We start from the raw sequence: 288358 nt of genomic DNA, 5'->3' as shown, positions 1-288358 counted from the left end.
TAATATTTTTTACTCAAATATTGTCAGGAATCTCTAGTTAAAATAAGTCAAGTAGGTCCCTTAAAACCCTGTTTAATAATAATAATAATAAAAATAACATAGCATTTATGTAGCGCAGTTTAGTATTATTTCACCTTAAGAGCGCTTTACTATAACACACTTAAAAATAGTAATTTAGTATTAGTAGTCATTTTCTTAAAATTACAGTGCGCCTTACCCAACACAGATCTAATAATATAACACTGAATGTATAATTTATAAAAAGCGACGACAAAACAAAGAATATCAACAACAGTGCTCTTATAGCACAGGACAAAACAAGTACATTTAAACTAAAACATGAGGCAGTTTGTGCTCAGAAATGAGAATATTCTCAGTAGACATTTAAAAAAGGTACAATAAGGAGGCAACCTATAGAATTAATATAAATATATCATCTGTAAGTAGTCTCCCTACAGATTTATATATCTTCAGAAGGCAAAGCGGCTGTTATAATAATAATTATTAAAAAGAAGATTTTTTTTGAAAATTGTTAAATTAAATAATGATATTATTAAAAACATAATAGAAATAATAAGGACGGGTTGTTTCACAGAATTTGAAAAATTTATCAAATTCATAGCTGATTTCCAAGTTCTGTGAAAGCTCTATTGAAGTTCTGTTATTATTTAAGTTCTATGAAGCAACTGACCCATGATGATATAATAACGGAATTAAAATAGAACTTTCACAGAACTTGAAAATAAAAATTCTGTGACACCACCCGTCCTTGAAATCATTTGATTTATTTATTTTACAGATGAAGATATTAAGACCACTAACTATGGCTTCAAGGAAAGGGTATTTAATGTCAACATTTTAAAATGATTTTACAAAAACAGCAAAGTAACATGTTATGGCCGCCTCCGGGTAAATTCCTTTTATAATATTTATAGTTTGAAATATTGTGTGGGCAAGCTTACTTATGTGAGTATATTTCACTTGAAGTGAAATGACACAAAACTGCGCTTCATGAATGCTGTGTTATTATTATAATATTATATTCACCTAAATAAGAGATTTGAAACCAAAATGAAATGTAAACGTGTACTATTTTCTCATGTCATGTTGAGTGACCAGATGAGAATGGCCAGACTTACAGATTATCAACTTTCTTCAACCCTTTTATTCTATCCTCTGTTATAGAAACTATTGAAACCTAACAACAGTTTCTGTATTATAATTTAAAAGCTTGTATAAATTCTGAAAAGAATTATTATTTCCACTTTCGTATTGAATGGCAATACCTCGCACTTAGGTAGGTACATACTGATCTCTGGGTAACTGTAATTTTAAAACGTTTGTGAATCAGAATTTTATTTTCCAACATTTGTTTAGCTTTCAGGAAAATATGCAAAGTACACAATAAGCTGATATAATAATAAGGAAAATGGCTTTGTGCGGTCTCCCTCCCAGCGGCAGTTTCCCGCCCGATGGATCACTTCCGCCCCCAGTTCCCGCCGAAATGGATAGCTTCCGGCGTATTTGTCATCTCCTTCTTTCTCTCGGCATATTTAATATTCCACCAGTATTTATATTATTTTTCGTAACCATGTTGCAACATACAAGGTACCGCACTAACCGGGAACTAGAAATACCAAGGAGAGAAATACATACATATATGGATCGGTTTATTTATTGTTTTTGGTAAGTGCTTAACCACGTCGAAAATGTTCCATATTCGCTATTCAAATCTTTTCTTGAAGTGTGTACCTACAGCTTTACATGTATAACATTGCACAAGGCCAGAAGAGTAACTAAAGACTCCATCCTTTTTTTTTTGTTATTCTGCTGTCAATTTTTTTTAAAGTTTGAATCTTTCAAACCTAATTTTTCTGTTTTAATAAGAAGATGTTTCACCAACCTCCTGTTAACTTTTTCATATGATAACGTACATTAATCAATAAATAAATATATACCTACTCGAAATAGGTATAAAACTCGTCTAACTTATCCAATATAAGCCAATATTTATAAATTCTAGTACCTACCGGATTATATATATATATTTATGCATAGGTATTTATTTACGTATATAGTCCGAGTTTACAAATATAATAATAATAATATTCGGATAATTTGTATAGCGCCATTTTGAAAAATCACCCCAAAGGCGTTGTACAAACATATAATACATTTCTATAATGATCTATGTTATTACTAGCTAGAATGTACATATGTTATTATTCTAATATATTTATATTGTGTACAAGCAGATAATATACATTATATACTTACCTGATAGGTTACTAACACTGTTCATTGTTTTTTAGAGAAATTTAGATAGGGTTCGCACGCACAGGACATAATTGGACTTTACATTATTTATTTTAATAATATATTTTCTTTAAAGCGTCTTTAGGAAAGGAAAAGCAAATATATGTATGAACTCTGACTATGTATATAAATTAATACGTAAATCGTAGATAGGTAATATACGTTTTCCTATGAATAGGCTGTCAAGAGGATGGTGAAATACACCCCCCATTGTTTTTATGGTAAAAAACGATTAATATTATGAAGAAAAAAATGCGAAAACTGAAACACATTACATAACACCTAAAACATGGCAGCTTTAGAAGTTCAGTGTATTTATTTGGCTTAACTCAATTAATTTCATTATTAAAAGCACGTTACGATGAGCAAACAGAATAGCACCCTATGGTCGTCCGCGTTTATATTTTTGAAAACATATTTATGTTTTCCACGCGAATAAAAATAAACAAACGGTTGACAACACCACATAAACGGCAACGTAACTCTTTCAGCGCAGTGGACAAAGGGAATATGGCGAAATTCCCAAATCTCCCTCAACAGACATAATTTTAACTTTTTATGCAAAGAACAGTATAAAAATATGATATTTAAATTTTAATGGGAAATTCTTTTTTTTAAATCTAATTCAAATACTTCTGCCTACGTAATGTGTTTGGTCTGGAAACGAGAATATGTTAGGTTCCTACCGGGATGTTATTTATTCAGTTCCTACCTCTCTGTAAACATCACCTTACTTGAAAACTATTTGAATTATGGAACATAACAATGCAAGAAAATTGCAAGAATGAGTGTAGTTTTTAAAACAAAAGAAGGATTCGAACTATGTTAGTGATTTACACGCACTATCTTGGAAACAAATTGTTGGTGTTGCTCGTGTATAAAATCTCGTAGGGGTAGTAAAGAAGTAGGAATTTGACTATAATGAAAGTAGAGATGGTAAGCTATTGGTATTTCCGTTTTCCTCCTATACCTTTCCTTTTTTCCTACACGTTATAATACTATCACCCGATTCCAGCAAACACCATTTTCGTTTCATCTAAAGCTGTATAATTAGGATGCATTTTCGGATGTAACATACAGTATATTTTATAAGACAGATGTATGCTTTTTCCATGTAGTATTTCTGTATTTCTTCCAAGCATAATAGCGTGTTGGTGGGAATAAAAATGAATCCGCGTGGGTTAAATAATTAATGAATTGTCTAAATAACATGAAAAAAGAAATCAAATAAACCAAATACTTGTATAATTAGTAATAAATACATTTCTTCGAGAGGTAAGGTAATAAAAAGCGCAAGAGAAAAGAATAAAATGGGTAATTTTTTTTGCAGTTCAATTTTTCATGAAGAAAACGTCACTTAATACTGGGTCAAGGCCAACTAGAGTGTAGATCTGGGCGCGCGATGGGTGTTGAATTGTCACGTGATCAAGTCAGTGTCAACCAGCAACGATAGTTTTCAAATGGCGGCAACCCACGGTACAAAGATGAAATTCAAATAAACATTTATAAAATGCATTTATGCAAAATGCAAAAAAAAAAAAAAAAAAAAAAAAAAAAAAAAAAAAAAAAAAAAAAAAAAAAAAAAAAAAAAAAAAAAAAAAAAAAAAAAAAAATTTATGCAAAACAATAATTGTGAAAATAGTAGATTTATCTAAGAGAATATTGACTTAATCCTTAAGTTTTCGTATTTTTAAATGCAATTCGCCCAATTGTAGGATTTGTCATAAGCACCTTTACAATAATTAGACTTGACCCTTCAACTCAAACTTACAATAAATTCAAAATAAAACTTTTCTCATGGTTAGTTATTAATAACACTTAATATTGAGCTTTGTTTGCGCGTTGGCAATTGAGCAACCCTCGCGTGCAAGTATAAACAATGGCGAGAGAGGCGAGCTATGAGCAGCGAGCTATGAGCAGGGAGCAGTGAGCACCCACCAGCGGACAGGGGTGCAGAAGCGAACAGGGGTGGTCGGTTTGTGGAAGCGCGCGCAAACAAAGGGTTTCCCGCCACCGGAAGGAGGACACAAAGGGACCGGAAGTCAGAGGTGCTGCCACGTGCCGCCATTAGCTGCAGCCAAACAACCTACCAAACAACTGCCCTTTGCCCTCTGTACTTTGTTCAAGAGACCTTTCCCAGCCAATATCAATTGTTGACGTCATTGTTTTTACGTTTTTTTTTCGTTTCCCGTGAGGTCAGCTGACCCTCGATTCTGTAGCAAAGTGTAACCAATGAGAAAGGAGTACTTACTCATTGTTGTACAATATTTTGCAAAGCGTGTGTCAATTATAGATAATTAAAACGGCGAAGATTGGTAATGAACTAGTATGAAAAGTGTCGCCAACATCGTCTACCTAAACTGCTTCAAATTGCAATGCTCGCATGCTGTTTGGTTGTAGCTCGGTGGCATTTTGCACGTTTCCATGCCATATCTCCCTTTGTTTCCTTTATTTATAATATTATATATTTATCTTAAACAGAGTTCATTTTCCAGAAAGCATCTGGACACCCCTGCAATATGTATCAAAAAAGTTATTATTAAGATTTCAATTTAACGCCTCTTAAAATTAATCATAAATTAGAATACGCAATACTTGGACACCGACCAGTTCAGGAAATAAGCGTGTCATCAAAATCACAAAATAAACTTTACATAACATTTATTTCCGTTTGTATTTTTGCTAATCGGGTCAACTGAGGAATTTCTGTTAGCAGAATTGGAATACGTTCATTGTGAAATGCTTCACATTCACAAATAATATTATTTGGATCTGTTGTGTTTCACAAATCTGTCTGAAAAATCTGCATCAGAGAACCGAAAGAAAATTGAAAAGGAATACTTTTGGAATCTCCGCCAACTTTTATAAAGTATTTTTATATTTTCTTATGAATAAAACATTTAATATTTGATTGTGAGTTACTTTTATACAATTATTCGCACCCATTCAACTTATTCTATTAACGGGTCCATACTAGTCATCAAATTCTTTTAAAAGTTTCAATCTAAATTCTCGAAGATCTAAACCACAAATCGACGACCTAAGCTACAAACCGAAGATCTGGGCTACAAATTGAAGATCTAAGCTAAAAATAGAAGATCTAAGCTTCAAATAGAATATCCAAGCTACAAATCGAAGACCTAGGCTACAAATCAAAGATCTAAGACACAAATCAAAGATCAAAGCTACAATTCAAAGACCTAAGTCAAAAATCGAAGATCTGAGTAACAAACAGAATATCTAAGTTAGTAATCGGAGATCTAAGCTACAAATCGACGACCTAAGCTACAAACCGAAGATCTGGGCTACAAATTGAAGATCTAAGCTAAAAATAGAAGATCTAAGCTTCAAATAGAATATCCAAGCTACAAATCGAAGACCTAGGCTACAAATCAAAGATCTAAGACACAAATCAAAGATCAAAGCTACAATTTGAAGACCTAAGTCAAAAATCGAAGATCTGAGTAACAAACAGAATATCTAAGTTAGTAATCGGAGATCTAAGATACAAATCGAGGATCTAAGCTATAAATCGAATAAGTTGCCAATCGCGAAAAATCGATAATGGTGCTCTACCCTCACAGAAATTATTTACTCACCGTATTCAATAAAGGTTTTTTTAGCGTGAAAGTTGCACATGAGTCCCAAATGCTCCCAGCCGTCTGGAAGCAGTGAGACTATGTCATCACCTATTTATTGGGGTATATTGTGAGTCTGAAATCAGATAGGATGGGAAGGAGATGGGATAGAGTGAGGTGGAGCTATTCATGGATTTAGAAAGGCGATATTGAGTGTATCTTCTACTCTGGAATGTCGCAAATACACCTATTATCTATTATTTTTAATGAATTAACTGTGACGCAACAAGAAAAAATTAAGCACGCTGGGATTTGTAGTCGAAAGCCCTACCCCTCAACCACGAAGATAGTCAAATTTAGCGATTGTTGCAACAAGATGTGCCCATTTTCCGCCGTTCCTGGGTTACCTCTGTTTTGACCTACTGCAAACATTTCCGGGCTAAGCTGTATCTTAATATGATTAAGAGTACCCACCTCCATAGCGCACTATGTTCATAATAATAATTATATCTTTTATCGATAAACTCTCAACTGAACAAAAAAAAACAAATGTCAAATATTTATAAAAACTGGTCATGGTGCGTTCAATTCCTCGTCTGGCTAAGTCCTACATCATGAAACAAGCAATATTTTCCGCTTACTGTGATGGTAGTAGGAGATTTTCAAATATTTTCAGGTTATTCGACACCTGGAAATGTGTTTCTTTCTTTAAAAAAATACATATATTTATAATTACTTTATATTATCCATACGAATAAATTTTAATAATGTGTAAATGAATTCATTAGTGATGATATCATTATTTCCATTTGTTTAAAAAAAATACTAAAAGACTTATTATGTATTTATATATATTTATATTCAATAAAGAATTCAACTAAGGTATATATTATTCAGTTATCTGATTTATTCAATTATTTATTGGTCGGTGCATTTGTAGCATAATCACCGTTCAGAATCAGTATTTCCATAACTACACCCTCGCCGTTCTGCTACAATGGGAAATGACTTAAAAGGCGGAACAATGGTCACGTCATTCTATCGGGATTTGATGGTACATATTATTATCTTGTAGGCACCCTATAGCACTATGGGGGAGGAATTATTATAAGGGCCAGGCTGCACTGTCCGACCCAATTAGTTTTTTTTTTATTAACTCTCTTCATGATCTGGCTTCAAAGGCGTACTGCTAATAGGTTCATAGTAATATCTTCACCATTTTTTTTAAATTTACGATCCCCCACAGTACCAACCCGAAACACGTAAAAGCGTCGCAATATATACGATTGAATCAATTTATGCTAATTTTATGACCGTCTTATACTATTTAAAAATATGGAATCTATTTTTTTTTATTCCTGATTATTATTTATTTTTGCCAAAAAAATTTTTCGTTTATCTAACTATGACCGTCTTATACTATTTAAAAATATGGAATCTATTTTTTTTTATTCCTGATTATTATTTATTTTGGCCAAAAAATTTTTTCGTTTATCTAACTATTTTCATAATTTGAAGGTATTTAATAAATTCATATGAAAATAATTATTTTAAATAATATCTTATCTTAAAATTATTTCACTATATTTTTCACTTATCATACGATTGATTCTCTGCTTTGAGGCCATCGGGAAGGAGATTGTAAATGTTTATTCTGTATACCCTCATCGCCTGTGCTTCTTTTACCACTTTCTGTCTTTATTAGTGCACAATTTATTATGTTGTCCTGTATAGTGTTCGTGTACTTGTGAAGTTTTTTTATAAATGTTTCCTTCGTTTGTATTCGTATACGTATTAGTCCATTTTTTATTTTGTGGATTAAAAGGAATATTTTATATTCGTAAACAGGTCAATGTGTTTATTTCTTGGTATACTTTTTGCCGAAAAGCCGAAACAGCTGTCACATTAAAAACTGTAAAAATAACAGAAATACTTGCAGAACTTAATAATTATTATAACATTATTAAATTTGATTTATGTTAAATATATTTAAAAATTAAATGGAGTTCTACGAATTAAACACCAAAACAATAAATAAAAAGTGAGGATATCTGGTTGTTTAAAGTTATTTTAAACAACGACGACCTCAAGAGAGGAAATGTAGAAAGAGCTCACGTTGCGGTGAAAGACTTCTTTGGGATGAGAGTTGGAAAGGGTAATGCAATAGAAGGAGAAGACGGTAAAATACTCTTCGAAAATGACCAAATAGGAGAAAGGTGGAAAAGATATCTCGAAATGCTGCACAATGGAAAGGGAAATTGTGACAACGAAACATTGATAGAAAGAGAAAATGAAGTAGACGCAGATGATTTGGGAGATCCAATCACTAGAGAAGAGTTTGACCTCGCACTGAAAAATCTCAAAAACGGGAAAGCACCCGGAATCGATGACGTTCCGGCTGAACTAATTAAGCCAGCAGGAAAAGGAACCACAGATGCCCTGTTTAAAATGATACAAACCATGTATAAGACTAGAGAGATACCAGAGGATTTTGAGAAATGCCTAATTGTCGCATTACCAAAAAAGGTAGGCACGACGAAATGTGAACAACACAGAACTCTTAGCCTAATATCCCATGCCTCAAAAATATTGATTAATATCATTCTAAAAAGAATCGAACCAAAAGTAGAGAACATCCTTTCCGGAGACCAGTATGGCTTTAGAAGAGGTGTAGGAACCAGAGAAGCAATATTGTCGCTACGAATACTACTAGAAAAAAGAATAAAAAGAAACCAAAACACATTCATCGCATTCATAGACCTGGAGAAGGCTTTCGACAAAGTAGAATGGAAAAGATTTTTCGAGATTCTGAAGAGAATTGACATAAAATATAGAGATAGACGAATAATCCAGGCGCTATACAAGAATGAGGCCGCTATAATTAGATGTTACAATGAAACAAAAGAAGCAATTATAAGGCAAGGGGTGAGACAGGGATGCTCTCTGTCACCTGTTCTTTTTAATGCTTATATACAGAGTGCGATTGATGACTTGAGAGAAAGAATGAGTCACAGAAAAGATGTAAAGATACACGGGCAAAAGGTGGATATGATAAGGTTTGCTGACGATATTGCTTTGGTTGCTGAAAGCGAAGAAGAACTGCAAGAGGCCTTAACAACCATGCAAAGCATTCTTCAAAACAACTACAACATGAAGATAAATAAAGACAAAACAAAGCTGCTGAACAGTCTGAACAGGCCGAATGCAACATCAGATGAGAGTACAGATGGCAGGAGTCCCACTAAAGAACACCAAGGAGTTTGTCTACCTCGGGAGCAAAATAACATGGGACGGTCGGTCTAAGAGCGAGGTCGACAGCCGTATACATCAGGCTAGGCTTGCATTCAATAAAAGGTCGAAAATAATAGAATCCAATAATATAGACCTAAAACTGAGAATACTCCTCATCAAGACCTATGTATGGAGTATCTTGATGTACGGCTGCGAAACATGGTGCCTATCCGAAAGAGATAAACGGAGACTAGAGGCTTTTGAGATGTGGTCCTATAGAAGACTGTTAGGAATTTCCTGGAGAGACCATGTTACAAATGAGGAGGTTCTCCAAAGAATCGAAGGAGGAAGGCACCTGCTCAGGACCTTGTCCGAAAAGCGTGCAAGATGGATCGGCCATGTTATACGACAAGAAGGCCTCTTGCATGTCATAATAGAGGGTATGACCGAGGGGACCAACTCTAGGGGACGCCCACGCCGAGAGTACCTGGAGGACCTGCTGGTGGACGTGCGCTGCTCATCATATGCAGAAGTCAAAAGAGCCGCACAAGACAGGGAAGAATGGAAGAAAAGATTGGATAAAATTGCTGCAAACCAATCCCAGGATTGAAACCAGAGAGAGAGAAAGTTATTTAATAATTTGTTTTGAGAATTCACTACTTGGATTCCAGTACGATTCTCATAAAATTCTCCCAATTTACTAGACCTCGAGTTTAAATCAGTCCAAGTCAGTGAGGATTACAGATTCCTACATGATTCGACAGTGAAAAAAGAATGCATAAAAAGTCTAGATAAAAATACAACTTCAGCATTTATAAGTACATAGTAACATCAAACACAGTATTTAATTTCTGTCTTTTATTACTACTTCACCTTAGCATAGTAAAAGAATTTTGATGATCAGAACAAATAACAGAAATGTTATAGTTAAGTTCAGTTAAAAAACCGTACTATTAAACGGTAACCTACATGAGCCTTTGGTAATTTATCCTAAGGTAACCTACGAACTTTATCCAAAATATTAAATATCTCAGGCAAGATAATTTAAAGCAAAAGTTAGTAGGTTGAATCATTTTATTATTTCTAAAATTGAATTTTAGACTGAACCCAAAAGAGATTATACGTAATTAAGATAAAACTCAACATTTTCACAACTAGGTATTCAAGGATCACGGCGAGGGTGGTTATGTCATGACAGCTCAGAAAGTAAATTAACTCTGTGAGAAAGGAATATGAATTTAAAAAATTATTAAAAAAAAGATTAAGTAAAACGAAAAATTTATAAAACAATACATTTATAGCCATGCAGAGAGGTTGTAGATATAAATCAAATCATAATAGAGATATAAACAATAGGGACATAAACATTATTCACAAACCATCAGAGAAATATTTTATGGACCTCTTGTATTTAATAAGTTCGCAACTGAAAATATCAACCTTGGATAATACGCTATTGTAATTATTGCATAGTCTGTTCAGGCAAGAATTCTGCTTAGAGTTCGTTTTGCTTTGATCAACCCTGAAATGAAATTATGAAAATAATGATTATTTCCGTATTTTAAATTTACGTTCCTGGCTGAAAAAATGTACTGGTCGAAGGATTTGTGAATATATCGTGCTTATCTTTTAAGTTTAGAAACACAACAAAATTAAATAATTGTGAGATTCTTGTTAGAAGTATAACCCCATTAACTTCAACTTAAACTCAAACTAGATTCGTTTATAATTTACTGATTCCAGTGAAACAAATAAATTCTATTAGAAAAAATTCCACTGCATTTTGTAGTCCAATGAATTGTAAACTTTTTGTTAACATTAAAAGAAATACATAATATTACTTTTTATTTAAGTAGATACATTGCGGCCTAGCCCTAAACCAGGGGTGGTAATTGATAAAATCTGCCGCAGTTAATGTTGGGAAGTGACTTCATATTGCCGGCGCGGCGCACACCCCTAGCGATGTTCCTACGCCCGTCGTGGAATGGGGTGTCTTGATCAGCGGTCGGGTTCACGGCGATGACCCTTGCGCGAGTTACACTTGCTAATTGTGAGAAAATATGACTTTTAATAGCCATTTTACGATGACGTTTCGCACGGTTTTGTAAGTTTTGTTGTGTGGAACAAAACGCGTTGTTTAAAACTGCGTGTTTTTACAGAATATTTCTTTCGTTGGAAGCAAGCCGTAAATATATTGGTTCCATGATAACTCAACACAGTGACAATTCAACACACTTTTAAAAAGTGATATAAAGTCATTAGAAACGATGAAAAAAATATTTTCTTAATCTAACCTAACCTAACCTAACCTAACCTACTTAACCCAGTTAGAAAAGTTTTTATTTCATCACTTTCCATTACTTTATATAACTTTTTAAAGATGTGATGAATTATCATTGTTATGATTTATCCGGTCACCAATATATTATAATAATCTTTGGATGATTTGAAATTTGAAAATCACCACAAAGTACAAATATATAATAAATTTCTGCAATGATTATTTGGTTTTATCACTTTTGCTATTATATATCGATCTTCAAATCTTTTCTTTTTCTGAGATTCATATCTTTTTAACTTTGAATCTTTGATCGTTGCCATATTGTTTTTAAGCTCAGTTATTACCTACTGCTAGTAGTTTATAAATAAAATTACAGGAATACTTTTGCTTCTGACGAGTCTATTATAATTAAAGCGAAAGATAAAAAATGATTTTAAATTACATACCTCAACTACATACGGGAAAAATAATTAAGAGATATTTTTAAAAAAACTATAGAGTATCTCCCATAGTTTTATAATATGCTCCGCAAGTCTACATGTCTGTCAAATTTAACCCTTATTGTTTAGCTTACTATTATTTGAAGAGAGCGCGTGTCATGACCTAACCTTCAACAGCTCTTATTTACCCCGCAGGACCAGTGTTTACATTGTTTACCGGCAGACTGGAGACCGTGTGACATTGCGTATTATCACTTAGGGCCAAATATTAAACAAATAGCAAGATAAAATGATAATAACAACTTAAAGATAATTGTTTTTTATTGATAGACAATGTGGTTTGTGGATGGAGACAATGTGCACTGTGCAGCGTAAAATCTAATAAATTTGTGTGTTTAGCGAAGAGTGTGAATTATAAATGAGTGTGACTCTAATCTCCAAAAATCCCACAGGCCTCTTTTTTGCATTTGCATAAAATGTGATAATTAACTAATAAAATTCTGTACCTATGTTATTATTTTGTGTCAGGGTTCTATTTTTCTTTGTAATAATCGATTACAAAGAAAAATATATAAATGACAAGGTTCATCTTACCTATTATGGTTCCTGTCCATTTTTTAACATAACTCACACATGCAGGAGGATTTGAGGAAAATGATTTCTTTAGTGGTATTTGACATTTTTGGAGATGATGCGTCGAGGGTTTTTTTGTAATAATCTAATTTATATTTATTTTCTCATATGAATGCTGGATATGGGTCCTAACTGCTCGGAGCAAGTGGGACTGTGGCATCCCCAATTAGTGTATGTGGTGAGGCTGAAGGGATTGGAGAGTGGAAGGAGATGGGAACAGTAAGGATGGGAAGTACCCGACAATTCAGATCTGGTCGTTAAACACGGCTTAAACGAATTCAAGCAGCTTTTCAATTATGAATAATTATGGCCTTTCAACAGGGCGATACTGAAAGTATCTACCTCTTAATCTGATAACCGCAAGGGCGCCGTACAAATATATGTATTAAATAATTAATACTAAAACTACTGTCTTAAAACTAATGACTTCCATCTAATACTTATATCTTGTGACTTACGACCAAGGCCTATAACTACTGTCTTAATAACATAAGTAGAAACTTACACATTTATCTAAATAGAATGGGTATGTCGTGAATCGTTGTACGAAAGTTTTAGATCTGAAAACAAACATAAAATAAAATATTTTGAAACCTGAGATGTCTGAATTACAGTTTTGTCTAAATGTAAATTTAATAAATAGGCATAAAAATAAATTAATCCTAAGTTAAATATTGCAGTTCATTGACCCAAATCTATTTTCGAAGTTTATTCATCAATATGTGTGTGTTTTGCTTCAACCAAACTATTTTAAACTGCGCGAACATTCAAAGCGTATTTTTCTACTAGTTATCAATATACGAAAACCCCTTCGATAATATTCTTGAGAACTTTCGTAGATTTAAAATGCAATGACATAATGGAAGTAAAAGAAGTAAATAAATCCACACCATGACATCACCAGCAATTTAAGACTCACCAATTCTAAATACTTTTTCTGCTTTACCCGGAAAACATGAATGTGTGGGTTACTAACAAACTAATAATAGTCTCAATTTGTTAGGAGCAAAGACCTGTAGTCCGGTTGAAGTAATCCAGTTCTAAGGTACGCCGTATTTTGCTAGAAGAGTCCACCCTTAGAGCCAGTACTCCGGGAGAGATATTCTACCATAAACTGGTGAGCCACATTATAGCCTTTTTCCACCCTTTCTTATTTTATCTAAAACTCTTTGGTTTTATAGCGCAGAGCAAATGAAAATCCAGGTGTAAGGTGGATTTGATATGTTCGGCAATTTGTGGAGTTTAGAATATTATTCAAAGAATATTTGTAAGTTTTATAGAATAGTCTTCTTTAACCGACAATTATTTATTTAGAGAACTACTGAGAATGACGTACTTCGCATTCTGTCAATCCATAATCCAATATGGTATAATAGGATGGGGGGGCGCCTATAAAACTCACACACAACCTCTTTACATTGCGCAAAAACTAATAATTAAAATAATATTAAAGAAATCATTTTTATATTCATCTGAACTCATTTTAAAAGAATTTAAAGTCAGAAAATTAGATACTCTTTTCCTGTATCACGCAACCTTACAAGTTTACAAAGATGATATCCTAAACAAAACCGTACCATTCAAAAACACAGCAAATCTCAGGCAAAAATACATGTTACCAATTCCGATTTGTAAAAAAACTTTGGGTCAGCAAAACTACAAATACTTAGGAACAAATTTCTTTAATAAAATGCCAGAAAATATAAGATCACCAAATGATAGTTTCAAAGAATTCAAAACACAATTAAAAAAATATACTGAAAACCTAAACTAAATAAAAAAACTTAAATAAATAAAAGAAAAACAAAAAAAAATTTAGAAAATAAAATAAATCTAAGAAACTAAACAAATAATACCTCATCCCATACACACAAGCAATTTTGCTTATTATGGGAAAACATTAAAAAATAATAAATATTAATCATATCATAATATCTTTTATCTTATTACTAGTGAAATATATATATATATGTATATCACACATTGTAAAAATTTTTCTTGAATAAATATAATTTAAAAAACAAAAAATTTACGCTTTTCAAGTAACAAGGGATATTGCGGTGACTATGCTAGCCGAGTTCTTGCAATTAGGCACTACTGTATATAAAACTTTTTCTGTTGTTGTCTCACTCTAATACTGTATAAGTTGAAATGACAACTTTATTTACAAATTTTCCTCTACTTAAATGAGAGATTACTCTGACTAACTCTAAATATTTCATAAGAAAATTGAGAAAATGAGAAAAGCTTTTCAAAGAACCCGAAAAATCGTTTATTTTATGGTCTGTGAGTGGATTTGGTTAGTTCGGTAATTTGTCGAATTGAGTAAATTGAGCAAAGGTTTTACCGGGTGTCCAAAAATGAAGGCTGAAATTAGTTTTCTTTAGGTTATATAATTTCTGCTTGAGTTATAAATGACTAGTTTCGGATATAACAGTCATTTTTTAGGACATTATAAAAATAAAACTTTTTTTTTTCACAAAGCTTCTTTATAACCTAAAAAATTAACGTCAAGTTCATGTAAAGGCTGTTTCATATATTTTTAAAACTAAACCCGATAAAAAAGTGAATATTCGTGACAACTTATTACATGACTTCTCCAAATATTTGAGAACTTTAATTAAATGATCAATGACACATTTTCTCATTAATAAAATGTATTCAAACCACATTTAGGTACCTACTTGAAAATTCACTTTAAGCACATCATTTTATAAGAGTTCGAGTGTAAGAAAAAAGTTTTACCAACAAATAAATAGTGTAAAATTTATTTATCAAGTTTTTTTTTATTTAACGCAGAATAGAACAACAACAAAAATTTAAGTAACATATGAGTATGAATATGAATAATACTATGCAGTATGAAACATAAGCAAAAAACGGTTGATTAATCTTTAATTTGGTAACAATTGCGATTCAAAACCATGTTCAACGAAATCCCTAAGCTTCAGTATTACAAAACCCCTGCCAAGAGAGACTTTACATGGAGAATGAGAAAATCCCCTGAGCCATTGAGGGAGGAGGGTTTCTTCCATTCCAACCCCCCTTCCCTCCGAACTCTCCGCCCTCCCCCTTTCCCCCACCAATCCCTCTTTCTTCTTCCCCCACAACAATGGAAGCTCATTTCGCCCGTCCCGGGGAAATGTCTTGTAAGGACATAATAAGAATCCAAAACCTTTATTAGAGTGAATTTCTAAATCTTTTGTTTTTTATACTTGTTTTATTTTTTCATGTTAACCATCATTAGTATGAACATTGCAAAAAGTTTTTTTAAAAGGGTAACAAACTTTGGGTATTAGCGGGGCAAACGGACATACTGGTGGGTTTTGCTAAAAACAAATAGAAACCCAGTAAAATTAAATAAAAAACAATGACATCAACGAGATGTTTATTAGCCCCGTGCCTGTGGGCAAACTTATATGGGGAATTAGTAAACAATTATGAACTATGTACTTAATAACAAACAAAAAAGGTTCATGGCTGTTAATAACGCAGAACTCGTGATACCGGCCTTGCATGTAAGGCATTGAACCCAGACCTTATCAATCTTGCGTTTTCCGAAAAAGGTTGTATATTTTTTACTATTTTTTTTATTTGCAGTTTTGACTGGTTATTCTAATTTTCTGTTGTAATTTTTTTTTTCTCAATTTTAATGTTTATCTTTTCTCAAAAATGTCTTTTTTTCCAATCCCCAATAAATGTTTAATCTCCGTTTGTCTCTAAAAGAAGTATCCGTTGGACCCGTAAACAAACAATAAAACAATTTTGTTACATATGAAAATAACAGGTGTTGGCAAAGTAACGAGTCGTATGACTTAAGAACATACATTTGTAAGATATAACCTAAATTTAGCGAAATTTGTCAGATATAAAAAAATCTAGTACAAAAATATAACACTCACGTTATTCCACGTACTCATACATTTTTACACTTATTTCCAATAAAACAACGCCATTCATACAGATTTCACTATTTTGTTTGTTTTCACAGGGTGATATGTTCCATCTTCTAGTACTTACAACCAAGGGCGTAGCTATAGCATTCATATGGAGAGTTTCGATCCTAGGGGGGCCTGGAGATGGTGACTCCAAGTAAAAAGCTGTACTGTCTGTATACTTCCCAAGTCTTTTTGCCCCACAGTTACTATAGGATAATAACACAGGTTGACTCTGGCAATACTGACTGGTCAAGAGACAGTATTAATTGTAGTAGATTGGTAGTTCGACCTCTCTGACTTACCAAATGTTGTAGTAAAGACGTTCCGCAATCTTTGTATTCGGTCTATTAAATGTATAATTTTTTTTTATATCGGACTAATCATTGGAGTTACCTTATCATTCATACACTTAATATACTTAACAGTTACTACTGTGCTACAAACATAAGCTTAAATTTAAAAAAGTTTCCAAACAAGTAATAAAGGCTCCGCAGCTTTAGTGAAGAATGAAGAAGACATAAAGCCTTTCCGGTGTACGGGGAAGGATTAGCGGCCATCAGCCAACAGCCATCACCTATCCGTATGGATTTCCGGCCGGAACTGAGCTTGCGCACTGCGCAATCGCACTTCCTCTCACACTCGCACTACTGAAATGCATATTATTTTACTAATATATAGGTATTTTCTATTATGTGATACCGTACAAGAGTCGTGGTACTCAGGGGAAGAGGACCCGCCCCCTCGCCAAAATAAAAATAAAATAAATTTAGTTTTTCCAAGAAGAAGTGTAGCATCTTATATGTGCGTAATCGCAATGGTTCTTATTACAGTATTATAGGAGCACTTATGCATTATTGAAGTTATTGTGTAATATATAACCCTAAACCACTCGACTGATTGCGTCAACAGTGAATTATGTGTCCAGTGCTCGGCACTTTTAAGCATTCCTTTTGGAAATTTCTCGCCCTCATTAAAAAAATCATATCTTTGAATTTTAATATAAAGGCATAAAAACTGATTATAGTTTTTTATAGCCAATGAATTCATATATATTTTTCCGGTTATTCCATATTTTTAGAATTTAAAATAATATATTAAAAAATCATTAGCTTTATAACACGCGAATTCTGCGTATTAGTTACTTTAAAATTGCCGTACTTAACAATTATTTGGGTCAAAATTGCATACTTTCTATTTCTGTATATTGTGTATGACCTACTTGAAAATCACAAATACAAATATATATTACGTGACTTATTTTTTTATCGTAAACAGCTATTCTAAAAGATTTGTATGAAAAAATATTTTGTAGAATTTGTGTCAACTTGCGTTCGCGAACTGTCAAAATTGAATTCACTAAATTAGGTTATTAAATACTTTTACCACAAAAAACTTGTATTGTTTTAGAAACATACGTTCATTGTATACAATTTTCAGTAGGTAAAGTATCGATTATTGCTTTATTTACTTCGATAAATCGTTTTATAAAGACAACCATTTACATGGCATTTGACACTTAGATTAGATACATTTTGAATAAAAACCACTTCACATGAGTTAAAAACGCATTAGATAGTTGTGCAATTCAATTACAAATGAACTGGTGCATAAATATGTGATAAAAATTTAATAAAACAAACTTTTGCATCATTTTTACAGCCCGCGTTCGAAAAAACACTTCAGTTTGGAAAGAAATAAAAATATTTGAATTCACTTCAGGCTTTAATCGGCAGAATTTAGAAATGTATTAATAAAGGAAGAAAGCATTATATCAGCTGTCTACCAATGATAACTGTTATACGCGGGAATGTTTGGAAAAAATCAAATAAATGTTTTTCAAAAGGTAAATAAAAATGGCATATTATGACGTGCGGTCACTCAAGACGATTTGCAAAACTTGGCATAATATGCCTAAAATCACTCGAGAGGATAAGCGAAGGAGGTAAAAGGACACAAGGAGGTTGGGAAGTATTTGAATCCAGATGTATTTAACCAGAAGGCGGGTGCAGTAAAAATATGCATTCCTTTCAGCGACCGTGGCGAATCTCAAAATAAAGTAAGATTTAGACATCTTCAGCTGTTTAAATATGTGTAATTTTCAATTCACTTTCATCGTTACGTCATCAGATTTAGTCGCACAAATTCAACAGTTCTTACGATTGAGTCCTTTGGCAAGAGAATACGGTTGCACTAAAATTATCTGGTCTGTAACAAATAAATCACATAAATCGTGCACTTTGCAAGTTGTTACTAACGATTTTGTAACTTGGTGTCTGACCCAATATTACGTAAAGTGTACTTTTGCATTAGGCTCAAGGTGCATTTTTTTTCGTTAGGGTCGTGTTATTTTTTAGGGATGTTGTGTTGACAGTAATAATAATAACGGAAACTATAGAACATGTTATATCGAGATGTTCTGTATTAGCACCGTCCGAGTATACATTTAGGCACCATCAAGTTTTAAAAATAAATCACAAAAGTTTGGTAATTAAACATAACTTTATTGACTGCCGTAACCATATTATGAATACGAACGAAATTCATTTTTAAAAAACGCATTTTAAACAATATATAGTATGATAAAACTATACTAACAAACCGAACGATTAGTCGTAATAGACCCGATATAGTTTTACATGACAAAATTAAAAAAAATAACCTATATCATTGATGTTGCTATGCCAAATTCCTGTAATATTCAAAAATCTCTTAATGAAAAAATAAGAAAATACACAGATTTAGGAAACGAGATAAAAAGAATTTGGCATTCTCAGACTATAAAAATATTACCATTTGTTATTTCGGCTACTGGCAATATACCTAACTCTCTCATTAAAAATTTATTCGTATTAGATCTATCAAAAAATTTACATATAAAAATGCAAAAATCAGTCATTTTAAATACATGTAGGATTACGAAAGATTTTTTAAATATTTATGTTGAGGGATCAGTGGGATTTATAGGCCCTGTTAGGAGTTCTACCGAGCCGAACCCTCTGATATGAAAATATCTGGAGTCGGTGAATTATTTTCCCATTTGATCTCTGGTGAGTTGACGTGTTGTTGATCTTGTATTGTTTTGTATTTATTTTGCTTATATAATGCACTTGAATAATGTTGATTGACAGATGATCATTTGTGTAAAAGTGTGTGGAAGGGTTTAGTTTGGTTTTTAATCTTTGGAGAAGATTTAGCCCGGACATAAAGTCGGAAAAATTAGCATTTATATAGCGTAGTTTAGTGTCATTAGTAATTTTATGGAAATAAGAAGAGGAAGTTCAGGGAAGGAAAGGGGTTTGATGGGTGGGTCTAGGGGTCAGTGTGTCAAGAAGTTTAGAAAGCATAAATCATTCAAATGGTTAAATTCTTTCAAAAATCAACAATCATAATTTTATTTTAATATATTTTTTTAAATAACTTTTGAAACTTTATCTATATCTCTATCCATATATTGTTTTAAACAAGAAGATAATACTAATAAATCTAAACGAGACATGAAACAGAACAAGACACAGAAAAAAAAATTAATTGTCGCAACTGGGAATCGAACCCAAGATCTCGGTCTAACTGTGACAATGCCTGTAACTATTCCGACATAGTCACATGATTTTTGTCGATTTAAATAAATATTTATTATATTGTTTATGGAATATTTCTTCTCGTATTCTCTTTGCATTGTGTATAAAATGCTTTGGTACGTTGTATTTATGTTGAACGTTGGGAACAAGGGCTATTTGTGTACCACAGGAGTGGCAGGCGTAGCGGCCAAATTCTGTTGTATCAGAGATATCAGCGTGATGTAATGGCTATTTGTGTGGAAATTAAAATAGCGACGACGATTGAAATGGTTACCAAAATATTTTTTCGACTACGAACCACGCGATACTATTGCTGGTGATCGAATTTAAAGCCAGCACCTGGCGATCATCCATCGATATACCTACCTACCACCCCTACCAGGTAAATCACATGAATTATCAATATTATTTTATTTCAGTAAACATTTAATTTTAATTAGGTTGTTATTTCGATAGCTATATTATATAATCATACTACATTTAAAGACTGCCAATAATTACTAACAACTTCGTCTTTGGAAATTTATTTGGAATAACCTCTTGTTATTTCAAATTAACCTCATTAGCCTTTCTCTTCAGAATTAGTTTTTTTCTTGGATTAAGGCGATGCACTACGTAGTAATGCAAAATCATGTGTTTTTGGTTTGAAAATTTGGTCGTCTAGAAATGTTTCAGATGCTTTAAATAAATACCGCGAGTTTAATACATCTTGGCCTTTAAAATAATTGAGTATTTTTTACATTGGTTTTTTTATAAGCCAAGAAAAAAATAATTTATAAGGCCTATGAAAACTGTTTTAAAGTTCAAAATTTCCTACTTACGAACCCATTTTCGGTTATGATTTTATTGTATAATGTGGCAAATTAAGTAATTTATAAAATAATCCTTAAACATTTCAATATTTATGCCGGAACATCGACAAAATAAAATAAAAGCACTTTTTGGCCATGTTTTTTTCTTGCCTAAATCAAAACAGCTGGATGGTGTTAAGCGGGAATTTAAGCCTTATCGCCATCTACGTAAGGAGTGTTATTGATGGCGGCTCGATTCAAAATATTACAAATATTTCACGTATTTTAGTCAATTATATTTGGTATATAACATTTTAATACGAAAGAGTAGATATTCTGATTAATATTAGTGTCATTAATTTTCGATTATTTTAGCTGCTTTTCTGTTTGCAATAATGGGAGTAGTAAACACAAAACATATTTGAAACTTCGACTCATTTTCACAAGTATTTTAAATTTCTCCAACACTGGTTCCATAAAGGTTGAAGGATTATTTGGCGTTATTCTGTTAAATTAAAGCTATCATTTGAATTTCCTCGAATAATCCATTTAAACATAATACTAAAATCACAATTTTGAAGGTCTTATCCAAGTATTCCCATGATAACTAGTAATAAAAAGAAATTCGGTTAATCTGGTCGTACTATTTAGATCGAGGCCAAGGTTGGGATACTGGCTTTTACTTTTAAATCCTTTGAATAATAAAATATGTCGTAAATTGCCAAACTAGATCATGATCACGACTTGTACTGGCCAAATGCATTCCTGATTGCCAGAATAACAAAAAAAAAATACTATTTCAAGTACCGTTCGGAAAAGATATCGTAGTGGCTTCTTATTGGACTGGCTCCAATTTCAAATACCTAGGTTTTTCGTCTGGTTTTCAATTCTAGCAACACTTTTTTTATCTTCTAATACGTATCAAGTTTTACGTCATCATCACGGCATCGCATCCCTGCGTGCAATTAAGCTTCCTCAACTAAATGTTCTCCACCGGCACTCGTCCCTTTCGAAGTTCTAAGGCCTTCCCATCGTTGTCCAATCTTCTTCCAAGTACACAGAGAAAAATGAGTAATGCTGGTTTATTGAAAACCTCTTAGCAAATTATTAGTCATCCTGTTGAAAACGTACTGTAAACCGCTTCCTGAATTCGTAATAATGTCGGAACACGTGTTCATCCGCCTGCGTTGGTCTTAATAATATAACAGGACGAAATGCAAAAACTTGACGACTTTTATGAACACGTGTTCGAACATCGTGACAAAACATTGTTATTTTTACATGACTAGCCTTTGAGACCAAACCTGCAGAAACTAACGACGGTTTCATTCAACTAACGACGGTATGATACATTTTGTACAATATGTTCAAACATGATCCAGGTATTTCGCTTTCAATGACTGCTTATTTGGTTTCTTCCTACTGTGTTAAACATATCTCTCAAGATTAGTATCTTATTTTAGTTTGGAAGTTTTTTTATTTTACCATATTAATCTTGAATTTTCGGCTGGTGAGCAAATTTAAAGTATTCAATAGTCTTAATTTAGCATTATTGGATTAGTTACACCAACAATAACTAACATTGGACAGTTGAAAACCAAATTTCCTAAAAGCTTTGAACGAAAGAATCCTTCGTTAACTTCTTAACGTGACTCATAAACAGTAAACAAGGAGAGTGTCGTGGCTAATATAGTGAGATAAAAGCAAAGCTGTGGGAGAGATGTTGATGTCCAGTGTCTGGACACTCTGGACTGATGATGGCAGGCACCAGAAGTGTTAGGGCAGATCCATTATTAAACTTTATGTTTGTTTACACTAAAATACTGAAGAGTTTACGGCGTAATAGAGAAACCTCGCAGAGATACAAAAATTAAAGAGGAATATTGTATTGGATTTTTTTGTCAAGATTGTTAATTCTATAGCTGTATGTTTTGGGTGGTTTATTACGACTTATAGTTACTAGTAAATTTTTTGTTACAGTATCATTATTGTTTTTACTAGAGGTTATATCGGTTACTGTTGTTATTATCTCGTCGAAGCGTGTTGCACTATTATCACGCGAGTAGCAGTGTGCGGGGACCGGATTCGGTACTTTCTGGTCGTTCGGCGTTAGAGCTTGGAGGTCAAATTTAACTAATTGGAGGTAAAAAAATGGGCCAATTTTTTCGCTTCGTTTCTCTTTTAAATTTAAAACATCATTGGGGATAGTCTGAAATCCCGACGTATCAGTTCCAATTTCGAAAATGGCATTAAAATATAATTAACTATGTTTCAGAATAATAAGATCTAATCCTTTTTTTGTTTTAAATCCTCTAATAAAATAAGGCGTCTTACAAAAGTTACAACCATTGAGGTAAATAGATAGAGTCAGCTTTGGCGTGATGTCCGATGTGATATATATTTCGGGCATCAGTCGGTTACAAGCACTCGCCGGGCACAGGTCTCCGGCGATAACTTCAAAATACCGACATGCACGCTGAGATATTGTACAAGTTGTACTGGAAAATATAGAGAAAGCAATGGTATAACCTTTCATCGATAAGTAGGGTTTTACCATAATCAGTAGTCGTGTAAATTGATGTATTAATGTTAAAAACTCATGGAGTATTAAATCAACTTAGACTCGTTCGTTTAGTTTGTTCACGGTCGGAAGGATTCGGGCGACATCGACACCCGCCATACCCCCTTTCCTACTTCCCGCACGGGCACAATATTTCACATTGATATTGCAAGGAATGTAGACTCTATTTATATATAACTCAATGCTTACAATCTACAACTATGTACTATTGCCATAATTTCAATGTTTATACATCGCCCTTTAGCATCCTTTCCGCTTCTTTAATATATGGTTTAAATTTAACATGTTCAGTGACGCAGTTCGTCTGTTTGTTTAATTCAGAAGAATCTCCGCTTTGAAGCTTCTCATAAAGACCATTAACAATAAGAACCTTCGTAAACAATAATCTGGCAGCAAAGTGATAATTTGCTTTATCTTTATGTTGCTACAAAAGCTGCGATACGTATAGTAAACAAAGCAATCAACATTTTTGAAAACCAAAGTTTATACATCTCAGAGAAGGTACTGGAATGATTAGTGGAAAGCACCTGAAATGTAACAATATAATTTTTTCAAAGATAGTCGAAACACTAAACGATAAAAAACTATTAAAAATTAATAGAAACTCAACGAAGGAGCTATTAGGACGACGCCATCTCAGGAGACAAGTGCAGCTGTTGGAATTAGAAAGCATCAACAAGTCTAGAAAATATAAATAGGATGAAGAAACTCTTATAATGGAATAAAACAATCAGATTATACCTTGAAGACCATGTTGTGCAACCAGAAGACATCATCAAAAACTCAATTTCTATTTGGTGGACTTCAATTAAAGGATTATGATATTGTCAAATTGAAACATGGGAGGAAGGTCAACAAACTTAATAACCAGTAATTGCACATGGAACACACAACAGACGTAGAAAATTCTCAAACTTTTTCTACTAAAAAATCAATTCGTAAAATTAGCATCGGAAGACAACCTTGTTCTCAGAGAAACGGTTTAATCAATGTCTGGTTTTCAAGATTTGTTTTGAATTTTCTTGCAAAATAAAGCAATCAATTACGTAAGTTATTTACAGAAACAGTTGAGCTAGAAGTTGCTACGTCACAAAGGCTTACCTAAAAATAAATAGCACGTAGAAAGATAAGTTAACTCATGTTATTATTTTGGTAGACACACAAATTGTCTTTAATGACAGAGATTAAGTATTTATAGTCTGTTTATGAAAACATCAAATAATTTTAACATTTCGTTTATCCATACATCAGATCAGTGTTCTTCAATTGATAGTTGTCTTTTCTGCCAGATATCAAAAATTTCGACAAATTTTGGCAAATTAATTCACAATTTAGTCGCTACATTTTTCGATTAACTTTTAAAAAACATATATTGGAATTTGGATTTTGTTTTCTTGATTGAATGAATAAATGAAGGAATGAATGTAATGGAAACTTGGAAATGGAAATTAACCCACTTCCCGATATCCGACCGAGCTGAAACTCGGCAGATACACTCGTTTTCGATTGCAATGAAATCTATCAACTTTTGGTTGCACTTATGCACATACTCATATCGCTCAAATTGGATGAAATCATAAGTAATCAGCAGAGATGTGCAAAATGGGTACCCAAAACCATTTGAAATTCAAAATGGAAATGGGTCAAAGCTTTTCCATTTGAAAATGCAAAATGCAAAATACCTATTTTCAAAATGCATTGAAAATGCAAAATGGTTTCTCAGGTCAAACAATTAAAATAATTATAGAATTTTTAAACAATTTTGTAATTTAATAATGGACATCAATGTAGAGCAAACATATTACATGATGGTAAATCCAAAAACACCACGCATAAATATACCACTCTACACCACGACTACAGATTATGAAACTACAAAAATTTTACCCGGGACTAATGTTGCCAACGTAAAAACATAGAAACTGCTATCTAACATTTAATATTACAGCGTCATGTTCAGTATTTGAATCAGTATTTTTTGTAATGGTATCACTCAATTGCCAGGGCTCCTACCAGGGAGCAACTTGATAAATATAAATTATCTCTCATAGCGAGGTTGAGGACCGACTGATATTTGGGGCTTATGAAAAAAAGATGAGTGGAGATAATAGGAAGAATTTTGCAAAAAAGCATTTAAAATGGAAAATGCATTGAGAAAAGCATATAAAATGCAAAATGGTTTTTAGAAAAGCATTTAAAATGCAAACTGGAAAATACCCATTTTGCATTTTGCATTTCCATTTGAAATGGATTTATTTGAAATAAAGCACATCTCTGGTAATCAGTAATCATCTCGGTATTATCCAATCACGATTTGTCTTAAATTATAGCGCAGTTCACTAATTTTAGTCAGTCCCTGATGAGGAAGGTTCAATCCTTTGTAACCATTTTTTTCTGAGACCGCACAAGACTCCCAACTGCTCCCAACCGTCTGGAGCCTGCAAGACTATGGCTCCCCCAATTGGGGTATATTGTGAGGCTTAAGGTAGTGGGAAGGGTACGGAGATGGGGAGAGTAGGGTGGATAAGTACCTAGCTGTTCAGATCTGGTCACAAAACATAACCAAAGCCATTTAAATCAATGTTTCATTTATGAATGGTGGCACCAGGGCGGTACAGAGAATAACCACTCTCTTTTAAGTTTTAAAATACATTTTAAAATTTTATCGAAGGAAGCAAACACTTTGTGATGTGACATTATATATTAAATGAAAAAAATACACTTTGTAAAACACCACTTTTATTATGAATTAATATTAACAGCCAACCAGGTCAAAAAAAAAAATTTTACAAAAGCCGTCAGTAATAAATCAAATATAATCAACAATCAAATCAATTTAACTGTTAGTCCAATATTTAATTTATTCCGTTAACCTCTGATAAAACTGTTTCCTCCCTTCCTACCCATCCTGTAATCAGTCTACATCCTTTCTCGTTCTAGCACTAATAAGGTGTCTGCTCTTTTATTTCTATCTCTTTAACTTCGTGTCTGTTATTTTATGTCTATCTCTTTCACTCATTGTTTTATTTTCTTCTATATACATATATATGTGTCTGTATGAAAATAACTTTAGTTGATATAATAAGCCCTGACGAAGCTTGAGCTAAGCGAAACCTGGTTGGCTGTTAATATTAATTCAAAATAAAAGTGGTGTTTTACAAAGTGTATTTTTTTCACTTAATACGTTTTAAAATTTCACAGCAGTTAAGATCCATTCCATGGGGAGGAAGGTTCAATCCTCAGTACATTTATTAATAAAAATATATGTGCTGTAGTAAAAAAAAAACCTATGTTAATTATGGGATTGATTTTTAAAACTTGTTTCTGTTATTCTGTCAACTGGCTCGTGAAATAATTCTCATGTTTTCGCCGGTCTACAGGTGTAAATAATATATGTTAAAGAACGCTGCATTGAAAACAGCTGATGGCTAAGAGATTTGAAGCATAAATATATTCGTATGTAATATTAGTACAGTTGAGAAATATTTAAATGAGTGAATCACGGCGTTGAAACGAACTTATAGTTATCGATGGGCATCAGTAAAGAGGAAAATACACCTGCCGGATGTTATACTCTTTATCTGAAGAAAAAACCCTGCTTCAATTGACTTGAAGCCAAAATAAACAGTTTTCTTTTGGCTGATGTCTTATTTAAGATAAAAAAATAAACGCCAGCTAGAAGTTAATATGAAAATGAAGTATAATATTGTGTTTCTCAACAAATAGTTTAAAATTATACATAGCTTATGTTTTTATACAATCAAAATGTTAATATCACGCATGTTTTCGTTATCAGGCATACTTATAATAATAGAAACAAAGGAAGATGTGGCATTGAACCGTTCCGACTGTCGCGCCGAGATAAGTCCAAAATGCACGGACCATCAAAGCGGCGGGCCAATGAAAGTTATACTTATAGAGGCGTAGCTGTACGTATAAGGGAATTGCAGTAGTATGCGTTCATGCATATGGTTCAAGGCCCATATCCCTTCTTTCTATTGTCGATGCTTCCACTATACTTCAGATTATAGATGGTTAATTAACTAATTATTTCGGCACTTCAAATAAAAATATTTGCTGCGTTACTTAAATATGTTGACAACTTAACGCATCGATTACAAATGGGGTTTCGATTACAATGAAAATCCCGCGGTAAGTCGCAGAATCCCACAATCCCGCAAATCACGCAAATCTGCGGGACAAATTTGCGGGATTGAGGGATTGAAAAAAAATACTAAATTTAAACCGAAAACACGCTGAAACGATGCGGAGACTTCAAGAATCAATCTTTGAGGAAGATACCTTCAGATAGTACACTCCTTGATGACAATCCCATCAACTAGTATGGAAGCAGAGAGAGCTGGGCTTTTATGGACAAATGTCCGTTCACGTATTGGTGACAGGACTCTATATAATCTATGTTTTTACTATCTAATTTTTTTTTACCAAAGTCTTCCTAAAGTACTTATTCTTCTACATCACATTTTTACTGTTAAAAAACTACATTGGGTTGACATTAATTCGACTTTTTTTCTCATTTCAGCGCAGAGGTGATGCGTAAGTCTTTTTTGAGCGTCCCTACTTCTTCTGCCATTCTCCTGGCACTAATAAGAACAAACTTTGAAATTTTTTTCGCTTTTTAACAAACTTTGATTTTTTTAAATTTTTCTTCATTCTGTGCATTGTTTATTAGTCATTAAGAATGTTTAGAACACCAAGCTAGGCTTATGTCCGTGTTTTGGCGGTTATAGTAACGCGTACGTGACAAATAAAGAAACCAAAAATTTTACACAGAGACTAATATCAAATATAATTGAAAAAAATATTTATAAATAATGCCTCTTGGTAAAAATTCCGTGGGATTTGTATTTTATATCCCGCAATTTCGCGGGATTTGAAAAAGGTGCGAGATTTACAAACTGCAATTTTAAAAAGCTATTTCCATAAAATACTGCAAACAAAACGTAAGAAAAAAGAAAGAAGTGGATTTCATCCAAAACCTCTTCTTCATTCTGTTATGATTTAGATTTTGTATATTTTAGACTAAAAATCGTATAAATCAAAACCGCAATTTGCTGAAATTAATCCCTTCCTGAATTTAAAAAGATATTACAATACACGGAAACAGTAATAATTACGTAATTGTTATATATAAAGACAGATTTAATGCTACCATCGTGTGTCAACACATAAGATTAATTATTTTCTATGCCGAAATATATCTTCCGGTGCCAAAGACATTTTCATTACGCTGAAATATCTTAAAATATTTTTTTTCCATACAGGCAAATCCTTCTTGCTTATGTGGTGGTGTAATGTATTGTAGAATTAATTCGGGTTGAGATGGGACTGCGGTTGGGTGTTCCAAACTAGTTATGCGTTTGTTCGTAAGATTGTATTTGTTAAGAAATTGTGATATGTACTGTTTTCGGTCTTATTTGTCCATGGCCCGGTATATCGGTTGATTTAAAGCTTGGCTTGATTGAATGTGGAGCTTAGCGCGGCTTGGAACATAATCTGTGTATAAGTCGGAAGCCGAGATAGCAATATTATACGTATTGTCTATGATTTTATTAGGAGGAAAGTACTTGATTGTCTATGTCACGTGTGTGCACCTATGCTCCTAGGTCATCGAGACCTTTCAAAACGTCACATGTTTTAGGCGGACTAATTTATGAGTTAATATTTTGATGAAGTTCCAAAAATCAATCATCATGATCATCAGACGCGAGGATACTAATTTATTTATTATTTGTTTTGCTGTAGTCAATGCACTGATAGTGAAATTATGACAAATAAACCGCTGAAAGCTTTTTAAAAATTCCTCGTATAATATGAAATAATTCATCCTTACCAGACTATTTGTCTATTTCAGATTCAGAAACATCCCCAATTTACGTATATTTCAATGATATTGGAATACGTAATTATTTACGTAAAAATCACATTTGACGATTGTGTCTAAGGCCCCGCATGAACTATGGGCATACTACAAAAAGAGTAGTATAGAAAGACTACGGGTCCAATATAACAACGCCTTCCTCACAATGTTTTGTCTCCCCTGATACTGCAGCGCTTCCCATATGTTCACGGAGGGGCGAGTTCCCGGATATGCAGCCCTTATTAGATCCAGGGTGGCAGGAATGAGGGAAAGGATAAGAAGCTCTGGAAATATCCTCACTATGGAAGCCCGCCTCACTCCATCCTCCAGCATTGACGCACACTGGAGAAAAATATTAGCGCCTAATATAGTCACGGCTCCCTAAAGGCTTCAACTTTCTATTATTCTATTTATTTAATTCTATTTTATTTTCGATTTATTCTGTTTTTTTTTCTTTGTTTTTCTGTTCTACTTTTTTGTTTTTGATCATATATTTTTTTTATATCTCTATATGGAATGTGTGGGACTGCACTAACCTCCCCTCATAAACACGCTGAAACGATGCGGAGACTTCAAGAATCAATCTTTGAGGAAGATACCTTCAGATAGTACACTCCTTGATGACAATCCCATCAACTAGTATGGAAGCAGAGAGAGCTGGGCTTTTATGGACAAATGTCCGTTCACGTATTGGTGACAGGACTCTATATAATCTATGTTTTTACTATCTATTTTTTTTTATCAAAGTCTTCCTAAAGTACTTATTCTTCTACATTTTTATATCACATTTTTACTGTTAAAAAACTACATTAGGTTGACATTAATTCGTCTTTTTTTCTCATTTCAGCGCAGAGGTGATGCGTAAGTCTTTTTTGAGCGTCCCTACTTCTTCTGCCATTCTCCTGGCACAACAAACTTTGAAATTTTTTTCGCTTTTTAACAAACTTTGATTTTTTTAAATTTTTCTTCATTCTGTGCATTGTTTATTAGTCATTAAGGATGTTTAGAACACCAAGCTAGGCTTATGTCCGTGTTTTGGCGGTTATAGTAACGCGTACGTGACAAGTACTCTGGCGTAAGAAACCAAAAATTTTACACTGAGACTAATATCAAATATAATTGAAAAAAATATTTATAAATAATGCCTCTTGGTAAAAATTCCGTGGGATTTGTATTTTATATCCCGCAATTTCGCGGGATTTGAAAAAGGTGCGGGATTTACAAACTGCAATTTTAAAAAGCTATTTCCATAAAATAATGTAAACAAAACGTAAGAAAAAAGAAAGAAGTAAATTTCATCCAAAAGCTCTTCTTCATTCTGTTATGATTTAGAGTTTGTATATTTTAGACTAAAAATCGTATAAATCAAAACCGCAATTTGCTGAAATTAATCCCTTCCTGAATTTAAAAATATTACGTTAAGATATTACAATACACGGAAACAGTAGTAATTACGTAATTGTTATATATAAAGACAGATTTAATCCTACCATCGTGTGTCAACACATAAGATTAATTATTTTCTATGCCGAAATATATCTTCCGGTGCCAAAGACATTTTCATTACGCTGAAATATCTTAAAATATTTTTTTTCCATACAGGCAAATCCTTCTTGCTTATGTGGTGGTGTAATGTATTGTAGGATTAATTCGGGGTGAGATGGGACTGCGGTTGGGTGTTCCAAACTAGTTATGCGTTTGTTCGTAAGATTGTATTTGTTAAGAAATTGTGATATGTACTGTTTTCGGTCTTATTTGTCCATGGCCCGGTATATCGGTTGATTTAAAGCTCGGCTTGATTGAATGTGGAGCTTAGCGCGGCTTGGAACATAATCTGTGTATAAGTCGGAAGCCGAGATAGCAATATTACACTTATTGTCTATGATTTTATTAGGAGGAAAGTACTTGATTTTCTATGTCCCGTGTATGCACCTATGCTCCTAGGTCATCGAGACCTTTCAAAACGTCACATGTTTTAGGCGGACTAATTTATGAGTTAATATTTCGATTAAGTTCCAAACTTCAATCATAATGGTGCTATATGCGAGGATACTAATTTTAAATAGTATTTGTTTTGCTGTTGTCAATGCACTGATAATGAAATTATGACGAACAAACTGCTGAAAACTTTTTAAAAATTCCTCGTATAATACCTTACCAGACTATTTGTCTATTTGAGATTCAGAAACATCCCCCATCGCTCGATAAAATTATGCAATTTACGTATATTTCGATGAGATTGGAACACGTAATTATTTACGTAAACGTCACATTTGACAATTGTGTCTAAGGCCCCGTATATCAGTCAGTCCCTATCCTCGCTATGAGAGATATTTACTTCTGTCAAGATGCTCCCTGGTAAGAGCCCTGGCAAGTTATAACATTACAAAATACTGATGTACGGTGCCTAAATAGAGAACTATTCTGCGGTTTACCAAGGCTTAAGCGGCCGATTTAGCCCGCATAAATGTGGGCCAGAATTTATTGAGCGAGGATACGGACTGACTGATATAGCGGTCCATGTCATCGTTCTACCTATCCGACTTGTATACATTCGGTCGGACAAACAGTCCAATTAATAAATAATAATAATACTTGGATGACTCGTATAGCGCCGTTTTTGTGCAAAAACACCCAAAGGGCTCTATGTTATTACTTAACTATTTATGGAGAAAATATACAGCACAATACTTACCTGGTAGGTTACTTGAGATTAACACTTAATTAACATTATCTAATTGTTTATTGGCGAAATTTAGATAAAGGATTTAGGACTTAATTGAAAAATTGAATATAACTGGACTTTCTCTTAGGATTGGTATATTTAATTTAAGGGTACGACAGCTTAAAAAGGTAAATAAAGCAACAGATGTTGTATTAATTTCACCTGAATCAACAGTTTGTACTAATGATTGTTTTGTTCTTGTTACAATGCTACAAAGACACTAATTCTTTTGTTGATGATAACCTAATTAAAGTAAATATAATAACTCGCAGTTCGATGGCTACCACCAAACCTATAGTATGTTGATAAACGAGGAATGACATTCGAATTTGTAAGAAAGAGCAAATAGATTATTTTTTAAAGCTTTCATTTCAGTTCTATTAAATTTGAGGGTTAGGTATTAAGAATATTGGCGAGTTTTTTATTTTTCCACGAACATTTTTCAAGGTTTCTTTTTCGATTTTTCTAGATCTAACCTCGATTAAATGCGTTTAAAATTATTCGAGAGACTCGATAATCTCTTATTTACCTAAGTTCCGCGTGGTGTTGGGTTTTTTTCAATTTAGAACTTTTATCGGAATAATCAACATTTGTAATTTATGCAGACAAACTACAAGAAAGTTATTGTTCAATTAAAATTTTAACTACCTGTTTTCTATTTGTTTCCGTGTTTTTGGACTAAGGATCTCATCAACGAACACCTACGTTTTGTTGATTAATATTCCCACTAAAAGCTCTATCAATTTTACAGGGGATTAACTTTTTCAACTCGTTATATCTCCCCTCACGTTTCGATCTAGTTTCAACTTTTAGTTTTTGTCTTATTTATTCACAGTTACACAGTTATGTTCAAAGCTCCATGGCTGATGATGGAAATACGCCTGTTGGATTTCCAGAAAAAAAGGCGTGCATATTTCATGACGCCAGAGCACACGTTTTCAGCAAGTAGATTTTTTGATTCACAGTCAATCTTACATTACAATACACACATCATTATATACAAACGTACCTTTTTTAATTACCGATTTTATTATTGTATTTTATTTGATTTGATCTAAATTTTATTTCATATTGTCTTTTTATTGAATATAATTAAATTGTAAAATGGGGGTTCTGTATAGCACCCAGTGAGGCCCACATTATCATATATTATTTTAAAATATTTAAAGTTATTGCTTCAAATAAATAAAATAAAAACGGAAAAGAAGTGTTTTTATACACTTTGGGAGTTACAGAAAATACACTTTCAATTTGAGAGGTGGATTCATTCATTGGATAACCAACACCTCTGCCACCCTGGTCATCCTAAATAGTTTGACTTAGCAGGGGTTCCTGTGTTCACTAACTGCGTGGCGGGCCGGTCGAGAGTGTCCGGCTGAAGGAGACCTTTTGACCTCTCCAGCCGGACTCTCTCGACCTATCGCCTTGCACCGCAGTGGAAGGGATCGATTTACACGTCAGTCACTCTTGGACTCACTGACTCCCGAGATTCCTCCCCACCCCTCAAACCTTTTTCCTGCCCAGAACCTCCTTTCCTTATAAAGACCATCCACGCAGTATTCCCAAAGATGACACAGTCCCTGAAAGAGGTCATTTTTCTCGGGGTCTCCTGTATGAAATTAATGTACAGGGTTTTCCAATAAGAGGTGTTATTTTGAATAGCCCGCAATTTCGGTAGATGTTACTTTTGAAGCCGTCATTTTTTAACATTTGACAAGTGAAACTACGTTATTAATAAAAATGTAACGATACACGCTTCAACAACGCATTAAAATTATTAAAATTCACTTGAGTGAATCAAATGCAAATCATCTTGAGTGATGAGGCTCATTTCCACCTCGGTGGCTTCGTCAACAAGCAAAATTGTCGCATCTGGGGCTCGGAAAACCAAAGAGTTATTGTTGAAAAGCCTCTCTATCTTCAACGTGTGACTGTTTGGTGCAGTTTATGGTGCGGCGGAATCATTGGACCTTACTTTTTAGAAAATGAGGCTGGAGCAACAGTTAGGGTAAATGGATCGCTATCGAGAGATGATTAATGATTTTTATGGCCGGAATTGAATGGTATTAATCTGGACAACGTTTACTTTCAACAAGACGGCGCTACGTGCCATACAAGCAACGAAACCATTGATCTTTTACGATTGAATATCAAAATATCACCTCTTATTGAAAAACCCTGTATTTTTCTACGAAAAACTATTAAATAATAACACTGTTAGTTAAAAATTGTTAAAAGTATCTTTTTGATCTAAATAAAATAAATATTATACGCTCGTTTGAAAAAACTCTTGTTGAGTGAGCGTAGAGAATCCCTGCTTTAGCTCGAGCGCTTTGAATTTGGTCTGTCTGTAAATTTATATATTATGTTCCGGTTCCTGTTTGAGATTGTGTCATTGTTGGATACTATCTTTTTATCCCGTCAGAGTTCGCATGAGCGTAACGAGCTGACAAATCGGAATAATCAATATTATATACGCAAGGTTTACTCTTCACAGAACTACTAGTTTTATAAAGAACACAAAAATACATTTGTTTTCATCTGGTTGACTAGTTACACACCGCAGAATGACGCCCGATATTGCCCGTTAGCATACTTCTCTCAGATGAACCATAATATCTATATCGAGGAGTACGGTAATAATGGCAGCTTTAGCCAACATTCGAGAAGCCAAATTAGTTCGAAAATCGCGGCAGAGTGAAATGTATATTAGGGGTATGACGTCATTTATTTTTACTGAGAAAAGCTGGAAAACTGCTGTTGAGTGTTGGCAGTATGTCGGGGGCGATCTCCACAGATGAACAGACGCCCTATCAATAATAATTGTTTATCTCGCTTTTATGCTTGTCGTCATGACAATTCTCTTGTCCTACACGTGTCAATGCCGTTGAGACAATAGAGGTCTTTCAAAAGTTCCTACTTTCCAAGTTATAATTACTACTTAGTTCGTATAGACAATACAAAGGACAAAGGATTACTTGTACGTTATCATATTAATTATTACATCAACTTTATCAAATTCAATGAATAAGAAATCAACTGTACTGAATATTTTGCTTCTATAATAATTTCGTGTAGGCTGATAATAAATTTATTGAAAGCATCCGCCTAACGTTTTAATTTTTATCTACAAAGTTTTTAACAATTTTCTACCAACCTGCTTTATAGAAAGACTGCATGACAAAGGTTGCCATAAGCACACACCATACAAGATTTTGAACAAACGATTACATGCTTTTCGACTACCACACTAGACACATGTCCGTATTATGGTAATCGAGTATTATTGCATTATTTTGTATAGTAAACTATTTTGTGTTTTGGCTTTATCCTTTTTTGGTACCCTAATTTCATTGCACGTTCTTGTGTCATAAAGAAAATTATATACAACAAGGATATTCTCATATATACTCGTATCTGTCAATATCCTTGTTGGATATTATTAGACTTATCTGTGAATATCCTTGTTGTATATAATTTTCTTTGTGAAGTATTTTGGTACTAGGTTGTTTATTATTTCATGTTTAAAGATCATTTCTCTTCTTTGGAAAATTTACAACTTATTTTGTTCTCTGTCATTACATAAAAAAAGAATCGTTGAGCAGTAGTTAAACGTATGTAGAATTTTTTTATCATTCCAAAATTTTTATTTAAATTTATTATATAATAAATTTATTTCTATTCAAAAAAATAATGACTATATTAATTTTTAAGTTTAATTTATATAGATTATCTCTAAGTATTAGATTTTTAAAATTTTATAAGATAATTACATTCAAATTTTTAAATAATCTCAATAATTTTAAAAATTTATATCACAAGATCGTAGTTTGTCTGGATTTTTTGACGAATGTAAGTCTATTTTTAAGTAGCTTTAAAAACGTTTGTACTATGTATAAGATTCGAAAATGAAAATACGTTTTATCATGGTATTAGATTTATATTCTATTCACTGAAGGACGCCTTTAAAGTTATTTAATATAATAAATTGTTCGTTTGTCGTCTGTGGTTTCGGCCAAGAGCTATAGTCAACTTCCCAACTTCCCTTGCAAGCAATTGTTCAACGTTCACCAGTGAAGTAACTTATAGTAATTCTGTATTCCATAAGACGGGAGTGTTGGCTACGGGAGTTATTTCCGTCCCTCGGTTACAGGTGGAATTAAAGCAGGAATGCCGGTGACTCACTCTGGGAATTTGAATGTCAGAATTAACAACACTCGGGTGCGTTCTTGACATGTTTCTGTCACCGAAAGTTTTTATGAAAATTTGTAGTAAATGATTATTATATATGTGTAAACAATAGCTCAAGTTTGTGTACAACGTTAGGTTAATTTATTTTGTAAGTAATTTTTAAAAATACAAATGCATTGCTTGGACATTTTCTTGAAATATAAATTGTGTGTAAGCATTTTGTACTGAAATCATTTTTCATTTCTTTATTTAGAAAGAGGTTAAGTACTGTCATATAATTTCGGTGACATTCTCGCATTGTATTGTATACTGCAGTTACAAAAACAATTATTATTTCCTAGTGGAATGCAAGGGTAATTAATGCATTTCGTAAATGAGAATGTTACAAAGAGGAAGAGGAAAATAAAAATTACAATTGAAATATTTTAAGTTAAAAAAATTATATAAGAAAAATATTTTGTATAAGGTATCTACTAGAATTAGATGAAAAGTTTGAGATTATTATTTTCGTATTCCGGTCAGTGGTTGAGTGGGCATAGCGCTTGGGTCTCACCCGAGCGTCGCGTGTTCGATTCCTCGGCTGGCTAAGTCCTCCATCACAACACAAGCAACATTTTCGGCTTTCTGTGGTGGTAGTAGGAGATTTTCAAACATTGTTGGGTTATTCGTAACCTGGGAATGTTTGTCTTTCTTTTTTAAAAAAAAAAAATAAATTTTGTTTGCAACCGAAATAATTATCCCACAATTTATTTGACAAATTGATGAATATTTCAACAAATAATGCTGAATTGAGTTCTAAAGGATCGAAATTAAGACACCTTTATTATTTTATTTATCCTTGGGCAATTCGGCTTTATGGGTACACACCGTTTCGATTGAAACAAATACGTACGAACAAGCCAATATTCAAATTCCATAAATATCCTCCATCGAAAAACAAAAACACACTATCCTTTGTTAAGCAGATGTTCTTAAAATATTACATTAAAGTTTATTTATTTATAGATTTTCCTAATAGGTTTTCCTTTTCGTATTTTTTGACGAAGGGTTTCCTGAAACCAATGAAAATTGGAAAGAAGATGGCACTGTATTATAATTACGTGTTTTTTTTTAGTTTTAGCATTTCAAATGTTTTTTTTAAATTGGGAAGAAAAGTGCACCAACGTAAAAGAACACTGACGCGTTTAGTGACACTATTAACTTTCTCTTAATATCAAACAAATAGGCATTTCAAAGATATTATGAAAAATATAAATGAATGCTAAAGAGTCATGTTTCATCTCAAGCAACAGATTCTTCCCATAATACTTAAGGCTTGAAGTAGAACTATGCACCCCAACTTTCTTCTAAAGCGTGGGACAGTTAAATAACACCCATCCATCAAAAGAAAGGCGTTAATCCCACACAACTCCCGAAGAAAATTCTAAGCTTTTTACTAATACCATCAACTTAACCGCGTTCTGCGCGTCATAGGGATCGACTCCGAAATAGAATGGCCGTGAAAAGCGGAGTTATCAATATGTCTGGCTAGCGTCACGGAGCGCGCGCGCATATTATCATCAAAATGAAATAATTATAAAAGAGAATAGAATGAGCGCGAAAAGTTCCCGCGCTTTTCGGCTCCGTCGATACGGCAGCGCCCACACGGCCGCGGCGCGCCGTGCCAAGTTGGCGGGAATCCATTTAAGGACCCCGTCTCGTGTTGCCCGGACCCCGGTCGCCATTTGCAAAAGCGACGGCGTCCGAGGCGGGTCTCCGGGAAAGCGAATAGATCGATGAAACTTATTCAAACATATATTTTATCGATGGTGTGTATTTTTTAATCTGTCGATAGATTGATGATTAATAGGATATGCTTTCATTTTTCTTGTCATGTTTTCAGTTTTCTTCATTTTCCTCAGCAAGGGTTGTATTCATCGATGAATGAACTACTGAACGATGGTTGCATTAAAGCACAAATAACTGATTTATCCTTTTTACACTGTTTTTGCTCATAGATTAATAAGTCGATAACATAAAGTTCATTATTTCTTTTGGAAGGTGTAATTCACAGTGAAAATTCATTTAAAAGAGTTCACCGCGTTTTTTTTCAAACAAGTGTAAAAGGTTTTGAATAAAAAAAAGTCATATCTAAAAATATTTTACAATTTTTCCATAGATTTTCAGATCGATGATATGGGTTTTATATTTTATCGACAGATACAAAGTCTAATAATATATGTATTACATAGTTTTTCAATATATTACTAGATTTTTGTTGCATATTCTGTATTAAATATGTACAAGTTTTTAAAAGATGATATGCCACAAGGGTTTCTTCTGGCATTTCATCTTGTTTGAGTTGTTGATGAACTTGCTCAGAAGTCACTGTGGATGTTTATCGATAGTAAATTATTATAGCGAGGAATTATGCCGATGGATAGATAATATAATAATGTTCATAAACTTCATCGATAGATATAATGTAATATTGTTCATAAACTTCATCGATAGGTCCCGAAATATGTCTACAGCGCCAATCAATCATTGTATCGATAGATTTAATCTTTAAAATTTCACTGCTATTATTTCACATTGAAAACATGGTTTTCCACGAAATATTGAATGATTTCCCTATTTATATTGCATAGCGAATAAAATTGAGTTGCAAACCTTTATATTTATAGTACAGACATTTTCACTAATCATAACTTGTACGGAAAGTTTGTAAAACGGTTTTACATATACTTTTCAGTTGTTCGTAGCACCTGTACTGAAATTTTGTCCAGAATGTGAACAAGTAAAATATATTCTGTCTAGAAATAAATAAGTAAAATAAATTTCATCCAGAACGTAAACAAGTAAAATATATTTGCTGTATATTTTTTTCCACCCGTTCCGCTTTAATGAAAAATTCCTCGAGGAAATTCAACAACTGAAAAAAATACCCAATAAATTTTCATAATAAAAAAAATCAACATCAAATTTCCTGTGGAAGTCGCCTAACATCTATATTTTATTAATATTCTATATATTTTCTTTAAATATGCCATAAAAAACCACGCGTTGTTCAAAAAGATTAGTTTAATGATCATGACACCATGTATAAATATTTAACAAGTTTTAAAAAAACCAGAAAGTTTTTTGAGCTAAAGCTATAAAAGTGTCTTAGAGTTCATTGACCAGTTATGTGGAGTTTATAAATAATAAAGAACAGGAAAACTTGTATAAATATTTTCAACCTATCCCATCTAACATCCCCTCTTTTTCCCTAATTACATAGCCCCGAATTATTATTTGTATTGCCTTTTAGAAGTATACATTTGAATACATCACTATGATTGGTGTTTTCCATGCAATATCCACATAAATATCTCTTAGCAACGCATGGAAAGTACACCTCGAACAGTTGTTTTCAGTCAAACTTTAGAACTAATATAGGTATATATATTTTTTTAAGAACTCTCAGTAAATATGTACATAGTTATTTTATTGTGTTATCTAGAGAAACCATCGTCTACAATTGTACAATGCCAAGGCTTACAAATTTACCTGTACTGTTTTTATTTTTAATTCCGTGCCATAGTCTCACAAACCTGTGGAAATTTCGCACCCCCAAATGAGGAATTTTGCGAGATGGAAGGAAATTGGAGGAAAAGGAAAAGCTGAATATTCCATCGACGAGTTCTCTCACTAAACCTGTGATTTCAAAGGTTATATAACAATAGTTTTAATCGTTGTCATGCGCCCTTGTGGTGATATTTTGCAAAATTGATGCAGATGTATTCAAGCAATTGCTTAATTGTCATTTCTAACACTCCAATTTAAATTTATTTTATTTAAATTGTGTTTTTAAACATACTTATAACAAAAATTATTATGTAGTTATAACCCGTCGAAGGGTTTAAAAGAACAAGTCAAAAATCAACTTTATAAATTATAAATTATGACATCATAAAAAAATTGGTGAGAGGGAACTTCAGTAGTTGGGGATAGTTTCTGAGAAATTAGTTTAGTTAATATTTCATCGTTTGTTTCAGAGAACTTTTCTAGTTTCTTCACATCCACATTTATCTTATTTTTGGCACAGGCAGAAAATACACTTGGCGTTGGGTAACAAAGTATGCATGGCATTTTTCTATTACCAAATGACAGCGAAAGTATCACAGTAGTGACATTGACATTATTATGTATGGGTATAGGTTTTCTTGACATTATCTCACGTCTGTAAGAGTTTTATAATCAATTTCTTAATCAACAGTACAATCAACAGTGAAGTTTGATTCCGATGATTCCGAACCATTCCACGTAACTTTAACAAATCGATGATTATGTCAAAGTATTTCAATCCTTCAGACCCTCAACCCCAATTGAGTATGACATATGCCCACTGGCCTCGGGAAGTTGGGACTCTTGTATAATGCTCATTTCTTTTAAATCAGCCAAATCTGACATGTTTATATTTTATCATCAGCCAGTTACCTAATTTTTCATAAATCTGAAATATCTTTTTTTTTAATTCGAAGAAACGGAGAAAAATGAATAATGCTGATATTTTAAATCTCTTAAAATTATTGGTAATCCTGTTAAAAACGGGACTGTAAACCGCTTCCTGATAAAGTGTTATATAATATATCATGAGGAAATCGAAAAATGTTAGGATTTTTATGAGCACGTGACCGGACATCGTTGCAAACACTGGTATTATACATAAATTTTATCAGGATACAATAAAATCAATGGCCTACAATCCTGCTTTAACAGGAATACGACTAATTTTAATAGATTCTTAATAAATTAGCAATATTTTTTTTAATGAATTTTCTCAGTTAGTAGACAAAAAAATTTCACTAAGCTTAATTATTTTTTTTAAACTCTAACTTTTTTAGTTCTTCTCAATCATTAATGCTTACCACTATCGGGTCTTGGGCAACACACATACCTGATACAACAATTTCTTACAAAATTTTCAAATAGATTTGCGAATTACCTGAAATTATGAAATTATCGTTGCATTAAACATGAAATGTTCACAAATTACATAAAAATTCAAAATACATCCAAAATCAAGGAACGTTATATGGAAGTGCCGGAAAATTCATCTTATTTACATTGCTGCAAGTTACGATTGCTACGCGTCGCGTAATGTCGGGTCGGTTAAGTTAGTCGCCTGGCATCGTTGAGTTTCGCCTACAGATCATATCTGTAGAACTGTGGATCCGGTCGTCCTCGGGGACTTGTGGATATTTATGTTGTGGAATTGGAGAATCGCTGCAGATCTATATTTAGTAGAGCGGTGTACCGTGTGTCCCGCATTCGTCCGCTCCCATTGCCGCGACCATCCTTGAGAACTTCTTCGTTTTTCATAACGCGACCTTCTTCTGCGGACGCTAATGGGCCAACGGGATTTATACTGACACCTCGTGTTATAATTTATGAAACTCAATTTTCTAACAAAGTTGCGTAAAGTTAGGTAATATTTTGATGCGCCAAAAAGTTAAATTGTACTCAGTTTACTTAAATAACAATACTAGCAACCAATACAAAAAATAACGCATTGAAATAATTGCAACGATGCGTCGCGCCATTTTGAAATTTTGCGAGATATTTACTTAATATATTAGGGCATCACTGATAACATCGGACGAAATCTTGTTATTCATTTTATAATCATCATCAATAATCGTAACTGTTTCTCAAAAATTGCATTCCAAAATAACAAAATATTCATGTACTATCGGGCAACGATAAGTAGTATCGGACAGATCAGATCTACTTTTTAACACCATCATTTTCTTTGCTTCATGATAAACCAGTTAGGTACTAAGCATCAAAATAAATAGTTTTAACAAACAACCCCTTAACCCCAACGTGTTCGAATAAACTCATGCCAGAGAGAATTATGAAAATTAATATGAACAGCTGTATTTGGCAATAAAATTATGAAAATAATAATATTTGGCTAATTTATATAGCGCCGTTCTCATGAAAAATCACCTTAGCAAATATATTTATTAAATAATAAATACAGCTGGCTTACGATTAGGATTCATAAATAAGTAGTGACTTACATTTGAGACTTCTTTCTAGTGACTTGCGTCTAAGGCTCATAACTACTGACTTAAAACTAGTGACTTTATTCTAAGACTGTATCTATGTATCCAATGATTTAATAAGGCTATAACCGATATCTTTACCGTGAATTTTGAGAATATAAGATTTTAGGCTGGCATTTCAGACCCGACAATGTTTTTTTTTCATTATGTTTTTATGTTGATTTTTTTACCGTAATGGTAGCGATTTAGAAAAGTAATGTTTTTGTTTTGCTGATTGTAAGTTTCATCGAATTTCTGCCGTCATTGATTTCTTCATTTAAGGTGAGATATCAATAGCTTCTACTCGAATTAAAAATATTTTAACGCATAAAGATGTGTTCTATAATAATAATATCAGTTAAGTTCAGTCATTTGCCAGAATGTCGTAAATGAATATCAATGTTCATTCAAATTAACACTGGTAGTGACGGACATATTTTCGACTAGTATGGCGAAATTTTAAAGATTATTATCCAAGATTATTTATTTATTTCTGAATGAATATTAGTTAAAATTTCATTCGTTTATTTTACCTTACTATTTAGAAAATACCCTCTGACTTCCAATGTGAAGCCAAAACTAACGTAGAATAATTTCTACAGATAAAAATTAAATACCAAAATTTTCAAATAATTTTCTGAGGTATTATCACGCATTACATATTTATTACATGTGGAAACAATAATGCGGGTGTGAAAGGGTCAAATCAATACTAAATCTATTGCCGAATTAATCTCACGATCGTATCTCTTTAACAATAGCAACATGCATCATACAGAAATAATTGAATAATACATTCTTCTCCCACTTACAATCATTCATCACTCGATGCACGTTTGTTGATTGAACTTTTGAAATAACCGACTCTTTTATTATCTGGTACAAGTGAAACGTCGTCAAACATTCTTGATTATTGGATCACAATGTTTCTTATTATACTTTGCTAAGAATGTACGAAAACTCTTTGCACTTTCAGCAAGTGACAGTGGAATTTAGAAAAACAGTTTTTAACTTTCGCAAATCTAGTGGAACTGCATCTGGTGCAGTCACAGTTATATTTTGAACAAACTGGAAGGTAATTTAAAGGTAATGGGGTTCAAAGCCGATGTCATAGCGATGTTATTGAATAGCTGAAAATATCATTCAAAAAAGGGTTCAAAGCCGATGTCATAGCGATGTTATTGAATAGCTGAAAATATCATTGTCACTATGAAGTCATTTCTTCAATCATAAGAGAACCAGCCTTTTTATGTGAATACCGTACAAGAGTTCCAACTGCTCCAATCTGAAGCTAGTGAGAATATTGCATCCCCTATTGAGGTATTCAGTGACGCTGGAAATTAGAATTAGATGGGGAAGAGAAACGGGGGGGAATCAATCACCTGGCTATTCAAATATGGTCACCAAGCACGGCCAAAGTCATTTAAAGCAACGTGTCAATACTGAATTGAGATCATCAAGGCGATACAGATAATATCTTCCACCCTGGAACGCTCCGCAAATATTTTATATTATTTTTAATCAAGAAATAACACAAATTAATCAACTACAAAAAAATACTTGAGCCTTACCCTCGACCACGGAGCCCTAATAATAAGATGACTGACAATTACCACGACGAACTGGAGGGAAGACGTCTGATCTGTTTGTGTACGAACTAATCTTGCAATTAATTATTCATGATGAATTAAAAGCAGTTGAATTGTGGCTTGCCGTAATAATTGAACCCATAAATTAATATACATTTCTGTAAACTTAATGGTTTAAAATATTATTATGTAATGTGATTAAACGAGTCATTTAGTTAAAACTAAGGAGCTAGTTCTCTATATTGGCGAGAAATACTTCGAAATGTATATTTCGCTATTTTTTATGCCATTGCATCTAATAGTATTATAACGCTAGCGTCTGGACGATCTAGGCCCTCTGATTGGCCGAATTCGTATGTTTCGGGGAAAACCCGAATAGGGGGTCTGCAGGCAAAATTCGACCACTCTGCCCCTCTGGCGGTATAAGAACGAACCAAATGACTGGCGCGAATATTTAAATATGCAGCTAGCAATACGCATAGTTACGCAAAATTACTTGGCCATTAACAAGCGTTTAATAAGAAGATTTCTTCTGGAAGCTTATCACTTTGTGATGGCATTATTTATTTTATTAAAACATAAATAACTTTGTTTACATCAGTTAATTACATACAACCTCTACATGTTTCATGAACTAAGTTCACATTATCAGGAGTAAGTATACATTGAAGTCAAAAATTAAATATAAATTACAATTGGAAAGAAGAAGTGGTAGGAGGGGGGAATACAAATATATTTGTTTGTAATACAAATATATTTAAGAATAAATAAAAAAATTAAAAAAATAAATTAGGAATTACAATATCGTTAGACGGTAAAGACCAGTTGAGTGGGAAAATATTTAAAAAGAGGGTTTATAATTTTTTTTGCTTATTAATTATATCTGATTTTATATTGACATGTTTTCTTATTTTTAAAATTTCAAAATTATTTATTTGCTATGATTTATATCCTGTGTGAAGTATTTTAAGACCTGCGCCCTTGAAATCACCTCAGGGGCGCTATATTGTAATAATCTAATTTACAATATATACTCACCCTCTCTCTGTGAATGACCCAACATCTACTTATTAAATGTAACTGTTGTTAGTATCACTCAAACTGGGCGAAGCCCAACCAAGTGCCGCCCGCAGGGCCTAGCAGCAAAAAACCCGCTAATTTTTAACTGCTAGTTATGATTATTACTGTAACAGTGTTATTAACTACATAAATAAATTTTTAAAAATAAAATATGTTTATTTATTTTTATATGTTTGACATAAGACCGTCCTTATAATCTCCATTGTCAAAGAAAGAAGAAAAATAATCCAAAGAAAGGTGTTAACTCTTAGACCCAACATTGCAAATTTTGATTATCGGTGTCTACATAAAGGAAACCACTTTCTCAAGAAATACAAATCATTAAATTGGTGGTTTTTGTCTTGTCACCTTAATAATTTGTGACTCAATGTGTGTAAAAAAATGCTGGAAAAATCTTAAAACCATGCAAAATAGCAAATCATGCGAACTTCAGAACTTTCCACGACCAATGTTTATATCCCGTACATAATATTATTATGCCAGTATTTTCCAGCGCCCACGTCAGCTTTTCGTTTTGGTTGGATCCGAAAATACACAAAATGATACATGGAACATCAGTGACGATGACTAACTCCCTCAACCTACAATTTACACCTTATTACACAAAATACGTGACTTTGCACCAAAGTTTGTCATTTGGCTAATTTTCTTATGAACGCATTATTCAGAAATAGAACAAAAACATTTGATATTATTGTAGAAAGCAATCACTTTGTGGTTTTACATTTTAAAATGAAATAAAATACCTTTTGTTTTAAAACCACGAGTTTTTAATAATTTTTAGAACCGACTGGTTTCGCTTTACTCAAGCATCTTCAGGGTACAAATTATTACTGAAAAACATATGAATTGAATTTATATAATTTAAATAGACAATGTAATTGATTGTTGAGAGACAAAGTAAATAGAGTGTTTTTTAAGGAAGCCAATACTTTGGGGCATGTTTTTATATTATATTATATGAAAAAACACACTTAGTCTTTTAATGAATTAATAAATGACAGCCAAATCGGTTTTGCTTATCTCTGACGAAGCTTGAGAGCTAAAATAATAAAATAAAAAAGTGATATACTACTTGAAAGCTTATAGCTATTTAAATTATTGAATTTTATAGGTAAATAGGTATTCACTTTTCCTCATTAAAATGTTCAATTAAAATGTATTAAAATGTTCAATTGCTAAATTACTTTTCTTTTCTAATGGGGAATGAACGAAAAAGATATTATAATTTATTCAATACACCAAATTGTATTTTTCTATTTTGTTAAACGACGTCACGTGTTAATTTTTACTTCGCCTATAATTTTTTTCTTGGTACGCTCGATTTGAAATTTGTAAAAATGTTATTATAAAGTTTCCAACATAGCAAACAATAACATAATATTATTTGTTTACAAACTCAGAAGAATTGTAAAATAAACTGTCACGATATAAATACGCCTTGGAGTTATTTAACAAGTTCTACAAATTGATGATTGTTTCATTATTCGAGTAACATAAAGCTTGAACGCCATAATTTTAAGAATATTGAGAACAAAACCAAAGTTTTTACTTACTAAATAATGGGCACTTCTGAAAATATTGCGCACCACAAATAATCTTTTATTTATTCAATGATTACAAATTCACTGTGTGGCGTCATGTTAATTTAATAAAAATAAATAATTTTGTTAATGTCTTTTTTTAATCAAAATAATTTTCTTCGTTGGGATAAACGTTTAAATATATGTTGCACTGACGAAGAAACCGTTGCAGGTTCAAAACACGTGGATTGTTTTGATTAAATACTAGAGTATGCAGAGTGATTTATTTTCATTTAACCTATTATTTATTTTTATGATTGTTTCAAAGTAAGAAAAAATACCGGTAAATGTAGTTCAGCATCTGTCATGATTATGAATTAATCTAAGAGCCATTTAAACCTGAGATCTGCAAACCGATGATTCCGAACCATTCCAAGTAAGTTTTAACAAATCGATGATTATGTCAAAGTAAATGAAAACACTAGTCAAAATAGTGCAGTCTCACCTCATAGATTCCTCGCCGCCAAACCACCTGTCGGGGCGGCCCTCGTCACCTGGGCTGGCTGTGGCCTGGCCGCATTTAGCCTCCGCGGGGAGGGGGGCGCCTCGGCGCTCCGGGAGGGGGGATGGACGCCCAACCAAGAGCGTCGCGGCGCCTCAAGTCAGTAGCGTCAGCGGTCCAAAGCGAGCAGATCGTACCCTGCCTGCTCTTCGAACTAACTCTCGACCTTAAACATTTTCTAGTTTATTTATTTTGGTAAGCATAAACATAATATTCAAGACATATTTCCAAAAAATAATGCATCAACAGAGGCGCTTTTGCAGTTAATAATTTTGTGAAAAAGTGTTTTTTTACGTCATCGTCTTTCAAGCATTTCGAAATATTACTGTGGTATGTGATATTGTGATACTAGTGCCTTCAAATGTATGTCACGGCTCGGTTACTATATTCGATGTGCGAACAGATTGGTCCACTTACTTCCACTTCGATGACTTGTGTTTCAAAACGTCTACCATCTCCAACAGTGAATACCCAAAACAGATATTTTCCGAATACCATCTTATCTGTGAACAAGTGTTTTGAAGACGCCGTACGTCTGTGATCTGATTAAAAAAAAACAAACGTTCAATTTCATAAGACGTGAAATATTTTAACAAATTCGAACTGTTACTCTGTTTTACGCAAAAAAATGATGACGCATGCGTGAACGATATTTTTGCCATTGAAATCAAAAATAAATCGCAAATATGAAAACGATTCATCAATGTATACTTCAATAAATTTCTTACAGTCGTTGTGTTCCAATCCAATGTATATAACGGGCAAGAATATAATCAAAGTACGGAGTGAGCTAACAGGTTATCTAATCCCCCGCTCCAACAATAGCTCCACAGGTCGGGAACGGTGCAAAAACTTGCGAAAATAAACTAGTGCAAAATACCGACAGCCAAATTTAGGGTGACAATGCTTTCATGATTGGAATGGTTAAGTTTTTTTAAAAGATAATTTTCATTTCGGTAAAATGATTGAAATATTTCGCGAATTATTTTGATAGTTAATTAAATCGTTAATTTTGACACAGATATAAACTTTTTTTTGCAAATTTATTTTTTTTACTTGTTTTCCCAAATACTCGCTTTATCGGAAAATGCGGATAAAAAAATCTATAATTTTTTTTATAAATGGAACCTAATCGAATAAAAACATCATAAATACATTTAGCGCCAGTTGTTTTACAGAATTTGAACAATTCATCAAGTTAATTTTCAATTTGTATGAATGTTATATTATTAGTTAAACTCTGTGAAGCATCTGGCCTATAATGATTTAATAGCAGAACTTGAAAATTAACTTTGAAATTTGATGAATTGTTCAAATTTTGTGAAAAAACTGGCCTTTAATGTTTTGTCAAAAATATAATTTTTTGAAAATGAAAACAATTGAAGAAAAACCTTAATAACTACAAATATAGTTGCTTTTAAAATAATTGTTATTTACCAAAAAAATTTAAATTTAGAAACGCAATCGCAAATACATACTTTTTAAATTAGAATTTTCAATTTAGAACGTATCCTTTCAGAATTAAATAAAATGTTCTGAAAAACTGATTTACACGCATAGATTATCGCGAGAGGATGGTTTACATTTAACATTCCTTCCTACCCCGCAAATTTCTTTACCCTGAGAGTCTACATTTTGTAGTCTATGACACAATACAGATTAAATTTGATACTTCAGTTTGAGAGGGAGTTTTTTCTGGCTCGCAACGGGCGCTATTTCGGGAGCAAACTGTTCGCCCGGGACCCCAAAATGCGCGCGCAGTTTCTCTATGCCTCGCCCCCTAAAACTCTACACATTTCCCATTCGCTGATCGAAACCATATTTGAATTCTTTGGAGAATTTTCCTCTATATTTAAAACGGTGTTCGAAATTTGGTATAATCTAATGCGTAACGTAAACTCAACGAAATTGGGGTGGCAACAAGATGCAATATTTTCTTCAAACTCAGTAGCTACCCACTGTAATATCGAGCAAATATAATTATTTATTAAAAGACGTACTTCATTTCTATTGACGACCTCAATATATCAGCTAACGGAAAGAGAAAATACAATTTTGATTTAAATTTAGTAATGGAAAAATTATCTGAAAAAGTTGGAAAAAATTAATATAAAATTCTAATAACTGTTGTGAAAGACATTAGACTGAAAGAAAAGTAATGTAATAAAAGGAAACTTATAAAAAGAAGAAGTAAAACAGACGAAGATACCTAATTTTGTTTTAAACCTTCAGAAAACTGACCGGAAAAATCTGTATTAAAACGCATTAAATTAAACCAATAATTTAGGTGTAAATTAAAGTAAATACCGAAAATACTTGGTACATTATTCTGAAATTCAAGTATTTTCTCATTGAATAAATTTTTAACTTCGATCGTAAAAAAATCAAGAGGTTCAAAGTAATGACGTCACGTAAGAAGGAATGGAACAAAGTAGAACAAAAGATTGAGAAATCTTTTGAAATGAACACCGTTGAACTGGGTTGAGCAACTTTCAATGGGGTTAAACATTTTTTGTTGCCGCTTGCCAAATCATCATTGACACAGACCTATTTAAAAGTGACTTACATTTGCTAAGTTTAAAGTTCACGGGCGACTTAAAAGATTTCTGGAAGTTTTTGGGATGCTTATGTTTAACATTGTTTACAAAAATGGATTTTGTAGGTTATCTGAATGTCAACTAACATCATCAAATAGATGTTGAGTTTGCAAAATCATCTTTTATTTTAATCTGTTTTCTTGGAAGTATTCCTTTAATTTATTTTCTTACTGTTCATTCTGTCTTCTGAGTTTGTAATTTGTGTGTAATTCATTCACAAAAACTAAATGACCCGTTTTGGCTCGCGTTCACGTAACATGATATACTGAACGTAGAGACGTAAACGTAACGCTACAAAATAATGTGCGGGGTAGTGCAAACATGTCGTCACCGTTGATTATCGTAGGCATTTTGCCAACAAACCTGCTTCCATTTCCCAATCGTGGGCGTCTTTAATACACACTTTCCCGAAACTCCCTGGCAACGAAAATACATTTAAATTGATAGATATCGTAAATATTACAAATGTTATGCAACAGTGAAAATTTTAGCAGTTTATACTTGTTTAAATTCGAAATCAAAGTAGGTTAATAAGTAAACATTCCAAACGATAGAGAATTATTGGGTCAAAATAATACTAAACATTTGGCAAATAAAAGCAAATATTCAAAACTTGCGATCGATTTGACCTCAATCAAATTGAAATAGGAACCAAATTATTATTTTCCATGTATCAAATTGAAATTTTGTTTTTCTTTCATTCGAGATGATCAAAATTATATAGACGTTGTTTACTTCGTGAATTTAATTCCAACTTTTCTCAAAGATTTATTTTTATTTTTATCAACTTTACGAACAAATAATACCATTGGAATTCAGAATCAGGCACATTATTTAATTTAGCAGTTTTTGCTGCTTCATTATCTTACTGAATTTTCAGGGGTTTTTGATAAATTATTTATTTATTTGTATTACAATAGTAAGAAATATTAGATGGGGGTCTTCACTGAAAGCTTGTATTAAGGTCCCCATTTTATACAATTTGTATGTGAAGTTTAGGTTAGGACAGATTTATCGAAATGTTTGTATTTTTCAGATTTTTTTTGACCCCTATACTGATTTTTTGTTTTGTTCGTTTTGTTTCAGCGAACGAGCGGGTATATAACCTAGCAAAATGTTTAAAAATCACTTGGATATGATAGGCAGAAACGAGCCGGTGTCGAAGAAAGCCAAGTTCTGGCAATCTTACGTCAGGTCCCTTAAGGGTAAGTCATCTTTGTTTACTTTATAGGTTTGGGTCATAGAATAAAAAAGTGGGTGTGTCAAGCCTACGCAAGACAGAAGTGAAACTTCTAGTTTCAGCTGATGCTTGGCGTGGCGCAGTTCGCTGGTGTCTGAGAGAGAGGAAAGAAGAGAAGAGAGAGAACGTTCGTGAGCGGCTCCCCCACCTCAACAAGGTTTCACTTCAAAAATGCCACAGCCGAGAATCGAACCTCGCTTAACTGATTGAAAGCCAACCACGCTGAGCACCAACTGTAAGCAAAGCCGCATAAATTGATTATATTATGTAGGTTCTGAAAATATGAGAGCTTGTTATGTTTTATAATGTTACCTACATCACACCCAAAATATAATATATTTTTAAAAATAATGTACAATGTACAGAAATAGAATCCCACACAAGATCGCGTAGTGCGCTCTAGCGAACGGATATTTTATCAGAGGGAGATAGTTTTAATTTTTTTTTCTGTAAATTATTACATATTATCAAAATAAATAAATTAATTAAATAAATGTAATACAATTATCATAATATACGGATTAGATAATAATTTTAATCCAACACAATAACGCAAAGCGCGCTCTAGCGGAGTAATGTTTTATCACAGTGAGATAAGTGTTTTTATTATTTTGCAATATTATTTTCTTTTAAAAAATGTTCTGACCTACTAAAAAATAAGATATTGAATGAAAAAGGCGTTAAAAACAAAAAAAATAATGTGCGATGGCCGAGAATCGAACTCGGATCAACTGCTTGGAAGGCAACTATGCTGACCATTACACCACCAACGCCAGTTGTCGGGATGAGCTAAGAAGCATTTATATGTTACTTCAAAACTTTGACTAGATCAAATGAACTTTAATCGGTGGTGGGGGTACCCGCATTTTCGTTTCGGTCATGAGTCGGTTTTACTCCGGTCCTCGAAATTGCATGACGCGCGTAAAGAAGTTTCACTTCAAAAACGAACATAAGAAGTGCCTTGTGGGCATGTTTCATGACGAAATATTTGCCTAATCGAGACTTAAATTTCCAATACAAAACTGTGTTTAGGAAATTCAACTGGGATGGAGATCAACGAAGTCAGGCGAGTGTAAGTGAGACAAAACGCTGAGCTATAGGACTAAATGGAACATTTATTCGAATTTTTATGGAAGGCACTTCTAGTGTCTAGTGTTATTCTTTATTCTATGGATCGGGTGTATTTGTGCATATGTATACACTTCCGACAGTCATGTCCATGCGAAACGTCATTAAGATACAGCATTTTATCCTGCTCACGTCTACCTATTGTTTTCGAAAAATAAATCATTCGAAAAGTTTTGTAGTGTATTTTTTATTCCTACACTTTTGTTTTTCAATTTCAAAAATTTCTGCTGGAACTCCGGTGCGTTGATCAAATAAAAATAATTTTTATTAAATTAATATCAAAATACTTACTTACCAAATGTCCCAATCGTCCATTAATAGATTCAATAATTGGTATAATAAACACATTTACAGTTGATTACAAAGTAACAAACACATTCTAATCGTTTTGCATTGTGATTATAATATTCTGCTAGACTTAATAGAGGGGGTTTTGAATTGTATACGTTATAAAACCGAAGAGAGGAATAGATGAAGAAAATATTGCGACGATTTCAAAAGGCAAAAAGTTGAAAAATTAACAATTTAAATCATAGATAACGCATATATGATGTAAATAAATAAGATTCTAATTGTATTTCGAATAAATGAAATAAATCAATTGAATCAGTTCTCTACGTAAGAATTGGGTTTTGCTTGTGATTCTACCTATCTTAAGGATAATGAACTTATAATCGAAATTTTAGTCATAAATTTAAATGACCTCAGAATCTCTACAGCATCGCCAATGATAGTGAGGATCACAACAATATATATATTGTTAAAAATTATAATGTAAAAATAAAAAAAATCAAATTCTGACGGACATTGATTTACTGCAGCATACGACTCGCGACTGCGGGCTAGTCGCCAAGCAACCGCCTTGTATAGTAGTCCCAGAGAGAGGTTGTAGGTGACATTTTTCGTTTTCATACAAGACGTGAAATGAAGAGGACGATCGTCTATGACGTACATACAACCTCTCTCTGGGACTGCTTTACGCTTACTTAAACCCAACTCATGAAAAATGTCGAGTTGATTTTTCAAAATCGTCATCGAATTCTTCCTGCATAGTCTTCCACTGTACGCAATCGCAATGAAAAATGTTCCCCAGAAGGGAACTCTTGGTGTAAGGGAAAATTTACATAAAAACTAACCTAAGAGGAGTCCAGTTCTCTTCTTGCTTTACAGTTCATATATCAATGGCTTGGAGTTAAAATGTTGTACCTCCATAAATCATAATATTTAGAAAACTGAATTTAAACATTTAAAATTTTGTTATACGAAAATAAGTTTTTAGTTTCATATACTATAAATACAATAATTTGGCATGAACTTTCGTTTAGCACAAAGTAAAGCATTAATGAGATACAGTATTTACGCTCATAAAAAACATTGAATAGAGGATTTACAACATATTACGTAATTGAAGACAATATTAGCGATTCTTACGAAAATTCGTAAAAGAATAATCAGAAAAAGAGACGGCAAAATCATGTGTTTTTGGTTTGAAAATTTGGTCACCTGGAAATGTTTCAGATACTTTAATTAAATACTGCTTGTATAATACATCTTGGCCTTTAAAGTAATCCAGTATTTTTTAGATAAGTCTTTTTATAAGCCCAGAAAAAAATAATGTATCAGGCCTATGAAAACTGCTTTAAAGTTCAAAATCTCCTACTTACGAACCCATTTTTGGTTATGATTTTATTGTATAATGTGGCAAATTAAGTAATTTATAAAATGATCGAAAAAAAATTAAATATTTATGCCTGAACATCCACAAAATAAAATAAAAGGTACTTTTTGGCCATGTTTTTTTTCTTTCATAAATCAAAACAGGCGGATGGTGTTAAGCGGGAATTTAAACCTTATCGCCATCTACGTAAGGGTCGTTATTGATAGCGGCTCAATTTAAAATATTACACGACGTAGTGCATCGCCTTAAGTTTTATCTTTATGAATGTTCAGAATGCTTAATACCAAATCACTATTTTGATTAATCTTTATAACTAATTGGTGTACATTGTGACTACCAAAAAAATACTTTTATATATGTGATATGATAAATTGAAAGTTGCCTATCGTTTCGCTTGAGTAAAATACAAATAAAGAAATAAATTACTCAATAAAAAATATAAATGCAAACTACTAAAATAATTTTTTTTCAATAGAAATGTATGTACGCATAAAGGAAACAACTTTAAAAAAAATCATTATTATAGCCAAGATTATCTGTGACAGTTTCACTTGATTAACTTTTTTGCTAAAATTATTTACAAAATAAATAAAAATCAGTTTTGGGCTTGAAATCGAACGTTTCTAGACTCCGTTTGTCAAGCATTTTAATGCCTATTACTAGTACTCGTATCTATAATATAAGGTATACCAAGAATATAAACATGTTTGGCTTGTAGCTTTCTCTTAAAGCCAGGACACTCGTCTTACCGAGGCGCCAAAACCTGTTTCAAAAAAAATCTCTTTGAAATTTTCGTCTTCAATAATAAAATATTACAATTTGAGATTTTGCTCATTAAGTTATTCCAAAAATAAATATTTTAACATGTTTACGAGTATATCTTTGTGGCGGTAGGTTTAGAAGATGCATAATATCTATCTTTGGTACATTTAAGTACCTGCTTAATTATTTTTTTTTTGATATTGGAGATACAATATATTTGCTCAAATCGATATAGATATGTAAATACAACGAGGATCCAGCACTAATTGGAGATACAATATTTTAGCCTAAACTATCGTTATATATATATATATATATATATATATATATATAAATGTGTCAATACAACGAAGATCCAGTACTAATTGGAGATACAATATTTTAGCTCAAACTATCGATATAAGAATATTAATGTGTAAATACAACGAGGATCCTGTACTATTGGAGATACAATATATTAGGTCAAACTATCGATATCCATATATAAATGTGTAAATACAAGGAGGATCCAGTAGTAATAATGATGTTTTTGTTGTTCTCAGGAACCGAGGACATCCGTGCCGATGACTACGCGCGCACCCGTCGCAGCGTTCTCCCCGAGCTGACCTCGTCCTGGCCCTATACCAAGTCCATCTACGACGACCCCATCCACGCCGCGGACCGCATCACCGTGCCCGGCTACCGTTACCTGCCCATCCACAGAGAGACCTACGGCTACTCGCCCAGGCCAATATACGCGCACAACTACCCGTCTTCCCTCGACCGGTACCGACCAAGTACGTACCGCCCGACCCCGAGGTCCTGAGACCTGAGCCCAATCAAACAACCTACCCACCAACACCGCACCAAATCCTCCGGCCAACGACCGTGATGCGACCACTGAATAACAACCAGCTTAATATCGTCAATATTTTATTTTTTCACCAAACATTAGTAAAGCTCCTAACAAAACCTTTATACGCTTTCATTAACTAGGGATAGATTCACTTAGTTTCCCAAAGGTTCTAGAATACACCCTCTTTAAAAAGACTATCATTTAAGATGAGTGGCATTTTAATAGCAAGTACTTACGTTTCAGTTTTGTTAGCAAAGTAATAATAAACAATCAGTATTCCTGTAGTAGAAATAATATAGACCCTTAGACAGGGTAACGTACTGTGTGATGGTGATTAACATCTATAAATATATTTATAGACAATAGGCACACTATACAATGCACTTAATATCCAGGGGGTAACTTAACGATAACTCTTTGATTGTGGTAAAGATTGATATGTAGAAAGAAGAGTCCTCGGTGGAGTCGCATCACGGTTGTACATCGGAGAAGCTATAAGATCAGAAGGATCGTTGGAATTGAACTAACATCATCATGCATTGTATATATCTTGCATATTGATCTGCATAACTGCCAATGTGTACAGTATAACCTTCATCAAATTATCTTTAAGTCAACGTGTCTCGACGAACAAGGATATGTGGGTTTGGTACAACAGCGGCATATGCTGCATTGGACCTTTCTCAATCTGTGCATCATCTTGTTCTTGCCAAGTATCCTTCCTTCTAAATATCTTCGACCATCAATAACTGTGGGATAACACCCCGTTACGAGGTTGACAATGTCTGATGGAAATATTTGCAATGTTTCAGCGTAGTAACAACCTTTCGATCGGGAGCCGCAACTACGGGGTAACCTAATCCAGGATCACCGCAGGATTTACAGATTATCTAAGTTGCCGTTTAACATTCTCCACAAAAAGACATGGCACAAGTTTTGGGGACCGTGATTTTCTTTGCTATTCCGTGTGATTGTTAAGTTATTATAGACATCGTTGCTTTTCTGGGTCATTCCTTGGTCACCACAGATCAACCTTACACACAATGGGAACTTTATAACACTAAACGTGGGCTAAGAGATGATGAACTAGATTCTCGAGGGAATTGCATATTTTGTGCATTGTATAGAGTACTTATTATGTTAATCGACACAATTGCACTGTCGCTACAACCGTTTGTAAATAATATTTTTATTGTATCGGTGTTAACGGAGTTAATGTATAAATAAGAAAATTGTCATTATGATATGAAACTTTTTTGGTAAATAAATGCATTGGGACATGAATGAGAATCGAACATCAGTCCCTGCCAAAGGCTCGAAGTTTGTCCGCGCGGCCTCCGCTTACCTATCCGCTAACTCTTATGATCTGACATCTGCATAACGTTTAGTCTGACCCGCATCTCTCTATCAGGTGTGCTATGTGCTCCTTCAAGCGTTTGTCAGGGAATGATTCTTGTCTTTGATGATTGTCCTAACCACTCCCATAGAGCTTGCCTCCTCCCGAACCATCTCACCATCATCACCCATCTTTCACAAGTACTACGCCATGCCCATATTACTCACTTATCCACAAATAATCTCTCTAAAACGGTCAAGTTTTGAGATGTGAAAGCAACTCTGTTTAAAAGCAATGTAGGGGGCACTTTGCCGAAGACCATGGAAGATTGAGGTAAGAATGCAGGTTAATTCTTCAAGTAACCGCTTATTGTCCTGTCTCTGCTTTACTAACCCAGCGCATGATGATCAGAGCACTCCCGCCCTGTGCCCTGTGTCGGTGACACGCACCTTCACACGGCAACCATTACGTCACCACTCTCAATACACTCTTCACTATATCACTCCGACGATCACGAATTTAAGTCACGGGGAAAAGAACAAATCTACGAGATACGAAACATGTGTGTTCACAAGATTTACAAACCCCGTTTGCTGTGAAGATTCCGTTTAACAAAATCAAATATCATCTTAATCAGAATGGTTCATTATAATCATAATATTGTTGTGTCATACTTTCTGGTCGATTATCTGTTGTCAAATTTACTGCACCACCGTGTGAATATATAAAAATATTTTATTACGATTTATGTCGCATGCTTAGAGCAAAACTAAGGTTCACTATTTTTGATCTAGAGACAGAAAATTTCGAGTAGAAAATAAGACTATAATAAGAGTTTTTTGTTAGTAATACAAATATAGCATGACTATTTTTATGGGAGAATGCAATAGTTTATAAATTTTTTGAACCCTTTTGCAAACAGAGAATCTATAAAATGCAAGAGGTTATTGAAAGTTTTATCGAAAATCTTCAAAACCATTAAAACGAAATGGATTATGTTTTTTTTAACCCATAATTTTGCCTAATTAAATGATATTATTTAATAGATATGATACAGTAAGGTTTATCAATTATATTTTTTTAACCCAGAAAATTTTTCCCCTTTTTTTACTGGAAGAAAAATATTGAACTATTTGAAACAACAAATACCAAAAGCTTTCCTGTATCTTTCAGATAACTAAAACAACGGAATATTCAAAAGCCAAAATTTTATCGTTTTTCTTTTTTGAGTTGTTTTGTTAAATTTTTTTAATGTATGCATTGGACAGTTGAATATCACATTGACATTATTTGATTTTTCCACCAAACGATAACTTTTTGTGTTACATATGGAATACTTTCTATGTTAATGATATTTTCAGTGTGATGTTCACCCTCTCAAAGGAATTTGTAATTCAAAATACAATATTAAATTGATATTTTAATTTTCAATCTACTTTTGTATTTTGGTGTGTATCGCTCGCACAAAGTCATTGGAATAATTCAGTTCCACTGAGAACGAACTGGTTTCCATGGCTGTGTAGAGTTATGTTGTGTTTGACCAGAAATTGAGTTTGTTTAATGAACACCCAGATATAGGTAGGTGCTTTAACCCAACTGTTGCATTCCCCAGTCTTCCACGTCAGCCCCCTGAGGCGCGCGGCGGATCCTTATGACGCGCACAAGGCCTGGCAGAACCATCTCGACCGCCTGGCCGAGATCGACCGCCTGTACCCCTCACGCTACGGCCTGTACCTCAAGGATAGGGCCAGCCCATTGCCTTCCTCCTCCTACAGCGACAAGGGACTCGAGTACGAGCCCGATAACAAGCCACACTTCTTCGGTGGTAAGTTATACCGCTAGTGATCCATCCTACCCATCCCACCCTACTTAACCACCATGTTTGTGATGTCAACCCCCTCCCTGTGACGTCAGCTCCCCTCAGTGGACAAACCTATTATGATGTACAATATAATCTTGCTGAGTGACTGTCATAACAAGTGGACTTATATAATATTATATTATTATTGTGGTCGCGACGCGCGATGGTGAAAAGATCAAATATTAAATTGTACATTTTTAAGATTCCTAAATCACTGCAAATAAAAAATTGCCTTATGTACAGTGAAAACTCTTTTTGTTAAATAAATACATACTTTATTCAAATGTTCCGTTTTTCACTTTATATTATTAACAATATTAAAATGTGCCCCTTATTTTAAAAGTTTAATATAACAAGCTGTATATATCTGCAAGGCGAATGGAAGGACTTGTGTGTATCTATATTATTGTACAAATACTCTATTGTAAATATTTCGCCCTTTATATGTGCCTATCCTGCATTTACCGATTGAATTATGTTTTTGCATATTATGTTTTGTCCACAAACATTGTAATATACTTTCACTGATTTCTATATGTGTATGTCTATGTGTAATTGTATATTATGTGTGATAAATGTTAATCGTGTCACATGAACAATGAACACACATACATTTATTTCAAAGATACACTACAACTAAAATCTTGCTAAAATATATTTTAAATTGTAATCTTTTTGTGAAAAGGTAATACTTATTGTGTTTATGGACATTGCCTAAAAATAGCCAACATATACTTTTCTTGCACACATTATTTAACAGAGCACAGAATTAAGGGCATAGCACTTATACCACACAGCTTTTGTGCCAAAGCTTGCACTCTCAGAGCTTGAATTAGAAACAAAATCAAAACGAACTATAATGCATTTCACTCTTAAAGCTGTTTTGCACTTTGCTGTTTTTGAATCAAACGAATATTTCTATGTATTTTCCCTTGTAATTTTCAATCTACATTACACACCCCACAACAATATAAAATAAATACCCATCGTAAGTTTGAATAAGCTCAAGACGGAGAAGTTTAATCAGTGGCGTAGCAACCGCCTGGAGTCCATAAAAAGCCCGGTTATATATGATATTCGAACGTATTTTGCATACGGGACAGCGCCAATTTTCTTCTTATCTACTAGAAACAATCTATACGCGTATTTGAGCCGTAACGGAAACCGAATATTGTTCCTAAACCCTTTACGGCCTGACTGCTATGATCGTGTTGGCCTGCAAAAAGTATTCGTTAAAATTAAATAATGTTTTCTCATACCGATTCAAACATAAAATGAGGTGTTATTAGAAGCTTTCAATTACGCGATAAATTGAAGTGATTTTCGGGTTGATCCGTGTTGATTTCTACTGTTTATTCATTGGATACTTCGCTTTTAAAATTCCTAGCGATCACTAATCATGACATAAAATGAGGCCCCCACGATGAATCCGTAATAAATTCGAAGCTATTTGAAGAAATATCCACTTTGTATTTTTCCACTGACCCACACGATCGTATCAGTTAGGTTACAGGCTTGATCATCCTTTGGGAAGTGTCGCTACGCCACGGTATTGAATGACGAACCTCACCCGATATAATGATTAATCTGGCTGTAATGATTGATTGAATGAAAGGCAAGCTATTGGGAGATTCCCTGAACGACGTGTTCGCGGACGCGGACAAGTGGTTGAACCGCGCCGCGCGAGAGCGCTCACCCTCCCCAACGCCCACAAAGGCCGGATACTGGGCGCCAAGGGAAACAGAGGTCGCATTTGACAGAGAGGGTAAGCGGCTATCGCAGCTGGCCTTGTCTATAGCCAGCCACGCCATAGACAACGCAACAACGACAAACTGTGCTTGAAGTGTTTTGTTGCTTTTAGCTACATCACCGCGTTAGACAAGGGTACAGTCCTCAACATGATTGCCATACAAATGCTGTTTTTGTTTATTTTGTCTATTCGTTATGAATCAAATCTTACACTATGATCCTGTCACTTAAGATTCTTACTAAACCCTAACTCTGTTACATATATTAGTTATCGAAAAATTGGATACAGCAAAAAACCACAAAGAGCACATGTATTGGAAATTCATGCGGGATTTGTCCTCTTAATCATCTGTTCCAGAACGTATGCTTTTGTGGTCACATCTTTTTACAGTTCATAACAATAATTTCTCTGACTCTGTATGGCCATCCAATTACCATCGACGTGTCTTCTATATTTTGAAAGTTCTTTCTGGTTGAATTGTTCATTCAAAACTCCATGTTCGGGATTCAAATGGATACCTTTTTCAATATGGAAACGCACGTTAAAACACTGTAAGTAAATCATTTATCTCACCATTACGTAGAGTAGTAGTAAACGTATTAGAATAATAATATTCGCGAATTTTGGTTTCAAATTTGGTGTTTCTAAATATGCATGGGTTAAAAGTAAGTTACCTTCACAAAACAATATTTTCTTAAAAGAAAATAATCGTTTTTAAATTAAAATATTATTAGTTAACAAACTTAATATTCCTGTATCCGTTGTATTTAAAAGTTTAAACATTATTTATCGGCGTGCATTCGTATCAATGGGATTAAAAAATAATACAAAGATCTTCAGAATAATCCTTTTAATATTTTTTGTTACGTAAATAATATTTATAAAATCTGCAAACTTTACAGTTTTCCCACTTAACTCATAACGTTCTAACGTGAACCTATCAATAACACGTTTATCTTATTAGGTTACCTTCTAAAACTTCATAAACCAAACATACATTTTATAAATGCATACACATCTGATTGTTTGTGTACATAACTTATTGTCTTATGTTTCTTAAACTTTGTACTAAAACTTATAAATCAAATTGAACGATTGACCCTCGTAAAGATTTATATCTATATCTGCAATGGCACTAACCAATAGGTGTATATTATCTAAATAAAATCATTCCATTTCGTGTAAATTGTGATAAAACCAACTATCGTATTAATTTGTAATAACAAAAAATGATTATAATTTAGTATCTTTGTACAGATTACTTCCCTTTATTAAATTGGGGATTAGATGAAATCAGTATTTTTTTATCATTTGTAATTTGTCACTTTAAATTTTTAATGAATGAACTTATGCAATAATAATTTAACTAAAGAAAACTTGGTTTCCAAAATAATAATTTCGTGATTACGTTCAATTATTAGCCAATTTACAAATTGAAATTTTAGTTTTTGAGTTTTAATTGCTGCTTTATTATGCTTTTTGCTGTGATTGCGCTGTTTTCAAATGCTTATTTTGAATTGATTATAACTGTTTTATGTGGTAGAAATTAAGAATAATCATTTCTTGAACAGGCGATTTTTAATATAATTTTTACTACTGGGGTACTTAATACTTAAATTTATTATGTACGTTGATCCTGTATTTTTTCACTCCATATAAGATACCCTGCATTATACAAAAGTGTGTACGTCATATTTGAAGACGCTATGTGGATGGTATATAATTTATCAATGGAAAAAGAAAAAAAATGATTTAATATAATCATAAAATTTTGAAATTACTCGTATTTTTGGTAACATGTTCATCTTTCGAATTGCCTACGTAAAGTGTATTTTAAAAAAACTCTGAAAGTTTTTTTTTTTAATTTTCACTAATACATATTTTTTTAATAAAGTACTAAGCATATTTTATGATTTAAAGCTGATAACGCTTAGCTTGGATTTAGTATCAACTTGATTCATAAATGATAATTCTACCCACTCACTAACTAACTAGGATACCTAATAATAAAAAAAAATTAAAAGTCATATTGTTGAAAGATAATTATTTTGGATAATCTGGTCACCAAAAATCATGACTACGTGAAAACCATCTGCAAAGGTACCTAACTACTCCTAAGAATAAATTAACAGAAAAAATGTATCAATTACAAACAAGAGTGAGAATCCCGTAAAGTCAAAAACAGTAATGATATTCTTATCTAAAATATTTATCTTACCCTTTTGAGATTTGAATTATCATTCTAAGAAAAAAAAAATTCTAATTTATTAATAATTTAGAAGTTACACGACGTCAATTTAAAAAAAAAAATCGACATCAAATGGTTAACAATTTCAGAATGTGGTGGAAAACGATTTAACTGGATACAATATTAATAATGATTTAACATGAACTAGGTAAGCCAATTTACACCCGCGGTGGAATGAAGAAGCCATGGCAGGCAGTTTTAAACACCAGCCCGTTCATGCCCATCACTGCCATCACCCGGGACCCCTTCTGGTGGGACTACCCAGCCTTGGGACTGCGGCCCTATGTGCCCCACAACAGCTGGACCAAGTCCCCCTTCTTCCTCAGGGACTCCTACCTTTCACCCGTCAAGCGAACCTACCTTTGGGATAAACATCCCATCAGGCCACTCGGTAAGAACCCCTTAAATATCATTTCAAAAGGGTAAATTACATGAATTAATGAAAACATATTGAAGCATAAAAACTGGATAGGAACCCTTTGATGTTCTCAAACTACTGTAAATCAATTTAAATTATCCCGGAAAACAAGGAAAAATGGAAGAAGGGCGCCTTTTGGTAACATATTTGTTTAAGGTACCTACTCGTACTTACCTATATGTTTTTCTTTATCCAGCATAATTAATTATTATTATTCGTATTGTGCTTATATCAATTCAATTAACCTATTTCTTCTGTTAAATTAATACAACAGATGTTATGCTGAACGATATGGCCATTAGGGATTACGGGTCACTTGCACCGTTCCTCAGAGCGATGTAAAAAGTATGAGAAAGCGATATATTATTAGCTTGGTACCTTTCCGATCATGTCACTATGTCTGCATGAATCCAGTATATATTTAATAATATATAGTTTTGCGGTATTTCCTCCTTGAAATCATCTGTAAACCATTGTATTTTTTTGTAAATGTCCACATTTGTAAAATGTATCATGTAATAAGTAGTAAGTTAATCATAATAGTATTATATGTGTAAAAGAATAACAGTAATTGAGATAACTGAAAATTAAAGTACTCAGAACGGTGTAGGTGACGGAATAATCAGGAAAGCTTCTATGAAGACAAGGGGGCGTGAAATAGATCGCCTCTAATCTTTGCTTTCCCCACAGTTACAAAATTTATATTCCGTCATCTACCATAATTCAGAAGTAACATTTTTACGGTTTTATGTTTTTCACCATCTCCACAATGATTAAAAATGCAGATTTATTAATGTCACCATTGTGATCTATATTACGTTTTACCTCCAACTCCAATGTTAAAACAATAATTGCAAAAAAAAATTAAATATTTATCAAGTACATTATTTTATCATAACTGCAACTATTTATTTCCAATACTCCTAAGAATTATTTAATATCATTAAGTTACATAGTGTAAAATTTATTACTGTAGATTTGTGTTGTCTGTAGATTAAAAATAATCATCTACTATCGTATGTAGTAATTTGAGTAGCGTTGAAATTGTGTTTTTGTATTATGTGTACCATTGACCATTTCACCATTATAGACTTTTTGGACATTCGTGACATCCATTTTTACCCTATTATATGTTTTCACTGTGAACCTCTTATGTTGTGCATCTTGCAAAGATTATTCATTTGAAAGAATTTATTTGAAAGCAATTTCCTCTCCCCGTTTTTGAATCTATTCATAGACCTAGAAAGAATAGAATATAATTAACTGTGCTAGTCCCCGTAGACAATAACGTTCATTATGGACATGGACTTAAAAAGCCCTGGACAGAGTATTGGTGGGATTTTGTATTAATGGCATTGAAACCAAATCTAAGGTGAGAAGAAATTGCCTGGCTAACTTTTGAACATAAAAATCAAATAATAATAGGTCATTATGCACCACATTGAATACAAATCAGTTGATAAGTTAGTAATACAAGATGGCTGCCAAGCAATTTCCCTCATCTTAGATTTCCCTTCAATGTCATTCATATAAAATCATACCAATGCTGTGTCCAGGGCTTTTTAGGCCCATGTCCATAATGAACGTCACCAATAGACAATAATTGTTTATTGCTATAGCCTATAATCGTGGGAAAAGTCGCTCTCACTATTTACAATTTGCATTTGACACAAGCTGACATATTGTTCAATGATTTCTAATAATATTTATTTATAATTTCTCTTCCAGCCCACGTCCACTAATTCCGAAGAAGAAGTGCGCCAAACACCGACGCAAAAAGACTACATCAAACTTCACTTTTATATAAATTCATGAACACATTCTTATTTAACGTCATTTATCACAGTTGGACAATTTTACTCTTCAAAACACACATTATTACAATATTTCGGTCACAAGAAATACTGTCAATGTGTTAAAAGATTTATTTTATAAATAAAACACGTATTTATTGTTACTTACTTCTAATAAAAAAATAAAACTATAAAAAAAATTTAAAAGAGTCTACTTGTTTATTTTGTTGTTTGTACCTAGCAAGCGAGACGGCCAAAGGGAAATGCATTGTTGTATTAGTAAGCAGGGCGAGTACCTATATTATGTTATATTTACTGTGTTTTATCCTTGGAGGAAAAAAAATCACACATCAATGAATGTTCGTCGTTCTTCGAGTATGATGGCATGAATCATGTATGAATGTAACAAAAATACCTTCTTCTGACATTTCCCATACATTTTGATAGCAGTATGCTACACATAAATATACCATGCTACACTAGCGCCTCCTAGTGGCACTAGGTGTGAGGCTTGGTTTACTTCGGATTTTATGATTGCACACTTTAGCCAGCCAATACTAGTAAATACTGTCAATATGCTGTCAATATCTTACTGAAGTTGGACGTATTATTATATTCTATGGTATTTGATGTAACTTAATGTGATTATCTCATCGCTGCCATCTATTGAAAACCATTAAAATCGTAATGGGGTGTACTTTAGACTTCAGAGTATAAATCAACAAACTATCTATAGTCTGAAGGGACTTGCCCGTGCTCCTGAAGAATGTTAAACACAGTTTTAAAAAAATGTTCGTACGTATGCTAGTTCGCCTTTTGGTCGCCTGCACTTGTAAGTTTGTAAGTAAGACTACGCAATTTTCCACAAGGCAGTGTTATTTTACCGTTATATCCCACCTCTTCATTCAATTAAATAAAAGTCTGATTTCGTAATTAATTGTAAATGTGTAAAGTTAAATAGTTAAATATATTTTTAAATACTAACTCCACACGGGAGGCCCCAGTGGGAAATAAGTTCCTTGAGTCATAATATGTCGTCTGTGGGGATGCTGTAAAAATGGTTGGACACAGGATTCGGAAAATATTATATTAAATTTTCCATAGGGCCCCAACATCGGAGGTGGCCCGGCTAGGTTCTAAAATGATACACATTGAGGACACAACAATGTGTAAGTAGAAAGTATTGCTTGTGCAATGATGTAGGTCTTAGCTAGCAGTGGTTTGAAGTCGCGACACCTGGGTGGGAATTTTACGCATTTTTATACTCGGCTACTAGCCGGTTAAGCTGATACGTTTTAAAGGTTCCATAATAATAAAATATTTCCGTTAAGGTAAATACTAAAGAATTTTCGTCCAAATTTTGTTTGGGACTCTCCGAAAAATAAAAATCGAAAGCAAATCGAAAGTTTCGACCTACAAAAATGTTCGCTTTTCCGTGTATTTAATGTTATAAATCACATGTGGGGATGCTGTAAAAATGGTTGGACACAGGATTCGGAAAATATTATATTAAATTTTCCATAGGGCCCCAACATCGGAGGTGGCCCGGCTAGGTTCTAAAATGATACACATTGAGGACACAACAATGTGTAAGTAGAAAGTATTGCTTGTGCAATGATGTAGGTCCTAAGGCATATAACCACAAGGCATATTAGTTTTATTGCTCCAAAAATGTATAATTCTTTATGTACAACCTTTAAAAGTGACACATGTGTAAACCTTCAATCTTTTAAAAAGTACATCAAATCTTGGCTAAAAAACACTGAACTAGATATTTTTTTCTTATAAGTTTTAGCAAAGCTATCTGTAACATTTATATCAATGTATACATTATTTTTTATTATTTCACATACATACAAAACAGCGGATATATTTTATTGTTTGTAATGCTTTGTCTGCTAATTCACTTTTTAAGATGTCTTCAAAAACTAGTATTTACCTTATTTTTTGTGTTATTTTAAAACTTTTACATGTTACATGATTTAGTTTCTTGTATTGTATCTCTACAGTAACTCTTTTAAAATAACTTAAATTTATATTTAATATTGTATCTTCACTTAAACCATAGAAATAAGATAAAAATACTTATAATACCCACACTCAGGCTTCGCCTTCGTGGGATTTTTTTTTAATTATGTACATTTATTTCAATATTTTTTATACATTTTTCAATATTTTATGTAACCATGTATGTATAAAAAAAAATTCAATAAAAAAAAAAAAAAAAAAAAAACATTCCACTCCCTTCCCCCACACCACATACCTACCCCTATTGGGAATACCATAGAAAAAAATATTGTGAAAACAAATAAAATAATTCATACTCTACTAACATCACCCACACCACATACCCCCAAGGATTTATGAATTTCATAATTCATATTCCACTTACTTCACCCCACCACATGCCTACCCCAAGGCGATAAAATTAAAAAAGTGTATTTTTATATAGGTAGGTATGTAGATAATCTACACATAAAAAACACAATTTTCATTTGACCTTTCCATTTCAAAGTAATATGTTGAGTCCATTCATGGCTTAAACGGCCCTGTTCATAACCTGCCTGACGTGGTCTGTCATTTTGATTCTCTCTTCCTCTTCCAGTCGTTTCTTTCGTTATTTCACTCCAACTCTTACTCTTTTCTTGCATCCCTTATACACTTCTTTCGCTCGATCCCTCTCTTCGCTGGAAGCATTGCCAGCCGCCATCAGACCAAACCATGCTTTCTTCTTATCTGAGACCAGTGCTTTAATCTCATCATCCCATCATGCATAACCTTTCTTCCTACCTTGCGTACTTATTCCACACACCTCTCTAGCATATTCACAAAGACGCACTTTTATGTAAATTCGTCTAGGCTTAGACCTTCCATTTCTTTCTCATTCGATCTTATCTCTGCACAATTCACATACTTACTTCTCACATTATCATTTTGAAGTTTTCTATTTTGACTCTTGTTGGAGTTAGTACCGTTTTAACTTTAGAGCGCCAACCACGAAAGAGGTTTACTATCAACACTACCAGAAAGTGATCAGTTTCAACCTTAGCCCCTCTGAAAACTCTTTTGTCCTCGGTAACGGCTCTCAACCTAGATTCAATTAATTAACTTCTATAATTGACTTCTCATTTCCTCTTTCCCACGTATATTGGTGGATAACTTTATAATCGAAGAATGTATTCGACACACAGAGGCGGATTTGCCCTTAGGCCTATGTAGTCCCGGGCCTAGGGCGGCCAGATATTAGGGGCGGCCAGATATTAGGGGCGGCCAATCGTGACAAAAAAGTCACAGATGATAACAAGAAATTACTTCCTAAGTACCTAAATATTCTACGTACGAAATAGCGATATGCAAGAGCGTGTTCACACACAGCACACAGCCCGCCCCCACGCCCCGCAGCCGCCCTCGCCACACCTATCATGCTCCGTCGCTCGCCCGCTCGCGTATTTCCAATCCCTACCGTGATTCAGTTGCGCTAGTGACTGAACCGCGTTAGGTATTGTTATGCATAATAGCTAAAAGTTTTCAATAAAGTAAATTTATTATGTAGTCTATAGTCTATATCAGGGGTCTCCAAACAACGGCCCGCCAATGTCATAAATCCGGCCTGCGACAATCGACAATTATACAGTAATTGAACTAGCGAATTTAGCAAGCGTATTTTTTTACATTAATTCCATACAGGAAGCTTTGAGGAAAATATTTTCCCTCACGACCTATGTCATCTAAGGTGATGCTGTGTGGAGGGTCTTTTTAAGGAAGGGAAGGATAGGAAGTTCTGAAAAGGAAAATGTATGAGGGGTGGGTAGGAATCTGGGGATTAGTGTGTCCAGGAGTGACATACGTATGAATACATCCCTCCAACTACGGTGCAAGGCGATGGGTCAAGATAGTCCGGCTGGAAAGGTCAAAAGGCCTCCCTCACCCAGTCTCTCTCGATCCGGCCCGCCACGCAGCAGGTGGGCAGACGTATCCGCCGCCAAGACCTGGACAAATCTCACCCCATGAACCATGAATGATAATGGGAGGAAAATTAAAACGGTTTTGACCAAAGATATTAGAAGAACGAGATATGCTATGTTGGCCGCCGGACCGTAGCCGGAGTACTACCTAATTAGGGTACTTTGAACGGTATCGGGACGTGTACGCACAGAAATCTGTTCTATGTATTAGTGCGGATACCTTAGCGCAAGCGAAGGTGTGCAGTAGTATTGGTGAACAAAACCGGCGACACTCGGCAAAACAATTCCACTCAGTACGAACTGCGCATAGCACATCTCGTTCTTCTAATATCTTTGGTTTTGACCCTAGGAACTTACTGAAAAGTTTGGATACTCCTGGTCAATATGATGGGTACTGAGAAAGGGGCGGCTACATGGCCTGGGGCCTAGGGCGGTCAAGACTGCAAATCCGCCTCTATCGACACAAACAGGTTCCACTCTAAAAATACTTCAATTATTGTGTTCCCGTTGTCATTCGTTCTTTTATCCACAAACGTACCTAAGGCCGACTCAAATCCATCACGTATAATTTCTATCCACCCATTCAACTCGCCTGCCATTATAATCCTTTCATTCAAATTTTTTAGTCTCATTACATCATTCAAACCAGTCCAAAATCATATTTCTCTTCGTCGCACATTGGGGCGACTTCATGTAACGCGTTGGCTGAAATTCAGAAAATCAAATGTTCTTTACAATGAAACAAGTATGCTAGTTTTGAAGTTCATTAAGTGTTGCATAATTCCCCCGAAGCGTGTCGACCTAATCGCGATACTGACGGGAAGAGATCAGTTTGAACTTGACCTTTGTGCGGGTGACTGTGTCAGTTTTCGAAAGCGCGTAAATTTCAATACTTTTCAAGTTTATAAAAAGCAAAACCTATCAAGTGTACAGATCCAATTCAATATGGATACGATGTCTTATGGTATTTACTTTAATTATATTATATTAGTTATTGATATCCTCATACTGTATGTCATAAATTTAAATTAAAACAAACACCTATTTGAATGAAATATTTTCTTGTAAATATATTAAACATAGAGGTATATAGTTTAAAGATCCACGAGATCCCGTCATATTTTAATTGTTTTATATAGTTTAGTATCTTAGCTACAAGATTAAATTATAAGTAGTTGCTAGTATGCACAATTTTTTTTTATTATAGTACTTGAAAGTGAAGACTATCAGTTTTCATAAAATCAGTTGTAGTCTAATAATCAATGTGTTTTGTTTTAGATACAATTTCTGACGTGATTCTTACGAGATTCGAATTATACATGATTATTAAGAATTCTGGCGTTAAGAAATTTGACGAAAAAGTAAAATTCCTGAAAAAACACCTCTTAGAACTTACTCATTGTCAACTCTTTAATCAAAAAGAACTTTTTAATGAAATAGCTGCATTCTGTTCTAAATTGAAAACGAAATGGTTGAAGTGTCACAGAATCTATGACTTCTTTATATTAAATAATAAAGAATGGCTCGAAAGCATCGTTATATTTAAGAATTATAAACCTTTACCAGAAATAGTAAAAACGAAAAGAGGTCGACCCACACTGTCATTTGATATGTCGTCTGAGCGTACGAAACGTCATAAAACTATACTATTGCGATCTAAAACATCTAGTACTGAGTTAGCCTTGCTACCCACATGAGTTTTCGGTTGGCAGGTAAAGCAGCAGCATCGACTGTAGTCAAAGACGTCACGTTATGTACGCCGACTAGAGCAAACTCTCAAGTCGCTACCAATACAATTTAATAAGAGAAAAGGATCAAGAGGTATTTCCTTCATACAAAATTGTACAAGGAGCTAAAAAAATGTTACCCAATAAGTGAATTCATAACGGTCACGGAATCTTCAGAGGAATTGAAATTGCAACAATTGCTGGATCACACTGCTGAGCGTTTAATACCGCCGCTTTTTCGAGAATTATAGAGAATCAGCGCAAATAACTGGCATTGACAGTAATCTCATTCGAAAATTTCATCTTGTTTTAATTACATTGTCGTGTGGGTTCGAAATCGACCGAAACAAGTTTAAAGATTTTTGTCTAGAAGTGGCAAAAGACTATGTAAATCTTTACGCGTTGTATCCTATGCCTCCAACAATTCATAAGGTATTGATTCACAGTGCTGATGTCATTACAAAATCTATTCTGCCAATTGGAAATCTGTCAGAGGAGGCCCAGGTAGCGAGAAATAAGGATTTAAAAAAATATCGTCGCGACTTCTCCAGAAGGTGTAGCCGCCTGAAAATAAATGAGGACATTTTGAATAGACTGTTGATTTCGTCGGATCCAGTTATCTCCAGCTTGGGAAAAATAAACAAAAGGACAATTCCAAAAGAAGTACTGAAAATGCTAAAGACACCAGACCCTAATACGACTACCAGGAATGATTCGATAGTTGAATCAAGTAGTGATGACGATAGTATATTGTCACAAGATGATGAATACGATTTATTATGTGTGTAACTGTCAATAAATAGCACGAGAAATAACGTCACCATTTTGACTGATTTAATTTATCTTATATTATTCAATTTTATATTTTTGTACTAAGTATGCGTGACTTTTCGAAAAAAAAATTTCACTTATTTTTATCAACATGTCTATACAGAACTAAAAAATGAAAAACATTTGATGTCATTGCAACCACTGATTTGATGCCAACTTTCGGGGTTATCGGCCCCATTGTGCGTCGCTTTCATAATTAACACGGGCATAGCAAATAACAAAAAACACACTTGCCAAACCGATTTTGAATCTGACCCACATTATTCTCGGACTTACACTTTCATACTGCAACATACATTCAACCTCAACCATTCTGGGAGACACTCTTCGTATCTAGACGAGCCTATCATTACGACTAGTTTACAAATGACGAGCCTATCACTATGCTGCATTGTAATACTCCCTTTTTTCATACTCTCTTTTATAAAAAGTACGTCCAAACATTTGCTTACCATTGTATCACACAATTCATTAATCTTTCTTTCCATTCCACCTCTAATATGTCATGTACCAATTAAACATTGTTCACGTTCCTTCCTCCTCTTTCGAAGGGCTGGCGATGTGATGGATAGCGAGCCTCATCGTTACTTGTGTCGGCCATTACCTTCTACGGACTACTTAACTAGTCTACCATGCTGATATTGAGGTTTAAAGCACTAACATGCAAAATAATACAATATTTAACTTTATCCTAACATCACCAAAAACTGCTCCAGATGTCTAAATGAAGAAACTTAACAGTAAAAAAAGGTTTCCTTTCACCATAAATTATCTTATCACTATAACAAAAATAAGCTTTTCACTGCATAGTGTATATGTTTATAATCACTCCATATCGGCAGAATACAAAGGGCGCGGCTTCAGACCGATTTCGTCCTTCCAAGGGCGTAGGGGCACGGGGGGTAAAATAGGTTAATACGATCAATTTTGGTTAAGTAATTTATGCGTATTTAGATTGAAATGAAACTTTCGCAAGTGAAAATCAATATAAGAAAGTCCAAAATGGCGGTAAAGGGATCGTTTTATAAGGTTAATGTTGAACTTTGATTGAAAAAAAATTATCTATCCCGACGTAAGTTGTTGTTTCTTGTAGTAATCAAATGAAACGAAGTGTAATTTTCTTAATGTGTTACGGCAATATTTACCGAAAAATACTCCGTAATATCTTTTTAAATATTTTTTTTTAATATAAGCGCCCTGAGGTGATATCTCACAAAAGCGGCGCTGTACAAATTATCCGGTAAATAATAATAATAATAATTAAATCAAACTCGAAAACGTAATTTACATACTTGCTATATAGACTACCAAAAGGCTTTCGATAGTGTCCCGCACTCGTGGCTGATCAAAGTATTAAAAATATATAAAATTAACCCCATTATTATTAGCTTTTTGGAAAAAAAGTGGGTGTGTCAAGCCTACGCAAGACAGAAGTGAAACTTCTAGTATTCCTCTCTCTCTATTTTCATTTCATCATCTCTATTTTCTCTCTTAGGTTAGTTTGAAAATTAGAGGTTAAATAATTCAACGACGAAGCATGGATTTGCTTTTTCTAATATTTTCTTATAGATGAATGACGTTCGATTAATGTATAGTTCCAAAAATTTTCAATTTATTCACAAGTATACAATATTACATAAATAACAATATTACAATTAAAAATTACAAAGAAATTACAATGACAATTTACCAATCATGTGCCATTTTCATTGTCAATTTCATGAATATCATTTCCTAATGTCGTGATAATTGGGTTATGGTAACTAAAGTGCGAGATATATACATTCCAACAATACTACTATATTGTGAAATATTTATCAACTCTTATAGGTTATATTTACCTTATGTTAATGTCATCACTGTGTGAATCAGACTCTCCTCTTCTTTGGTGATTCTCAGGGGATATTTCCTCTTGTGCCACTGATGTGTTCATCACCTCTATCTCGTCACTACTCATTTTTAACACTGAAATTCTGTACCAAACCGTATGAACCACAATCAATTACGTATTTCACTCGTATTACACTCACGACGCAGTATACTAACCAAGCAGCTGATGCTTGGCGTGGCGCAGTTCGCTGGTGTCTGAGAGAGAGGAAAGAAGAGAAGAGAGAGAACGTTCGTGAGCGGCTCCCCCACCTCAACAAGCGCATATGGTGAGAGAGGGACAGTGAACGGTGAGCGGTGGTGGGGGTACCCGCATTTTCGTGTCGATCCTAACTCGGTTTTACTCCGTCCCCGAATTACGCGCCTAAAGAAGTTTCACTTCAATATTATGTCCTTTTAGAATACCAATTTACTTATCAATTTAAAAGGTAAGAAAATAGTAATACCGGGCATTTCAATTAAAAGAGGGATTTTTCAAGGAGACTCATTGAGTCCTCTTTGGTTTTGCTTAGCATTGAATCCTCTATCTAAAATGTTAATTAAAAGCAAGTTTGGAATAAAAGTTAAGGGTAATACAAGGGAGAGTAGTACAGTTTCGCATTTATTATTTATGGATGATATTAAATTATTTTCGAATTCTGAACAAAATTTAGAGAAAATGATCGAGGTAGTTAAAAACTTTTCAGATGATATCAAAATGACATTTGGTTTAGATAAATGTAGAACGATCCATATAGAGAAAGGCAAAATTGTAGATGGGGACGAGAGTATATTTAGAAATTTCCAAATTACTAGTATGAAAAGGGATGAGGTTTATAAGTATTTAGGATACCCACAATCAAATAGATTAGACCATAGTAGTATTAAAAATGATATTAGGATTAAATTTCAAACTAGGATAAGGAAAATTTTAAAATGCAATCTATCTGCTAAAAATTTAGTAAAAGCAATAAATACTTGGGCAATACCTCTATTAACGTACTCATTTGGCATAATTAAATGGTCTAATACAGATTTAGATAACTTAGAAAGATTAATTAGAACTACGCTAACAAAGTTTAATTGCCATCATCCAAATTCAGCTATAGAACGAGTTAATTTACCTAGAAATTTAGGAGGTAGAGGTATAGTCAAAATAACTTCTTTGAAACATAATCAGGTAGAAATGCTAAGAACTTTTTTCCATAGGAAAGCTCATAGCTCAGAAATGCACAAAATAATTTGCAAGGCAGATAGAAATATTACACCTTTAAATTTATACGATGAGAATGCCAACATTTTTATAAATCCCAACCAGGAATTATTAGATTCCTGGTCAAATAAAATTTTACACGCAAAACACTTCAATTATCTCAACCAAACGTATGTTGACAAAATTAAGTCAAACAAATGGTTGAGTATTGGAGAGTTGAGCGCAGAAATAGAAGGATTTATGCTTGCAATTCAGGATAGAGTCATTAATACTAAAAATTATAGAAAGCATATAATCAAAGATACAAATCAAATTGATGATTTGTGTAGAAAATGTTTGGCTTTTCCGGAAACTATAGAACATATTATATCGGGATGTTCTATATTAGCACCGTCCGAGTATACATTTAGGCACAATCAAGTTTTAAAAATAATTCACCAAAATTTGGTAATTAAACATAACTTGATTGACTGCCGTAATGTAGTACCATATTATGAATACGAACCAAATTCATTTTTAGAAAACGAATTTTATAAAATATATTATGATAAAACTATACTAACAGACCGAGCGATTAGTCATAATAGACCCGATATAGTTTTACATGACAAAATTAAAAAAATAACTTATATCATTGATGTTGCTATTCCAAATTCCTGTAATATTCAAAAATCTGTTAGTGAAAAAATAAGAAAATACACAGATTTAGGAAATGAAATAAAAAGAATTTGGCATTCTCAGACTATAAAAATATTACCATTCGTTATTTCGGCTACTGGCATTATACCTAGCTCTCTAATTAAAAATTTAGGCGTATTAGATCTATCAAAAAATTTATATATAAAGATGCAAAAGTCGGTCATTTTGAATACATGTAGGATAACAAAAGATTTTTTAAATATTTATGTTGAGGGATCAGTAGGATTTATAGGCCCTGTTAGAAGTTCTACCGAGCCGAACCCTCTGATATGAAAATATCTGGAGACGGTGATTTTTTTTTCCCATTTGATATCTGGTGATTTGACGTGTTGTTGTTCTTGTATTGTTTTGTATTTATTTTACTTATTGATTGACTAGCTGATCATTTGTGGAAAAGTGAGTGGAAGGGTTAAGTTTTTCCTTTGGGGAAGACTTAACCCGGACAACTAAATCGGAAGTTTAAAAAAAAAAAATTAAAATGAATTAACTAGCCCCAGAAAACCATAAATTTCAAAACAGACTAGCGACGTAGCGACTAGCCATTTAAAATAAAAGCTTTTTGTCTATGATATAATTTTAAAATGATATGTGAGAGTGGTTTGTTTATGATTTATGAATTTGACAGTTATTTCCTCAACGATGTTTGTTTGACTTTTTAAATTGTTTACAATTTGGTTCTGTAGCTAAATGCTAGGCTAGCTGTTGAAAATGGATTCAAATAATGAAAACCACAATCAAGAAGATGAGTTGACGTTTATAAAAACTGTCGTAGCCGAACACTTTGATAAAATTGCTGAATGTTTCAAGTATGTATTTTTTTTAATTAACAAAAAACCACTTACACTGCATCGCTTAATAACTAGGCGTTAGTGAATCTATAAAATCTTACATTTTAAAATGTAATGAATGTTGATATTGTGCGTTTTTGAGGTAATGTTAAAAATATTCTCTATTTATAGCGATGACGAACTGAAGGCCAATTACACGAAGAAGGATGGCGAGATGAATTGGATGAAGTTGAGGGGGATATTCAGAAAACAACTGGCCACAGACCTAAAGGAAGAATGGAATGAGATGTGGGAAGACGAAAAACTTGGAGAGAAATTAACCAAACTTAGACAAATCATTAAAAATACTCCTGAGACATCACAACCCGCATGGTAAACAATACAAAATAAGATTTATATCTTTACAGCGGAATAAATCTTTGCTTAGTGCACAATCTCAGACTATCACAATTGATCATATTGCACCCAAATTGACTACAGCTCGACCACTAACGACAAGAAAATCCCTGGTCTTGCCTAGACTGAAGGGGGTAGCATCATCAAGCATGTACTACACATACTTGCAAAATATTGATTATTTCAAATAAAGATTTTTGAATGAAACTTTAAACTTAGTTATTTAGAAATGCCACTTATGCTACTAATATATGAAATATTTATCATGCACATATAAAATCACGCAAACACTTTTTGACCCTGCTCGGGAGAATAACCCATATATTCTAAATATTGCAATCTGCCATTTAAGATATAGGAATCTATACAACCGATTGCCAGGTGATTGATTACAGTGTGAAAAAAATGAATTGCCTAAGATGAACTTTGCATCTAGTGGGATCCGAAATCAAGCTCCAATTGCTGGTCATATACTTGCAAGCCCTGCCCTTGACTAGAACTGAAAGGCATTCACATTTTTAAATTTTGTTTTGTTTATTTTAAGGAGACCAAAAGCTGGAGACATCGGACCTCAGTGTAGATCACTGGATAAAATAAGATTGACCTCGGAAAAAGAACAGTTGATTGTATTGCTAAAAGAAAAAGAGGAAAAGGTTGCCGCACTTAAAAACAAACTTACCCTAAAATGGGACGAATTCCGAGAATTACAAGACAAAGTTCAGGACCATCAGGTTAATATTAACAACCAAGCCAATGAAATTAATAGCCAATTTCAACAGTTGTACCAATCAAGTCAGCAGGTTCCTGTCCCTGATATTTCTAATTTAAATACCATTAAAGTCTCCAAGGAAAATATCAATGTTCAAACATAAAATAATCATTTTTTAATAAATTATACTTGGATGTACAAGGTTCTGCCGTTCAGAGATCTGTTGTAACCTCTCTTTCTGTTACATGCATCGTATATGGGAAAGAGGGATAGATTACGACAGAGCTATGCGTGGTATGCCTGTAATTGTAGAATTGAGAATTAGTAGAAAAATGTACAAAGAGATAGCTAGTTACATAATTAAACTGCAAAACTTAATCTTAAAAATCTACATTATATTCGTAAATATAATTTTATTTATAAAAAAAGAGTTAATTTTAACGTACCTTTAAGGTCCACATGTCTGTATCGGATGGATCCATTGAATCTATGACATTATTAGGCATGATGCGTGGTAGTGCATTCACTGTATTCGGATCCATTCGCAATCGGATTTTCAACATTAGCATTTGGATTTTCGTAGCGAGCAGATGACGTCAACTCAGAAAATTTGCGTCAACGTTGCTGATGGTCCGATGCATGCAGTGCGTCAGGTGTGGATCAGTGGACGAACTTCTAAGTTGTTAAGACTAACTATACAAAGATTTCTAAAATGGACCCGAGGATGCTTACCTTTATACTCTCACTCCCCATCTTCCAGATTTTACGTTAACGCAATTGACACACGTAACCTTAGTAAGTAATGAGGAAAGTTAGGCTCAGACTACAGTATTTCTTCAAGAAATAACTTGCTGTATTAGCATCAAACACCATGTATAATGTTGCAATCAAATAATATTGTAAGAACCTTTGTTTTCACAGATATACAAAATAACAGTTTATTTATGCATTTAGCAATTTGTAACGGAGTTAGGTAAAAGCTGTTTTGTAATATTTGGGATTTATTTATTGTCATTTTAACATAGGTAAACCAATACTGCCTGCCAAGTTAAAAAAACATAATTACCCAAATATTTATTTTATAGCATCAATTTTAATTACTAGTTTGGTCTCTTTGGTAGTGGTTGTATTATTTGTGAATGTTTTAGATGTAAATAAAGTACCTATGTATATTATAAATTGCAGTACAAACCTGTATAATATTATGTAAGAATAAAAGTATTTTATCTTGGAAACAAAGCTTTGTAATTTTATTATGTTAATCAATGTTTCTCGCCCTGCTCAACTCAATGTGTATATTTTAATTTATCAGGCCTCTGGCATATTCTGACAGAAGGTTGGAGTATTTCAGGTTTGCAATAAAATCCAAATAAATTGCATATTTCTGAATGTATCCGAAAACCAAAAACTGCTTTTGAATGTTTTTCTTGAAAAAGAGCGTAATCTGTATGACAAACATGCTTTTTTTTTTAAACAGCGCCATCTGTTGGACGTAAAAGCAACACGCCATATTGTTTTTCTATCTGCACAGACAGACAAAGTCACAGCAACGGAGTACAGCTAGTTTCTCAATAAAAATAATTAGTTAAAAATTCAAAGTTCATAATATTTTTTTTAAAGTTGTATTCGGATCCTTGTTTTCATAAAAGTGCGCAGTTATGAAGTTACCACATAAAAAGTTTTCCATTTTTCAGTCACTTGAAGACTGAAATGCACAAATAGCCCAAATGAACGAGGAAACGGTACCAGAAGGGATGGTTTTGGACGAAACCTTTGGTAAAGAAAACGTTGCTATATATCTGGTCAAACACCCTAAAAGAAGACTGAAATAAAAAAAACTGAAAGCTTACATCAAAGAACATTACTATATCACCTATCAAAAACTTAACCCATAAAACATAGTTTTTTTACTATAATACATCTGTTTTCAATTGTATTTTAAAACTAATAAAAAAAAATGGTTCGACTGAGAATTGAACCTTCCTACCCAGGAACTGGAATAACAAATCTACCAACCTCGCCAACTGGGTAGGAACGACATTTATTGGTAAAAAATGAATGAAAAGAATAGACAAACACCAAAAAAATCATTTTGATTTAGGTAAATTGTAAGGTTAATTTGTTTTTAAAAGTTTTTAGGGTACAGTGGATAATATCAATATGTATCTCTTGATATTGTAAGGTTTGCAGATACGTCGTCAAGAGTTTTATGCGTATTTTGATTTGAAATGTTGTATGTAAAATATGAAATTCATTCATTCATTACCGTAGACAAAAGTGAAATTCAAATACACATATTAAAAAGAAAAATTATGTTTTTTAGTTGGCACCTAGGGTCAGTTCTAGCAGAGGCGGCATCAAAGCTGTTAATAATATACATCGATTTATACACAGTTTAGTTCTAGTGTACAGAGGCGGCAGCAAACCTGTTAATAATATACATCGATTGATACACAGTTTAGTTCTAGTGTACAGAGGCGGCAGCAAACCTGTTAATAATATACATCGATTGATACACAGTTTAGTTCTAGTGTACAGGGGCGGCAGCAAACCTGTTAATAATATACATCGATTTATACACAGTTTAGTTCTAGTGTACAGAGGCGGCAGCAAACCTGTTAATAATATACATCGATTGATACACAGTTTAGCTCTAGTGTACAGGGGCGGCAGCAAACCTGTTAATAATATACATCGATTGATACACAGTTTAAAGTTTTGTATATATTTATTATTGAAAGAATACAGCTTTCAAAATACCTAGGGGCATTTGCTATTTAGTATAAGTTTTAAATAATGTAACTAACAGATTTTAAAAATAACACTGTTTCTGTAACCATCTGTAACATACGTAAAAAATATTCAAGATACACGACAAACTAACATGGTTAAAACATACAATGGTGTCAAGCAACGTTCCAACTTGTGGGGATAGGGAAATATTTACCTTATGTGCAACAGAAAATTTTAAAGTAAATTATTAGGGATGATAGGCAGAAGAAGCATTGGATAGACACCACCATATTACAGGATTTTATTAATAGAAAAGAGTTGAACTCATCATAATATATATTTCCAACAGTACAAATACTCGGAATTCACAGGTCAAGTCAAATAGTAATTATATTATTTTATTCCATGTCTGTTAGGTACATCTATATATAACTATATTTGTCAAGCGGTAATTTATAGTTTTACAAATAAATTATTCTATGTAAACATTTTTAGTTCTAGGTAATTAATTGCAAAGAAATAAGCAATGATCCAAGGATAGATTATCTCCTTAGATCACTGACAGTAGGTGAATCCAATGATTATAATGAAGTATTAGGATTTCAAGAATGTATCACTGTATGAAATTATATTGTCAAATGCATTATAACGTATTTATATATAGAAATAAGCAATGTCGAAGGATAAAGTTATCTCCTTAGATCCAACAGTAGTTAAAACTAAATCCAACCCATAATATCATGGACACAAGTTTTAGGTTACCAAGAATGACTGCTTTACTTGTACATAATTTCATTGTATGAAATGATATTGTCAAATGTATTATAATATTAAGAATGCCCATATAATTAAAGGGAATAATGAAGGTTTGGTATAATTTAAATATAATTGTTATGTAGTTGAAAGGTTTAAAACATTAAATGGCAACACTAAATGAGAACACATCAAACTTACACATACTAAAGGTAGACATGGACAGCATTTTGTCAGAGCAAAATACTAAATTCAGACTTCATTTTGGAAGATTGCAAAAATGTGGAAATCCTCAGAGACAGACTCACTCAGACTGAATTAGTTTTGCAACATTCGAAACTTATTTTTGGTGTAGGCTCCCGATACAATTGGATTGTTTGTTTTCGCCCGACTATGTCACAAAAACTTTTCCCGGTCTACATTTAGCACATCTAGGAATTATTTCGTGAATAATTAATAAATGCTTAGGAAAATATTATTTCATACAATAAAAATATCAATATTTCAGGAGACATTTCACAATGACTAAAAATTTAAGAATAATCAAATATTTTTGTCAAAAATTAATTATAAATAGGCCTTTGTTGAGCAACATAGTAAATTTATTTAAGTCATATTACACTCTATTGGTGCAGTTGTGAACTATAAAATATGTACTTACTTTAAATCATAAAAGTGTTGAATACTATTTGTTTAGAGACAAATAAAAGTGTTCAGTGCTTACTCAATAGGGCTGTTGATAAAATGTTTTAAACATTATTATGTCCTATAAAATACATTAGTGGTTATTAATGAAGAAGTGTCAATTGTACTTTAAAATATTAATAAAATAGTAGATGAAGTGAATAAATAAATAGAGATGAAAAGCGCAAAAAATAAATAATGAAACTATCACATTTGTTTCTTTTACATTCATTCAATAAACCATTCTCTTATTTGCACTCTAATTTAGTTTCATTCACATAGTATATTAAATATACTTAAATCACTCCCATTCAGAAATAGATGTCGATTCTATAATCATCATCAATAAAAAATAATAGACTTAACTAATTTGCTAGAAATATAAACAACTGTATTGAGAATGTCATTGGCATAAAAGACAAAATACTGCCTTTGCAACATACGAGTGTATTTCTGCATCAAACTTCTGGGCACAATTTCAAATAAAAACAGAATAGGTTTTCTGAACTCACCGACACTTGTAGGAAAAACATTCAGAATTCAGATAATTTTCCCCGGTGGCACAGTTGGTAAGTTGGTACGAGTGAAAGGCCTTTAAGTGTATGTATTTATCTTTTAATATAAATTATGTATCTTCAACAAAAGCACAATTACTTTCACATTTTAACGTTTAAAAACTACTTGTTGAATTCCGCTGCACGCCAAGGCTCTTTAAAAAACAAGACTTGATTTTTACAAATATCTAATGGAGGCTACTATTTAAGTCGGGGATTTTTCAAACTTAATTTTTGGTTTACCTTTTATATATTCAATAGTATTTTTATTAAATTTACAAAAAACAGTATTACGCGTGATAGCTGTTTTAGAAAAACCAAAACAATAAATGGAGTTCTACAAATTAAACTTGATAACAATAAATACTTCAAATTTAAATTTGAGAAAAAATTGAACTTAAATTACTTCTCTCACCACATAAATAGTTAATTCTTATAGTAATTAAGTTGAAATCAAGTGCTATTTATATATGTTTTGCGTATTAAGCATGCAGCGGAATTCAACAAGTTTATCAAAATTTGTTTTCCAATCATCATTAGAATAATTCACTTTCCAATCATCACACACCGCCAGAGTAGTGAGATTCTACTGTATTACTTTTCATTGTATATAATTGTAGAAGATGACTTACTAGAAAAGGGTTTATCTGGCTTATTATATATCTATGGAACAGATAGTACTACCGGTCAAATCTGGGCAAGAACCTTTCTGGAAATATTAATCCACTGGTGGCAATATTTGAAAAGTACCAATGCATTACATAGAGTCTAGCACATGAAAAATCTCACATATTTAAGGGTTAAATCAAACAATTGGTCTCATATCAGAATCCCGTAAATCTACAAGTGCGAATTTAACTTATGAGACTTATCTACACATCAATTTTCCATACAAGATTCCACGCAGTATACAGGTAATTTAAATTGAGCTTTACCATACATAATAATGCAGCTGCTCAGTAAAAATATTCATATTTTTGAATTATACAGCAAAATAATGCTTGCACCACCATTCAAATATATAAATTGTCCATGAATATGTCAGTAATATTTTTTTACTAAGACCTTAACATTATTAGGGCTTATATTTATATTTAAATCAATCTGAATTTTGAATAGTTTTGTCTGTATATATACAATTTGTGTTTAAGATAAATAAATTCGAAGGCCACAGATGACGTAATTGTGTTAATTATTAAGATTAGCTCACAATTCAAGGCAGAGCAACGTGAAAATAAATGTTGCTAATTATCAATTATTACACTAGGGAAATATTACAAGACAAAAGCGATATTATTTTTTTTATATTTATTTTTTATTGTGTCCTATTTTAAGTAGAGGCATCATTAAAATGTGTATAAATTACTAAACGGTATAGACAAAATTAGGTATTTACATTATAAATCTTGCCTAGCCTTCCAGATAATCAGCAATAAAGGTAATTGGGTAGGGACCTGAAAATTATGTGTTATTTTTTTTAAATGTGGTATCATTAAATTTAACCAGAGACAAATATTCAAATTTTGAACACATAAAAATTTTTTGAATACTAAACATAAATCGAAGTGAATTTCAGTACTTATCTAATATATTTAATAAAAATGTAAATTCAAATGGTAAAATTTCAGGTCCCTGAATTGCAAATTTTTATAACATCTACTAGCTTTTAAAATTATTATTTAGTTTTGACGGATAATACTTTTGAAGAAAATGTGAGTAAACAAAAAAAAAGAAAAAACTAGCAGAATAAAATACAAAATGAATTAAATTGTTAGTATAAGTATAATTTTTTCACATAAATTGAACAGAAATAATATTATAAATAACCAAAAAATGATTGTTAGTTCAATGAGCTGGCCAATATAATTAGTTCAGAAAGAACACACATTTACAAGATAATAAAAGATAGAAATGTTAGTTTTATCATAGTTTTAAAATCAAGACACAATATTATGTATTTATAATAAGATAGGTACTTTCCAGGTACACTCTACAGATAAATCTACCATGAAAACTAATTTCAATAAAAAAATTAACTTTGGGATTAATTTCATACTTACATACTCGGTGGTGAAGAAGTACTATAATACTGAATATAGTTGGTATTTCACCACCTCTGAGTAAACTGCCGATTAGCGCTACTCTTCAAGTACCATATATTTTATCTGTTTCACCACCATTGAGTAAATGTCTATTTTCATGTTACTTGAAGTTACTTGACGTGTGGTTACTCAACAGTTTTCCCAGAGGTGGTGAAATACCACAATTTTCTATCGTGTAATAAGTATTTTTGTTACAGTATGGCAGATACATATACATATTAGATTGTATTAGCAAAATAAGATAATTTTGCTTAAATCATAATGTCCTCTAACCGACGACTATATTCAATTCAAAGATCACTATATGCAATGTTTACTAATTAAATAGAATCGCCTATTCTAAGATTATAATTTAGTATAGAAATTGTGCACTAAGAAGTGTTATGAAGTATGATGCAGTTAAATTTTGCAATAAAATGACAATAATATAATGACACTGCAGAAACGTGACTTGCAATTAGCACCTAAGCGTATCATTTTATAAATAAATAAAAAAATTAAAAATCACTCCGTTTGTCTTAGTTTTCAAACGCAAGGGTTTTTGAAGAAAGTAACTTAGTTTAATTAAAAATCGTACTGACAATAGAAAGGACCGTTGTAGCAAATTCATCACTGCGTAAGTCATATTATGCAAAAGACGCAAATGCACTTTTTTTAGGCTTGTATCAAATATATTAGACTGTGGTTTGGTAAACCCTTTCAAGCCACAAAATGAAGATTTATAGAAACTAATTTTTCCCAAATTAATCAAAAATCTTGAAGTTTACATTAAAGTGGCTATTTGTATTTCAAAATTTTGATGTAAAATATATACAATTCTATTTATAAATGATATATTTGAGGGTTGGGTAATTTCATCCATGGTTTTTTAAAACAAACCTAAAAAAATGCATATATAAATTTAGTTTTTGATATTAAAAATGCACTAATCAACAAAAATCACTGACTGTATCGTGTTGTACTTTGAAGACCACTCTATATGAAACCACTGAAAAGTAACATTCCCAAAAAATGTGGCTTGAAGGGTTTTACCAAACCACAGTTTATATTGTGTGCCTACACATTATGTGTATATTATTTTAACTCTTTTACTACATAAAGTAGGTACTGAAAAATCACCAAATTCCTTACTAGTGGTAACTACCGGCCATCTAAATAATATCTAGATTTACGGTGATCAATTGACACTGAAATTCTATTCCATAAGTCGAAATATTTTTATTTCTATTGATTTAGGATTATGTAAGTCATGACTTACGCCGTAAGGGATTCACAGCAACGGTACATAAATTTTAAAATAAAACTGGTCTAAAATCCTACACTATAATGAATACAAGATAAAGATTAAAAATTAATTTTTAACACATAAGCAATAAAAAACATAATGGAACAATCATGTTACTAAATACATTTTTACATAAAATCCGACAGTCGACTTCCACAAAACAATATTAAAAGACGCAGTCGGTCGGACATTTGACTAAAAGTAATACTCACCCCAGAGAAAATAACTATGTGTTTGACTTAGTGGCCCACATTTATCTGTGTCGACTTCATGTTACAATATTACATACATAGAATTCATTCTCATCATGTCGACAATAGGTTAGAATATTATAATTCAAAAGTTTATTTTCAATATGTCAACAATGCATTACAATATTATATAATATTTTGATACCAAGAATTCATTCTCAATGCGTCGACCTTATGTTATAATATTGCAATGAAAGATTTCATTCTTAATGTGTTACAATATTATATTATACCAAAAGTACATTTTTAGTACTTCGACCATGCATTAGAATATTATATTCCATGATTCTCAATGTGTCGACCATGCGTTACAATACTACATATGTACCAAGAATTCATTCAATCAGTCTACCATGCGTTTCAATATTGTATTGAAAGTGTTCATTTTCAATGCGTTACAATATTATATATGTATCAAGAATTCATTGTCAACACTTTGACCAAGAGTTAGAATATTATATTCATTCTCAATGCGTCGACCATGCGTTACAATATATTATGTAGTTCATTCTCAATACCACACTCACAGGGTTAAAAAGCACTATCTCTCGCAAATAAATAACCGGCTACAAAAGGCAAAGCTAAAAAATATAATACATCTCTTGTCTAATCGAATAAATAATTATCAGCACACATCAGTCTAGTGGCTTCATCACCGAAAGAATGAAAAAATATAGTCTGTATCGTACAAATATAAACAGATCTCGCGAATGCAGTAAGAGTGGAAGTACAAAATGTGGGCAGCCTGTTACGATGTTTCTATCTAAGCTAATCTTCGCGCCAGCACTTTGATCATAGATGGGAAAAAGAAATAACGCTATTGAGAGTTGTGGTGATTGTTCTCGGTTCTACCAAGGTTTTATAATTATATACAATACTGGAACATACCGTAAAAGTGGCTTACCGTGCACCAATTGTAAAAGATATCTTATAAAATACTGTAATGTTGTTACTTTTTTTTCTGTGTTTCTTGTAGTGACGTCTTCTGCCCGTATCTTGAGATACTTTGGACACATCGCTCACCTAAATGAGTACCTGGAGAAGCTCGTGGTGAATTAGAAGGCAGTAGAAGCAGGAGGAAATCACCGAGGCCCTGGGCAGATGAAGAGTCACAGGCTTCTGAGAAGTTGGTGTCAATCATAGTGGGATTCACGATCCTCAGTAATTAGGGAACGACTAACGGAGAAATGGTGATGCATTTAGTCAGTGGTGCAAATTACAGAGCTTTCATAGTTGTCATTCAAGCTAACCTCATTAGATCTGTTGAATACTATTTTTTGGGTGCGGAATAATCTGTTTCCAGGGAGAACATCTAGTTTTGTCTGTGACAAGTTCCATAACTTGCTCTCACAAAATATGTCCCTACAAGTACCACTTTTTGATTAATTATTTCTTCAACAATACAGTACTCTGCGAGAAATTTCAAAATAAATAAAGTTTGTTCAAATAGTGTAAAGTTATCGCCTTACGGGAATAGTTACACCTCAAAGAGCAAAATTACCCCTTGAGGTGCAAAGTAAGGCACTTTCACGGTATAGATGTTAATGTACAGATCCTCTCGTGCGAATGTTTTTTGGGATGGGTGGTTGGATGGGATGTTTGGGTATTGGGGATGTTGGGGTGGCTCGGTTGGCGGGGCTGTCAGTGTGTGGAGCACGGCCAGTTCAAACCGGAGGAGAGTTATTTCTTCTTAGGCGGCGATCTCTGGGGGGTGGAGGGTCTGCCGCTGTTCAGGCCGTTGTATTGGTACTTTGCCTTCTTCTCAGATGGCTTCAGAATCTAGACACAAATAGCAAAATGAGCAAAACAATGTAAACATGGAATTTTGAAACTTGCATACACTTTCACATCTGTCAGCAGATCAGGTCAAAATTCTGCCATGAAAAACAATTGCAAAGAAATATCATGGTTCAGTTTATAACACTAACATTAGAATATATCAAAATAAATCCAGTTTTTTAAACACCGGTAAATTGTTAATCATAGATGCATTTTTGCACTTTGGTTCAATACAATAACATTAGTGACGAGATGCTAACATTTTACCTCGTGTTTTTTCAATGTTAAAAGTGAGTAATCTTAAGAATAAAAAAACGTCTTGACTCTCATACAAAATATCGTGCCGGTAGAAAAAAAAATCATTTTTCATCAGTTTTTTGAGACTGGTAACTGGTGACATCACAGGTCACCTCCATATATTAGATGCGTTTTCGGGACACACGAAAAATTAAAACATCAAAAGATTATTTTAACTAAGCTAATTATAACAATTAAAAAAAATAATAATTAAATGGACTGGAATTCCATATTGGCATAATTTATCCCACAAGTTAATTTTTTCCCGTCCGAGGAAATCCTCAAAAGAGAGTTTGACTGTAAATGTTTGCGATGTTTCTAGATATGCACATATTATATAGTATAATTAGGTCAGTAAGTTTACCTGGAATGAGCACATGAGAGTTTCATCAACTGACATCATGCCCCCGGCATTGTCGAATTCTCCGCAGTAGTTGGGCGCTGAGAATAAGGTGACAAGTTGTCGCTTTGCAAAGAACTCATAGCCATCTTCCACCACCTGAAAGGGGTAAAGAAAATAAATACACAATATTACATATTCATTCAATCAAGAAAACAAAATAAATACACAATATTACATATTCATTCAATCAAGAAAACAAAATAAATACACAATATTACATATTCATTCAATCAAGAAAACAAAATTTAAATTCAAATAGAAGTATTTAAAAAAAAAAAAAAACAAATATAGGGTAGATGATAGCAGCCAACAGTTTAATAGACGTATTGTACTGAATTTATCATTTTCCTCGTATTCTATACGCTATGGAAACATGGAAACTTAGAGCCTCAAAATATGGTGCTGGAGAAAAACGCTCAAGACTCCATGCACAGCGGCGCACAATAGGTTTTCAACTGTCTGCCTACAACTTATTTCAAGATACTTTGGATATGTGGCTCGCCAAATGGAGGACTCTAACTTGGAGAAACACATAGTCATTGGCAAGGAGAACGCCATCAATGCTCTGGAGTGGCATATCACTAGCATATTGGAAGTAGGTGTTCGCAGCTCTCTACGCAAAGCAGAACCGCGAAGAATGGAGGAGCCTTGTCCATCATGGAAATTGGAGTGGGGGTCACGATACTCAGCAATGAAACCGACTTAAGAAGAAGAGTGAATGAATGTGTATAGTTTACCTGATGGGCTCTGCATATGAGGTCCAGATCGTGTCTATTTAGGAATTTGCTAACAATGTCGGCACCAAATGTAAAGGAAACTCCGCGGTCATTTTCTCCCCAACCCTTCACGTCCTTGTCGGGGTCTGACCATAAGAGGTCGCAGAGAAGTCCTGGGGAAATAAACAGAGGGTTAGTAATCATAGTAATAGGTATGGTCTTTGGGAAGAATGTATGTGCGGTCTCTTTGCACCTAAGCAAGAAAATGGATTAAATATATGTCCATCTTTGAGCATGAGACGAAGATTCTGTAGTCATGAAAACTGCGATGGGCTGGATATTTTGAGAGAGTGCCAGATGACAGGTCACCAAAAATTATGACCAAGTGAGTGCCACAGAAAAAGCGACTCAGAGGCCAACCAAAGAAGAGGTGGGCTGACTGTATGAAAGAGAAAGGACTGAAGATTGATGGTGAAAGACGAGGAACAACAGTCAGTGGGAGAGCAATCCATTCGTGGAGGAGGTCAAATTCCAACAGATTGTATTGTTGCTTACACTTTTTTTTCAAGGGCGGTTATTTAGCTATTTTTTTACAGTGATAACTTCCTTACTACATTGATCAAATCAGTGCGTATAAATAATGTTAACAACAGTTCTTGCCTGTGTCTGGAACGTCTGTGGGTCTCATGATGCGCCGTATCTGCTCCATACCCTGAAGGTCTGGAGACAGCCCCCCGTGGCAGCAGAAGATCTTCTCGTCGATGATGGCCGCGATGGGCAGGCAGTTGAAGCAGTCGGTGAAAGTCTTCCATAGCTTTATGTTGAAGCGCCTTTTGCACTCGTCGTAGAATCCTGCAACAGAGTCCAAAATTATTCTGCTAGCAGTCGGTGAATCCAGTTCAATACTATCAGCAAAAATCAATAAATTTGCCATCTTTCTGTAAGGTTACATTTACAGTTATTCTATAATCCAATAGTTGAGTTTTATTTTGCAATTAAATAGTAGAATTGAAACTGTCCTCAACGCGAAGCGTGTAAGACTTAGAACATAGGGGAATATATATATACGTAGATGCAACAAGACAGCTGCACAGCACCATTACGAATACCTAGGCCCAAAGCTTTTAAACGTTTTACCTAATGTAATAAAAAGCGAAAAAAAATAGTTAAATTTAACTCGTCAGTCCTCAACCATATTTTGACTAAAGGTCAGATATTTTTGCTTTCCAATAAAATACATATTAAATGAATATTTCTAGATGTATCTGAAAACTAAAAACTATTTTTGAAAAGTGATAAAATAAACTTTCAAATTTTATAATTATGAATAAATATAAAATATTTAGTAAATTAAAATTTTGAAAGCGAACATAAAAAATTTTTTAATAGCTCACATTACATTTTTGTAACTAAAATTACTGATAAGGAAAAAATATATAAAAATCTATCCTTTTTGCTAGACAAATGTATTATACAAATCTTTCTGTCAACTCACTTTTTTGTCATTTCATATAAAAATAATTAATAAAAAATTCAAAAAGTCATAATTTTTTTAAAATTTCGTTCGGAACCCGTGTTTTCATAAAGTTTCTCATTTTAATTCTTCTGTGGTTAACTTCTAGATTTGAATATAAAGCGGGGTTTTTTCTATTTCTAACACCGTTTAGATTATATTTCTCACCATGAGAGTAAGGGAGATAAAATGATTTCTATGAGACCATATGAGTTGTTCTCAAAAATGAACAAATTTAAAAATAAGGAGGTTAAAAATAAAACCAACAGACTATAACGTGCGGGTACCTACAGCTATTGCTGATGATTTTCACATATGTATAAATTACACACTGCTATTTTCACTTGTTTAATTATTGTTCAACATTTCTAATATTTTATTTATGATAAAAAATATATATGAAGTGATAAAAAAATAGTGTGTATGTACGAGCATAGTTATCAAATGAAACATAAAAATCATAAACAACAATTTTGTTGTACTATTTCCCTGATCATATTTATCATAATCTAGATATTTCTTGGAACTATAAGATAATGCTATTGGATAAAGTCAAATTTTCAAACCAATCTTCTGAACCTAAATTATTCGGCCAGAAATCTTATCCCATAGTGAAATTGGCATTCCTCATACTACAAAGTGATGAACTATGAATGATTTAAAAGTTACATTATTGAAGGGGGTGACAGATTACGCAATAAGTATTTTATATAACTCCATATTGCTCGCCATACAATCCCATACAGATCTGTCACACCTAAAAAGATGTGTTATAAGTTTGGGCGTGTCGACGGTATGCGCTGTGATCTGCTAGCCAGGCTATATTTGAAAATGGCAGGAGAAGGGGTCAGAACAATTTACGGAGCACCGTAATTACGCGGCTGTCAAATGTCAGATAAACAGATCCCTTACAAAGAACTATTATTCCGGGAAAGTCGCCCAATAGATCTGATCACCTCTCCTGAGGAAGATTATAGGGTAATGTGCACCCCAACATTGTAACAGTTTATTTGCCTCGCCTGCAAGATAGAACCGTTGCGTTCATCTCTGCTGGCTGGCAACACCAACACTAGCTGCCAACGCCGCTCTGGCGTCATAAATTAAAAGAAGAAGACTGGAACGCGAGAGAGATCAGTTTTTAGCTGGCAACGGGAACTTCAGTTTCAAGCGGGCAAGCGACTGGAGAAGACATCTTGTTAAGACTGGACGTGGGATCTCGGACGGAAATGGCCGTGTTAGTTGGTTTCACTTTTATTTGACTGGACACTGTCTTCTTAAAATTACTACTAAATTTTGTAGAGATTAATCATCTCCGCATAGCGCCCTATACTTTATTACAGGTTAGTTGATCTCGTGGTATTTTATATCACTTTCGTGTAATTCATAATGTTACAACTAAATTCCAAGTTGCTAGCGATCTTCGACCTAGCACACGGCCTTGAGTTTATTATAACTACATATTATTAAAATTTATTGAGTCTCATGTTTCTAAATTATTAATTAATAAATATTGTTAACTTTACTTTCTTTTATTATTTTTCATAGTAATCCTTCCTTAGAAAACCTAATCTATTACTATATTTCTGGGTAAAGATTTAAATTATTACAATGGCGCACCAACGCGACATTAATAATGGCCCCAACGTGGCATTTGCTACTAGTAAAATTCTTATTTATTACAACATATAATATGTACATGCCATGCCCAAATTATGGGCGCATAATATAGCGTTATGTATCTAAGGCTTAAGTGACTTACATGCATGTTATATTTGGATAATCTATATAGCGCCGTTTTCGTGAGAAAATCACCACAAGGGCGCGATTTTATGGATACATATTATGTATTAAGGTATAAGATCACAGAAATTGTAATTTCATAAAACAACAGCATTATCATAAAAAGATAATACTTATCTTTATAGAATTTCCTTGAATTTTTGTAAAGGAATGTATCATTCATTTTTTGTTGCTAAGTATTGTACAGGTAAAAGAAAAAGTTACTTGGTTTGGCCTTTTTTAAAACAACAATTTCAAGTAGTTGTGATAATGTGGAAATTTTACTTTTTATCCAGTTAAACGACGGCTACTCATATTTGATTCTCATTGCCCTAGGCCTTGAGCCATGACTGCCTATATTTAGGTAGATGGTTTTTGCCAGTTTATTTACATTTATTTTTCATGATTCAATGGCTTTAAACTACAGTAAGCAGTTTATATGTTTCCATATTAATATTCGGAGGTATGATTTTTTAATGAGCGTGCGAATTTAAAACCGAACGCCCATAAACCTCCATCGCTCAAGGCATTTTTTGTAAATACACCATCGCTCAAGAGGTTATAAGATATTATGCAATTTGCTTTTTTCAAGACACAGTCAAGTTTGAATAAAAAGACACATTTTAATATGTAAAAGAATAAAATGTCTGTAATTTCTTCCCGATTTCCTGTTCAATACAGATTTACCACATTCACTAACGTCGATTGAAGTTGTTTTAGAGGAAACGTGAAATGACACCACGCACATATGTATGTATTTTAGTCAAGGACGCGATACGACACAGCAGACAGGGAAGTCAAGTTTTGTATTGTAGTGTATAGTATGTATCCTACCTATTTGTGTCATAATACGAACACTTGTAAACTTGATATGTCACATCCAAAGATTTAACATTTTTTATTACTAGTTTCACTTCACAAAACACAAAATTGTGTTCCTCTTATACAAAACTAGCTGACCTATACCCGGTGTTGCTGGGGATTATCCTTAGGGGATAGACATTACCATCGCAGACTATTCTGTAGTCCTCTTTAGGATATACAATTCCGTAGTACATAAGGTTAACATAGTAGCATTAGCAATGTAAGCGCCCGAAAATATATTTTTTACATCTTGATTATAAAACATCGACTTTTCTCTACTTTCTATAAATATAATATCCATGTTTTATGTATATACACCTTCCGGAAGAAATTCTCTAAATAATAGGGAAAACCCCGTTAACCTTTCCCTTACTGTGCTAAAAAAATACACGCGTTCCGGTGCTGTGTAGTCAATACACATCTCAAAATAAGCAATTTAATATCGGAAAAGTATGAATATTCATAGCTAATCGATTATATTTATTATATTTTATATCAAAAGTGATAATAATTGTAATTTAATTGCTGAAAACATGAAAAAATCATCGGCAGATGCTAAAGAAACGTGCGAGGGGTCCACATCTAACGACGGTTCGCGGCCAACTGGCTAGCGGCGCGGCTGGCGGCTGGCACAAACACAGCTGTTTGGTCGTAGGTATCGATGATCTAAATCAAAAACTACAACTGCAGAAGTGTGGATGTCTCATGTTCTGCATAGCGAATTAAAGCGGGACATCAATAGCGTGTCATTTCCTCGCACACTCTTTGCGTATTAGCATCACACGGTTGATTGTATTGGTGTATTTGTTCCCGATTTTTAACAAAAAACTCTGATTTTTAATTGAATTTGAAAACTATGTAATATATTATTTTTTTAATTCAGTGTATAAATGTATAACGGAGGAATACCTAAAATCTGAACCCAGAATTTATTATATTTATAGAGTTATTAAAGTTATTAGAAGCAATATGTAGTAAATACACACCACAGATATATCAATATGTTATCATGTACCCTGATACAGTGTTCCTTAATTATGCATATTATTACATGTACCTTGATAAAATTTATCAGGTGTTTTCATTAAAAAAAAAACTAATATTCGGGTGTACAAATATGTCTGAAAAAGTTTTTATTTTGATTACTTTGATAAATATATATGTATATAGACTATATATTACTAGCTTAACTATTAATGTAAAGTATGGAAATATAATTCATAACAGCAGCGTGTACAAATGTTAACTTAACCAGGCAATTTGGCTGTCCTAAAACGGGAAAATTTCCTAGTTGGACAGCCAAAGCTTCCTTAATATGTATGTAATTATTTGTATCTAATAAATAAATAAATAAAGATAAGGAAAGGTTAAAAATCTGTTGTTTAGCCTAGAAGAACTAAGACAGAAGCAGATAGTGACTTTGTTTAATACTATTTAGAGATACAGCATGTAACGTACACGAAGCCCAGTTTTCTATATCCGTAAATTAATTACGATAAATCGAACCTATCCAATACCATATTTGAATCGTGGAGTTGCTAAACCAACTTTAGAAATTTCTGCTGGTTTTGATACAATCACAAAAAATTATTTGAAATTCGAAGTAAATATAATATTAATATTTTTGGCTAAAAATCAAAAGAATAATGTGTGATTAATTGTCAGTCACAAGGAGATAGTGAATCTCTGGTAGAAATATACATTCTTTTGCTCAAGGAGTGACTTCATCACTAGGTATTAAATATACATTCTTTTGCTTACTCAGTGACTCCATCACTCAGTATTAAGCTCAATTAATCCCTCTACCGATAAAGCGCTGTAAATAGGATTACCTTCTGATTGAAAGGAAAATAATGTGCATAGTCGAAATGATTATACAAATAATATTTGTGCATACTTCATATATCTACAAAAGAAATTGTTTTCACTATACTATGTTATGCCAAACTTGTGTGAAATTTGAATTAATGTTCAAATTAAAAATAAAAAACATTGTTTTTTTGCTATGAATGTATTAATATAGTAGAATTATTGCTTTGTTTGAAAAACATTTTAAAGATTTTTTTTAGATTTCCATAAATAATCTTGATATTTGGGACGCGGGTACGGGTACCGCAGCCCCGGGAACCATTTATTGGGTGACCAACACCCCTGCCATAGGTCACCCCAAGTGGTTCGATATGTTTGGTGACTTAGCAGGGGTGCCCGGGTTCATGGAGTGAGGTTTGTTTATGTCTTGGTTGCAAATGCGTTTGCCCACCTACCGTGTGGAAACCTACCGGTTAAGATTTTTGTGTAGTATTCAGTAACATAAATCTATTTGACTGGTGCCAGTGCACTTCCGCAGGGTTGTTCCGGACTACAACCTGTATATAACCGACCCCCGATAGGAGAGGGTAAAAAAAAAGTGATAATTCAATCAAATCTTACCATAGATGCGATTTATACTGGCACATTCGTGGTTGCCTCTGAGCAGGAAGAAGTTTTCGGGGTATTTGATCTTGTAGGCGAGCAGCAAGCAGATTGTCTCCAAGGACTGCTTACCGCGGTCCACGTAGTCCCCCAGGAACAGGTAATTTGACTCCGGAGGAAAGCCCCCATATTCAAACAACCTCAACAGATCTGTGTACTGGCCGTGAATATCGCCTGTAACACAAATTACACAAAATATTTAAAGCTCCGTCTTCAAATTACATAAACATGAGTCAAAGGGTTAGTGTCGTCTGTAACCTAAATTACACAAAATATTGTGAAGTACATACTCATTTGTAATCGAAATTACAAAATATATGTAGAGCATTGTCTTAAAATATGTACATAAACATGAGTCAAATTGGTAACTGAAATTACACAAAATATTTCAAACTAACATAAACTTTATTAAAAATTATCAAATGTAATGATTTTATGGCAGTCATTTTGGCATCAATAAGGAATTCCTGTTGATGAAAAAAAAAACTAAATAATGAAATTCCACCTTCTAACTTAAATAATAGTTTTTTTTTAACAAATTTCGATTTCATAGTTAAAATAAATGTCAAGGTTGCATTTTTCGAAGCCCGCTAAAATAATTGAAATCTGACGGGGTACGCGTAATACCATACGTAACTCGGTTTTGTCGGTTAACAGTAAGGTTAATCCCACTCGGGTCGGTATTAAATAACAAATCACTATTTAAATATTTAACAAGATTTCCAAAAACATGAATTCTTTTGTATACCGTAGTGGTAACCCGTGTGCGTATCGACGCAGAGCGACTTTGCACAAAAATGTCTGCATTCTAATGTACGCGGCCGACCAACCCATAAGATCTATCAGAACCAGCCGACCAATTATAGGACATTTATAACTCTTACGGTTATAATATAATGTAACTTTGCACAAAAATGTCTGCATTCTAATGTACGCGGCCGACCGACCCATAAGATCTATCAGAACCAGCAGACCAATTATAGGACATTTATAACTCTTACGGTTATAATATAACTTTGCACAAAAATGTCTGCATTCTAATGCACGCAGCCGACCGACCTATAAGATCTATCTGAACCAGCCGGCCAATTATAGGACATTTATAACTCTTACGGTTATAATATAATGTAACTTTGCACAAAAATGTCTGCATTCTAATGCACGCGGCCGACCGACCCATAAGATCTATCAGAACCAGCCGACCAATTATAGGACATTTATAACTCTTACGGTTATAATCGTTTTTTAATGACGATTTATCAATTCCACATACATATAATTATATATAATAAAACTTGTGTATTCAGAAGCAGCAATTGTTGATCTATGTGAATAATATATACTAGTAGAGTATTAGTTGTATTATCAAATAACAACAATAAAATAAGTGTAATACAATGAGATAAATTACTTTAGTCGTAAGTTAACAGTGCAATTAAAATAATAAATCAGAAGTGCTTAACTGTTTATAATGTCTTATCAAAAACTACTTTCTGGTGAAATTTGCAGATTTTTCTGTCTGGAATTTACAGGTTAAGGCGATGCATTAAGTAGTAATTTAAAATCATGTGTTTTTGGTTTGAAAATTTGGTCGCCTAGAAATGTTTCAGATGCTTTAATTAAATACTGCGAGTAGAATACATCTTGACCTTTAAAATAATCGAGTATTTTTTAGATAAGTCTTTTTATAAGCCCAGAAAAAAATAATGTATAAGGCCTATGAAAACTGCTTGAAAGTTCAAAATCTCCTACTTATGAACCCATTTTCGGTTATGGTTTTATTGTATAATGTGGCAAATTAAGTTATTTATAAAATGATCGAAAAACATTTAAATATTTGTGCCTGAACATCCACAAAATAAAATAAAAGGCACTTTTTGGCCATGTTTTTTTCTTGCATAAATCAAAACAGGTGGATGGTGTGAAGCGGGAATTTAACCCTTTTTGCCATCTACGTAAGGTGTGTTATTGATAGCGGCTCGATTCAAAATATTACACGACTTAGTGCATCGCCTTAATACAAATGTTTCCTACTTGCTATGTCATTTCGATCAAGAGCTACAGAGCTTTGAAATATAAATTAAAATGTTAAGACATGATACTGTTGGCTCCATATATTTTTTTTAATTAAAAAAAAATTGTGGTGAAACTATGAAGCCAAGTACATATTGACTATTAGTACTTGTATAAAGCCCAATGGAGAAACCAATTCATCAGGCATAAAATGGCTTTGTGGTATTTAATGAATTGTTATGCACATCCCACTCGCCATAGAAATCGTTTCATTCACATGCAAATAACTTTGTAATAATAATAATCACAATATGAGATTCATAATACAACATGCGCAGAGTATTAGAAAATGAAGGTCATAAAAATCTGTTTAAAAATATTAATTAAATATCAACATTGCTAACACATTCAGTATCAGACACCAACGTCTTAAATAAATATTATTTTGAACTACCGAATTTCAAATTACAATATTTACACTAAATTCAAATAAACCTTTATTAGTACGTTCTTGTGTACTCAATTTATACAGCACAAATGTACAGAGCACATATTGCGCGGCACTTATTCAAATGTTTTCAAAACTTCCTTATGGAAATAAACCGTAGGATGTATCTGTTACTTTGAGAATCCATATCACATGTAATGTTATTTTTTTGGTAAACTAATGTTTTTTATGCATAGCACAAAGGGTAACAATTATTTTTATAAATAATAATTATCAGCCTGAAACACTCATCTACATTGAAAAATCTCCTGATAAAAGATACATGACGCCAACGGGACTTGAACCCGTGTCCTTATTTTATTTATAACTCTTAAATTATAGGACATTTATAACTCTTACGGTTATAATATAATGTAACTTTGCACAAAAATGTCTGCATTCTAATGTACGCGGCCGACCGACCCATAAGATCTATCAGAACCAGCAGACCAATTATAGGACATTTATAACTCTTACGGTTATAATATAACTTTGCACAAAAATGTCTGCATTCTAATGCACGCAGCCGACCGACCTATAAGATCTATCTGAACCAGCCGGCCAATTATAGGACATTTATAACTCTTACGGTTATAATATAATGTAACTTTGCACAAAAATGTCTGCATTCTAATGCACGCGGCCGACCGACCCATAAGATCTATCAGAACCAGCCGACCAATTATAGGACATTTATAACTCTTACGGTTATAATCGTTTTTTAATGACGATTTATCAATTCCACATACATATAATTATATATAATAAAACTTGTGTATTCAGAAGCAGCAATTGTTGATCTATGTGAATAATATATACTAGTAGAGTATTAGTTGTATTATCAAATAACAACAATAAAATAAGTGTAATACAATGAGATAAATTACTTTAGTCGTAAGTTAACAGTGCAATTAAAATAATAAATCAGAAGTGCTTAACTGTTTATAATGTCTTATCAAAAACTACTTTCTGGTGAAATTTGCAGATTTTTCTGTCTGGAATTTACAGGTTAAGGCGATGCATTAAGTAGTAATTTAAAATCATGTGTTTTTGGTTTGAAAATTTGGTCGCCTAGAAATGTTTCAGATGCTTTAATTAAATACTGCGAGTAGAATACATCTTGACCTTTAAAATAATCGAGTATTTTTTAGATAAGTCTTTTTATAAGCCCAGAAAAAAATAATGTATAAGGCCTATGAAAACTGCTTGAAAGTTCAAAATCTCCTACTTATGAACCCATTTTCGGTTATGGTTTTATTGTATAATGTGGCAAATTAAGTTATTTATAAAATGATCGAAAAACATTTAAATATTTGTGCCTGAACATCCACAAAATAAAATAAAAGGCACTTTTTGGCCATGTTTTTTTCTTGCATAAATCAAAACAGGTGGATGGTGTGAAGCGGGAATTTAACCCTTTTTGCCATCTACGTAAGGTGTGTTATTGATAGCGGCTCGATTCAAAATATTACACGACTTAGTGCATCGCCTTAATACAAATGTTTCCTACTTGCTATGTCATTTCGATCAAGAGCTACAGAGCTTTGAAATATAAATTAAAATGTTAAGACATGATACTGTTGGCTCCATATATTTTTTTTAATTAAAAAAAAATTGTGGTGAAACTATGAAGCCAAGTACATATTGACTATTAGTACTTGTATAAAGCCCAATGGAGAAACCAATTCATCAGGCATAAAATGGCTTTGTGGTATTTAATGAATTGTTATGCACATCCCACTCGCCATAGAAATCGTTTCATTCACATGCAAATAACTTTGTAATAATAATAATCACAATATGAGATTCATAATACAACATGCGCAGAGTATTAGAAAATGAAGGTCATAAAAATCTGTTTAAAAATATTAATTAAATATCAACATTGCTAACACATTCAGTATCAGACACCAACGTCTTAAATAAATATTATTTTGAACTACCGAATTTCAAATTACAATATTTACACTAAATTCAAATAAACCTTTATTAGTACGTTCTTGTGTACTCAATTTATACAGCACAAATGTACAGAGCACATATTGCGCGGCACTTATTCAAATGTTTTCAAAACTTCCTTATGGAAATAAACCGTAGGATGTATCTGTTACTTTGAGAATCCATATCACATGTAATGTTATTTTTTTGGTAAACTAATGTTTTTTATGCATAGCACAAAGGGTAACAATTATTTTTATAAATAATAATTATCAGCCTGAAACACTCATCTACATTGAAAAATCTCCTGATAAAAGATACATGACGCCAACGGGACTTGAACCCGTGTCCTTTCGATTTCCGGTCGACAGCTCTGACCACTGAGCTATGGCGGCTTATCTCTTATCTCTTATCGAAAGGACACGGGTTCAAGTCCCGTTGGCGTCATGTATCTTTTATCAGGAGATTTTTCAATGTGGATGAGTGTTTCAGGCTAATAATTATTGCTTATAAAAATAATTGTTACCTGTAATGTTCTTTACATGAGGAGTTCCCGTGTTGAGACGGGCGTAAAAAAAGGAATAAAATTATACAAACATGATAAATTACAACCTCCATGGAAGAGTGCTAAGCTCTTTGGCTCAGCACCCAGAGGGAGTGGGTTATAAACCCAACCCACCCATTGTGGGGTGGACTATCTCTCAGTATCGCCCCGGTAAGAGAAAAAAAAGTAAATTATTTTAGCTGTTTGGTGACCATTTTTGGTGACCCAACTGGCCAGGTACTTTCCGTCCTTCCTCCTCCGCATCTACTTCCCCCCCTCTACCTTCAGCCTCACAACGTACCCCAATTGGGAATACCATAATCTCATAGGTTGGCAGCAGTTGGGAATCTTGTGCGTTATTCACATGACCAGATCGTAATAGCCAGGTACTTCCAAACTTTCCTTTTCCACATTTCAGCGGTAGATATTCTCAGTGTGGCCCTGGTTGAAGACCTCCATTCAGAATCGAGACATTGCCTGAAATAGCTTTAGCAGTGTTTGGTGACCAGATCTGAATAGCCAGGCACTTCTCAACCTACCTCTTCCACATCTTCACATTCCCACCAGCCTCACAACCTACTCTAATTCATTGGGGATGCAATAGTCCCACTGGATCCGGAGAGTTAGGGGCAGTTGGGACACTTGTGGGGTATTCACATGAAAATAAAAGATGTCATAATGTCACTGGCACTGTGCAGTTGAGAAATGATAAATTTAAAAAAAGATAATAATTATAAAAATCTGGTAGAAAAATAAATCTGTTTGGAGATTAAATTAATCACAACTCTACTATTGAGATAACACAATTAATTCTTCTGCAAATATTAAAGTCCTCCATAAACAATGGTGATAAAACAAAATGACCACAAAGGAATCAAACATAACAAAACAATGCTTTCATAAGAATATATTTTATGAGATAAGAGATTAAAATCTGTAGTGCAAAATAATATTTTTATTATTAGGTACATATTTAAGTGTTCTTTATGCAATCTTTTCAAAGTACAGATTTTTTCGTGACTCATGACGGTCAAATAATAAATAAATTATAATCTGGTCTATATTATTACAATGCAGAATTTTATACTGCATAGATTAGCGATAGAATCATCGCTATTTAAAGAATTATCAGGCAAATTGAACCAAATAGATTAATCATATCGTATTTAACTCCAAGCCAAGTGGGGAAGTAGGTAGTACCCAATCTTCCTTACATTAGCTTAAATACTTGACATTTCATTTTAGTATTTTATGTATTTCTGCGCAAATACATAAGTTACCATTAATAATTGACTGAATAATTAGGATTTCTATAGTTTAAAAGCCCATAAGACAGAAAATGCATGGGGTCATCGGAAGACCCACTTGGTTACAGACGTATTGTTTGGCATCTTGGCCTGTCAAGAGTTAAGTGCCCTGTATTATTATTATAATTGAAGTTATAAATTAGATTAGAAACTAGATCTGAATCTAGTAACTAGATTCTAATCTTTCTCTTCCCCCCTCCATTACATTCCCCAGTATGGGAATGCAGTTAGGACTCATTCTGATCACATAAGAAAATTTAAAAAGAGTTGAATTACAGGCATTAACTATATTAGGCCAAAACGCATCCATAGTGTGCTACCGCTATATGGTTTCTGATGTTGAAATAAATAAATTCTTTAGAAAGGCGTACACAATGTGTGCATACTAATCACGTAAACTTCCTACACTCTGCGTTCTAACACTGTTCCTAATCTTTCTAAATATGATTAGTATAGAATCAGAAGTAACGAGATTTGTCTAATACGTAATAATAATTGGATAAATTGTATAGTGTCATCTGATCATCTCTGACCTTGTACTTTTAAATAAAATTATTAATAATTCCATTGACAACCCTGAAATTCTCGCCAAAATAAAATTTTACATACCGACTAGAAATACGAGGCAAAGTGCTACATTTTTCTGTGACAATTTTAAAACCAACTATGAAGCTCATACACCTATAAATAGGCTACATCATTTTGGCAATAAATTTGGGAATATTGTAGACATGCTTAAAGATTCCGTATTAGTTATAAAACGAAATCTTTTTAATCATTTTACTGAGATGTATGAATTCACAACTCCGTAGTGAATACACTTTTGTTTTTATATGTATATGTTCCTTAATACATATTTAGCTTTCCGTAATCCACACTATTAATTTGAATTTACCTTAATTTAATCAAAAATCATAATTTATTGTAAACTATGTAACACAACTGTATTACTTGTTAACGACTTTTGTAAAAGCCCATTAGGGCGTTAATAAATAAATAAATAGTGTCGTTTTTGTGAAAAATCACCGCAGGGGCGCTGTACAAATTTTACTTACTTCCTAGGTTTTATCTTATTATGTACAAACACATACAATAAGTTAATCTGCTCTTGTTATTTAGTTATTTTTTTTAATCCATATTTCTATTCTTTCAGTAAGTAATGGTATATTCTTTTCATGCTCTTATTTGCAATTAATTTTTTTTCATTTATATCACAATGGAACAATATCTACTTTGTTTTAATGATTATTCACTTTTACTTTTAACTCAATATACATAATATACTCTATGTAATCATATATGTACACATGATTACATACTCATTATGACTCTTTTTCCTAACAAATATTTATTTATTTATTATTATAATACTTTTATATGTCTATGTATCTTTATATTAGCTATATATCTTTATATACATATGTACATTGAATACTCCTGTAAAACAATAGATAATAATCAATCCTTCCTAAACCAAAATGGGATATTGGAAACTAATCACTTAGTACAATTAGTCGGCAATGGTACTGGTGTAGTATATTTTAGGGATAACCTACAGTTCTTACAAAATGCTCTTTTTTTAATCTTTTTAATGTGAAACTGCACAAGAGTCCCAACTCCCACCTGTCTGGAGACAGTGAGACTGTGGCTTCCCCATTCGGGTATGTTGTGAGGCTGAAGGTAGTGGGAATCGAAGGAGATGGGCAAGAGGAAGGTGGGGAAGTACCTGGCTAATCAGATCTGGCCACCAAACATGGCCAAAGGCATTTCAAGCAACTTTTCAATTCTGAATGGTGGTCTTACACAGGGGCGATAATGAGAGTATCTTCCACTCTGGAACGTGGCGCTAATTATTTAAAATGAGTAAATTGTGAAATAACACAAATTAATCAAATTAAATTTACTTGCGAACGCCGGGATTTGAACCCGCGACCTTTGGCTTGCTAGTGGAGAGCCTTACCCCTCGAACACGTATGCCGATTTTTGGGGAAAATTACAGAATACTTTCCAACACCGCGACGAGTTATTTAGATTAGAATATATTTGCTATCAGTATGCACCTCTGTGATTTTAGCACTGTATAGTTTTAAAATACGTAAATTACAGATGTTTAGTTGAGCATTTAATTGAACGTAGCATTATTGAAATATAAAAACAGATCTGCATGTTTTTAAGAGGACTGTGTGATTTGATTATCTCCACTTAGCAAATTGCAGCTTAAAATAAACAGCAGCACCGAGACCTTATCTGATTTGAACACAAAACACACACAATGGCGAGCTGAGGTCACTAAATATAAGATCTTGTATCTAATGAATAGAAGTCATACAATGATCACATTATCAACAGTGTTCGATTCCAAATGCCGCCATTTTTGTGAAATGTTTACCAAGTAAATTTATTAAATTGCTACAAACCACATACACAGATTCAACTTTATTAGAATGCTTGGGGTCCTGCCAAGACCCGTACTTCCCTCGTCTTTAAAACAAATTGAGAATCTGTTAAACAGTTCTGATAACATCTATGTTCCTAAGCAAAATAAAGATAAATAAATACATAGGTAAATTAAATTAAAATTTCAGAAAATAAAGATGCAATTAAAAGTCAAGATTTCAACATTTTAATTCTGTTTTCACTTCTAAATCATTAAGATTGTCACTATGATCATATTTGTCTTTCAGAAAAAGAATTTAACATAAAAAAATGTGGGTGCTATTTAAAAAAATAATAGAATCTCTAACAGGATTATTCGACAAATGTATTCAAACACAGAAACTCCAGTTCAATCATAGTGTACAAAGGTGCGTCTTTTGCATTATAACATCGAAGGGGCTGACATATTTGCACCAAGAGGAATCTAATTTTATTATGTTTTTGCATAACATATTGCATGACAGAAAATCATTTGAAACGTAATGATATAATCCTAATGGGTTAGAATAAACTCATTCCGAGAAGGACAATATAATTAAAATATTATAAATTCATATTTACAAGTATAACAACATAAATATATTTATTAATTTTTCGGAATAACTTTATTGAGTAAAACCTCAAATTGTAATATTTAAATATTGAAGACAATATTAGTGATTTCTAAACGAAAATCTGAAACAGAAAAATCAGAAAAGGAAACGGTCACATTTGGGACACGAACCCAGGACCCTTGTCTTTCCGGGACAATGCTCTACCAACTGCGCTAATGGGACCCTATCCTACTCGGTCACTTTTAACTGTATCATACTTCGAATAAGAAGTACCAACATTGTCTTCATTTTTTCACCGCACATTTTTATTGGCAACTATCTTTATGTAAGATCGCAAGATTCAACCCGAACTAAATGCAATCCAGACAGCGTCTTTTAGATAAACCTATCTTATTTTTTATTTTTAATGTGCGACATCTGTTGACTTTTTCTGCAAGTCTAGAATGAATATTAATTTTTCGGAATAACTTTATTGAGTAAAACCTCAAATTGTAATATTTAAATATTGAAGACAATATTAGTGATTTCTAAACGAAAATCTGAAACAGAAAAATCAGAAAAGGAAACGGTCACCGTTTCCTTTTCTGATTTTTCTGTTTCAGATTTTCGTTTAGAAATCACTAATATTGTCTTCAATATATAAATATATTTTTTTAAAGAAAGACAAACATCCCCGGGTTACGAATAACCTGATTTAAAAATCTCTTACTACCACCACAGTAAGCGGAAAATGTTTCTTGTGTTGTGATGGAGGATTTAGCCAGCCGAGGAATTAAATACACTACGCCTGGGTGGGACCCAAACGCTATGTCAATTCAGGCACCGACCGTGTAAAATGTAACAGTTGTGTTTTTCTACTGATCACAATTTGTTCAAAAGCTAAAATGGACCCTGAAACGGCACGGGGACTGTCAAAAAAAAAAATTGGTGATGATTGGCCATTTGATGACAATATTTGAATTTCACCCCAATCTAAACACATCATCAATTTGTAATAAATAAGATGGTAATGTTGACTCACCACATATCTTGAGTGGTGCCTCCAGTTCCAGCAGGATGGGCTGCTGCAGGAAGATCTCCCTGGACTTGGAGCACAGCCCCCGGACCTCCGCCTCCGACATCTGGACTGTCTTTCCAGGTCGACATCCCCGCACTGCAACAACGGGTAGTCACAATACTGTACACAACCAAGAGGACACCAGACCGAGCCAACATGCTTCAATAAGACCCCACAAGACTCCAAAACTCCATAAGACTTCAAGACCCTGCAATACTCCAAGACCCCACCAAGACTAAGATCCCACAAGATTGCAAGACTTTCAGACCAAACAAGATCAAAAACCTCATATTTCCAAAGAGTTAAAATCTTGTCTCTCTTGATGAAATGTAGCCAAGAGTTCAGACCACAATGAATTTGTATTTTGCGAAACCTTTAGGGAAAGATAATAATATCGTTCAAGTTCAAGCAAAACGCGATATTTAAAAAAAGTTTGTACAAAAAATTAATTTAAATTTTCTACTTTTTGTATAGAAAAAGCTGTCTTTCAAAAAGTTTTCAGGAAGGAAAATATACAAAATATTTGAATTTTCAAAAAATATATATAGCATGTCTGTGCAGAACACAATCAGGGGAATCAGTAAGTACTTTAGCACTGAAGGAATTTTACAGAGTTTTAGAATTTAATCTTGGTTCGATGGCTGGAATGTTGATTCTAGAGATATTATCGCTATTTCTTAGTAAATTACACGATAATACTATGAATCGACAAAGAAACAAGGAAAAAACATTTACTTCAGCTGTTAAAATAAGTCAGTGGCGTAACAATTGCCCAGGCAACCTTAGCAGCTCGGGGACCTAATTATACTATCCATTACACTATTTGGGAAGGAAAGAAGGGTCCGTTAACGGGCTCGCCCCGGGCCATGTGAGGTTCTCGCTACCCCACTTAACTTGGTGCTCCATCGTGCCAAAAGATAAATGTACCTCTATTATGATCCATCGTTTAAAACATGTTCACTGTGACCACAGCCGTCATTGGAACAATGAAAAAGGCATTGTTATAAAAACTTTGTAAGCAAAATATTTTCGAATCATTAATAAATATTTAGTTAGTATAATAAGACATGCACGTCATTTTAATGAAAGGTCCAAAACATTTAAAATACAAAATATTTGAATATTGAAAACTTGATAAAAACAGCCATTTACATTGCATTATCTTTGAATGCAAAACTACATTTTAACATTATATAGTTGCTATCAATCTAATATAGTTGCTGGTAATCATAAAGTTCCTATATTCCTTGTTAAAAGATAGTTTCACTTCCATGGCTTAAAAATAAATGGAATAAGTTAGTATTAAAAACAAAAATGGGATAGAAAACATTGGTATATTTGATTTAAGAACTATTCTAAATATACTGTAAATGCTGGGTGTCTTCTGTCTGACAGATTAAGAACACTCGGGTTACACTTACCTACCCTCAGCATTCTAGATCTTTTGGAAGAATTCATATTTAAAAAACAAACTAAATAACAAAAAAAAACTCAAAACAAATCGTGTGCATTCTATTATACTACCGTTGTAAGCAAAAAGGCATATGGAAAATTTCCATAGTCACATTCTGATGTACTTTTTACTTTAAGGCGATACACTATGTCGTGTAATATTTTAAATTGAGCCGCTATCAATAACAACCCTTACGTAGATGGCGATAAGGTTTAAATTCCCACTTAACACCATCCGCCTGTTTTGATTTATCCAAGAAAAAAAACATGGCCAAAAAGTGCCTTTTATTTTATTTTGTGAATGTTCAGGCATAAATATTTTTTTTTTTTTCGATCATTTTATAAATAACTTAATTTTCCACATTATACAATAAAATCATAACCGAAAATGGCTTTGTAAATAGAAGATTTAGAACTTTAAAGCAGTTTTCATAGGCCTTTACATTATTTTTTTCTGGGCTTATAAAAAGACTTATCTAAAAAATACTCGATTATTTCAAAGGCCAAGATGTATTCTACTCGCAGTATTTAATTAAAGCATCTGAAACATTTCTAGGCGACCAAATTTTCAAACCAAAAACACATGATTTTGCATTACTACGTATGGCATCGCCTTAATAGGTTGATAAACATGAAAGGTCTCGTATGACAGAATGTGACCATTAAAAATTTCCAGCTGCCTTTTTGCTTTTGTAGAAAGTTTACTATTATGGGTATGTACTCATAGTAAATGATTTTGCAAAATTAATAATCTTTCTGAAAACGGATAGAAAATGTGTAAACGTGTCTCATCTCTAAATAGTATAAAACAAAGTCACTATCCGTGTCTGTCTGTTTGTGTGCTTAGTTCTTCTAAACTATGCAACGGATTTTGATAGGGTTTTCACTATCATTTAGAGAATTTCTTCCGGAAGGTTTATATAAATATAATAAATGATTATATTTATTGAAAGTGGAGAAAAGTCGAGCATCGCCAGGAACAAGTTAGCTAGTATCTTATAATAAATGATATTTAACAAATGTCGATTTTAATCTATCTATATAAATAAAAATGTTAATTTTCGTTAAATATGATTTAAGATTTTCACGGCCAAAAGTATTTTTGTTATTTGTTTTTGGGGTATTATGCCGTATTGCGCTAACTCCTTCTTTAGCAAAAAAAAAAAAAAAAAAAAAGTTAATTTTCGTTGTTCTCCACCAATTGCTTTGAAAGTTTGATACAATGTTGCATTCTAATACGCATATGTTTTTATCTATATTATATTGATGTCGACAGGAAAAACAGCGTCATCTATTTGACGTAAAAGCATAATGCACTATTGTTTCTCTATCTGCCCAGGCAGACTCAGTCACAGCAAGGCGTGGTCGGTACAGCTAGTTTTAAAATAAATTTCACACAGTTAATATTATATGCTGTCTAATACTACGTATACATACGCGAGCAGAACTGTCGAGCTGAACCTCAACTTATGGGAAAGGAAGGAAGCAACCGCAAATGGTGCAAAACGCCGCTTGCAGTTGCTTCGTTCTTTTCCCGTAATTTGAGGCTATAAGGGTTTCGTAAACTTCAAAACAAACATAATACATTCTGTCAAACAAACAGAACACTAAACAAAAAATTATTTATCTTATGTGCAAATTTAAATATATGTACATTGAATCCATACATATAAATAAGAATGTCTGGCGGGCGGCATGGCTTTGTTTTATATACAAATCCACAGTTTTATTCCGTGAATTCGCACACTTGACATTCAAAACAAGAGGAAGGTAACCGACTATATGACATATCGTAAAACCACCTCCATCCCCTTTTCCCACCTCTTAACGAGTCGAATGCCGGCTGTGCTACGGCAACCATTTTAATATCATCCATTCTGGAATTTTATGCAATGCGATTTAACCTATATGCTTTGAAAACTGTAAGAGGACAAAATAAGAATTACTTGCGCTAATAACACTGTAGATTCTATTTTTTATTTCATGAATGTAGCCTTTATGTCTAGAAAACATTTTATCGGTGCACATTAAAATTAATTTTCATTCAATGGCGTCCCAAAAATGAGAATATTTGAATCTTGAGTCTTATCTTGAGTATCAATCATCTTTATATCAATTCCAAATACGATTTGCGTGTCTCACAAATTTGGTTGAATAATTCAACCTGATAATAGGTAATTTCATAAGCAAACTTTAACAAACAAATAAAATAAACAGCAAAATCTGATTCTGTTGCATCGCTTCAAAAGTATAATATTTTGATTAAAACATCAAAAGCAATGCTTCTTCTATCTTTTGACTGCAAAATAATGCACTTTCTTCTTGAAAATTGAGTTACAACCATAGACATATGAATATTAGTAGACCTGCCCTAAGTGATTAAAAGCGTATTATTCCCCACTCCCCATACCGGTTCCATTGGAGCCGGCTGGGCTCGCGTATGGCCTCCCATGAATTTAGAAAACGTGACGTCATCATTCTTGTGCGAACTATGGTCGAGGCATCATCGGTTCATTTTACGAAATAACACGGCAAAATGATGGCTAGCGCTATGAAAACTGGTAAAAATAGAAGTGAAAAAGAGAATAAACCCAATTGTCGTATTACATTCCATAGGTAAGCATTATTTTAATTTGTTGTAAGCTGATTCACATCGTATAATATGGATCAGTTTTAGAAACATATACTATCACGCGATGGACGCGACACACAAAGCCGCGTGCACAAGAATCAGGGATTTGCTGTTTACTGGGGTAAGTAAATTATGAACATCCGTAAAAGTGTCTTGACTCAATAAGGAAACAAAATATTCCACTCTGAAAATAAAAGAATTTTTTTTTGCCGAATTTGGACTTAGCAAATTTGTTCATAACGTGGCGAGTAATTTGCGCTCCCATGTAAAAATGTCATTCAAAAGCAGATTTTACTTTTAAGAACTAAATGGTGATATCATAATGCGAGATGCCTATTTACTGTCAGATTGATTTATTGACGAATCACAGTCAGCTTTACCCCCTTCGTTCTTCAACAGTTGATTTTACCCCGCGCCATTATCTTCTCGTCTATTAATATTCATATGTACGTGGTTACAACCCAATTTTTGGAACCAATCATTTTGGTTTTGGGGTCATTTTTAACATCCACATTCCCTAGGCTTTGTTGGTCGATGGTATCAATGTCATTATTTCTTTTGATTATTGTTTTATGTGCAGGTATATTCAGGTTCACATATATAAGTTTATATGTACATATATATTTTTTTTTATCAGTAGTTGTCTCCCAAGTAAGAGATATTATTATCTATTCTGGGAAAATGTCTTACGATATATAAACATGAAAAACATAAGTTAATCTTTTTAAATAAAAATGCAAATGTTCGTTTGTTCAAAATCTTACATCTCCGAAAGCAATTTACGGATTGCTTTGAAATTTTGACACATCGTTGCATTCAAACACGCATGTGTTTTTATATACCTACTTTATATAGATGTCACCTGTGGTAGGTAAAAACATGCTTTGAGGTAAAAGTAAAACACGCTATTGTTTCTCTATCTGCGCAGACAGGCTGAGCCATGGCAACGCTGCAGCTAGTAAGATATATTATCTGGTAAACAGAAAACAATCTTTTTTATTCCGATATTTGAGCAAAACTCATCAAGGTAATTTTTGCAAAGTTTTGCACATTTTCGTCCGGCGATCAAGTGTATTCTAAGGATTTTGTGCTCTAGCTTTCAACGGGTTAAAGCAGAATTTTGATACTTTGATGAAATTTTGAAAATTTTGACTGTCTATATCTGATCTGGAAAAACTCCGCATGAAGAACGTTCAACGCCGGTTACTTCAGGTAGTACATAATTGATAAAGATAAAATGTGTTGATGTAGTTAATCAACTAACGGACGAATTAAAATATATTTACTAATGTGTTATCTGATGTAGGAAAAGGAGATTTTAACGATGCTTGGCATCTTCTCAAGATCAGCCAACTTCATCCAATTCAACCGGCATTTGCCAAGATTAATATAAAATACTCTGTTATTTTTGCCTGCTTAATTATCCATCAACTGGTATAGTCATCGGATGAGTGATCTAAATATAATCTGTCTTACTTAACGCTTACTACGGCGTTCAAAAAGAAGAAGTAGACATTTTGAAAGGGAGATGTAAATACGTATGTTAGAGGGAGTGCGCTAATACTAAAAAACAATAATATTTAAGTGAAAATATTTTACAAAATAGGACCCGTTTAAAATACAACAAAAATCTCTCGACAAATGCCTACGTTGCATTTAAAGATACACTGCAAATTTTTCATACATATAGCATGTTAAATAACTGAAAAAAATGTGTTTTTAATAATTTTCGGAGCATCCCTGGCGATTTTTTTCTATCGAAGGAATTTAAATTAATTACTGTTTTGGCTTTACAAACGTGTAGATATTATTTTCAAAAATAAAAAAGTAAATATATTATAAATCGGTAGAAATTCGGGGCTCAATAGATTTTTATGCGCTGATTCAGCATTGGTATAGTTAAACCGGACATAAGGCCAGTTTACTTATACCTACGATGTGGTTTTAAGTTAAGTTTTTCACTTTTCCCACCTTACACACCATGTAATATTTACAACGCATTTATAAGTTAGATGGACAGCGTTTACTTTACTCAGGGGACTAAGTCACTAAATTTTAGCACACATTACTGTGTCAAGTGTCAATTAACCACCGCACATCTCAATAGTTTCATGCAAAAACTGTCAAAATGTGCGGTGTTTAGTAGTCCCAGAGAGAGGTTGTATGTGACGTCATTGTTCTAGTATCTTATTTCTTTTTTGTTTTATAAGACGTGTGAGAAGGAAGATTTTTTATCGATGACAAACGTACAACCTCTCTCTGGAACTACTATAGTCAAAGATATAGTTAAAAGATCGAGAAAATTATTAAAATAGGTACAATGCGAACAAGAGATAGTCGATTGAAGAATATATAATATTCTTCCCATGGATATATTAAAAAAAAGAAACAGAATGATTAAGCAATATGTACCACCAATAATAACCATCTTGTATTTTAAGGGAGGTGAGAAATTATATTACAAAATAAGTATCCTTTATATATGCTAAGGGAGGTAATAAATTATATCAAATACTACATTATACCCTACATACTAAGGGAGGTAGGAAATTAATCCAGAAAGAAATGTCTTACATTCTTATGCTATGTATACATATGCGGCCGAACTGCTGAGCTGAACCTCAACTTATGGGAAAGGAACAAAGTAACCGCAAATAGTGCGAAACGCCGCTTAAGTTGCTTCGTTCCTTTCCCGTAATTCGTGGTTCGGTTCGAGTTTTGCTTCACAAATGTGTACGTACCATAAGGAAGCTATAAAAAAATTTTTATACCACGATTTTACTAAATTCTAATGGCGATAAGAAATTAAGACACAAGAAATGAGAATCCTACATGCCAGGGGCCGGCAAACTAGGGTAATTTTCTCTAAAATTATTATAATAAATGGGGTAAAGTTAAGTAATGGTGCACCCCTAGTCGAGGATATAAAATGGAGGTGTCTATTAGGCAAAACTTAAAAAAATAAGGTTTTTTAAATTTAATTTTACATTGAATACATTTTCTTTGACGATTTAAAATGTGCCATTTTCGATTTGCTGCCAAAACAACATGTTCGTTTTTATTCGTGAATATGGCAGCATTGCCATGATGCCGGGCACAATGGTGATGGTACCAGCCAGTGGAGTTTTATACATCATAAAGATGTTGTAGCCAGTTGGTATCCTTTCGGAATGTGCAGTTTTAGATCATTTTTAAAATTAATAATTATGGATGAAAATATAAAAATTATACATTTTTAGTACAGTGATCAGAATCAGAAAATAAACTTTAATCTTCCACATAATTTTAAAGTTATTTATAGTTTTTTAATATACCCCACTTCTAATTATTATTATTCAGGTGGGGTCTAAAGGGTGCCTCAAGAAATTGGTGGTTCAGATCAATTGTTCTCAACAGTTGCGAATATAATTTGCTGGGAAACATTGTTTCTATGTGTTAATATTATCATGGTGTTCCATTGTTAAATGTTGTTAAATTGACATTAGAAAAGAATTTATAAATATAATTACCAATTCATTGCTTGGCGCAGATTAACCAAAACAAACATATGGTTTATTTATTTATTTTACTTCAAAGTACTCGGTAGGGGTTAGTGAGAATAGTGAACTTTCATAATTAATGCCTACATTCTCTTTATAATAAATGTGAAAATTAAAACATTAAAAAAATAATAATAATAATAAACCAAATAATGAAAATAACTTTTTAACCTATAGGAGCCGGCAGAAATATTAATTAAATAAAAATATATTTTTAAATATATGTAGACAACACCATACTAGATAAAGTGACATTATGATTTTAGTGTTTTTCAAACCCAGTAGAACTCCAAAGGCAATGTGAATGTATAAGGTCGACATTGGTGTAAAATTTCAGAATTTATTGTGTGTTTTCAGTTGGCGTGTGAAAACAAGAAAAAATATCTAACGTAATACAATAAATACTAAACATAACTGATAAAATCATTTTCAACTAATAGAAATAATATTTTAATCAGTGCAATTTAAAGATAAAAATAAATGTATTACACAAAACTTTTGTCCAATTAATGAGACAAGGATAGACAAAGCTTGAAAAAATATTGACAAAAAAAAACCAGTGATTTAAAAGAATAAATTATCATATTGTTTTTTTAAATGCACTGGATGCATGCAAATTTTTATACCTCCCCTCACGGTGCTGTGATTTGATTACCTCTTGCCTTAACCTTTACACCACTAGCCACATCATATGATGCGCAAATAGTCTATTCCTCAAGAGCTACATGTTTCAATTTGTAATTTGCATCAACATCTCTTAAAACGTTAAGTTGACTGTCACGAAAAGAGTGCCGCAAATATAATGTTAATAAAAAAGATCTCAAACTCTTTAACTATATGTAATATGTACACATAATGTTATTATGATGTTTCAAGGTGAGACATAATCAATCAAACTAGCAGATAAAAACCTGCTGCCGCGGTTTGAAAACAACAGAGGGCGCCACTTCTGTTTACAACAATCCTAAACTGTACAGTCACTAAGAGGAACAGCTTCACAGCCTTCTTCATACAAAACTTAAATTGAATTTGAGGCCAAAATACTAGACCAAATTGAATAATTATTTTTGTAAACAAAAGATATAGCAAATATCTAGTACGGATATGGGCTGCTTTATTTATTTGAGTTTTAAATAATAAAATATAGGCCATTAAAGGATTCATTTTTCACGATTTTAGAGACAACTTTAACAATTTTTTGTGAGTAATGCTAATCATTAAAAAAATAATCACTCCCAATCTACGATGCAATATAATTTAAAAAATAAAACATTGTAAGAAAAGACGTTTTTTGTGTCTGAATTTAAAATATTAAAACAACAAATTTGTGTTCCAATGTAAGTCGGTCACTTGTAAATTAAATTTAAGCCCATAAAAAATTATTTTTTTAACAATTTATATCTCATTATGTTTGCATGGTTGGAAAGGCAAGATTATTTTTTTAGTATTTACCATAGACATATTAATATTAGTAGACCTGCCCTAAGTGATTAAAAGCGTATTATCCCCACTCCCCATACCGGTTCCATTGGAGCCGGCTGTGCTCGCGTATGGCCTCAAGTGAAATTTTAAAACGTGACGTCATCATTCTTGTGCGAACTATGGTCGAGGCATCATCGGTTCATTTTACGAAATAACACGGCAAAATGTTGACTTGTACTATGAAAACTTGTAAAAATAGATGTGAAAAAGAGAATAAACCCAATTGTCGTATTACATTCCATATATAAGCATTATTTTACTTTATTTTAAGCATATTCACATCGTATAATATGAATCAGTTGTTACTATCACATCGAGAAACGTCTGGACGCGAAACACAAAGCTGGTTGGTTGCTGGGAAGTAAATTATGAACATTTATAAAAGTGTCTTAACTAAATACTTAAACGAAATATTCGACTCTGAAAATAGAACCGAATTTTTTTGCCGAATTTGGACTTCGCAAATTTGTTCATAACGTGGCGAGTAATTTGCGCTCCCATGTAAAAATGTCTATTCATTCAAAAGCAGATTTTACTTTTAAGAAGTAAATGGTGATATTATAATGCGAGATGCTATTTACTGTCAGATTGATTTATTGACGAATCACAGTCAGCTTCACTCCCTTCGTTCTTCAACAGTTGATTTTACCCCTCGCCATTATCTTCTCGTCTATTAATTCCTATGTCTGTGGTATTTACCATTTAGTCACAAAGAATTTACAAGACTTCTTATCGAATCGAATTCTTTAATATCCTATATCCTATAATTTAAAACGCAAATTAATAAAGTATCACATAACTGTACTAAATCTTTACACCTTTCCAATAAAAAAATAAATTTTCAGTTTGGTTGGGTATTTTGGCCTCAAATCCAAATTTAAGTTTTGCATGAAAAAGGTCACGCAACCGTTGCACTTAAGATAATAATACTATCATCAGATCAGATAATGTGTAATGAACTAATTGCAAGCAATTTGGGGTGACAAATCTTACCTTTTGGCATTTTTAGCACCGCAAAGGAAGGGTTTAGCAATTATCATTTGGATATCATGAATAGCGTTATATGAAATGAATACTTACGTATTGAAGATATGATTTCAGATTTTCACAGCTAAAAGCATTGTCATGATTGATTTTTGCAATATTATGCCGTGTTGCGCTTCCTCCTTCTTTAGTCAACGTTTCGGACAGCGTTGACGTCAGGGCAGATGTGTCGGTTGTTGTGAAATGTGTGTTTATATATGTAGAAGCGATACCGTGTTGCGCTTCCTCCTTCTTTAGTCAACGTATCGGACAGCGTTGACGTCAGGGCAGATGTGTCGGTTGTGGTGAAATGTGTGTTTATATATGTAGAAGCGATACTGTGTTGCGCATTCCAATCTTAGGGCTGGTATTTTAGTATAATTATTAGTTAAATTAATATGGTTTTCAGCATTTAGTTTTGTGTGGCCATCAAGTACAGGATCTATTTAAATTATTGGAGTTTTAGGGATTTCAATTGCTTCCGTAATTAGGTGTGCGCAATGCATTTTGGGTTTTCCAAGGACTTCTGATGATGTACATTATAGTGTTAGGAGGAAGCCCAGCACAGCATATTACCCAAAAATAAATCACGATAATTACTTATTGAAGTTTGTTTATATAAATACATATTAAGATAATAAAATGTTATGGTTTATATACCTTAAGCTGTCTGTTGACGACCTCTGTAATGTACAGAGGTCTTACAGAAATTAGAGAGAGAAAGAGCAGTCAAGTATGCACGCACTATAACAAGGTATCAATGTCTACTGCAGCTACACCTCTAAAGCCAGAAGGGACTTGGTTGGACCATGGTTTGCCAACAGTCCACAGAATACAGTCCACAGTGCAGCTCTGGATGTAATAGGTCAACAATACAATGGCTAAACAACTCTACGTCAACTCTTTAAACTACTAAGATAAATACCCATAAACTCCGAAGAAAAGATATCTTTGAATTTTGTTTTTTTCTTTGCTTGTTCCTTTTGAAGTCTGAACACTTTACCAACCAGACCAAAAGCAGCAAGAAAAAAATAATATACATAAGTTAATTCCTTTGTATTAATAAGAAATAAAAAGCTTGGCGTTAGAAACTATTGAAATGTTTTTCTAGATCCTCAAACATAAAAAAAATGCACTGAGTTAGGATACATACTTCAATGCAGAATGCAATTAAGGCATCATTCATGAAGAAAGCACATTGCCTGTCACTTGACTAGTGCGATTTCCACATAAAGTATAAAAATAATACATCTAGAAGCCGAAAATGAGTTACAAGTATAGAAATTGACGTGAAATATAGTTTCTACAGATTGTGCCTTTAATTAGTATTGGTCTTATGAAGCCTAGCGTTTATAGGATCGTATGTCAAAGTGTCTGTTCCAATTATGCAACAGCCCATGCGGCGTTTATTAGTAAAGATAAATCTAAAACATTCCAGAATTCGTGTACCAGAAATAGGAATATTAAAAACACTCAACTTACCTTCTAAAAGTCTTCTTATGAGACTGTCAACATTTAGTTCGTCAGCCATATTTATCTCACGAATAATTTACGTCAAAACGGTTCGCTATTCTATAAAAAATCTAGATATATTTAGCCCAGCCGTCAAAACTCTATGACTTATACCATAGACACCAGACACCAGACTAGTGATGGCACAATAGAAATATGTTTCGAATTAATCACGACGAAAAACGCTAATGTTTATACTGTAAATATTGTCGTATTATTTCTGATTTTATTAAAATAGTTTCGATACCGTAAGGTGGGTTTACTTTGCACCAAAAGGATCTGTTTTTAACCTCGTGCAAAAAAAAAATCGTACACAAAATATTGTCATATTAAACTGTGTGATTCATTTCCGAACCATGCTTAGGTGAAAAGAGGACGGCCTACTTGCTTTTGTTATAATTGACTTAATTTTAGATTATGGTAGGTATTTCTAAGTCTCATAGTCTAAAATTTTTCAACGCCTGGGTAGGGTTCTATTATAATAAAATATGTTTTGTACTCACTTGTGTTTAATAAACACAAAGCAATTAACCTGTCCTGGAGTGTCATTCAGTGCTGCGTCTCTCCTCACCTCTGGTCTCCTGGATGGTGGAAGCATCAACACTCCACGTGCCCCCCCTCCTAGAATGATGAAAATTCTTCCTCGGTTGCTCACGATGAATGCTTTAGCAAGTGGATAAAATATAAGACTGAAGAGGTATACATGAAGGACAAACAGATTTTGGTATGGGCCGAAGGGCATAACAGTTAGAGGATATTTCATGTTTAGTATGCCCATCTTTCAGGGAATCTAACTCGTCTCACCGATCGAGTTGTTCTGTCTGGAGCTTTCTCAGTGACTTTATTTGTGGCGTTGATTGGATAGTGGGGATTTCTTTAACCTCTCAATCAATTGGAACGAAAGCAGGTTTTAGCCTATCAATGCTTAGCTACTTTTGATGGGCGCGTGTTTCCACTAGCATTTTTTTTTAGTCCCGCGTCAACCTTGAAGGGTCCTTCATATGCGTCTGCAAGGGAGCTTTTACCGGGTCCGTTCAAACGAAAACATGAGTGCATGTTTCTAACAACTTGTGTACACAAGGTTTGTCGTGGTTATGGTTCGTAGATGGTATGAGTTTTTAACCTTTCAACATATCGGTGACCTTTTTATCGAAGGTCTCTGGATCTGTTGATCTGGTCTCCGTAAAAAATCTTCCGGGAGCTAAAGTGGAATTCTATACTTCATTTCCGCAGGTGATGTTTTCGCACCCTGCTGGACGCAAGATCTGAGACCCAAGAGAATCAGTGGAAGTCTCTCTGACCAACTGCTTGTGGAGGCTATCTTTAGGGCCTCTTTAGGGATCTCGGAGCCCTGTGAAACTATGACATCCCTAACTGGAGTATGTGACGAGAGCGAAGGGAGTGGAAAATTACTTGTGAATCTCACAAAGAAAGCGCCGCAGATGACATTTTTTCCATAGTATTGCCTCGGTGTAGGTATGTGATTTATTTTTATTTAAGTACATGTGATGTGGGGGAAGTTAGTGGAACACGTATTACTAGTGGACCCCGCAATGCTTCGCATTTGATAATGCTTTCTCTCGGGCATCTCCGACTTATTCCACTATTTAATACTGTATATCACAATGTTCATATTAAAAACTACATTTCATAGAATTTAATTCGACTCCGTATCTCACTCCGGTGCAGAGATATTGCGTTAAGTATTCTTCGGGCGTTCCCGACTTCTTTTACCCTTCAAACCACTCTCTAAACACTTCTGCCACTAATAAGAACAAACTTTGAATTTTCAGCGTTTTCGAGTTTTGCGAGCTCAAACATACGCAGGCTGAATTTTTTTTAAATATTGAGAAGAATATATTGAACACACAAGGAAAAAGCGCCACAGGCGGAATTTTTTCTATGGTATTCCCAATAGGGGCAGAAGGGAAGGAAGGAAGGCAGGTGAAGGGAGTATAATATGAATGTTAACATTCACAAAGACACGGAAAAAGCGCGAAAATTTTTGTTGGTCGAAGCGCAGACAGATAAATGCTTTCGATTTTTATTTTTCGGAGACTCAGTATCACAACAATATTTAGACGAAAATTCTTTAGTATTTTCTAAAACGGAAATATTTTATTAATAAATAGAAATATTATAACGGAAACCTTTAAAATATATCAGCTTAACCGGCTAGTAGCCAAGTAGACAAATGTATCACAGAAGTTCTCTTTAACAACCTCCCCCCCTATGGATTTCGAATAATTAATTGGGGAATCAAGTTTACGTAGAAAATTTGTGGGGAATATGTGGGTAGAATTTATGTGAGTGCAGTTTAGAAATTACTTATTCTGAATCAATCCTCAGGTCGGTATTAAATACTTTTGAGTATTTTGTCACCGGTATTTTTACCAGGTATTTCTTTATACCTGTACTCATTGTACCCAGTAACGAAAAGTACTCATAGGACCCACATCTAGTTGACGACCTACCGATTTTTGTGTTTTACCTGACGATTTTTTTCACTCAAATCCACCGATTTTCATTTTCGCGGTATGGCATCACTGGATCTACGCCAGCCATGAGTGATTTATTTATGGTGGTTTATTTGTGCGCATATACGCCCGATTTATGTATACGCCAATACGCCAACCGCGCCAACCGGTCTTTCTATGGAATTCACACGAGTATTTAACATTTTTTGATTGAATAGAGATTTGACGTCTTTTCAATGAGAGTTGTGATTGATATATTTTCAATTTTGTGTTAAACGTCAGTGTTCTAACCGTTCTAACCTGTGTTATTTCAGTTTCTTTATTGCAAAATCATTTGTTGAAACCAGTTGACAGCTATGTCAAATATTAAGGAGGATGACCGCGAAAACCCCCCTAGGGGCAAGGATAATGAAAACGAAAGCGCGTTACATATTTTCAAAGATTTTTTGGTCGTTGATACCTACGAAGACGATAAATACGCAGGATCTTCACCAATTCCTCGCCTTGGTAAAGGGAACGAAGGGGTTAAACATCGCGATCAAAAAAATTATAAAAAAAATGAAACTACTAGAGGAAAAAAAGATCATGGAATAGCCAACGAAAAAGTTAACATTGGTGAAAGAAGAGATCCTGAGAAAACTAAGCGTGACATTGAAAAAGATAAATTTAATAAAAAAGCAGAAGATATTGTGAAAAAATTAGAATCTGGTTTAGTGCCCCCGGGAATGGAGATGGAGGAAGTTTTAGTTAAACCAGATTCGCCTAAAAGTTTAGAGTCGCTTTCTGCCACTGAGTCCATTTCTCCTACGAATACCATTTCAGGTGACAATCAGAAAGCAAATAAAGTTGATTTAAATTTGCCGGTAAAGAAAGAAAGAAAGAATATGGTAAACAATTCACACGGACGGGAATCCCCTAAGATGAGGTATAAATCTGCAGTATGGAACCGACCGTCCTTCAGAACGTCGGGAACCCCTCCGCTTAATGGGGCTTTTTCCTTCAAACATATGTCCAAATCCCCAATTAGATTTCCAAGATTCCCCGAAAGATTTGCAAGGGTAAGATCCCCTAAAAGATTTCCGAGATCAAGATCCCCCGATGAAAGGCCGAGATCAAGAACACCCATCAGGTTCCGGAAGTCGAGGTCCCCCAACAGGTTACCGAGATCGAGATCCCCCAACCGGTTCCCGAGGTTAAGATCCCCCAACAGGTTCCAGAGGCATGGGGAGATTAGGCGCTCCCGTTCCAGAGAAAGAGCATTAATCAATTGCAGGGAGCCCGGTTTAAAAAATTTGTCTCGTAGACGTTCCACCGAGAGATTCCTAAAAGAATTGATAAAAACATCGGGAATAGAAGAGGGCACAGCCAGTGTCTCGCAGGATTTTTCTAATCCCGAAGCCCCCATGATGTTTATGGAGTTCCCTACTCCCACGTTTGATTGTGGTCCTCCCCCCATGGCCTTCCCTCCCTACACCCACCCTGGGGAAGTGAACCTCAACATGATGCCCCCCGACGAGGGTATTTACTATCCTAATGCTGCAGACTTGAATAACTTTAATTACCCCCCTCCGACCTTCCCTCCCGTCCCATACCCTGCCAACGCCTTCCCGCCCAATACTCCCCCCGAGGCCCCCATGTATTTCCCGCCCCCCGTAGAGCCCCAGGAGCCCGTTGGATCTGTAAGTTCATATTGCTAAGCGCTAACTATGTTACACTTTATTCACATCACATATCCATTTCCACCATGTTTAAAGGAATTTTTCTCTTCCAGAATCCTGCTAGCACAAAGACTAATGCGGCACAAAGGCCATTGAAAGAAGGTATATATTATTGTTTTGACATTTATATTTATTTGCCATCTGAGGCGATTATGATCAAATTTGGCCTCCTCCAAAAAAATACATTTACGGAGGTGTTTGAAAAAAAGGTACTAGCACAACTTTATAAAATTATTTAATTTTGAAGACATTTGTTTTCCTTATGCAATTAATCTAATTATTATTTTTTAACTATTTTACCTCCGAGATCATCAGTAAAACAATTTTATGACACAATATCTATGTCCCTTTATTAATGTATACACAATTCTCCTTTTTTCAGTTAAATTGCAAAAAATTTCCCTTAGTCTGATCCCCGAATCGAAGGGCAACATTTTCTCAATTAACAGCAAAATGAAAGCAGAGAGTAAGTAAAAAATCATTATTTTATGAAAATTCTAGCCAAAACTCATATTTTTTTATTATTTCATTAAGGCGATGCCATATACATATTAATGCAAAATCATGTGTTTTTGGTTTGAAAATTTGGTCGCCTAGAAATGTTTCAGATGCTTTAATTAAATACTGCGAGTAGAATACATCTTGGCCTTTGAAATAATCGAGTATTTTTTAGATAAGTCTTTTTATAAGCCCAGAAAAAAATAATGTATAGGCCTATGAAAACTGCTTTAAATTTCAAAATCTCCTACTTACGAACCCATTTTCGGTTATGATTTTATTGTATAATGTGGCAAATTAAGTTATTTATAAAATGATCGGAAAAAAATTAAATATTTATGCCTGAACATCCACAAAATAAAATAAAAGGCACTTTTTGGCCATGTTTTTTTCTTGCTTAAATCAAAACAGGCGGATGGTGTTAGGCGGGAATTTAAACCTTATCGCCATCTACGTAAGGGTTGTTATTGAAAGCGGCTCAATTTAAAATATTACACGACGTAGTGCATCGCCTTAAGTTTTATCTTTATGAATGTTCAGAATCGAGAAAAATATTTAATATGTAATTTAATTCTATGTGGGTGTGGGTACCATTTATTGGATAACCAATACCTCTGCTATAGGTCACCCTAAGTGGTTAGCTACGTTTGGTGACTTAGCAGCGGTGCCTGGGTTCATTGGGTAAGGTGTGTTCAGGATGCACCTACCCACCTGTTGTGTGGCGTGCCCGATCGGGAGAGGTTTGGTTTGGAGAGACCCTTTGACCTCTCCAACTGGTCTCTCCTGACCCATCGCCTTGCGCCGCAAGATAGATAGAGGGATAGATCATTAGTCCGTCATTCCTGGACACACTGATCCCTAGATTCCTACACACCCCTAACACGTTTTCCTTCCCAGAACTTCCTTTCCTTAAAAATGTGCCAGTTCCTCCTGTGTGGGGTTAATGTTTAAAAAAGTATTGTATATTACTTTCAATTATTTTTATACAAACTATGATAAGTTGATGTTTTATTTGTTTGTAAATAATAATAATTATGTGAAGAATTATCAATTGATACGCTACATCACACAATGAAATATGAACATCTTTTATTTTGTAAAATATTAACATTATGTTTGTATGAGATTGTACAGCTCCAACCACAGTGAAGATTATGTATTATGCTGTGTTTTAGGACGGGTTGTTTCGGAGAATTTGAACAATTCTTCAAATTTCAAAGTTAATTCTCAGGTTCTGTGAAAGATTTTTTCAAGTTCTGTTTTTATTTCAGTTCTGTCAAGCAACTACCCTATGCTGAAATAATAACAGAACTTGAATAGGACTTTCACAGAACCCGGAAATCAACGCTGAAATTTGATGAATTGTTCAAATTCTCCGAAACAACCCGTCCTTGACATTAACTTGAAGTGGCAATGAAGATTATTAGACTATCAATCTATCAAGTCGCAGTGAAGATTGTTATACACAACAACATCAAGTAACAGCAAAGATTGTTACATATATACAACATACTACAGAATCAAATCACAACAAAGATTGCTATACAGGATTTCCGGAGATAAAGTGCACAAACTTCGGGAGGTCATTTTACATGATGGTAGAAGTAAAAAAGATACATAGCTTTTTCGTATTTCATTGTTTTTTTTCCATACAAACAATTCAAAGTTTTAACCTGGGAAGTAGCTTAAAAAGTTGGGATTTCGAAAAAGGTCCACACATCATTCAGAATCGTCTTTCGAAGTTTGTGCACATTACCCCCGGACAAAGTCAAAGTCACAACGAAGATTGTTAGACTACAACGTCAAGTCACAATAAAGATCATTAGACTACAACATCAAGTCACAACAAAGATCGTTAGACTACAACATCAAGTCACAACAAAGATCGTTAGACTACAACATCAAGTCACAACAAAGATTGTTAGACTACAACATCAAGTCACAATGAAGATTGTTAGACTACAACATCAAGTCACAACAAAGATCGTTAGACTACAACATTAAGTCACAACAAAGATCGTTAGACTACAACATTAAGTCACAACAAAGATCGTTAGACTACAACATCAAGTCACAACAAAGATCGTTAGACTACAACATCAAGTCACAACGAAGATTGTTAGATTACAACGTCAAGTCACAACGAAGATTGTTAGACTACAACGTCAAGTCACAATAAAGATCGTTAGACTACAACATCAAGTCACAACAAAGATCGTTAGACTACAACATCAAGTCACAACAAAGATCGTTAGACTACAACATCAAGTCACAATAAAGAATATTATGCTGCAACATCAGGTCGCAATGAAGATTATTGTCCTCAATTTGCCATGTAATTGTTAATTTATGTAATATTATTACTTCTTCTCATACACTTGTCCGAATTTATTTTAAGACATGCATAACATTACGTAGCTCCTACCTCTAATGGAAATCACTTTTAATATGTTATATAACGGCTCCAGGTCGCACCAATCATATGTAATTTTAGGTTCCATGATATTTCATCAAAATGAAAATTCAACACACCATTAAAAAGTGATATAGAGTCATTAAAAGTGATGATCCTAGTTTTTGTTTCATCACTTTTCCTGAGTTTATATCACTTTTTGAAAGTGTGTGTTGAATTGTCATTTTGATGGCATACCAGGTCACCGTAATTTTAATGGTAACAAAAGCTCCTGGCAGCGAATGTGAAGAAATATGTTTTGAGTACATTGTACAAAATAGTATTTAACCTATTTGGCGATAACTGCATCACATTACTCGCGAATTATCTGTGCCTCCAGCGATAACCACGTATTTTTATCTAAAAAGAAAATATATGTCTAGATGCCGCGTACGCCCCTGATTTTATGAACATCTGTAACGTGGTGAAAAGGCTGTCTCAGCCTTGTGTATAAAACCAGAATGTTTCGTTCAATATCAAGTGGTGATATAAACATCACAGTAGTGAGTTTGTTCACTCCACACGTTTCGTTTACTTTAATTTATTCAACATTAACATTTACCTTTTAACAAGGGTGCCATGCCAACACTTCATGACAACCACTTGCAGCAGACAGAAATATTAGAAACACAAACTCGTTTATTCAATGCTGTATTTTTGTTGTTTTCAAAGTTTAAAAGTGCAGTAGAAAGTGTTTGATTGTGATTTGTGAAATACCTCGTTGCTCGAAATAGTGTTCTTTCATCTGAGTTTTTGGGTTGAACGTGTTTCAGCTGCCCTCTAGAATGATAATATAAGCCTGTATCCATGTTTTCACTGAATAACCGTAATATATTTGTTATTTTATGCAATATTGATCAAAAATATTTAATGTATCATTTTAAAATATGTTGCTACATACATATTTTAATTTATCCACTGTTAGGAAATTGAGTTTTAAGATGTGGACACAAATATGGAAGGAGCAGATAGAAATATTGTGTAGACCAAACATCTTCAAAGAGTTTTGCAGATTGTGATTTCAAAGGCAACCCACAACAGCCACTCCTAGAGAAGCCTGAACCAAGTGAAGAAGAAACGCAACAGAGAGAAGAACCGAAGAAACAAAATGAGGAGAAGAAGAGATGTCTTCATCAGTTGAACAAAACTGAGCGAAGTGCTTTCATCACTGCCGTGCAGCCAGCTACTGATTGCCTAACACCCACATAATGATAGACGGCTCAACCAAAACATGCAAAATTCTAATTGCAACAGAGTCAACCCACAGGTGCGAAAATAATGGAGGGGACAGACAACTTATATATATTTGAAGCAGATTTCTGCTACACGACACGAGAGAACATAGCTGCCCATTCCTGCCAGGAAAAGAAGACTTCCCAACGGCCTTCAAGTCATCTACGTAGTATCGATTTTTACCTGATAATATTGTACATCCGTGTCTTTTAACCAAAGTGTGTAAAAAATGTTTTTTTTTTAGATGACGAGAAGGGAAGTACATAATATTGTAATTGTATTTGAGTATTTCTCAAAATAAATGTACGTAACGAAAATGTAGTTACGAAATAGTGTTACGAAATAGTCATAAGACGTAACTAAATAGTAAACATAAGGCTTGTTTACACAATGGCAAATTTTATTTTACTTTTTTTATTATTTATTAAATTTAATTTGTTGTCGTCTTTTTTAAATGTAAGTAATTATCCTTTACTTTTTTATTTATTGTACATACTACAAACATACATAAACTCACGACCCAAATACTTGTATTTTGTTATACCCGTTGTAAGGGGCTTAAAAAAAACAAGGGAGTACAAATATTTTTTTTTTAATCAAATTATCAGCTCCCAAATTTAAGTACCTAACACGATATTCAACAAATCTTAAGAAGTTAAAGAACAGGCACTGTTTAAACTATTAAAAATTTAATAACATACAATTATTTAGTTTGAATCACTATCCATTAGCGTTTTATAAATTTCTTCCTCATCTTTATAATAATTGAAATCTTTCCAAGACACATTTGGTTTCACAGTCAGTTTTTCAGTCTTTGGTTTATCACTCCGCTTTGGCGCATGAATATAGTCATTTAGTGATAGAGATTTAGAGATAAGGCCCTTACGAACCACTTTCTTTTTTGTATGGATATTTTCCAGTTTTTCGTTTTTAAGAATAGTCACTCCACATGGTTTATCTTTGATTTTGTGAGAATCTTCAATTTCATTTTCATTATTCATATTTTCAATATCAGTGTTATTTTCTATGGCATTATTATTTCCTATTATAACATCTCCGATGTTGTCATCAAAATTATTGAAATTAAATTCTGCTTCATTAAATGTTATTGCATCCGACAAATATTTATCAACTGTAATTATAACTTCGTCAGTTACTAAATCGTCGAAAAAAATTATTGGCATTGAATTTAAATCAGTGGTTAACCCTTCTATCATATGACTTTTTATTTCTTTACTTTGTTTTTCTGTGTCATCTGTTTGTATTATATCAATGGGATATTTTTGTTCTTCTATAACTTGTTGGTGTTTTACTGTTGTTTTTCCTTTTCCTTTTCCTTTATTTTTTATTTTTTCTTCATCGTGTTGTGTAGAATATGTTTCGTCTTCAGTTATTAATCCTTCTTCTTTGAGGCATTTTATTTCAGTATCATAGAAAGTACGGTTTGCAGATATAAGTTTTGATGAAGATGACATTGTTGCTTTTTCTTTTTCTGTGGGTTTTCGTTTCTTGCCTTTTTCCTTATTTGATGAGTCCTAAAAATTAAAAAAATAATCATTGAAGTGTATTTTATTAATAATCCCATTGATACTATTCGAAATTTCAGAATTCTAAGGGGTATTATTAGATTTTTACCTGCGTTTCCTTGTCTTTGATCCTAAAATGCGTTTTCTCTTTAATATCTAATCTCAAATCAACTTTCACTCCTATGTTTTTAAAACTCTCTCCGTCATCTGTTATCTTTAAATGACCTTCATTCTCAAATTCCATATCTATTAGATTTGAATCACTACGTAAAATTAAACTGATATCACTTTCGGTCGTAGTAGAACTATTTGTTCTTTTGAATCTTTTAGCTGGTGGGTATTGTTTTTTCAAGGCTTGACGTATGTAACTACATTGTGCTTTTGGTTCTGATAGGGTGTTGGATAGAAGTTCGTGTTCTTTTGTGTAGTAACAATTGCAACAGATATTTTTATTGCAATCAAAGCAGCTCAGCAATTTATATTTAATTGACGTGTTGCCATCCGTTGAAATTTGATGCAGCTTCATTGTACCTTTTATAGGAACAATGTTTTCAGGTATCATTTTGGTCATCTTTTGAATGTCGTTTTCATTTATATAAAACATTTTTACTTTGCTATTAACCATTAAATAGTCATATGCTTCTTTTGCGTTGGTTATATCATTGCCGTGTGAAATATGATTGTCAAGTTGTCGTTTCAATGCTCCACCAACCCCATCAGCTGGGCCTTTTCCATGAGAGGCTTCAAAGAAATTCCAAGTTGCATATTTAAATCCGTAATCTTTTATATTTTTTTGGAACAAAAAGAAATTATGTTTTTGGCGGTACTGAGTTGCAGGACTATCAGAAAAGATATGAATCTTTTTAATGTTAAAGTATTTGCATAGTTTCATTATTGGATCCAAATGAGCCCAGATTGCTCCAGGACCATGTTCATTATTTGGGGATATGGAGCATATGGATTTGGGATTCACATTTTTTCTGTAAAGTACGCAAGTGTGCAATGTGACCTGATTCCTGGATCCTCCGAAGTGTACAGCCTGAATTTCTTCCGACTGCTTGCATGAAAAGTTTTCTGAAAAATCACAAATCAATGCAGCTTCGTCTTCATCAAGGTTTTCAATACACTTTTTCCATGCTAGGTACTGATGCAAAACATTGAAGTAATGAGTTTTAAATTTTTGTACATCATCTTGAAATTCTTTAACTAATGTAATCACAGTTCCTTTCACTACTTGTTTTGAATACTTCTTTGTCTGCTTTTCTTCAGATTTCTTTATTCCAATTTTAGTATAGATATGTATTCCCATTTTCCATTGAAGCCACTGCACGGGACTATCTTCATTTATGGTCAAATCAATATCTGGTTTCTTATCTTTGCATTCAGAACACTCGGAGTACATGCATTTGAAACATTTGCTGCAAGTGACATTTTTCATAAGTTCATCAATGTCAGATGTTTGAAGCAAACCTAGCTTCTTCAACGATTTTGCTTTGAAAGATAAATTGCAATGCTTTATGCAAGCACAAGTATTCCTATCTTGAAGTCTTGGTTTCACAACGGAGAACGGTCGGAACCGATAAAAAGTTTGTATAGATGCTTTACCACCTTCTGTCCTGTATTTTCTGTAGAGCTTGTATATTGGTTCAATTAAATATCGCTTTTGTACTTTTTCTTTGTTTCTCGTTATGCACTCGTTTTTTCCCGCGCTAGATCTACTTACATCTTCTCTTTCAAAGAAATCTTTGATTTCTTTCTGGTATTTCTTTTTAATTTGGTTACTTGATTTCGTCATTCTAATTCTTCCTTTCAGCCCAAGAACATTAGAAATAGCTGTTTTTAATTTGTGTTTATTTACTATTTGGTTTGTAGCTACTTTTTTTAGTACTTTCTTTTCTCTGGGATCTGCTTTATTGAACTCTGTCTTTAAAGAATCTGTAATTGTATTTAGCAAAATTAGCTTTCTTTTCACCTTATCTTTTTCTGGCGTGGACACATTTGGTAAAGTTTCTTCTAAAAAACTATTTGATTTCGTTAATGGTGTATCGTCACACCGTGGAGTTTCAGTAGTTTCAATGGAAATAGCATCATTATTAGTTTTAGTTTGTTTATGCAATAATATTTTCAGAATGTTCACTTGCCTTTTCATCCGATTACAGCACTGTCTTAAATTCTTATTTCGACTTTTTAATCGAGTATTTTCTTCAGTCAGCTTTTGTAGTCTTTCCTTTAGGATTTTTTTATCATTTTTTCTATCTTCAAATGTATTATTGTCTTGTGTCATAGGATTAGCCATTTTCTTTCTTTCAGCTCTTTTATCATTGGCTTGTCTCCACTTTGCTCGTAGCTCTTCTTTTTCTTCTTCTGTAAGAATTTCTTTTTTCTTTTTGATATTTTCTTTAACTTTTGTTAAATGCTTAATTCGGATTTCCTCATATTTATTTGGCTTTTCCTTTTTCAGTCTTTCTCTGTAAGCTTTTTGCCTTTCGGCATTCGTTTTTGGGGGCATTCCTAAAAAAAAGTTATGCTGTAGTTATGGTTTTATCAGAGTAAATAAAAATAAATTTATATTTAAATAAGCTTTTATAAAAAACTTAAGGCACTTATAAATATTGTATAGAGCGCCTGTAGAACGGATAGTGTGTATGAGTGCCTAAAGCTTATTTAAAATAAAACCAGTATTGGACGGCTCAGCTTGATCTTCAAGTACTTGTCATTATGTATAATGCCATATAATCGCGATGATAAAACATACAAGTCCGACGAAACCTGCTCTGCCATTGACCATCAGGAATTTCCAGCGCATCCTATGTATTACAACCTACCTACTTTCCAGCGCCATCAACAGATCTGCTCTATGGTATAATAAATTTTATTTTTTTCCTATTATATCTAAATACATATGTATATTTGTGCATTGTGCATAATATATTACATTATTACCAAACTTAGATAAGACTTTCATAAAAATGCTAGACACACTAACAATATACTTACGTTTTCTTAATCACGTTGTAACTGTGTACACTCAGCTTTACATTGAACTTTTTCGTTACGTTACGAAATTCATAACAAACGTTACGAAATTGTAATAAGAATTTATGTTATAAAAAGTCAATGGTTTGATAAAATTTAAAAGTGTTAATATGTAAGCTTAGCAATGTTCGTTCCGCACATATTACAAAAAGATGAGTAGAAAAAGACTTACCGTTTTGTGAAAAAAGGCTATAATATTTCCTGTTACGAAATAGTGGTCCCACTAAAGAAACACGTTGTTACTGATTTTAACAATTAATGTTATGGCGGAGAAGTCAGACCAACAACTAATCAGAAAGAGGCTAGTGTTGCCCATGTTAAATTTTACAAATGGGTTCAAAAATTACGGTGGAAGTACTAATAAAACGTAACTAAAGAGTAGTTACTAAAAAGTAAATGACTATGTCTCATTTTGTTTTTTGTGCATAAATTATTAATTTATTATGAAACCCCATAGAAAATTACTTTGTACAGAAACTACATTTAATTAAGACCCTAAAACTTACAAAAAATCACAAATTATAACGTTATTATCGCATTTTATGAAGTATAAACAAATGAGGTGGGTAGGGTGGCAATTTTATTTTGTATGGAAGGTAAAAATCGATATTTTTTAAAAAATTAAAATATTTGCGAATTAATACGATTGTAATGTTTATTCTTCGATATGTTAAAGTGTAATATTTATTCTACAAAATGGTGCATATTTTTTTTGTATGATTAATTAAAAACATGTGTAATTTTTGAACTGTTTCTAGGCACACTTTATTTTTCCAAAATGTACACTTTTTTTGAGAAATACTCATTTATCAATTATGTACTATTGAGGTGTGGATTTACATATTCTTACTTTTTTTGTTAGAGCAATAATTTATTAAGTGGAGATTATTAGTTTTTGTATCAGCAAATGCCTGATTAGCAAGTCAACATACTTAAGCCAATGTGTGCAAGTTAAGTTTAAGTTATTCACAGACACTAGGCAACTATAGTTGATTGACCAAATTCAATTTCAACGTCATTGTCAATTTTGACAGTTGTTTTTGTTGCCTATTTGAGATATCGGTTAGGTTTGTGCATTTAGACAAAATATTTGTACAGTATTTGGTATTTGTTATTGCACTGGAGAAAAATCGAAATGTTACTCCTTTGCAACATTTTCAACCTCTTTGATCTTTGTGAAATCCGATTTCTGAGTTATGTTTAGAATCTCGCAAAATTGTTGTGAATAGAAATAATGTTTAGTTATGTTGCAAGTCACATGTAATAATTTTAGCAACCTCTATCCTACTATGTATTTCTTCTTGAGCCTTTTTTTGCGCTTCAGTTCATTAATTTAAATACAATGTACTTATGTAATTATTATCGCAAATTATTTTAAACTCTTGTCACTCTGTTTGTTATTTAAATTTTTGTATTATTTTAAAATGGGTCATGATTGTATTGCAGTCATCAGTCGTTGCCAGGATGCGGTTCTGAAATTGGATTCTCTTCATTTCCCCAACCGTTTATTCTCTCCGCCCGAGGAGCACGCCATCTTCAACGTCCGCCAGTCTGCCAAGGCCTCTCCCCTGCGCCGGCAGCTGCCCCCCACTTTCAGCTTCACCACTAAACCCAATGACTCGGGTGCCATCTTGCTGCCCAGCATCATATCCACTATCGGTCTGGATGAAATTCTATCTACTATGGCCCTGCCGCCTCCCACCTTCACTCCTACGGGGCAAACCAAGAAGGATGCTTTTTGCCAAACTGATGATTACCACTGCAGCTATTGCAGTATACGAAAAGACACCCCAAAATGGCATAAATCAACAATGACAAATCGCTCTACTGTCTCTGTTCATTGCCAAGTTAGTAATGAGGATCTCCGCTGTTCTAAAATAATCTTCACACCAAATCAATCTGAAGCACCGCTGCAAGAAAAGCCCGTATCTCTCATGCACATGACTCCGGCTCAGATCCTCGTGGCCGAATTGACCGCTAAGGCAAAGAGTCTGCAGAGGTCTACTGTGGAAGCTGCGCAAAGGGCCAAGAAAGAACAAATGGGACAAAGCGTTTCTCGCAGCGCCTTACTGGGAGCCGGCTGGTTGAGAGATGAACAACATGAAGGGGACGGTTACGGATATACACGTGGGCAGAAGCAATCGCAGATGGGAAATTCTAATAATCAAGACCAGGAGCAGGGGTATAAGGAAGATCAGGGGCCGGGGAATATGCAGGGAAAGGGATACGGACATGTGCAGGGGCAGAGGCGCGCCCCAGGACAGGGATTCTCCCAGGGGCAGGGTTACCAACAAGGCCAGGGACAAGGCTACCAACAGGGCCAGGGACAAGGCTACCAACAGGCCCAGGGACAAGGCTACCAACAGGCCCAGGGACAAGGCTACCAACAGGCCCAGGGACAAGGCTACCAACAGGGCCAGGGACAGGGCCACCAGCAGGGGCAAGGGCAAGGATACGACCAGGATGACAACTATGGATCTGGAAGAAAACAGAGCCAGTCAAAACTCACTCGAGAATATGATGAATTCTTACAGAGGATTCAAAGTGAAAAGCCAAAAAATTCTGGCAACAGAAGAAACAATGCTCCGTATTGAATTTTTACTTTATTAGTGTGATGTTGAATCAAATTGTGCTGGTTTATGGATAAATGGTGAAGATTAAGACACATGTCCTTAACTTTGTCTACTCGCCAAAAACCAGCACATTTATATGAATTAATTGAAATAATTCTATATCTCTTGAGTAAGTTGAAAATATGTATTAAAGTGTAGCTCTTACAATAATTATTGCATGTCAAAGTAATTATGTAACAGCAAATTATATAATATTATTCTATGATAATAATGTAATAGAAAAGTACATTTATGTATTATGTTATGATAAGTGTGATTTTTTAGTTGTACTACCAATGTTTATAATGTAATTCATGGTTTGGGAATTGGTAACTATTTTGAACACATTTGTTTTTCTGTGATTTCACTACACAATATCTTGTTCTTAACAAACCCTGTAAGAACCTTCGCACTGGTGCCTCAAATATGAACACCTCAACCTACACTACAATTACGGTATCCAGCACATAAAAGACGTCATGAATTACTTGCAAGAAAAGCAAGCATCGGATAGTTTTCACAGTTTGGGAATTGTTACTTGTGTTCCAACACTTTTGTTTTGTGAATTTTCTACACAATACCTTGTTCTTCAGAAACCCTGTAAGATCCTGTAAGAAGCACGGCGCCTTAATGTGAATACCTCAACATCCTTTTTTTTAATTTCTGTGAGTTTTCTAAATAATCCTTGTTCTTCGTAAACCTTGTAAGAACCTGAGCGTGGCACTATAAACTCCTCATCATGCTTCAGAACCAGCATTCCACAAGAAGAAGATGTTGTGATCTACTTACGGCAAAATCAGACAAAATGATCAACCCTGCTTTGGATTCTGGACTTCAGATGTGAGAAAAATAATTTTCTTCAAACTGACTTACGGCTGAATAATAAGCCATGCATTATATATTACAGATTGAGACGCTTGTAAAATTTTCTGGATCAGAAAATAATATCATAATTGTGTTAGTAATTAAGTTACATATTGTTATCTTTTTGTGGTGCTTTGTGTTACTTGTTTCGGAGTAATTTAATAAATAAAGAGTTTGGTTTGTATTTTCTTTTAAATCAACTTAATACCTACACTAAGTACGGGTTGTTTCGGAGAATTTTTGACAATTCATCAAATTTCAACGTTTTCGGGTTCTGTGAAAGTCCTATTCAAGTCCTGTTATTATATCATTATAGGCTAGTTGCTTGACACAACTGAAAAAAAACCTTTCACAGAACTTGAAAATTAACTTTAAAATTTGAGGAATTGTTCAAATTCTCCGAAACAACCCGTCCTAAATGTTTTTTGTATGTGATATATTGGTTAAAATAATATTACAGAGTTAAATAGAAAACTATAATTTTTATGTATTATTAGGAGTTGTTTTCTTTATAGTTTACAATATTTTGCTTTCCTATAATATCGGATTTTACCAAATTGTGTGTAAAGAAGGTTTTTCATCAACCCAGCGATATGAAAGCAATTATTAGATAAACATTGTTTTTTCATTACCTTTATTCTAGGACATAAATCTTCACTGGTAAGTTTATATGAATAAAATGTGTGTGTGTCATTTTGAATAAACAATAAAATATCTTTGAAATAAGTCTATACGTTCTTGCTAACTGATACTTAACCACACATTGCATGTTCTTCCCTTTACAATGTGATTAATTTATTACTAAACCCTTCACTGGCTCTTGTTTGATGTGTACATATAACTATAGAGTGAACTCTAACTACCGTTATTGACAATTATTGATTTTTCATCTCACATGTTCAGATCGGAATACTTGCTTCATTTTGCACGCCACATCTCGAATAATTGGTGTAAAGATTTTTATGTTTAATCGGCGCAGTCCAAAGTATACACATGATTATTATTTGGAGCCAAAGTTTCATTTTACTTTCAGAGCACCTTAACTGCATCGAAAGATTTGTCTGTGCAAATTTTGATGTATCATAATGTAAAAGACAATTAATATAAGAGACAAGAAATACCGCGAAACAAGGAAAGTACATTAGAGAAACTTTTCATCCAAATGAATTCGTTTTGAAATACGAATTTTAAACATTTATATTTTTTTTAACGATGATATAATGGATGAAGCCAGAAGGGGTTAAAAATTAGTACTTGCCTATTTTTTTCCTGCAAAATGGTCATAATTTCATTCATTTTCACAGTGTAAAATGCTAAATTTAGGTACTTATTTCTTTTAGGGTTTATTCTGAATTAATATTAAATGTTGAAAATATTTGATGTTTTTATTCACCCTGCCACATACAATTTATGTAATATTTACCTATATGTGTTCATAATTATTGTATTGATTTTATTTCATACATTACTCTTACATGTGTTTTATATTTATGTATCATTTACCCATTTAAATAAGGTGCGTATAAACAGAACAAAATTCCACGAGCCGAGCCACGAATTACGGGAAAGGAACAAAGCTACCGCTAGCAGCGTTTCGCGCCATTTGCGGTTGCTTCGTTCATTTCCAATTCGCAGCTCAACTCGCGGAAATTTTGTACTGTTTATACGTAGCAAAACATTTGACAACTTCGGTGACCAAAAGATCCAGAGTTGGTTGATTCAAATCCCATTGTGTGCAAATAAATTTTAATTGTGTGTATTTTCGCGCATAATTCATCAAAAGAATTATGTAGTATATTTGTGGCATGTTCAAAAGGTGGATACTCTCATAGCTCTCGTGAAAGACCATAAATAGAAGCCTTGCCTGAAATTGCATTAGCCGTGTTTGTTGACCAGATCTGTATAACCAGGTACTTTTCGACTTTACTCTTCCCCCATCTCGTTCTCCTCCCACTCCCCTCACAACATACACAAGCCATAGTCCTACTGGCTCTGGGCAGACTTGTGGGTTGCCGACATAAAAAAAACAACATCACAACACAAACAGACAATGCTCATAATATACAGCGTGTAACGCTTTGAAATATATTCTCTTGGACGATAAGAGCATAATCATTTGCATTAAAAACATTTATAGAGTATATATACGAATATACGACCACAAGCGTGAATTTTTTTTCATTTAAATCATCCAATGAATAGAATTTAAAAAATTTATAATCTTACTGCTGCACTAAGTTAACGGTAGGTTCTTTGACCTTAATATTTTTTATTTGTTTTAAGTTCACCCAGCTAAAAAAAATTTCGACCCGGATTTGCAAATATCTTTAACGTTGCAAATAATGGTAATGCGACACATACTACTGCTATTTTATCCCAGCAGTGCTTTGGAGCACAGATTGCAGGTGGCAATGCTGTCTATGTTCTACCTCTCTAGGAATTTGCGTCACATCTGGGAAACACGTCAAAACTCACGTGCAACATTCTACGATTCTTTTGTTAAACATCTCGGCTGTGGAATGATTTGGCAGCCTTCCTCCGTCTTCCAACACAACTTGGGTCAATTAAGGAGGAAAGGATCCACATCCCTCAAGGTCAATTGTATAATTTACCAGTATTCAACTAATATAATAATTTTGTACATGGATCAGCGAAGTCCAAGGCTAAAAGGTTTTGAATGTTCTCCCTGTATGCTCGGCCTTTTTGACTTTTGTGTGTGAAAAAATAATGCTTCTGTAAATCTAAAGCACCTAAGGGTGCGTATCAACAGGACAAAATTTCCGTGAGCTGAGCCACGAATTAAATGGGAAATTTCCAATAATTTGCAGCTAGGCTTGTGGAAATTTTGTCCCGTTTATACGTAGCATAACGGAAGCTGGGATGCCTTGAACAACCAAGTTTTCAGGACCTGGGAGCAAATATTGCTACAAAAAACTCTTATTAATTTATTTTTGCTGTGTTAGTGTATATTATATTTTATTATGTTATTATTACCGGTGCGGCCATCAGATTGTCCTGTTTTTTTTTTTAATTACATTTTGGCTATCTCATATTGGACGACCCTGCTATAGATGCCTACCCCTGTGACTATTATGGCGATTTTTGTTTCATAGGAAATTTGCACCAGTGTGATCTACATACTTCTCTGCAGTTGGAGGCGTCACTGATATTGATATTATGTATCAATAAATATAGTGTTGTTAATTCTCTTCGACTTCCTGTCCAGGTAAGTATGTTGGTGTGTAGGCAAGTTTTCTCTACATTTATAGGTATACCTCCAGCCATCAAGACGTTGACTGTGATGAAATCAGAAACTCCAATTTATTGTTATTGGTACTAAAAAATAGAGAATTTTTAATGTATTGACGATATTTGTGGATCCCGATTTCACAGTGGTTTTTCTCTCGGTGGTGACAGTATTATATTTTGTATTATTTCATTCAAGTCATTCAACAGGAAAAAAAATCAACAAAATGTTTGGGTACTTACGTGTATCTTTAAGTAATAATGTTAGAACAATAAACCCTTTTTTTGATTATATATTTTTTTATTTATTTGTTTCACCCTTAGCAAAAAAATTATATTGCATACGAAATTATAAAGGGGGCAACAAACTGACCCTGAATATTTAATTAACTGCACTGAACAATTAAATTAAAATAAGCATTTAAATATGATCAGATGTCTACCAACAGGCATCTGATATAATTAACCTTATAAACACGATCATACATATATTATCAAGTCTGTTATGGTAATTTGGCAGACGAAAGTGTATCTACTTATAAAATATGGCGAGTATAAATGTAGCTAAAGAAAAAAGGCCTGAACAACTTTAAATAAAATAGATTATCTAGCCCTTGGCGCCACAAGAGCCGCTCATTGGAACAGAATATTCTAAGCTGGTACTTATTTTATTGCGAGGCTGACGCATTTTACGATTCCGAAAATAACATTTGTATGGCTAGTAATTTTGTTGGTGAATAGTCATTGTTTTGTTGACGTTTCTGTTTAACGTCGCTTACACCGTTGTGGTTATTTAATCGTTGAAAATGGCTGTCGGCGGCGAAGGAGGTGTCAAAGTTAGATTAGAAAAATTATCCCTCGACACTGATCAGGGTATTTTAGAAGATGAACATCAAAAATGGGGTTTGACATTAAAGGAAGTGTACAGACTGGGCCTGAGTTTCTACAAAGGTACTTATAATTACGTACACAATTAAAATGTATCTGTCAAACAAACGTCAGAACGACTACTTTATTGGTGTTTTTATTTTTTTGTAGATAAAGAAGGCAAAGCTTTGCATTTGAGTTATGAAGATAAGCTTAAACTCATTGCGTACACGCAGCAGGCTATCCACGGTCCTCTCAATGAGAAAACGGCGCCCCCCCTCGGAGTCCTGGATGTTATTGGGAGAGACCGAAGATCGGCATGGCTAGAACTAGGGAATATGTCGCAAACACAGGCCATGGTCGGCTTTACTCACATGCTAGATAGGTGAGTTACCACCCGCTTCCTTGAGAATGAATACATCTTCTTCATAATTTGTAAAATATCATTTCAGGCCTAAATTCGGATTCCTCAGATTGCCATAAAATAAAAACATTATTTCTTAATGCTTCATTCAAAACCAGATTCTTTCAATGCGATGAAAGATTGCCATCCTGATTTTTTTTCTCTGAGCGAATTGGTTAGCTAGAAAAAGAAACAGTTTTGTTCTAACTCCCAGTATATTACATGGCGTAATAGATAATAATTTATCATTCACTGACCACTGCAAGTATTACAATTATTTAAAAAAATATGTGTCCGCAGAATAGTTCAATATCTCTGACAAATTAAACTTATGTAATTAGTTTGTTAAGACACTTCCGGCGGGAAGGGTAGTTCTACCTTTTACACCGGTCCTACTTGAATGGCAGAAAAGGCATTGCTGCCTGATAATTATATATCCATCTCTTAAGGGTCCCAACTATGTTTTTAAAAATGGAAACCATTTAAAACCAATTAAATCAACTAACGGGAGTTTTACATAGGTTATTGTAAGTTATAGCTTTTTGAAAGATATGTTTTACTTACAAGCAAATCGAGGTTTGTACGCGTAGCATACGTAGCGTAGTTCGTGAGTATTCGCTATATTGTTGGTGTTCATACACAACGCTACGCGTTGACTACGGCTTTGATGTCAGTTGCACGCTACTGACAGTGCTGGTAGCACGCCACGCGAGTTGTATTCGCATCTACCACTCGTTTGACAGAAATGGTGTCCGAACATGATTATGTTAAGTTTGTTCTGGAGGTGGGAATATATCCATGTTTATATAACTATATTTTACCAGAATACAAGAAAGGATTTAGCGGAAAAGGCCTTGATTGAGATGTAAATAAAAAGTCAATTTGTCATCATTCCCATGTAGTTCTTTGGCTGCAACGAATGTCCTACAATTAACATTTATTTCTATTATTATGGGTGAACCTAAAATCTTATTTTAGATGGTTTTTTATGCTTATAAAGATAAATAAGAACAATATCACTGTCTTCTTCGCTAGAGTCACTTGACATCATATTAATTCCACAGTTGCACGTGAAAAAATGATCAAGTTCAGTATAACTTGGGTGGAGTCGTGTACGGAAACCAGCTTTAAAGAGTACCATATCAGTAGTCAATTTGTGGTTGCATCACAGTCACGTAGCTTGTAAGTATCTCTGTGTATGAAGAGTCTAAGGACGGGTTGTTTGACGGGAGAATTTGAACAATTCATCAAAATTCAACGTTCGTTTTCAGTGAAAGTCCTATTCGAGTTCTGTCATAATATCATTATAGGCTAGTTGCTTGAAAGAACTGAAATAATAACATAACTTGAAAAAATCTTTCACAGAACTTGAAAATTAACTTTTAAATTTGAAGAATTGTTCAAGTTCTCCGAAACAACCCGTCCTAAGTGTTCCCAAAGCCATTTTCTGACCTCAGACTTTACGGGAGGTATAAGAATGTGAAGCCACAAATCTCTCTCTGCTGAAAATAGTCCTATATAAACGTATTGAAACGTACTGAAACATTGGCCAAAGAAAGAGGAAAAGCAACACGGTATAAAACCCGGCGAATGGCGGCGAAAATTTCAAATTGTACCAGATTGTTTCTTTTTATTTTAATTTGATTATATAATATCAAAGCCTTTTGCGATGCACAAAAAGAATTTGAGAGTGTCGTCACGAAAATTAGATTAATTGGTTTTTATTAATATTTTGATTCGGGGCCCCCTACCTCGAACGTATCGATAAAGGCTTTATTGATAATTTGTTTAATTTAGTCGATGTGAACTGTTGTTTATTCGTTGACAGTCTCCATTTATGCTCGGGAGCGATGACAAGACGAATCGATGTGTTTGTGCTACGGAGCCTGTGTATCTAAAACTATAATAATGCATTAGCTTGATTGTTTTTAAATCTTTTTCAGATTATGTCCATTATTCAAGACATACGTAGAAGCAAATAGAAAAGACAGCGACGAAAAACAATTTCAGAAGTAAGTACTTTTGTAATATTATCACAGTAATATTATTTATTTTTACTGCCCATAAAATAATGTAGGTAACAAATTAAAATAATAAAACAATAATATGTCTACTTGCCAGTTGATAAACATACGTCTACATATTATCTTATTCATTTTATCTTTATTTTATTTCTTGTCAATCGTGACATGTGAATGATATGTGTTGCCATTCAATAAAAATGACTAGAGGATATTGAAAATAAAAAAATTGTTCAGATGGAGTAATTTGTCTCCCTTTTGTTAAATAGAAATAAATTAGAAGAGGAATCCAAAGAATTGGCAGAAATACAGAAAAACACTGATCAGGAGCAAAGAAGACTTCAGCAACAGAAGGCTAGTGAAGAAGAACAAGTGTAAGTTAATTGTTTTTAATCAAAAAGGGCATGATAATGATTTTTCATGCTTTCGTTGATTGAAATGACTTTAGCCATGTTCAGTGAACAGATCTGAAGAGCCAGGCACCTCCCAACATTACTCTTCCCATCTCCTTCCCTCTTCCCATCTCCTTCCCTCATCCTTCAGCCCCACAACATACCCCATTGGTTTCGGGCAGTTGATACTTTAAAAATATTAACATAATGTCAATACTGCACAAGAGACCCAAATGCTTTTGACTGTCTGGAGCCAGTGGAACTATGGTACCCCCAAGACAGTGGAGAGTAAGGTTGGGAAGTACCTGGCCGCTCAGATCTGGTCACCAACACGGCTAAAGACATTTCAAGCAACATTTAGATTCTTAATTGGTGGTCTTTCACCAGGGTGATACTGAGAGTATCTGATATTTAATTGAAATATCACATTTATTAAATAAAATTTATTTGCATGGGCTGGGTTTTTACATAATTATCATTACCGGAATATATGACGATTTCACATTTGAAAATAGAATCTCTACTGAACCATTAAAACAGCCACCATCTTGAATAGGAAATTTACAGCCGGAATAAATGCAAAATGGTCGAGTTAAAACATGTTTTTTACAACTTTAAAATCATCATTATAATATGCAATAATCCTAAAAAAATAAAAATTAATGTATGTTGTTTAATTGTTTAGACGTCGTGTGAAGGACGCCCTCAACGAGCAGACTTACGAGCAGTTCCTGCAGTATGCCGAGCAGCAGTTCCCCGGCAACCCGGACCAGCAGGCCGTGCTGGTGCGCCAGTTGCAGGACCAGCACTATCACCAGTACATCCAGCAGCTGGCGCTTAACCGCCAGGAGGCCGCAACTGCCACCGCCGCCAGGGATACCAACAAGGAGATACAGACCGAGAGTGAGGAGCGGCCCGAGTTTCAGCCGGACGAGAAGAATCTCATCATTCAGGAGAATCTGTATGTTGGACCACTTGTCATTGAACTAAAAACCCCGTAATTTTTTATTTTTTAACTTTTAATCTTTTTACTTGCGCAGACCTGTGATTTGCCTCAGAATCATTGTCTTTCAAAAGTGGATAAAACCTTGAAAAATTACAATGACATTATAAAAATATAAGGCACATTATATTCATGCGCTGTTGGCATTGAAATTTCGCCCTGGCTGGAAAAATTTTGATATGTGATTTAAACCTGTATGCCATGAGAAAATGCATAAAAAAATTTAACAGAAATGCGCGCACTCATTTCATTTTTGATTACATTTCTGATTTCCTTCAAAAAGGGTTTGGTGTTCCAAAGGTTAAAGAAAACAAATGCACATTTCAAATAAAGAATTATTTATTAAAAAAAAAAATTTAGTAAGTACTTTATTGCTTGTCTGATATGATTTATATTATACTTATTATCAGTTCCAAGTTTGAAAATTATAATTTTATCAAAGTAACAATGTTACACATTATGTAGGAATATTTCACATTACCCATGCACCAACAATCGAAATTAGTATGCTTAATATTAACTTCAAACAGTAGTAACTGAGACGGAAATCCATTTGTTAAGAAAACTGATTTAAATGCAACCTTTCAACTCCTCGGCCCCAGAAAATCTGAAGCAAGGAAAAATTCAGTTTACTTCAGGCAAATGGGCACACAACTAACTCCCTTACAGTTGCAGTTATCGTATTTATATCACATTCATCTTTTTCTATTTCCAGGTCTCATAATATAGCTGGCATTCCTGAGAAGCGTGATCACCAGACAGAAGATAATTCCCATGAACCAAATGAAGATTCTTCCCAATCTGATGAAGGAGGTATGACATACAGCACTTTAAAATAAAAATTGTCTGAAAACTTTGACCAAAACATGTCGATTTTGTTTAATTCATTAATCTAAAACTAATTTCATATAACTTTAGTAAGTGGATAAAGATGAAAAAGTTGCCGCATGTCAACCTTTCACAGTACAAAACCAACAGCAAACGTTTTAAGAAGAATTAGTTCATCAATTCTCTGGAAGAGTAGTATTAAATATTGTCATTGTAATTGTAAACCTTATTACTTGTAGGTACTTTTTCCTTTAATAAAGAAAAAAAATAAAATTAACGAGTGAAGTTCCCGTCATTGCCCAGGATTTATTCTGTTTTAAGGGGTGGGAAAGGGGGACGGGGTGGTTTTACGATATCTCTTGTAGACAGTAACCTTCCTCTTGTCAAGATTCACCAATTTCCTGCTTGTACTACGAGTTTCTAAATAACGTGTATAACTGTTAAAACGTCCAATAGTCAGAACTCCCTTATCTTGGAATTCCCTAATGTTATTAGGAAGTTTATTTCTTATTTTTGTTAGTGTTCGCGTCAACCTCAGCATTATTTCCAACGATTATATTAAACAGTTGGCAATCAGCAACGATAGCGGCGTTGGTGTTTTTTGAATTGTCGTCTGCGTCATTATCAACAATGCGCCAAACCGGTCATTGTTTTTTTTTTTTTTTTTTTTTTTTCTTTATTCATGAAATATTAATGTGTACAGTTTTTAGATGCTTTTCGACTACCACACTAGACACACGCCCGTATTAGGGTAGTCGAAGTTGTATATCGATTCATCGGTTTCTGTTTGTTAATTTTCCCAGTGGAGGATAGCTACGTGGTGGCATCACCCAGCATGTGGACGCGCACTGGACTGGCGCAGTTTAAGCAGGCGGTGCGCAACGCGGCGGGCGGGGGTGGCGTGCTGCAGGTCGGCCACGGCGAGACGCTAACCGTGCGCGTGCCCACACACGAAGGTGGTCGCTGCCTCTTCTGGGAGTTCGCCACTGACAACTTTGACATAGGTGAGTGTACTGTTTGTCCATTGTTTATGTTTTTCTTTCATAAACTCGTCAATTTCTATACTCCATTCTGTAACATATCTAAAAATGGTTCTAAACAGAACACTAGAGGGTAAATATACAGATATGCGGGACAAGGCTAATAGGCACATTAAAAAAAAAACACTCTTTGTATTAGTTAGAAAACAACGAGCAAAAACTATTTCAGAAGGCGGAAATGAAAAATAATGCGTTTTAATAACTAGGTATTTCTTAGCTAGTTTTTCAAATTTGTATTTATTATTTAATTAAAGCGAAACTAAGAACCTATTTATTTCCATTTTCCAGGGTTTGGAGTATTTTTCGAATGGAGTAAGTCTCCCACAACGCAGGTGACGGTGCACGTGGCAGAGAGTGACGATGAAGGAGATCTGGAGGGAGAAGACTTTGATGATGAGGATGGTAAATACTAAAACACACTATATTGCAAAGTTACCACGTTGACCACATCTGACAATGTTCGTTGGGAACATAAATACATTCTGTCTAGAAATTATAGACTAAAATGGAGGGCTCTGCAATTGTTTAAATGGTTTTAAATGGCAACACTAAGATAGGTCAAAGGAAAAAGCACAAAAGCCAATATATGTATAATGATTTTTTTTTAAATATTTTCATTGTGACATCAAATTTCTTTTAAAAATTATAAATAACCATGTAGAATTGGAGGTTGATATGGTCGAATTAGCTCAGTCGTCAGAGCAATGTTCCGACAAGGCTGAGGTCCTGGTGTAATTCCTAGATGTGACTGATTTTTTCTGTTTTACATTTTTCATTTGAGAGTGATTAATATGGTCTTCAATGATTAAAATTTAGAATCTTCCCTCTTGGCCCCAATCAAAATCAATCACCATCTACTAAGAAACCACAAAACTTTCCATGTTCCTTTACAAAGAACCAACTTAATCTCCTGTGCGAATGTGTTGACTATATAACATCCACTGTGGTGGCAAGATTCTGGATATATTTAGCAATAGCCTTAGAACTTTTGCTAAAATTCTCAAATCTCTTATTTTCGGTTGACTTGACCCAAACTTTACTGTCAACTTTTTTTTTACATATTGTTATTGGGTGGTTCATATTTATTTTTTGTTATTTCTTTGTAATTTTTTTATTTGAATACCACACAAGAGTCCCAACTGTTCCCAACCGACTGGAGTCAATGAGACTATGGCATCCCCAATTGGGGTATGTTGTGAGGTTGAAGGTAGCGGGGAGGGGAATGAGGTGGGGAAGTACCTGGCTATTTAGATCTAGTCACTAAAAATGGGTAAAGCTATTTCAATTCTGAATAGTGGTCTTACACCAGGGCGATACTGAGAGTATCTTCCACCCTGGAACGTGCCGCAAACATCATACATTATTTTAAATGAATAAGTTGTGAAAATTAAACAAATAATATTTACTTGTGCACACTGGGATTTGATTCCGTGACCCCCGGATTGCTAGTTGAGAGCCTTTCCTCTCGTCCATCGAGGTTTTGTAATTTATGTTAACCCCTATCTATTTTGTACATTGCAAATAAAATCAAAATGTAGCCTGCTAAACTGCATACCCATAGACAATAATACTCAACAAATAAAGCCATTACAATACAAAGATATAATGACGTAGCTACAATAAAAGATTACGGCCATAAAATCAATCTAAAATCTGTGTTGCCGTTGTAATGAAAAAAGAAGCTTTTTTTTTTAAATTTCAATACTTTCTTGAAGGACTGTACCATTTTGATCACATCCAACATTGGTTGTTAGAAACGTCAATTTGTCATTTATTGAACATTTTTTTCTTGTCTTGAAGAAATAATCAACATTGATGATCTGGAGGGCGGATCCGATCTCGTGGGGACAACGCGGTCAGAGCTGTCCATGATGAAGGCTCCCGTCAGCATAGTTATACCAATCTACAGGAGGGATAGCCATCTTGAGGTATTGTTGAATTGCTTTCGCATATAATACATATTATTATATATTTATTAGTGGATGATTTTGCATAGTTGTAAAGTACGTTCTCGTGAGATGGACAGGCTTATAAGGGACATTGGAAGAAAGGTGAATGCAGGAAACTCTATTATTGTAGGACTGATGTATGGCAGTGAAACTTGGGACATTTGTTATTATTTTTTAAATGTTTCTTATTTCACCCTTCAACATGTTCTAGGCAATAATTTCAAATGAAGGAAAGATGAACGTAAAATGAATGTTGTAGAAATCAGATCCCTGAGGCGATTGTGTGTAAAACCATGTAGAAATACAGAAACAATGCAAGACTGATGTAAGCACTATGAGAAAGTATTATTTTTTTAATGGTACACTAATATTTATAAGACAAGTGTATCATACGTATCCAGACCTCCAGAATATTTCAAGAGAATTCATATTTACGCCAAAATCACAAAAACACTTCAACCCCGAAACCGCTCGATACCGTGTCGCCGACACATTTGGAAAACTTTACATCAAAATAACTCAATCAAATGATGTATTATATGTGATTAATCAAGATAATTACATAGGAATATAATAGCAGAACCTGAAAAACATCTGAAAATAATCATCCAGCACCTCCCTCGGACACACCAACCCACGAAGTGACCACGGCTAGGAAGGCTACTCAGTATTTACGTAGGACCCCCTCCATTACTCCCCGGATGGAATTCCATGATGGCCGCCGTCTCCAACCAATCACAGCCCGGCATATCACCTTGACTTTCTTATCAAACACTGATAACAGATTCAAATGTGATTAATTGTGATATCATCAGACTGGATTTACGGGAAAAAGATTCAAGATATAACTACGAAATAAATATCAACATCAAGAAATGATTATATACTAATATATTTGCATGAATAATTATATCTAACTATATTTGTTACCCTTTGGGAAATGTTCAAACCAAAGATATTTAACTTCAAACCCAATATGAAAACTTGTATAATTATTTATAAAATAAATAATCGGGACTGCGGGAGATGGTTTTGGTAGATTGAACTGACTTGGTGAAAGGTATCATATTAAAATATAACTTTCCTCTCAACAAGATAATTGCAGAGAGGAAAAATACCTAACCACTTTACTCCTCACGAAAGAGGATAGAACACCTCCGAGAGGGTTCGATTTGAAAACGTTCTATAAATAGAGAACCGAATTCCATACAAAGTCAGTTGAACAACTACCTCTGAAAGAGAATCCTCTCTCCTGAAGAACCATCTCCAAGTCTCCAAAAGTCACAAGAAATATTTTCAAGTGTTGTATTCAGGAGTAAATTTAGTTTTCGCCCAGTATTAAATTCTTTTCGTCAGTTCAGATCTGGAAATAAATTCCTCTCTGATTAGTCTGATTGTGGCTTTAAACTCTACCACGAACTTCTACAACATCTACAACCTCTACCAAGACTGAGAACGCTGACAAGTGTACCCAGCTACCTTCGTATCTACAGTTATTGTACGGACAGTATATTGTTTCGTACAACAAGGTTTTTTATGCGTAGCACAGAGGATATCAAATTATTATAAGCAATAATTAGTCACCTAAAATATCAATACAAATTGATATTATCTCCCGAGTAAAAATAAATGCCGCCAACGGGAATTGTACCAGCCCTTCTAATGTTCGGTCAGGTGCTCTGGACCACTGAGCTACGTCGGCTTTTTTTAACACGCCAAATAATTCAATATGTACTAGTACTTGAATCAAAATATAATAAGCAGTAATTGTTACACATATGTTTTACCAAACACAAACATAAAACTTTATTGTTTTCAGATATACGCTGGTTCTCATGCCTACCCTGGAGAAGGAGTCTATCTACTGAAGTTTGATAATACCTTCAGCCTATGGAGATCCAAAACCCTTTTCTACCGGGTATACTACACACGTTAAATGTCTCAAACTATACATGTTATGTTAAGCTTATAAATTTATGTCCAGTATTCAAACAGTACGAAATAATAAAATAAACAACACGTCGAAAGGTGATTGAAACATAATAATAATAATACTTGTGGCAATGCCAGTATAATAATTTAACTATTTGTTGAGAATACAGTACTCTCTCAGTAATCCGCATTTCGATTATCCGACAACTACCACAAATTGCCGTTATTTTTACTCTATAATTCGTATTTCAAATTTGGTAGTCCGCCGCCCGCCTAGACACAAATCAAACTTGGGTTGGGTTATCTCACTCTTACACGCTCGGTTAAGTTTTGTACCGCTGTCTACTATGCTTTCGCTGACCATTTTAACAGTCCTCTATGTATTCTAGCAACTGTCCCATGTGTTTCTGTTCGTTTCGATCTGCCTCGTTTTTGGTTTGACTAAGTAATAGAATAGAGTCTTCTCGCAAGCATAAACATGACACGAAAAAATTTACAAAAGATCAATCATTTGTTTGTTTTTTACGAATTAGCTGGTTTAATTTTTAGCATATTTTGTATGTATGCACTATAATCTGCCGCTTTCACTAATTGGACACTTGACCGTTTTTTTGGGGTGGCGAATTAGCGAAAGAGTACTGTATTCAGTTTTTCGAAGCACAAAATTATTATTTACATTTAGCTAGAGGAATATAGCGATGGCATCTAACTAAATCATCTAGAGATGTGTAACACTGATGTACTCCTTGACCGAGCAGTACTCCTACACCTTAACCCGCGAACTCTATATCCAGAGTTCGCGGATTAGAATTCCGGAGTGCGCAAATAAATTAAATATTATTTATGTGTGTTATATCATATTTTATAATCATGACTGGTCCGGTAAACATTCCCGGGTTGAATAACCTGACAATATTTGAAAATCTCCTACTACCATCACAGTAAGCTGAAAATGTTGCTTGTGTTGTGATGGAGGACTTAGCCAGTTGAGGAATCGAACACACTACTCCTGGGTGGGACCCAAACGCGATGTCTGCTCATCCACCGACCGGTGCAGGGGCAATTAGAGCGGTCCGGGCGCTGACTTGACAAGGAACTGAAGCCCTGATAATAACATAACACCTAACACAGCACCTTTGAGGTTTTTACTGGCGCCGGGCGCCGTTTGGCTCAGGGCCGGCCCTGATTATTAATACATGTGTATGTATATATAAGTGGCCTGCTTCTACAAGGGCTAATGTCAGTTTATCTAATATTACGAGGCCTAAGTAGAATTTGTTCATTTTAGTTTTAAGAAAAGCAAATTTCTAATTTAACTTTGGCCCCCAAAAATCTAAAAATACTTTCTCGATATCAAAAGGTTCTTTTAGAATTCAGAACATAACCCGATTCTGAGACAAAATTGTAAAAAAATGTAGTTTAACAGCATGTACCCCAAGGATATTAACCAGCAATTCCTGAGCATATTTGGAGTAAAAAATTTAGATGTCATTTTGCTGTCCGACGAAGTTTTTCTTCAAATTAAAAAGATGGTTAAATACTTCGGGTAAATGCTGTTACACCCTGTACATGGAAGAACTGACATTGGCGCTTTTAGAAGCAAGCCACAGATATTTACGGCAAACATGCTTGAAATGGCATTTGCCGTGTTTAGTGACCAGATTTGAATAGCCAGGTACTTTCCAACCTTCCTCTTAACCATCTCTTTACCTTCCCCACTCATAAGTCTCACAACTTGGGGATGCCATAGTTCCACGACTCCAAACAGTTACAAAATATGTAAATTTATTTTAACACATTATTTGTGCACTATGCCATCAATATAATATTATTTTTGACCACTGAAATCTGAGCTAGACAGACTAGTCATTTGGGTAAAGCATTTAGATGCAAGATTCTTCACATTGCATCATATTTACACAGAAAATAAATTTATTTTATACTATTTCAACTTCCATGGCTGCACAATAAGTCTGCTAATTGTGCAATTGATCATAGATAATAGAAACAAGAGAGATGGGCCTTAAACCATTGTATAAAACTGCTAGTGTCACCAACATCGTTCACCCATACTACTGCAAATCGCATCTACGCACAGCGGCGCCCTGTGTCTTTTTGCTTACACACTAAATGCACGAGGTTTCATTTGGTCGTAGTTCGGTGACAGTCATTACGTTTCTGTGCTATGTCTCTTTGTTTCTATTATCTATGATAGTTATTTATTATTGTGCCCATTTTGGACCAGTTTCTGTTATTTTAGGATTGTGCGAAAATGGGTTGTGTAGCGCATATAATGCATAAAATTATGTTTTACTTCTATCGCAATAAAGATGCTAAATTTCATACCTGTCATTGTTCATGCTGCAACAGAGTGCCAATTAGTGGAATAAAATTATTACTGAAGCAACTATTTACACTATTTTTACTATGAACGTATCTTTTATACTTATACTTATGGAGATTTGCCATTTTCAATCATTATCATGATATTATAGAAACTAGGTTTTTTGTTATTCCATTATTCACTAATGCGATAGCTACCCAAGTTTGGGTAACACCGTTAATACACCAAGTTAGGGTAGCTGTAAGTAGTATGAATTTATTTTGAACTTGTCGCTAACTTGTTTAAACCTACATGGAATTCCAAAAGCTGTGACTAATGTTCATTCCATAAAATATTCCAGATAATTTTTCGTACCGTGTAGTCTGCGTGTTGACGCCATTTTAAATTGAATATCTGTTAGTATTAAAAATTGCATTTTTTCATGGACCAAAAAACCCTCGAAAAGCATTGGTGCGATTGTGTATGAATGGCATTGAAGCCAAATTTAGGGTAATAGGAAATTGCCTGGCAGACATCTTGTATGACAACCTTTTGAAATGATTTTTATGCAAAGTGGTGCATAATGACCTACTAAAATTTCATTAGTTAATAGTACTATAGTTTCATTAGCAGTTATGACGGCTTATGATTTTGTTTGGGTCTTTGATAAGACAAGGAATGGGATGTCACTAAAAATTTAAGTAGGTTTTGGCATTTTTTATATCATTCAATACCTACATCACCCAGGGCTTTTTAGGTACATGGTTTTTTTTAATGTCTGACTATAGACATTTCCAGTTGACCATCGACAACATAGAGAAATAGTAATATTCAAAATTGCCCCAAACAAGTTTCAAGGTAGGGCAATTCAAACTGACATACGGAATTCAGATATTTATAAATTTAACAATTTTTATGTAAAACCAAAAAACATGGGATGAATGGTGAAATACAGGTAAATTCGTTGGCTTTAAACGGGGTGTTTTTTGGAATAACTGCCGCCGAATAACAAACAAAATACCTGGAAATGTACATCGCTCAAGGTGTTTTTTTTTAATACACATGAAAGGAGTATTATCTATACATATTGAAAAGAAACCTGATGTCACCAGTTTACATAAGACCTTTCGTCTCCTACGATGCCAGTGAAATTGTTTAAATAAACAATTTCATTGGCCTAGACAGAATTTTGATATTTGAAAATGTTTCATCAATTTCACCCTATTTTACTTCGGGCACACGGACCCGCCCGCAACACACTTCTAGTGGTCTATCTCTTCAGTTATTTATTTTTAAAAACTTATTCTAATATAAAATGAGAACCTGCAGGATAAAGATTTCCCTGAAGATAGCCAACCTCTGACAGGATGGCACAATAAGAAGAAAAAGGTATGCTGTTAAGTATATATATTGTAATATTGACAGCTTTCTGTTTATTTATTGGATAATTTGTATAGCGCCACTTTTGTGAGATATCACCTCAGGGGCATATCACCTCTGTTGTCTGCGAAAAGTCAGAGCCAGCTTGACAGTCTGTCATCTTTGAGATTGTCACAAATCGACAATCAGCGCCATTCGCTTCCAACGGTCCACATTAACCTAGGGTTCCCAACTTTTTTATGTTGGTAGCTTTTTTTACATTAATTTTCATGGGGATCGACTTCTAACAAGAAACAAAACAATTTTTTTTGAGCATTTGACTGCTTCAAACAGACAAGTAGGAGTCTAGTAAAACCGATTTATCCTACGACCAGGATGTTAATTTTTCATTTGTGGCTGTAACTTTATTATGTAAATAATAATTATTTTTAAAATTCATTATTGTAATTTTTTGATATAATAAAGCAGAGATGGTTGATAGCCTATTGTACTATCTCATATTTTACCTTATTCCTTTAACAGTAAACCTGTCCCTTTGATAAAGTTTACCAGGGTTGTCATTGGATATGTAGCTATGACTCCTGGTTCCACAATTTGCCTTCCCAGGTATATGAACCTTGTTACTATAGAGGCGGGACATTGGCACTATAGGTGAATTGAGTCTCTTCATCCTCTTCACATTTCCTGCATCTATTGATGTTTTCCAACTGCATGTGTTGGGAGATGGCAATGTCCCTTTAGTAGTCTTACCAGTTTCCTCGGTGAGTTTGTCCATATTGAGTATTTGCCTGGTTCATCTAGGGTCTGGTCCGTTTATGAGTACATACTTTGGATTGACTCATTCCGGGTGTCTTCCCCCATCCCTTCCAATATGTAGTTTGCAACTCTCCTACAAGTGGTGCTTTCGCCCCTTTTATTGCTAGTCCGTCAGCCTGCTTGTTGCCTTCAATATCATAATTTATTGGTATTGGCCAAAATTTTCGGTGAAATCGGATCAAACACTGGCTGGCCGAAAATCGACAGTTAACGGCGACCCTTCAAATGTCAATCAATTTGTGACAATGTCAAATGTGGCAGTCAGTCAAACACGTTTTGAACATACTTTAATGTTAAATGGAACATTATTTTATTATGAAAGTCAGCAATATTACTTTACGCAAAATTAAAGTGTCCGTCTCACAGAATAAATACGGTTTCATATGCGACTTTACGCAGCAAGCTATCAACATAAGTCTCCATAAGTGGTAGAGAAAACGATACTTCATACTAACATTTCTGTTATATTATTATGTACATTATTTTTGAAATACAGACCTATCATAGGAAAATCCTTTGTTGAATGTATATGTTGTGTCTGCCGATATAGGCGGTCGATGAGTCATTGTTTAGTTTTAATCATGGCTTAATCTTATTTTCCTATTGCTGTTTTATGTACGCTTTAGATTTATGATAATGTTATGTATTGATGAAGATTTAAAAGTAATAAATACACTTATTATACAACATCACTTTGTTTTATTTCCGCTATTACTTTCTACAGTAAATATTAATGCATTATTTATTACTGGTGTAAAGACTACAGATAAAGAACTGCATATTCTATTATAATAACAATGGCATAGTGCACTATGTTCAGTACGAACTGAAAATTCAATTTTTTAATGAGGATTAAAGCGACATGTTTAACTTCTCAAACACCAAAAATACCCATTGGATACAAAAAAAATTGTAACCGTTGAGCGCCAGCATATCCATATGGTAACCTGAAATACATACTTTCTGTTTATGGGATTTTTACCCTCGGCACACCAGAGAGGTATTAGGTCGCAGGAGTTCAGCTTTCCGAAGGTTAACATTATGTTGATATTTACGCAATCTATATAAATTAAACCATGTTAATTCCACTAGCAAACATATGCGTTTTAAATGCAGTAATTGTATTTTTGTACATAAAATTACACTCGTATAAACTAGTATGTAAAAAAACATTATTGTGCACTATACCACGGTTAAATGCCACTACTTATTCTTAATTTTGTAAATGTCTGTCATTTGAATATACTAGTCCCAGCGAGAGATCGTACATAAGTCTTTTTCTAGTATCTTCTATCATTTTTATTTTATGATGATGCTCACGCTGGGACTAGTTTATTTCATAATGTAACGAGAATTAATAAACTCGAGATTTCACAATTCTAATGCAAGTCTATATCCATATATTTTCGCAAAAATAAATAAAAATGCTGATGCATTTAATAAGCGTTGCCAGATCAAAAAGTAAAACCTCCCTGGCAGTATCAAAAAATTGACAGAAATTCAACTGGTTTTGTCCTTTTTATCACAAACTCCCATTCTCTCCTGGAATTCCGTTTTTCGTTAGATAAGGAGAAATCCCTAGCAATGGAAACGCTTTATATAATACAACAGCTTTATTAGGAAAGCCAATATCATTACTATGACTATAGATTGGATTTCGGAATTTTATTTTTATTTTTCGAAAATAGAATGTCTTGCATTAGAACATATTCCTCTTATCTGATATTCCGTTCAAACATAGAATAGAATATCAGATCTTTTAAATCAAGAAGCATTAGTCGGTTCAGCTTTGGGAACGGTCTCTTCTATTGGCTGTTCTACACCGCTGTCAATATTTTTAGCCATCTCCGCATATTTCTCTTGTCTGAAGTCATATTTAGCTGCATCTAATAAAACGTTGTGTAATAGATTCCTATTACTTGTCAAATTAGGCCTCACATCTGGGAAGGGGTTACCGCGTAGTTCTAAGATGGCTTTTCTGTATGTGTTACCAGGGTAAGGTTGGGGGGCTTTGTACATTCTGGTGCAGGAAACTTCCATATTTTGAAATCTTGGAACAAGAACTTTGAATAATTTATGCACTAGTTGTTTTTCCAACAGCCAATAGTCAGCTAACTCCATAGTGGTTGTGTGGCAGTCCCCATGACGGATAGCTTCAGATATTAACTGGAAAAAAGTATTTGTCAAAAAATATTAAAATAACATAAAATATTTCGGATGTAAATGAGGTTATTTCGAAATTAGATAAATACCCTTTCAACATATAGTCTCGATTCGTCAGCTCTGTTGAAGTTTAACTCTAAACGTTCAAATTTTATCAAGGCAGTGACAGTTTTTCGCAGCTTGTTCATGCGCCCTTCCGGGCCATCGACTGATTTTAAATTCCTGTGTCTCGGTGGTACTTTTAATTTTATCTGCGATACCAATTTCGACACATTAGCTTGATTCATTTTGAATGTTTTGTCACTTTAATAAACTTAAGAAATAAAGATGACCGAATAAACTTTATAGGTTATTTTTATCCATAGAAAGTATTTGCTTATAGATTGGAACATGAAGAAAAACCTTTTTTTGTCTAGTGATGGACAAGATAGAAACATTTACGCGATCGAAATATCAAAATCGAATGATTAATCGATTTAATCGGTTCAGTTCAGAGTGAGAAGTAGCTGCGGACAGAGGCAGCGTTTATCTTGTCTCGGGGATTATTTTTGTTGCTCTGGTTTTCTAAAAAGCACCTCAGGGAGGGCGCTATGTAAATAATCTAATCTTGACACCCCCTCCCCACGACAAAAAGATAACACTGCCTCTATCCGCTGCAACTGCTCCCGCTGAATACATTGCGATTAAATCGATGAATCATTCGATTATTTTTATTTATCGATTAAAATATTTCAATCATGTAAATGTTTCGATCCTGCCCATCACTAGTCCAAAGCGTAGTGATACATTCCTGTCTATGGGGAGTGGTTTATTTATGGGTATATTTATTATCTATGAACAGTAGTCATATTAGGTGTTGCCAATTTGTGAAGAATTCCTTAAATTCCGGGGAGTATCTAATATTTTTAAAGAACTTGATATTTTGCGGGGAGAACATGTGGGGAAAATGCGGGAATTCTGGACATTTCTTCAAAGAGAAAACCCAAAAATGACCAGAAAAATATAAAATACATTCTAATTTCAATAGAATTTGGGTTATTTTGAGGCAAAGGAACTAGGGGAGATTTTGTGGGGAATTTGAACGTCTATTGGGGGTATTTTAGAACCTATGCTTCGGCAACCCTGTGAAAATGGCCAAACATGGCCGAAGTGGGATGAACGGTTTTGACGGAGTTTGATAGATATGCATGGCAGATATTCGTAAACCAAAAACATAATGTGGCACGAAGCAAGGAAGCAGGAGAAATTGATAAGGGGGATGATAGTGGATTATCGGAGACGTGCCGAACGCAGGCGGGATTTTTACGAGAAAATTGTCAGTTACTGTTATAATAGGTTCATAGCAACTTCAAGTTAATAATATCGCTAATATGTGTGTATTTTCGAACTTTAATTGAAGCTGGCGTATTGGACGACCCGACTAAATATAGAATCACGTTTTGTGTGTTTTATGTTCCTTATTCTCCGTGTTTTACTAGTACAAACTTCCTGGAGTTTCCGAACCAATGCGACCAGCTACGCCTCCTAGAGTTTACTACGTAACATTACTTGTCAATAGTGCATAGTATATTACAAACCCAACTTTGTAAAGATGAAGTAACTGAAGAATAAGATTGCCACAAAATATCTAAACAATCAAAGAGTATCAACAATGTTATGATTGCTGGACAGAAAGGCATCTTCCTATTTCTTTCTTACGAGTTAAAACTTAGTTCATTGATACGTTTTAATTTTTCAGAGAGCAGATCCAACCCAGTTTTTGCAACTCCATGGAAGACCTTGTAAGATCCACCTGGATCCCGCGGTGGCGGCTGCTGGCGAGGGACCAGCCATCATGTTAGTACTCATTCATAATGTAATTCACCTATTGCATGAGATATAAAGTAGTGGATGAATTATATGGGATCTGCACAACAGCTTCATTGCTGTATTTTAACTTGTTGAAATCCAGAGCAGAAAATCTTTAGAATACACTCGATTGCTGGAAGAAAATATGCAGAGCTGTGCGAAAATTACTCTGACCAGTGGGCTCAAATATTAAAATAAAAACTATGATTTTGTTTTGGTGATTGTTTTCTGTTTACTAGATAATATCTCATTACATAAATAATTTGAGATTTTAACCGCTAAAAGTATTATAGTGATTTATTTTTGGGGTATTCGATTCAATTTGTTTATTCATTTCAAAAACACTACAAAATTGTTAATTTCAATGCGTTTTTAAAATATTTTTATAATAAGAATCCTTAGATTAATATTAACAGTGTGTATATCAACTATACCAGTGATAATAGAGCTTGCTTTTTAAAGGAAGCTTCATTGATGCAAAACATGTCGATATCCGAATTGATTCTGTTCAACAGCAAGATTGCTCTCCCCACAGGTATGACCATTGGCAAGTTAGTTCTGCAGGCCGGGAGATAAAATAGTGTATGTTGTCGGTGACGTAGATAACCATCGGGAACATAGAAAAGAATGCTCTCCATGATGAGCGAGTTTTCAAACCATCCACAAATCAGTCTAAAGAAATGTGTAGCAATGCGCTTATCTCTCCTGACCCGTAGATAGTTCATTCCGAGCATACCCAAAAGAAAGTCAGTGGGATAGAGCCACGGGTAGTAGCCATACTCCCTCACGTAGAGAAATCTCAAGAATTTCTTCTGAACTCTCTCCAACATGAGAGAATACTTTACCTGGTGTGGACTCCAAATCACCGACCCACTTTCAAGTTTACTCCTTACTAAGGAATTAAATAAAACTATAAGCACCCGGTTATCTCTGAAATTCCTTGCAGTGCGTAGAACAAAGCCCAGAATTCTAAGTGGAGTGTTACATGCCACCTCAATATGAGCATGAAATGTCAGTCTACTATCAAACATGATTCCAAGATCCTTCATTGTCGAGACACGTTTTAAACTTGGGGCGTCTATTGTGTACCGGTAATACCAGGTATGACTCGCCCTAGTGAATGACAAAATTAAACATTTAGAAACATTAAACTCAATCCGATTTATTTTAGTCCATTCAACAATTCTATGAATGTCTGACTGGAGTTGATTGCAGTCTTCTTATTATGCTTTGTTGCGCTACCTCCTTTAGCCAACGTTTCGGACAGCATTACAGTTTCCATCATCAGGGCAGAAGTGTGATGATGTGCTGATGCAGATGTGCCTGATGATGGACACTGTCCGAAACGTTGGCTAAAGAAGGGGCTAGCACAACATGGCATAATACCCCAAAAAATAAATCACTATAATACGTATTTCATATTTATATCATAAAATGTTTCCGCAGAGTGGATAAATAATCTTAAAAAAATTTGTCATAATTATTTTTACGAATATATAAAGTGATTTTATTATTTCTACATAAATCTGAACAAATACCATACACAAATAATAATAATCAAAAGGTGTTTTCAAAGAAATGATGTTCTTGATAATTCTGGGATACTGTTGAGTGAAAATGAACTATGACACAGATAAAATGTTTCCCAGACAGGTTTTCCAGAGAGGCTACATTCATCAAATAAAAGAATCTACAGGTGATTCTGATTTTGTCCTCTATTCAGTTTTTGCAGCTTAGATAGATTGCATTGTAAAGGTTAACGTAAAACAAAAACTATGTATGAGCGCTATTTTACAAAAATGATTTTGTTTTCAGGATGCCCTGGCAAGGAGACCATGAAAACATGATAGACAGGTTTGATGTTCGCGCTCATTTGGACTATATCCCCGAAATAATTACTCCAGAGCTGAACACTGAGGATCTCAGCCTCGAAGAAAGGAATTACAATTATGAACGATATAGAATTTTAGCTCAAAATATGTTCCTGGCAATTGGTATGTGAATTACAACTTCCTTACCGTTATGGACTCCTGGTTTCTTTTGATATAACCTGACAAATAAATAAAACAGTATATTTGTTTTAATTCTGAAAATATATAATTTTACATTATTTGCTATGTCTAGTTAGTCATTAGTTGTATCGGTGCTTTTATTTATGATTATCTGGTAAAATTACTTGTTATCGTAGTATTTTTATAGACTTAATTCTGTTTATACACCTTAGATATATTCCATCGAATATCATGTTAAAATATACAGTGCATAATGTACATGAAAGTGGGAGATAGGTTCCGTTTTGTATACATAATGTATATTGCTGATAAACGCATCCGTTTTCTCGTGTTTAGTACGAAATCACTTTCATCACTTCAAATTCTATATCAATTCTATCTTAATTCGATTCTATTCTAAGGCGGCGGCAGCTACACAAATAAGTTTTTTCTCATATGTGACTTATTGCAAAATTACCAATGTAAACGACATTCTAAGTTACCGTAATTTATAGCAAGTTACAGGTTTTTAGGTTTTAAAAACTTTCTGAAAATGAGCATCGTTCATTTTGATTAGCAGTCCAATCACCCCAATTTTTCTGTTTCTAAGACAGCCTGCAGATGATAGACTTTAGTTGCGGGCATGAAAATCCATTACCATAAATGGAGGTGCGCACACGAGCGACGCAACACTAGGGAGACGTTTTGAATTTGTATGAATTTTGGAATAGTTTCCAACTGCCTCCGCAACATCTGTAGGCTGCCTAACATGACTTATTTGAAGTCATTAAAAAATACTAATTAAAGAACTGCTATTGGTCCTCCATTCTTAATTTTTCAGTTGACAGAATATCTCAAGAACATTCTCAAGCCAACCTCTAATATAACACTTTATTTGGTTCCATTCGTCTTTATTGACAAAATAGTGTAATTTATGACAGCAGAAACTCTTTGACGGGAAGCCATTTTACTTCAAATAAACTTACAATCATATATCAGTGTATCAGTCATTGTGAGCACATACAAAAGTTAAACTTTAGAACAACGTTGGACAAATATGTAAACATACTTTCGAGTAACTTATCAAAAATTTACATAAGTCGTAAGTTTTACTTATGAGTGCAAAGCTAACCTGACTTATTTCCAAGTAGGTGCGGATGCACATTACCATTACGATTTGTCGAACGTGTAAAAACAGAATTTAAAATCTACGTATATGTATGCACTTCCCTATTGATAAATAAATTGTTTGCAACTTTAGAATAGATTATATTTTTATTGATTTCATCATAAAATGAAAGAGATAAGGAACTGAGTTTTATAACTCATCGGGATTGCTCTGTAGCAAGAAATTAAAAAAGTAAATATTTTCTCTAATTCAAAATGTAAATAAAAAAAATATTTATTTTCAATAAAAAAATGCATTTTTGTTTTTTTTTGCATCTTTCAACATGTATTTTTCTTTTTTAGGAGAGGAGAAATTTCTGCATCAGCTGGCTGTGGAGGAAAGGTTTGGAGTTACCCTTGAGGAGAAAGAAGCGCAAAGGGAAAAGGCAGAAAAGAAAGGGACTGGTGTTGCCATTGGATATAATTATGATGAAAATAAAGCTCTTCCCGGTGAGTTCTAAGATGAATTTATAAGTATCTCATCAATTAATTAATTGATGGGTATCGTGGTGCTACATCCCACGGTTGAATTTAACCCCCTCTAAGTAAATTATGGGACTATCGTCTCTTTACGTAATTGTTCTCAAACTTACTAATTATGGTTATCTGTTATGTTTGTAAGTCCTGCATGAAATCTGGTTCAGTGAACACAAATTTACTTTGAATTTAAGTGTCATTTTTCAAAATTGTAATTGATTGTGTGAAGAATTCAGACAAGCGGTAAAGTAGGTACCAAACTTATTTTAATTGATTAATAATTCTACATATTTTTTTTTGTCACATTTCTTTTGTTTAATCTTCATGACAGTTTACTATTATTATTTATTATTAGTATTCATTCTATAGGCAAATTTCTAATCATCTCTAAAATAATGATAATGTTAGTACTTATCTATATATATATATATTTTTTTTTTTCGACTTTATGTCCGGTTTAAATCTTCCCAACTGGAAAAACTAAACCCTTCCACACACTTTTCCACAAATGATCACCTAGTCAATCCACATTATGCAAGTGCGTTATATAAGCATAATAAATACATAACAATACAAGAACAACACGTCAACTCACCAGAGATCAAATGGGAAAATAATTCACCGACTCCATATATTTTCATATCAGAGGGTTCGGCTCGGTGGAACTCCTAACTGGACCTATAAATCCTACTGATCCTTCAATATAAATATTTAAAAAATCTTTCATAATCCTACACATATTTAAAATGAATTTTTTATATATATGTAGTATAATATTTTAATTGTGTCGTTTTAAAATTTGGAACTGATTTGTCAAGAATTAAGACTTGTAATTTTTCACGGGTCTGCGCTAGCAAATACCCTAGAATATTAATACTATGTCTAACTCCAGTAAAAAAATGGCAGTATTTACTTGTATTGACTGGCAACTCTGGCCTCTAGAGGCACTACTGTAGCATTGTATAATCATGCATAAAATCAATGGACCTAAAAAGCCCTGGACGGAGCAATTCAAGAACAATTTGAAGCTGCAGGGTGAGGGGGAAGATGTATGAAAAATATAAAAACCTATTTAAATTTTTTAATGATGTATCCATTCCTTGTCTCTTCCAATACCCCAAATAAAAGTTATAACTGTCAACAACACAAAAATAAAATAATAATAGTTCATTATGCACCACTTCAAAAGTTCAAAAGTTAGTCATACAAGATGGATGCCAGGCAATTTCCTCTCACCCTAGATTTGGCTTCCATGCCATTCATACAAAATTGTATGAAAGTAAATCAAGCCTCACAACTCGTGCCGCTTGTAGGCGCCAGTGTAGCATGCTGCCATCAGAATGTATGGGAAATATCAGAAGTTGGAGGTTTCATAACTATTCTAAAGAATTTGGTACTAGTATTACATAATTTCTTATTTCAAAAAAGAAACCGACACATTATCAAATTTAACCCTTCAGGCCTCTGACATATTGACCGTTATATTTCTTAAAGAAACTGTCAGAAAGTCAAGAATTTGTGTGTAATTCTGCTTCTCTATAAAATCCACATAAACGAAATATTTCTGAATGCATCCAAAAACTAAAAACTATTTTTGAAAGGTGATAAAATACACTTTCAAATTTTATTATTAGAAATAAACATATCAAATAAAAACGTTTAAAAAATGGTTCGCCTTACGTTCTTTGGTCTAAACACTGAACTGATAGCAAAAAAGGCATATTTTAATAGACAAATATACTATAGCCACCTCACTTTTTTGACATTTCATATAAAAATAATTAATTTAAAAAAATCACAAAATTACATTTTTGTGATTGACTTTGACTTTTTTAAAATTTCAGTCTGTATCTTTAGTTTGATAGAGGTGTTAATTTGAATTATTCTGTGGTTAACTTCTAATTTGAATATAAAGCTTGGTGTTTTCTCTTTCTAACACTGTTTAGTTCATAATTCTAACCATGACGGTAAGGGACACAACGATTTGTATGAGACCATATGATCGGTTCCAAAAAGCAAACAAATCGACTCTGCGGGTAATTAATAGCTGTTTGTTTTCAAAACCGAACAAATTATCCTGATGAGTTATTTGTATTTGACATTATCTTGTCGTAGTATTTTTATTTGAAATGAATATTATTCCTCTAAATCACAAGAAAAAATAGAAAAGATTATTGCTGTAGAAATTTCTCCTTTTAATTTGTTTTGTTGAGAAGCGTCAGTACATTAACAGTTAATAATAGTGAAAATAAAAACACAAAAAACTCCGTAAATAAAAAGGCAATGCATTGTTTGAATCCATACAAATTTTGTTTCTAACCGTAAGTTAGGAAAAAAATGTCAGTTGAACAAGGGTCAAATGAACGTTAGAACCTTGTCAAAATAAATTAAAAGAGTCTGATGTTAGAACTTTGGAACATTACTAACTTCGTCAATTCTCAACTGAATGACTTCAAAATATCGATGTAGATTTGAGCTAAAGAAACTGTTTGCCAGTTAAAGGTCATTTTGGTCCAAAATGTCAGTTAGGACCTTGTCAAACCATAGTGCCGCATTGTCATTGACCCAAACAATAAAAATGATGGTAATGTTGTTATTCAGACTATCCGCCGACCACTTCTGCGGCCCCAGCGGTTGTGAATGAAGACAAGGAGGACTCGGAAGAGGAATCTGATGTGGAAATAGTAGATGTTGATCTTGCCATTGATGTGAACAAGGTGGAAACACCTCAGGTATGTTATATAGTTCTATTCATTTGAATTTACTTTTATTCATTCTATGATAAGTTAAGTGGGAAAAACCTATTTGGAGTGGACAAAATAGAACATGAAGAAAAGTGAAGTAAAAAACAAACACACCTAATCTAACCTAACTTAATCTTTTATCAAGTTCGGTTTTGTAACTGTTCTGTTATATCTGGTTACCATTTGTAGCCTAACCTGTATTATTATAAACTGCTCAATATGATTGTGAGGGCAATTGGTGTGATTTGATGGAAATCAGCTATCAAACATGTCTAAAACTACCTTTCGTATGCCATTCCCAGACTTGATAATGTGAGGGGGCAATTGATGTGATTTGATAGAAAATAGCTATCAAACACGTCTAAAACTACCTTTCGTATGCCATTCCCAGACTTGATAATGTGAGGGCAATTGGTGTGATTTGATGGAAAACAGCAATCAAACACGTCTAAAACTACCTTTCGTATGCCATTCCCAGACTTGATATTTTGTATTACCAAATAATGGACTATTGTTTTTCACTCTGCTGAATTTTTTTGTAATTAATGTAGACATTCGACCATAATAAATAAAACACTTATATAGAATAAAAACCACATTTACAACTTCGATCTATGGTTTATAGCATTAATAATGATTGTAGACAGTATTTTTCATTTAGAATATGTAGACAATACACACATCCTTGGAATTCCCGTATTTTTTATTATCATGATATCTGTTGTTATAAATAATTGAATAAATACTTTGTTCGGTATAAAAAATTTCAACGATTGCTTCGCCAATGTCGCCATTAGTTTGATTTCTTCATTCCGCCATAGAAGCTGGCGGCTTACATAGTGGGACTGTGCGCTGTTTGATTTTAGGCCTCTATAAACGTAAAATTCCACGTAAAGCCTAGGTAATATATCGAGAAAGGAGCGTATCGACCCAATTAAATCTTTGCAATCGTCTAACAAGGCTATAAAATAATTAGTTTAACAAAACATCTATTAATACGCAAAGTTATAACACAGTAATGTACTTTGACAGTTATTCCAACACACTTTAACGTTCCACCTGCGCTTGTGTTCACGTCACCGTGCATTTAGAATCTTTCACAAGGCCTAAAAAATGTTTAGAATTACGTCATTATCTAAATAATTTGTTTTTCCAATGCTGTTGGATTTTTCCGCGCTGTAATATTAATTAATTCGCTGGAGTATTGACGAATTTTCTGATACTTTAAAATCTATCAATACTTCAGTAATTCAATTAATATTACGCAAAACTAAATGCATAGTAGAGCCGTATGAAGCGGCTTTACAAACGGCGACTTTCTCCACGCCTACCAATTTCTGTGAATGCATCCAAATAATATCATGGCGCCATCTTGAAAATAATAAAGCTTCGTATGACTACATAATGTTTGGGAAACAGCCGTGAAAACAATAAACAAAACGTGGTTTTGTAAAAAAAGCAAACTGAATGACGTTAAATTGACGTTTTAAATTGACTGTACATGACGTTCGCAAAACAGAGAAAAGGAATTTTTATTTAATTAATATTTTACTATTATTTATACGTATTACATAATATTTATATTATATTATAATACAATCAAAGTGTTTGTAAATCAAACCAAAACACTTCAGTGCCCGAAAACTGGTGGTTCAGCATAAAAATCTAATTTATCTGCTGCAGATGGAAAGCCTAACGGCCGTTGTTTCCAATCCTACTGATCAACTGTTGAACCGAAATTTTGGCTCAACCTTCCTCAAATGCACAATTACGCTCTTCCCAATGCAATTCTCCTATCAAGCTAGAGGAGTCAAACAGCTGGATTAACCTCTGGCTCAGTAAAAGGGTTAGTTATAAAAAGTGTCAACAGAGTCAAAAATGATAGCGAAATGTCCAACGTCATTTGGTTCGCGCATTATTTTTCGTATTGCCAATTTTATTATTATTTTTAGTATCAAATTAATATGGACGGTGAACATAAAGATATGATTATAATAGATATTGCAGAATGGACAAACGTAATGCACGATAATATTGAGTTACATAGGCGGTGACAGCCAAACATTAAATGGCAAGTTGCGTGAAGTTCTGGCTACTTTTGGGTTTTTATTTTATCCAAGTTGCTTAGTTTCAAGTTAACAACCGGAGGAGAAACATCAATCAAATTTGTATTAGTGTATTTTTGCGCTTTCGCAGCATTAGTAAAAGTCAAGCTAATGCTTTATTTTTAATGTATTTACATGCGTTTTTTAAAAAATATAAAATTTCGGTTTATGTATTACGGTACTAAAAACAAATAATCTGTGTTAATAATAAGTAAAATATTAACTCATCATTGTTAATTTTACATTGAAAGATTTTACTTTGACGTCATTTTATTGTCTATGAAAGTGGGCGGAGCCACTTAACATTATCAACGATAAAGGTGTTTGGGAACATGCAAATCGAGCGTTACTGAATAAATGGCTTGGCTGATTGGAGCCTCAGATTGATTGATCTAAAAGTTGGGAACAACGGCTGTAAATAAACAAGTTTTTTTTCGTATTTGAGCATTTGTACAAAATTTTTTTTTTGAAAACTTTAGAGTGAAAAAACTATTGAAGCCAGGTCTACGCTTTGACGCATTTTAAAAGATAAATAACAGCGGATAATAACTCCATAGCAACCGAAATTTTTTAATTTGACAAAAAAAAAGAACTTCGATTTTCTCGAAAGCAAAGGCTCAAATAAAAAAATGATAACCCAAAATTGATTTTGCTAATTTTTATAGCACCGTTTTTGTGAAAAATCACTTCAAGGGTGCTTACCGCTTATTTATACCGTTTATACCACAAGTTTCCGAACACCGTGTGTAAGAAACTTTCCTTGTATCGGAAATGTTCCTCAAGGGCGATTTGTAAAGCCAACAGCCATTCAAATCTAATAAGATTTTACAACGGCAAGTGAATGATGAAACATTTAAAAAAAAAGTCAAACTAAATACTTTACTAAAATAATAGTTCTTCAAATAAGTCATACTTTTTGTTGTTTATTTTATTTAATATTTCAGATTTCTGATTGCGTATGTTCATTGCTGTAGAGACAAGATGAACGCACATTCGACGTTATATTTTCACAAGTTCATTAATGTACAATTACCGCCATCTAGCGACAAAAAAGACATTTTGACAGTTGAGAAAATTAAATTAATATATGTGGTCATATCACTGCTAAAAGAGGAAAGTTTATGTAATTATTTTGTATTCAGCGTGTGTCCAAGTAATTATTAACCTTTTACCCGCTAAAAAATTATACCTAAGCGGTTGCCCCCACGCGGCACATTTTTTGTTTATGAATTTTTTGTCGAATGTTATTTTCATATCGACCATTTTATGTAAACAAAATCATAATCTGAATTATTAACTATCATAAAATCTTCCTCCAACATCGAAGTATCAATAAACATTCACTTGAGATAAACTGAAATAAAGATAATGCCATAATTGTGTTAATATAAACACACTAAGTGATTTCAACGGAAACAAAGAATCCCTCTCATGGCCGACTGTAGCGACGTACGATGTAACATATAGGTACCTACCTACTTGTGTAGAGAAATATGAGTCCTTAGGATGGCCACTGCGCCCACGCTCTGCTTTTAGTTTATATTTCTTTTTTCACTGACTTCACTTAGTTTTTCTTTAGTTGACATTTTATTGACGTTTATGCTGTGAAATTATTATATATTGTTTTCACTGCGATAAATTTGCAATAATATGAAGGTACACTCGCGACAATAGTAAAAAATATATACAAAAATACACTTATAATTTTTAAAAAGGTTAGTAGTTTTTTTTTTCGTGGTAAATACGGAAACATGGGTAAACACATAATGTCACATTACACTCTGAGCACATATATCTTGAAAAAATTTTTACTTTAGTTTTCAGTTTGGAGTTGGTACATACACGACACAGCCGACATGGGTTTGCACGTTTTGCCGTTGAGGGTATTATGTCTGGCATGTGTTAATGCTAATCCTTTGGCTGACAAACGGAGTGGATCATCAGAAAAACGTGACGTAAATTGAGATGGTTCACTGTATTTTTCTATTAATTGTCTTATAACTTTCAATTGAAAATCTGCTAATGTAGTATTTTTTCCGGTAACCTTGTTGAAGAGCGTGTGCGAATTTAATAAATAAAGATCTATTATATGGAAAACCACTTTTTTGTACCATTTTATTGACTTCCTCATGCATTTCAAACTGCTCAACATCATGTCGGTTTTGTCGACTGCGCCCATATGTAAATTGTAATCCAAGATACATTTTGGTTTAAATATTGGTTCATTTGTTTCCCTGTTAACTCTTCCTATTGGAGATGAAGAGCTGTCGTGTATAGTTGTGATCATATGAATTTCACGCTTATCTTGCCATTTTAAAGCTAACAGTGGTCCACGGTGTTTTGCCTACATTTCCCCCTTTTTTAATTTTTCGAAACTTGGCATGGTCTTTCTATTTTTGCGCACTGTTCCACAAGCATTAGTTTTCTTGCTATGAAGAAAATCAAATAGTTTTGGGCTGCTATACCAGTTGTCGACCCAAAGATTATGTCCTTTACCTAAATAATTTTCGAGCAATGTCGTTACGACAGCTCCCGAAACGCCAAGGCACTGATTGTCTGTTATGTCCGTACCTTCACCAACGTAAATAATAAAGTCTAAAACAAAACCAGTCTTACAATCGTACATGACAAACATTTTTATTCCGAAACGGTGACGTTTAGAAGGTAAATATTGTTTAAAAGCTAACCTACCCTTAAAAAGAATCATGCTTTCATCGATGCACAAGTTTTCTTCGGGTACCAATGTCTCTTTGAAGATTTTTCTGGTGTGATCAACTAACATTTTAATTTTATGCAATTTGTCACCAGGGATTTGTGTTCTAGAATCACAGAAGTGTAACATTCTATGTAAAATCTCGTACCGATCCCTTGGCATGGTTTTTCCAAATATGTTATTTGACATCAAAGGATCGGTAGACCAATGCTCTTCTATCGTCAGATGACGATTTCTGGTCATTAACATAGTCAAAGCAAAGTAAATATACATTTCTTTAACCGATGTCTCCACCCATCTGTTGAGGCGAGAATGTTTGGATGGTGGTCCCTTTTCAAGAACAGCCAGATAAAATTTATTAGTCTCTTCAACAATTTTCTCCATTATCTCATTATTTAAAAAATATTCAAAATATGCAACTTCTTCTGAATTATCTGAAAGTAATGTAGACGGATTAACTCCAGACAAGAAGTCATCAAATTCATAAACAATTGGTATAAAAGGACCTGTACTCCAATTGTTAACTATTTCTTCAGGAATAACATTTGATGTCTGTTCTGATTAAGTACTGGGGTGAGATGGCAAAGTCAAATGTTCAGCAGAAGAAGTTGATGGCTGAACTGACGGCATTGAGGTATCACTTTCATATTGCTCATCAATAACAATATCTGTGTCGTCATCATTTATTTCAAAATCACTATCCGCATCTAACATTGTTTCATATATTTCAATATCAGATAGGCCGCGTTTCGACATTTTGAGGGTTGTTAAAAAAAGTTTTTTTAATTCATACGCAACAGGAACGTAATACAAAACACAAACACAAAACAAAATATTTTTAAATCGAATTAGTCACTTTAAAATAATTATGTACACAACAAAATAAAAAAAAATTCAAAGTGGATATCGACGCACAAGTCTTATTACGATTGGTACGGGGTTCACGCCAGAGACACTAGCTTCTTTGCGCGCGTGTTTCAAAACTGTGACTGACGGCAATCGCCGGGCTCTCGGTTTTATTAATTTTATAAGATAAACAATGAAGTAGTATATACAAATTCTCAGAGATGTCGCAACACAAATGAATATTCTTATTTTTAAAATAAATTTCGAACGAATACGGTATACATGTGCTTGGAAAACGAAGTCGAAACTTGAAAATGACTAAAGTCAGCCGCCGCGTGGTGCGAACGATTTGAAGAAATGACTAAAGTCAGCCGCCGCGGGGAAAAGATTAAATTCATACATAAAATTCTAAATGGATTATTACTGTTTTTTATCAGCATTTGATAGTTTTATGCTTCCAAACATTATTGCGAGGTTATCAAGGCTATAATAATAAACTGCCATTTTATTGTGTTTATTCCTATTGGATGGAAAGGCTTTGTGGCATAGTATCTCAGAATTGCAATAGCAAGTCCTTTTGCAGCTGTGTATTTTTTTCATCAGCTCCTCAAATGTGGTGGCTTTTAACCTTTCAAAGCCCGATCGCTCACCAGTGAGCATTTTTTTTTAATAGATTGAATTTGCCAATCGTTCTATTATCTTCCTTGGAATTTTTTCAACCTTTATGAAAACTTTCTAGAGAACAAAATCAGAATCTCAAGCGTTAATAACATTTTCAATTTCATTTTTTATCTCATATGTAGCCTCTCTGACAGTTTACGAAATAGTTTATGAAGTCAAAATCCACTTCGTTCGATCGAATTCCAACAGTTCCAAATATTACTTATTATTATTTCATCATGGGTCGGTTACTCAGTAACATAACTTCAATAGGACTTTCACAGAACTTGAGTATTTACTTTGAAATTGGATGAATTGTGTTAATTCTGAAATTCTGTGACAACCTGTTATTATATACATTAAATAGATGTTATTTTTTAATCTAACGCATATGTATTTTGTTCAGGCCCACATAATGAACACGTGCGGCACGAACTTCGGCATGCACGGAACAGACCTGTTCTCCTTCCTTACGGGGGATGCTCACGATGCGGAGAAACAGAAACAGCTGATCAGGGAAGAGAAGGAGAAGGCATTGTTCTCAGGCCGGAAGAGTCGCAGAGAGAGGAGGGCTCACAGGTGATTCATTCTGCCTAGTTTCTCTCAGTATCACCCTGGTGAAAGAAGACCATTTACAATGGAAACGTTGCTTAAAATGGCTTGAATAGCCAGGTATTACCCAACCTTCCTCTTCCTATCCCCATACCTTTCAGCCTAACAGTATACTCCAACTGGTGATGTCATAGTCCCACTGGATCTTGATAATTGAGAGCAGTTGGGACTCTTATGCGGTATTCACATTAAAAAGAAAATCTAACCTTCATTTATATAAAATTTTGATAGCTATTTTGTTTCTGTTTCTAATGTCTATATATATGTAAAAGAAAAAAATTATGACTACATAATAATTTATCATATTTTTTCCAGGGATAAAAGGTTAGCTCTTCGCGTGGTTAGCCCCCCTCATTATGCAGCCCGCGCTCCTTCCCCCGTGCCCTCGGCCCTGATGGAGGAGGGGGATGCGGAGGGGGGCCGATCCCCCTCCCCCCCACCGCCCCCCGAACGCATCACCTTTATCACCAGTTTTGGGGGAGATGAGGAAATTCAAGACACTAGTAGTGAGTACCTGCCTAGTTATGTGTTCATTGCTGCCAATCCACATTTAGACATATGTGTCTATGATTATTGAAATACCTGACTGCTGAATTTAATTGTTAATTTCTGCCAATCTACATTTAGTCATATCTATGGTTATAGAAATATTTCACACATTTGTATAGCTTGCCATACTGAAAATTTATAGCAGTCTTCTTGATATAAGAAGTCTTTAGTTGCTCTAGCGACCATTCTTTTAAAATCTTAATTATACACTTATCTACCTGTGATCTCATACACCCATTGAAAGTTATGAGATTTATAATAAATTCTATTAAAAAATGTATTGCATTGTAGTAGGTAGGTCATCAAAAAACCTTTTGATTTATCGATGGTTTCTTTTATGTACATATACATACATAGTACCAAAGGCCACATATCATTAAGTAATTTTCTCTAATTTATTAGTATGTATGTATGTATATCTATTTATGTAAATCACTAAGGGCCAGTTGTTTCATTTTGAACAATTCATTGTATTTCAAAGTTAATTTTCAAGTTCTGCTAAAGTTCTATTCAAGTTCTTTTATAGTAAATATAACTGAAACAACTGGCCAATAATGATATGATAACGGAATTTGAACAGAACCTTTACAGAATTTGAAAATTAACTTTGAAATTTGACGACTGTTCAAATTATGTGAAACAACTGACTCTTAAATAATTCTAATCCAAATTATTTATATTTTTTTTCATGCTCATTTTATTTCAGTAAAAACACCAATGAAGGCTCCATTTGTTGGGAAGGCCAAAGTGAACATAGGCCCCAGAGACAAATCCTACGCAAGCGTTTTGAAAGAGCCTCCAAAAAAAGATGAAAAACGGTAACTATCGTATTGATTTTATGATTAAATAAAAATATTTAAAGTTTATGAAAATTTATTAAATTTGTCTTTATCTTGTTCTTTTAGTTCCCGATGGTCAGAATATTCGCCTTACAAAAGTCAGAGGCCAGGGTCACCGAAAAGGTCTCTTTCCCCTTGGTCTAATGATAGCCGCTCTATGTCTAGAAGCCGGTCTAGATCCATGACCAGGTCGAGGTCTCGATCCAGGTTACGCTCGAGGTCGCTGTCCAGCTCCACTTCCAAGTCGGCGTCGAGATTGAGGTCAAAGTCTCGATCTAGGTCAAAATCAAGGTCAAGGGATCGTAGGAGGAAGTCTTACAGTGATTCTTCATCGAGGAGCAGATCAAAGTAAGGAATATTCAGTTTTTTGTTTATGCTATTACACTACGTTTGGAAAATCTTGTAGGTGTTATTTTTCATTTTCAATATGTAAATTGAATGTTAACTTGTTAATTAAAAGTAGATTGGCAATTAAGATATAGTTTTTATTTTTGTAGACACCGCAGCCCTTCTTCATCCTCTGATCGTTCCAGAAAACGCAGCTATCGGTCCTCGTCATCAAGCAGGTTAGAATAATTACTTCTCTAAACAAACTTCTAAGATATCTGATTATCCTTTACATACCTGAAGATCACACATCAAGGGGGGTCACTAGGAGTGGCAGCCGGTGGTCTAAACATGTGGGGATATACAACATTAAGTCAGATAACAAATTTAATATTAGTTACATACCTATTTATAAAAAAACTCCACTGAACAAAATGTATGATTATACCACTGCTCAAAATTTGATAAATTTCGTACCTTTTTCTGAAAAACTCCCTTTCTCCCTTTAAAATTCAAACCCCCAGATCCGAGGACTTCTTCCTGAAAATAGCATCACTGCGAGACAATGCTTGACAACAACTCTAATTGTTAATCATCTCATAATAATATTTTGTAACTTGTATCGAAGAGAGCTGTGAGCGGAACATTGGCTGAAAAAGAGTAGATGTTAAATTGAAGACACAATATCAACAACAATATCACGCACACGTTTCCCTTTTAATATGCTACTGAAAAAACTGTTCCTTCCGATGTGGTGGTAAAAGCAAGATCGCCGTCCGCAATCATGCTAATATTGGGAAAGAATCGTATGAACCCACGCTTTCGACTGTTCACAGATTATTCAAACAAAGTAGTATAATTGTAGATCGCAATCGAAAACGAACTGCTACGAACATAGGCACAGTCGCAATGCAAGTTACGCGCGCTTAGTAGGTGCCTTATATCTTTATGAGTTGTCATAACCGAAACGAGTTTCGTATTGTGATTAGCCATATCGGAAATTTTGTTGGTTGTCCGGCGGTCGGCAGCACTTATAAACTGGCCATTACTGGTCACTATAGTACCCCATATACCGCGGAGCGATTGTGTCTTATTACCCTTGCCCTTTTCAGTAACACTAAGATATTATGTAGTTACTATTTATTTTTATACCTACCGTTTCAACCGGATATCGGATATATATAGGATACCCTCAGCAGTCAGGCATTAAGTAATGCAAAACGGTAAAAGAGATACATAGTATAAAGTCAAATGTAACTCAAATAGATATTATTGTAGCCCTTTCCAGTAAAATTCCTTTAAAAAATAGTAACAAGCGAATTAACGAGGTTCTACTGTGGTATAAAATCGAATGCAACTCAAATAGATATTATTGTAGCCGTTTCCTGTAAAATTCACTTTTAAAAATAGTAACGGGCGAATTAACGAGGTTCTACTGTAATATAAAATCGAGTACAACTCATATAGATATTATTGTAGCCCTTTCCAGTAAAATTCACTTTTAAAAATAGTAACAAGCGAATTAACGAGGTTCTACTGTGGTATAAAATCGAATGCAACTCAAATATATATTATTGTAGCCCTTTCCAGTAAAATTCAATTTTAAAAATAGTAACGGGCAAATTAACGAGGTTCTACTGTAGTATAAAATCGAGTGCAACTCAAATAGATATTATTGTAGCCCTTTCCAGTAAAATTCACTTTTTTTAAATGCAGATGATGGATTGCCGAATAGATTTCTGGTGTTACCCAAATTATAGAGTGTGTGATGTAAAAAACAACTTATATATCTCACAAAAGAACACAATGAATGTATCTTAATAAAATTTCGTGGATCACAATTTGTTCATAGATATATGCGATTACCACAAATAAATACCACACAGTCGCATAGAACAGGTTAATAATTGTAATGAACTTACTTAATGTCTATGATAAATGTATGACATGAACGTAGGGTATAAAAGGCCTGTTTGTGTGTGCGAGTGCCTCTTCCGTTTTTGACCGTTACCAGTAATATTATGTACTTATTATCGGAGTCTATATTTTATTGTACCTTTCCATTTACAAAAACACATTCATTATAAAAATCAAGTGAAGCATTTTGGGTTTTGGTTAGATTTTATGTTAGTTACGTAGCTTTTGGCTTAGAAAGGAGTTTAATTAATGTACAATTTAGAGATTTATATCATTTCTCCTGAAATGTTTAAATAAAACATTAACACCCTTACTTATAAATGCGGTGTAAATATTACGTGGCACGTAAGGTCAGAACAGTGAAAACTTGACTTATTACCATGGTGTTTGTTTGGTTAAAAAGGTCTTAAATCAGGATCAAGGCCGGCTTTACCACACCAATGTTGAATCGTTGTGTAAGAATCTAATTAGTAAGACGGAATGTGTTTTAATTCCAGTCAAGATGCTCGAAGGTGCTCTAAACCCAACACCAGCTCCCACCGAGGCCACGGTACCCCCTCTGGGGGCCATGGTAGCACCCCGGGGGGCCATTCTGCTCCTAAGGTGCCCCGCTACTACGGCAGGAAGAGAGAGGGCGCCCGTGACTCTTCCAGTGAACTTTCTATAGATTCTGAAAGCGATAGCAACGCCATCGCCACGGACAAGTATGTTATTAAATTTATTTACAATTGTAATAGATGATGTCTAACCCCCAGTGTTATGTGCATACATACCTAGAAATTTCAGACAGAAAAAACAATTTTCATAACTTTCCATTTTAGAGTTTATGCTTATCAGAAATCATAATTTTGTTTTATAGTTATCGTTAATTTTTGTTCTCCCGGCAGAGAGTGTTCGCAATTCTCACCCAATATTTGTATGTATTTTGTTTGTTTCAGATCTAAAGAAAACACGACCGGCAGTAAATCGAGCCAGGTCTTGAATGTAGTCAATCGTAAATCCGGAGCCGCTTCCAAAGTCAGTAAGAATCCTTGTACTGGGGCCTCTCTAGTACCGGTACTCTGTACCGTCTGCTATCAAACCAAAAAACCAACCAAACAAACAACCAATTCCCATGCACATTCACGGCTACACGGTCACCCCGTAGCAGTTAATGTCCATGGATTCACTCCCTTACTTAACACTTAAAAAAAAATCTTTTCATTCTTGATACTTATGAATTTTTGCTTTTATCAATTTCTCTTAAAGTATTTAACTTATGAGGCGGATAGCAAGTGGAAGTTATGGAAACTTAAAAATATTGATCTAAAATAAACGTGTTTAGATGTTATCTGGATTACGCACTCCTGCAACGGCACAGCCCTTCCCAACCTCCTCCATTCCCATCTACACTCATCATATGTTAAATTGAGATCCTAGTGAAATATTTATGTCATATTTTGCATCATTTTACCGAGTGATGAGAAAGCGAGAATCGAAACAACGTTTGAAATGGCTTTAGACATGTGTAGTGACAATATCTGACTAGCCTATTCCACTTTTTTTTTTTTTTTTACAGACCCCACACAGGAGGCCCTTAGGAAAATAATTTCCCTCAGGGCTTTTGCCATATTTTGGAATGCTGTGTGGAGGGTCTTTTTATGGAAAGGAAGGAGATGAAGTTCTGGGAAGGTAAAGGGTATGAGGGTTGGCTAGGAATCTAGGGATTAGTGTGTCCAGGAGTGACGGATATACAAATATATCCCTCCCACTGTAGTACAAGGCGATGGGTTGCAAGACCAGTTGGAGAGGTCAAAGGGTCACCCCAAACCAGGCTCTCCCGATCTGGCACGCCACACAGCTGGTGGGTAAGCGCATCCTGAACACACCTCACCCGATGAACCCGGGCACCCCTGCTAAGTCACCAAACGTAACGAACCACTTGGGGTGACCTATGGCAGGAGTGTTGGTTATCCAATAAATGGTTCCCGGGTAGGCGGCGGGGTGGAACACTACAACAGTTCCACCTTCTTCCTCATCTCCTGGCCTGCCTCACTTCCTCCACCCCAATTTGGGAATGCCATAGTTTCACTGGCTCTGGGCAGTTGGTTGTCTTGTGCGGTAATCACTTAAAAACATCTAGTATTACTTCAAATGCATAAATTATAAATGAGTTGATTTTGTTTGTTACATCACTTCTTTGCTGACCGCCTCATGTTTTGTTTTCTCAATCTCGTCTAATTCATTTTCATCATTTGTGTGTCATGATTATTTTATATTGAAGTGGGAATGTTTTGTTCGTGTCTTTTTTATAAAATTAGAAATGTAAAATTCCATCTTGTAAAAGTGAATCCTAACCCTGCTTAAAATTCGTAAAATAGATTTTATTTTTTATATTACCCACTATTTTAACCACCTCCTTCAAATGTTGGATGAAATAATAATTTAATTATTTTATTTTTTATATTATGTTCTTTAGGTTTGCAAACTGTAATGTGATGTTATTTATAAGTTATTACACATTTTGCTTACTTCTTCTTTGTATGATGTTTCTTAAGGTTTTACAACGTGAAGGCGAAGATTCTTGTCTTGCTAGGAAAAATTAATGTGTCGGACAGGGTGTGTCGCACAAGTACTCCTTTCACCACGTGTAAAGTGAGAACACTCGTATACAAGTGACTTTGTACATGATGTAGTAGCTCTTGTTGCATCTGTTGTTCAACCCTAACGCTGCCATTGTCACGGGCATTATTCTTATAATTCGTGCCGAGCCCAAAGAGTGTTTATGCCCGAGCAAAACGCGATGATAGGCAGCCTCACTCCGAAGTTTTATTTCTTTTGCATATAACATACATTTTTGAATTGGGAACCAGGCCGGATAGCTGGTTCCAGCTAGGCCGCCTGAGTAGCAGACCCGTGGTCGCACCAAGCACCACCATGGGCTCGCATTCCTTGTTGCGATCATGACATACATGCTGACATGGTCCCACGGTCAGCATGTCTATTACAATTAGAATATCAAAATATAAAATCAATTTTATTGAAGCAAATTCAAAATAACTACACAATCCATGTATTTACGGAAAATTATTTTAAAGAGGATACGTTTTAATGTAGTAGTGCACAACATTAACCCTAGATTCATAACCTTATCTAAGAGGAACATTATTAATAAACATTCGTCTCACAGACGACTAAATTTAAGTGACGAGTTTTGGGGTACTTGTAAATAAAATAAATAAATTAAGTATGACACTCTTTAATATGTTTAATTAGGTAACAAAAATAATAATAAACGAGTTTAAATTAAATTATCGAAGAAAGCAAACACTTTGTGGCTTGACATTATACAAAATGAAACAAACACTTAGTTTTAAACCACTTTAGATTGAGTCCAATCGAAACCGGTCGACGAATATAACTCGAAATAAAGTGGTTTAAAACTAAGAGTTTAAATTAAATTGCATCGGTACATTCCACACACATGAGGCCGCGATGGTTCATGCACATATACTTTTTGCATTGCTTGCATTGCTTGCATTGGAACCTTATCATATGCCGTTTTTTTATAATCACAATAACCACAAACCTTTTTTTGAGTACCACTTGGACCAGGTGTGGCAATGGTAGGCATTTCATCTAAAACTTTGGCGATTTTCCTTTTTAGGCATCTCTTCAAAGTTGGCATTTCGTGTCTTTTACGTAACCATGTCGTTATCACTGTCGGAATCTGTCGGTACCATATCATGTAATTCCACATGATCTTCGACATCACTGATTTCTACGTCCTTTTGCTAACTGGTAAAATCATCACCAGAATCAGATAAACGATTCAAATAGTCATCAATTTGCCGATCATCCATTCTAAAATAAAATAAAAAGATTTGATGTAAAATACACACAATAAGACATTTTGAACGATAAAATAAGATGTAACTATAAATAATAACTCATATAGAATAATATAATGTACTTTCTTTTACTCTGTATAACCAGAACTCATCAAAAACAATGTTTTCAAAATAACTTGCAGTCTCGTCAAAAGTTACACTATTCATAAACATTCGTCTCTCAGACGTTCAAAGGTCTATAACTTGTCCACAAGACTTCACTGCGAGGCAAGCATACCCGCGTTACTAATGAACAAGTGATCTAGGAAGGTACTTGAGAGGTCATCATTCTATCTCTTTCACTCGAGACACTAGAAACAAATTTACGTTTTGCGCGGTCTGTGGGACGAATGGTTATGAATCTAGGGTTAAAGTAAATAAAATAAGAGTTTGAAAAGCCCGTACGCAGTATCCAAAGATACTAGGTGCAAAGGTGGTTCCGTGGTACGAAGCGACACGACGTTTAAATATTCCATTGAAATTTAGACTTGCGATTCTATTTGACAATGTTCTTTTACATTTTTGTTTTGTTTCATTCTTCAGCTTCATTCTACATCGATAACAACATAAAGAATTATTCCAACCTTTCCCGAACTGTCCAATTGAAAAACCGCCATTGTTCCACACACGACAAGCGTGTAAAATAAAAAACCGACATATGTTTATGTCCCCATCTCTATAAAACATATAATATTCATCGTGCTGTCTCCCTCGCGGCCGTGACCTAAGCTTTCTTCTGTACCTAATTTTTACTTAGACGAACGACATAGTGCCATCTCGTTTATTCTATGGCGCGCATAGGGACAGAAGATGTCAAAGCCGTAGACATTCTTTAAATTGACCCAGCGAATAATTGTGTGGACTTGTGAATGAAAGCTTCTATTAAAGACAATAGATGTCACTGCTCATCACTCGCCACCGCCGCTCGCAGCCCTGCTATTTCGCAGTACATTTCAAATAAATTAAGAATAAGACCAGTTGTTTTGATGCACATAATTTATTATTATTGTTGTCTTATAATTTTGGGGGGGTCAAACATAAATTGACCTAAGGGAAGAACCGCCCCTGCATGCATTAGTTAAGAAAATTAAGTTATTTTCTTGTAACTTCTTTCCTTGTGACTCCCCAGAGAACACCTTTATTACATCAGCTAGTTCCACAAATAATTTAACAAATCTTATTTTATTGTGAGAATTGTGATTATTTTATTTAACACCCTGCGTTGTGGGTTAAATCCTCTGCCAGCTAAATCCTCCATCATTTCACATGGATCATTTTTCTCTTTGAATGATGAAATAGGGAGAATTTAAATATTGTCAGGTTATTTGTAACCCGGGATGTTTGTGTTTTTTTTTCTTCAACTTTACAATACTTCAAAATCGAAATGTTTAAAATTAGTTTTGCTATGTACACGGGTATTTAGTGGCTCAATGACAAATCAGAACACTTTTTAAAAGTGATTTGATCATGAGTAATGACAAAAATATTCCTAAGTTTGTGGCTTTATATGTACCACTTTTTAAAAAGTGTTCTGATTTGTCCGGTTACCATATTTAGTAACTAGATCCAATCTTCTTATTACAATATTTGACTTCTCACTGTTCCCTGCGTCTAGCTGCAAAAAGCAATCCTATTTTCTTTAGAATCAACAAGTTTTCAGTCTTTTCAACATAATTTGTATGCATTTGGCTTGGATAAGAGGATGCAAGCGATTGAATGTTCCCACGAAGTGATGCTTTAACTTGTGTTAATATTGTTTGATTGTTTTCCAGCACGCCAAGGAGAAAATGTCTCTGAAGGAACGCTTGAGAAAGAAAATGCAGGCGCAACTATCAAGGCAGCGTGAGTTTTTAAAACTAATAAAATTATAGTTTTAGGGCCCATATTATAATAGGGAACACCATAGTTTAATTTCCTGAGATTTTAATTTAAAATACGGAACAAACAACGTGATGTCTTTAATTAATATTTCAAAGCTCATAAGCTCGTGGAGGAAATAACATTACGAACTGAGAATAGTTTCTTTGTCCTAAGAATCACACGCAGAAATTGCAGTGATACTTTCATGATATCAAAGCCAACTGTTGAAAGTTTTTCATTTGGTTTATGCAGACCAAAAGTCAGGATTTTAACTTCTCGAAGATTTTTAAAAATTTTATATACAATGTACATTAAAAACAATGGCTTTGGCAAAATTTAGCTTTTAAAAAGTGATAAAAGAGTGATCTTGTAGATTCAGATGATGATAAATTATATTATAGTTTGACCGAAAACAAGACTGTTCCCCAATCGTCTGGAATGAAGCGTAGTGACTGCCTTGTGCGGTGTTGCAAGCCACTGACGAATTATGTACTAATAAAACAATAATTGGAATGATTTTAGTAGCACATAAGCTGCTCAATGGTCACATTTGCAATCTTGATGTTCTGGAAGGTATTACGCTTTATGTACCCAATACCTTCACCAGAGCTAGACAGCCCAGTCTTTTTATTTTTCGAAGTGACAGCACCAACGTTGTTTTGCGGACTTCTATTTCAAAAATGATTGATTTTGTAAATAAATATGTTGTCTTTCTGGACAGTGCGGGCTGATATGAAAGCAGACGCCAAGCGGCAAGAACGGGAACAGCAGCAACAGCATGAACGGGACGAAGAGATGAGGGAGATGGCCATCAAGATCAGGAGGAAGTATGTTCAAATCATATTTAATTTACACTAAATCTATACAAAACCTTGCAAACATATTGGGTTGATGCATAAGTTAGTATGTAGCGTTAAAAGAAAAAACATTATTATTACACTAATTCTGACGTACACAGTCGCGACGCGTACTAATGATGGAGGACCTAGCTAGCGGAGGAATGTAACCTGTGACGCTTGGGTGGGGACCATACGCATTTGTCCACTCGGCTACTAACCATTATGTATTACCGATATGTAATTTGGAAATCAAAAATACTACTGCCTTATGCATCAACCTTACTTTATGAAATCAGCAAACTACGCCCTTTTATTCAGCTTCAAAGAATAATGTCAATTTTGCCTAACCTTTTAGCACATTATTTGCAAACACCAAACACTATCATGATTTTTAATAATTTATTAGTTCACTACACATGAGACCCTTGATTGTCGGAAATTGCAAATCAAATATAATCAAACCTATTTCTGGAAGCCCTTTTTTTATGAAGGTTTTCTGTAGTGTTATCTCGCTTTTACGTTTTCCCGTTGATTAACTTAAGTTTTGATGCAAAATGTAAGTGTATTGTTTTTTTTTACACATTGCCATCATCTGGTTCGTGGTTGCGACAATCAAATCACATTTTCAATTGATCTTCACTGGGGATTTTCTTTAAGTTTTGTTTCCTTTGTCAGGCAAAGAGAAATGAGACACCAACAGCAATTAACCGGTAGTTCAGACGATAGCGACGACACCGCTTCTCCAAATCCCTCCGCCAGAGCTCAAAGGTTTGTCTTCTTCATGCATTTGTGTGTCGGAACAGGAGAAAAACTGTCGCTGGACCCATTATATATCTCTACTACATTGTGTCCTTTCAGTGTCGCTTCGTCAACACACAAATTTATCATTTATTATGACATTCTTGTTGTGGCTTTTATTTCTTTTATCATATTTTATTATTACAATTTGTTTTATGCCACCCAAGCACCACATGCAATAAATCAGTTGCCATTTGTAAATCATCGCTTCTTTTTTAAATACTCATTGAATTAGTTAATTGTAATTACAGTATTGTTCTTTTTAGAAATAAATCCCCCGATGGAGACAGCGACAAGGAAGAACCCATGGAAATTTCTCCATATGATGTCAAAGGACCCGAAAAGAAACGAAAATTCTCCGATCGCAGTTCGGATGGTGAAACATCTCTTCCACCTCGAAAGATGCCACCCAAACCTAAATTCCCCGAAAACGACAACATACGCAAACAACCGAAACCAAGATTTCCCGTATGGGAACACGAGGAAACACGCAAAAGCCCACCGAAGATGAGAAACAACCAACAGAATGAAAATGAACCCCTACAACATTACTCAAAAATGCGTAACACTCAAACTAATGAAGGGGAACGTCAACCACAACACTACTCTGACAGAAATAACTATAGAAATGATCAATACGAAGATCAATCTTATTACGGAGGGTATCGTAATGAAGGCAGGCCTTACAACAACCGTAATGAAGACAACCAAAACTACAATAATCGACAATTCAACCCAAATAATAGAACCTATTACAATAACCGTGGACATGGGGATTCAAGACCAACAAACTTTAATGAGAATACCAGAGGCAGAGGGGCGAATCGTGGAGGTAGAAACTGGGACAACCGAGGTGGCCATTACGAAGGAAATAATCGGCAAAGGGGGGGATACAACGACGGTAACCGTCGGAATAATAATTACGATGATGGTAATTACGAAGGAGAAGAAAGACAAGATAACAGATGGGATAGGAATAAAGAACATGGGGAAGGTTCAAGCAAGTCCTCAAAGAAATTGGTGGATTACTGACATCACTTCTTTAAGGCGGGACCTTCAATTGGAAATCCGCATAAATGATGTTTCTATTAATAATGACACTAAAAATTTGGTTCACAAATTACCCTATTAGGTATTATGAAGGACACCCAACATCTTTTTTTCAAAAACATCATTTGAAGACTTTTCACATTTATCGCTAATTGCAATGATAATCAGTACGGATTCACTTATTTTCTTTGAATCATCAAGGTGTTAGTCATATCTCCCTGAAGATAGGCAAAATAAATATAACACCATAGACATATGAATATTAATAGACGAGAACTTGTCTAGGGGTCAAACCAACAGTTGCGGGACGCAGAGGGGAAAGCTGACTGTGATTCGTCAATAAATCAATCTGACAGTATATAGGCATCTCGCATTATAATATCACCATTTAGTTCTTAAAAGTAAAATCTGCTTTTGAATGAATAGACATTTTTACATGGGAGCGCAAATTGCTCGCCATGTTATGAACAAATTTCAAGTCAAGTCACATTTTCTATATTCACGGGAGGCCATATGCGAGCCCAGCCGGCTCCAATGGAATCGGTATGGGGAGTGGGGAATAATATCACTTAGGGCAGGTCTACTAATATTCATATGTCTATGTATAGCACCATCACATTCTCAACAAATAATAATTAATATGGTTTACTTGCTGGATTTTACATTAATATAATCAAAGACAATATGTTTAGTAGAGATTGTAGGATAGGTTAATTCAATTTAGTCTAATAATAATATATCTGTTATCTAGGTACCTTGTAAATTTAAGCATGAATTTAATGTTATATTTTATGGTACGCACTTTTATAAAAGAATAATGCTCTAAAAAAAATTGTAGGTGTATCAAAGTGTAATTTTGATTAGTTTTTAAGTCTGTTGAAACAAAACCTTCCTGTGTACCTGGAGGTTGGACAATTAAAGTTGAGGTGAAGAAGATATACTTTTAGGATTTAGGCCTCCGTGGTCGAGGGGTAAGGCTCTCAACTAGCAGGCTGGAGGTCGCGGGTTCAAATCCCGGCGTGCGCAAGTAAATTTTATTTGATTATTTTGTGTTATTTTACAATTTACTCGTTTAAAATAATATATAGTACATTTGCGGCACGTTCCAGAGTGGAAGATACTCTCATTGTTGCCTTGGTGTAAGACCACCATTCAGAATTGAAATGTTGCTTGAAATGGATTTGGCCATGTTTGTGGTACTCTCCCACCTTCCTCTTCCCATCTCCTTCCCCTCCCACCTACCTTCAGCCTCACAATATACCCCGATTGGGGATGCCATAGTCTCACTGGCTGCAGAAGGTTGGGAGCAGTCAAGACTCTTGTGCAGTTTCACATAAAAACAAAAAAGGATTGTGCGTATTGGTGCATATGTATGAACATCAAACAGCCCTTTGTCTTGATTAACAAGAAAGGGACAATTGTATACACTTTTTTGGAAAAAGTTGTATGCAAGCAATATATCTTTACTGTGTGTGTCTGGGAAGGTTTTGAACAATTTTATACTTCCTCATATTGAGCCAACGTTTTGGACACTTAGCAACGTCGTCGATTGTCTTGAAGATGAACACTGAATCCGAAACTTCAAGATGAAGCGAAACGCCTCATAAAACAACCAAAAAATCATTTCATCACAATAGATATTAGGACAGATGTCTTCCTTTGAATCTTCCAATAATTATTATTTTGCGGAATCCTGCTATAACATGTATCACTTTCCATTAAACTACTAGGGAAAAATGTAACTACTTACACATATTATATCATAAAATTTTAGAACTGTATTATGCAGCAAAGAATGATTTAAATCCAAACTACTTGCCATTACATATTTTATATTTTTCATTTTTGCTCGAGTCCACCTTTGTTGATAATATTATATGTAAGATATCAATGATAGAATAGCTTTCTTATACAAAAAAATAGGTACTAGACGACTGCCCCTTAAGCTGAATTTACATAACAAAACTACTTTCATGCATGATGGAATTAATTTTGCAACACAAAACAGTTGAGAATTTGCATAAAATTTCATGAAAATCTCAGTATCACAGCAACCATAAGCATTAAAGCTTTTTTTATGCAAGCATAATAATATACATTGCACCACTTGTTCCATCATGTCTTACACAATTATTGTGTACTAGCTGACGCGTACACGGCTTTGCTCAGGGTTGAGAATGGTTCGGAGTAAAGTTTGGAGGTTGTGAATTCTAGGATAAACATCGAATTTTCTCTACTTTTTATAAATATAATATGCAAGTATTAAAATATATAAACCTTCTGGAAGAAATTCTCTAAATTATAGTGAAAACCCTATCAAAATTCAATGTGTAGTTTAGAAAATCTAAGCACACAAACAGACAGATGCGAATGTCGACTTTATTTTATACTACAGGATTTTCCAATAAGAGGTGTTATTTTGAATAGCCCGCTATTTCGGTAGATGTTACTTTTGAGGCTGTCATTTTTTGACATTTGACAAGTAGAAACTACGCCATTAATAGAAATGGAACGATACACGCTTCAACAACGCATTGAAATTATTAAAATTAACTTGAGTGAATCAAATGCAAATCATCTTGAGTGATGAGGCCCATTTCCACCTCGGTGGCTTCGTCAACAAGCAAAACTGTCGCATCTGGGGTTCGGAAAACCCAAGAGTTATTGTTGAAAAGCCACTCTATCCTCAACGTGTGACTGTTTGGTGCGGTTTATGGTCCGGCGGAGTCATTGGACCTTACTTTTTCGAAAATGAGTTAGTCAACAGTTACGGTGAATGGATTGCGCTATCGAGAGATGATTAATGATTTTTTATTGCCGGAATTGGATGGTATTGATCTGTACAACGTTTACTTTCAACAAGACGGTGCTACGTGCCACACAAGCAACGAAACCATTGATCTTTTACGATTGAATATCAAAATAACACCTCTTATTGGAAAACCCTGTATTTAGAGATTCCAGGTTTCCTCATAGACTCTCTTATTAAATAAAACTTTGGCTTAACAAAACACTTGGACTTTTATGTGATAGATTGACAATGGGGTCTGATATCTCAACTAGCAGGGGGTTGGAACAATCTGGACCTCGACCTTGACGTTACCACCTTTTTTAATATACAATCGTTCTCTACAATACTCAACAGCTAAACGCCATTACGGTTAACATTGTGACTAATATCTAGTACCATCTATGGGCAAGTTCTTAAATTAATATCAATGATATTACAACAATGAAATTATGTAGTTGCATGAAACTAGTGTTGCCAAAAAAAAATCACATTGGACATGAAATTAATTTGGTTTTATAAAACTAAGGCATAGCATGATGTAACTATATATATGTTTACTCATCAAGCTAATGTCATGAAACAAATTTTGAGGATCTAGTTTCGTAATGTAGATTCGGCTTTAAAATATATACATATTTTATGTACAGTAACACCCTGATTTAGGTAAGGTTTACATATTTTAGTCCGTTAATAACTTGTAGGCATGTATGTAGATGTTAAAGATTACTTGTAACTTCATATGAAACTGCAAAAATGTACATACAGGGTGTTAAAGGACATACTTGACTTATTTTAACCAGTGATTCCTAAAAATGTCACCAGAAACCAAAATTTCATCAAAAAAATAATGTCGGGAATAACTGGTTAAAGCGAGTCAGGTTCTCTTAACACCTCTATATTATGTTATTTAACTGTGAATATATTTGTGTTTGTAAATTGGGGTGTTATTGTATTGCCATGTGATTGTATTGCCTGCTTTGTAAATTTATATAATCCCGCTCACAATTGTTAAAATATTCATAAGTTTTAAAATGTATACTATGAATTTATTAAAATTTTTGTTAAGTATTAAACCTCTTTTTATTTTACTATCTGACAAGAGATTTTTGTTTGTGGAATCAGTTATGGAACCTCAAACCCCAGGCCAACATATCTGGAAGACAGGGACAACTTCTCGATATCTGCGACGGTGCTTTGTTTCCTCAAATATTATAGCAAATACTACAATTTTTTTTAATTAGCCAGTCTCACAAAGAAATGCTTAACGCATCTAGGAATTTTGCAAAATATTAAATAAGTCTTCGAAAACATGCTTTATGGTGCGTTTTCAGCTTTGCCATCCTAAGCTGTTCTTTTGTGCACATATCGACTATAGCAGCGTGGCACTTTAGCCATTTATTCTTTCCAGCATCTATATTAACAGAGAGTGACAAACAGGACTGACTTGTGAGATACAGGATTTCAAAAAAGAAATATTCGGAAAAAAAACAATTTGCTTTCCAAGGTCTTGCATAGGTGATTGGGGAAATGAGTGGGATTGGGGATCTTTTGATTTTGTTCAAGTTTCATTTACAATTTTCTTTATGCCATATTTAAAAAAAAATGATAGTTTAGTCAACAGAACAGGATGCAAGGTATTTCTAAAAAACGGTCAGTATTATTAACATTTTAGTATATTTTCATACAATAAGACAAGATTACATACCCTAAACTTTTCCCTACTTTTGGTAAAATTAATAAAAAAAATTCAAATATGTGTATGAAATTCTTTTTTGAATAGATTTTTAAGTCAATTTCATTGGCTGGCAACCATTTTCTTTTAGTTAATTTCATTGGTTGGCAACCATTTTCTTTTAGTTAATTTCATTGGTTGGCAACCATTTTCTTTAGCAGTAGGTATAGCAGTAGGTTCTTTTTTTTTTAGTAACAGCAACGAGTTTACAGGCGAGAACTGAACTCCGTTGTCTGTTTTGTTTTGTTTATTTTCCCCATTAGGGGTTGGATAACGGGCCTCGTCCCCGCATGCACGACTGGAGCTTCTTATTATTCTTTCTTACCGGGGGACTCCGCCAATCACCTGCGCCACCCCTGATGAGCGTTGGTGGTCAGAGGGGTGACTGTGCGGGCTGGGGTAACCTCCACCCTGCCTCCGACCTCCTGACGCTTCTTTCCCCTAGGTTCTTTAGGGTTTTATCCCTCTTTTTCCAATACTTATCTTCAGGGCACCACCGGGTGGTCGGCTAAGGGGTGTGGAAGTCCTGACCTGCACCAGTCGCCCCAACCACCACCAATTTCTCAACAGGACTGCCAGTCGTGGTTCGGCGAAACTCCCCCTTCACTCTATTGTTTATTTTACTTTTATGTGTTTACAGGTACTGGAGTGTGGGTCCCCTCCACCAACTATCTGCCTGACACTTAATCTTGATTTTTTTGTTGTTTATTTTTCTGTGTTGTCCTTAGTTTAGTACTTGTAAGCGCTTGCATACCGCTTCATAACACCGTATGCGGGGACTTTGAAGGCCTAGCTTCATTTATATAAATTGTAGAGCCTTTTATTCAAAAAAATTAGATTCATGCGAGAGCTCCGAAGGGGTGACCATAAGTCACCTATACCGGGGTGGGATAGGGTGGGTGTACCTTCAAAGCAGTAGGTATAGATAACACTAATATGAATTATCTGTCCAGGTGATACCTATCAATTATACTAGCCGTGGGGGTTATTTCCTCAATGCCCTTCTGTTTTGTTCCTAGCATTGACCTAAAGCACACGCATTGTTACAAAATATGTGACGCCATGTTTAAAGCCTCGATGAAGTGAGTTGGAATAACCTCGCCCGGCTGGTCGCGGGAGACTGGCGTCGCCAACGAGTTTACAAAATTCGGCAATGTATGCCTCCACACAGATGTATGGCGGGAGTTAAAATACCTGAATAGACGAGTATTGGATACTTAATCCTACTTCCTGATTTCCCCCACGAGCTGCCTCTCATTGACTGAAGTACATTAATAATAATAATAATACCTGGATGACTTTTATAGCGCCGTTTTTGTGCAAAAACACCTCAAGGGCGCTGAGCTTCTAGCGTTAACTTCTATTGACTGAAAGTATTGAATTAAATTAAATATTTTACAGGTGAACTCACATTTGATATAATATTTACAGTATGTATTTATTTATTTACAACACGTCACAATGTGGTAGGTTTATTATTTATACGGACACATTAGCTAGCAGTTAATCGCTGACAGTGTCCACATCAATGTCTTCATTGTCCTGCGTGGAGGAATCTGCTCCTCCGACCATGGTGTCGTCCTTGGCTCCAACTCCTCGACCCTCTTTGGTATGACGCCACTTCATCCTTCTGTTCTGGAACCAGACTTTCACCTGATAAAGAAGACACACTAGTTAGATTATTGAATCAATCTTGCCAGGAAACATTAAGTGGGTACCGAAATAATCCTTTTTGTAAAACACTGTTCCTGGCCTTGCTCTGGGTGATAAATGGTTTGGAGTAAAGTTTTGAAGTTGTGAATTCTAGTAAACTGGGTGTAATCTTGAGAGTAACCGGATAACTCAACACAGTGACAATTCAATACAAAGAGTGAAATAAAGTATTGAAACAAAAACAAGGTTAAATAGTTTATGTAGGTAAGGTTTATGGGTTAGTTTCTTTTCATTGCTTTATATCACTTTTTAAAGGTGTGTTTAGTTATCATAGGCATAATTTTTGAGGTAGAAATAATGATATTATTGTTAATAAAAACTTATTGCACCTTTAAATTTATGCAACGAGAATGCCAACATTTTTATAAATCCCAACCAGAGATTATTAGATTACTGGTCAAATAAAATTGTACACGCAAAACTTCAATTATCTCAACCAAACGTATGTTGACAAATTTTCGTCAAACAAATGGTTGCGTATTGGAGAGTTGAGCGCAGAAATAGAAGGATATATGCTTGCCATTCAGGATAGAGTCATTAATACAACAAAATATAGGAAGCATATAAACAAAGATACAAATCAATTTGATGATTTATGTAGAAAATGTTTGGCCTTTCCGGAAACTATAGAACATATTATATCGGAATGTTCTATATTAGCGCCATCCGAGTATACATTTAGGCATAATCAAGTTTTAAAAATAATTCAAGGAAGTTTGGTTATTAAACATAACTTGATTGACTGCCGTAAGATAGTACCATATTATGAATACGAACCAAATTCATTTTTAGAAAATGAATTTTATAAAATATATTATGATAAAACTATACAAACAGACCGAACGATTAGTCATAATAGACACGATATAGTTTTACGTGACAAAATTAAAAAAATAAAAACTTATATCATTGATGTCGTTATTCCAAATTCAAGTAATATTCAAAAATGTGTTTCTGAAAAAATAAGAAAATATACAGATTTAGAAAAATGAGATTAAAAGAATTTGGCATTCTCCGACTATAAAAATATTACCATTTGTTATTTCGGCTACTGGCATTATACCTAGCTCTCTCATTCAAAATTTAGGCGTATTAGATCTGTCAAAGAATTTATATATAAAGATGCAAAAGTCGGTCATTTTGAATACATGTAGGATAACGAAAGATTTTTTAAATATTTATATTGAGGGATCAGTAGGATTTATAGGTCCAATTAGAAGTTCTATTGAGCCGAACCCTCTAATATGAAAATATCTGGAGTCGGTGAATTATTTTCCTATTTGATCTCTAGTGATTTGACGTGTTGTTCTTGTATTGTTTTGTATTTATTATGCTTATATAATGCACTTCCATAATGTTGATTGACTAGATGATCATTTGTGGAAAAGTGTGTGGAAGGGTTTAATTTTTCCTATGGGGAAGATTTAACCCGGACAATAAAATCGGAAGTACCTAGTAAAAAAAAAAAAAAACTTATTACAGACCGGAGATGATCGCAGTGGAGGTGGATGGTGGGAAAGCGTCCCTTTCTTAATCTTAACCATTATGCTTGAATTATCATTAATTAACATCAGCATTTGTGATTTAAGGCATTTTTATCACTTTAATACATGATTTTACCACACAAACGCCTCATTTCACCGCACATATGTATTTGATTCACTTTATCATGTTATGTCTTCCTTGGGTATCCCCGACTTCTACCATTTACTTCTACTTCACAATATAATCTCCTTATACTCCTTTCTTCGTATCCACTCTGCAAGCCCAAACCATTGAAGAGTCCCTTCCTCAATCTTATCCATTACGTTTACTTCATCAGCCTTGCAAGAATTTTTCGGTTCTCTACAATTTTAATAGTCATTAAAAATGTAGAGAACAAATATGGTTTACCACACAAATACCTTTCATCACACATAAGTATTTAATTCACCCAATCGTGACATTTCTTCCGATTTCTTCTGCTGCTCACTTCGCGCTCTTGTTACATCCCTTTCTTCGTTGTTTTCTGCATGCCCAAACCATCTAAGCAAAGAACCCATGAAATAAATCAAATAAAAAAAACTTGATCCTTAGTAGACTTGGTACCTACATAAAAAAATAATCAGATGGTTTTGAAGAAGGTTGTTGATTTTGCTAGTATGTGTGTTATTTACCTGAGCATCCGTCAGACCCAGAGTGCTAGCCAGCTGCCTCCTGTCCGGCTTGGTGATGTACTTTTGTATCTGAAACCTCCGTTCCAGCCCCTTCCTCTGCAGATTGCTGAACACGGCCCGGGACCAAGAACGCTTCCTCTTGGAGGCTCCGCCACTGGAGGAGGAAATGAGGGGCGGAGCCCCACTGGGGCTGCGGGACCCGATGCGGTGGGGGTATCCTGCAAAATAACCAACAGAGTTGTAAGAATTTTTTACAGTGAAGATTTGTGATAGGTAGGTCATATCTAAGATCTAAATAGGTACCACAACTATTGCTCAAAGAAATCTAAATATGTAGGCTTATTTTCACGCAAACTTATAAGCTTATTTCCGAACATCCGCGCGAACGAAAACTCCGATATTTGAGACATTAGTGACATCTAGTGAACAGTTTACACACTAAATGACAGAACATAGATTTGATGATATCGTTATCGTTTAGGAATACCCTTTGTCCGCCAATCACTTGTCAATCGTCATTGCGCGAGTGGAATATTTATGGCACGCCCGTCCCTGAGCGAAATGGCGCCTGGCACTAGTAAAAATCTCAAGGGGGGAGTCGCTATATGCACAGCGACTAGTCGACAGGGGGCGTGGCCAACATATCCGAGCATACCCGAATGTGTTCCGAGTAAATTGTTTATCTCTGCCTGTGATCACTGTGATGCAAAATCAGTGAAACGCGGTGGGCGGTGAAAAGAAACGTCAGAAATCAACAGAAATGGCGTCTTTGAGTGCCGGTTTAGACCGTCTTTTAGAAGTTTCGTTAAGTAATTTCAAAAAGAATTCAGAGACAGGTGTTATCAGTGGATACATTGACAATGAAGTAAATTATGAAGCATGTCTGTGTTCTGTGAACGCGTTGGGGCACTCTTTTTCAACGAGAGACAGTATGAAAAAGAAGTTGGGAGGTAAGTTCTAAACCTTAGGGCCTAGGTCTAGGGTAGGCCTTCCCATTTCTTCAGTTCATAAGCAGCTGCTAATATTTACGACTTATTCGAAATTAACATTTCCAATCTTTCAGATGCAGTATACACGTTCTGCCCGCCTACAGTGGAGTTCTTTGGGATGCCATTTACATTCGGTATGAATGCGTACAGAGAGTGCGCCCTAGGCCCCCGACTACACCGCCCAAATAACAAGAAGAAAAGAAAGTTGAATTGGTATGTTAATACACCCTTGAACCACATCAGCTAGGCCTACTCCCCCTCGTCTTTCAATAGTAGCATTGACAGAGCACCGAGGACTCTCTGGTCCAAGATTAATGTCTATAACCCCAAAATGATCACCGTATCGTCGGTGATGTGTTTAAAATAAAATAAAAAGCGATGGGCCTGGGCCTAGGTAAGCTAGGACTAGATTACACCAGGGGCCTTCCTAATATGGCAGTTGCAGCTCCGTCTCATTTAGATTATCACGACAATCACACCAATTACAATTAATCTTTGTGTGTTAAAACGTGTGCCGTGGCTCGTAACACATCCTCCTGTCGTGTTAGTCTAAAGAAGACCGTGCTCAAAGTGCCAAATTAATTAAAGCCCCTGCAGCTATATCTAATTTCACAATTTTAATTCATATCACACTGGATTATAACCACACTTGTAATTTTATACTAATGTCAACATTGCATAGGCCCTAACAACTTTTGTAAAAGTTAATCATCTGCGTCAAATAAGTTAACCATGGGCAATTTATTTGCCGCACAAATAATATGCGTCTTATACGTATAAGCCTATTAGACCCTATACCTTGAATTGTTCTTTCAGGCTGATCACCCAAACCATAAGAAGAAGAGGTTCCGAGTTTTGGACTCCAAGAAACTTGGTTGTCCCGCAACGATGAGTGTAAAACAAATAAAATATTTTCCATAATTTCCTGTTCCACCTCAAATTGCAGAAAGAGCAAAAACCAAGGTATGATAGTTTCTTTTCTCTGCTTATCCCTACATGGGCAATCACTTTATAACATTATTTTAATGTTTTCACTATAGTTAGATGCAGTGTTGTGTCAGATACTAAGTATCTAGATACAGATACTTGGCAAAATTCGTAGCTAGATACAGATACAAGATACATTGTAAAATTGTATCTGTATCTAGATACATATACTTTTTAAAAGTAAATCACAGATACTCGGATACTTTTCTTCTTTTTTGGGGGAAAACTTAAAAAAAAAAAAAAATATATATATATATATATATATATATATATATATATATATATATATATATATATATATTATCGAAAACAGCGATTACTTTAATTTCTTAAAGACGGTAGACGTAAACGCTTGTGATTATTTTACATATTTACACTTGCTTGTTTTATTCGTTGCCCAAAAAGATATTGGCAAATTGGCCTGCAAGCGGTGATACTCGCAAGTACCCGGGTAGCATATTACTACCCGGGTACCCGACGCCCCTTGGATAAATTAAAATTACGTGAACTATGTGTAACTTGATTACTTTGGGTTCTGATGGAAAATTAAAAAAAAAAAAAAATTATTCATTATTTTTATTTTATTTTTTAAATTCATTTTTTTTATATACGGGGGTATCCTGGTACTCGGTTACTCAGGTTAGGACCCATGTATATAAACTGCTATAAAATATTATACACTAGATGGACAAAGGTACCCACTAGCTGAATCTGTGTCATGAATCTGTGAGAAAACTTTAAAATTAACTAGAGAAAATCGGTAAAGAAGTTCACTTCTCTTTCACTCTATAAATGCTGGCGTCCCACAGGGATCGGTTCTATCTCCGACTTTGTTTTTGTTGCACATCAATGACCTTTTGACATGTGCACCGATTCATTGTTACGCGGATGACAGTACAGTTCATGATAGCTTTTTGTTTGACAAGCCCCCAAAGGGCACACAAACTCCAACGGCTCGGAGGGATTTGAAGCAGAGAATGGACGGTTATCTCGAGAGTATTTCCTCCTGGGGTAAAAATAATCTGATCGAATTTAATGTTTCAAAGACCCAATCCTGTCTGATTACGTCTAAAAGGGATCCAAATGATAATCTAGTCTCCTTCAACGGAAGCAATCTTCCGAACAGGCCTTCCATTGATATGCTTGGTGTAACTATAAGTGACCAGCTCAGGTACGGGAGCTCCATCGAAGCCAGAGTAAAGCTGGCCTCTCAGAAGCTGGACGTACTGTAAAGGGCCCGCAGATACTTTAATAGTACACAACTGCTGACCCTGTACAAATCGCAAGTGCGCCCTACTGTCGAATTTGGCAGCCATCTCTGGTCCGGAGCCCCTAAATACCTGAAAAAAACCGTTGACTCTGTGCAAAAACGGACGGTCCGTTTGATAGATTCCCCAATCCTAATTAATTCCCCAAACGGACTGCAACTTTAGAGCACAGGCGTCAGGTAGGTATGCTGTCCTTGTTCTATCGGTATTACAATGTAAGATGCTCTGAGGAACTAGCGTCATTGATCCCTTCGGCACCGGTGCGTAGTCGGGATACACCCAAACGCGCGCCCAAGATTTGTACACGGTTGACATTTGTCACATGAGAACGGGTCGCTTCTACGATTCGTTCTTAAGTTCAACAGCTCGGCTGTGGAACGAACTGCCGGCCTCTGTGTTTCCTCCCTCCTACAACATGGGACTCTTCAAGACCCATGTTCACTCCTTCCTCTCCACAAAAAGACCCTCCACACAGCATCCCCAAAGATGACATAGACCCTGAGGGAAATTATTTTCTTCAGGGCCTCCTGTGTGGAGTTAATTTAAAAAAAAAACTTCGAAAATAAAGTATCTGAAAGTATCTGAGGTGTCAGATACTAGTAAAAATGTATCTAGATACAGATACAGTTATAGAAATATAGCTAGATACAGATACACAAAAATGTATCTATTTTCACAACACTGGTTAGATGCAAGGTTATACAAATACCGTTTTGGACAACACACATTTGTTTAGAAGGAAATGTGGTGGGAATACGCAACTTCCCATCGCTTACTTAAACCCATTTTCAACATTCGTATCTATTAAATTTGACTGTGCTGCCATGGTAGATGTCAGCACAGTACCATGGCCGGAAATATGATTTCCAGGGCCTCAACACTGCAAAATAGAAGGTGTGAAGCATACTTCCCTGTGCCCTTCAGGAAATCAGATATTTTTTTGTTGAAAATATTATTTTATATTTTTTACTGCCTACCAAACCAATAATTACTGTTTTTGTAGGGTTCTGTTATTTTTATTTATAGTAAAACATTGTGGCTTGTTTTCAGATTCTGAAACAAGTGAAGGCAGCCCTTCAATCCACCAGCCCACCTAAATGTGTGCTACGTTATTACGTCTCGGCAATCGGAGAAGCGAGCCACAACCACAGCAGAGACGCGGCCAAGATGACCCAACAAATTCATCCTGACCTGATACAGGAGATCAACAGGCTTGTTGAAGCTGGAGTTTCCTCAGTACGAGATGTGTCTCTATTGTTGGAGCAATTTTTAAACATAAATTTCAGGATGGGGCAGAACCTGATCGGCTCAATTCAGGATTTATCTGTCATGTTTTTAAAGGGGTTTGTTCCCTCAATGTTTATATTTCCTTTGTGTGGTGTAATATATTATTTTCCATTAATAAAATAATATCAAATTTTATTTTATTTTTTATTGGTTTTCAAGCTACAATCCCGTTAAACTGCAATAAAGCAGTTTGTCAACAGGATGTTAATGATCAATTACCTACATACACACATACTATAACTATACAATTAACACACCTAAATTAATATAAACTATCTCTATTTAGTAACCATTGTTTCAGCATATATCTCAATCTGTTTGTAGAATCGCAATTTTTTATATTAATGGGTAACATGTTAAGCATTTTTGGCACGTTAAATTCTAGGGTTCGCCATCCGTATTTATTATTATATTTTGGAACAAGCATTCCTTCATTCTTTGTAAACCTTGTATTATATTCATGTTCCACTTTATTTTTATAATCAGACTCAGATATATGTAGAATCAATATTTTGTACCATAATAAGGCCTGCACCGGTAATATTGTTAAATTCCGATACAACAATGATATGTTTCGTCTCTGTGAAAATATATGTTTTTGAGCTAATAACCTAACCATAGAATTTTGTACTGATTGCAGGTGGTTTAAATTAGTTTTACAAGAGTGACCCCAAGTAGTTAAACCATACCGTAAAGTTGATTCTGCGAGTGATAAGTAAATAATTTTTAAAATATTCACCGGAACGAAACATTTCAGTTTGTATATCCTACCCACTATCGCTCTCAGCCGCTTGCAAGTTTTGTTTATTTGTGTATCCCATTTGAAATGACAATCAACAGTCACCCCCAAATAAACGTATTCATTTACCAGTTCAATACATTCACACATACAGGGCTGTAAAATGTTTTGATGAATACATATAAAGTTATGTGAAATTATTTTAGGCATGATCTGAAATGAAGCATGTGGAGACCGTATGTGCATCAATTTAGTTTTCTTGGTATTAATGATTAGACCTGCGTCATGTGACCATTTTATCAGGGAAGTAAAGTCATGTTGCATATATTTAATCGCAATGGATAATTGTTCATCGGATATGACAAGAGCAGTGTCGTTAGCATATACAAAGTGTCTTACATATTTAAATATTTTTTTCATTATTGATACAAATATAATATAAAGGGTTGGACCCAAAATCGACCCCTGCGGGACTCCAGCATAGATTTTTTTCCTCCAGCTCATTTTTTCTAATATTTTTACACAGATATGTCTATTAAATAAATAATTTTTAAACAAATTAAGTAGGTTACCTCTAATTCCAATTGCTTCTAAGATTTTTAATAATTTCTATGGGTCAATTGTATCAAACGCTTTGGAGTTATCTATAAATAGTACTAAAACATGTCTTTTATGGTTTAATTCATTATTAATATAATTTGAAAAATCCTGTAATAAATTCTCTGTGCTTTTTTTCTTTTGAAAGCCATATTGTTTTTGGTCTATAATGCTAAATTTTTCTAAGTAAGTATATGAATCAATGAATTGCCCAACTTCCTTCATTGCTCACTTATCCTTGAACATACTATATGGCATCCAAATTTTCACATAGACTCCAAATAATGCTAGTTTTACTTTCCCATAGGTGTACTGTTTTGTAATGTAAAAAGATTAGATACTTAGAGTATATATAGGCCTAGTACGAATCTGTACAAAAGTTGAACATAGGGCCTACCACAAGTCTTTTATTGTCCAAAAGTTAATTATATTTGCAGGAATTAGAATGTGGTTGCCATACTAAACAGTCTTTATTAAGGCTTTGGAATCGACTTTATGATATTGGCCCTATAGTAATGTAATCTAACTAAATGAAATCAAGGTGCAAGAATAAGGAAGTTGAGTCCATTTTTTTAATTTTTTTTTATCAATGTTCGCATTCAAACTTAAATACTGGTATTTTTTTTAAAGTTTGTTTTCATAATTAAATTAATTCTCAATGTTTAAATTTTATTAAGCCCGCCAAAACGAGTGGAATCCGAGCGGTAAGAGGCGGGGTGTGGGTGTGACGTCATTCGAACTGTGAAAACCACGTCGCTTAAGCATTTTGTATGGAAATTTTTTTAATTCTTCAACAAGGAATTCCAGTATTTTTTTTACCAATGTTAACCGTCTATTAGAATTGATGTTATTAAAAAAAATTGATTAAGATTTCATAGTTAAAATAATATTTTAAGTTAGAATATTTGCTTTTCCCGCCCGGTACGGTACTTGTACGGTATTGCCGTCGATATTTGTTGACGTGCCCCGCGCGAATTCGGGACCACCGCGCAGAAAAGTAAAGACCAAAAGTAAAATAACGGTATACAGCCCAGTTCACTGTGAGACTTTTCTGGGCGGCCGGCGGCCTGAAGTGTATCACATGTTATGTGACATGTATAATAATAAAAACTTCTAAGTTACGCAATAAACAACATATTAATATAAAGCACTATACGATGTATCTTTAGAAATCCATTTCATATAATAATAACAACAAATACGTACATATATTTGACAAACCCAAATAAAAGTTTGGCCTATACACCTCTCTAATCTAAACCGACCATCAATCATGTAATAGAAAGAGATGCACCATAGGTGATCCGTTGTACGTACAAGTCACGACACATGTGACGTCAGAATTCTTTCGACCAATCGTAAAGCGTATAAAGTCTATTGCTATTGAATGCTTTTTCAAGAACGTTTAACTACTTCTAAGAATAATAATATAGAAATATATTTATATATTTAGAATCGATATTTTTTGATCTACATGAAAAAAAATTTTTATAATTCAAAATATTTTGCACTCAACTTCCTTATTGACTCGCGCCTACCAAAACACGATTCCGCAATCTACACAACTTCTTAGCTAAGAAGCAAACCTGAACTCGAATATTAAGGCGCAATTATTGACCGGTCAGTGGTTGAGTGGGCATAGCGCTTGGGTCTCACCCGAGCGTTGCGTGTTCGATTCCTCGGCTGGCTAAGTCTTCCATCACAACACAAGCAACATTTTCGGCTTTCTGTGGTGGTAGTAGGAGATTTTCAAACATTGTTGGGTTATTCGTAACCCGGAATGTTTGTCTTTCTTTTAAAAAAAAAAAAATTTAAAAAAAAATTGACTCGCGCCTACCAAAACACGATTCCGCAATCTACACAACTTCTTAGCTAAGCAGCAAACCTGAACTCGAATATTTAGGCGCAATTATTGACCGGTCAGTGGTTGAGTGGGCATAGCGCTTGGGTCTCACCCGAGCGTTGCGTGTTCGATTCCTCGGCTGGCTAAGTCTTCCATCACAACACAAGTAACATTTTCGGCTTTCTGTGGTGGTAGTAGGAGATTTTCAAACATTGTTGGGTTATTCGTAACCCGGAATGTTTGTCGTTCTTTTTTAAAAAAAATAACAAATTGACTCGCGCCTACCAAAGCACGATTCCGCAATCTACACAACTTCTTAGCTAAGCAGCAAACCTGAACTCGAATATTTAGGCGCAATTATTGACCGGTCAGTGGTTGAGTGGGCATAGCGCTTGGGTCTCACCCGAGCGTCGCGTGTTCGATTCCTCGGCTGGCTAAGTCTTCCATCACAACACAAGCAACATTTTCGGCTTTCTGTGGTGGTAGTAGGAGATTTTCAAACATTGTTGGGTTATTCGTAACCCGGAATGTTTGTCGTTCTTTTTTAAAAAAAATAACAAATTGACTCGCGCCTACCAAAGCACGATTCCGCAATCTACACAACTTCTTAGCTAAGCAGCAAACCTGAACTCGAATATTTAGGCGCAATTATTGACCGGTCAGTGGTTGAGTGGGCATAGCGCTTGGGTCTCACCCGAGCGTCGCGTGTTCGATTCCTCGGCTGGCTAAGTCTTCCATCACAACACAAGCAACATTCTCGGCTTTCTGTGGTGGTAGTAGGAGATTTTCAAACATTGTTGGGTTATTCGTAACCCGGAATGTTTGTCTTTCTTTTTAAAAAAAAAATTAAAAAAAAAATTGACTCGCGCCTACCAAAACACGATTCCGCAATCTACACAACTTCTTAGCTAAGCAGCAAACCTGAACTCGAATATTAAGGCGCAATTATTGACCGGTCAGTGGTTGAGTGGGCATAGCGCTTGGGTCTCACCCGAGCGTCGCGTGTTCGATTCCTCGGCTGGCTAAGTCTTCAATCACAACACAAGCAACATTTTCGGCTTTCTGTGGTGGTAGTAGGAGATTTTCAAACATTGTTGGGTTATTCGTAACCCGGAATGTTTGTCGTTCTTTTTAAAAAAAAATAAAAAATTGACTCGCGCCTACCAAAGCACGATTCCGCAATCTACACAACTTCTTAGCTAAGCAGCAAACCTGAACTCGAATATTAAGGCGCAATTATTGACCGGTCAGTGGTTGAGTGGGCAGAGCGCTTGGGTCTCACCCGAGCGTCGCGTGTTCGATTCCTCGGCTGGCTAAGTCTTCCATCACAACACAAGCAACATTTTCGGCTTTCTGTGGTGGTAGTAGGAGATTTTCAAACATTGTTGGGTTATTCGTAACCCGGAATGTTTGTCTTTCTTTTTAAAAAAAAAAAATTAAAAAAAAAAATTGACTCTCGCCTACCAAAACACGATTCCGCAATCTACACAACTTCTTAGCTAAGCAGCAAACCTGAACTCGAATATTTAGGCGCAATTATTGACCGGTCAGTGGTTGAGTGGGCATAGCGCTTGGGTCTCACCCGAGCGTCGCGTGTTCGATTCCTCGGCTGGCTAAGTCTTCCATCACAACACAAGCAACATTTTCGGCTTTCTGTGGTGGTAGTAGGAGATTTTCAAACATTGTTGGGTTATTCGTAACCCGGAATGTTTGTCTTTCGTTTAAAAAAAAAAATTAAAAAAAAAATTGACTCGCGCCTCCCAAAACACGATTCCGCAATCTACACAACTTCTTAGCTAAGCAGCAAACCTGAACTCGAATATTAAGGCGCAATTATTGACCGGTCAGTGGTTGAGTGGGCATAGCGCTTGGGTCTCACCCGAGCGTCGCGTGTTCGATTCCTCGGCTGGCTAAGTCTTCAATCACAACACAAGCAACATTTTCGGCTTTCTGTGGTGGTAGTAGGAGATTTTCAAACATTGTTGGGTTATTCGTAACCCGGAATGTTTGTCGTTCTTTTTAAAAAAAAATAAAAAATTGACTCGCGCCTACCAAAGCACGATTCCGCAATCTACACAACTTCTTAGCTAAGCAGCAAACCTGAACTCGAATATTAAGGCGCAATTATTGACCGGTCAGTGGTTGAGTGGGCAGAGCGCTTGGGTCTCACCCGAGCGTCGCGTGTTCGATTCCTCGGCTGGCTAAGTCTTCCATCACAACACAAGCAACATTTTCGGCTTTCTGTGGTGGTAGTAGGAGATTTTCAAACATTGTTGGGTTATTCGTAACCCGGAATGTTTGTCTTTCTTTTTAAAAGAAAAAATTAAAAAAAAATTGACTCGCGCCTACCAAAACACGATTCCGCAATCTACACAACTTCTTAGCTAAGCAGCAAACCTGAACTCGAATATTTAGGCGCAATTATTGACCGGTCAGTGGTTGAGTGGGCATAGCGCTTGGGTCTCACCCGAGCGTCGCGTGTTCGATTCCTCGGCTGGCTAAGTCTTCCATCACAACACAAGCAACATTTTCGGCTTTCTGTGGTGGTAGTAGGAGATTTTCAAACATTGTTGGGTTATTCGTAACCCGGAATGTTTGTCTTTCTTTTTAAAAAAAAAATTTAAAAAAAAAAAATTGACTCGCGCCTACCAAAACACGATTCCGCAATCTACACAACTTCTTAGCTAAGCAGCAAACCTGAACTCGAATATTAAGGCGCAATTATTGACCGGTCAGTGGTTGAGTGGGCATAGTGCTTGGGTCTTACCCGAGCGTCGCGTGTTCGATTCCTCGGCAGGCTAAGTCTTCAATCACAACACAAGCAACATTTTCGGCTTTCTGTGGTGGTAGTAGGAGATTTTCAAACATTGTTGGGTTATTCGTAACCCGGAATGTTTGTCGTTCTTTTTTAAAAAAAATAACAAATTGACTCGCGCCTACCAAAGCACGATTCCGCAATCTACACAACTTCTTAGCTAAGCAGCAAACCTGAACTCGAATATTTAGGCGCAATTATTGACCGGTCAGTGGTTGAGTGGGCATAGCGCTTGGGTCTCACCCGAGCGTCGCGTGTTCGATTCCTCGGCTGGCTAAGTCTTCCATCACAACACAAGCAACATTTTCGGCTTTCTGTGGTGGTAGTAGGAGATTTTCAAACATTGTTGGGTTATTCGTAACCCGGAATGTTTGTCTTTCTTTTTAAAAAAAAATTTAAAAAAAAAAATTGACTCGCGCCTACCAAAACACGATTCCGCAATCTACACAACTTCTTAGCTAAGCAGCAAACCTGAACTCGAATATTAAGGCGCAATTATTGACCGGTCAGTGGTTGAGTGGGCATAGCGCTTGGGTCTTACCCGAGCGTCGCGTGTTCGATTCCTCGGCTGGCTAAGTCTTCAATCACAACACAAGCAACATTTTCGGCTTTCTGTGGTGGTAGTAGGAGATTTTCAAACATTGTTGGGTTATTCGTAACCCGGAATGTTTGTCGTTCTTTTTAAAAAAAAATAAAAAATTGACTCGCGCCTACCAAAGCACGATTCCGCAATCTACACAACTTCTTAGCTAAGCAGCAAACCTGAACTCGAATATTAAGGCGCAATTATTGACCGGTCAGTGGTTGAGTGGGCAGAGCGCTTGGGTCTCACCCGAGCGTCGCGTGTTCGATTCCTCGGCTGGCTAAGTCTTCCATCACAACACAAGCAACATTTTCGGCTTTCTGTGGTGGTAGTAGGAGATTTTCAAACATTGTTGGGTTATTCGTAACCCGGAATGTTTGTCTTTCTTTTTAAAAGAAAAAATTAAAAAAAAATTGACTCGCGCCTACCAAAACACGATTCCGCAATCTACACAACTTCTTAGCTAAGCAGCAAACCTGAACTCGAATATTTAGGCGCAATTATTGACCGGTCAGTGGTTGAGTGGGCATAGCGCTTGGGTCTCACCCGAGCGTCGCGTGTTCGATTCCTCGGCTGGCTAAGTCTTCCATCACAACACAAGCAACATTTTCGGCTTTCTGTGATAGTAGTAGGAGATTTTCAAACATTTTTGGGTTATTCGTAACCCGGGAATGTTTGTCTTTCATAAAAAAAAAAAAAATTTGACTCGCGCCTACCAAAACACGATTCCGCAATCTACACAACTTCTTAGCTAAGCAGCAAACCTGAACTCGAATATTTAGGCGCAATTATTGACCGGTCAGTGGTTGAGTGGGCATAGCGCTTGGGTCTCACCCGAGCGTCGCGTGTTCGATTCTTCGACTGGCTAAGTCTTCCATCACAACACAAGCAACATTTTCGGCTTTCTGTGGTGGTAGTAGGAGATTTTCAAACATTGTTGGGTTATTCGTAACCCGGAATGTTTGTCTTTTTTTTTTTTTTTTTTTGTATTAGGCAATTCACCCTAAAGAGAGTGCTTTGTGCCGATTGGGTTAAGATATATGGTTAAACTGATGTGAATTATCTATAAGGGGACTGGACATATCATATATTAAAGTCATTCAAATCTATAAACTTATAAAGAATAGAATATACGCGAGAGTTGTTGAGAGACAGCAAATATGGAATACTAAGGGGAGACTGGTGGGTGATTTTAATAAGCAATCGATACATGCCTTTGAAAGAAGAATGGTTTTTACAATTGAAGAAGACATGGTCAAGAGTCTCATCCTCCACACCACACTGGCATAATGAACTTTCGAGCACCCGAATTTTAAACAAATGAGTTGCAATAGAGCAGTGGCCAATTCTCATTCTCGAGATACAGGAAATAAATCTTTTGGACTTTTTTTTGCCGTGGAACCAGGGTTTACTTGGAATATGATTTTGTATTCCAGCATAGAAAGATCCAGTTTGAGTTTTCGTGACTGTCCAATTTTCTTCCCAGGAACGAGACATGTTGGATTTAAGAATAGAGAAGACGTCAGAGACAGGAATTTTAAAATCTAAAGGAATAGAACCAGATACAGTTCCAAGTTTAGCGAGAGAATCAGCTTTCTCGTTACCCTCAATTCCTAGATGGCCAGGCACCCAAACCAGTATTGTCTCAAACATAGATTCGTTTAAAGAATCGAGGATTTTTTTAATATTACAAATAACATAGTCTTCTGGACATCGAACGATATTAGAGGAAATTTTTAATACTGCACTTAGAGAGTCAGTACACACTAAGGCTCGACGAATATTGAGGAGTTGGATTTGAATTAAAGCTTGTTCAATTGCGAAGCATTCTGCAGTAAATATGGAAATTTCTTTAGGCAATTTATAAGACAGATTAACATTGAATTCAGGAATATATACCGATGCGCCACATTCTTTGTGGTCGGATTTGGAACCATCTGTGTATATGAGGGAAAATCCAGGAAACTTTGAAAATATAAAGTTTTTAAAATGTTCTTCAACATTTTGAAAGTTATTAGCTGATGATAAAATGTTCGTCCGGAAGTCAGAAATTATTACGTTTGGGATAAAATTAATAGCATTAAACGGGGTACTGTAAATAGGAAGGATTGGATCATCTTGTAGATTTTGAAGGTAAGAAGACAGATATTTAAATGATAGAAAACTTTTTAATAAGAGAGGGAATCGATCTCTATCTATTACCCTCCTTCTGCTATTTAAATTACTTAACAAACGATCGAGACTCTGTTCCAATGGGTGACGCGATAAAGATAACGCTTTGAAGATATATCTATCCGCGAGGTATTGTCTTCTCAAAAACAAGGGAGGATCTACACATTCTATCTGAAGAGCATTAATTGGAGAAGATTTCATTGCCCCAATAATCATTCTAAGCCCTTTTGATTGGATTCTTTCAAGTTTTTTATCCAGATATTTAGGAAGTGGGTCAAAAAGAAATGTGCCATAATCCAAGTGACTTCGAACGAGGGAATTATACATTAGTTTAAGAGTAGTAGGATGGGATCCCCACCATACTCTGGAAACAGCTCGCATCATATTAAGCCCCTTTTCACACTTAGCAGAAACGTTCTGAATATGCGGGAGCCAGGAAAGCTTATGGTCCAAAAGCAGGCCAAGAAATTTTATTTGCTTAACGATTTGAAGGGGGAAATTATCAAAAGAGACTGTAAAGTTAGGCAGTTTTCTTTTGCGAGTAAAAGCCACTACCTTGGTTTTAGAGGTAGCTAAATTCATTCCATTTGTCAACATCCAAACTTTAATATTATGTAAAGCCCCATTTAATTCCTTCGCAGCATGCGATAAATTTTTGTGAAATAAATATATGAGAAAATCGTCCGCAAAATAAAGTCGCTTAATAGACGAAGGGATTACAATGTCTAAATCACTCATATAAATATTAAATAATAATGGACTGATTACAGACCCCTGGGGTAGCCCTTTCCAAAGTTTGCGCTTCAATATGTTTGAGGAAGAGTGGATAATAATGGTTCTGTCTGTTAGCAAGTTGATAATAAATTGGACTAATTTTATGGGGATTTTTATTTTAATTAATTTTTCCTTCAAAACATCAATTAATACATCGTCGTAAGCTGAAGAAAGATCTAGAAATGTGGCCAATGTACAAGAGTTAAGGGATTGAGAAATACGGATATCTGTTGTTAACAAACTTAAATTATCCATAGTAGATTTCTTTTTACGAAAGCCGTATTGATTAGGAGGGATAATACTGTGATTTTCAACAAACCATTCTAATCTGTTCTTTATCAAATGTTCCACTACTTTAATTAAACACGACGAAAGAGCAATAGGACGATAGGAGGAAACTTCGGACGGATTTTTCCCTGGTTTTAAAACCGGGAGGATTTTTTGAACTTTCCAGACATCCAGAATAAATCCTGTTTCAAACATGTTATTAATTAAGGATAAGAAATATTCAACCGACATGTCGGAGAATACTTTAAAGAAGCTATATAATATTCCATCAGGACCCGGAGAAGAGTCAGAAAGAGATTTGATTACTCGTTTTAGTTCACTAACTAAGAAAGGAGAGTCTAGCCAGTTAGAGTGAGATGGATATGAAATAAAAGAGGGCATTTCTTCACATCTGGCAACTGAAGGAGGGGCAATCTTATCAGCAAAACCCATAATAATTTCCTCCGGAATATGTTTGGTACGCTCCGGAGCATATGACGAACCGAATTTTTTTAAATTAGTCCAAACAGATGACTGGGGAGTTTTAGGAGACAAGTTTTCACAAAATTTTCGCCATCCAGACCGCTTTTTATTTTTCAAAATACGTTTAGTTTCTGATTGGACGCGTTTCACTGATAAGAAATTTTCAAAAGACATGCATTTGCGGTAAATGGAAACTGCTTCTTTTCTAGAGTTAACAGCACGAGTGCATTCTTCGTCCCACCACGGAGTCGAATGTTTAGTTTTAATGTTAACTTTACGCTTTGGAATGGATTTTTCTGCTGCTTTTATAACTATACTAGGAAATAATTCACATTGTGTTCTGATGTTCCCAAGAGAAGATTTTACAGAGTGAACAAGAGAGTCTAATACAGAAGAAAAAAATCTCCAGTTCGCATCTTTCGTTTTAAATTTAAAATTATTGTTAATTGTAAAGGAATGCGAGGTGGTTAGATAGTGAAAGAGGATTATAATAGGGAAATGATCACTGGAAAGGGGGTCTTTAAGTATGTTCCAAGAACATTTACGTATCACCGAAGATGAACAGAGAGATAAATCAACAACACTTTTCCTTTGTTGAGGGGGGGTGAATCGGGTTGGAGATCCGTCGTTTAAAATACATAAATTATGGGAATCAATAAAATCTAAAAGATTACGGCCAGAACGATTCGTTAATTCACTACCCCAAGAGGTAGAATGAGCGTTAAAGTCGCCCAGTAACATATACGGGGGACGGATCTGAGACATAAATGATGACCATTCGTTTTCATCAAAAATAGTGGAGGGAGGGACATATATTGATAGTATTGTAATATCACATACAACAGCTGCTACTATCTGAAAATTGTTGGAGAGAGTATGAAACATGATTGGTTTGAAAGGGATAGAGTCATGGATGATTAAGGCAGCGCCACCTTTACCATCCAGTCTATCATGTCTAAGACAATTATATCCAGAAATCTTAAATAGATACGAGGGTTTAAACCACGTTTCAGAAATAGCGGCAACTGAAATTTCATGTTCATCGAGTAATTTTACAAGTTCAAATTTATTACAGATTAGACTTCTGATATTCCACTGAAGAATTCTGTTCAGTTTCTGAGACATTAGGAAGACAGGATAATAATGATTTAATGCAATCGGCAGCGTTGGACGGTATATTATTGTTGTTTGAAAGAATAGAAATTAAGAGGGTAATTAAAGTCTGAATGAAAGCAGAATTTTCATTCACCACTTTCCCTAAATTAGTGGAAGATTGGGAACTATTTAAAGCACTCCCATTGAGTGTCTGAGATTTATAATTCCCATTTGGGTTAAACAAAATATCATTATGTTGATTTTTATCAATAGAAGCAATAAATTTTGGTTTTGGTTTTTGTGGTATAAAAATTGTTTCCCTGTGAGAAGATGATGGAGGAGATTTAGAGTAAGATAGATTGCTAGGAATTGAGGTAGATGTTACCTCTGCAAACGATTTTATTGCAGGTGGGAATAATTTTGATGCCTGGAAATATGAAATGTTATCTGAAGCCATTGATTGTTTAATATTCCTTTGTCTGGTCAATTCTGGACAGGCCACACTAACCGCTGTATGATTTCCCTTGCAGTTAATGCAACGTGGATCATTCGATGATTTTTGGCAAAGATCAAAGGGGTGGTCTTCTCCGCAATGAAAAAAACGTGGAGGGGAACGACATATGGGTTTTGAGTGTCCGAAACGGCAGCAGTTAAAACACTGGATCGTCGGGAATTTATATACTTCCACAGGGAGTGCGTTGTAATAAATAAATACCCGAGATGGCAAAGTTTGGCCTTCAAAAGTAATAACAACCGATTGTGAGGGTTTCCATGTAGTGGTTCCATTAGATGTATCTTTGTAATTTAATCTACGTGCTTTTAAAACCTTGGGGGTCACTTGAGAATCATTAAGTGCATCAACAATTTCAGATTCTGAGAGATCGGTTGGTATACCTCTCACTCGGCCCATTCTAGTAAGGTTGTAAGTTGGAATATAAGATTTAAATTTGTGGTGTGAAAGCGTATCTATTTTTTGGACAAATTCATTTGCAAAGTTTGCGGATTTAAATTCTAGGGATAACTTATAGCGGCCTTCCGGCTTAATAGATCCGTTAACTATGCCAAGGTTACTGTTTTTTGAACTAAAAATGAATTTCCCGAAATCCAGAGGATGAATGATTTTTCCTTGTTCAGTACTTTGGACATTGACAATGAATGGAGCCGAGGAAGATGGGGAATAACTTAGATCAGTATTTTTAGATTCTGATAATATGGTATCCTTACGACTTTCCTTAGGGTTTGAGGTTTCATCGGATTGCGAAGGTTTAATTTTGGGTGGTACATTAAGACAGAGCGATGGTCTTCGTTTTCTGGAAGGGAGTATTATAGAAACATCCGATTCATACTCATCTCCAATATTAAATATGGACTCGGGGTCAGGAGGGCGATTTTCATCTTCCTCCATATTTATAATTAATTAATTAACAAAAAAAAAAAATAATACAGTCTATTTGATTGACTGTACACACTAATTTATCAAAACCTAAATATAACAAACAAATAATAGAAAACAAAAATGTAACAATAATTTCTTATCTGTACGAAGTCCGCGACAGCAGGTAGGCAATTCGTCAAACACAGAGCACGACTATCCACTACCGTAGTTCGATGACTAATGATGTTTGTCTTTCTTTTTAAAAGAAAAAATTAAAAAAAAAAAATTGACTCGCGCCTACCAAAACACGATTCCGCAATCTACACAACTTCTTAGCTAAGCAGCAAACCTGAACTCGAATATTTAGGCGCAATTATTGACCGGTCAGTGGTTGAGTGGGCATAGCGCTTGGGTCTCACCCGAGCGTCGCGTGTTCGATTCCTCGGCTGGCTAAGTCTTCCATCACAACACAAGCAACATTTTCGGCTTTCTGTGATGGTAGTAGGAGATTTTCAAACATTTTTGGGTTATTCGTAACCCGGGAATGTTTGTCTTTCATAAAAAAAAAAAAAATTTGACTCGCGCCTACCAAAACACGATTCCGCAATCTACACAACTTCTTAGCTAAGCAGCAAACCTGAACTCGAATATTTAGGCGCAATTATTGACCGGTCAGTGGTTGAGTGGGCATAGCGCTTGGGTCTCACCCGAGCGTCGCGTGTTCGATTCTTCGGCTGGCTAAGTCTTCCATCACAACACAAGCAACATTTTCGGCTTTCTGTGGTGGTAGTAGGAGATTTTCAAACATTGTTGGGTTATTCGTAACCCGGAATGTTTGTCGTTCTTTTTAAAAAAAAATTTAAAAAAAAAAATTGACTCGCGCCTACCAAAACACGATTCCGCAATCTACACAACTTCTTAGCTAAGCAGCAAACCTGAACTCGAATATTTAGGCGCAATTATTGACCGGTCAGTGGTTGAGTGGGCATAGCGCTTGGGTCTTACCCGAGCGTCGCGTGTTCGATTCCTCGGCTGGCTAAGTCTTCAATCACAACACAAGCAACATTTTCGGCTTTCTGTGGTGGTAGTAGGAGATTTTCAAACATTGTTGGGTTATTCGTAACCCGGAATGTTTGTCGTTCTTTTTAAAAAAAAATAAAAAATTGACTCGCGCCTACCAAAGCACGACTCCGCAATCTACACAACTTCTTAGCTAAGCAGCAAACCTGAACTCGAATATTAAGGCGCAATTATTGACCGGTCAGTGGTTGAGTGGGCAGAGCGCTTGGGTCTCACCCGAGCGTCGCGTGTTCGATTCCTCGGCTGGCTAAGTCTTCCATCACAACACAAGCAACATTTTCGGCTTTCTGTGGTGGTAGTAGGAGATTTTCAAACATTGTTGGGTTATTCGTAACCCGGAATGTTTGTCTTTCTTTTAAAAAAAAAAAAATTAAAAAAAAAAATTGACTCGCGCCTACCAAAACACGATTCCGCAATCTACACAACTTCTTAGCTAAGCAGCAAACCTGAACTCGAATATTTAGGCGCAATTATTGACCGGTCAGTGGTTGAGTGGGCATAGCGCTTGGGTCTCACCCGAGCGTCGCGTGTTCGATTCCTCGGCTGGCTAAGTCTTCCATCACAACACAAGCAACATTTTCGGCTTTCTGTGGTGGTAGTAGGAGATTTTCAAACATTGTTGGGTTATTCGTAACCCGGAATGTTTGTCTTTCTTTTAAAAAAAAAATTAAAAAAAAATTGACTCGCGCCTCCCAAAACACGATTCCGCAATCTACACAACTTCTTAGCTAAGCAGCAAACCTGAACTCGAATATTAAGGCGCAATTATTGACCGGTCAGTGGTTGAGTGGGCATAGCGCTTGGGTCTCACCCGAGCGTCGCGTGTTCGATTCCTCGGCTGGCTAAGTCTTCCATCACAACACAAGCAACATTTTCGGCTTTTTGTGGTGGTAGTAGGAGATTTTCAAACATTGTTGGGTTATTCGTAACCCGGAATGTTTGTCTTTCTTTAAAAAAAAAAAAATTAAAAAAAAAATTGACTCGCGCCTACCAAAGCACGATTCCGCAATCTACACAACTTCTTAGCTAAGCAGCAAACCTGAACTCGAATATTTAGGCGCAATTATTGACCGGTCAGTGGTTGAGTGGGCATAGCGCTTGGGTCTCACCCGAGCGTCGCGTGTTCGATTCCTCGGCTGGCTAAGTCTTCCATCACAACACAAGCAACATTTTCGGCTTTCTGTGGTGGTAGTAGGAGATTTTCAAACATTGTTGGGTTATTCGTAACCCGGAATGTTTGTCTTTCTTTTTAAAAGAAAAAATTTAAAAAAAAATTGACTCGCGCCTACCAAAACACGATTCCGCAATCTACACAACTTCTTAGCTAAGCAGCAAACCTGAACTCGAATATTTAGGCGCAATTATTGACCGGTCAGTGGTTGAGTGGGCATAGCGCTTGGGTCTCACCCGTGCGTCGCGTGTTCGATTCCTCGGCTGGCTAAGTCTTCCATCACAACACAAGCAACATTTTCGGCTTTCTGTGATGGTAGTAGGAGATTTTCAAACATTTTTGGGTTATTCGTAACCCGGGAATGTTTGTCTTTCATAAAAAAAAAAAAATTGACTCGCGCCTACCAAAACACGATTCCGCAATCTACACAACTTCTTAGCTAAGCAGCAAACCTGAACTCGAATATTTAGGCGCAATTATTGACCGGTCAGTGGTTGAGTGGGCATAGCGCTTGGGTCTCACCCGAGCGTCGCGTGTTCGATTCTTCGGCTGGCTAAGTCTTCCATCACAACACAAGCAACATTTTCGGCTTTCTGTGGTGGTAGTAGGAGATTTTCAAACATTGTTGGGTTATTCGTAACCCGGAATGTTTGTCTTTCTTTTTAAAAAAAAATTTTTAAAAAAAAATTGACTCGCGCCTACCAAAACACGATTCCGCAATCTACACAACTTCTTAGCTAAGCAGCAAACCTGAACTCGAATATTTAGGCGCAATTATTGACCGGTCAGTGGTTGAGTGGGCATAGCGCTTGGGTCTTACCCGAGCGTCGCGTGTTCGATTCCTCGGCTGGCTAAGTCTTCAATCACAACACAAGCAACATTTTCGGCTTTCTGTGGTGGTAGTAGGAGATTTTCAAACATTGTTGGGTTATTCGTAACCCGGAATGTTTGTCGTTCTTTTTAAAAAAAAATAAAAAATTGACTCGCGCCTACCAAAGCACGACTCCGCAATCTACACAACTTCTTAGCTAAGCAGCAAACCTGAACTCGAATATTAAGGCGCAATTATTGACCGGTCAGTGGTTGAGTGGGCAGAGCGCTTGGGTCTCACCCGAGCGTCGCGTGTTCGATTCCTCGGCTGGCTAAGTCTTCCATCACAACACAAGCAACATTTTCGGCTTTCTGTGGTGGTAGTAGGAGATTTTCAAACATTGTTGGGTTATTCGTAACCCGGAATGTTTGTCTTTCTTTTTAAAAAAAAAAAATTAAAAAAAAAAATTGACTCGCGCCTACCAAAACACGATTCCGCAATCTACACAACTTCTTAGCTAAGCAGCAAACCTGAACTCGAATATTTAGGCGCAATTATTGACCGGTCAGTGGTTGAGTGGGCATAGCGCTTGGGTCTCACCCGAGCGTCGCGTGTTCGATTCCTCGGCTGGCTAAGTCTTCTATCACAACACAAGCAACATTTTCGGCTTTCTGTGGTGGTAGTAGGAGATTTTCAAACATTGTTGGGTTATTCGTAACCCGGAATGTTTGTCTTTCTTTTTAAAAAAAAAATTTAAAAAAAAAATTTAAAAAAAAAATTGACTCGCGCCTACCAAAACACGATTCCGCAATCTACACAACTTCTTAGCTAAGCAGCAAACCTGAACTCGAATATTAAGGCGCAATTGCTCGCGCATACCAAAACACGATTCCGCAATCTACACAACTTCTTAGCTAAGCAGCAAACCTGAACTCGAATATTAAGGCGCAATTATTGACCGGTCAGTGGTTGAGTGGGCATAGCGCTTGGGTCTCACCCGAGCGTCGCGTGTTCGATTCCTCGGCTGGCTAAGTCTTCCATCACAACACAAGCAACATTTTCGGCTTTCTGTGGTGGTAGTTGGAGATTTTCAAACATTGTTGGGTTATTCGTAACCCGGAATGTTTGTCTTTCTTTTTAAAAAAAAAAATTAAAAAAAAAATTGACTCGCGTCTACCAAAACACGATTCCGCAATCTACACAACTTCTTAGCTAAGCAGCAAACCTGAACTCGAATATTTAGGCGCAATTATTGACCGGTCAGTGGTTGAGTGGGCATAGCGCTTGGGTCTCACCCGAGTGTCGCGTGTTCGATTCCTCGGCTGGCTAAGTCTTCCATCACAACACAAGCAACATTTTCGGCTTTCTGTGATGGTAGTAGGAGATTTTCAAACATTTTTGGGTTATTCGTAACCCGGGAATGTTTGTCTTTCATAAAAAAAAAAAATTTGACTCGCGCCTACAAAAACACGATTCCGCAATCTACACAACTTCTTAGCTAAGCAGCAAACCTGAACTCGAATATTTAGGCACAATTATTGACCGGTCAGTGGTTGAGTGGTCATAGCGCTTGGGTCTCACCCGAGCGTCGCGTGTTCGATTCCTCGGCTGGCTAAGTCTTCCATCACAACACAAGCAACATTTTCGGCTTTCTGTGGTGGTAGTAGAAGATTTTCAAACATTGTTGGGTTATTCGTAACCCGGAATGTTTGTCTTTCTTTTAAAAAAAAAATTTAAAAAAAAAAATTGACTCGCGCCTACCAAAACACGATTCCGCAATCTACACAACTTCTTAGCTAAGCAGCAAACCTGAACTCGAATATTTAGGCGCAATTATTGACCGGTCAGTGGTTGAGTGGGCATAGCGCTTGGGTCTCACCCGAGCGTCGCGTGTTCGATTCCTCGGCTGGCTAAGTCTTCTATCACAACACAAGCAACATTTTCGGCTTTCTGTGGTGGTAGTAGGAGATTTTCAAACATTGTTGGGTTATTCGTAACCCGGAATGTTTGTCTTTCTTTTTAAAAAAAAAATTTAAAAAAAAAATTGACTCGCGCCTACCAAAACACGATTCCGCAATCTACACAACTTCTTAGCTAAGCAGCAAACCTGAACTCGAATATTAAGGCGCAATTGCTCGCGCATACCAAAACACGATTCCGCAATCTACACAACTTCTTAGCTAAGCAGCAAACCTGAACTCGAATATTAAGGCGCAATTATTGACCGGTCAGTGGTTGAGTGGGCATAGCGCTTGGGTCTCACCCGAGCGTCGCGTGTTCGATTCCTCGGCTGGCTAAGTCTTCCATCACAACACAAGCAACATTTTCGGCTTTCTGTGGTGGTAGTTGGAGATTTTCAAACATTGTTGGGTTATTCGTAACCCGGAATGTTTGTCTTTCTTTTTAAAAAAAAAAATTTAAAAAAAAATTGACTCGCGTCTACCAAAACACGATTCCGCAATCTACACAACTTCTTAGCTAAGCAGCAAACCTGAACTCGAATATTTAGGCGCAATTATTGACCGGTCAGTGGTTGAGTGGGCATAGCGCTTGGGTCTCACCCGAGCGTCGCGTGTTCGATTCCTCGGCTGGCTAAGTCTTCCATCACAACACAAGCAACATTTTCGGCTTTCTGTGATGGTAGTAGGAGATTTTCAAACATTTTTGGGTTATTCGTAACCCGGGAATGTTTGTCTTTCATAAAAAAAAAAAAATTTGACTCGCGCCTACCAAAACACGATTCCGCAATCTACACAACTTCTTAGCTAAGCAGCAAACCTGAACTCGAATATTTAGGCGCAATCATTGACCGGTCAGTGGTTGAGTGGGCATAGCGCTTGGGTCTCACCCGAGCGTCGCGTGTTCGATTCCTCGGCTGGCTAAGTCTTCCATCACAACACAAGCAACATTTTCGGCTTTCTGTGGTGGTAGTAGAAGATTTTCAAACATTGTTGGGTTATTCGTAACCCGGAATGTTTGTCTTTCTTTTAAAAAAAAAATTTAAAAAAAAAAATTGACTCGCGCCTCCCAAAACACGATTCCGCAATCTACACAACTTCTTAGCTAAGCAGCAAACCTGAACTCGAATATTAAGGCGCAATTGCTCGCGCCTACCAAAACACGATTCCGCAATCTACACAACTTCTTAGCTAAGCAGCAAACCTGAACTCGAATATTTAGGCGCAATTATTGACCGGTCAGTGGTTGAGTGGGCATAGCGCTTGGGTCTCACCCGAGCGTCGCGTGTTCGATTCCTCGGCTGGCTAAGTCTTCCATCACAACACAAGCAACATTTTCGGCTTTCTGTGATGGTAGTAGGAGATTTTCAAACATTTTTGGGTTATTCGTAACCCGGGAATGTTTGTCTTTCATAAAAAAAAAAAAATTGACTCGCGCCTACCAAAACACGATTCCGCAATCTACACAACTTCTTAGCTAAGCAGCAAACCTGAACTCGAATATTTAGGCGCAATTATTGACCGGTCAGTGGTTGAGTGGGCATAGCGCTTGGGTCTCACCCGAGCGTCGCGTGTTCGATTCTTCGGCTGGCTAAGTCTTCCATCACAACACAAGCAACATTTTCGGCTTTCTGTGGTGGTAGTAGGAGATTTTCAAACATTGTTGGGTTATTCGTAACCCGGAATGTTTGTCTTTCTTTTTAAAAAAAAATTTTTAAAAAAAAATTGACTCGCGCCTACCAAAACACGATTCCGCAATCTACACAACTTCTTAGCTAAGCAGCAAACCTGAACTCGAATATTTAGGCGCAATTATTGACCGGTCAGTGGTTGAGTGGGCATAGCGCTTGGGTCTTACCCGAGCGTCGCGTGTTCGATTCCTCGGCTGGCTAAGTCTTCAATCACAACACAAGCAACATTTTCGGCTTTCTGTGGTGGTAGTAGGAGATTTTCAAACATTGTTGGGTTATTCGTAACCCGGAATGTTTGTCGTTCTTTTTAAAAAAAAAATAAAAATTGACTCGCGCCTACCAAAGCACGACTCCGCAATCTACACAACTTCTTAGCTAAGCAGCAAACCTGAACTCGAATATTAAGGCGCAATTATTGACCGGTCAGTGGTTGAGTGGGCAGAGCGCTTGGGTCTCACCCGAGCGTCGCGTGTTCGATTCCTCGGCTGGCTAAGTCTTCCATCACAACACAAGCAACATTTTCGGCTTTCTGTGGTGGTAGTAGGAGATTTTCAAACATTGTTGGGTTATTCGTAACCCGGAATGTTTGTCTTTCTTTTTAAAAAAAAAAAATTAAAAAAAAAAATTGACTCGCGCCTACCAAAACACGATTCCGCAATCTACACAACTTCTTAGCTAAGCAGCAAACCTGAACTCGAATATTTAGGCGCAATTATTGACCGGTCAGTGGTTGAGTGGGCATAGCGCTTGGGTCTCACCCGAGCGTCGCGTGTTCGATTCCTCGGCTGGCTAAGTCTTCTATCACAACACAAGCAACATTTTCGGCTTTCTGTGGTGGTAGTAGGAGATTTTCAAACATTGTTGGGTTATTCGTAACCCGGAATGTTTGTCTTTCTTTTTAAAAAAAAAATTTAAAAAAAAAATTGACTCGCGCCTACCAAAACACGATTCCGCAATCTACACAACTTCTTAGCTAAGCAGCAAACCTGAACTCGAATATTAAGGCGCAATTGCTCGCGCATACCAAAACACGATTCCGCAATCTACACAACTTCTTAGCTAAGCAGCAAACCTGAACTCGAATATTAAGGCGCAATTATTGACCGGTCAGTGGTTGAGTGGGCATAGCGCTTGGGTCTCACCCGAGCGTCGCGTGTTCGATTCCTCGGCTGGCTAAGTCTTCCATCACAACACAAGCAACATTTTCGGCTTTCTGTGGTGGTAGTTGGAGATTTTCAAACATTGTTGGGTTATTCGTAACCCGGAATGTTTGTCTTTCTTTTTAAAAAAAAAAATTAAAAAAAAAATTGACTCGCGTCTACCAAAACACGATTCCGCAATCTACACAACTTCTTAGCTAAGCAGCAAACCTGAACTCGAATATTTAGGCGCAATTATTGACCGGTCAGTGGTTGAGTGGGCATAGCGCTTGGGTCTCACCCGAGTGTCGCGTGTTCGATTCCTCGGCTGGCTAAGTCTTCCATCACAACACAAGCAACATTTTCGGCTTTCTGTGATGGTAGTAGGAGATTTTCAAACATTTTTGGGTTATTCGTAACCCGGGAATGTTTGTCTTTCATAAAAAAAAAAAATTTGACTCGCGCCTACCAAAACACGATTCCGCAATCTACACAACTTCTTAGCTAAGCAGCAAACCTGAACTCGAATATTTAGGCACAATTATTGACCGGTCAGTGGTTGAGTGGGCATAGCGCTTGGGTCTCACCCGAGCGTCGCGTGTTCGATTCCTCGGCTGGCTAAGTCTTCCATCACAACACAAGCAACATTTTCGGCTTTCTGTGGTGGTAGTAGAAGATTTTCAAACATTGTTGGGTTATTCGTAACCCGGAATGTTTGTCTTTCTTTTAAAAAAAAAATTAAAAAAAAAAAATTGACTCGCGCCTACCAAAACACGATTCCGCAATCTACACAACTTCTTAGCTAAGCAGCAAACCTGAACTCGAATATTTAGGCGCAATTATTGACCGGTCAGTGGTTGAGTGGGCATAGCGCTTGGGTCTCACCCGAGCGTCGCGTGTTCGATTCCTCGGCTGGCTAAGTCTTCTATCACAACACAAGCAACATTTTCGGCTTTCTGTGGTGGTAGTAGGAGATTTTCAAACATTGTTGGGTTATTCGTAACCCGGAATGTTTGTCTTTCTTTTTAAAAAAAAAATTTAAAAAAAAAATTGACTCGCGCCTACCAAAACACGATTCCGCAATCTACACAACTTCTTAGCTAAGCAGCAAACCTGAACTCGAATATTAAGGCGCAATTGCTCGCGCATACCAAAACACGATTCCGCAATCTACACAACTTCTTAGCTAAGCAGCAAACCTGAACTCGAATATTAAGGCGCAATTATTGACCGGTCAGTGGTTGAGTGGGCATAGCGCTTGGGTCTCACCCGAGCGTCGCGTGTTCGATTCCTCGGCTGGCTAAGTCTTCCATCACAACACAAGCAACATTTTCGGCTTTCTGTGGTGGTAGTTGGAGATTTTCAAACATTGTTGGGTTATTCGTAACCCGGAATGTTTGTCTTTCTTTTTAAAAAAAAAAATTTAAAAAAAAATTGACTCGCGTCTACCAAAACACGATTCCGCAATCTACACAACTTCTTAGCTAAGCAGCAAACCTGAACTCGAATATTTAGGCGCAATTATTGACCGGTCAGTGGTTGAGTGGGCATAGCGCTTGGGTCTCACCCGAGCGTCGCGTGTTCGATTCCTCGGCTGGCTAAGTCTTCCATCACAACACAAGCAACATTTTCGGCTTTCTGTGATGGTAGTAGGAGATTTTCAAACATTTTTGGGTTATTCGTAACCCGGGAATGTTTGTCTTTCATAAAAAAAAAAAAATTGACTCGCGCCTACCAAAACACGATTCCGCAATCTACACAACTTCTTAGCTAAGCAGCAAACCTGAACTCGAATATTTAGGCGCAATCATTGACCGGTCAGTGGTTGAGTGGGCATAGCGCTTGGGTCTCACCCGAGCGTCGCGTGTTCGATTCCTCGGCTGGCTAAGTCTTCCATCACAACACAAGCAACATTTTCGGCTTTCTGTGGTGGTAGTAGAAGATTTTCAAACATTGTTGGGTTATTCGTAACCCGGAATGTTTGTCTTTCTTTTAAAAAAAAAATTTAAAAAAAAAAATTGACTCGCGCCTCCCAAAACACGATTCCGCAATCTACACAACTTCTTAGCTAAGCAGCAAACCTGAACTCGAATATTAAGGCGCAATTGCTCGCGCCTACCAAAACACGATTCCGCAATCTACACAACTTCTTAGCTAAGCAGCAAACCTGAACTCGAATATTAAGGCGCAATTATTGACCGGTCAGTGGTTGAGTGGGCATAGCGCTTGGGTCTCACCCGAGCGTCGCGTGTTCGATTCCTCGGCTGGCTTAGTCTTCCATCACAACACAAGCAACATTTTCGGCTTTTTGTGGTGGTAGTAGGAGATTTTCAAACATTGTTGGGTTATTCGTAACCCGGAATGTTTGTCTTTCTTTTTAAAAAAAAAAAATTTAAAAAAAAATTGACTCGCGCCTACCAAAACACGATTCCGCAATCTACACAACTTCTTAGCTAAGCAGCAAACCTGAACTCGAATATTTAGGCGCAATTATTGACCGGTCAGTGGTTGAGTGGGCATAGCGCTTGGGTCTCACCCGAGCGTCGCGTGTTCGATTCCTCGGCTGGCTAAGTCTTCCATCACAACACAAGCAACATTTTCGGCTTTCTGTGATGGTAGTAGGAGATTTTCAAACATTTTTGGGTTATTCGTAACCCGGGAATGTTTGTCTTTCATAAAAAAAAAAAAATTGACTCGCGCCTACCAAAACACGATTCCGCAATCTACACAACTTCTTAGCTAAGCAGCAAACCTGAACTCGAATATTTAGGCGCAATTATTGACCGGTCAGTGGTTGAGTGGGCATAGCGCTTGGGTCTCACCCGAGCGTCGCGTGTTCGATTCTTCGGCTGGCTAAGTCTTCCATCACAACACAAGCAACATTTTCGGCTTTCTGTGGTGGTAGTAGGAGATTTTCAAACATTGTTGGGTTATTCGTAACCCGGAATGTTTGTCTTTCTTTTTAAAAAAAAAATTAAAAAAAAATTGACTCGCGCCTACCAAAACACGATTCCGCAATCTACACAACTTCTTAGCTAAGCAGCAAACCTGAACTCGAATATTTAGGCGCAATTATTGACCGGTCAGTGGTTGAGTGGGCATAGCGCTTGGGTCTTACCCGAGCGTCGCGTGTTCGATTCCTCGGCTGGCTAAGTCTTCCATCACAACACAAGCAACATTTTCGGCTTTCTGTGGTGGTAGTTGGAGATTTTCAAACATTGTTGGGTTATTCGTAACCCCGGAATGTTTGTCTTTCTTTTTAAAAAAAAAAATTTAAAAAAAAATTGACTCGCGCCTACCAAAACACGATTCCGCAATCTACACAACTTCTTAGCTAAGCAGCAAACCTGAACTCGAATATTTAGGCGCAATTATTGACCGGTCAGTGGTTGAGTGGGCATAGCGCTTGGGTCTCACCCGAGCGTCGCGTGTTCGATTCCTCGGCTGGCTAAGTCTTCCATCACAACACAAGCATCATTTTCGGCTTTCTGTGATGGTAGTAGGAGATTTTCAAACATTTTTGGGTTATTCGTAACCCGGGAATGTTTGTCTTTCATAAAAAAAAAAAAATTTGACTCGCGCCTACCAAAACACGATTCCGCAATCTACACAACTTCTTAGCTAAGCAGCAAACCTGAACTCGAATATTTAGGCGCAATTATTGACCGGTCAGTGGTTGAGTGGGCATAGCGCTTGGGTCTCACCCGAGCGTCGCGTGTTCGATTCCTCGGCTGGCTAAGTCTTCCATCACAACACAAGCAACATTTTCGGCTTTCTGTGGTGGTAGTAGGAGATTTTCAAACATTGTTGGGTTATTCGTAACCCGGAATTTTTGTCTTTCTTTTAAAAAAAAAATTTAAAAAAAAAAATTGACTCGCGCCTCCCAAAACACGATTCCGCAATCTACACAACTTCTTAGCTAAGCAGCAAACCTGAACTCGAATATTAAGGCGCAATTTCTCGCGCCTACCAAAACACGATTCCGCAATCTACACAACTTCTTAGCTAAGCAGCAAACCTGAACTCGAATATTAAGGCGCAATTATTGACCGGTCAGTGGTTGAGTGGGCATAGCGCTTGGGTCTCACCCGAGCGTCGCGTGTTCGATTCCTCGGCTGGCTTAGTCTTCCATCACAACACAAGCAACATTTTCGGCTTTTTGTGGTGGTAGTAGGAGATTTTCAAACATTGTTGGGTTATTCGTAACCCGGAATGTTTGTCTTTCTTTTTAAAAAAAAAAATTTAAAAAAAAATTGACTCGCGCCTACCAAAACACGATTCCGCAATCTACACAACTTCTTAGCTAAGCAGCAAACCTGAACTCGAATATTTAGGCGCAATTATTGACCGGTCAGTGGTTGAGTGGGCATAGCGCTTGGGTCTCACCCGAGCGTCGCGTGTTCGATTCCTCGGCTGGCTAAGTCTTCCATCACAACACAAGTAACATTTTCGGCTTTCTGTGGTGGTAGTAGGAGATTTTCAAACATTGTTGGGTTATTCGTTACCGTATCAATAAATTATTTTATATAAATATGTCTTGTAAACACTGTAAGAGTGAAATACTCTCCGGTGATGGCATTAAATGCTCTACATGTCTGCTTAACTACCATTTCTTCTGTGTGAACATGAAAGAAACTAACTTTAGGAAGATGGGTGTTAAGCGTGATACCTGGACCTGTAGTGACTGCAAAGATGATCTGAAAGTCAACCAATCTTCGAGCGGGAACAGAGTGTCTACTGCTTCTCCTGCGTGCGGTATGAAGTCGCCTCAGAACCCGGATGTCGAGCAGATAATGCTTATAGTTCGACGATGTATTGCATCAGAGTTCGAATCTTTTCACGACAAACTCAACATTCTACCGGAGTTAAAAAAGTCCGTAAACTTCATCTCCGCTGAATACGACGACCTAAAAAAAATGTTCTCGGAATCACTAGCCACCATCAAAAGCTTACAGGCCGAAAATACGAGGCTTCACACAGAAATGCGTAATCTTAACACGCGCGTATCCCAAATTGAACAGATGGCCAGAGAAACCAATGTAGAGATTCAGTGTGTTCCTGAAAATAGATCTGAGAACTTAGTATCCATCATCAAACAACTTGGAAGCGTAATTTCCCGTCCCATTGCTGAATCTGAAATACTTCACTTACATCGGGTCCCCAAGGTCCATCCTGAATCCAGCCGACCCAAGTCAATAATAGTGAAGCTTCCAAGCGTGAGGGTAAAGAATGAAGTGCTGGCTGCAGTTGCCAATTTCAATAAAAAAAACAAGACGAACAAACTAAATTCTACACACATAGGCATCGATGGCACGAAATCACCAATTTACGTCAGTGAACATCTCTCTCCCGCAAATAAGGCCCTGTATGCAGCTACTAGGATGAAAGCCAAAGAAACACATCATAAATTCGTATGGATCCGAAATGGACGGATCTTTGTACGAAAAAATGAAAACTCTGCTCACGTACTGTTGATCCGCGATCATGACTCCTTGGTTTCTCTCACCTAAATTTCCCAATTTAATTTATCTGTAGAATGTATAATCTATCAAAATCTTAACAAAACAAAATGGAACTGAATTTTTTTTATCAAAACGTTAGAGGAGTCAAAACTAAAACAAATGACATAAAAAATGAAATTTCAATCAACAATTACGATATAATCTGCTTCACTGAAACATGGTTAAATTCATCAATATTTAGTAATGAATTGTTTAACGAGCGTTACCTAGTTTTTCGAAGAGATCGCGAATCCACTAGTTCAGCATCCAGAGAAGGCGGTGGAGTTTTAGCAGCAGTCGATAAAAAATTAATAACAACACGCAAATTATCTTGGGAAAGTGATGGAGAAGATTTATGGTTATCGATAAAACCGCACGAATATTCTAACTCACTTATCTACATTTGTGTATTATATATTCCTCCCAATTTATCTGTTGATGATTACTGTAATAGAATCAAGAATATTCAGGATATTTATCTACAACATAGTAATCCGAAATCTAAATTTATAATTATCGGCGACTTTAATTTACCTGAGATTAAATGGACACCTGACATAGCATATAACAACAAAACACTAGCTCCGTCCAACTACACTAGTCATAAAGCTCACTGTGTTGTCAACTTGGCCTCAATGTGTAACCTTCACCAATTCAATTATATTCTTAATGGAAATTCTAATATTCTTGACCTACTTTTTTGTGATGAAACTAATATTAATCTGTCTAGAACAACAGGGTTATCAAAAGTCGACAATCATCATCCCCCTTTCGAAATGATTTTAAAATTTGAAAAACTGAAATACTTAAAAGATAATCATTGCCCTATTAAATACAATTTTAAGAAAGGAAATTATGAAGCTTGTCGTCTAGATCTGTCAAATGTTAATTGGATCTCACTTTTCAGTAACTCGAATGTCAACAATAAGGTACAATTATTCTACGATACTTTGTGGGATATTATTGATAAACATATCCCGAAAAAAAAAACACAAATAAGAAATCACTACCCCAAATGGTTTAGTCAGTCTCTTATTAAGCTCCTCAAAGAGAAAAATAAAGTAAGACTGCGGGCCAATAAATATAAAAACCCGCTAGACTATGCTGAGTTTGGTATTCTAAGAAAAAGATCGAAAAAAATGCAAAAAGAATGCTATTTATCATATATAAATTCTGTTGAACAAGGCATAAAAGTAAATGTAAAAGCTTTCTGGGCATACTCAAAATCGTTGCGTACTACCAATTGCATTCCTAAATTAATGCACCTGGATTCTATATCTGCAGATAATGGACAACACATTGCCAATCTTTTCTCTAATTATTTCGCTTCCGTTTATACTCAATCTAATCCCTTGTTATATACTGCCATGCCAAAAGTTTCACAAAACAACCAATTTAATCTTGGAAAAATCAATGTTAGCAAGGAAACCATTAAATCTTGTTTAGAAAAAATCGATACATCCAAAGGCCCAGGACCTGATAAAATACCTCCCTTGTTTGTAAGATGTTGTTCCAGCGCGTTGATTAACCCACTTCTTTTAATATATAATGAATCATTATCTTCAGGAACTTTCCCAGACTTGTGGAAAAATGCACATATTGTTCCAATACATAAATCTGGTGATAAATCTTTTGTGAAAAATTACCGACCAATCAGCATTTTATCTTGTTTTGCGAAAGTCTTTGAATCTATAATATATATTTCTGTATTTTCACATTTTAAACCGCAATTATGCATCAATCAACATGGGTTTGTTCCCAGCAGATCTACAAATTCAAATCTTCTTGACTTTTGTGATTATGTTTGTAATGCTTTCAATGAAAGAACTCAAGTAGATGCCATTTACACAGATTTTCAAAAGGCATTTGATAAAGTTAACCATTCTATTCTACTACAGAAGCTTGATCGAATAGGTATTCACGGTGATCTTTTTAGATGGCTTAAGTCTTACTTAGAAAATAGAACACAATTAGTACTTATTAATGGGTACGAATCACCTCCCATAATTGTAACATCAGGCGTACCCCAGGGGTCCAATCTTGGCCCACTGCTTTTCTTAATCTTTATTAACGACCTTGCCCCCATGTTACGCTGTGATTTTGTTCTATTTGCCGATGATCTCAAGATTTACCGCAAAATTTCCACTGATTCTGATCATGTTAAGCTTCAAGATGACCTTTACACACTAAATAGCTGGTGCATTCAAAACGATATGTTTTTAAATATTGAAAAATGTTACATTATTACTTTTACTCGTAACAGAAAACGAAAGGATTTTGCATATTCCATTAATAATGTACGATTAAATGCAGTCACCACTATAAGAGATCTAGGAATCACTCTTGATTCAAAGTTTATGTTTGATGTACACATAAATGATATTATAAGTAAATCAATGAAAATGATTGGATTCATTCATAGAATATCGAAACCATTTAAATACCCCCAATCCATTATAACATTATACAACTCGTTGGTCAGAAGCAAATTGGAATATGGGAGTGTTATCTGGAACCCACATTATATAAAATATTCTAAAAGTATTGAATCTGTGCAAAAAAAATTCCTAAGACTGTTATCATATAAACTTGGATTAAATGCCTCACTCAAATCTTATGAAGAACGTCTACTAAACTTCAAATTTACGACATTGGAAAAAAGAAGACAATTTGCAGACTTAATATGTTTATATAAAATTATTCATGATAAACTTCTTACCACTAATTGTCTGAGCAATATTCATATTAAAGTCCCTAATAGACATAATTTAAGGAGCCAAAATATATTCCATATTGATATATTTAATAATAATATTGCATATTTCAATCCACTATCTAGAATGTGTCGTCTGTACAATACAGTTGAATGCGACCTTATAGATATATTCGCAAACAGTCTCGCATATTTTAAAAAACAAATCAACCATCTTCTACCATGATATGTTATGGAGAACAGTTAAGAGATATAATTGCTTTATTATTTTCTTTACTTTTCTTCCTTATCCTTTCTCTGTACATTTACTTTATTTTATATTTCATACTTAATATTCATGTTTTATATTTCTTTTTAATTATTATTATATTTGTATTTTTTTTCTTTCACCACTAGCATCTCCGCCTAATATCAACTAAACCTTGTTTACGCATGCTGTGAACATTTTTAATTGGGGTGTTAATATCTGTGCACATTCCCACCGAAATAATATAAATGTAATAATTGTTAACACTCTGTAAATGTTTCAAACAATAAATAAAAAAAAAAATTCGTAACCCGGAATGTTTGTCTTTCTTTTTAAAAAAAAATTTAAAAAAAAAAAATTGACTCGCGCCTACCAAAACACGATTCCGCAATCTACACAACTTCTTAGCTAAGCAGCAAACCTGAACTCGAATATTAAGGCGCAATTATTGACCGGTCAGTGTTGAGTGGGCATAGCGCTTGGGTCTTACCCGAGCGTCGCGTGTTCGATTCCTCGGCTGGCTAAGTCTTCAATCACAACACAAGCAACATTTTCGGCTTTCTGTGGTGGTAGTAGGAGATTTTCAAACATTGTTGGGTTATTCGTAACCCGGAATGTTTGTCGTTCTTTTTAAAAAAAAAATAAAAAATTGACTCGCGCCTACCAAAGCACGATTCCGCAATCTACACAACTTCTTAGCTAAGCAGCAAACCTGAACTCGAATATTAAGGCGCAATTATTGACCGGTCAGTGGTTGAGTGGGCATAGCGCTTGGGTCTCACCCGAGCGTCGCGTGTTCGATTCCTCGGCTGGCTAAGTCTTCCATCACAACACAAGCAACATTTTCGGCTTTCTGTGGTGGTAGTAGGAGATTTTCAAACATTTTTGGGTTATTCGTAACCCGGGAATGTTTGTCTTTCATAAAAAAAAAAAAAATTTGACTCGCGCCTACCAAAACACGATTCCGCAATCTACACAACTTCTTAGCTAAGCAGCAAACCTGAACTCGAATATTTAGGCGCAATTATTGACCGGTCAGTGGTTGAGTGGGCATAGCGCTTGGGTCTCACCCGAGCGTCGCGTGTTCGATTCCTCGGCTGGCTAAGTCTTCCATCACAACACAAGCAACATTTTCGGCTTTCTGTGGTGGTAGTAGGAGATTTTCAAACAGTGTTGGGTTATTCGTAACCCGGAATGTTTGTCTTTCTTTTAAAAAAAATTTTTTTAAAAAAAATTGACTCGCGCCTCCCAAAACACGATTCCGCAATCTACACAACTTCTTAGCTAAGCAGCAAACCTGAACTCGAATATTTAGGCGCAATTATTGACCGGTCAGTGGTTGAGTGGGCATAGCGCTTGGGTCTCACCCGAGCGTCGCGTGTTCGATTCCTCGGCTGGCTAAGTCTTCCATCACAACACAAGCAACATTTTCGGCTTTCTGTGGTGGTAGTAGGAGATTTTCAAACATTGTTGGGTTATTCGTAACCCGGAATGTTTGTCTTTCTTTTAAAAAAAAAAATTAAAAAAAAAAAAATTGACTCGCGCCTCCCAAAACACGATTCCGCAATCTACACAACTTCTTAGCTTAGCAGCAAACCTGAACTCGAATATTAAGGCGCAATTGCTCGCGCCTACCAAAACACGATTCCGCAATCTACACAACTTCTTAGCTAAGCAGCAAACCAACTCGAATATTAAGGCGCAATTATTGACCGGTCAGTGGTTGAGTGGGCATAGCGCTTGGGTCTCACCCGAGCGTCGCGTGTTCGATTCCTCGGCTGGCTAAGTCTTCCATCACAACACAAGCAACATTTTCGGCTTTTTGTGGTGGTAGTAGGAGATTTTCAAACATTGTTGGGTTATTCGTAACCCGGAATGTTTGTCTTTCTTTTTAAAAAAAATAAATTTAAAAAAAAATTGACTCGCGCCTACCAAAGCACGATTCCGCAATCTACACAACTTCTTAGCTAAGCAGCAAACCTGAACTCGAATATTTAGGCGCAATTATTGACCGGTCAGTGGTTGAGTGAGCATAGCGCTTGGGTCTCACCCGAGCGTCGCGTGTTCGATTCCTCGGCTGGCTAAGTCTTCAATCACAACACAAGCAACATTTTCGGCTTTCTGTGGTGGTAGTAGGAGATTTTCAAACATTGTTGGGTCATTCGTAACCCGGAATGTTTGTCGTTCTTTTTTAAAAAAAATAAAAAAAATAAAAAATTGACTCGCGCCTACCAAAACACGATTCCGCAATCTACACAACTTCTTAGCTAAGCAGCAAACCTGAACTCGAATATTAAGGCGCAATTGCTCGCGCCTACCAAAACACGATTCCGCAATCTACACAACTTCTTAGCTAAGCAGCAAACCAGAACTTTGAAGGTACACCCACCCTGTCCCACCCCGGTATAGGTGACTTATGGTCACCCCTTCGGAGCTCTCGCATGAATCTAATTTTTTTAAATAAAAGGCTCTACAATTAGCAAACCAGAACTCGAATATTAAGGCGCAATAAGGAAGTTGAGTCCAGTTTGTTTTCATAATTAAATTAAATCTCAAAGTTTAAATTTTATTTAGCCCGCCAAAACGAGCGGAATCCGAGTTGTCAGTGGCGGGGTGTGGGTGTGACGTCATTCGAACTGTGAAATCTACGTCGCTTAAGCATTTTGTATGGAAAAATTTTTAATTCTTCAACAAGGAATTCCAGTATCTTGTTTACCAATGTTAACCGTCTATTAGAATTGATGTTATTAAAAAAAATTGATTAAGATTTCATAGTTAAAATAATATTTTAAGTTAGTATATTTGCTTTTCCCGCCCGGTACGGTACTTGTACGGTATTGCCGTCGCTCTTTGTTGACGTGCCCTGCGCGAATTCGGGACCACCGCGCAGAAAAGTAAAGACCAAAAGTAAAATAACGGTATACAGCCCAGTTCACTGTGAGACTTTTCTGGGCGGCCGGCGCACAGTGGCCAATTTTGATGATTTGGCGCGACATCGCTCTTGGCGTTCGACCATTTGGCATCATTGATGTTTTTTTTAAGTAATAATAAGAAATACCACTTATTTTTTGTTAATTCTTATTAGTTGAAATGTTGATAATGATTTTGATGCTTTTATAAAAAGTAGCGTGTAACTTGGGCGCTTAATTTGTATTTTATAGATTATAATTCTTTAAGAAAACAGATATTAAAAATACAGTGAACAATTTTGTACATTATAATTCTTTAAAATAACAGATAATAAGATTTTTAAATAATTATTTTAAAGATTATAATTCTTTATTAAACAGATGATAAAAATACAGTGAAAACTAAATAATTTTATGGATTATAATTCTTTGAAAAAACAGATAACTTATATATTGAAAACTAAATATTTATTACATAATTTGACATAAATACAAAATGTGATTTCCAGTATTAACCCTATGTTTATAATTATTTGGGTATATCGGAGTCAAATATTGGATTCTGAAAAAAAATTGACGAAAATTAAGTACAATCATTTAAAAAAAATGCAATTACTGGAGTGGCTGGCTAAAGTTGGTGGTGATTTTATTTTTCCGTGTACAAAAAAGACACAGCAATAATATCCTATTAAAATTACCGTGAAGACTCGTGAAGATTTTTATTCCTATTGCATTAAAGGCAAAATATTTGGAAAAAAATTGAAAAAAAAGGTAAACTTTGAACCAAGGCAACAGTTATAATTTATGAAAATATTATATTTTTTCAATTATTTAAATAAAGCACGTATCTTAAAAAATATCTCAAGTGATTTTTAAAAGTACTTTTTCGTATAATAAGTTCACAAACAACGTGATTTCGCACGCCTTCTAACTCGCCTAGATACAGCAGCATAGTTGCGCGCCCGAATATTAGTGTACCCCTGTTCTGCGACTAATTACATAATAATTGAGTTTCAGATGTTAATTTAAATTGACAGTGAATAATTGTGAATAAATTAAATTTTATTCTTACGGTACGCAAAACTTAATATTACATACAGTTGATCTTTATTTAACATATCGGAGTCAAATATTGGATTCTGAAAAAATATTGACGAAAATTAAGTACAATCATTTCTTAAAAATGTAATTACTGGAGTGGCTGGCTAAAGTTGGTGGTGATTTTGTTTTTCCGTGTACAAAAAAGACACAGTAATAATATCCTATTAAAATTACCGTGAAGACTCGTGAAGATTTTTATTCCTACTCCATTAAAGGCAAAAAATTGGGAAAAAAATGGAAAAAAAATGGTGAACTTTGAACCAAGGCAACAGTTATAATTTATGAAAAAAAAAATTTTTTCAGTTATTTAAACAAAGCTCGTATCTTAAAGAATATCTCAAGTGATTTTAAAAAATACTTTTTTTGTAAAATAAGTACACAAACAACCTGATTTCGCACGCCTTCAAACTCGCCTAGATACAGCAACATAGTTGCGCGCCTGAACATCTCAGTTCTGTGCGTAATTACCGAGTAAGTAAGCTTCGTATGTTATTTTCAATGATTTTTTTAATGTCAGTGATTAATTGAGAACACATTGGTAAAAAAAAATTCATTTCGGGAACATGCCGATCTGGGGTCAATGTCGCGCCAGCGCTCAAATTTAAGCCACTGTGCGGCGGCCTGAAGTGTATCACATGTTATGTGACATGTATAATAATAAAAACTTCTAAGTTATGCAATTAACTTTGCGCAGTGGCGATATCGTAACCAATGAGGATTATCCGAGGTGCGATTATTGCTAGTTGAAAACTTTTTTTATTATAAAGCACTATACGAATATGTATCTTTAGAAATCTATTTCATATAATAATAACAACAAATACGTACATATATTTGACAAACCCAAATAAACGTTAAGCGGCCGCTACACTACTCGCTTCGGCGCTTCGACGAAGTCCTCGACGAAGTTAGCCGAAGTCCGAAGTGCGTGCCCACACACTCGTGCAACTTCGCGAGTAGCTCAGTCTCTCGGAGTCCGTGCACTAGGCAACATGGACGTTCAAGTGGCAAATAAAGGATGAAAGTAGATTAAATGCTGTTGAAATGAGATCCCTGAGGCGTATAATAATAATAATAATAATAATTGGATAATTTGTAAAGCGCCGTTTTTGTGAAAAATCACCTCAAGGGCGTATGTGTGGTAAAACCATGTTTGATCGTGTGAGGAATGTGGAGATCCGCAAAGAGTGCAAGGCTGATGTAAGCGTAATGAGTAAGATTAAGAAAGGGACGCTTAGATGGTTTGGGCATGTAGAGCGAATGAGCGAAGATAGGAGTGTTACGGCCGGCATAGTCCAGTGGTAACGCATTGGACTGCCATTCCGAAGGTCGCGGGTTCGAACCCGGCGTGCGCAAATAAATTTTATTTGATTAATTTGTGTTATTTCACAATTAATTAATTTAAATAATATATAGTATATTTGCGGCACGTTCCAGAGTGGAAGATACTACCAGTATCGCCCTGGTGTAAGACCACCATTCAGAATTGAAACGTTGCTCCAAATGGCTTTAGCCGTGTTTAGTGACTAGATCTGAATAGCCAGGTACTTCCCCACCTTCCTCTTTCCCTTCCCCACTTACCTTCAGCCTCACAACATCCCCCAATTGGGGATGCCATAGTCTCACTGGCTCCAGACTGGAGCAGTTGGGACTCTTGTGAGGTATTCACTATAAAAAAAAATAAAAAAGGAGGATATATGATGCTAATGTGAATGGTAGCAGAAGTCGGGGACGCCCGAGGAAGACATGGCACGATCAAGTGAATCAGATACTCGAGTCGGGCCATGTCAAGAGTCAGAATAATAGAAGAGTATGTATGAGACGATGTATGAATGTGAATGAGGCAAGGAGTGTGTGCCAAGACCGAGTAGTTTGGCGGTCCGTCCTCTCTGCCTACCCCTGCGGGGAAACGGCGTGATGGTTAGTTAGTTATCTTTATGGTCCCTTTCAATTGGGTCCCAAATAACCGCCTCGGATTGGAGTGTTTCTAGGAACAAAAAAATTAGGTCCTGTGACCACAGTGTAGAAGCCATATTTTATTACGTATAGTCACTATGACTCTGCGCACGCACAACCACCAAACACGACGTCTCGAAGCGAACTGAAGTGAACCGAGTAGTGTGGGCAGACACTTCGTGTTCGAACTTCGAGTCCTTTGACTCGGGCGCATTTACCGACAACAATCGGAAGTCGGGCCAAGCGAAGCGAAGATGCCCGAAGCGAAGCGAAGTTCGTGCCCACACTATCGTATTAGGTCAACTTCGATCAACTTCGCGAGTAGTGTAGCTGGGCTTTTAGGCCTATACACCTCTCTCATCTAAACCGACCATCTCTCATGTAATAGAAAGAGATGCACCATAATCCGTTGTACGTACAAGTCACGACACATGTGACGTCAGAATTCTTTCGACCAATCGTGGAGCGTATACAGTCTATTGCTATTGAATGCTTTTTCAAGAACGTTTAACTAATTCTAAGAATAATAATATAGAAATATATTTATATATTCAGAATCGATATTTTTTGATCTACATGAACATATTTTTTATAAGTCAAAATATTTTTCACTCAACTTCCTTATTGTATTAAACTAAAGATGAAAATTACTTATCGGCTGCTCGGCAATATTCGGAAATGCTCGGCCGTGACGTCACAAAAAGAATCTGAGCGGAGAACCAATTTCAAATAAAGCGCCGAAACACTTCACTTCGGGTATGCTCGGATATGTTGGCCACGCCCCCTGTCGACTAGTCGCTGTGCATATAGCGACTCCCATCTCAAGGGCGCTGTATGCTACGTATAAATATTAAAAAAATTCAAACAAAGCAATCGCAGGCGGCGCTTCGCGTCGTTTGCGGTTGCTCGTTACTTTCCCATAATTCGCGGCTTATTGCACATGCTCAACGATAAACATTTCATATTTAACGTCACAATGTTATTAAATATTGTTCCGCTATTATTTTCATAATACCTTAAGTACCTACTCTTATTATTATTTATTGAACAACTAATACTTGAATGTAGGTACCTACATCAACTCTCAACGATAACTAGTATTGTACCTGCTTATATTGTCTGTACTCGGCCTATTATGCTAATATAGGTATAGATAATAATACACTCATTATTGTGCTTCTGATCAGCTTACCTTAAGGTATGTGTAACCAATGTTTAAACATTGTATACATCTAAAAGCCTTTCACGGCGTGAAGAAATAAATATATAATCTCTTCAGAGGCGGATTTGCAGCCTTGGCCGCCCTAGGCCCCAGACCATGTAGCCGCCCCTTTCTCAGTACCCATCATATTGACCAGGAGTATCCAAACTTTTCAGTAAGTTCCTAGGGTCAAAACCGTTTTAATTTTCCTGCCATTATCATTCATGGTTCATGGGATGAGATTTGTCCAGGTCTTGGCGGCGGATACGTCTGCCCACCTGCTGCGTGGCGGGCCGGATCGAGAGAGACTGGGTGAGGGAGGCCTTTTGACCTTTCCAGCCGGACTATCTTGACCCATCGCCTTGCACCGCAGTTGGAGGGATGTATTCATACGTATGTCACTCCTGGACACACTAATCCCCAGATTCCTACCCACCCCTCATACATTTTCCTTTTCAGAACTTCCTATCCTTCCCTTCTTAAAAAGACCCTCCACCACAGCATCACCTAAGATGACACAGGTCGTGAGGGAAAATATTTTCCTCAAAGCCTCCTGTGTGGAATTAATGTAAAAAAATATGCTTGCTAAATTCGCTAGTTCAATTACTGTATAATTGTCGATTGGAAATACGCGAGCGGGCGAGCGACGGAGCATGATAGGTGTGGCGAGGGCGGCTGCGGGGCGTGGGGGCGCGCTGTGTGCTGTGTGTGAACACGCTCTTGCATATCGCTATTTCGTACGTAGAATATTTAGGTACTTAGGAAGTAATTTATTGTTATCATCTGGTGACTTTTTTGTCACGATTGGCCGCCCCTAATATCTGGCCGCCCTAGGCCCGGGCCTACATAGGCCTAAGGGCAAATCCGCCTCTGAATCTCTTAACTAATTCATTAACATTTTCTCAATTATGATCCTTTATCGAATTGTTAAAGAAAACATTTGACGGACTATATAGTTGTGTACTTCATATCACAACTATAAATAATCCGAAACTTATGATAAAAATAGTTTTAAAAAGAAAACCTTTTTAGAAGCTATAAAAAAAATTAAAAATGGAATGATTTTGGATATTTTACAAATGAAATGTGTGAAATGACGGTACAGTTTTGCCCAGAATCTCATTTTAGCGCTAACAAAAATTGTCTTTGAGCTGACGTGGTATGTAGTGAAGGTACTTTGTAGTGACAGTTGGTTACTGTTCTATAAATAGCGAACAAGTTTTTTTTTTTTTTTACATTAGCTCCATTTTAGGGGCCTATGTCACTTTTGGGGGTGCTAAGTAGGAGTTTTTTTTAAAGAAAGGAATGAGAGTAAAATCTGGGAGTCAGTGTGTGTAGAAGTAACGGATATTTGAATTCAGCCCTCGTACTGTGGTGCAAGGCGATGGGTCGAGAGAGTCCTGCTGGAGAAGTAAAAAGATCTACGCATCCACCGCCAAGACCTAGACAATTCTCACCCCCATGAACCGAGGACCCCTGCTAAGTCACCAAACGTAGCGAACGACTGGGGTGACCCATGGCAGAGGTGTTGGTTATCCAATTATTGGTTGAAATTCCAAATTCAAAAATTCCAAATTGAAAAAAAGAGGTTAATCTAAAATCTACATCATCAATTACGTTCAAATACATAAAACACACATCCGCTTCCAGAATGAGTTAGGTAATTTATATGAGCACTTCAAACAAATACACAATTTAATGATCACCAAACATTCTGTCTTTCCTCACTTTACAAGTCACGAGTTACAAACCCATTTCAAAGTTAAAGATAACGTTTGACAAAGTAGGTTAACATGTTTTTTTCCAGAGCTCGCAAAAGGAAGGAAAGGATTTTGAACCCTTGAGGCCCGTGGCCTGAAGAGATCATCCAAGTGACATAAACGACCCTCTAATGACAGGATAATGTGAACCGAATTGATAAAGATCTCTCTTGTGATGTAAACATTTTCAGTTGCAGCTTCCCGTGTTCACAGACCCCTAACAATCTCGACGTGGGAGTGAAATGTACACAGATAAATAGGTAGATACTGTAGACAGGTTTATTATTCTAAGTGTGTAGGTTCCCTTTTGTGTGTAGGATATGTAGGTTTGTTGTTTCTCAACGTTATAATTTTTTTGTTCCATGGCAACTCAGGACAGTGGCAATTCAAAAGACAAGTGATCTAAAGCAAATACCCTATAATATTAATATTACGTCCAACTCCAGTGAAATAATGGCAATTTCAACAAATCTGTGTAGCATATTGGCTTTGACATACCTTTCAATGGCGGCAAATTGAATTTATTTAGTACCTACTTGGTGGCGATGTTTTGGGCTTTTTAAATTTATTTTGATCAATATTGACAAAAAATATGTAAAAATGGCTTCAATACATTTGGGAGTGGTGTATACTTTCAGTATCGCCATGATGAAAGACCGCCATTCAGAATTGAAACGTTGCTTGAATAGCTTGAGTCGTGTTTAGTGACCAGGTCTGAACTGCCAGGTACCTACTTCCCGATCTTCCTCTTCCCATCTCCTTTTCCCCTCCATTCAATTCAGACAATCAACTTACTTGCAGTAGGGGATGTCATAGTTCCACTGGATCCGGGCATTCGGAACTTATGTGCGTTATAAAAAAATTAAAATTTCTACAAGTCGACAATATAATGCTTTATAAGTATAGGTACGGCACACGTTGGCGATATGAATGATGTATACTAAATAAATAGGTAGTTGAATCAAAGAGAAAGGTAGGGAAGTACCTGGCTATTCAGATCTGGTCACCAAACACGGCAAAAGCCATTTCAAGCAACGTTTCAAATTCTGAATAGTGGGGTATTACACCAGGGCGAAACTGAGAATTTATTAGAATAAATAAATTATTAAATAACACGAATTAATCAAATGAAATTTACTTGCGCACGCCGCGATTTGAACCTACGACCTTTGGCTTGCTAGTCGAGGGTCTACGAGTAACTCCTCGACCTCATAGGACATCACTTAGTTGATTAATCTCATAATATACACATAGTATATAATGTTAACACTAACGCATTGTCAATTTATAAGCACTTCAAAAAGCCATAAAAGTTAACCCAGAAATTTATTATTTATCCTAAAAACCGCAAAAACAATATGATTTGGTGCATCTTGTGGTATTCTTGTGTGTCGCCACAAACAAAACAGACGCATGTGTGTTTCTTCAAGTGGATGATTTGTTTATGAATCTTTGTTTATGGGTCGCAGAAACCAAATTGTTAGTGTTTATTTTTTAAGTAGGTGCCTATTCACTCTACCCTACAAGAATTCATGATAATAAAACCACCCAGAACCCAGACAGCTTTAATAATAATCTTCAAGCCATATTTAATAATAAACCTTTCCAACACAACCCTACTGAACAATTTATAAACTTTTATTACATAATTTTAGAATTTAAGACCAAAATACCCAACCGAAATAAAAACTGCATAGCTTGGTAGAAATAATCGGAGACGCTCGAAGAAGACATGGCGCGATTAAGTGAATCAGATACTGGAGTCGGCCATGTCAAGAGTCAGAATATGATAGAATAATATGTGTGAGACAATGTATGAATGTGAATGAGTCAAGGAGTGTGTGCCAATACCGAGTTGTTTAGCGGTTCGTCCTCTCTGCATACCACTGCGGGGAAACAGCGTGATGGTTATTAAGTTATTTGTTACTTATAGTAAATATCTGGAAGGGATATATGAGCTATTTTATTTTATATTACAAAATACAGGACATTAAAGAATTCGATTTTTTGTGATTTTAGAGGCAACTTTGGTATTTTTTTGTGAGTTAATAGGAAGCTACAAGCCACAAATGTGTATATTATTGGTATACATTATATTGTAGGTAATAGGCATTAAAATCGCTTGACAAACAGAGTCTAGAAGCGTTCAATTTCAAGCACAAAACTGGTTTTTATTTATTTTGTAAATAATTTTATAGAAAGCAAAAAAGTTAATCAAGTGAAACTGTCACAGATAATCTTAACTATAATACTGTATTTTTTAAAGTTGTTTCCTTTACGCGTTCATACATTTTTATTGAAAAAAATAATTTTAATAGCTTACATTTATATTTTTTATTGAGTAATTTCTATTTTTATTTGTATTCTACTCAAGCGAAACGAAAGGAAAACCTTCAATTTATCTAAAGCATATTTTTTGGTATTCATAATGTACACCAATTCATTATAAAGATTAATCAAAATAGTGATTTGGCATTAAGCTTCGCCTTAAAGGTAATTATTAAAAAATAATTTGCTCAATTTATTGTGATAATACTCGTACAATGAAATATGAAATAAAAATATTAATACGCCTACTTAACGTTAGGGCGTTCTTTAGGATCGAAATTTTAATTTAACCTAAACCGTCGTTTGTAGGTATGATTTGATATTTTCACAGCCAAAAGTATTATAGTGATTTCTTTTTGGGGTATTATGCCGTGTTGCGCTACCTCCTTCTTTAGCCAATGTTTCGGACAGCATTGCAGTGTCCTTCATCATTCTTAATATTTTAAAAGATAATGTTATAATTTATAGTCTTAACCGCATAATAAAACATAAGTATACCCACGAACTGCCGAGGCCTATGTGGGATTTTTTAGATATTATACATATATGCATACTATTGTACTACATTTTTTGTTTAATTGTATTATTTTTTTTAATCTTATATTTAATATAATATAAAAAATATAGTTCTTCCTTTTTTACTTAACATGAAATTTATATATTTATATATATGTAACAAAAAATGTATTAAACATAAAAAAAAATACACATCTGCCCTCATGATGTACACTGCAATGCTGTCCGAAAAGTTGGCTAAAGAATGAGAAAGCGCAAAACGGCATAATACCCCAAAAACAAATCACTATAACAGTCGTTTGTAATTTTTTTAATTTATTTTATATGTCTTAATTTTTATACAGTAGACAGGAAAAAAACGATTAAAAAATATATATTTCATTAATTCACAAAATCATTAAAAATCTTATTCTTTAATGGCCTATAATTTAAAAAAAAATAAATAATTTAAAACACAAATAAATAAATTTAGCTTTCATATGTACTAGATATTTGCTGTACCTATAAATCTATTAAAAAATATATTATTATTTTTTTGATAAATTGATGTTTTTTAAGACAAGATTTTATTTATGCATAGCACAAAGGATAACAATTATTTTTATAAGCAATAATTGTTCGCCTGAAACACTCATCCACATTGAAAAAATCTCCTGATAAAAAATACATGACGCCAACGGGACATATAATATAAATAAATATAAATATATAATAAATATAAATATAAATACACGAAAATATAACAAGCAGTAATTGTTGAATGAAACACTAGCATATATTGAATAATTTCGCGGATAAGAGATAAGCCTCCATAGCTCAGTGGTCAGAGCTTTCGACCGGAAATCGAATGGACACGGGTTTGTCCCGTTGGCGTCATGTATTTTTTATCAGGAGATTTTTTCAATGTGGATGAGTGTTTCAGGCGAACAATTATTGCTTATAAAAATAAAATATATATGTTCAGTTTGGCGGAGTATTTTGGCCTCAAATCCAAATTAAAGTGTTGTACGAAAAAGCTTCCACGTCCGTTCCTCAATTCCAAATACAGTGTAGGTATAGAGGTAAGGTGACCAAGTTTTTTTAGTTTTATAACGGGGAATAGGTAGAAAGTGGTGTGGGGGGAGGGGGGTTAACTTTGAATTTGGTTTTGAACTCCCCCTCCATCCTCAAAGTGACAGCGACCATCTCTAGAATTTGAATCCATAATACCCACCAAAGAGATAAAACTTGAATAAGATGAGTACAAAGTGAGCTTTACAGTGAGTTTTTCAAGGCCTCTAAGTCTGTAATAGCCAGGTAAAATTTTAAACACTCGTATGAAGTAAAAATTGTTTTCTTATAAAGAACATTATTTAAATTCAGAAAATTTAAATGATTCACCATTTCATGGAAAATAAGAATCTAGCAAAAAAAAAACATAAAAATACCAGAGAGATAAAATGGTTAAAGTCACAGACATATGAATATATAGACTAGAAATTAAAGGTGAGGGGTAAAATCAACTGTTGAAGAACGAAGGGGGTAAAGCTGACTGTGATTCGTCAATAAATCAATCTGACAGTATATAGGCATCTCGCATTATAATATCACCATTTAGTTCTTAAAAGTAAAATCTGCTTTTGAATGAATAGACATTTTTACATGGGAGCGCAAATTACTCGCCACGTTATGAACAAATTTGCGAAGTCCAAATTCGGCAAAAAAATTTCTTCTATTTTCAGAGTCGAATATTTTGTTTACGTATTTAGTTAAGACACTTTTATAAGTGAAGTATTGCCAGCCTGAAGATGTCCATAATAGGACGAAACCGGTACTGGTAAAATAAACAAGTGGAAATAAGTTAAAAAATGTTTTATTTTCTATTTTAATACTTTTATAAGTGTTCATAATTTATTTCCCAGTAACAACGATGCGCACACTAGAGAATCGCTACATTCGACCAATGTTGGCTCGATGTGATAGTATATGTTTCTACAACTGATTCATATTATACGACGTGAATAAGCTTAAAATGATGCTTACATATGGAATGTAATGCGACAATTGGGTTTATTCTCTTTTTCACATCTATTTTTACAAGTTTTCATATCACAAGCCACTATTTTGCCGTGTTATTTCATAAAATGCCTCGACCATAGCTCGACGCTAGTTCGAACAAGAATGATGACGTCACATTCTCAAGATTCACGGTAAGCCATACGCGAGCCCAGCCGGCTCCAATGGAACCGGTATGGGGAGTGGGGAATAATACGCTTTTAATCACTTAGGGCAGGTTTACTAATATTCATATGTCTATGGTTAAAGTGTATTTTGTGCTGAAAGTAGGGTAAATTTTAACTAACTCCCAGTGAAATTGAATATATACAAACATGATTGTATCATGTATCTAGGTGTAAAGATTGATAAATTTTTAAGATGGAATGATCATATCGATATGTTAACAAAGAATATCAGGAGACTTACATTTATTTTTAAAGAACTTCGACACATATTGGACAAAGAGAAATTAAAAACGGTCTATTTTGCCTTAGTCCAATCTGGACTTTCTTATAATATAATATGCTGGGGATTATGTCTAAGGTCCAATGTTGAACCACTAAATATTACTCAAAAATTGATCCTTAAAGTGATGTACAAAAAAAAATTCTGCTAACCATCCAACCTACTTTATAAGGAATGTTATGTAATGTGCATAAAACAACTATATATCACTCAAATACTTTGTCGATTTTTTATCAATATTAAATTTTCTGAAAGAACACAACAAATGCGGACAACTAGAATTGGCTCTACATTGAACTTTGTGGCGGTAAATACTAAAACTTCTTTTTGTCAAAGAAATTATTTATGTCAGGCACCACTTATGTTTAATATTATTCCAAATCATATTAAGTCTACCAATTCCTTAGTTAAATTTAAAAAGTTGATTAAGGTTTTTGTATTGACAGACGATTGTCTTAATATTTTTTCATCCTTGTCCTTTCTTAAATAATAAGATTATATATAAGTCCCATTTGCTAAAAACTGAATGTCACCCTATCTGTCTTTATTATCTACTTTGCTTCTTCTTTTGAATAACGATTAGTGATTAGTCATGGTTCAAATATTGTTACAATATACTGTCAAATTACCCATCTGGTAACACATATAATACTTATTTTTTCTTTAATTTTGAAATATTTTGTGATTGTATGTAGAATTACTTTATGTTTGTGATTACTCTTATGTTTGCTTCACTCAAATGTAAATTTTAACCTCGATACAGGCTTAGTCCTAGTGAGGTTGATTTTTATGTAAAAAAAAGTGTGTTATGTATAGTGAGATGCAATAAATAAATAAATAAATCGAAAGTCTTTCTTCAACAGATATGCTCAGGCATAGGAGTCGAAAGACCTTATGAATTATCTAATTTGCGACATCAGTTCTCTTTCAAATCGGTGTAGATTTTTGGCATATTATGGCAAGTTTGCAAAACCTCCTGAGCGATCGCTTGCCATAATGTGCCAAATTTAGATATAACCGATATAAAATGAGATAGGATAAACGGTGAAATCCAGGAGGATTCATTCGCTTTAAACTGCAGTAAGCGTCCGAACATTTTTTTTACGATATGATTACAAAACATCGACTTTTTATAAATATAATATGCATGTATTATGTATGGTTCCATGATAACTCAACACAGTAACAATTCAACACACTTTTAAAAAGTGATATTAAGTCAATAGAAACGATGAAATTTTTTTTTAAGCCAACCTACATAACCCAGTTAATAAAGTTTTTGTTTCATCACTTTCCATGACTTTATATAACTTTTTAAAGATGTGATGAATTATCATTGTAATGATTTATCCGGTTACCATTATATATATGTAAAACTTCCGGAAAAAATCTCCAAATGATAGTGAAAACCCTATCAAAATCGTTTCGCAGTTTAGAAGAACTAAGCGCACAAACAGACAGACGTAGATAACGACTTTATTTTATACTACTTTTCACAACACTCGCGTACGCATATAATTCTAATCGTTTCTTTTTAATTATCCTTTTAATATTTTTATTTACATAATATCTCTCTTTTAAACCATCTTCAGTAATCTCCTTATTTTTTAACCCTTCTAACGGAACCTTAAAGAAAAACAAAATATTCTGTCTTTAACTTTCAATGGGTATTTCAGCAGTCGGTAATGGTATAGTTATCCAAAAAGGTTGAGGAATCCTGACAAGTAGTCAAATCAAACATGATTGAACAAAAAAAAAACTATTTGAATCTCAGACGAGTCCGAAAAGAATCTTATCCGTCAGCGCTTTATAAAACCAATGAAAAGTTTTCCCGGAAAAAAAGTTTATTTGGACCAATAAAACTTTATGGCGGTAAACGTATTCATTATAGACAAACGAGCGGGATTCTACCAAATAGAGGAATCTTTTAATTATTTTGATTAGGCTAATGGATAATGGATACAAGAACAAGATCAATACATCATAATTCACTCTGAAGCGGGCAGCATCTCTTGAAAACAGGTGCAAGAGAGATTTATGTAAAGTTGTGGTGAGAGATTTAGGATTCTGCAGTTGAAATGTATCGAAGAATAGAAAAGATTGAGAGAGGCGTGAAAATATCCAAGTTCTGGATTTTGGACCAAATTATTCAGGCATTTTTATTTATTTATCTATTCCTTTAGATTTACACACAGTACAATATGATACAAGATATATTTAAAATATTTTTAGTGATTATAGATTATTGTACCTTATCAGGTCGAAATTATTGGTTCCTAACATACATAGTCAAATTGCCCGTTTCAAGGAACCAAAAATATGTGAAAGTAAGTGTGTGATTTGTCTATGTCTATAATATATCTCAATATCTCATTAATGTTTTAATTTGTGATGTTTAATCGTTACAATCTTATGATAGAGTCGAACTTGAGCTGTTGTGTATGTTTCAATTGCGAATGAGCAATAATTACAATAGTGGAAGATATATACATATGCATGTGATTAAATTTTAATTTTGTAGGTTAGATTCATACTTTTAGATCAAAACCGATATTTAGACGCTTATTTATTAAAATAATTCGTTATCTGCTCTTTCATAGATGGCGCTAATATAATTATTTTTGGAAAAAAACTTTTGAAAGCTGTGCTTTAAAAATTAAAATGAATAATTGTTTGTTTGGGCCCGTACAAACGCAATATGAATATGAATAAATAGTTTGTTCGTATTCAAACTCAATTCTTTCAAGAATGGCATACGAATACAATATTGTATTTACATTTTGCCTTTCTTGTATGGGCGTAAACAAAAAACGCATTACTTGCAAAAGAGTTTTTTCCTAAAATAATTAAAGTGGCGCCATCTATGAAAGAGCAGATTATGATTTATTTTAAGTGTACCATTAAAACTATAATGATTTTAAAAATTTATTATATTCATAACACAATGTACAAAACTAAGTGTAGAGAAGCGGGGTGTAAGTACATATTTAAAATAAGTAAAATTAAGATTAAGTGACTTGAAAATGTTAATTGAATAAAAGTACGTAGGTAGTCATAAATTTTCACAAGATACAGCGAAAAGTTTTAAATTAGGAAGTTATGATAATATAATGTATATTTTGTAAGTCCATTGGTTTTAAATTAGGAAGTAATGAAAATATAATATGTATTATATAAGAACATTAGTTTTAAATTAGTAAGTTTCAATAATATAATATATAGTATGGAATAACATTACTTTTAAATTAGGAAGTTATGATGATATTATATATATTATGTAAGTGTTTGTAGTGTAAAGTAAAGTTATTATTGTGAGTAAAATATGTAAACGAAATTTTGGTCTGTGGTGATATTTTTGATGTTTTTTTTCTTCTTCAAAAAACTGTACGAATTGGACAGCAAGGGTCGATGTGAGGGGTCGGGCGGTTGACCAGTGACATCATGTTGAAGAATTAAAAAAAAAATCACCAAAGAGGCCAAAATATAACATTGTCCATAAATCACTGGGTCAAGTACGTCCCTTAACACCCTGTATATTATGTAACATCATTGTAGCACTGGAAATTAATCGAGATAGAATAAATTTAGAATCTTATGAGGTAATATAATATAATATACGTAATGTAGTGATTTTTTAGCTTGGTTGATTGTTGGTTATTTTTGTAGGACTTTGAAGTAATAACATGGTTTTGCTTTTAAAAAGCTGTATTTTTTCTACGGATTGACAACTTTAACTGTATAGTCAATGTAGATTACATAATTATGACATTTTTTAGATGGATTCTATGCAAACGTGAAAGAAGCAGGCCATGGTGTCATTCATAATCCAACCTCTAATCAAACATTTATGCCCAGTTGTTTTGCAGAAATTCACGTATGAAAAATAAAAATAATTAAATAATAACGCTGACAAGCTTAACAACATGATAGTTTTCCTATTCTGCTAATCATAATGTGTTAAAAAGCTGAAACGGACTTCGGATTTTGAAATAAAAATTAAACAAAATGGCGCTGAATTGCCATTTGATGATACTGTTACATTTGAATTTAGTCGTGTTTGATGACTAGCTCTGAAAAGCAAGGAAATAATTAATAATCCAACCTTCCTCTTACCTATTTCCTTTCCTTCCCGCACCGTTCAGCTCTGTAACATATCCCAATTGGGAAACAATAATGTTCGGACTCATGTGCGGTTTTTTTTTATAAAGTAGGTACCAATAAATATTCCATTAATTAATAAAGTGGTTACGTATAAGATAATTCATTTAATAACACGAAGAAATATGAGTATTGATGATTTATTAAAATCCTGTTAAAAATGTGAGATCACGCCATTTCCTAATAAATTATTAATACTTTAATAATATATCGGAACACGTGTTCATGCAGCTGCGTTTATCCTGTTATTGTTATAACATAATGTCGAAATGAGAAAGCAATAAAAAATTGTGAACTCTTGTTCCGACATCGCCATAACCCACTCTTATAGTTTATCAGGAAATCTGTGAATTCATTCGTTAAAAGCCTGCAGTCCCGTTTTTAATAGGAATACGAATAATTTGAAGATTTTCAATAAATTAGTTGTTAAAATAAATATTATTTGAAGCTTAATGCCAAATCACTATTTTGATTAATCTTTATAACGAATTGGTGTAAATTATGAATACCAAAAATATGTTTTAGATAAATTGAAGGTTTTCCTATCGCTTCGCTTGAGTAAAATACAAATAAACAAAATAAATTACTCAATAAAAAATATAAATGCAAACTACTAAAAAAAATATTTTTTCAATAGAAATGTATGAACGCGTAAAGGAAACAACTTTAAAAGAATGCATTGTTATAGCTAAGATTATCTGTGACAGTTTCACTTGATTAACTTTTTTGCTTACTTATAAAATTATTTACAAAATTAATAAGTACCAGTTTTTTACATGGCATCGAACGTTTCTAGACTCCGTTTGTCAAGCGATTTTAATGCCTACGATATAAGATATACGAAGAATATACACATGTTTGGCTTATAGCTTGAAGAAGGCATAACAAACAACAAATCTACAGAAATCATAAATTTGCAACAAAAGGTTTTTCGGAAGTCCTTAGAAACCGTTGGATGACTGTACACAAGTACGTAAAATCCACACATGTATTTATCAAATTCCAAGTTTCTGTAAACAATGAATATCGGATCCAAATACATGATATATATTGAGAACCAACAGTTTACATCGGCTCGTAAATACGTTCCAAATAAAACGGCATTAAACATTTGAAATGTTTTTCTTTGAGCAATTTAAACTCACTTGAACACATGTTGCCATCTCGATGTTTATAAACTGTTACCAACATTACGCGGTGACGGGTCCAATATGGCGGACCGTGCCGGTGTGAGGGCTTCCGCAAGAACAACACACAGATAAAAATATTATAATATAATATATATTTACAGTGAATATTCCCCACACATCAACCTCAAGTGATGTAAACTAAGAAAGTAATCAAAGCTTGTTAAGTTTGCGGCTTGGGTTAAAATCAAGTTATGATTAAAGGTTTCAAGAGGTTTGGATAAAAGATGACAAATAAGGGTTATGAAGTTACTTATTAGTATATTAAATTTAACTATTTTATAAAATTTCTCAGGTAAAATCGAATTATTGCATTGGTTGTCTATGTCCGTGCGCTTACTGACTGCATGATGTTTTTTTTTTAAATATTTTTTATTCAGTTTTTGAATTGCAGACCTTTAACAAATGAATTGATAGGTTTCAAAACAAATATTCATAAAATCCTAATATTGTCGTATTTCCTTATTATATTTTATTTCGTTAAATGCAGATGAAAACGTATTCCGATATATTAGTAAATTCCTAATATATCGGAATACGTATTCATACGCCTGCATCTAACGTATTCCGATATATTAGAAATTAACTAATATATAGGAATACGTTAGATGCAGGCGCATGAAAACGTATTCCGAAATACTAGTAAAGTCCTAATATATCGGAATACGTTGGATGCAGGCGCATGATAACGTATTCCGATATATTGGTTAATTTCTAATATATCGGAATACTTTAGATGCAGGCGTATGAATACGTATTCCGATATATTAGTAAATTCCCAATATATCAGAATATGTTAGATACAGGCGCATGAACATCTATTCCGATATATTAGAAATTTACTAAAAGTTTATCATGAAACGACCGGCAAAACCGTTTTAACCGGATTCACTTAGTTTTGTTTCTAATACTTAGATTAAAGTTTTGTTTGATACATGTTGCAGTGTGAATTAAAATTAGGTTTTTCTCTGGCAACTAAAATTATATGCTATGCATTTTGTAGTACCTATTTAAATTAATTTTAGATTTTTACGTCTTTTTTCTAGGTGTGTAATTATGTTTATTTCATAATGTTTTAGTTCAGGCTCTCCGCATTAATGACCAAATTCTTCTAAAATTATTGAGCAATGTTTAAAGATCAGCTGTAAATCTCAAAAAGTATAAATTATTGCTATGGTACCTTCATAAATTGCACTATTTTCGCGAAAGTGAACAAATTCTACGGATTGCGTAAAAAGTGTGGATGCTTCGTAATATAATAGATAGCTACATATAATTTGTGAGATACCATATACCTACCATCTTGCAATTTGGGTGGCAGTGTGGCGAATACACTAAATATTAAACATTATTTAAGAAAATTCACCTGAAATATCATACAAATTGAAAAAATCTCCCGAGAAAGGATAAATGCCACCGACGGGAATTGAACTAGCAGCCTTCTGATTTCCGGTCAGCTGCACAAACCACTAAGCTACGTCGGCTTATTACAAACCCGCCAAATTATTCAATATGTACTAATATTTTTCATTCAACAATTATTGCTTATGAAATTTTTTTCATCTGAAAAAACAATCTTTATTTTTGCAGAAAAGGCTTTGTTAGTGCATTATATGTACAATATATTATATGTACACTTATTGGCGATCACCAATTATTGCTTATAATAATTTGTTATTCTTTGTGCTATGCATAAAAACCTTGTCTCATATATATAAGTTTATCATTAAAAAAATATTTTGCACTTTTTAAAAAATTTTAATTGTCTATCATTTGAATATCAAACATCTGAAAATAGGAGTAGGTACCATCGACCATATACATGCAAACATATATATGATGAAATGTGTATGTGTATATACGAGGGTGGTCTGAAAAGTTTCCGACCTAACAATGAAACAAGGTTTTTTTTCCTAAGTTTTTTATTTATTTTTCTACATAGTCTCCTTGTAACTCTACACTCTTCTCCCAGCGCATCTATATGATATTATAACAATAAATGAAGGATATCGTTTTAGAAATAATTTTACTACCGACAATGCAAACGAACTGGTTAGCGTTGTGGTGGCATAAATTACCAAAATAAGCTTAAATGTTTAATTAATTCATAATTAAAAATTGCAAAAAAACGTAAAATAAATATCTTTAAAGCCCCTGTGCGATTGTCAACTTTATTTAGTGATTTTTGTGGGTTACACCGCTTTAGCGCGAACTGTGCAAAACTGATTGAGAAATCAAGTTAATAGTTTCCAAATTTGTTGAAGTGAAAATTGCTACGTGTTTATTTAATTACATTTTTGTGTTTAGTTTACAAAGGGTCCAAAATATACAGGGTGTCCGGGAGTAAAGTGTGCTAGCTTCGCGAGGAGATTCTACATGATGGTAGAAGTAAAAAAGTCAATAACTTTTTTAGAAATTACAATGTTTATTTTTCCACACAAAAAATATTATTCCATAGAAGAATATTTATTTTCCATACAAACAATTCAACTTATTTACTTAAAAACTACCGCAAAACATTGGAATTTCGAAAAAAAGTTTTTTTTTTTTCTTCTAAAATCTTAAAATAAAAAGTTAGCGTACGTACCCCCGGACACCCTGTATATTTAAAGAATGTTTACGAAAAAAAATCAAGTATTGGGTAGGTACCTACCTTAAATGTTTAAAAATTGGCACTTTTTTTAGTAAAGATGTGAAACAATGGAAATTTCTGCATTTAAATAGGAAACAATATTTTCGCTCTGACGGTTTTCATGACCAATATGGTCGTTTGTAGAGGCCCAGAAAAAAATTTCTTCACATTAAAAACACATAATTCATATTTGTTTTTATTTCAGACTTTTACAGACCTACGAGTTTTATCAATTTTATTATTTACGTTTTATTGCATTTCGTCATACGTTCATAACAACTATATTTTTGGTTCTTTATGTTTTTAAAGAAAGCCATAAATAACCTCACAATATTACTACATTACTTCCACAACAGTAGTAAGGTAGTAATATTGTCTTACTTCTTACTACCACAACTGTAGTGAAGTAGTAATATTGTCTTACTTCTTACCACCACAACAGTAGTACGGTAGTAATATTGTATTACTTCTTACTACCACAACAGTAGTACGGTAGTAATATTGTTTTACTTCTTACTACCACAACAGTAGTACGGTAGTAATATTGTCTTACTTCTTACTACCAAAACAGTAAGCGGAAAAGTTAGCTTATGTGCAGTGGTGGAGGACTTAGCCAGCCAGGTATGTGATTATTCGACATTTTCCCACGGCGATAATCATAAATATTACATGTAGATTGCACATTAATAATCTTTTCATAAAATTCTCGCAAAACCTATTGAAATACCCGAAGATTTAGTTTTGTTTTTCTGTAATTTAAAAATCCTCATTAAAATTTCCCTGTAGAATCGGAGGTGAGTACCTGTTCCGTGTAAAATCGATTGACTGTTTGTGTTCTGCAGCCCAAACAAACTAAGGAAAATTATTTAATTAAACGGGTATCGACTTGTTAAATTTTGCTTGTTCATGATTACAATATTGCTCTACATCCGCCTGAACCATAGAATAAAGAAGAAATCTAGAAGTGCCTTGCATATAAATTTTAATGAAAACAATTGTGCTACTGACTTAGTTTGTTTGATTCTAAACCATTTAGCACGCGGTGTGTCCCTTACACTTGCCTAAATCAGGGTGAAAACAGTTGTGTGTAAAAATATAGACCTAAATTCGGCTTATACAGGGTTTTCCAATAAGAGGTGTTATTTTGAATAGCCCGCTATTTCGGTAGATGTTACTTTTGAAGCTGTCGTTTTTGGACATTTGACAAGTAGAAACTACGCCATTAATAAAAATGGAACTATACACGCTTCAACAATGCATTGAAATTATTAAAATTCACTTGAGTGAATCAAATGCAAATAATCTTGAGTGATGAGGCCCATTTCCACCTCGGTGGCTTCGTCACCAAGCAAAATTGTCGCATCTGGGCACTCGGAAAACCCAAGAGTTATTGTTAAAAAGCCTCTCTATCCTCAAAGTGTGACTGTTTGGTACAGTTTATGGTCCGGCGGAGTCATTGGACCTTACTTTTTCGAAAATGAGGCTGTAGCAACAGTTACAGTGAATGGATTGCGCTATCGAGAGATGATTAATGATTTTTTTATGGCTGGAATTGGATGGTATTGATCTGGACAACGTTTACTTTCAAAAGACGGTGCTACGTGCCACACAAGCAACGAAAGCATTGATCTTTTACGATTGAATATCAAAATAACACCTCTTATTAGAAAACCCTGTATTTGGATCACGAAACACGCCCACAAGGCACTTCTTGTGTTATTCTTTATTCTAAGGACAGAACATACTCTGAGGAAACTGTGGCTCGCGTCCTTGAATCGTTATCTGTAATATATTTTTTATTAACTTTATAATATACTAGTAGATCCCCCGCAATGATTTTCGATTGCTTCGGACTTCTTCCACCATCCACTACTGTATACCACAATGTTACTGTTAAAAAGCTACATTACATCGAATTTAATTCTACTCCATATCTAATTACGGTGCAGAGATATTGCGTTAAGGCGATGCACTACTTCGTGTAATATTTTAAATTGAGCCGCTATCAATAACAACCCTTACGTAGATGGCGATAAGGTTTAAATTCCCGCTTAACACCATCCGCCTGTTTTGATTTATGCAAGAAAAAAACATGGCCAAAAAGTGCCTTTTATTTTATTTTGAGGATGTTCAGGCATAAATATTTAATTTTTTTCCGATCATTTTATAAACAACTTAATTTGACACATTAAACAATAAAATCATAACCGAAAATGGGTTCGTAAGTAGAAGATTTTGAACTTTAAAGCAGTTTTCATAGGCCTATACATTATTTTTTTCTGGGCTTATAAAAAGACTTATATAAAAAATACTCGATTATTTCAAAGGTAAAAATGTATTCTACTCGCAGTATTTGATTAAAGCATCTGAAACATTTCTAGGCGACCAAATTTTCAAACCAAAAACACATGATTTTGCATTACTACGTATGGCATCGCCTTAAGTATTCATCGAGCGTCAATGACTTATCCTACCATTTAAAAATCTCTAAACAAACCCGGCACTAATAACAACAAACTTGAATTTTTATATACTATGATTAGAATAAATAATTATAATTACCAGTTAGAATTTAACTCAACCATTTGGAATGCATTTTATAATATAAGACGTTGTTCTGCCACAGACCGCCTTCTATCTTAGGAAGTAAAAATTTGTGGTTGTGTGTATTTTTGGACGAGAAAAATAAAAAATTTCTTTGAAATTTTTTATATGATAAATCTTTGTATTAAAAAAAAACTTTCGTAGTGCTACTATTACAATTGAAGAACAAGTTGGTTTGAGATTATTACAGTCAAAAGTATTAGGTATAGTAATTTAGTAACCTCCTTATTTCGTCAACGGTACTTGCAACACGGAACCTCATCTACGTACATAAGCACACACTTCTCCACAGTCTTCGATTACACATCTGCCCTGATGATAAACACTGTGTCCAAGGTAAGTGGTTTTAATTGAACGCAAATCGCAATCGATGCATATATTCAATCAGCTATTAGAAATTTAAAGTGTTAGTATAAAGTGAATATAAATGGATAGAACATCGACATTGGTTGAAGCAACACTGGTTTTGATGGCAGCCAATGATTTGGGAAGATCTCCGCCTTTACAGCACGCAATATGGTTTGAGTCAAACAAATAAACATTTTTGTTGGAATATATCAAATATCTAATTTTACTTGCATCTATTAAGCGGCCATACTAAAGCGAGATTTACGGCTTGGCGAGTGGTGTAAATATATACGCGAGTTCCGAAGATGATCCGAAGGATATGGCGCTTGATAGTGATGGGATTTTGCGGATCAATCGATATTTTATAATATTGTAGGTAACTAACTTCAAATATATTATTATTAGAAGTTTTTTTTTCAATAGCGTTGGGCGTTTACAGGATCTAGGTATTTTTCCAATGGCTAGTCATATTTCGATACAGTACTAATGCCTACAATAACACTTTTTACCCTTATAATATTGTTTCATATTATATCCCTCTGCACAGATTTTCTCATAATTATTTATAACTTTAAAACACCTACCCCTTACTCATAAACGCGGTCTAAATACGCGACGTGTAAGGTCAGAAAAGTGAAAAATCTGACTTATTTCCGTGGCGTTTGTTTGGTTAAAACGGTTTTAAACCAGGCTCAAGGCCGGCTTTACCACACAAACGTTGCAGGTAAGAATTTAATTGGTAAGATAGTTAGAGTCCTAGAGCCTCTATATTAAACTAACTATCATAATGAGGATGGCGCGAGAAATATTTTAGCATTACAATCGATTCCAGATAAATTCACTGATTTTAACGCATTTCAAAATAAAATACAGTTTTGAAACAATTTAAAAAAAGTTACTTCATCAAATTTTTTCACAATTTTTTCCCATGCGTTATAGCGGTAATCTTTTTCTTTCTAACACTATTTAAATCATATATATCACCGTGATACAAAATGAGATAGCATGTATAAATATCTTCCAAATGACTCTACCGGTGTTTGCTGTCTGGGAGAAATAGCTCCCAAAATTTCTCTAGTGCTTAAATCATTAAAACCAAAAACGTTTTTTTAAAGGTTTTTATATGTGAATAATTTGCTAGCGAAGTTAAAAAAAAACATGGCGTCTTTGTGACTTTAGTTCCTGGTTTGGCCGCGGTGAGATTTTCCTTCATATTAGTGGTGAGTCCTGTGAGTACTTTCCGATATTAGGTACAATGAGTACACGTACAAAAAAATACCTGGTAAAAATACCCGGTACAAAATACTTCCAAATATTTTATACCTACTTTGAGTATCTGGGTACTGGGGACGGAGACTACAGAGAGTGACGGGGACCTGAGGCGTGCTGAGGTACAAAATATTCTTAAATATTTTATACCTACCATGGGTATCTGGGGACGGTGAGTCACGGGGACCTTAGGCGTGCTGGGCACTGAGAAGGGAAGTTGAGGGGAAGGGAGGGGAGGAACAAGAAGGAATAATATTACTTTCAGGTGTTCAAAATAAACAATGTTTGCAAGTTTTTTTATATGATTTTTATTTTTTGTACATTCGTAGCGTAATGTTGTAAGGCGTATTACACTGCCTAGAAATTATTTATTAAGCATGAAACACTAACACCATTTTAACAAAACATATATAATATGGTCATGAAAAATTAACACGTTTAACTAAATTGCTGTCTCTTCTACTAACCACTCTGCGTTGCCCTGAATACATCTTCGTAAAGATGGTAGACCCTGGTGTGAGATTTTATCAGAGTATGTGGTGCGCACAAGTAGTCAGCAATACCTAGGAAATAACCAGAACACATCATAACCTCACAAAGATCTGTATTTTATTTTCAAGACATAAGATTCTTGTTATTGAATGTTTATGTTAATTTTTTACCTGATAAATTCAATGCAGAAGCCTTTCCGTCACCTCTACCGCCGTATTATTCCTGGAATACTACGGAAGGTTCATTAAAAATCAACTATTTCGTGACTTTATCTTCGAATGCGCTGAAAGCAAATTGTAATCTGCGAAGTGTTTTCAATAGTGGAGTTCGGCCACCCTCCACTATCTTGTAGAGGATGTGGAAGATCCCAGTGGTACAAAGCCATCTCGCTAATATCGGATAAACAATTTATTAAAATCTGCCAATAAAATCTCCACAACGGCGCAGTAACTACACAAAGTTCAAGATGTGAAAATGTCAAACACCATGCCATAGACACTCAGCTGTCAACAGTTTTTCCATAGACATTCACTATCAGACAATGGAGATTACCGTGGCTAAATACTCATAACTGTCCTTTTTCCTCGTACACCTTTCTAATAGGAACGAGCGAAAAGGCATCTGTATTTTACAGTGCCGAAAACAAAAATATTTCTTTGTCCCTTTTCCTCATATAACTTTCTAACCGACGAGAGTGAGAAGTCAGTAATATTTTAAAGGACGAAGTACTTCAAGACCTGTGGTACAAATATTAAACCAAATATTTTGGAACCAGGTATTTTGGAGATTTGTCACAAGTACAAAGTACGGCATGAATATACCCGGTACTTTTACTGGGTAGGTACGATAAATACGCCTCTCCTCTACTTCATATTATTTGAATGCGTTCCATTTTGAGTGTAGTGAACGCAGGAAGTTGTTTTGACAGGTGGATATTGGAGGCAAAACAGAAGATCGGTGGGAAAATAATTGAGGTTAGGTTAGGTTAGAGAAACTTTGCTGATCTAATAAGTGTAATTTGAAATATAATAAACAGAAGTCGAGTATAAATGACGGAAAATTATTATATTATACAGCAGAACCGGACGAGAGCTGGAAAAACGTGGTAATAATATTATGGTATAGTGATTCGTATTCTATTCAATTTTAAGGTTAGGTTACCTACCTTAACAAAAAAAAACACAAAATATTGAAAATAGGTTTTTAAGCCTTTTTTGAAAACTCCTGTTGTCGGTTTTTTTAAAACATAAGTGTGTATATATTTTGATTTGTTAAGTTACATGTGCTATCTTTCAAAAACAATTCTTTCCTTAGTTCAGGTTATTCGTTTGTTTATAAATTTATACTTGAAAGAAGAGTAGTAGGTACTCTCAGTATCTCCCTGGTGAAAGACCAATGTAGGACAATGGTATGTGTATTGGTAGTTAGAAGGCTATATTTATAAAGTAGTTACCTACATACACACCATCATTCAGAATCTAAACATAGACCAGAGAGAACAGCCAGTTTCCTACTTCCCAACCTTCATATTCCCATCTCCTTTCCCCCTTCTGCTCTCTTTTGTCTCACAACATAACTCTATAGCGGATGCATCACGGAGAAATATCAGTATTGCTTATTTATCAAAAATCTCTTAAAATTATTGGTAATCCGATTAAAAAGGTTTTGCAGGCCGTTTCCTAATAAACTTTTAGAACATTCATAATATATCGGAACACGTGTTCATGCACCTGCATTTGCCTTGATAATATATAATGACGAAAAGCGATAATATTAGGATTTTTATGGACACGTGTTCCGACATCGTGATAGTACATTCGAGTTTTTCTAAAAGTCTATCAGGAAACCTATCAAACCATTCGTTAATAATCCATTCGAATTATTCGTAATCCGATTAAAAACGGGATTGCAGGCCTTTTACGAATGAATTGATAAGTTTCCTAATAAACTTTCAGAAAAACACGAATGTGTTATTGCGATGTCAGAACGTGTAAAAAAAACTTATATTTACGCATTTCGTCATTATACATTATCAGGACAGATGCATCCGATATATAAGGAATGTACCAAAAAGTTAAACATGAAACGGTCTTGCAATTCCTTTTTTATCAGGATTTTAATAAATCAGCGATACGCATTTTTCTCAGTGCTGTTATGAGCAATTGGAACTCTTTATTAAAATAATCGCTGGATGAAAAGTTTAAAAAAAAAGATTTCTTTGAAGGTAGATAGGTACACATTTTATACCTTCAATTTTTTAAGGTTCATTAATTCTTGTTTGTTGAAAAGTATTATCAGGTCTTTAAAAAGCACCACATTTTTTTGGGAAGGTAATCGATAAAAATATTATTCTTGAGTGTAATAAGGCCTGTGTTTCCCATATTCCACAGTTTATGTTAATATATCAAAGAGAAAATGTTTACACTTTCTTGATGAATAGCCCCCCGTATATTTGGTGCCTGAGAAAATACCATCGTAATGGATGGAGTATGTGGTTGAGTGGTCTCACAGAGGCGGTGAGTGGAAAATGTAGAATAATATAATTCTCAAAATGTTTAAATATATCATGGAAAAATTCAAACAAACCTTTGCAACCTGAAAGCAATATTTTTTGCTCTTAAAATGATTATCATGATATTTTATCCCTTTCAAATTACACGTATTAAACCCATTTCCTAGTTAAATGACACGTATAAAACTCATTTATTAGATAAATTACACTATTAAACACATTTACTAGATAAATTACGCGTATAAAACTCATTTATTAGATAAATTACACGTATTAAACCCATTTACTAGATAAATTTCTCGTTTAAACCCATTTATTAAATTAATTGAACTATCAAACCAATTTACTAAATAAATTACACTATTAAACCCATTTACTAGATAAATTACACGTATTAAACGCATTTACAAGATAAATTACTCGTTTAAACCCATTTTTTAAATTAATTACACTATTAAACCCATTTACTAGATAAATTATACGTATTAAACCCATTTACTAGATAAATTATTCGTTTAAACCCATTTATTAAACTAATTGCACTATTAAACCCATTTACAAGATAAATTACACTATTAAACCCATTAACTAGATAAATTGCACGTATTAAACGCATTTACTAGATAAATTAATCGTTTAAACCCATTTTTTAAATTAATTACACTATTAAACCTATTTACTAGATAAATTATACGTATTAAACCCATTTATTATACAAATTACACCATTGCACCCATTTAATAGATAATTTACACGTATTAAACCCATTTACTAGATAAAATACACGTATTAAACACATTTAATAGTTAAATCACTACATTCTAGGATCTAATAAATGCATTTTCAGTCCAATCCGTTCAGTTATAACCTAGAAAAAAATGAGTATAAACTCAATCCTTCAAAAATATAAATCGAACTTTCAGCATTTTCGGCAGAGCACCAATAAATTATTCAGTTTTTTACTCGATCGGTTAAAATATATTATAGACAAACTAACCTAACGTATGTAGGTATTATTGGTATTTTAATGATGATTTGTGGGAATTGCTGATAGAAGATAGCAATTCAAGAATTAAATATATCCTTGTTTCTAGTTCTGCATAGAGGCAGTTTAAATTTACCTAAATAATTTGGAGGCAGTCTATCAGAGTATAGGATGTTTGTTTCTTTAATTTATTGGAATGTGCACATTAATGTTTAGGCAAATAACTAACAATTTTATACTGGATTCTTTTGAAGGAAAGTAACGGTTCTGCATCAAAATCCTTCAGTGTCCCCACATAGCGAATTTCTCTACGAGAAGTATAGGTATTTACGCTAAATAGTATAAACAAGTCGTTATCCGCGTCTGTCTGTTTGTGCGCTTAGTTCTCCTAAACTAAGCAACGGATTTTGATAAGGTTTTTACTATGATTTAGAAAATTTCTCCCGAAAGGTTTATATATATATAACATGCGTATAGTATTTATAGAAAGTAGAGAAAAGTTGATGCTTTGTAGTCAAGTATAAGAAAATATTTTCGGCGTTTACATTGCTAACTAGCCAACTAACTAACTAACCATCACGCCGTTTCCCCGCAAGGGTAGGCAGAGAGGACGGACCGCCAAACAACTCGGTCTTGGCACACACTTCTTGCCTCATTCACATTCATACATCGTCTCATACATACTCTTCTATTATTCTGACTCTTGACATGGCCTGACTCGAGTAACTGATTCACTTGATCGTGCCATGTCTTCCTCGGGCGTCCCTTGCTTAATCTTACTCATTACCTTACATCAGCCTCGCACTCTTTGCGGATCTCCACATTCCTCACACGATCATACATGGTTTTACCACATATACGCCTCAGGGATCTAATTTCAACAGCATTCAACCTACTTGCATCCTTTCTTTGCCAGTTCCATGCCTCACTTCCTTACATCAGGGTGTGTATCAGCACTCCATTGTGGACTGCTGAACAATTTTTTGTTAGCGCCAACTACGTTCAGTCCTCCATTATTGGAGTTACCTGCATTTACCCTTATTTCAATATATCTGTCAGCCTTCCCATCTCTCGTAAACATACTTCCTAAATAACACAAACTTATCACAAAACTTAAACTCATCCACCTGCTCCAAGTATTCCTCATTCACAACTATATCGCACACTGTTTTCGTACTCTCTCTTTCAAACAACATTACTTTAGACTTACTTACATTCATCATTAACTCATTCTTCATGCATACTTCGTTAATACTAGACAGTTAATACGGACTGTAGATCATCCATACTATTAGCATTCAGCACCGCATCATCAGCATACAACAAGCAACATACTTTCAGATTACTAAAATTCGCGCCCAATCCCACCTCTTTCAATTCTTGCATACAATTATCCATGTATAGATTGAATAACCATGGTGACAGCCTTGTTTAACACCTTTTGTGATATCAAACCACCCCGTGAAACCGTTTACATTGCTAACGCTGGCTAAACCCTATGAAATACATCAAAATAATGTACAACGGAATTGTATATCTTAAAAGGGCCTACAGAAGAGTGCGCGATGGTACATGTCTATCTCCTAAGTATAATCCCCAGCAACGTTGGGTACAAATCCGCTAATCTCATATAAGAAGAAGTAGATAAACTATTTTTGGGGACTACTATTGGTAAGTGTTTGACTATTGACTATGTGGTAAGCACTCAGTTTTTCAACAGTTAGCCCATCAAGAATCGACAGATTTGTATTTCTACGCCACTGATTCTTATATAATTAATCCTGCGGCTGAATATGACTAAATTTTATGATCATGCTAGCAACATGTTTGTGTGTTTAGCACAAAATATTTCACCCGGATGGTGTTTGTTTACTCAGAGATAAGATATGCAGTACAAGTGCCCAGTGCCCCAACCAATAAACCGCGCTGAAAAACAAAAAGCATATTTTATTATTGTGGGTAATTAGAACTTCATCGTCTTTTGTTCGACAGGAGTTTTCTATCGAGTTTTTTTTATTCGAGAAATGCAACTGGTCAGTGTTAATTGCCGTAAATAAGCCTGTCCGCGCAACCTTAAACTATTGTTCGATGATTTAATTATGAACGAATAAAAAAGTTGACTCTTTGTTTGGGTTCCGCGAATTCCGATGTTTTTTTTGGAAATGACTCGCCGCCGTTAGTGCATTCTTCCATCAGTCCGGCATGCTCCAGCATTTTCTTACAAGACATGATACATAAGTTTTCGACGAGTCGTTTAAGAGCGAGCCGCAAAATTGAGCTAGCTCTTTTAGCTAGCTAGTGACATCCGGACTTGGACATATGTACCTACGCCAACTGACTACATAACATCTTATTTATCTCGTGTTACAGCTGTGTTCAGTATGGGGCGAGTCGTATCACTGCTTCCGTGAGCTTATTTTTGAGCTTCAATTGAGCCGTCGTTCAGTTGAGCCTTACGGAAATATTGAGCTGATACCGTGGCTACCGGTCTTAATAAAATGAGTCACGACCCAACGCTAATACCTACATGATATTGTTAGAGTCTTGACTGAGAAAACTAATCAAAATATAATTTTACTGCATAGACTATCATGTCTTGATGTTATTTCACCTCATTATGTATTTTTCTTCACAAATTGACATTCTGAAGATATAAAGGTCGTGCACTTATTCAAGCTTTCAATATTTTCAGGACAAAGTTGTTATTAATCTTTTAATATTTTCTGGACAAAGGTTTTTATTAATCTTTTAATATTTTCTGGACAAAGTTTTTATTAATCTTTTAATATTTTCTGGACAAAGTTTTTATTAATTCTTTTATATTTTCAGGACAAAGTTGTTATTAATCTTTTAATATTTTCAGGACAAAGTTGTTTTTATTTTTTTAAAACGAAGCACAAACATTCCCGGGTTACGAATAACCTTACAATATTTGAAAATCTCCTACTACCACCACAGTAAGCTGAAAATGTTGCTTGTGTTGTGATGGAGGACTTAGCCAGCCGGAGAATTGAACACACTACGCCTGGGTGGTAATTTAATCTTTCAATATTTTCAGGACAAAGTTTTCATTAATCTTTTAATATTTTTGGGACAAAGTTGTTTATTAATCTCTTAATATTTTCAGGACAAAGTTGTTATTAATCTTTTAATATTTTCCGATACCTAAAATGTATTTAGGCGAAGATTACAGCACTTAATTTTTGCTTTAGTTAAATACAATATTCGTTAATATTAATATTATCAACATTAACCACAAAGGTACTTTTCCATAAAATCTCTAATATAACTCAAATTGTTAATCTACCAGTAAATCCAAGAGTAAATTTAAATTTTCTTTCTTTTAATCTATTTGGCAAAATGCAAAACCCCTTCTTTGATTTTTTTGTATTCGTGTAAAATTATAGTAATTTTCATGCCTAACAAAAAGAACTTCCAGATTGTATTTTTATTTTTTATTTCGACAAATAAATGCAAAGCTTCATATCATCACACATTATATCAATGCCCCGTAATAAGTTTTTTCCAGAATTAATCAATCTTTTAACTATGAATATAAATTAAAAAATTGTCAGTGAAATTAATGATCTTGGCTTTATTTTTGATTCCATTTTTTTTAATTTATTTTACACATCAATATAGTAACAAATAAAGGATTAAAAATGCTTGGCTTCATTCTTCGTAATATCACATAATTAAAAAAATATTTCAGCATTAAAAATTAAATTGAATACAATACGATGTGGTCACATCAAAATGCATATATGCAATATATATATATATATATATATATATTGCATATATGCATTTTATATATATATATATATATATATATATATATATATATATATATATATATATATATATATATATATTGCATATATGCATTTTGTATATATATATATATATATATATATATATATATATAAATTTACTATTCATATTTTCACCACATGTCACCACTGTTCCATCCTTTGTCAAAGTTTGAAAACCCATCTGGCAATATTTTATTCGAATTCCGTTCAATAATGCACGCATGTACCTATATTGGCGCACTTTTACAATCACAACGAAATGGCACGGCACCATTCGTCTCATTTTTAACTATTATTATTTAGTGTGTGTGAAAGAGCGAAGACGCTTTTCGACATACTTGCTTATAACAGCTGTTGAACACGAAAAACAATGCCAATGACAGTGATGTAGTGTGGAAATTTTTATTTTTTTTGTTTTTAATTGAAAAAAAAAATGCTACCGGACAGCAAAGTGCCCATAACATTTATTACTCCAAATGTGCTAAGGAATAGCTGGTTAAAGTTTGTCGGGTTAGTGCCGATACACCCTGTATATATATATATTAATTATAAAATAGGTCTACCTATAGAAACAATAAATTACAACAGGGCGTCACCAGCTTCCAAAATAGGGAGGTGGAGCTTAAATTTATTATAGAGCTTACACGGAAGGAACAAGAAAAGTAGTCAGAATAAACTAGGAATATTTACGTACAAACTGACGTGTACCCACCGTAGCTCAGGGTTGTGAAGAGGGTTGTCTTAAGCCTTGCAGGGGACCCTGGGCATACTGAATTTAAGGGTCCTTGCTGAAAGCCGTGAACGGCGTAAACCTTCAGGAAAACAACAAACCGCAATTTTTCTATAATTATATTGAAGGGGTTCGTGCAAGTCAGTGCTATGCCACCTAATCGTGAATTGGTGTGGTAATTTAGTTAAAATTCTCACAATGACACCGACTTAAGCGAAATTATTTTCATGGTATTCCCAATTGGGGTACCTAAGTGTGTGGTGTGGATGAAAAAAGTGGAATATGAATTATTATATTCAAAAGCAAAAAAAAAATTCGGTCGAAGTGCAAACTAATTCCAACAATATTTAGACGAATATCTTATAGTATTTTTCTTAAACGGAAATATTTTTATACTGTTTAAAACAGAAATCTTTCAAACTATAACCGGACAACTCAACATAATGACAATTCAACGCACATTTAAAAAGTAATATAAAGTAATGAAACAAAAACTGGGTTAAAAAAGATTACGCAGGTTAGGTTTATGTGCTAGTGTTTTTCATCGCTTTCAATGCCTTTATATCACTTCTTAAAGGTGTGTTGAATTGTCATTGTGTTGAGTTATCATGGAACCATTTAAAAATACCAGCTTAACTGGCTAGTAGCCGAGTGGACAAATAATAATAATAATAATAATAATTGGATAATTTGTATAGCGCCGTTTTTGTGAAAAATCACCTCAAGGGCGCTGTACAATTTATTTCCTAGGATCTACATTTGTTATTTAGACCAACTGTGCCAGCACGAGGTTCGTCATCCGTTCAGGCATGTGTCTGCCGCCAATATAGCGCTGACATGTATCTGCTGCCAATAAAGAGCGCTGACACAACATCCTCACATAGACAACAAACCTTGGCAGCACCGCTGTGACGCTCGACGAAGACAGAAGATGGAGACTCTGCTGCAAGAGTCCTAGGTAGCGAAGGAACTGTACCAGCTGCTGCAGGGAGAGAGACTACCCCGTCCACCAACTGTGCCAGCACGAGGCTCGTCATCCGTTCAGGCATGTGTCTGCCGCTAATATAGCGCTGACATGTGTCTGCTGCCAATAAAGAGCGCCGACACAATATCCTCACATAGATAACAGACCTTGGCAGCACCGCTGTGCAAAATCACCTCATCCTAGTTTACCTTAGTCTCTCCAGTCACCTCCCAGCCTTTCATGCCACCTAGTGCATCCTCTCGACCCTTTCAGACTCCTTCCTGGCTCCAATACATTCTTTCTATTGTCGTGATCCGACGATTTCACACCTCTGTCTCAGACCCTTAGGGCTCGCTTATCGCAGGCTATCATAAGCAAAATCTTGAACCAAAGTCAAAGTGAAGTTTATGAGTGTCAGTCTATAATTTCCTGCCAGTACCCAGTCGACTTTGTGAAAGATGGACCAATCGAATTGGATGAAAGATACTGTTCGTATTGTATACTTTTGTTAGAAGTGTCAAGTTTGGAAATAGGGAACGCACTATGAAGTTTTTTTTTAATATTTACAACTTCACTTTAGAAAAGAAAAAATGCATGTTTTATCTCAACTATAAGATAGACAAAGTATTTAAAAACTTATATAAAAAGCAACAAAAAACTGTCAAACGATGAGTTCTGGCATCGTGAAATTTGTGTTCAATTTGAAGGTAAACTAGCGTTTTTTCAGCAATATCCACTTAACCGTTTGATGATCTTCGTGGTCAAGGGATAAGGCATTCTTCTAGAAAGTCAGAGGTCGCAACTTCGAATACCAGCATGCGCAAGTAAACAGTATATTTGCGGCGCGTTCCAGAGTGCAGTATCGTCCTGATGTTCGAAGACCGCATTCAGAAAAAAGCTTTGGCCGTATTTGGTGACCATATCTGTATGGTCAGAATCTTCCCGCCTTCGTCTTTCTCGTAAAACCGTAAACCAAGTCCTCCATTGTCCGCTTACATAAAAATGAAAAATATTTATTTTTCGAGTTCCGTGTCCTCAATTTGTACTATTTTCATTCAAAACAATCATAATTACTTACCTTTTTACTTCAATAACACCAGGTCACTAGCTTACCAAAATTCTCCGATTCCGAGACTTCACAAATCTCGGAAACAAATATTCTGATCTGGGTGATATATTTCATTTGAAAACTAATCAGTATAAATGTTGTATATTCTATCGCTTTTATTCTTCTAGACACAAATAGACCTATGTATACCCATATACCCATATAACTTCTCCGCTTCTACTATTTTGTTTTATTGAATCTTTTAAATTCATTTATATGCGTGAGGATTCATTTTTGCCATTATGTTTACATTCTTCTTTATTGTATTAAGTGTTTACTCTGATACAAAATGCTTGTATTTTTTTTAAAAAAGAAAAGCCTACTAGGGCGCGTAATAAAAAAATAAATAAATAATAAACGAGTATATACTTACGAAACTTATTTTCCATCGGGGCCTTGTGTGTGGAGTTAATGTGAAGCTAAATGGAGTGTTATCAAGCATAAAATAAGGTCTACGTGTAGAAACGAGAGTGCGATGCTAAAAGGGTTAGTCGCGAAAAGCTCACCAATCAACAGTTCGAAGTGCACGTCGTATCAATACCTAAATTAATTATGAGAGAACTCACACCTTAGTTAAACATGCGTATTGCAGTTCAACCTGCCCTGCTCGCGGAAAAGTTAAGTCAAACAATAGAAAAACCATTCGTTACGTTAATCGTTGTCCGTTGTTTATTTGAACGTTTCTTTATCTGACGTTTAATGGCGAAAACGGGTTTGATGGCCATTAGCGTCGCTTTGTTGGCATTCTGTATGGTGGTGCCAACGTTATGGGGGAATAATTACAATTACAATCAAACACGGGAAGCTTTTATGTATATCCGGAAGTAGACGGTCGTAAATGGGCGGGACTTACGTTAAAACAATCATAAGTTATTGCTTTCGAAATAGGAAATGCTTATTTTGTTATATTATGTAGAGAAGGTACATTATGTCATCTATAACTGTTAACACATTCCTTGCAAAAAACGAGAAAACTCGTCATAGCCTTTTTACAGTAAGACGCGGGAGACGAGTTAACTCGTTTTGTTGCGCAAAGCAATCTTGTAATTTTGTATATGTTATTTCGATTGTGAAATACTGTTTTTTCTTTGATTCCCAAGAAAGTAGAACGTTTTTGTTCATAAAAAAAGGAATTACACGTTCATTGCTAAGTAAATAAATAGAGACATCTTTTTAAAGTAAAACACTAAAAGATTCATCTAGGCACCGTAAATTTGTTTGTATCTTCCGTTTCCGTTTCAAGATGCTGGAATTCTTAATGGTTTAGTAAAGATTCTTTTTTCAAATGTGAAGTTGTTTATTTGGACTTTCTTAATCGCACTTTTCTTTAACATTGAAAAAAAATGTCATTGTGATTAATTAACTATGTAGGTATTGAAGTTCCTGCTTAAAAATTCTTATGATTTCATGGAAAATTTTTAGTTTAATTTTATTGAATAAGACAAAATTAGAAAGATACTTTTGACGCGAGGTTTACTACACACAACTACTAGTTTAAATAATTTAGGTTATTATAGTCAAGCGAATGTCAAACTGTTTAATAATGGATCCTAGGCATAAAACAGCTATCATGAAGATTACCAGTAATGTTGAGTATAGGCGACATGTAATAAAACTTAAAAAAGTTATGTATTATTAAATAATTTTCTTTAAATGGAGAAAATTGGCCATTTTTGTTCAAAGGCATAATATCCGGAACAAGGCGCTTGTGGAAGTGGCCAAATTAATCCTAATCTTGGGTTTAACGAATGGAGTATAAATTAACATATTCTTTTAAGGCGATGCCATACGTCGTGTGACATTTTGAATCAAGCCGCTAACAATAACACCCCTTATGTAGATGGCGATAAGGTTTAAATTCCCGTTCAACACCATTCGTCTTTTTTGATAAATACAAGAAAAAAACATCGCCAAAAAGTGTCTTTTTATTTTATTTTGCGGACGTTCAGGCACAAATATTTACTTGTTTTACGATCATTTTATAAAGAACTTAATTTGCCACATTATACAATAAAACCGTAACCGAAAATGCGTTCGTAAGTATGAGATTTTGAACTTTAAAGCAGTTTTTATAGGCCTGATACATTATTGTTTCTAGGCTTATTAAAAGACTTATCTAAAAAATACTGAATCATTTAGTAGGCCAAGATGTGTTCTACTCGCAGTATTTAATTAAAGCATCTACAACATTTCTAAGTAATCAAATTTTTAAACCAAAAAAACATGAATTTGCATTGCAACGTATGGCATCGCCTTAAGCAATAACTATAAGCCTAAAACACCTAATAATCAATAATTGTTGAATGAATAATTGCATTAAATATTGAATAATTTGTCGGGTTTTGAATAAGCCGACGCAGCGCAAACGTTAGAGCACCTGACCGGCAATCAGAAGGCTGAGGGTTCAATTCCCGACGGCGGTTTGTATTTTTTCAATTTATATAGGCGTTTCAAGCTAATAATTATTACTTAAAAATAACATGTTATCCCTTGTGCTATGCATAAAAACATTGGTTTACACCATGTTATTTACGACGAACTGTACACAAACAAAAGCATTCATAAAGAATCTTCTTGACTTCAATTTTAAAAATAAATCTACTAGAACCATGGACTAAAAAATAACACTAAGAGTGCCTTTCATTCAAATTTGTATTGGAAATTTATGCCTCGATTAGACAAATATTTGGATCACGAAATACAACCACAAGGCACTTCTTGTGTTATCCTTTATTCTATAACTAAAAAATGTAGTATTTAAACATTGAAGATAATATTATCAACTCTCAAACGGAAAACGTGAAAACAGAAAACCAGAAAAAGTATCGGTCGCATCTGGGAATTGTAAGGTTTTTATTACAATTTGAGTTTTTACTCAATAAGTTATTCCACTATAAAATTTTTGAAAACTTTTTAGTAAAATATAATATTTTGACATCTTACCACTTTGTATAAACTTAGAAAACATCTAAGTATCAAAAGTAAGGTGACCGGATAAATCATCAAAATGATAATTCATCACATCTTTAAAAAGTTATATAAAGTCATGGAAAGTGATGAAACAAAAATTTTATTAACTGGGTTAAGTAGGTTAGGTTTAATTTTTTTTCATAATTTCTAATGACTTTATATCACTTTTTAAAGGTGTGTTGAATTGTCACTATGTTGAGTTATCATGGAACCCAAAAGTACTACCCTTTGTACCGGATCTCAGCTGATATTTATTGTTTTCTTGCGGTCGAGTAAAATTAATTTCATGTACGCATCTATCAAATAATTTATTTTCTCACAAATCAAGATCTATAATCGACGCGGAAATATATTCCAAAACGTGTCTAAACGAAGCCATACTCTATGAGAGGTGTGAAAACATCAATATAACCTTTGACCCGAGATCTGGAGTGTGTAAAATATTCTATAATAGGAAATCACACAGGGATGGACTGGATTTTTCTTTGTTTAGGGATTTTTATCTATGAAGATCGTTATTTTATAAATAAAACTGATGTTTGATGCGTTCAGGATTTTTTTACAGATCCATTAATACAAGATATGTTTTTATATATTTTTTTAATGTGAAACCGCACAAGTTTCTCTACTGCTCCCAGCCGTCTGGAGCCAGTGAGACTATGGCATCCTCAGTTGGGATATGGTGTGAGGCTGAAGGTAGTGGGTAGGAAGGAGATGGGGAAGACAAAGGTGGGGAAGTACCTGGATATTTAGATCTCGTCACCAAACACGGCAAAAGCCATTTCAAGAAACGTTTCGATTCTGTATTAAATGTACATTTTCACAGTAAATATTCTGTAATCAAATAAAAATATAAGTAGGTAGATTGTATCTGCTGTTGTAAGTGCTCTGTAGTTGGATAGGAAAAATAATGTAATTAAACATAATGCGTATAAATATTATGTATGTATTCAGAAAATATGTTTTTACACTTTTCATACAGACATTAAATTCGTGGAGGAATTCCATTGTAACGACATTGAACTTTTCCACTTTTTTATTGGTCGGAAATTAAATAATGTTTTAAAGTGTTTCAATATAACGGGACACTTATTTTCATCGGGACATTTTTATTCAATGGAACTTTTCCAAAATTTCGTTTCCTAAAAATACCACCCTGAACTTTTCCGTATATTGATAATCTTTCCAGCTAACTGTTTAGTGTCTATGGTCGTTGGCAATTCTCTCTGCCTTCGTTACAATCGTTACCCTGTTTGATAAGAAATAAATAGCTATTTGATTATTAATAATAGATATTACACGACGTGATGTAAAGGTTAACGCGTTCCATTCAAAGATTATTAGGAGATACTTAACAAGATTTATTATTTTATGTTGATTCTTCTTTAGTAGCCCTCCTACCACCATGTCAGGGGTACGACAACTTTTATAATTTCAGAATTAGAAAACCGTAGACAATTAGGTACCTACAGATCTACACACAAACCACTAATATACCCGCATGGTGAGCATAAATTCGTAATAAGTGGCGGGAAACTGAGGACGCAGATTGCAAGGATTAACTTAGAAATCACAAATATACATGATGTCCGGAAATTCATAGTAGGTATAAGCGGGAAAACGGTTAATCTGCACGTAGATAATCCGAAAAAAAAAGTTTTTTTTCGCTCTGAACATTTTGATGTTAAAATTTTCTTTTAGGGTTAAACTTTTAAGAAGATATTAAACAGCAGATATTTACCGCTTAGCCTACAATTTTTTATGACCTAATAAATTCCTGCTTCAAAGTTCGACTTCAAATGTGATTCACTAGTTTCCCGCTTGTAGTTTTTTTACCTGTTTTTACATCTATATTCCACCCGAAGTTTTAATTTTAACGACAAGCGATTATTCTATTTGACAAACTAGATAAAATTTTTACTAGAGCTGGTAAAAGTTTCCATAGCCATATTTTTTCCAATTAAATAAGAAGAAGTTTTGGCAAAATATCAAGACATCGCTATATTATTTATTGAACATTACAAAGAATGTAGAAATGAAACACTTCCGCAAAGGCCGGTTTCGTGCGACCTCAAACATTATCACATACATTATCATAAACATTATCTAAAACATTATCACAAACATTTTCACAGATATTAGCGCAAACATTATTTGTTTTCGTCCACATTCCATCTCCTCCCTTTGTTAACCTTGGGGCGAGGTGGGCGTGGCCACACACATATTATTTAATGGTCTGTGGTGAAGACGTATGTACGCACTGACAATAATTACTGTCAAAAAATGTTCTGATGAGGAAGAGATGCTTGCGGTTTTAGCGATGAGATTCTAGATCAGGGAAAAAACACAGATTTAGAGTTAGAAAGTTCTTACTACCTCGAAATTTAAATAGGTTTATGAAATTAAGTACAAAATACCGATTTGAATTGGGCAATTTCTTTCGTGTCTCTGAAACCTATTTTGAAAAACTAGTTTTAATTACAAGACGTATGCAAAAAATATTTCAACAGAAATTCAAATTGGCATTACATTATGATTTATGGCTACTAGCGGTTTTTACACGAGCTAAATGTAGATATCATTTAAGTATTCCAGAAATAAAATCAATAGATTTAAAGGACTATATTTTAAGGGGAGTTCAAGATAGAAACAATCATCTATTACGATATTATTTATTTAAAATTTATTAAACTTATAATTATTAAGATCGCTCAATGCACATAACCTCAAAACCTCGAGAGAATCCGTTAGTGACCGCACCGCGCAATGTTGATGCTCTCCCCTACCTTTCCAGTTTCACCCGCCCAACACAAACATTGCATCTGCAAACAAAAATGTGGAACGCCACGCCTCCATTTTGCAAGTTTGAACCAATGTTTCTGGTAATGTTTTAGGTAATGTTTGTGGAAACAGTCGCAGGAGACGCGGCTTTTTAGACGCAGCTCGACATTCGAAATGTTCGTTCTAATGTTCAACTTTTCACATGACCCAGTTCAAGTAGGTGTCAAAGCTAAAAATTCGAGGGTTTTGCTGATTTATACACATAGATTTTATACTTTATGGTGATTAAATAGGTATTACGTACTGTAAACATAAACTATGCTTCCGAAAAACATTAATTAAAATATGTCTAGGTACACGGAGAAAAATGAGTATTGCTGGTTTATTAAAAACCTCTTAAAATTATTGATAACCCGGTAAAAACAGGACTGCAGGCCGCTTCTTCATACTTCTAGTAAATTCGTAATAATATTGGAACACGTGTTCATACACCTGTGTTTGTATTGGTTATATAATATATATAATGACGAAATGCCAAAATGTTAAGATGTGTTCGGACATTATGAAAAAGCATTAGTATTTTACTAAAAGTTTATCAGAATACCTATCAATTCATTCGTTAATAACCTACAATCCCGTTTTTAACCGGATTACAAATATTTGAAGAGATTCTTAATGAATTAGCACTATTTTCATCAGTAAGTTTTTTTCTGTGTACGAGTATATCTGTAGCAACGATCCCCTGAAATACATCGTTTTAAACAATCAAACATAGTGATTAAAAAATAATATTTATAGTTTTAGAAAAAAATATCTGTTTTAATAATTTAAAGGCGAAAAAGGTTTACTATTCCTTCAGTCGAGCTGTTTCTGAATACATTAGGTCTCTAATCGGCGCCCGCTGTGAGGAGGTACTCATAAATAACAAGAAATACCCCTGGCTTTGGACTCCCTGGAGCAGTCCTCCTGCCTCCCAACTTCTACCTCCTACCGGCAACACTCCATCATGTGTTGTCGTAATGTTACCGTCGACTGTCGACACAACACGACAACAATAACGTACGACCTAATATTATAATACATTATAACGGCTAACGGGAATATTACCTATTTTAAGTTGAAACTTTAATACTCACATTGATTGCACTTCCTATATTGTCGTTACGTTACACTTGACACAACGCAGAGTGGTAGTACTATGTACACGGTGAAAAATGACTAATATTGAATATTGCTAATTTTTTTAAGAATCTTCATATTATTCGTAATGATTTGATAGGTTTCCTAATAAACTTTTAGTAAAATACGAATCATATTATCACGATGTCGGAACACATGTTCATAATTTTTTTTAAATATTTTCGCATTTCGTAATTGTATATTATCGAGGCAAATGCAGGTGCATGAACACGTGTGGTTGATATATTAGGAATTTACTAAAAGTTTATCAAGAAATGGCCTGCAATCACATTTTTAACCGGATAACTAATAAATTTTATTAGATATTTAATAGATTTTTCTGTTTAATGTTTTCCATGTAGACACGGAGAAAAATGAGTATCTATACTCTCAGTATCGCCTTGATAAATGACCACCATTCACAATAAAAAATATTTCTGCTTGAAATGTTTTTAGCTATATTTAGTGACTGTCTGAAAATCAAGTGCTTTCATTTCATCACCTTCCTCATCTCGTTTCCCTGGCATATTCCTTTAGCCCTTAATTTTTCCGTGAAATGGCGTTTAGTCATATTTGGAGACTAAATCTGAATAGCCATTTCCAATCTTCCTCTTCCCCGTCTTTCTCCACTCCCTCCGCAATAATTATATACTTCAAATGGGGATGGCATAGTCAACTGACTTCGGTCAGAAGGGAGCAGTTGAGACTCTTGAGCGGTATCCACATAAAAATAGCAACCAAAAGGTTGATCCTGTGACTTTTAATTTGGGATCCCATTGCATTTGTCTACTTCTAGTAAAATGCATCGGATCAGACGTACTAAATATTGCTATAAAAACAATTCGTTTTGCCGGGTACACCTACCCAGACCTAGTGAAGAGATTTTGAAAGTGTCATTGTATTATAGAAAAAAGTTAGTTTTATATCTCTGTTTTTACCCTTCTCATACCGGCAGAAAATCATAAATCAAAATATCCAGAATAACCTCAGGAAACGACAGTGTTACAATAATGTCGTGATAATTTCTTTAACCCCGAAATAACAATGATTGCTAATTTATATAGCACCGTTTTCGTCGTGAAAAAACACCTCAGGGGGGCCGTACAAATATATTTATTAAATAATAAATACCAAAACTATTGACTTAAACCTAGTGGAACAGTTGTAAGTTTCTACATATGTAAATATGTATATATGTCATTAAGATAGTAGTTATAGGCCTTAGTCGTAAGTCACTAGATTTAAGCATTAGATGTAAGTCACTAGTTTTAAGTCAGTAGTTCTAGTATTAATTATTTAAGAAATATATTTTTACAGCGCTCTTGGGGTGATTTTTCACGAAACGGCGCTATAAAAATTAGCCAAATATTATTATTATTGTAATTCAAAAAAAGATATGTCTGAAAAACGTGCGCAAAGTGATAAATCGTCCAATCCGAAGTATTAAGATCCCTAAATACGTAACCGTTTTTTTTAAATTGGCTTCTTCACACTTAAGAACATCTGTAAAAAACAATGTTTTGTGTTATTGAATTAGATTTTTTAAATAATAATTATTATACATGGCAAATTTTTACTCTTTTAACTCGCCCCCTCATATTACTGTTGCCTGCTTTCCTGGTTTTACACAATTGTAAGTGGTTTTGTAATATTATATTAATAAATTGTAATATTTACTGCAATTGAATATAATAACTTAACCAACCTGGCATCTGTCTGACTGAGAGATGTCTCATGCTGGCTGGTACATGGATTCCATATCCAAGCTGCAATCCATCGCTGATATTGGATGAAGTAGTAACAAATCTAGACAAGCCATAACTCATCCCGTGGTGAAGGACACTAGAAGTAACCGGTAGTCCACTAGGCATCATGCCCTGACCCAAGGAACCAACCAACTGGGAGTTCTGATGATTAAGAGAATCCTGATTTCTTGATAAAGGAGGACTTAATCTACAACATCTGAATAAAGAGGTAACACACTCAGAACAGGGAGTATGAGGCGAGTGAGATACATTGGACAAGTTGGCAGGTTTTTGAATTGTTGACGTATTGTTTGCATCTTGTATGTATTGTCTTGCACCCTTTATGAGAGAGAGAATAGAAAACTCTGTGTTTCTCGCATTTGTTTGTAATGATTCTGCGTTGTTTGCTCTATGTAGTGGTTTAGGTCTTCGTAAACAAGTTGTTTCTCCTGATAGTATTCTGTCCACTCCAAATTTCAGCTTGCTTGAATCCACTGAAGGGGGAAGCGTATGCTGAATGTGTTGGAGATCTCTTGATGAAATTGTTCTGTCTATGTTTTCTCTTGTTGAAATTGTTGTGTCTATGTTTTCTCTTGCTGAAATTGTTCTATCAATGTTTTCTCTTGATAAAACTGTTCGGTCAATATTTTCTCTCGATGCAATTGTTCTATTAGTGTTTTCTCTTATTGTAGATGGTTCGTCAAAAGGTGGACTTCGACAGTCATTTCTGTCTGGAAATTCACTTTGAGCGTTGGGACTGCCTATTGAGGAACAAGTAGACTCTGAAAGACTCATGATTTTGAAAATAGTCATAAGAATGCAATAATAATGTTTTTGTATTAATAATACACTTTTAACTGCACTTAACCGAAAGCTAACAAATATGAGTTTAAATTGTCAGACCTTAACATGACGTACTATATTAAAGAAATTTTTTAAACTAAGTTTATGAATATGAATAACACGAATTTGTGCAATTCTTGTTCTTAGATATATCTTGCTGGTTATGATTTAGAATAACTTAACTTCACTATTTTAGAAAGTTGTTTTAAAAGTTTAGTTTTCAGTTATAATTATATTATTATTATAATCACATCACTATTTTAAAAAAGAATTATTGATTTTTGTTGTTCATCGGAACGCAAAAATTCAAATTAGAATTTTCCGAATAGGTACGTTTCCTGCCACGCCCGAGCGCACAACATTCCCCCACGAAGGCCGAGGTACACTAATGAGGGGCCCCCCGCCCCTTGAGGCCTATTTGATGGGGGCGGAGCCTCGGGGGCGTGCCCCCCATCAAATAAGCGAAATCTCATTGGGCGGACCCATGCGGGCGGGGGCCAATCAAAAGGGAATCCAGTCGGAAAAATTTGCATGACAATGTCAAAGTTATGGGGCGGTGAGGAATTTTCTTTTTCCTTAATGGGGGACGGTTAAGTAATGTATTTTGTTTGTTCTTTTACAAGCAGGAAGTGTAATGTATGGTAGGATATGAAATGTCTCCGTTAATTACAATTTAAATATTTTTCACATTACTAAAACAGGAAGGTAGTTAAGTTACTTAAGTCAGTGGCGGCTCGTGACTTTTGGGTTACTAGATTGCTAATATTAAAAAAAATATGGCGTTATTGATGTTGTTGTAGCTGAAGAAGATTTTTTATTTTTCTCGAAAATTATTCTATTATCTCGGTTAGTTTTTTATTTGTTTTATAATTTTTTTATATAATTTACTGTTGAAAAGAATGTGACCTTTCTGGGGTACCCCGTTCTAAGGTCACATTGTACATGCTTATTTGTGGGAATTATCAATTTGGTCAAGTTTTTGAGTAGGTATGCTATTATTTTTTTAAGTAAGTAAGAGTATCAAAATATATCAAGCAGTTAATTATAAAACGAAATAATAGATGAAAAACATAACATTATACAAGATAAATAGTGGAGAATCATACAGAAGAAAAACATAACATTTTACAAGATAAATATATAGTGGAGAAACAGACGGAAGAAAAACATAACATTATACAAGATTAATATGTAGTGGAAAATCAGACAGAAGAAAAACATAACATTATACAACATAAATATAGTGGAAAATCAAACAGAAAAAAACGTAACATTATACCTACAAGATAAATATATATATTGGAAAATCATACAGAATAAAACATAACATTATACAAGATAAATTTACAGTGGAAAATCATACATAAAAAAAACATAACATTATACAAGATAAATATATCGTGGAAAATCATACAGAAGAAAAACATAACATTATACAAGATAAATATATAGTGAAAAAACAAACAGAAGAAAAACATAACTTTAATCTTTGTTGGGTTGGGTTAGGTTATCTATATTCTTCCTGTCCATAATCCATATCTTGGTACTTCTTTTGAAGACGGTTATTTGTTAATGGTTTTTATTGAAATAGGGAGGATAATTTATAGTTTTATAGAGAAATATTACAAATTTCTTTGCCCAAAATCCGTTTTAGTTGTATGTTAGTGAAATGTATGTTGTAATGAGGATCTTGTGAATCGACTCAAGTTAGTGTGTGCAAAGTTATCCTGGTTTTTAAATGCATTAATTAAAAAATAATTGTTTCAGAGGCATAAAATTCAGGGAATTAAAGACGTCTAAAAGATGTGTAGTGGTTCTGATGGGGAAATTTGTAAATTTGCTTTTGGGTTAGTTTGTTTAATTTGTTGCTTATATTTTCAACTTTGGAGTTCCAATTTAGGTTTTGATCAATAATTATTCCTAGGTACTTTATCATTTGTATTTCGTTCAATTTTGAGCAATGCTAGAAACTTCTTCAATCAGTCTGTCCAGTCTGTTTTAAAAGCTATGTACACTCTAAAATAATGAATTATAATATATCACTATTATTATATTGTTATATATTATCATAGATGTAAACAAATATTTTTAAATTTTCCTTTTTCTCAAATAGGATAATTACCTACCTAATAAAAACATTAAAATACATAAATTTATTTATTGTGTAGACATCGTCCGTATCAACATCAAAGTTTAAGAATTTAGTTTCTAATCAATAGTGGGAATAAACTCTTTTGATGGGTAATTCTCTTCTGCAAAGTAATGACAATACTACAAACAGAACTTTGAGATTTATTCTGAAGAAAAATAAATATACGAAAGTCAAAGAAATATTGAAGGAGTTAAACATTATTAATTTAATTACTTTATTTCTAAATTATAAAATGATTAATTATCATATATCAACTGAATTTCTGGGAAAGATTAAAAACCTTCAGCACAAGTTCACACATGTGACGAGGAAAAGAAATCAAATGTGACTCTTATTAAGAAAAAAAAATCCAGAGACAAAAGTCGTTGATATACGGAGGAATTGAGATATTTTGCAAATTACCAGATGAAATTAAAATAAAATAAAAACATAAATATTCATTTGTTAAAAATCTTAAGTCTCCAAAAATTCTACACCGATTGCTTTGAAATTTCGAAACAACATTGTATTCGAATACGCATGTGTTTTATATACCTATATCATATAGATCTCACCTGTTAAAAATATAAGGAAATTAAATTAAGAAAATATGTGATTAATTTATCCTAAATTTATTTTTTTATATGTTTGAGGATTGTATTAGGACATGGATAACTATGTACCTACTTATGATTTAAGATTTTCACGGCCAAAAGTATTTTTGTTATTTGTTTTTGGGGTATTATGCCGTGTTGCGCTAACTCCTTCTTTAGCCAACGTTTCGGACAGCATTGCAGTGTCCATCATCAGGGCAGATGTCTTATTTGAGGTTGTGTTAAAATGTGAGCTTAAGTATGAGGTTGTGATACCGTGTTGCCAGCTCCAACCCTCTGAGCTAACATTAACGTATCATTTTTTATTTAAAGTGGTTTTCTTCGTTTAGCTCTGGTGTATCCGTCAATTACCGGATACCAAGAACTATTAAGCTTAGCTCCATCGTCTCTATTTATGTTTACGGGATTTTTATGAATTTCAATGGCCTCCGTAATCAACCGTGCTCTATAAGTTTTCGGTCTCCCCAGGATTTCAGGAACAAATCCAAAGTAATGCCCGGTGTCAATCAAATGCTCGGCAATTGCCGATTTGTCAGGGTGGCCGAGTTTACAAGCTCTGAAGTGTTCTGAAATTCTTTTGGAGATAGTCCGCTCTGTCTGGCCTACATAGACCTTGTCACATCCGGAACAGCTGATTTTATACACTCCATCTGTTTCCAGAGGAAACTTAGTCTTTGCAGACCTCAGTAAGTCCTGTATCTTTGTTGTTGTTCCGAAGACAGTCTTGATATTTTCCTTTCTCAAAAGCTTGGCAATTTTGTCTGTCACATTGTGCACATAAGGCAGGAAGGCACAGCCTTTCGACTCTTGTTCAACTCTGTCTTCGTTTGGTGCAGATTTGGCTCTTATGATTTGCCTTGTCTGACTTGCTGGGTAGCCGTTACGCTCCAGTGCATCGGTCAGCTTCGTAAGTTCCGCTCCGATTTTATGTTCTTCGCATATTCTGGTCGCTCGGGTCACCAATGTATGGATAAGTCCTCTCTTCTGCGCTGGGTGGTGGTGCGAATCAGCGTGTAAGTACCGATTCGTATGGGTTGGTTTCCTATATACAGTATGCCCTAGGCTACCATCGTGTTTCCGCATCACCTCCACATCTAGAAAGGGCAGGATTTTATCTTCGTTTTCCAGTTCCATTGTGAATTTAATTTTGCTGTGGAGAGAATTAAGATGGTCCAGGAATTCGTTTAGTTTCTCCGTTCCATGAGGCCAAATGGCGAAGACATCGTCGACGTAGCGCCACCATATTTTAGGGACAGCCGAAGCTGTGTCGAGTGCCACTTCTTCAAACTTCTCCATAAAAAAGTTGGCTAGTACTGGCAATAACGGACTGCCCATCGCAACTCCCTCCAATTGCTCAAATAGTTCACCCTGAAACGCAAAGTATCCCGTTTTGAGGCAGTGTTCAAAAAGTTTGCAAATGTCTTCCTCATATATCTCCCTGAGCATTGTCATGGAGTCTTCTAGAGGCACATTTGTGCACAAACAAATAAAAAAAAAAAAAAAAAAAAAAAAAAAAAAAAAAAAAAAAAAAAATAAAAAAAAATAAAAAAAATAAAAAAAATGTACCTACTTATTAAAAAAAAAAATGTACCTACTTATTTAAAAACATAACTAAATAAAGGTGAGAATACAACTCAGGTAGTCCTAATTCTGGAATTATAGAGATTTTAACAGGTTTTCAAAGCCTATTAGTACCAAAACCATGTTAGAAATGTTTCGTGCAACACTTTTCTTTAGTTTTCGCATTTGAATAGCTTTTTATTTTTCATAAATGAAAGCGGAATGACAAAAATAGTATAATTAATTAATTCCTCTTTTGGTCACCTGCAAATTTATGTGTGGAGCTGTATCTACCTACAATGTTGCGTGTATTTTATTCCAATGCTTTTATAAAGAAGGTTGGTCGTCAGAACGTAGTATTTTTTTTAGGAAAAAAATCGTTAAAGAGATTTTAAAAAAAAATTGGAACCTAATAAAATTTACTTTACTCACAAAAAATAATACCGTTTTATTATAATCTATAGAAAATTTTAAATGATTTATTTGATAGACCAGAATTGCTAGTATTGATAAGCTTTCGGATTTTACTAAGTTGGGATTTATGTCACTTTGTCGTTAATTCGTGTTAATCTGTTATAAGCATTGTTATAAATGTTGTACTTAAAGATCACTAGATTTTTAATTCGAGAAAATCTAACTATTTGACATTGTGAGATATTTAAGAAAAGTCTGTTTTCATTGCATCAAATTAACAATTTTTGATATTATTATCCTGGAGAATATTACCATTTGAATAATTCAAAAAATTTTGAGGTTAACGATAAAAAGTAAAATAAATACATATTTTTGTAATATCATTTATAAACAAGATTGGACCACGGTGTGAACCCTGTGGGACTCCACTTGTTGCATTATTTTTTTCCGACAGGGAGAATTTTATTTTAACAATTTATATTTACCAGTAAAGTTTTTAAGGCCCCGTAGTAAACGTTCAAAGATGGTTTGAAAGGGAGATTTGTAAATAAAAATGTTAGAGGGGGCGCGCTGATATTAAAAAACGACAATAATCAATCGAAAATTGTGAAAATATTTAATAAAACACGACTCGTTTGAAAAAATCTCTCGACAAATACTTTATTTTTATATAAAGATACACTGTGATTTTTCATGCCTATAACATATTAAATAACAGAACAAAACGTATTTTGAATAATTTTCGGAACTTACTTTGCGATTTTTTTCTATCTAGAGAATTTCATATAATTAACGTTTCGGCATAACAAATGTACAGATATTATCTTCAAAAATTGCACAATTTTTTTGGAATTTTTTTGAGTCAGCGAGAAATTTGTTACAAATCGGTAGAAATTTGGTATGCGGGAGCTTAAACCAGGTTAATATGTTTCCACGTTTAACAAAAGCGCTAGAGGTCTACACGAAGATGTCGTCTCCCAACCGGCATGCCGCTTGAAGTCCCGAAAGCCCTTCTGGGCGGAAGGAGAGAGGCTCCTCCGACTACCTCTCACCCCAGAAGATAGGTGGAAACTTGAGTGGCAAACGGCCAACGTGGGAAATGCCCATCTCATACAGGACCCCACCGAGAGACAGCCTGGGTTCTCACTGCCTCGCAAAACCTGGTCCGCCATCAATAGGTTAAGGTGCTCCCATAGCCGCTGTGCCCACATGATGCACAGATGGGGCCTTAAAGAGTCGGCGATGTGTGAATGTGGTGCGGTGCAGACTACCGAACATGTGGTCAACGAATGCCCGCTCCATTCACTCCCCGGCGGGATTGATGAGGTCCACATGGCGACGCCTGAGGCTCTAAAATGGCTCGCAGATCTAGATGTCCCCCTCTGACCCCCCACCATACGAAAGAAGAAGAATATGTTTCCACGTATACCAAGTTTTTCTAATATACAAATAAAACATTTATTGATAACTCTAACAAAGGCATTTCCAAAATCATTATGAACAGAATCTACTAGTTTTTTGGGTTATTTTAAAGCATCCGTTATAAAATTTTCAAAGTTAATTATTTGGAGAGACTACTTATATCTAACATAAGTCCAAACTGGAAAGGTGATATTACAGGTTTTATTTGTGTAAAAGTTTGTAGAGTATTAGGCTTTCAAATAGTTTAGGTGTGGTGGATTGAATATCGTATTAGATAGATTATGAATAGTAATTAAAAACGTCACTTTTGTCATCATTTTTGAAAATTGGAGTAAAAAAACTAATTTTTCACTTATCAAGAAAAATTCTACTAGGTAAAGAGTGACTAAAAAGTTTGGTTAAGGCAAGAAGAATTGCTTTCAAACATGATTATATATTTGATAAATATTGTAAGAATATTAAATAAATCATCATCACGCCGTCTCTGCACAGGGGTAGGCAGAGAGGACGGACCGCCAAACAACTCAGTTTTGGCACACAATCCTTGGATCGTTCACATTCATACATCATCTTATACATACCCTTCTGTTATTCCGACTCTTGATATGGCCCAACTCAAATATCCGGTTCACTTGATCGAGCCATGTCTTCTTCGGGGCGTCTACATTCGCGTCATATATTCTACTATTCACATTCGAGTCATATATTCTCCTCACACTCTTTCTTTCGTTCGTTCGCCCTACGTGCCGAAACCATATAAGCGTCCCTTTCTTAATCTTACTCATTACGCTTACATCAGCCTTGCATTCTTTGTGGATCTCGACGTTATTCACACGATCATACATGGTTACACCACACATAAGCCTCTTTGGAAAAGACAAATTGAACGAGATTAAGAACCTACCTACCTAAAGAGTTTGTAGCGCTACGTCCGATGTTGAGGTGGTGTTGTTATATTATTTATTATTTACTATTTATTCTACGTAAAAGCCCATAAATCGGCGTTAGTAATCAAATAAAAAAATAATTTTCGAAGAAAAGGCGCTACAAGTCAATAATTTGTAAAAATTCCTTGTTTGGACACAAAAGCAAATTTTACTCTTAAAGAAAGCACATGTATAATATGTAGTTATAATAAGGAAGATTTATAAAGATTTTGCTTTCTTTAAGAGTAAAATTTGCTATGGGTATGAATTTCCCGTCACCAAATATGGCGTCAGATCCAATAAACTCTCCGTTCATTCACCGAAAATTGCTTTATTGCATGAAAGCAAAATTTCAAACCTTAATTCAATAAATCCAGCTTTGTCCAGTTTTCCAGAACAAAAAGCAACAACCACCTCTAAAATCCCAAAGTATTACCGACGTTATTCTATCGAGGAATAAAGCTTACTTTAAATTGTGAAGAAATATTTGTGATGTAAGTATCAGTGATTCCCAAAGTGGGTAACATCGCCATAATTTCACAAATTTTCCGAAAATTTTCATTCTTAGTAGCGAAGTACTGCAATTTTAAGGCGATGCACTACGTCAATACAACCCTTACGTAGATGGCAATAAGGTTTAAATTCCCGCTTAGCACCATCCGCCTGTTTTGATTTATGCAAGAAAAAAACAAAAAGTGCCTTTTATTTTATTTTGTGGATGTTCAGGCATAAATATATTTTTTTTCGATCATTTTATAAATAACTTAATTTGCCACATTATAAAATAAAATCATAACCGAAAATGGGTTCGTAACTAAGAGATTTTGAACTTTAAAGCAGTTTTCAAAGGCCTTATACATTATTTTTTTCTGGGCTTATAAAAAGACTTTTCTAAAAATACTCGATGTAGTGCATCGCCTTAATTAGCAATACTAATTTTTCTCCGTGCACAGGAGTACCAACTGTCTAGAGCCAGGGGAACAATGGCATCCCCAATTTAGGAATGTTGTGTGGCTGAAGGGAGTGGGGAAGTGTAGGAGATGTGGAAGAGGCCTGACTATTCAAATCTAGTCACCAAACACAACAAAATCCATTTCAAATAAGGTTTCCATTCTGGATACCAGGGCGATTCTGAGAGTACCTATTAAATACGAAATTGGTTACAAAGGAGTTATCTAATGATTTGAATTTGAAATAGGTACCTGCATACCTAGTACAAGTAAAATAAATAGCTAAAAACCTATCTACCTAAAAAAAGTAAAAAAAATTACTATAGGGGTTGTGAAAACGCTGAAGAAAAATGTTTTTATTTTATTTTATATTATAGAAACAAACAGTACACGATTTACAGAGATGAAACAATATACAGGAATAAGATACTTCATGTTGGGTACCTATGATATGTTTCCTTGTAATTGTCTGCTAAGTGGTATGTTTATTCCTTTATTACCAGGTGACGTGTGTAGTATATAGGTGTGTGTGTGTGTGTGACGTGTGTAATGTATGTAAGGGTGGGTGTTTGTGTGTGTCTGTATGTATGCGCATTGATTGAACAGTTTAAATTATTGACATGATGCCACGTTTGAATTTGGGCAGCGAATCCGAAAAAATGACAATGTTGTAATTAATTTTTTAAATTTTATTTTATTTATAGAGAACTTAAAAACTCTTAATACTAATATAATAATCTACATAAGAGAATGATGCAAGAACAGTCCATTTATTAATGTTCACGGATAGGCATAGGGCCAATTGTGCACAGAATTTGAACATTTCAGAGTTCATTTTCAACCCATGTTCTTATTTCAGTTCAATTAAAAAAAACTTTCTTGAAAATGGTGCAGTAACAGAACTTAAAAAGGTCCTTCACAGAACTTGAATTTTTAAGAACTGTTCAAATTCCCTAAAACAATCTGCCCCTTAAAATATAAAACTAGGTAATGATTGTAAAGATTATTTATAAATTAAAAACTAAAATAAATTAAGTCTTACAGATGAAATGGTCCCAAAAAAAGTAGAATACATACTATATCAATTTAATATACACTATACAACAATACAAATGATTATAACTATACTATTACCAGCGACGTAATCGTTCTAGTATCTTTAATTTTTTTCAATCAAACAAACGCCTGAGGATGAACTTCGATGACTTCTGTACAAGCTTTCGCTGGGACTAGTTTATACCTGGATAGAGTGGAAAACGGGTATTGGAGTTGGAACGTGTTAGTAGATGTTGCCGCGCAAGTAAAATTAATATTATAGGTACCTATTAAACAATTAATTTAATCAGAATTAATAAATAAATAAAATATTGTGAATTTCTGGTTTAAATTATGCGTATGACACTTCCCATAAACGTGTCCCTCGGGAGAGGCAGTTGCGAGGGGCACCATAAAGAGTAACCGATCTTCTTTATTGGGCATGTTTATTGGGACCACTCATAACGCGAGGCCACAAAAGGGTATCTCTTGGAAAATGACGACGGTCCGACATATTATTATGGTGCAACGAGTAAAAAGGGTATGACTGTTGTTCGGGTGTTGTTTGTTACGGGAGGGACAGAAAAAACACTTAACTTCTTCGAAGATTAAAAATTGATATAGCAATCGTAAACAGTTATGTTGCGTTTTTGGTGGTCTGCCTTGTGAAAGGTGAAGAGCAACACCGTTATGATTTGTTCCTAAGATTTCGAACTGCGTCTGATCTTGAATGGTGAGCTCTGGTTCATGAAATTTGCAAAGGTTTTTGTTGTTGTTACGTGAGTAGGTAATTTCAATCACGGTATGATTATTTATTTCAGCTCCAAGTAGGTTTCATATGCATTTTTCGTTTATCGGGCATTGTCCATGAAATTATTAATCAAAGTTTTTTTTCTCTTAAAGTAGGTAGGTATTTTATGTACCTACATAGATAGTCACTTTTTATTTTTGCAATTTATTATTACAAAATAATACAAGATATCAAATTAGAACAGTATGCAAAATAAATTTTAAAAATTCCAAATTATTCTACTACTCCATAAGGTGAGCTCCAGGAGCTCGTGTTTATGGCAAGAGTAAGTACAGACAGAAAAAAATAATGCTTAAAAGGCAATGAGTAAACAATATTCGAAGTATTATTAAATAACTACAAACGTAATTCAACATATAAATAAACATAATTCAATATTCAAATTAACAAATAAACATAATTCAATATTCAAATTAACTACAAACATAATTCAATATTCAAATTACCTACAAACATAATTCGATATTCAAATTAACTACAAACATAATTCAATATTCAAATTAACTACATACATATTTCAATATTCAAATTAACTACAAAAATAATTCAATATACACAATTTTGGAGAATTAGTATTGTAACAATTGCCAAAGTTTTTTTCTTTTTAAATGCTAAATAGTATAGAATAAGTAAATGTATATTAAGGGTACTACAATATATTATTATCCAATTTCAGTGAGTTATAATTTGCTTTTTGAATTTTTCATATTTCAGGTTACCTTAATTTTGTTTTTATACAATAATATATTGTAACATTTTACACCTAAAAACAAGTAGTGGTGCTGAGCCGATGTGGTTCTTGGCATTGGGGTGGCTATTAGGCCCTTTGTTTTTATACTATTGCTTATGCTATCTGAGGGGTGAATTTTATTGATGAAATATTCTTTATAAATATATTCAATTCTGTGATAGTTGGTACATTTAATTTCCGAAATATCTCTAAAGCTTGGAAGTTAGATGGTTTATTTTAATTATTATTCTTGAATAATATCGAAATCATATGTTTATAATGGACCTAAACATTTTGCATTTGCGATAATACGAATATAACGCGAAAAACCAGATTGTGCCATTTTAACGTGAAAATCGGGAGGACTGCGTTTTTCGGGTGAGTATCGCAAATTTTCATATTTTTCTCACAACATTCTATTTTTTGTTTTAAACAGTAATATTGAAAGTACATTCTAAATTTGTACCTTCCTTACCTATATTATTGTCTATTTTTTCATACGTTGTATGAACCTAAGTATGTTCCCCAATTATACAAACTAAAAATATTAAATATCTTGAATTATCGAAGAAAGAAACACTTAGTGGCTTGACTTTATCGAAATTATTTTTTTTTTGTTTTAAACCACTTTATTTTATTATATACATCGACCGGTTTCGGTTGTTCCCAACCTTCTTCAGGACAATAAATATATAAACTGGTTTATATATATATAGATATAAAAAAAAATATATATAGGGCAGACCGGGGATCGATTTGAATTTAATATTACGTCTAAGGTTTATGTACAAAAATACTCAGATGGCAGATAATTTAACTGTCTACCAAAATCTTATGTTACTATTTTTCTAAATCTTATAGAAAATAATCTATGAGCGCGTGAACAGATCATGAGAAATGCTATAATTTTTGGTGCGCTGTTAAAAGTGTGATAAAATTATAATAAAATTTTATCTTATTTTCTAATATTTTTAAAAGAGTTCTACGCACAAACGCACTGAGGAGAAAATCGCTACTGATAATGTGTACCGCAAATCAATTGATCAACGTATATAAATATTTAAGACATTATTTCTACCCTATACGTTAAGTGTTGGACCTTGGTCATCGGTAACAGTAGCTACTTGTTCCTCAAAGGCTGCGTCTGTGCCCTTACCACTGCGCTAAAACCTTTTACAACCTTCTTCCAGTTCTCCATAATCATACGTGCCCTGTTAGAACAGGGCCCGCAGATATTTTAACTGGAGGAAAAACAACACAAAAGAAAAAAAAACTTATTTGCCCATAATTTCATTAACAGCGGAAAGACGGTACGGAATTGTGCACACTGTATAATAATTACCATGCTGGTACTACGTATTTGTCTCTTAAACTAATATTTTATACGAATATCTTGCCTATTTACAAATGAAGCAGCACGTAAGCCAATTAAAAAAGACAGCTCGACTAATAATAAAGTAATTGCTTTGCTGAAACTAGTCGGTGGATAATTATGAACATATTTTCATTTTATCGTACCTTCCACCTTGCTATGTTGTTCGAATTTCTCCTATGAAATTTTTTATCGTGGTTATTCATTATTATCTATGTAGCGATCATGGTGGTAATCTCCCAGTACATAATTTGAGAACAGTTAAAAAGATGGCATATCAGCTGGTCCGTATCCCCGCCATGGTCCGTATTCCTCGTTTAAATTTAAGCGGGCTAAAACGGTTGCTCAATCCTTGATGAGCCGCAAAGTAGTACCTTTTATAGACGCCGAGGTGTTAGCAGTCTCATGTCAAATTTTACATTTAAGTAAATAATTGCACACTTTCATCTCGCCGAAATTTACTTTAATTGTCTGCTTTTGTCGTATGTATATGCATATCAATACGGACTTAACTAAAGCTGTCTCGCCCCGATAATAGCCCCATGCTGATTGAATTAATAGTTGTTTAATAAAGTACTTTAAGGACGGGTTGTTTCGGAGAATTTGAACAATTCATCAAATTTCAACGTTAATTTGCGAGTTCTGTCAAAGATATTTTCTAGGTCTGTTATTATTTCAGTTCTGTCAACCAACTAGCCTATAATGATATAATATCAGAACTTGAATAGGACTTTCACAGAACTCGCAAATTAACGTTGAAATTTGATGAATTGTTCAAATTCTCCGAAACAACCGGTCCTTATACACGAATTTTTGAACGTGTATTTACCACTTAACAATTGTGTTGATACTTATAATTGTGCTGAAGTCTTGGAGACTTCTCATAACTTGCTGTATTATGTTGAGTTTTGGTTTTAGCCATTACATGTTTTACTATGGTATATTGTGTCCATCAATAAATTAAAAAAAAATGGGTGTGTCAAGCCTACGCAAGACAGAAGTGAAACTTCTAGTATTCCTCTCTCTCTATTTTCATTTCATCATCTCTATTTTCTCTCTTAGGTTAGTTTGAAAATTAGAGGTTAAAGAATTCAACGACGAAGCATGGATTTGCTTTTTCTAATATTTTCTTATAGATGAATGACGTTCGATTAATGTATAGTTCCAAAAATTTTCAATTTATTCACAAGTATACAATATTACATAAATAACAATATTACAATTAAATATCTCGTCACTACTCATTTTTAACACTGAAATTCTGTACCAAACCGTATGAACCACAATCAATTACGTATTTCACTCGTATTACACTCACGACGCAGTATACTAACCAAGCAGCTGATGCTTGGCGTGGCGCAGTTCGCTGGTGTCTGAGAGAGAGGAAAGAAGAGAAGAGAGAGAACGTTCGTGAGCGGCTCCCCCACCTCAACAAGCGCATATGGTGAGAGAGGGACAGTGAACGGTGAGCGGTGGTGGGGGTACCCGCATTTTCGTGTCGATCCTGACTCGGTTTTACTCCGAAATCCATTACGCGCCTAAAGAAGTTTCACTTCAAAAATAATTTCAAACATACAAAAGTACATTTTATATACACAGGTAAATAAAAGTTTGGGACAAATAATACGTAATTATTTACTATTCTGCCACACGAAATAGCTATAATTATTAAATGCATTATTTTCCCATTATTAATTCCCGTAAATGGTTTTATTTTTTTGGTACATATATGTATATACTCCCTCCAAACACAATAAAAAACACTGCTTGATTTACATCAAGATTATTTAAGGTTACTGGGAATCCTAAAAATATACTGTCGTATAATGTACGTTGTACAATATAAACGTTGGAAGTAGGTAGGCACTGGTTACCTATACTAATTTACATTACCAGATTAAATATTATTATTATCGTTTATTTTGTGGTGCCAGTGTTAAAAATTATAATCATGTTTATTTGGAATCCAAAAAATATTGTCATATGTAAAAGAAATTTTTACCTGAGTTCTAAAATTTCCCTAGATTGGTGCAAAGTTCCTATTTCCCTAAAAAAATGTTTTGTCCTTGATCTAGGGAAATTTCCAATTTAATTTGTAGCACTCGTGATTGTAATTGATGGCAAGAATTTTCATAATGGTGACATACAACTGAAGTTTGTTGCACCATGCGGGTAATACTTGACTCAAGGTAGTCGATATTTTACTTTTAAAGTGCAATTATTCATTATGATACTACTCGTACATCCCTGGGAGACCTCTTACGCAAGTGCTTCCTACCGGATCTTGTCCCTAGCGGTGCTGGTTCTATAGTATGCAGATAGTCACAGATAATCTTAGCTATAATACTGTATTTATTTAAAGTTGTTTCCTTTACGCGTTCATACATTTTTTGGTATTCACAATGTTAATCAATTCGTTATAAAGATTAATCATAATAGTTTTTTAGCATTAACCTTTTGCCTTAAAAAATGAATTGACAGAATACCTAATAAACTATCAGTAAATCACGAATGTGTTTTCGTATTTCGTCATTATATAATAACAGGGCAAACGCAAAAACAGGGCGAATTTTAATAAATCAACAATACTAATTTTCTCCGTGCACTCTGTAATCTACAACGCTAGAACCAATTTGCTTCCTTTTTACTGTGCGAAAAAAAGTAGATACATATATGTAATGTCAGTGATTTCAATGATTTTCGAAAATCTGTGCTCCCAGGATAGTTTCCTTCTCGGGTTTTACCAATCTACTTCCGTTTTCTCCAACCCTATTAGCTAAGCAGTAACTCAATTTGGAAATGGTTTTAAAAATGAATTGAAAAGAGTTTGAAAACAAATGTACATTAACATCTCGGTGTCACTGAAAAAAAATCGTCTTGCGTGCGCAACATCGCATTGCAACACTGGGTTGCGTTTGATGCTGGTTTGTTTATTTCAGGCATTAATCTCACTCAAAACAAAAAGGTATAATCATAGATGATTCATAATTGAACAAGAAAACTGAAGAGATTAGAATTAGACATCACAGGAAAATTATAATTTTTAGAATTTGTGAAGCTGGAAGCATTTGTAAAAAAATTGGTGATGTTTGACAGGATCCACGAACTGCGAGGCATGCCAGATCGGAAGAGGCTGGTTTGGGGAGACCCTTTGACCTCTCCGACGGGTCTCTCTTGACCCATCGCCTTGTACCACAGCGGGAAGGATAGATTTATAAGTTCGTTACTCTTGGACACACTGACCACTAGATTTACGCACCGCTCAAACCTTTTTGCTTCCCAGAAAATCTCCTCACAGCATCCCCAAAGATGGCCGGCCCTGAGGGAAATTATTTACACAGGACCTCCTGTGTGGATATAACAAAAGAAATACACATTTAAAATACAAGAATTAATTATTAATAAAATAATTTTGGAATCTACTACATCGCTTAATAATAATAATAATATTTGGCTAATTTATATAGCGCCGTTTTCGTGAGAAATCACCTCAAGGGCGCTGTACAAATATATTTCTTAAATAGTTAATACTAGAACTACTGACTTATCTCTAAGACTTATATCTAGTGACTTACAACTAAGGCCTATAACTACTATCTTAACGACATATATACGAGTATTTACATATTTAGCAACTTACAACTAAAATTAATATTAACAATCTAATCTTACTAACGCCAGAAGAAGAAGGAAGTTCCATTATATTAGGGTGTTTTATGGTTAGCTGGATATTTTTTTTTTTTTTTTTTATTTATTAAAAGTATACAATACAGAATATAGTATATTATATAAAGCATCGTACTCCCAGGAGTTAATAAACTCATTGCGGGAATGATACGCATTACATGAAACATATAGTTGTATGTATTAAATGGACATATGATGGGACATACACAACATTATTATTTCAGATAGTCATTAATAAGTTGAAGTTTGAGCATGTTAGTTTGGATCTTTTTACATTGACTTGCACATTTGATCTCGTTGGGTAGTTGATTATATTTTGTGTGAGCTATGTATTCTAGGGATCTTAGCCCATATTTTGTTGATTTGATTTTTGGTATATGAAGTTTGTTGTGATTTCTTGTGTTGTGTTGGTGTACGTCGCAATTGTAATAGAGTGTAGTGTTGGAATGTGCCGAGTGTTGAATTACTTGTAATATAGTTTTCGTTATTTCAAAAGTGGGAATGGTATTAAAAGGAAGTATTTGGGTGTTTCTGTAGATGTCTTTGACATGTGTGTCCCAAGGTAGACTGAAAATATTTCGCAGGGCTCTATTTTGGACGACTTGGATTTCTGAAATCATTTTTTTTGTAGCAAATCCCCAGATTCCGGCGAGATATATTAGATGTGAGTGAATCATAGCATGGTAAATCGATTTTAATAGAGAGGGAGGAAGTAACCCGCGAAGTCTATATAAAACACCAGTTATAGGAGTAATTTTGGATAGAACATGTTTAAATTGGTGATTCCATGTGAGTTGTGAATCAATGAAAAGGCCAAGATATTTTGTAACATCAACCCTTTCAAGGCGGTTATTATCAAGACTTATATTAAGACTTACATTTTTTTTATTTGCAAACAGTATGTAATGTGTTTTTTTTATGTTTAGGCTAAGTTTGTTTAATCGCAGCCAGTTTGCCAGGCAAGCTATATCCCTTTCCATTTCCTTTTCAAGTTCGTTTAAATCATTATTGTGATAAAGAATCACTGTGTCATCTGCATAGAGTTGTATTGTACCCTTAAGTCCCCATTTAGCAATATCATTAATGTATATTAAAAATAGCAATGGTCCAAGTACGGAGCCCTGAGGCACGCCACATTTTATCGTTCCCATGTTGCTTGTCCCTTTTCCAACAAAGGTCTGACAGTGTCGATTAGAGAGGTAGCTACACAGTAACTTCAGGGGAGTGCCTACTATGCCTAGGTGTTCTAGCTTCTTTAGTAGTATCCCATGGTCAACCGTATCGAATGCCTTTTTTAAATCTATAAATAAGCCTGCAGCATGCTTACCCTGGTCTATATGCTTTTGGAGGGCGTATACAAAATCGAAGGCAGCACATTTTGTGTTAGATTGGTTTCTGAATCCATACTGTTGGGATGCGAGTAAATTGTTTGATAAGAGATATTTAGTGAGCCTAAGCTTAATAACCTTTTCAAAAACTTTAGAGACGACAGATAGGATGGATATAGGACGATAATTAGAAGGATTTTTTTTGCAATCATCTTTGTAAATCGGAATTATTTTTGCTATCTTTAGTTGATCTGGGAAGATTCCACTATCCAGGGATTGATTAATAAGAAAAACAAGGTGGTCAGCTAATATATCTTTGCAAAAGTTCAGGTACACTGGTGTAATTCCATCTAAACCTGGAGATGCATTAGACTTTAGTTGAGAGATGATACTGAGAACTTCTGTTTTATTTGTTTTGGCCATGTATAAGGACTGGATTGCTTTTTGATCCGTGTTTATAGTGATAGAATCATCTGGATATGATGCAATTGTGGCTGCTAAGTTTTCCCCAACTGATATAAAGAAGTTGTTAAAAGTTGAAGCTATCTGTGTTGGGCATGTTATTTCTTCATTCTTAATGAGAAGACATTCAATTTCATCTTTCTGGGGTGTCGAGCTATTTGTTAGAATTGCATTTATTATTTTCCATGTCTGTCGCGGATTACGCAGGTTTTCTTTAAATATAGTCGTGTAGTATTTGGTTTTAGCATATCTTCTATAGTTGGTAACTTGATTTCTTGTTTTATTTCTCAGTGCTGTGAATATATCACTTTGCTGATTTTTTTTCCAGAGTTTAAACGCATTGTTGCGCTGTTTGATAAGTGCATTTAATTTTGCATCAAACCATGGAGTATTACCCCTCCGTTGGTCTCCTATGCGTAACTCAGATTTATGTTGGGATGATTTTATTGCTGTTTTGATGTATTCATTAAAATTATTATAGTTTTCATTGGCATTACTGGTGGTTTCGTGTGGAAAGTTGTGGGATTCTAAATATGTTTTTAACATGTTTTTATCGGTTTTGGTGTTGTTTGAAAAAGAATGTATTCTATTATTAGTGTGATGTTTCAAGCTGTTTTGGTAATCTAATATCAAAATGTTATGATCACTTAGGTAGGCATCTATATTTGCAGTAGTTGAGGAAATATTTTGTCTGTTTGAGATGATATGGTCTATTAGAGAAGTAGAGGTATCTGTTACTCGTGTAGGATAGGATGTGTTACATATGAAACAGTTGTATGAGTCTAGCGTGTTGATGTACTTAAGAGATGTATTATTTTTTGAAGAATGTCAATGTTGAAGTCACCAAAGATAAGGGTATCATTTCTACAGTTATTTAAAATAGATTCAAGATACATTAAGAATTCGTTAATGTTTGAGGTAGGCTTTCTGTATATAACATAAATATTTAACGGTTTAAAATTTCTATTACGGATATTAATTCCTAAGAAAGAATTTTCACTACAATGTTTTTCGATAGTTGTAGCATTTAGTGAATGGTGTGTGTAGAGAATCACCCCTCCTCCTCTTTCATTGGTGCGAGACGCGAATGTACTTTGGTAGCCGTCGATGTTGAAGAAGCACTCCTCACCATCTTCCAACCAGGTTTCGGATATTGCAAGTACGTGTACAGTGGGTTTGATGCTCTTTAAAGTTTCTTCAATCTCGTCAATTTTATTTCTGATACTTCTCGCGTTAAGATACATTATTCGAAGGCTATTTTTTATTGGCTTATAGTCTTCAATTTTCTCATATTTGTATTCATTTATACTGGCCTGGGTCCCGGATGCTGTAGTTACAGTTGAGTTAGCCATAGTCAACTC

At 34.6% G+C, this 288358-nt stretch overlaps 10 protein-coding genes and 1 pseudogene across 18 annotated transcripts; 7 read left to right on the top strand and 4 right to left on the bottom strand.

The window, feature by feature from the left end:
- The first annotated feature begins 47032 nt into the window (after window positions 1-47032).
- Mf (myofilin) lies at window positions 47033-64845 on the top strand. Of its 3 annotated transcripts, XM_089642574.1 has the most exons (8): window positions 47033-47187; window positions 50676-50794; window positions 54940-55173; window positions 58181-58393; window positions 60045-60194; window positions 62576-62818; window positions 63120-63190; window positions 64574-64845. In XM_089642574.1, the coding sequence occupies exons 2-7, from the start codon at window positions 50704-50706 to the stop codon at window positions 63185-63187; spliced, it is 999 nt and encodes a 332-aa protein (XP_089498700.1). In that variant the 5' UTR covers window positions 47033-47187; window positions 50676-50703; the 3' UTR covers window positions 63188-63190; window positions 64574-64845. The 3 variants fall into 3 exon arrangements, with proteins under 3 accessions (XP_089498700.1, XP_089498702.1, XP_089498701.1); XM_089642576.1 differs by lacking the exon at window positions 60045-60194; XM_089642575.1 differs by lacking the exon at window positions 63120-63190.
- A 10691-nt stretch (window positions 64846-75536) lies between these two features.
- LOC149415373 (uncharacterized) lies at window positions 75537-78019 on the top strand. The gene is made up of 3 exons (XM_089642397.1): window positions 75537-75745; window positions 75899-76099; window positions 76668-78019. The coding sequence occupies exons 1-3, from the start codon at window positions 75648-75650 to the stop codon at window positions 76993-76995; spliced, it is 627 nt and encodes a 208-aa protein (XP_089498523.1). The 5' UTR covers window positions 75537-75647; the 3' UTR covers window positions 76996-78019.
- Window positions 78020-79558: 1539 nt separating this feature from the next.
- LOC149415372 (serine/threonine-protein phosphatase PP1-beta catalytic subunit) lies at window positions 79559-117083 on the bottom strand. The gene is made up of 7 exons (XM_089642572.1): window positions 116964-117083; window positions 105318-105449; window positions 94976-95191; window positions 89050-89241; window positions 88411-88562; window positions 87635-87769; window positions 79559-86973 (listed from the first exon to the last, which is right to left on the bottom strand). The coding sequence occupies exons 1-7, from the start codon at window positions 117010-117012 to the stop codon at window positions 86875-86877; spliced, it is 975 nt and encodes a 324-aa protein (XP_089498698.1). The 5' UTR covers window positions 117013-117083; the 3' UTR covers window positions 79559-86874.
- A 2533-nt stretch (window positions 117084-119616) lies between these two features.
- Window positions 119617-137218, top strand: LOC149415370 (uncharacterized). The gene is made up of 4 exons (XM_089642569.1): window positions 119617-121149; window positions 121242-121290; window positions 121571-121654; window positions 131380-137218. Exons 1-4 carry the CDS (start codon window positions 119827-119829, stop codon window positions 132525-132527), a joined length of 2604 nt encoding a protein of 867 aa, XP_089498695.1. The 5' UTR covers window positions 119617-119826; the 3' UTR covers window positions 132528-137218.
- LOC149415371 (uncharacterized) lies at window positions 125736-130689 on the bottom strand. Of its 3 annotated transcripts, none has more exons than XM_089642567.1 (3): window positions 129895-130689; window positions 127007-129408; window positions 125736-126906 (listed from the first exon to the last, which is right to left on the bottom strand). In XM_089642567.1, exons 2-3 carry the CDS (start codon window positions 129404-129406, stop codon window positions 126079-126081), a joined length of 3228 nt encoding a protein of 1075 aa, XP_089498693.1. In that variant the 5' UTR covers window positions 129407-129408; window positions 129895-130689; the 3' UTR covers window positions 125736-126078. The 3 variants fall into 3 exon arrangements, with proteins under 3 accessions (XP_089498693.1, XP_089498694.1, XP_089498692.1); XM_089642568.1 differs by having other exon boundaries at window positions 130106-130689; XM_089642566.1 differs by having other exon boundaries at window positions 127007-130689.
- Window positions 137219-137262: 44 nt separating the features above from the next.
- On the top strand, window positions 137263-152256 carry LOC149415369 (Golgi resident protein GCP60). Its single transcript, XM_089642570.1, has 10 exons — window positions 137263-137606; window positions 137694-137907; window positions 139869-139937; window positions 140216-140320; window positions 141024-141299; window positions 142057-142154; window positions 142973-143173; window positions 143498-143611; window positions 145010-145137; window positions 146978-152256. The coding sequence occupies exons 1-10, from the start codon at window positions 137462-137464 to the stop codon at window positions 147092-147094; spliced, it is 1467 nt and encodes a 488-aa protein (XP_089498696.1). The 5' UTR covers window positions 137263-137461; the 3' UTR covers window positions 147095-152256.
- Window positions 152257-152333: 77 nt separating this feature from the next.
- mRpL17 (mitochondrial ribosomal protein L17) lies at window positions 152334-154151 on the bottom strand. The gene is made up of 2 exons (XM_089642571.1): window positions 153862-154151; window positions 152334-153775 (listed from the first exon to the last, which is right to left on the bottom strand). The coding sequence occupies exons 1-2, from the start codon at window positions 154057-154059 to the stop codon at window positions 153374-153376; spliced, it is 600 nt and encodes a 199-aa protein (XP_089498697.1). The 5' UTR covers window positions 154060-154151; the 3' UTR covers window positions 152334-153373.
- Window positions 154152-154902: 751 nt separating this feature from the next.
- Window positions 154903-184847, top strand: LOC149415367 (uncharacterized). 4 transcript variants are annotated; one of them, XM_089642563.1, is made up of 16 exons: window positions 154903-155087; window positions 155511-155608; window positions 157436-157614; window positions 159082-159228; window positions 161857-161987; window positions 168730-168902; window positions 169251-169441; window positions 170191-170302; window positions 170390-170671; window positions 170821-170889; window positions 173065-173271; window positions 173506-173584; window positions 178209-178278; window positions 179018-179123; window positions 179811-179903; window positions 180200-184847. In XM_089642563.1, exons 1-16 carry the CDS (start codon window positions 154989-154991, stop codon window positions 180963-180965), a joined length of 2802 nt encoding a protein of 933 aa, XP_089498689.1. In that variant the 5' UTR covers window positions 154903-154988; the 3' UTR covers window positions 180966-184847. The 4 variants fall into 4 exon arrangements, 2 of the variants coding, with proteins under 2 accessions (XP_089498689.1, XP_089498690.1); XR_016303775.1 differs by lacking the exon at window positions 179811-179903 and having other exon boundaries at window positions 173506-173588; window positions 180200-180216; XR_016303774.1 differs by lacking the exon at window positions 180200-184847 and having other exon boundaries at window positions 173506-173588; window positions 179811-179838.
- Window positions 184848-186493: 1646 nt separating this feature from the next.
- On the bottom strand, window positions 186494-269185 carry LOC149415364 (homeobox protein BarH-like 1). The gene is made up of 3 exons (XM_089642312.1): window positions 268673-269185; window positions 189376-189593; window positions 186494-187159 (listed from the first exon to the last, which is right to left on the bottom strand). The coding sequence occupies exons 1-3, from the start codon at window positions 268839-268841 to the stop codon at window positions 187010-187012; spliced, it is 537 nt and encodes a 178-aa protein (XP_089498438.1). The 5' UTR covers window positions 268842-269185; the 3' UTR covers window positions 186494-187009.
- On the top strand, window positions 189489-194041 carry LOC149415366 (uncharacterized). 2 transcript variants are annotated; one of them, XR_016303751.1, is made up of 4 exons: window positions 189489-189615; window positions 190439-190577; window positions 191181-191327; window positions 193670-194041. XR_016303751.1 is itself a non-coding variant. In XM_089642313.1 (4 exons), the coding sequence occupies exons 1-3, from the start codon at window positions 190136-190138 to the stop codon at window positions 191254-191256; spliced, it is 405 nt and encodes a 134-aa protein (XP_089498439.1). In that variant the 5' UTR covers window positions 189722-190135; the 3' UTR covers window positions 191257-191327; window positions 193670-194041. The 2 variants fall into 2 exon arrangements, 1 of the variants encoding a protein (XP_089498439.1); XM_089642313.1 differs by lacking the exon at window positions 189489-189615 and adding an exon at window positions 189722-190325.
- On the top strand, window positions 227653-227778 carry LOC149415365 (U4 spliceosomal RNA; annotated as a pseudogene).
- Window positions 269186-288358: the final 19173 nt, after the last annotated feature.

This window comes from Hesperophylax consimilis, chromosome 18, assembly GCF_061612785.1.
Source record: "Hesperophylax consimilis isolate HC1 chromosome 18, BYU_Hcon_1.0, whole genome shotgun sequence".
Taxonomy (NCBI): Eukaryota; Metazoa; Arthropoda; class Insecta; order Trichoptera; family Limnephilidae; genus Hesperophylax; species Hesperophylax consimilis.
This window is presented reverse-complemented; position numbering and strand designations above follow the sequence as displayed.

Excerpts from the sequence above, each read along its gene's own strand:
- LOC149415370 (XM_089642569.1), top strand. The coding sequence starts at position 119,827 with ATGTCAAATATTAAGGAGGATGACCGCGAAAACCCCCCTAGGGGCAAG. Across the intron at positions 121,291-121,570 it reads ACAAAGGCCATTGAAAGAAG|TTAAATTGCAAAAAATTTCC; the intron begins GTATATATTATT and ends TCCTTTTTTCAG. Across the intron at positions 121,655-131,379 it reads CAGCAAAATGAAAGCAGAGA|TCATCAGTCGTTGCCAGGAT; the intron begins GTAAGTAAAAAA and ends ATTGTATTGCAG.
- LOC149415371 (XM_089642566.1), bottom strand. The coding sequence starts at position 129,406 with ATGCCCCCAAAAACGAATGCCGAAAGGCAAAAAGCTTACAGAGAAAGA. Across the intron at positions 126,907-127,006 it reads TCAAAGACAAGGAAACGCAG|GACTCATCAAATAAGGAAAA; the intron begins GTAAAAATCTAA and ends TTTAATTTTTAG.
- LOC149415373 (XM_089642397.1), top strand. The coding sequence starts at position 75,648 with ATGGATTCAAATAATGAAAACCACAATCAAGAAGATGAGTTGACGTTT. Across the intron at positions 75,746-75,898 it reads AAAATTGCTGAATGTTTCAA|CGATGACGAACTGAAGGCCA; the intron begins GTATGTATTTTT and ends CTCTATTTATAG. Across the intron at positions 76,100-76,667 it reads GAGACATCACAACCCGCATG|GAGACCAAAAGCTGGAGACA; the intron begins GTAAACAATACA and ends GTTTATTTTAAG.
- Mf (XM_089642574.1), top strand. The coding sequence starts at position 50,704 with ATGTTTAAAAATCACTTGGATATGATAGGCAGAAACGAGCCGGTGTCG. Across the intron at positions 60,195-62,575 it reads GGTCGCATTTGACAGAGAGG|GTAAGCCAATTTACACCCGC; the intron begins GTAAGCGGCTAT and ends AACATGAACTAG. Across the intron at positions 62,819-63,119 it reads ACATCCCATCAGGCCACTCG|ATGTTATGCTGAACGATATG; the intron begins GTAAGAACCCCT and ends TTAATACAACAG.
- mRpL17 (XM_089642571.1), bottom strand. The coding sequence starts at position 154,059 with ATGAATCAAGCTAATGTGTCGAAATTGGTATCGCAGATAAAATTAAAA. Across the intron at positions 153,776-153,861 it reads CGAGACTATATGTTGAAAGG|TTAATATCTGAAGCTATCCG; the intron begins GTATTTATCTAA and ends ACTTTTTTCCAG.
- LOC149415364 (XM_089642312.1), bottom strand. The coding sequence starts at position 268,841 with ATGATGCCTAGTGGACTACCGGTTACTTCTAGTGTCCTTCACCACGGG. Across the intron at positions 189,594-268,672 it reads CTCAGTCAGACAGATGCCAG|GATACCCCCACCGCATCGGG; the intron begins GTTGGTTAAGTT and ends GTTATTTTGCAG. Across the intron at positions 187,160-189,375 it reads TGGGTCTGACGGATGCTCAG|GTGAAAGTCTGGTTCCAGAA; the intron begins GTAAATAACACA and ends CTTCTTTATCAG.
- LOC149415369 (XM_089642570.1), top strand. The coding sequence starts at position 137,462 with ATGGCTGTCGGCGGCGAAGGAGGTGTCAAAGTTAGATTAGAAAAATTA. Across the intron at positions 141,300-142,056 it reads CTCATCATTCAGGAGAATCT|GTCTCATAATATAGCTGGCA; the intron begins GTATGTTGGACC and ends TTCTATTTCCAG. Across the intron at positions 143,174-143,497 it reads CACTGACAACTTTGACATAG|GGTTTGGAGTATTTTTCGAA; the intron begins GTGAGTGTACTG and ends TCCATTTTCCAG.
- LOC149415367 (XM_089642563.1), top strand. The coding sequence starts at position 154,989 with ATGTGGCACGAAGCAAGGAAGCAGGAGAAATTGATAAGGGGGATGATA. Across the intron at positions 161,988-168,729 it reads ACAAGGTGGAAACACCTCAG|GCCCACATAATGAACACGTG; the intron begins GTATGTTATATA and ends TATTTTGTTCAG. Across the intron at positions 170,672-170,820 it reads TCATCGAGGAGCAGATCAAA|ACACCGCAGCCCTTCTTCAT; the intron begins GTAAGGAATATT and ends TTATTTTTGTAG.
- LOC149415366 (XM_089642313.1), top strand. The coding sequence starts at position 190,136 with ATGGCGTCTTTGAGTGCCGGTTTAGACCGTCTTTTAGAAGTTTCGTTA. Across the intron at positions 190,326-190,438 it reads TATGAAAAAGAAGTTGGGAG|ATGCAGTATACACGTTCTGC; the intron begins GTAAGTTCTAAA and ends CCAATCTTTCAG. Across the intron at positions 190,578-191,180 it reads AAGAAAAGAAAGTTGAATTG|GCTGATCACCCAAACCATAA; the intron begins GTATGTTAATAC and ends TTGTTCTTTCAG.
- LOC149415372 (XM_089642572.1), bottom strand. The coding sequence starts at position 117,012 with ATGGCTGACGAACTAAATGTTGACAGTCTCATAAGAAGACTTTTAGAA. Across the intron at positions 95,192-105,317 it reads GGCACCACTCAAGATATGTG|GCGATATTCACGGCCAGTAC; the intron begins GTGAGTCAACAT and ends TTTGTGTTACAG. Across the intron at positions 87,770-88,410 it reads TCATATGCAGAGCCCATCAG|GTGGTGGAAGATGGCTATGA; the intron begins GTAAACTATACA and ends TACCCCTTTCAG.